General features: G+C 48.7%; 10 protein-coding genes across 31 annotated transcripts; 7 read left to right on the top strand and 3 right to left on the bottom strand.

Annotated features, from left to right (window-relative positions):
• Positions 1-15,649: 15,649 nt before the first annotated feature.
• MICOS10 (mitochondrial contact site and cristae organizing system subunit 10) lies at positions 15,650-36,230 on the top strand. The gene is made up of 4 exons (XM_077260305.1): positions 15,650-15,800; positions 34,688-34,735; positions 35,475-35,584; positions 36,090-36,230. The coding sequence occupies exons 1-4, from the start codon at positions 15,737-15,739 to the stop codon at positions 36,096-36,098; spliced, it is 231 nt and encodes a 76-aa protein (XP_077116420.1). The 5' UTR covers positions 15,650-15,736; the 3' UTR covers positions 36,099-36,230.
• A 5,633-nt stretch (positions 36,231-41,863) lies between these two features.
• NBL1 (NBL1, DAN family BMP antagonist) lies at positions 41,864-98,755 on the top strand. Of its 2 annotated transcripts, XM_077260301.1 has the most exons (5): positions 41,864-42,026; positions 78,820-78,939; positions 91,824-92,005; positions 93,430-93,541; positions 97,698-98,755. In XM_077260301.1, the coding sequence occupies exons 3-5, from the start codon at positions 91,836-91,838 to the stop codon at positions 97,938-97,940; spliced, it is 525 nt and encodes a 174-aa protein (XP_077116416.1). In that variant the 5' UTR covers positions 41,864-42,026; positions 78,820-78,939; positions 91,824-91,835; the 3' UTR covers positions 97,941-98,755. The 2 variants fall into 2 exon arrangements, with proteins under 2 accessions (XP_077116416.1, XP_077116417.1); XM_077260302.1 differs by lacking the exon at positions 78,820-78,939.
• Positions 98,756-104,010: 5,255 nt separating this feature from the next.
• Positions 104,011-114,072, top strand: DNAJC16 (DnaJ heat shock protein family (Hsp40) member C16). 3 transcript variants are annotated; one of them, XM_077260273.1, is made up of 15 exons: positions 104,011-104,213; positions 105,818-105,996; positions 106,200-106,266; positions 106,975-107,308; positions 107,985-108,169; positions 108,244-108,348; positions 108,589-108,747; positions 109,194-109,324; positions 109,535-109,715; positions 109,923-110,105; positions 110,851-110,927; positions 111,226-111,306; positions 111,384-111,482; positions 111,564-111,731; positions 112,064-114,072. In XM_077260273.1, exons 2-15 carry the CDS (start codon positions 105,830-105,832, stop codon positions 112,452-112,454), a joined length of 2,328 nt encoding a protein of 775 aa, XP_077116388.1. In that variant the 5' UTR covers positions 104,011-104,213; positions 105,818-105,829; the 3' UTR covers positions 112,455-114,072. The 3 variants fall into 3 exon arrangements, with proteins under 3 accessions (XP_077116388.1, XP_077116389.1, XP_077116390.1); XM_077260274.1 differs by lacking the exon at positions 104,011-104,213 and adding an exon at positions 104,254-104,396; XM_077260275.1 differs by lacking the exon at positions 104,011-104,213 and adding an exon at positions 104,786-104,990.
• Positions 114,073-114,714: 642 nt separating this feature from the next.
• AGMAT (agmatinase (putative)) lies at positions 114,715-119,379 on the bottom strand. Of its 2 annotated transcripts, none has more exons than XM_077260276.1 (7): positions 118,970-119,379; positions 116,728-116,930; positions 116,599-116,647; positions 116,176-116,392; positions 115,312-115,491; positions 114,956-115,040; positions 114,715-114,880 (listed from the first exon to the last, which is right to left on the bottom strand). In XM_077260276.1, the coding sequence occupies exons 1-7, from the start codon at positions 119,278-119,280 to the stop codon at positions 114,807-114,809; spliced, it is 1,119 nt and encodes a 372-aa protein (XP_077116391.1). In that variant the 5' UTR covers positions 119,281-119,379; the 3' UTR covers positions 114,715-114,806. The 2 variants fall into 2 exon arrangements, with proteins under 2 accessions (XP_077116391.1, XP_077116392.1); XM_077260277.1 differs by having other exon boundaries at positions 116,176-116,371; positions 118,970-119,375.
• Positions 119,380-120,050: 671 nt separating this feature from the next.
• On the bottom strand, positions 120,051-186,185 carry CDA (cytidine deaminase). 15 transcript variants are annotated; one of them, XM_077260283.1, is made up of 7 exons: positions 152,146-152,271; positions 150,146-150,303; positions 148,473-148,664; positions 123,903-124,131; positions 123,583-123,694; positions 122,233-122,290; positions 120,051-120,567 (listed from the first exon to the last, which is right to left on the bottom strand). In XM_077260283.1, the coding sequence occupies exons 3-7, from the start codon at positions 148,614-148,616 to the stop codon at positions 120,454-120,456; spliced, it is 657 nt and encodes a 218-aa protein (XP_077116398.1). In that variant the 5' UTR covers positions 148,617-148,664; positions 150,146-150,303; positions 152,146-152,271; the 3' UTR covers positions 120,051-120,453. The 15 variants fall into 15 exon arrangements, with proteins under 15 accessions (XP_077116398.1, XP_077116399.1, XP_077116400.1 ...); XM_077260284.1 differs by lacking the exon at positions 152,146-152,271 and adding an exon at positions 150,702-151,092; XM_077260285.1 differs by lacking the exon at positions 152,146-152,271 and adding an exon at positions 150,957-151,087.
• On the top strand, positions 147,237-154,957 carry LOC143770565 (trypsin-3-like). The gene is made up of 5 exons (XM_077260282.1): positions 147,237-148,420; positions 150,889-151,051; positions 151,372-151,513; positions 152,219-152,485; positions 154,150-154,957. The coding sequence occupies exons 1-5, from the start codon at positions 148,366-148,368 to the stop codon at positions 154,291-154,293; spliced, it is 771 nt and encodes a 256-aa protein (XP_077116397.1). The 5' UTR covers positions 147,237-148,365; the 3' UTR covers positions 154,294-154,957.
• Positions 158,114-160,209, bottom strand: FAM43B (family with sequence similarity 43 member B). The gene has a single exon (XM_077257411.1). It carries the CDS (start codon positions 160,170-160,172, stop codon positions 159,231-159,233), a length of 942 nt encoding a protein of 313 aa, XP_077113526.1. The 5' UTR covers positions 160,173-160,209; the 3' UTR covers positions 158,114-159,230.
• Positions 165,082-168,727, top strand: MUL1 (mitochondrial E3 ubiquitin protein ligase 1). Of its 3 annotated transcripts, none has more exons than XM_077260279.1 (5): positions 165,082-165,198; positions 165,503-165,624; positions 165,831-165,918; positions 166,043-166,163; positions 167,166-168,727. In XM_077260279.1, exons 2-5 carry the CDS (start codon positions 165,505-165,507, stop codon positions 167,890-167,892), a joined length of 1,056 nt encoding a protein of 351 aa, XP_077116394.1. In that variant the 5' UTR covers positions 165,082-165,198; positions 165,503-165,504; the 3' UTR covers positions 167,893-168,727. The 3 variants fall into 3 exon arrangements, with proteins under 3 accessions (XP_077116394.1, XP_077116395.1, XP_077116393.1); XM_077260280.1 differs by having other exon boundaries at positions 165,192-165,417; XM_077260278.1 differs by lacking the exon at positions 165,082-165,198 and having other exon boundaries at positions 165,205-165,624.
• CAMK2N1 (calcium/calmodulin dependent protein kinase II inhibitor 1) lies at positions 185,134-194,218 on the top strand. 2 transcript variants are annotated; one of them, XM_077260299.1, is made up of 3 exons: positions 185,134-185,339; positions 186,839-187,142; positions 189,605-194,218. In XM_077260299.1, exons 2-3 carry the CDS (start codon positions 186,956-186,958, stop codon positions 189,670-189,672), a joined length of 255 nt encoding a protein of 84 aa, XP_077116414.1. In that variant the 5' UTR covers positions 185,134-185,339; positions 186,839-186,955; the 3' UTR covers positions 189,673-194,218. The 2 variants fall into 2 exon arrangements, with proteins under 2 accessions (XP_077116414.1, XP_077116415.1); XM_077260300.1 differs by lacking the exon at positions 185,134-185,339 and adding an exon at positions 185,455-185,479.
• Positions 194,219-224,338: 30,120 nt separating this feature from the next.
• On the top strand, positions 224,339-256,361 carry LOC143767816 (uncharacterized). Its single transcript, XM_077256337.1, has 5 exons — positions 224,339-224,380; positions 224,667-224,889; positions 254,870-255,026; positions 255,152-255,333; positions 256,345-256,361. The coding sequence occupies exons 1-5, from the start codon at positions 224,339-224,341 to the stop codon at positions 256,359-256,361; spliced, it is 621 nt and encodes a 206-aa protein (XP_077112452.1).
• Positions 256,362-274,958: the final 18,597 nt, after the last annotated feature.

Genomic DNA, 274,958 nt, shown 5'->3' with positions numbered 1-274,958 from the left:
ATGTAATGAGTCCCCTCATGTAAAGCGCTCCTTCATGTAATGAGTCCCCTCAGGTAAAGCGCTCCTTCATGTAATGAGTCCCCTCATGTAAAGCGCTCCCTCATGTAATGAGTCCCCACATGTAAAGGGCTCCCTCATGTAATATGTGCCTCCAGGTAAAGCGCTCCCTCATGGAATGAGTCCCCTCATGTAAAGCGCTCCCTCATGTAATGAGTTCCCTCATGTAAAGCGCTCCGTCAGGTAATGAGACCCCTCAGGTAAAGCGCCCTCTCATGTAATCAGTCCCCACACGTAAAGCGCTCCCTCATGTAATGAGTCCCCTCATGTAAAGCGCTCCCTCATGTAATGAGTCCCCTCATGTAAAGCGCTCCCTCATGTAATGAGTCCCCTCATGTAAAGCGCTCCCTCATGTAATGAGTCCCCACAGGTAAAGCGCTCCCTCATGTAATGAGTCCCCTTATGTAAAGCGCTCCCTCATGTAATGAGTCCCCTCATGTAAAGCGCTCCCTCATGTAATGAGTCCCCTCATGTAAAGCGCTCCCTCATGTAATGAGTCCCCTCATGTAAAGCGCTCCCTCATGTAATGAGTCCCCACAGGTAAAGCGCTCCCTCATGTAATGAGTCCCCTTATGTAAAGCGCTCCCTCATGTAATGAGTCCCCACAGGTAAAGCGCTCCCTCATGTAATGAGTCCCCTCATGTAAAGCACTCCGTCATGTAATGAGTCCCCTCATGTAAAGCACTCCCTCATGTAAAGCGCTCCCTCATAAAATGAGTCCCCTCATGTAAAGCGCCCTCTCATGTAATGAGTCCCCTCATGTAACGCACTCCCTCATGTAATGAGTCCCCTCAGGTAAAGCGATCCCTCATGTAATGAATCCCCTCATGTAAAGCGCTCCCTCATATAATGAGTCCCCTCATGTAAAGCGCCCTCTCAAGTATTGAGTCCCCTCATGTAATGCACTCCCTCATTTAATCAGTTCCCTTCAAGTAAAGTGCTCCCTCATGTAATGAGTCCCGACAGGTAAAGCGCTCCCTGACGTAATGAGTCCCCTCATGTAAAGCGCTTCCTCATATAATGAGTTCCCTCATGTAAAGCGCTCCCTCATGTAATTAGTCCCCTCAGGTAAAGCGCTCCCTCATGTACACTGTGTTCCAAATTATTATGCAAATTGGATTTAAGTGTCATAGAGATTTAATTGTTTTGATTTTAAAATAAACTCGTGGATGGTATTGTGTCTAAGGGCTCAATAGGTCACTGAAAGCAATCTTAAACACATGTGATAATTAGTTTACCAGGTGATTCTAATTAAAGGAAAACTACGTAAAAATGATGTTCCACATTATTAAGCAGGTCACAGGTTTCAAGCAATATGGGAAATAAAAAGGATCTCTCTGCTGCTGAAAAGCATTAAATAGTGTAATGCCTTGGACAAGGTATGAAAAAATTAGATATTTCACGAAAACTTACGAATGATCATCATACTGTGAAGAGATTTGTGAATGAAACAGAGCACAGAGAGAGTTCATGCAGATAAAAGGCATAACGAGGAAGGTTTCTGCCAGACAAATTCATTGGATTAAGAGAGCAGCTGCCAAAATACCATTACAAAGCAGCAAACAGTTATTTGAAGCTGCTGGTGCCTCTGGAGTCCCTCGAACCTCAAGGTCTAGGATCCTTCAGAGGCTTGCTGTGGTGCATAAACCTACTATTCGGCCACCCCTAAACAGTGTTCACAAGCAGAAACGGTTGCAGTGGGCCCAGACATACATGAAGACAAATTTTCAAACAGTTTTGTTTACTGATGAGTGTCGAGCAACCCTGGATGGTTCAGATGGATGGAGTAGTGGATGGTTGGTGGATGGCCACCATGTCCCAACAAGGCTGCGACGTCAGCAAGGAGGTGGAGGAGTTATGTTTTGGGCCGGAATCATGAAGAAACAGCTGGTAGGGCCCTTTAAGTTTCCTGAAGGTGTGAAAATGACCTCTGCAAGGTAAATAGAGTTTCTCACTGACAACCTTCTTCCATGGTATAAAAAGTAGAAACGTGCCTTCAGGAGCAAAATCATCTTCATGCATGAAAATGTACCAGCTCATGCTGCAAAGAATACCTCTGAGTCATTGGCTGCTATGGGCATAAAAGGAGATAAACTCATGGTGTGGCCACCATCTTTCCCTGACCTCAACCCTATAGAGAACCTTTGGAGGATCATCAAGCAAAAGATCTATGAGGGTGGGAGGCAGTTCACATCAAAACAGCAGCTCTGGGAGGCTATTCTGACTTCATGCAAAGAAATACAAGCAGAAACTCTCCAAAAACTCATAAGTTCAATGGATGCAAGAATTGTGAAGGTGATATCAAAGAAGGGTTCCTATGTTAACATGTCACTTGGCCTGTTAGGATGTTTTGGAGTTAAATATCTTTTTTGTTCAGTGAATGTGACCTCCTAATACTGCAAATTCCACAAATGAGCATTTTCAGTTCTTTAAAACTGTCATGAATCCACACCGCTGCCACCAATATGTCACGATTCACACCGTGACCGTCACCCCTACGTCACGGATCGGGGTGACTTTGGGCCAACAGACGGCTATCACATGTGCAGGGGGGCTTATCTTAGTTATCCCTCCACTGCTACAATGTGATGAAAAAACACACACAAGGCTATTGACCTCTTAGTTTACAGCAGGGGCTTATTTTAGGTATCCCACTGCTCTTCAATATACCACGAACTGCAGGGATTTATGTATATCCCGCTTACAGTTCCACTTGAAACTTGCAGCTCTCTGGCGCCCCCCTTACCCTCAGGTCAGATTAGGTACTGCACCTAGAGTAACTAGTCGCCAGAAAGGCTGCCTGCTATGTACCGGCTATTGGGCGCGCTGCAGCGAGGCGATATAAATACTCCCACTCAGGCAGGAACAATAATTATCAACACCGCAGTCGCTACAACGACACCCAAAGGCCCGCACACGGGATGCTGCCACCAGCTTCGATTAAACGGGTCCGAAGCTAACCCAAAACAGTAGCGTAATACCCTTCAGAAGGCTTAAGGTACGTTTTAGAACAGGAGAACGGAAACTAGTAATTTATATATTTTACTCCGAAAAAGGCAGTGTTTACAAAAGACATCTACACTGTGTTCCAAATTATTATGCACAAAGAGTTTAGGAGTGATAAGGTTAGGATTTTTTTGTTTGTCATTTAAACTCATTGATGGTGATGTGTGTCAGGGCTCTTTATATCACTGAAATCAATTGCAGATACCTGTGCAAATTAGTTTGGCAGGTGTGTCCAAATAAAGGCAAGACTACTTAAGAAGGCTGTTCCACATTATTAAGCAGCCTACATTTTTGGCCAAAATGGGAAAGAAAAAAGATGTGTCGGCTGCTGAGAAGCAACAAATTGTGGAGTATTTAGGTCAAGGCATGACTACAATCAACATTGCCAAGACACTTCATCGTGATCATCGCACAATCAAGAAGTATGTAGCTGATTCCCAGCACACATGTGTGCGTGCTGATAAGGAAACATTGAGGACCCTTTCCAACAGGCAATTGCGTAAGGTTAAAAGAGCAGCTGCAAAAATGCCTTGTCATAGCAGCAGACAGGTTTTTGAAGCTGCTGGTGCCTCCAACGTCCCCAGAACAACAAGATGCAGGGTCCTTCAGAGGTGCGTAAGCCATCCTATCGACCACCTCTATCCACTGCACACAAGCAGAAACAGCTCCAGTTGGCCAAACGATACATGAAGACTGACTTCCAAACCGTTTTGTTCACCGATGAGTGCCGTGCAACGCTCGATGGTCCAGATGGATGGAGTGGAGGATGGCTGGTTGATGGACATCCCATGAAAACACGGCTAAGGCGCCAACAAGGAGGAGGTAGAGTAATGTTTTGGGCTGGAATCATGGGGAGAGAGATTGTCGGCCCCTTTATGATCCCTGAAGGGGTAAAGATGAACTCCATAATCTATGTGGAGTTTCTAAAAACACTTCCTGCCATGGTTCAAGAGGAAGAACCGTGCTTTCTGCAGCAAGATCATTTTCATGCATGATAATGCACCGTCTCATGCTGCAAAAAAACACATCTGAATCTCTGGCTGCTATGCGCATAAAAGAGGACAAACTTATGGTGTGGCCACCATCTTCCCCTGACCTCAACCCCATTGAGAACCTCTGGAGCATCATCAAAAGGAGTGTCTATGATGGCGGGAGGCAGTTCACATCTAAGCAACAGCTCTGGGAGGGTATTCTGTCCACATGCAAAACAATTGAAGCAGAAACCATCCAAAAACTGACAAATTCAATGGACGAGAGTGTTCAGAAGCTTCTTTCGAACAAGGGGTCCTATGTGCAAATGTAACATCACCTAGAATAAAGTTTTCACTTGAAAACTGTTTGATTTCATTTTTAATAAGCTGATAATGCTTATAACATCACAATTGACCATTTTTTTGTTCAAAATAAAATAAAAAAGGTTGAAAACACTGCTGTGCATAATAATTTGGAACATGCATTTTGAGTGTTTATTTTTTTTAAAAAGATACTGTTTTCATAGGCAGTTTGTTCCAAAACATTGCAATTATACTAGAATAGTAGATGACTGGAAAATAACAATGACTGCAATTCAGATAGGTAATTTAGAGAAAATATGAGGAAATATTATTTGCATAATAATTTGGAACACTGTAAAGATGTTACCATATGAGACAATTGAAAATGTACAAATGAGAAAGGTAAAACTCACATGTTCTCAGTCCATTTCAGGCAAAACCATGCTGGTGGGCGGGACCCCAAATGTCCCAGTGCATCAGGAGGTCTGGATAGGAACAGCTCCTCCAGTAAGACTCTCTAAGGCTCCAGGCTGGGTTAAGAGTAAAGACTTTTAACCTCCAGCCTCGTGACATCACTAAAGGGGTTGAGTTAGGATCACCCTCCTCCTTCCTCAGCTGTGCAGTTTTCTCCAACCATTCTTATGACTGTCATATCTTCGCTGGAGAATCTGGCAGAGTCATAACACACCCCTCATTCATCTTGTATTAAGATTTGCTCTCTATAGATACTAAATTCGGGCTAGTAGAGACACTCGGTTCCAGAGAAATCCGTATTTTGTCCCTGTTTGAACTAGAAGCTCATGCTTAGAGTGGCTGATAAATCCGCCGATGGAGATTCGCAAAATGGATTCCTTATTTTCCTAGCCAAAATTGTTGGTCCAATATCTTACAATATTGGAACAAAGGACTTCATGGATTTTGGGAAACTTCTTTACCAGTTCTAGCTGCTTCTAGATGGGAGGAGAGATGAGGAAGTTGCCCAAAGCCTGGAATTTACGACTAGAGCAATAAAACCTTTTCTACACATCCACATCTCAGCAAACACAAACACACAGAGAAGGGTTTTTTTTAGCCCACAGCAAAGCTACGAAATCATATTACATTTCATACAATATCGTGACACCTCCCCTTTTTGGTCTGCGCTACGGAGGCAAAACCACTTGGTATGCCTCCTTGCGCACCTCAGTAGGTTCACCGCGGCGGGACAGTCCATCTGCATTTCCATGCTCCCTGCCCGTTTTGTGTTCAATGGTGAAGTCAAACTGCTGAAGGGCAAGGCTCCAGCGTAGCAACCTGCCATTGGTTTCACACATGGCGTTTAGCCAGAGCAGAGGGTTGTGGTCAGTCACCACCGCGAAGGCACGGCCGTAAAAGTAGGGCTGCAAGCGCTGCAGGGCCCAGACTATGGCCAGGCACTCCTTCTCAATGGTGGAGTAGGCCACTTCCCTCGGCAAATTTTCCGGCTCAGGTACAACACGGGGTGCTCTTGATCCTCCGAGTCAACCTGGCTGAGCACAGCACCAAGGCTAAACTCACTGGCGTCAGTCTGTACCAAGAACGGTCGACTGCTGTCGACTGCTTTCAACACAGGGGCGTTGCATAGTGCTGTTTTCAACGCCTGGAAGGCCCCCTCACAGCCGTCGGTGCAGTTGACGATGTGGGGTAGCTTCTTCCTGGTGAGGTCCGTCAAGGGTTTTGGCAGGCTACTATAGTGCTGTACGAAGCGCCTATAGTACCCTGCAGTGCCCAGGAAGGATATCACCTGTTTCTTGGTCCTGAGAGTGGGCCAGTCCACGATCGCTCCCACTTTCTCAGGCTCTGGCTTTAGGGTGCCTTCGCCTACCCGGTGCCCCAGGTAGTGGACCTCCCTCATGCCCATCTGGCACTTTCCCGGCTTGATAGTCAGTCCTGCTCGGTGAATTCGCCTGAGCACCTCCTCGAGATGCTGCAGGTGTTCCTTCCAGGAGGGACTGAAGATGGCAATGTCATCCACGTACGCCACGGCGTATTCCTCCAGTCCCTGAAGCAGGAGGTTGACCATCCGCTGGAAACTGGCAGGGGCATTCTTAATGCCGAAGGGCATGACCGTGGACTCGTACAGTCCAAAGGGTGTGATAAAGGCGGACTTCTCCTGCGCCTCGGGGCTCAGGGAAACCTGCCAGTATCCTCGACTCAGATCCATTATTGTCAAGTATTTTGCGCCAGCTAACTTCTCAAGCAGCTCCTCGATGCGCGGCATTGGGTGCGCGCCAGTGGCTGTAATGGCGTTGAGCCCCCTGTAGTACATGCAGAACCGGGTGGTCCGGTCCTTCTTTGGCACGAGAACTACGGGTGAGGCCCACGCGCTCTTTCACCGTCGAATCACCCCCAGCTGTAACATCTCATCGATCTCCTGGCGCATAACCTGCTGCACCTGGTCGGAGATTCGATAGGGTGTTCGCCGTAGTGGGGCATGATTCCCGGTGTCCAGGGCCGGACTGGGACTAAAATTCAGCCCTGGCATTTAAAGTCACACAGGCCCACTTGTCACATGGTGACTGTATAATATCTTTGTACACTTGTAGGCTACAAGAAGTGAGGGGAGTGTAACACGACTATATAACATATAATTACAGCTGTATCCAGCATTACAGCTCAGCCCCCATAGAATGTAATACAGCACAGCCCCCATAGAATGTAATACAGCCAGCCCCCATAGACTATAATACAGCACAGCCCCATAGAATGTAATGCTGCACAGCCCCCATAGAATGTAATGCAGCACAGCCCCCATAGAATGTAATGCAGCACAGCCCCCATAGAATGTAATGCAGCACAGCCCCCATAGAATGTAATGCAGCACAGCCCCATAGAATGTAATACAGCCAGCCCCCATAGAATGTAATACAGCCAGCCCCCATAGAATGTAATGCAGCACAGCCCCCATAGAATGTAATGCAGCACAGCCCCCATAGAATGTAATGCAGCCAGCCCCCATAGAATGTAATACAGCCAGCCCCCATAGACTATAATACAGTACAGCCCCATAGAATGTAATGCTGCACAGCACCCATAGAATGTAATACAGCACAGCCCCCATATAATGTAATACAGCAAGCCCCCATAGACTATAATACAGCACAGCCCCATAGAATGTAATGCTGCACAGCCCCCATAGAATGTAATGCAGCACAGCCCCCATAGAATGTAATGCAGCACAGCCCCATAGAATGTAATACAGCCAGCCCCCATAGAATGTAATACAGCCAGCCCCCATAGAATGTAATGCAGCACAGCCCCCATAGAATATAATGCAGCAGAGGCCCATAGAATATAATGCAGCACAGGCCCATAGAATATAATGCAGCACAGGCCCATAGAATATAATGCAGCACAGGCCCATAGAATGGAATGCAGCACAGCCCCATAGAATATAATGCAGCAGAGGCCCATAGAATGGAATGCAGCCAGCCCCATAGAATATAATGCAGCAGAGGCCCATAGAATGGAATGCAGCCAGCCCCATAGAATATAATGCAGCAGAGGCCCATAGAATGGAATGCAGCCAGCCCCATAGAATATAATGCAGCAGAGGCACATAGAATGGAATGCAGCCAGCCCCATAGAATATAATGCAGCAGAGGCCCATAGAATGAAATGCAGCACAGCCCCATAGAATATAATGCAGCACAGGCCCATAGAATGGAATGCAGCACAGCCCCATAGAATATAATGCAGCAGAGGCCCATAGAATGGAATGCAGCCAGCCCCATAGAATATAATGCAGCAGCGGCCCATAGAATGGAATGCAGCCAGCCCCATAGAATATAATGCAGCAGAGGCCCATAGAATGGAATGCAGCCAGCCCCATAGAATATAATGCAGCAGAGGCCCATAGAATGGAATGCAGCCAGCCCCATAGAATATAATGCAGCAGAGGCCCATAGAATGGAATGCAGCCAGCCCCATAGAATATAATGCAGCAGAGGCCCATAGAATGGAATGCAGCCAGCCCCATAGAATATAATGCAGCAGCGGCCCATAGAATGGAATGCAGCCAGCCCCATAGAATATAATGCAGCAGAGGCCCATAGAATGGAATGCAGCCAGCCCCATAGAATATAATGCAGCAGAGGCCCATAGAATGGAATGCAGCCAGCCCCATAGAATATAATGCAGCAGAGGCCCATAGAATGGAATGCAGCCAGCCCCATAGAATGGAATGCAGCACAGCCCCCCCCCCCCCCAATAGCTCCACAATCCAGTCATCACTCATTGATAAAAAAAAAACAAAAAAAACACTCTACTCACCTTTCCTCCTGCCCCGCGCTGCTCTGGCTCTGGTCTCAGCAGTCGCAGTCTGACCGCCCGGTCACACAGCAGGTGCGCGATGATATGACGTCATCGCGCACCCGCAGTGTCAGCGGCAGGCAGAGCGGGGAATGATGGGAGAGGAAGCGTCAGCAGACGCTCTCTCCTCCATCATTGCATTCAACTGTACCGGCGTCTATGACGCCGGTATAGTTGAATGCGGGGCCGGGAGTGCGCCGACAGCGGGGAGAGTGTGCCGACAGCGGCACACTCGAGCGGCCCACTACTGCCACCGGCCCTTCTGGCATTTGCCAGAACTGCCCGATGGCCAGTCCGGCCCTGCCGGTGTCCACCTCGTGGACTGCTAACTCAGTTCTTCCAGGTCGGTTGGAGAAAACGACCCGGAAGGGTTCCAGTGTGGTTTGCAACTGCAACCGCTGTGGTTCAGTTAGCGAGGCGCTTACCTCCACGTCCTCAATGGACCCACCGGCCTTGGCTTGGGCCAGCATGTCCAGGAGGGTGTCTTCCCCGTCTTCGGGTAAGCTGCTGACCGGTAGGACGAAAGGTTCACGTTCGTGATGAGCCTTCATCATGTTGACGTGAAAGGCCTTTTGCCTACCCCGAGCGTGGTCAAGCGTGACCACGTAGGTGACCGGGTTGAGCTGCTGGTGGACGACGTACGGGCCCTCCCAGGCTGCCTGAAGCTTATCCGTTGGCACGGGGACCAGCACCCACACTTTTTGACCCACGTGGTAGGTCCGCTCCCGGGCGTTCTGGTCGTACCAGTGCTTCTGGTCAGCCTGAGCCTGCGTCATGTTGTCATGCACCAACTGCGTCAAGGTCTGCATGTTGTCACGGAAGAGCATGACATACTCCACTATGGACACTTCAGAACGGTTCGGCTCCTCTTCCCAGGATTCTCTTACCAACCCAAGGGGTCCCCGGACTCGCCTGCCGTACAGGAGCTCGAAGGGGGAGAATCCCGTCGAGGCCTGCGGAACCTCTCGGTAAGCGAACATCAGGTGTGCGAGGTACCGCTCCCAGTCGCGCCCTTTTGTCTCAACCAGCATGCGTAGCATCTGTTTGAGGGTACCATTGAAGCGTTTACACAAGCCATTGGTCTGTGGGTGATATGCACTCGATACCAGGTGTTTCACCTGCATTCTCTTACAGAGAGCCTCCATTAGGCGAGACATGAATTGGGTCCCTTGATCAGTGAGCATCTCCCTGGGAAATCCTACACGTGCAAAGATAGCCAACAGGGCATCCGCCACCTTATCTGCCCTAGTTGATGACAGAGCTACTGCCTCTGGGTACCGGGTAGCGTAGTCTACCACAGTAAGGATGTATTGCTTTCCAGAGCTGCTGGGGACAGCCAGCGGGCCCACAATGTCCACCGCGATCCTCTGGAAAGGTTCCTCTATCACTGGCAAAGGGATCAGGGGAGCCTTAAGAGCAGGCCCCGCCTTCCCCACTCTTTGACAGGTGACACAGGAGCGGCAGTAGTTTGACACATCTGTCCCCATCTTAGGCCAATAGAAGTGTTGAGACAGCCTGGCCTTTGTTTTGCTGATCCCCAAGTGTCCAGCTAGCGGGATCTCATGGGCAATCCGTAACAACTCACCCCGGAATTGCTGCGGGACGACCAGCTGTCTTTCCCTCAACCACTCCTTTTGAGATTTTCCGGATACTGTCTCCCGGTACAACCTTCCTCTTTCCCAGAACAGATGGGCATCTCGGCGAGTTGTCTCAAACTCTCTAGGCTCGCATCTGCGTGCAGAGCGGCCTGAAACTCCTGGCTTGGGGAAGCCAGAAGCGACGTCAGGGTCTCTTCCCCACGGGAACCCTCTGGAACCTGCTCTGGGTCCACCTCTGGTTCAGTCACAGTGATGACTGAGGAGGGTCCGGAAGGCAGACAGTTATCTGCGTTCCGGGCACTCTGACTGCGGGTGCCAGCAGCTACGTAGGCTGTCTCCCTGGGGATTTCTACCGACCCATCAGCCGACGCTGCTATGTGCTCTACCTCCCCATCCACCCCCATTACCTCAGGAGCAGTGCTACTTATGGGCCAGTTACCTTCCTTGGTGGCACTGGTCAATTGCATGGCATCACCTTCCTCACGGTTCCCATGTATCTCCCCATTTCCTGTAGCACCGACACTGGCCCCAGCTTGGGGTTCCTCAGCCGTCTCACTACGCAGAGTGACGGGGCTGAGCACTCCTGTACCTATGGACACATCAACTTTCACAGAAAAATCATTATCAGGTTCAGTTGGCACAGGCACAACATTTTCACCATCACTCCTAGGGAAAAAATGGTTATCAGATGCATCATTACAAGATAAAGCATGGTCAGGTAACACATGCGATTTCCCATCATCATCATCATCATCAGGGTTAACGTTACCCTTATTAGCAGATTGGGGAGGGGTGTCAGGGACGTAGTATGCAACCATCCTCCCGAAATCAGTCCCCAACAAAACATCAGTGGGCAAATTATCAGACAGCCCCACTTCCTTCACCCAGCTCCCAGCACCCCAATCAATATAAACCCGGGCCATTGGCAAGGGACAGCTGATGCCCCCAATCCCAGTGACAGTTAGGGTTTTCCCTGGAATGATTTCTTCAGGGGCCGCCAGTTCGGGTCGGATGAGGGTTCGTTCGGCCCCGGTGTCCTTGAGGCCTGTAGCAACATGGCCTCCCACGGTGACGTGCTGTACGTTGTCACACACCCTCCCAGCCACACCACCCACCAAAAGAACTGCTGCATTAGGCCCTGGGGCCTTGGATGGGGGGTTCTTCTGCTTGTCTGGACAGTGGGGACTGATATGACCAGTCCGCTTGCAGACGTAACACTGGCGAGGTTCGGTGGTAGGTCTGATGCTGTTGGCTACGGGGACAGGACCTCTTGGGTGTTGGCTGGCAAGGGTACTGGCGTTGGTTGCAGGCTTACCCTCTCCAGCTGGTGGTGACTGGCTTCCACACTTCCCGATCTACGGTTGGCCTCATAGGCATCGGCAATCTGCGCTGCTTTCGTCACGTCTTTGGGTTCTCTGTCCATCACCATCTGTCGCACCTCAGCTGGACAAAGATGTAAGAACTGGTCTTTGATCATCAGGTCTCCCAGCTGCTCAAAGTTGGTCACTGACAGTCCTTGGATCCACTGGTTAAAGTGGGTCTTGAGTCCATGCACCACATCGCCGTAGCTGTTGTGTGGGCCTCGTTGGAGGTTCCGGAACTTTCTACGGTAAACCTCAGGTGTAAGCTGGTACTTTGTTACCAGGGCCTGCTTGATGGCCTCATAGTCACCATCTTGTTCTTGAGGGAGGGCAGAGCCTCCAGAGCTTTGCCTCTCAGCCCTGGGGTCAGGTATTGTGCCCATTCTTGTGTAGGCAGCTGGTACTGTCTGCAGGCTTTCTCAAAGGCCCACAGAAAAGTGTCCAAGTCCCCTTCCTTTTCCATAACAGGAAAGTGATCGGGCCAGGGCTTCGGTATCTGAGCACTGTTGGGCTCACGGCTGGACTGGGACGACCCCTGCATTTGCAGTCGGGCTAACTGCAGCTGGTACTCTCGCTCCGCTTGCCGCTCGGCTCGGGCCTGGGCCTCCTGCCGGTATTGCTGAATCAGCTGCCGACGTCCCTCATGGTCGTCAGTGGGGAATTCTTCCAAGGCTGCCAGCAGGTGGGGGTCCAATCCGCCCTGGTTGCTAATCGGGCCGGCATTCAGTGGTTGGACCTCTGCTGCAGCACCATGTTCGCTTGTGCTGGCTTCTGCGGCCATTGGGCTCTGAGAGTGGTCTAGAGCGGCTTCCCATTGCATCAGAACTGCGACCAGTTGGGCTTTGTTTTTGCCTGCAAAGTCAATGTGCTGTGACTTGCATAAGGCAATAAGGGTGTCTCTGGTCTGCTGCTCATAAAAGGTTTCTCCCAGCACAACCATGGTTGCCAAATAAAAGATAGGACAGAAAAACGAAGAGAAAGGGAAGGGATAATTACCAGTACACACAATTGTCTCAGGACTAATAAACACTGAGTTCGTTCTCCAAACTTATTTGCGCAGAGTCCTCGCAAGAACTTTGCAAATTTTAAGTGAGAGGAATGATTGCTCAAACCAAATCACTAATGCTCTAAGATCTCACCGCACTGCCACCAATTTGTCATGAATCCACACCGCTGCCACCAATATGTCACGATTCACACCGTCACCGTCACCTGTACGTCACGGATCGGGGTGACTTTAGGCCAACAGACGGCTATCACATGTGCAGGGGGGCTTATCTTAGTTAGCCCTCCACTGCTACAATGTGATGAAAAAACACACACAAGGCTATTGACCTCTTAGTTTACAGCAGGGGCTTATTTTAGGTATCCCACTGCTTTTCAATATACCACGAACTGCAGGGATTTATGTATATCCCGCTTACAGTTCCACTTGAAACTTGCAGCTCTCTGGCGCCCCCCTTACCCTCAGGTCAGATTAGGTACTGCACCTAGAGTAACTAGTCGCCAGAAAGGCTGCCTCCTATGTACTGGCTATTGGGCGCACTGCAGCGAGGCGATATAAATACTCCCACTCAGGCAGGAACAATAATTATCAACGCCGCAGTCGCTACAACGACACCCAAAGGCCCGCACACGGGATGCTGCCACCAGCTTCGATTAAACGGGTCCGAAGCTAACCCAAAACAGTAGCGTAATTCCCTTCAGAAGGCTTAAGGTACTGTACGTTTTAGAACAGAAGAACGGAAACTAGTAATTTATATCTTTTACTCCGAAAAAAGCAGTGTTTACAAAAGACATATAAAGATGTTATCATATGAGACAATTGAAAATGTACAAGGTAATTATAAAATAAAGGGATTAAATGAGAAAGCTAAAACTCACATGTTCTCAGTCCATTTCAGGCAAAACCATGCTGGTGGGCGGGACCCCAAATGTCCCAGTGCATCAGGAGGTCTGGATAGGAACAGCTCCTCCAGTAAGACTCTCTAAGACTCCAGGCTGGGTTAAGAGTAAAGACTTTTAACCTCCAGCCTCGTGACATCACTAAAGGGGTTGAGTTAGGATCGACCTCCTTCCTCAGCTGTGCAGTTTTCTCCAACCATTCTCATGACTGTCATATCTTCGCTGGAGAATCTGGCAGAGTCATAACACACCCCTCATTCATCTTGTATTAAGATTTGCTCTCTATAGATACTAAATTCGGGCTAGTAGAGACACTCGGTTCCAGAGAAATCCGTATTTTGTCCCTGTTTGAACTAGAAGCTCATGCTTAGAGTGGCTGATAAATCCGCCGATGGAGATTCGCAAAATGGATTCCTTATTTTCCTAGCCAAAATCGTTGGTCCAATATCTTACAATATTGGAACAAAGGACTTCATGGATTTTGGGAAACTTCTTTACCAGTTCTAGTTGCTTCTAGATGAGAGGAGAGATAAGGAAGTTGCCCAAAGCCTGGAATTTACGACTAGAGCAATAAAACCTTTTCTACACATCCACATCTCAGCAAACACAAACACACAGAGAAGGGGGGTTTTTAGCTCACAGCAAAGCTACAAAATCATATTACATCTCATACAATATCGTGACAAAAACATATCAAATGTTTAGAAATTCTACTGTGCCTAATAATTTGGAACAGTGCATTTTGAGTTTTTATTCATTTTGGAGATTATACTGTTATCATTGGGAGGTTTATTCAATCAAATTCGATGTATACTCTAACGGGTGATGACTTTTATTAGAATGACTGTCATTTGCACCAACCATTTAGGAAAATCTGAGAAAAATGTAATTTGCATAATAATTTGGAACATGGTATAATGAGTCCCCTCATGTAAAGCGCTCCCTCATGTAATGAGTCCCCTCAGGTAAAGCGCTCACTCATGTAATGAGTACCCTCATATAAAGCGCTCTTTCATGTAATGAGTCCCCTCATGTAAAGCGCTCCCTCATGTAATGAGTCCCCTCATGTAAACCTTTCCCACATGTAATGAGTCCCCTCAGGTAAAGCGCTCCATCATGTAATGAGTCCCCTCATGTAAAGCACTCCCTCATGTAATGAGTCCCCTCATGTAAAGCGCTTCCTCATGTAATGAGTCCCCTCAGGTAAAGCGCTCCGTCATGTAATGAGTCCCCTCAGGTAAAGCGCTCCCTCATGTAATGAGTCCCCTCAGGTAAAGCGCTCCATCATGTAATGAGTCCCCTCAGGTAAAGCGCTCCCTCATGTAATTAGTCCCCTCATGTAAAGCGCTCCCTCATTTAATGAGTCCCGTCATGTAAAGCGCTCCCTCATGTATTGAGTCCCCTCATGTAAAGCACTCCCTCATGCAATGAGTATCCTCATGTAAAGCGCTCCCTCATGTATTGAGTCCCCTCATGTAAAGCACTCCCTCATGCAATGAGTATCCTCATGTAAAGCGCTCCCTCATGTAACGAGTCCCCTCATGTGAAGCGCTCCCTCATTTAATGAGTCCCGTCATGTAAAGCGCTCCCTCATGTATTGAGTCCCCTCATGTGAAGCGCTCCCTCATGTAATGAGTCCCCTCATGTAAAGCGCTCCCTCATGTAATGAGACCCCACAGGTAAAGCGCTCCCTCATGTAACGAGTCCCCTCATGTAAAGCGCTCCCTCATGTAAAGCTCTCCCTCATGTAATGAGTCCCCAAACGCCACAGGTCACTGCCTTATTTTCAACATTTCACCCCAGTTTGACTTTTATCCCTTTTTTAAACACATTGTGTGGGAGAATGACTGATGTTCTAAAATATAACTCGTCCAGCAAAAAAGAAGGAAGCGCCCGGGAGCAGGTAATGGAAACCGTCCGTGTTCTGAGGGGTAAACAGGCCCCGTCCCACAATGCCAAGAGCAGCACGTGACCACAGGTCCCGGTGTCACACTCACACTGAGTGACTAGCAATAAAGTTATTCATTTCAAACGTCCAAGGTCAGGAGCACGTGGTAACTCTGACAGGGGGTAACCCTGACTACGGGAAGAAGCGACCGGACGAGGGCTGATCTCGCGATATCCCCCGTCTTTTACTAGGGCGGCACACGCAAGTTCTCGCGAGACTTGTTGCCGTCCTGCTGCCTGCACTGTACGCTAGGTCAAGATGTCGGAGTCAGAGCTCGGGAGGAAGTGGGACCGGTGTCTGGCGGACGCGGCTGTCAAATTTGGTAACGTACAGCTTGAAGGCGTGCAGCAGGGCGGACATGGCGGCCAGAGGCCCACACCGACTGTCACCTGTGTGCGAGCACTGCCCGGCCTGTCATGTCTGCTCCGATATATATATATATATATATATTTATTACACTCCACAGGGCGGAATGTACACAGTGACTGCACCAGCAGAATAGTGAGTGCAGCTCTGGGGTATAACACAGGATGTAACTCAGGATCAGTAATGTAATGTATGTACACAGTGACTGCACCAGCAGAATAGTGAGTGCAACTGTGGAGTATAATACAGGATGTAACTCAGGATCAGTAATGTATGTACATAGTGACTGCACCAGCAGAATAGTGAGTGCAGCTCTGGAGTATAATACAGGAGGTAACTCAGGATCAGTAATGTAATGTATGTACACAGTGACTGCACCAGCAGAATAGTGAGTGCAGCTCTGGGGTATAATACAGGATGTCACTCCAGACCAGTAATGTAATGTATGTACACAGTGACTGCACCAGTAGAATAGTGAGTGCAGCTCTGGGGTATAATACAGGTGGTAACTCAGGATCAGTAATGTAATGTATGTACACAGTGACTGCACCAGCAGAATAGTGAGCGCAGCTCTGGGGTACAATACAGGATGTAACTCAGGATCAGTAATGTACACTCACCGGCCACTTTATTAGGTACACCTGTCCAACTTCTTGTTAACACTTAATTTCTAATCAGCCAATCACATGGCGGCAACTCAGTGCATTTAGGCATGTAGACATGGTCAAGACAATCTCCTGCAGTTCAAACCGAGCATCAGTATGGGGAAGAAAGGTGATTTGAGTGCCTTTGAACCTGGCATGGTTGTTGGTGCCAGAAGGGCTGGTCTGAGTATTTCAGAAACTGCTGATCTACTGGGATTTTCACGCACAACCATCTCTAGGGTTTACAGAGAATGGTCCGAAAAAGAAAAAAAATCCAGTGAGCGGCAGTTCTGTGGGCGGAAATGCCTTGTTGATGCCAGAGGTCAGAGGAGAATGGGCAGACTGGTTCGAGCTGATAGAAAGGCAACAGTGACTCAAATCGCCACCCGTTACAACCAAGGTAGGCCTAAGAGCATCTCTGAACGCACAGTGCGTCGAACTTTGAGGCAGATGGGCTACAGCAGCAGAAGACCACACCGGGTACCACTCCTTTCAGCTAAGAACAGGAAACTGAGGCTACAATTTGTACAAGCTCATCGAAATTGGACAGTAGAAGATTGGAAAAACGTTGCTTGGTCTGATGAGTCTCGATTTCTGCTGCGACATTCGGATGGTAGGGTCAGAATTTGGCGTAAACAACATGAAAGCATGGATCCATCCTGCCTTGTATGGAGCATCTTTGGGATGTGCAGCCGACAAATCTGCGGCAACTGTGTGATGCCATCATGTCAATATGGACCAAAATCTCTGAGGAATGCTTCCAGCACCTTGTTGAATCTATGCCACGAAGAATTGAGGCAGTTCTGAAGGCAAAAGGGGGTCCAACCCGTTACTAGCATGGTGTACCTAATAAAGTGGCCGGTGAGTGTATGTACACAGTGACTGCACCAGCAGAATAGTGAGTGCAACTCTGGAGTAAAATACAGGATGTAACTCAGGATCAGTACTGTAATGTATGTACACAGTGACTGCACCAGCAGAATAGTGAGTGCAGCTCTGGGGTATAATACAGGATGTAACTCAGGATCAGTCATGTATGTACACTTTGACTGCACCAGCAGAACAGTGAGTGCAGCTCTGGAGTATAATACAGGAGGTAACTGAGGATCAGTAATATATGTACACAGTGACTCCACCAGCAGAATAGTAAGTGCAGTTCTGGGGTATAATACAGGATGTAAATCAGGATCAGTAATGTATGTACATAGTGACTGCACTAGCAGAATAGTGAGTGCAGCTCTGGGGTATAATACAGGAGGTAACTCAGGATCAGTAATGTATGTACACAGTGACTGCACCAGCAGAATAGTGAGTGCAGCTCTGGAGTATAATACAGGAGGTAACTCAGGATCAGTAATGTAATGTATGTACACAGTGACTGCACCAGCAGAATAGGGAGTGCAGCTCTGGGGTATAATACAGGAGGTAACTCAGGATCAGTCATGTAATGTATGTACACAGTGACTGCACCAGCAGAATAGTGAGTGCAGCTCTGGAGTATAATACAGGAGATAACTCAGGATCAGTAATGTAATGTATGCACACAGTGACTACACCAGCAGAATAGTGAGTGCAGCTCTGGGGTATAATACAGGATGTAACTCAGGATCTGTAATGTAATGTATGTACACAGTGACTGCACCAGCAGAATAGTGAGTGCAGCTCTGGGTTATAATACAGGAGGTAGAGTAACTCCGGATCATTAGTGTAATACTGTAGGTTGTCGCCCCATTTTCCCAGTCATCCTCATATCTATGTGTTGATCCGCTTAATATAAATCAAATGTATGTCTTATTAGCTGATCAGGTCTTATAATAATGCTCTTTCCCTTCAAGTACTGCATCCTCTTATGGGAAGCATCGGGCGCGTGTGTTGTAGGTGAGGTAACAGAAGTTGCGAAACCCCCAGACTGTAAACCCTGTACGTGATTGCGTGCCGGCTGTAATTGCTGGAGCACATTGCTCTGCTCTGATGTCTCCTGATCCCATCACATTCTTACTGATAGAAGTCGTCAGCTTTTCCATACGTCCAGTTTCCTGGTCTCCAATTTACGTGACTGGAGAGGATCTGCACAGGATTCTGACAAGCGAGAGCTAACCAGAGAGGGCGGCTGACCTGTATACAGGAGCGTTGTAGAAGCCTTGTTATCAGGGCACATTTCAGAGATTCCTATTTTTGCCGTCAGTTTTGCACAATGCGAGTTTTGCTTCAGATTTGTGATTGTTAGAAAGTTTTAGTCAAATGTTCTTAATAGAGTAGAGCAGAGGACACCACTTTTGGGGGGAGATCCAAAGAAAACTTCGCCGGGGGGCCTCAGACTGCGGGGTGCTTGCGGACTGCCAGTTGCCTCAGACTGCGGGGTGCTTGCGGACTGCCGGGGGGCCTCAGACTGCGGGGTGCTTGCGGACTGCCGGGGGGCCTCAGACTGCGGGGTGCTTGCGGACTGCCGGGGGGCCTCAGACTGCGGGGTGCTTGCGGACTGCCGGGGGGCCTCAGACTGCGGGGCGCTTGCGGACTGCGGGGCGCTTGCTGGCTGCCGGGCGCTGCGGATGTCAGTCCTCCGTGAGCACAAATCTGTCCTGTGCGAACGTGACACAATGGTAGCAAACACTCAGCTGTGATAAGTATTCGGTCTGTACATTTGTTTCTCACAGTGACAGAAACGTGTAGCAATCCTCATCACCACCTGGAGGAAGCAGGGATGCAACTTTATCTGATTTACTCAAATTTTTCCAACTTTTTAAAAACTTTGTAAACTTTTGTAAAAGTTTTAGTAGAAGCGCAGAGGACAGTCACCGTGCACTCCCAACTACTGTCCTGACGGATCAGTGGCCTCTTTCTCCGCAGGGGGACTTTTTTTCTCTTGTTGCCCCTCTATGCGGCAGCCATACTTCTTGCGCCTTCACTTGTTTGTGCTTCTCCAGATGTTTTTGCTTTTTTTTTTTTTTCCACAACTTGTGTTTCTTAACCCTTTGGACTTGGTCTGCTCTGTGCAGCTGGTAAATGGTTTTCTCCATCCAGGTCATGAAAGGGTAAATGAGCGCTCTCATTCCTCAGCTATTTTTGTGTAGAATAATCCAAATATAACCGCTCCTCCGTACACTGCCAAACAGCTGCACCTCACTGACAAGTGAATAACTATTACTGCTTCATTATAACCCTGATTACTAACAAACGTCTGCAGAGACTGGGAACAGCGGATCCTGTGTGATTGTACCGGCCGTCACCGGGGTGTCCGCTGTCCTCATACTAAGGAGAGCCGGCCTCCTGGCCAATGACTTCAAGGTCAAAGCTAAGGGTACCGTCTCACAGTGGCACTTTTGTCGCTACGACGGTACGATCCGTGACGTTCCAGCGATATCCATACGATATCGCTGTGTCTGACATGCAGCAGCGATCAGGGACCCTGCTGAGAATCGGACGTCGTAGCAGATCGTTTGGAACTTTATTTCGTCGCTGGATCGTTGTGTGTGACAGCGATCCAGCGATGCGTTCGCTTGTAACCAGGGTAAACATCGGGTTACTAAGCGCAGGGCCGCGCTTAGTAACCCGATGTTTACCGTGGTTACCAGCGTAAAAGTAAAAAAAAAACAAACAGTACATACTTACATTCCGGTGTCTGTCCCCCGGCGTTCTGCTTCTCTGCACTGTGAGCGCCGGCCAGCCGGAAAGCGAGCACAGCGGTGACGTCACCGCTGTGCTTTCCGGCTGGCGCAGACACAGTGCAGAGAAGCAGAACGCCGGGGGACAGACACCGGAATGTAAGTATGTACTGTTTGGTTTTTTTTACTTTTACGCTGGTAACCACGGTAAACATCGGGTTACTAAGCGCGGCCCTGCGCTTAGTAACCCGATGTTTACCCTGGTTACCCGGAGACTTCGGCATCGTTGGTCGCTGGAGAGCTGACTGTGTGACAGCTCCCCAGCGACCACACAACCACTTACCAACGATCACGGCCAGGTCGTATCGCTGGTCGTGATCGTTGGTAAATCGTTATGTGAGACGGTACCCTAAGGAGGCAGTATTATAGTAGTTATATTCTTGATCTTGAACATAGGGGCAGTATTATAGTAGTTATATTCTTGATCTTGAACATAGGGGCAGTATTATAGTAGTTATATTCTTGATCTTGAACATAGGGGCAGTATTATAGTAGTTATATTGTTGATCTTGAACATAGGGGCAGTATTATAGTAGTTATATTCTTGATCTTGAACATAGGGGCAGTATTATAGTAGTTATATTCTTGTACATAGGAGGCAGTATTATAGTAGTTATATTCTTGTACATAGGGGCAGTATTATAGTAGTTATATTCTTGTACATAGGAGCAGTATTATAGTAGTTATATTCTTGTACATAGGGGTAGTATTATAGTAGTTATATTCTTTTACATAGGGGCAGTATTATAGTAGTTATATTCTTGTACATAGGAGCAGTGTTATAGTAGTTATATGCTTGTACATAGGGGCAGTATTATAGTAGTTATATTCTTGTACATAGGGGCAGTGTTATAGTACTTATATTCTTGTACATAGGGGGCAGTATTATAGTACTTATATTCTTGTACATAGGGGGCAGTATTATAGTACTTATATTCTTAGAATATATTTTCAGCATTTTCTCAGCCATGTTCTGTGTTTTCTGTCTGGGGGTCCTGGATTTCAGCTTTCTTCCTTCTCGGAGTGATGTGGATTATACAAGATTTTTTTTCTTTTTTTTAATTTGTTTGGATGAATCACTGAGGGAAACTAGAAAAGTTTGGTTTTAATCTAACCCTCCTCCGCCTCTCGTCCTTGCTTTGTTCCCGCTGAGGAGTATCTGCTGCAGAAAGAACATTTACCATGTGAGGAATTAAAGGGCAAATTGAATTAATGTCGGAGAAGTGGCCAAGTCGTCCCCTTCCCTGCGCTGATTGCATTGAGATGTGAGCCGTTTCTGTGGGATGAGTCACTGCAGGGTTATTAGAGATCAGGGTTTTCTGTGAACACAGGATGGGAAGCGATTCTACGTTGCGCCTGGTCGCGGGCCGACCCCCTGCTCTGTGTAAAGCCCCTTCCCCGTGGACATTAGATATTTAGGGATTGGCGGTGGTTGCTAAATGTGATTATGGCGACCAACCAAGGTACGATGCCAGACATACTGTTTGGTAAGGGGAGTGATTGTCAGCGGCAGCCAGCAGAATTGTGAATGCTTCTCTGGATACTGTTGGAGTGAATGACAGCTCTGCAGGTGAATTCAGTGTTTTATGTGAAGGCGATGTTTTTTTATTGTAGCCAGGATTTAAAATAAATGTCAGCGGGGTTGGTGGATGTCCGCAGGTACTGGACGGAGTACAAAGTCGCGTTCTGGAGCCAGCCCTGTAATAAATGGAGTGAGTCATGTCCGGATGATTTGGGCATATACCTAAAATTTTCACTGCCCCTCTAAATGCGGAGAAGGGAGTGAGGTCACCCGACTGTCCACTCACTGCTGTGCTAATGGAGGCCATAGCGAGCGCCGGCCTCACAATTTCCACATGAATTAATGGCTGCATCTAAGACACAGCGGCCCAATGACAAAGGAGTTGTGGTGCATCCGGATTAGGGTCACCGCTTGTTGGAGCGAGCGCCCCACTGGAGAGCCATTTACACAAGTCGCAGTCCGTTCTTGGCATTGTAGAATTATATTCCAGAGCTGCTTTCATGATTCTCCTTGGTTTATTAGTTCATATCTCCCAGTTTATCCCAGATTCCTCAGCATCCATCCATTCCATGCTTCCACTGTGGTGTGTCTTAGAGATCCTTTCTAGGGCAAAAGCAGCACTTTGAGTGCAGCTCTGGAAGTGACTGGAGCACTAGGCAAGGCACAACCTGCTCTGTGTACACAGCATTGAGTTGTCCTTATATATGTGGCGTCTGGTACGGTGTGGTGACCTCATACATGTGGCGTCAGGTACAGTGTGGTGACCTCATACATGTGGCATCTGGTACGGTGTGGTGACCTCATACATGTGGCGTCTGGTACGGTGTGGTGACCTTATACATGTGGCAAAACACAAGACGGATAGATCAGATTTTATGTCTTTAATGCTCGTCAGAAAGCGCTTCCACGGGATTCTGCCGGGATTTAGCGAAATTACATGAATAGATTTACTAGGTAGACTTTTATGTATTTCCCTCCAGGCTGACAATGATACAACCCCGAGCGCCCAGATCCTCTTACCCCAGATGCTCAGGACACATCCTGCTCTCTGGGAGGAATCCAGCCAAGTCCGACGTGTCGTCTTTATTGGTCCGGAAAGAATGAAACACCTTCCATAAGATGATTTAGTTTTGGGAAGGATTGAGGCCACCATGTGCAACCCTGTTACCTCTGGCAAAGATGTGAGCAGAGGGCGATAATGGCTCTGTCCATCCTACATGTAGTGTGAGAAGTCAGAAATCATGCGGTATTATAGTAGTTACTAGATGGTGGCCCGATTCTAACGCATCGGGTATTCTAGAATATGCATGTCCACTTAGTATATTGCCCGGCCACGTAGTATATTGCCCGGCCACGTAGTATATTGCCCGGCCACGTAGTATATTGCCCGGCCACGTAGTATATTGCCCGGTCACGTAGTATATTGCCTGGTCACGTAGTATAATGCTCCATGCAGTTATGGCCCCATAGATGCCCCATAGATGCCTCATATAATGCTCCATGCAGTTATGGCCCCATAGATGCCTCATATAATGCTCCATGAAGTTATGGCCCCATAGATGCCCCATATAATGCTCCATGCAGATATGGCCCCATAGATGCTCCATATAATGCTCCATGCAGTTATGGCCCCATAGATGCCCCATATAATGCCCCATATAATGCTCCATGCAGTTATGGCCCCATAGATGCCCCATATAATGCTCCATGCAGTTATGGCCCCATAGACGCTCCATACAGCATTGTGCCACATGTAATGCTGCTGCAATTAAAAAAAAAAAAATCACATACTCACCTCTCGTCGCTGCTCCACAGCGTCCCGTCTCTCCGGACTGACTGTTCAGGCAGAGGGCGGCACGCACACTAATCGCGCCCCCGACCTGCACAGTCACTGCAAGAGGACGGGAAGACGGAGCTGCGCCCGGCGGATGGAACGCGGACAGGTGAATATGAAATACCTGCTCCTGGCGCTCCTGACGCTGTCCCTGCCTGTCCCTTGGTACCGCACCTTCTTCCTGTAATGAGCGGTCACTGGTACCGCTCATTACAGTAATGAATATGCGGCTCCACCCCTATGGGAGTGGAGTCCATATTCATTAATTTAATGAGCGGTACCACGTGACCGCTGAATAGAGGAAGAGCTGCAGCGCGGGAGACCATGGGACAGCGTTAGGAGCGCCAGGAGCAGGTGAGTATGCGACAGGGTTAATAGCAGCGGTAAAGGAGAGCGTTACACCGCGGCCTGTTACTGCTGCCATTAACCCTGTGTGAGCGGTAAATGGAGTGGATTATGGAGCTGGCGCCGGGCACTGACTGTAGGGGAGGTACATTTCTGTACATTGGAGCAGTATTATAGTAGTTATATTCTTGTACATAGGGGGCAGTATTATTCTTGTACATAGGGGCAGTATTATAGTAGTTTTATTTCTGTACATAGGAGCAGTATTATAGTCGTTATATTCTTGTACGTAGGAGCAGTATTATAGTAGTTATATTCTTGTATATAGGAGCAGTATTATAGTAGTTATATTCTTGTACATAGGGGGCAGTATTATAGTAGGTATATTCTTGTACATAGGAGCAGTATTATAGTAGTTATATTCTTGTACATAGGAGCAGTATTATAGTAGTTATATTCTTGTACATAGGGGGCAGTATTATTCTTGTACATAGGGGCAGTATTATAGTAGTTTTATTTCTGTACATAGGAGCAGTATTAGTCGTTATATTCTTGTACGTAGGAGCAGTATTATAGTAGTTATATTCTTGTATATAGGAGCAGTATTATAGTAGTTATATTCTTGTACATAGGAGCAGTATTATAGTAGTTATATTCTTGTACGTAGGAGCAGTATTATAGTAGTTATATTCTTGTACGTAGGAGCAGTATTATAGTAGTTATATTCTTGTTCATAGGGGCAGTATTCTGAGATCTTCGCTTTTCCTCGTGCTGATGAATTTGTGCCATTATCTTATTATGTGTGATTTCTGGAAGTGATCTGCTTTATTTTTCCTTTTTCTTTCTGTGTTCTGTAACTTGTGACAGGGAAGAGCTCAGATCCGGATGACTCCAGTAGACTTTGTAGTGTTTCCAGGTCTAATTTATTTTCCTAAGTTTCATTAAATCTGTTTCCCTATTTTTGGAAATAAATGGTCATGAAGAGCGGACAGTTTTGCCAGAACTAAGACCTTTCTTTGTGCGTTGATTCCGGAAAAACAGCTGCATGGAATTTGACAGAATTGGCAGCTTAATAACTCCGAAAACTTTTCGACCTGTGGACCCGCGGCTTATAGCGGCTTTCAAAGGTCTCTACTTCTGACACCTTATAAAAGGCAAGAAATGAACTTCCTGGCGCTTGGACCTTTCTTGTGCTCCTCTGTCGGTTGGTCACTTTCCCGCTCCTCCCCATTTACTGGAATGATATAATAAAATCCCTGTAAGTATACCTTCTTACAGGGTTATTCCCATTAATGTCCAATTGATGCAGGTTCCTTCTCCAGGAATCAATACTATCTAGGTCGTCTTGTGTGCACAGGACTTTCCAGATATTGCAGCGCTGCTACTCTGCAGGTAACGGAGCAGCCACATTACTGAATGCAGAGTTTCGCACACTCGGCCATGGCTGTCGCTTTCTGTTGTAATGCACAGGGTTAAATCTCCAGCATCATTGCTTCGTGTGATAAGCTCAATCCTCTCCCTCTGTGTGGTTCCCAGGGCTCCTCGCTATGTCCCGGCCGCCCCCCACCCACCGTATGAACAACATAATTGTGACTGTGTTTGCAGATCGCGGATTCCCACAAACCACAAGGAGACGTCCTGTTTACTGTGATCTATCGCTGTCTATTCATGACATCCTCCCTTTTATTACTTCTCGTGAGTCACCATTATTTCCCCCTCCATTTTCCAGCAGTGCAGCTGCCGCTCGTTCGCCACCTTCGAGCCCTCGCAGTCCTTGGTTGTGAGCGTCCGCTCCGGGGGTCCCGATCCTTTCAGCTTCCTAATATTGGAGTCACATTTACTCCTTACTGTCTTCTTTCTATATAATTTGCTGACTTTTTTGCTCATCTTTTATCTGTAATGCATCTTTTGCACCAGCACTAGGGGGCGCACGTGAGCTGTGGAGGATCTACACTATACAGTATGCTAGGATTTGTGTGCCCCGCACATGGCGCCCACACACAGACCCAAAGCCCCAAGGGCCTCCCTCCCCATTTGGAGCAAATCCGCTCCCGAGCAGCCGTGCCCGTGCGTTACAGAACAGTGAACAGACCCCCGCCAGCCGGCCCGGCACAGGAAGCCCTCGGAGGTGAGATGAAACTTATTAAATGGAAAAATAGAGCTTGGCACAGACTGGGTAGTTTTGTGCCGGCGTGCCAATGTGCTGGAGTATTGTAGTATTTTTTCCATTTCCCAGAACATTAAAAGCCTTTCTATTCTTTTTTTTTTTTTTTAATATTCCAATCCTCTGAATTATCTTGGAGTAAGCTGACACGAGAGCAGCTGGCTGCAGGCCTCTTACTCCAGTCACCTTCAAAGCAGCAGTCAAAACTGCCACAGCTTCCCTCTATATGTATGGAGTCTTGGTTTTGCACAAACAGATGGCACATCGGGAGTTAAGTGTATTCTGGACCGATGACACCCGTGCAGCAAGCAGCAGAATTGTGTATGCAGCTCTTGATAGGACTAAAGACATTACTATGGATCAGTCCAAATAAAGCAAGGTGGTTTACAGGGATATCCAAGAGAAGAGAACATGCTCTTTAGTTCCCACCAACCACCTCCAACTCTGTTCTGCTGGTCCTTTCCAGATTCTGCCTGTCTGCTGTCACCACTAGGGGGAGCTCACTGTATACAGAGATACATAAGATCCTGTCTGTAGCCACCACTAGGGGGAGCTCCCTGTATACAGAGATACATGATAAGATCCTGTCTGCAGTCACCACTAGGGGGAGCTCCCTGTATACAGAGATACATGATAAGATCCTGTTTGCAGCCACCACTAGGGGGAGCTCCCTGTATACAGAGATACATGATAAGATGCTCTGTGCAGCCACCACTAGGGGGAGCTCCCTGTATACAGAGATACATGATGAGACCCTGTCTGTAGCCACCACTAGGGGGAGCTCCCTGTATACAGAGATACATAAGATCCTGTCTGCAGCCACCACTAGGGGGAGCTCCCTGTATACAGAGATACATAAGATCCTGTCTGCAGCCACCACTAGGGGGAGCTCCCTGTATACAGAGATACATGATAAGATTCTGTCTGCAGTCACCAGTAGGGGGAGCTCCCTGTATACAGAGATACATGATAAGATCCTGTCTGCAGCCACCACTAGTGGGAGCTCCCTGTATACCGAGGTATATAAGAGTATAAGGTATTTTTCCCCTGTGTTCGGGCTGCTCCTCGGTGGGGATTGTCAGGACCCCTCAGTATAATGGGTCTCCCCCTCCCAATATTCCTCATAGAATACTTCTCATACCTATCATGTCTGGGCAGAGCGATCCGTGGACGGCTTCCAAGACCATCTTTCCCTGATAATGGGGAATACTGTGGGATAAATCCCTCGTCGCCTCGCCCCGGCCTTTTCCTGGCAGGCTGCGCTCGCTGATAGTGAGGTGTTAATCTGAGCCTGATACGTGCACATTCACTGCCGCGCTCCACGCCCCGGCTGTGGATGACTCCTCCGACCACGAAACAACAATCTCCGGTGCTCTGGACGGGCCAGAAATCCCGTTAGGGCGGCTTCACACGCTCTGTGCTTTTTGGAAAAACTCCACTGTAGCTTTTGGTGCCGGTTTTTGAACCAAAGTCAGGAATGGGAAAGAAAAAGGATGAACTTGAAGGGATATTCCCAACCAGATGTATCCACGGGCCCCCGCTGTCGGACCCCCAGTGATCTTAAGAATGGATTATGCCCACACTCCGGTCACTCGTGTCTGGTCCCAGCACTGTCCTGAGGGGCCATTTCCTGGACTTGTGGGGGTCCCCATTGGTTGTGCCCCCTCTAATCTGTGCAGTCCCCATCAGCTATCCTGGCTCAGAATCTGGACAGTTTTCTTACTTTTTTATTCTTTGATATCGTCGTTACTTTGTGTTCTGCCAAGTTGTCTGCTCTGCTCTGCTCTGAAGAGCCCAGGCAGTTATGTTCTCTTAAAGGGGCGGTGCACTCAGTGGCTTCCCTGGCAGTGAAGGGGTGTAGCGGGGAGCGCTGTCACCTGGCGGTCGTAGCCGCTGCTGTCACTCTCCCGGGGCAATGAACAAAGTGTTCGCAGCCGTCGTGCTGTGTAATAGTTTCTTGACTTAGATTAAACCCTTTTCCCGACAAGCGCTGGGCGTCTCCAGTGTGGGGCTGTGCGGGATTGGCACCGCCGCTGTTTTCCTTCACTCGCCTTGCACCCACAAAAAAAATCCTTTTTTAAAAAATATATCTTTTTAATTTTTACTATTTGTGCAGATGACCTCTACCTGCGTAATGCCTACGGCTCTTCTGCCTGCGTACGGCCGGCGGCTCCTCTCCTTGCGTACGGTCGGCGGCTCCTCTGCTTCTGTACAGCTGGCGGCTCCTCTACCTGCGTACGGCCAGCGGCTCATCTACCGGTGTACGGCCAGCAGCATCTCTCCTTGCATACGGCCAGCGGCTACTCTCCTTGCGTACGGCCGGCGGCTCCTCTACCCGCGTTCGGCCGGCGGCTCCTCTACCCGCGTTCGGCCGGCGGCTCACCTACCCGCGTTCGGCCGGCGGCTCGCCTACCCGCGTTCGGCCGGCGGCTCGCCTACCCGCGTACGGCCGGCGGCTCGCCTACCCGCGTACGGCCGGCGGCTCGCCTACCCACGCTATGCTGCCTGTGCCGGGACCTCTCGTATGTGATGGCTAATTATTCTGATGGTACTGTGGGATTCCTGTAATCTGGAACATCTGATAATCTGGCATATACAACTAAACCAAGCAAATCTTTTCATGGCCAAGATGCTGATAGTGATTTGGTGCCTTCCGTTCCCATTGATGCCAGATAAGAGGAATTTTCCACATTCTCTGGATGAATGAGAAGTGGCGACGTTTGTAGCTGACAGTTTCCATCGGAATAAGACGGTCGCGTTGAGTTTGGTCGTGTCGTTTGTATGGGGACGATGGCCTCCAGTTACCTTTACGGTCTTCATTGCTGCATTCATGCACGTTATTCCAAAGAGGTGCTGCAGCAGAGGAGAGATGGGACTTTAGCCCCTTTAGGGCTGGTCAGCTGTCCCCAGGGGCCGCAGGGTACACGGCGATGTCTGCTGTTTCCTCGTGTACCAGGTTTACACAGCACATGTGGCCGCCATGCTTTGAATTCTCCTCTCATCCCATAAAACCCAGATGCTGCAGCCGGAGGCCGACCACGTATGACCCGTCAGTGGGGTCTGCACTTTATCAGCAGGTTCAGCCCGGTGACCTCCATGTGTTTGGCCCAGAACACGGCGCCATTGTCCCGGAGTGCGGCAGCTGCAGCCGGCCAGGCCTCTGTTTACCATTGTTTTCCCGGACTGGCTCCAGATCTGTGTACACGAGAGCGAAAATGGGATTAGCGGATCCTGCTAATCATTATTAAATCTCTGCGCCAAGACTTAATCTCTTGCTGGATCGCCAGCGGCATGGATTCATGGTCAGGAATTGCGGACAGAAGAGTCCTGTATTGGGTCATCGAGTGTAGAAAGGCTCCATGTAGTTAACTATTCACACCCCTTGTCTGTAGAGAGGTTTATGTCGGATTTGCAAAACTGTTCAACCCCCCTGACAAGTGGTGATAAGTGAAGCCCTGCAACGGGTTTGGCTCCCTGCGGTCGGCTGCAGGTCCGGACCTGGACGTTCCTCGGTGACGTGTCTGTGCTCTTGTGGACTGCAGCAGGTTTTCTTTGCTGCATTTCCTTTGCCCTCTGCCTCCTCTGGTACTTCACCTCCACCACCATGCTTTATGGACGGCGTGGCACTTTGTGAGCTGTCACAGCCACACACATTTCTTGGATGTGCTTTTTTTAACGATTTCCCCTCATAATTGATTATTACGGTGGCTGTTAATTTCTTCCAGGAGGCCTCAGAGATTACATGTATAGCTGGGAGGAGAGACCAGACTGAGTTGATCATCCAGATCCACCTGGTTCATGACATGGAGACCTGTGTTTGGCAGCATATGCCCAAGGGTTATTATTAGCATTGAAGGATGGTGCCCCCCCCACAGAACAGGGAATACGTTTCTGAATGATGGGGGGTCCAACTACTGAGATCCCCTCTGTTCCCAAGTAGGGAGCCCTGTGATATCCTGGAGGAAGGAGCGGTGGTCATGCGAGCCGGAGATGGCGAAGGACAGCTCTTGGCTATCTCCACATGGACAATGAACTGTTGGAATCAGTGGGGGGCTCTGCAGTCGGACCCTCACTAATAAGAAAAGTGGATGGGGACTATCAAATTTTGGGAGTGACCCAATAGCGCCCATCGGGTTGTCACTTTTTCCCCCTCCCACCTCAGGTAAATGAGGTTTTGCTCCATCTTCCTGCGACGTGGCCGTGCCGGGAGCGCAGCTCTGGATCAGTACTGCAGCCTTCAGATCGCGGAGATCCCAAAAGTTGTCCCCCAACCGTTGCGGTGACGTCCTGTCCTGGTGAGCGCTGATCTAGTCTCTGACCGGTCTCCGCAGCGCCGTCGCACGTGGCCGCTTCCAGACCACGCAGATTCTTAGCTGCCGTGTTCTCATTTTTGTGGGTTTCACAATATTCCCCCTGCGTTGTTTAAAGGTGCGGCAGCGCGGACAGGATGGAGCAAGCTGTTCACATAGTTTATCTAATTCCCTGCAGGACCGGGGCTGGCGGCGTTTGAAGTTTGGCAAAAGACTGATGGGGACAAGGCCCCGTGTTTAATCCTCTGCAGACAGGGGGTGACGAGACCCTCAGCGGAGACCCTGCCCACGGACATCACGGCTCCACACATGGCGGCATTTCTTTCTATTAACCTCTGCAAGCCCCCGAAATCCTGGTCAGAGAGGAATGGAAGGGGCTCCGTCACCTATAGGAGGCCCTCTATATCCTTCTATGTGAGGGAAATGCCTAAATGTGCAATTCCACAATGTTCAGGCGATTGCAATATAAACCGCAAATTTTAAGACGTTTAACCGTGATTGCCAGTCTGGACTCTGGTAAAAGCTGGATGTTGGCCATGTTTGGTTACTGGCCCAGTTATTTGGGATATTGACCCTTTCACGGTCTAATATGACTCGTTTCTCCCGGAGTGGCCTGACACTTCTCCAGCTTCGCACCGGCTCTGGTGTTTCGCCGCAGCCCCTGCTGAAGCCGTCCTGTGGTTGTGAGCCCCGGCGAGCTGGCTGACTGTCTCGCTCTTGGAACCGCACGATGATTTCTGAAGTGTTCGCTGCAAAGGCAAATAAACATCCCTTGTGATCCTGGCAGGTCCGGCGGAGCAGAACGTTCTGCGTGGTACGTCGGCTGGCTCGCTCTGTTCTTGCTGCGTGTTGTGGACACTCGGCTAATGTGACCCTGCTACCTCGCTTGCTTTTTCGTAAATCAGGTGGTGGATTATAACACGTGGACAGCGAGACGTCTTACCCGCAACGTACCAGCGCAACTCAGAAGAGGCACCAGGCGGCGCCGCAACGTGTCAGAAAAAGCGCCATTACTGTTTGCAAGTGTGCCGCGGACACGCACGGACATTGCAGTGAGCTGCAGCCGTAATCCACAGCACGGCATGCAGCTGAGCTCCATGTGCAGGCTGAGACTTGTGGTTCCACCACGCCTGTCGCTTATGCCCTGTGGTCTATCCGGACCTTGCTCTCCATCCTACATACAGGGGTCTTGGATTTCTGCATCCCTAGACCCCCATAGACCTGCCTGCAGCCCTTCTCCCCGGCGTGGAATGCACCGCCGGCTGTTAGGACATCCCAGGGGGCTGCGCTTCTCATTTCTCGGATGGGACTGTGCTTGTTGCTAGAAGCCGAGCGGCGATATTTGTGGAGCTCGTGTCGAGTTGCACATAAGCAAGGACATGATAGGACGGGCAGATAGCAGCAACACCCTAGAAACCGGAAAATATGAAACACTATTACTCTTTAGTTAACAAATGGGGCCGTGGCGGAGGCCAGATCATTCGCTGCACGGAGCAGAACTCCTATAGAAATAGGTTTTATCACTGGGGTCCACGTGATCGGTGCAGTATGTGGCCCCCCCGAGACATGGGGTCGCCCTGCTCTTATGGAGTGAGGGGAGGTGGCCCAAAGCGTCTTCACCCCATGGGTGTTCTCTCGTAGGTTGTCACGTCTTGTCCTCTTGCTCCCTGCTGCCTTCTATACTGCGGGTAGATGATGTAATGCCCGACCAGGCGCCATCTTCCATTGCCCCGTGGTCCAGTTCTGATGCTCTCATGCCCATTGTAGGCACTTCCAGGGTGGACGGGGGTCATCGTGGCCACTGACTGTCTGTGAATGTGTGACAAGTTTTAACAACGTTCCCCTGATTCGCCAATAACGTTATAAGTAATTTGGGAAACCATTCACTCCTCTGCGGCATCGGACCAGACAGGTACGGTTTCTCCCCACATGTCTGTTTTTCGCCGCCCGTGTCCCTGTCCCCACACAGATCTGATTTTTCGCCGTCCTTGTCCCTGTCCCCACACTTGACTATGATTTTTTTTCCCCGTTCCCACACACATCTAAATTTTTGCCGCCTGTGTCCTTGTCCCCACTCTCATCTATGACTTTTCGCCGCCCGTGTCCCCACTCTCATCTATGACTTTTCGCCGCCCGTGTCCTTGTCCCCACGCTCGTCTCATTTTTCACCACCCTTGTCCCCACACTTGTTTATGATTTTTCGCCGCCGTGTCTTTGTCCCCACACTCGTCTGATTTTTCGCCACCCCTGTCCCCATACTCATTTATGACTTTTCGACACCCATATCCTTGTCCCCTCAATTGTTTGTTTTCGCCACCCTTGTCCCCACACTCAACAATGATTTTTTTGCCGTCCCGTCCCCACACTCGTTTATGATTTTTCGCCATCCGTTACCCCACTCTCGTTTATGATTTTTCGCCGCCCGTGTCCCTGTCCCCACACTCGTCTGATTTTTCGCCACGCTTGTCCCCACACTTGTTTACGATTTTCCAACACCCTTGTCCCCACACTTGTTTGAGTTTTTGCCACCCGTGTCCCTGTCCCCACTTCACCGTTCAGAGTGACATCTGGCTGACAACCCCTGCGGGCGCTGCTTTGGCAGATGTCAGCGGCTGCCACGTCGGTTACCAGTGGCCGCCGCTTCTTGCGCCCATCAGTCATGGAGATTGATGGGCTGCGGGATTGATCTGGCGGACTTCTCGTGCGAGGGGTTTAGACTTTAACAGCCTGAAATGAGGCGTCGCCCCCTCTCCCACCCGCCCGCGTCCACCACATGCGAGCGCTGAAATTCCATCCAGCCCCATCAGGTCCAGCATTAATCTCATTGGCAAGGGGGCGCCTGGCATGTGGCTGGTTAATGGCGAGAAGTAAATGAGGCAGCGCCGGCCTGGTTTTTCAATTAAGCGTTTGAAGCGGTCACAGAGAAGGTGTAAATGGCGCAGTTGTGGTGCCCCCCGCCCCTGCGCCCGCGGGCCTCTCTGGAAAGTCTCTCCTGTTAGGCCTCTCGCTCCACTTTTATTAGAAGATAAGCCTTTCATGTTTTATTGTTATGAGTGCGGCGGTCCTGGAGGTGCCACTTCTAGTGGAAACAGCTGCGGTGGGATCAGGTGCCAGCGGCCCCGCACCATGGCTGCTGCTTAACCCTTGTGCCACCAGAGGCGCCCCTCTCCCCGAATATCTGCTGCTTGGTTCACTGTCCTATAGCTAGCATTGTACTCCTCTCCCCTCCAGAGCTGCGTGCACTATTCTGCTGTCCAGTATCTATATACTTACCTTGTGCTTATTTCTACTATATCTAGTCACCTCCAGAGCTGAATTCACAATTCTGCTGCCCAGTAGAACTATAAATCGCTCACCTTGTGCTCGTTTCTAGTATATCTAGTCGCCTACTCCAGAGCTGTAGCCACAATTCTGCCGTCCATTATCTAAGTACTTACCTTGTGCTCATTTCTACTATATCTAGTCGCCTCTAGAGCTGCGTGCACAATTCTGCTGTCCAGTATCTAAATGCTTACCTTGTGCTCAATTCTCCTATATCTAGTTGCCTCCAGAGCTGCATTCACCATTCTTCTGTACACAATAACTATAAATCGCTCACCTTGTGCTCGTTTCTAGTATATCTAGTAGTCTACTCCAGAGCTGTACTCGCAATTCTGCTGTCCAGTATCTAAATGCTTAACATGTGCTCATTTCTAGTAGATCTAGTTGCCTCCAGAGCTGAATTCACAATTGTACTGTACAGCATCTAAATCCTCACTTTGTGCTCGTAGTAAATCTAACTAGTTGCCTACTCCAAAGCTGTAGTCACAATTCTTCCGTCCAGTATCTAAATACTTTTTTCTTTTTTTTTCCACTTAGCTAGTGCTCATTTCTAATACATCCCATCTTGTACTTCAGTCACCTTCAGAGCTGCACTCACAATTCATCTATTTCCATCTTGCGCGGAATCTAATTATAAGTGCAGGGATCGGCGACCTGCAACACTTCCCCTATTGTGAAACTACAACTCCCAACATGTCCTCTTAGCCTGTGTCTATCAGGGAATGCTGGAAGATGTAGTTTCCCCACAGCTGGCGTGCACGGCTGTTAACCTGGAATCAGCAGGTGTGCAGCTCTGGATGTGACTGGAGCATATTAGGATCGTCCTATACCTGTGTTCTAAGACGCATCGTCCGCTGTCTGGTCCTCGGCCGGAGCCTGGGATCCCCCTGATTGTGGGTGGACGGTGCCGCCTCTTGCCCGCAGCCGCCTCCTGCCCGCTGTGTAGACCTGGATGGATCATCTGTCTGTACATGGATGTTACTTCTGATTTTTATTTTTTTTTAATTATTATTCTAAAATCTCCCATCTTGTCTTCCTCAGGTGCCGGCCTGGGACTGGGGATTGTATTTTCCGTCGTCTTCTTTAAGAGTAAGTCCCAGCTCTGGTCCTGGTCCTGCATGATGGGGGGTATTCGGCTCTGCACTCTCTGCGTCCTGTCTACAGTCACCACCGGGGGGAGCTGAGGAGCAGCTGCATACTGTGCAGTGTCCAGTATACAGGCTGCTCCGGAGCTGCCCCTTGTGGTGGCACAATATTATCATTTCTCTGGGACTTGCAGCACAGACCAATCAGGATGATGGGCTCAGCACGGGACCCCCACATTGCATATCCAGAGCTTTTCCCTTAAATAGCGTCCTGCTGCGGCCCCTTCATTCCCAGGATAGTTAGGGGCCCCAACGGTTAGATCCTCACTACTCACAATATAATAGCGTGTACACATGGCCGTCATCGCCCCGCCATTATGGCGGCAGTGAGGGAGCGCAGAGGAATTCCACAGGGCAGCGTATAGAAAAGTTTTTAGGTTTGGGGTTTTTTTTTACATTTTTATACCCAGAAATTCTCATTTTATTTGTCCGATCATGACTCGGATCAGATTTATCGGGGGCGGGTTGTGGGGGGACGTGCTTTGATTTTCTGCAATGAGGCGCCTTCTGGCCGCAGACCACCGAATCGCCATCGTATAATGAGCTTTAAAGCGCGTTTCGCCTCTGTCGTTGTGTTTTATGATCGTAGCTTTCCATAAAAGTTCTCATTAAAGCTCTGTACCTCGAGGGTTAATTGTCTGCACGTGACCACCCAAGTAACCCGCAGACCCCTCTGCTTCCAGGAAAGACGTGGCCCATCGTGTTCTCCTCCGGGATCGGCTTGGGAATGGCTTACTCCAACTGCCAGAACGACTTCCAGTCTCCATACCTTCTCCACGGCAAGTTCGTCAAAGTGAGTGTGGGGGGCTCCCTGTCTGACCTCTGACCCCGGGGGGCTTCACTCACACATAATACAGGGCATTAGAAACTAGAAGTGCCAAAAACGGCAAAAGAAAGATGTTTTTTGTTCTACAACCTGACTGTTCGCAGCGAGCGCAGGGTTTGGGGGGCTTATTGCAGATTTCTGAGCACTGGAACACTTGGGAGCGGGACCCCCATCCGAACACGCGGGGTCCCGGAACAGTTAACTCCCTAATTACCTCCAAATGTGTGGTGGTGGTAAATGGCGCGAGCTCCGCTAACGGCCTAATTATCTAATAGCTGCCGGGAAACAGTGTGGAAACTATTAGAGCAGAGGAGCCTGGGAATCGGGACCCTGACCCACCCGGGACTCTTAAAGGGGCCCTCTGAGACCCCCGCAGAATCCTCGCTGTCGGGATTGTCCTGTGTCCTAGGCGGCCCTCCCATGGCGCTGGCCCCTCCGACTGCTGCTGACCCCACTTGTGCTCTCGTTGCAGGATCAGTGACCCCACGCTGTCAGTCGGACTTCCGGACCCCGCACTCGAGCCTCCGGACCTCACACCGGACTTCGCTGTTCTCGTTTGTTTTATATTTTCTGTCTCCACAATTTGGAGAAATAAAGATTAATCTGAAATGTCGCAGAGTCTGAGATCACTGATTCCTTAAAGGAAAAGTCCATCCAAAGGGGGAGGGGCAACCGGGACGTGGAGGGGCGCGACACTCTGCCTCCCAATGCCGGCACTTACAGGGGTGTAGATAGCGACCCACTGGCTGCCAGATCCTCCTCCCACTGCAGATTATTACACCACTGACCTTTCTACAGCGCATCGCTCTTCCACCTCCTGACATACAGTGATATATCCTGCAGATTATTACACCACTGACCTCTGCAGAGCATCGCTCCTCCACCTCCTGACTGATACATAGTGATATATCCTGCAGATAATTACACCACTGACCTCTCTGCAGAGCATCACTCCTCCACCTCCTGACACATACATAGTGATCTATCCTGCAGATTACACCACTGACCTCTATGCAGAGCTTCACTCCTCCACCTCCTGACAGATATATAGTGATATATCCTGCAGATTATTACACCACTGACCTCTCTGCAGGGCATCGCTCCTCCACCTCCTGACAGATGCATAGTGATCTATCCTGCAGATTACACCACTGACCTCTCTGCAGAGCATCGCTCCTCCACCTCCTGACAGATACAGTGATATATCCTGCAGATTATTACACCACTGACCTCTGCAGAGCATCGCTCCTCCACCTCCTGACTGATACATAGTAATATATCCTGCAGATTATTACACCACTGATCTCTCTGCAGAGCATCGCTCCTCCATCTCCTGACAGATACACAGTGATATATCCTGCAGATTATTACACCACTGACCAATCTGCAGAGCATCGCTCCTCCACCTCCTGACAGATACAGTGATATACCCTGCAGATTATTACACCACTGACCTCTGCAGAGCATCGCTCTTCCACCTTCTGACAGATACATAGTGATATTTCCTGCAGATTATTACACCACTGACCCCTGCAGAGCATCGCTCCTCCACCTCCTGACAGATAGTGATATATCCTGCAGATTATTACACCACCGACCTCTCTGCAGAGCATCGCTCCTCCACCTTCTGACTGATACATAGTGATATATCCTGCAGATTTACACCACTGACCTCTGCAGAGCATCACTCCTCCACCTCCTGACAGATATATAGTGATATATCCTGCAGATTACACCACTGATCTCTGCAGAGCATCGCTCCTCCATCTCTTGACAGATACATAGTGATATATCCTGCAGATTATTACACCACTGACCTCTCTGCAGAGCATCGCTCCTCCACCTCCTGACAGATAGTGATATATCCTGCAGATTATTACACCACTGACCTCTGCAGAGCATCGCTCCTCCACCTCCTGACAGATATATAGTGATCCTGCAGATTATTACACCACTGACCTCTCTGCAGAGCACCGCTCCTCCACCTCCTGACAGATATATAGTGATATATCCTGCAGATTATTACATCACTGACCTCTGCAGAGCATCGCTCCTCCACCTCCTGACAGATACACTGTGATATATCCTGAAGATTATTACACCACTGACCTCTGCAGAGCTTCGCTCCTCCACCTCCTGACAGGTACATAGTGATATATCCTGAAGATTATTACACCACTGACCTCCCTGCAGAGCATCGCTCCTCCACCTCCTGACATACACAGTGATATATCCTGCAGATTATTACACCACTGACCTCTGCAGAGCATCGCTCCTCCACCTCCTGACAGATACATAGTGATATATCCTGCAGATTATTACACCACTGACCTCCCTGCAGAGCATCGCTCCTCCACCTCCTGACATACACAGTGATATATCCTGCAGATTATTACACCACTGATCTCTCTGCAGAACATCGCTCCTCCACCTCCTGACCGATAGTGATATATCCTGCAGATTATTACACCACTGACCTCTCTGCAGAGCATCTCTCCTCCACCTCCTGACATACACAGTGATATATCCTGCAGATTATTACACCACTGATCTCTCTGCAGAACATCGCTCCTCCACCTCCTGACCGATAGTGATATATCCTGCAGATTATTACACCACTGACCTCTCTGCAGAGCATCGCTCCTCCACCTCCTGACAGATACATAGTGATATATCCTGCAGATTATTACACCACTGACATCTCTGCAGAGCATCGCTCCTCCACCTCCTGACAGATACATTGTGATATATCCTGCAGATTATTACACCACTGACCTCTCTGCAGAGCATCGCTCCTCCACCTCCGGACAGATACATTGTGATATATCCTGCAGATTATTACACCACTGACCTCTGTGCAGAGCATCGCTCCTCCACCTCCTGACAGATATATAGTGATATATCCTGCAGATTATTACACCACTGACCTCTGCAGAACATCGCTCCTCCACCTCCTGACAGATACATTGTGATATATCCTGCAGATTACATCACTGACCTCTGCAGAGCATCGCTCTTCCACCTCCTGACATACATAGTGATATACCCTGCAGATTATTACACCACTGACCTCTGCAGAGCTTCACTCCACCTTCTGACATGCATAGTGATATATCCTGCAGATTATTACACCACTGACCTCCCTGCAGAGCATCGCTCCTCCACCTCCTGACAGATACATAGTGATATATCCTGCATATTACACCACTGACATCTCTGCAGAGCATCGCTCCTCCACCTCCTGACAGATACAGTGATATATCTTGCAGATTATTACACCACTGACCAATCTGCAGAGCATCTCTCCTCCACCTCCTGGCATACACAGTGATATATCCTGCAGATTATTACACCACTGACCTCTGCAGAGCATCGCTCCTCCACCTCCTGACAGATACATAGTGATATATCCTGCAGATTATTACACCACTGATCTCTGCAGAGCATCGCTCCTCCACCTCCTGACAGATACATTGTGATATATCCTGCAGATTATTACACCACTGACCTCTGTGCAGAGCATTGCTCCTCCACCTCCTGACAGATATATAGTGATATATCCTGCAGATTATTACACCACTGACCTCTGTGCAGAGCATTGCTCCTCCACCTCCTGACAGATACATAGTGATATATCCTGCATATTACACCACTGACATCTCTGCAGAGCATCGCTCCTCCACCTCCTGACAGATACAGTGATATATCCTGCAGATTATTACACTACTGACCAATCTGCAGAGCATCTCTCCTCCACCTCCTGACATACACAGTGATATATCCTGCAGATTATTACACCACTGACCTCTGTGCAGAGCATTGCTCCTCCACCTCCTGACAGATATATAGTGATATATCCTGCAGATTATTACACCACTGACCTCTCTGCAGAGCATCGCTCCTCCACCTCCTGACAGATATATAGTGATATATCCTGCAGATTATTACACCACTGACCTCTCTGCAGAGCATCGCTCCTCCACCTCCTGACAGATAGTGATCTATCCTGCAGATTATTACACCACTGACCACTCTGCAGAGCATCGTTCCTCCACCTCCTGACATACAGTGATATATCCTGCAGATTATTACACCACTGACCTCTCTGCAGAGCATCGCTCCTTCACCTCATGACAGGTACATAGTGATATATCCTGCAGATTATCACACACTGACCTCTGCAGAGCATCGTTCCCCCATCTCCTGACATGCATAGTGATATATCCTGCAGATTATTACACCACTGACCTCTGCAGAGCATCGCTCCTCCACCTCCTGACAGATACATAGTGATATATCCTGCAGATTATTACACCACTGACCTCTCTGCAGAGCATCGCTCCTCCACCTCATGACAGGTACATAGTGATATATCCTGCAGGTTATTACATCACATCGTGGTCCGAGTCCTGGACATTTATTTAAAGATAATCAGAGACTACAACTCCCATCATGTTTCCCCCTTGTAGCCAATATCTGGTGATATTTCCCTAATGGGAGCTCTGGCGCCATCTATTGGTGAGGGGACAACAAGCACATGATCCACAATCCTGCTGTACTTCCTGTGATATAGCTGGTGGAGGCTGAGACTTGTAGTTCTACACCGGAGAACACAATCCTATATGCCAGATAAGTTCTGAACAGACTTTAATACAGTTCTCCATTTTTATAACCTCTACTTGCTATCAGACCACAGGCTCTGTGTTTGTACCTGAAGAGCTGACCTCCAGACCTGTGACTTCTCAGAGCTGAGTGTCTGATTCAGTGTACACAATGGTCTGACACACTGTAACAACAGGACAGCAGGGAGATTGTGCTGCTCTGTGCAACTGCAGAGGATTGTCTCATCTAGACCGATACATTGTGACAAACCCTCAGCTGTGCGAAGTCGTAGGTGCGCAGGTTTCCAGAAGCGAGAATGTTCCCGTTCACTGACAGTAATCGGAGATCATTAAACAATCTGATCCAACATTTTCATTTTTTTGGTCTTTTCTTTATTTTCTTGTTTTCCTTAACAGTTGTTATTTTTTTTTCTCCCTTTTTAGAACACTAAGTTCGGTTAAAATATTTTCGCCAAAAAAAGTGTTGAACAAAAAAAATTAAAAAAACTGGAGGACATTATCCCACAATAAGTTTACAACTTTTTAAGATATTGCAATTGACAAATCGGCCTCAAACATCCGGATAATAAGAAAATTTTTTAAAAAACTTGCCTAATTGCAAACGTAAAAAAGGCGCAAATAAAAAAGAATTTGGTGCAAATCCTAAAACGTCAAAAATCAGTCTTGGATTCGATAACGAATCAGATCCAAAGCTTCTTAGAAAGTTGTCAAACTTATCCAAAGTTGATTGATAAGTAAGTCACCCCATCTTCTGCGGACGCCCCCCATACGGGCGCTGGTGCCGGGGTGTCCGTCCCGTCAGTCCTCGCTTATTACTGGGATGACATTCCTGGAGACAGGAGACCACTAGTAGATGTCAGCCAGTACCTGCACCCCCCCCAGTGTCAGCCAGTACCTGCACCCCCCCCCCCCCCCCAGTGTCAGCCAGTACCTGCACCCCCCCAGTGTCAGCCAGTACCTGCACCCTCATCCCCCCAGGGTCAGCCAGTACCTGCACCCCCACAGTGTCAGCCAGTACCTGCACCCTCATCCCCCCAGTGTCAGCCAGTACCTGTACCCCCATCCCCCCAGTGTCAGCCAGTACCTGTACCCCCATCCCCCCAGTGTCAGCCAGTACCTGCACCCTCATCCCCCCAGTGTCAGCCAGTACCTGTACCCCCATCCCCCCAGTGTCAGCCGGTACCTGCACCCTCATCCCCCCCAGTGTCAGGCGATACCTACACCCCCATCCCCAGTGTCAGCCAGTACCTGCACCCCCATCCCCAGTGTCAGCCAGTACCTGCACCCCCCCCCCCCAGTGTCAGCCAGTACCTGCACCCCCCCCCCCCCCAATGTCAGCCAGTACCTGCACCCTCATCCCCCCAGTGTCAGCCAGTACCTTCTCCCCCATTCCCCAGTGTCAGCCAGTACCTGCACCCCATCCCCCCAGTGTCAGCCGGTACCTGCACCCCATCCCCCCAGTGTCAGCCAGTACCTGCACCGCCATCTCCCCAGTGTCAGCCAGTACCTGCACCCTGGCATAGATGCTGGGACTGTGGTGGTCCCAAGGACTGGGCGCACAGCTGCTGTCCCCCCTCTCCCCAGCAGAGGAGGATTTGGGATGTCTTTTCCCTATGAGGAGAGGCGGGTTCAGTGCTGACTTGTGTTGTGCAGAGGACACAGCTCTCTCCTCTCTGCTCGCTCTCTAATTACTGGGGTCCTCGATTTCTGCAGCCTGATACACCAGCCCTGGATGGATTGCAAGCCTTAGGGGGCACTGTATGGAATTCCCTCTGACTCTCCTCCTGGTAAGTCTCTGTAGTTGTGGGCAGCGCTGGGTTAATGGGGTCTTCTGCAGCCTCTTTGTACACATTAGAGGTTAAGCTCTTGGTGCAAGCAGCTATTGTTCTCCAGATCCTGGGGTGCGTAAAGTAGCGTTAACCCTCCAATGACTAGTATGGGGGTCTGACACAATTGTTTGGAGCAACTTTTTGGAATACACTACGGACTTATCTTCAGTCATTAGATCTGTCCCGATAAATTCGGCCTGGCCCTTTAAAAAGAACGTTTGGGACAAGATTTCTTAGGAATTTACTGTCGCCGTTATCGTCCAAACCGAAAATGTTCCCAAAAATTCAGGTACTGTGGTGACCGCACCGAGCGCCCCCGATAGAAATCCATATCTGATCTAAAGCCGCGTCCTCCCTTCACCTGCCGCCCCCGTGTGACCTGAAATCCTGTATATAGCGAGATCTGCCCCCACAATATATACAGCGATCAATGATCCCACCCAGTAATAACATCAGAATTATCTGCGAAACATCAAATTGTTACTATTCCCCCCAAATATCGCTCTGATGCTCCATTCTATCTGACCCCTATCTACCGAAAGTGCTGGCCAGCCCCCCCACTGAAGTATAAAAATCCCCCCCAATCCTCCAAATACTAGAAGGGTCTCCTTTCTTCCTAAGAAGCTTTGTACGACCCCCGGACGTAAAAATATAAGCCCCCCGAAATACACGATCTGTTTCCCGAGTATTCCCGGCCATAAACGAGCCCCCATACAGTGCGGCCCCCGTGGACAGGCGCTCGTTCTTCCGCGTCCAGATATTTGTCCATTCTCATTTTTTTTTTTACATTTTGATGGATTTTGCAGAAACATTTTTTTTTTTTAAATCTTTTTTTATTTTGGGGGGGATTTAAAATACTGATAATAAAAAACAGATGAGGCCGCTGATCACCGCAGTCGTATACAGAGAGGTCGCCGTCCACGTGCAGCAGATGCCGGGACCGATGTAGCAGAGCTGACTGTGTCACAAGCTGTTGAGCAGGGGTCCCTTTATGTCTTATCCCTATCAGGGTCCTGAATTATCCCACCCCTCTCATGGATGACGCCGGTCACTTGGATGTATCGTCGGACAGTGGATTCCCCTCCAGGACGGATCCCTAACGCTCCGCGTCCCTGCCATTTCTTTATTTACAGATTACTTTCCGTCAATGTTACTTTTTGGATAAATTTATCTCTCCATTATCTCAGTATTTCCTCTTTGTATCCTTCAGACTTGTGCAAAAAAACCTATTTTCTAATTGTATCTAAGTGGGTGACCAAGGCATACTCCCCGGGTCCAGGGCTCCGGGGCATCACCGACCAGCCTCGCTGTTGGACCAGGGCAGGAAACTTCTTTTACCCCTGAAAATAACTGTAAAATTTGGGCAACCGCCCAAATAAGGTGACTGCCTGCACCCTAGTACAACTGCTCATGTAGCAATTCCCATAGACCACATCCACAAAGGATCTTTCCAGACGGTCAAAAAACAAACTTTTTGGAAATTTCATTTTTAAGGAAGTTTTTTTTTAATCCTGAAACAGAAAGGATCCACTTCAAAATACAAGAAAAAAAAAAAGTGTGAACAAGACCTTGCAGAGTTTTGGATTATTATTATTAGAATATGACCCAATCATAAGTGACAAGAACATTGTTCTTTTTCTTTCTTTTTTTTTACACCGGGAATTTTTCAAAAATCTCATGGAAAATTAAAGTGTTGGGAAAAAAACGGAGGAACAGAAAATATTTCTCATAAAATAGTAGAAATTAAAAAACTTCTAGGCCTTTTACAGAAGTGTTTTGGAGCCGATCTGGTCTATAGCAGAGGTGTCAAACTGCATTCCTCGAGGGCCGCCAACAGGTCATGTTTTCAGGATTTCCTTGTATTGCACAGGTGATAATTTAATCACCTGCACAGAATGATTCCAGCACCTTGTGGAATGCTAAGGAAATCCTGAAAACATGACCTGTTGGCGGACCTCGAGGAATGCAGTTTGATACCTCTGGTCTATAGGATCGATCTCTGAGTCAGGATCTGGGCAAAGTCTTTACGTTTGGCCAAAGTTCTTATAATCAGCGCAACTAAAAGTCTGGTGTGCGCAGTGTCCGCAGAGTCCCTGCTCTGGACGCAGGACCATATACTCCGTGGTGGCCGGGTCTTCTGTATAGGGCAGATACGGTCTCAGAGCGATAAATGATACCTGCATCTGCTGCAATTATCCCACCACGTTACGTGGCCCCTTGTATCCTGGTCCTGACACGTCCGTCATCCAAACTGTGTGCTGACGGCAACAACTACTCGCCTTACTGACAGTTACGCCATGAAAAAACTCAGACTTACTGAAAATATTGTGAAACCATCTCTCCAGCCGACGCTCACAATGAAGATGGCTAAGACCCCGTCGAAGACTTCTCACTATACTTTATATGACTCATCTATAGAATATCCAACAATGGACAACTTCTACCTCCAGCTTCATCTCATCATAATACCGATAACATACGCCACGTCGTTACAACAATGTATCGTAGTTACAGCAAAGTCTCCCCATGATTAATATTGTATCACCCATAATATAACTACTATAATACTGCCCCTATGTACAAGAATATAACTACTATAATACTGCCCCTATATACAAGAATATAACTACTATAATACTGCTCCTATGAACAAGAATATAACTACTATAATACTGCCCCTTATGTACAAAAATATAACTACTATAATACTGCCCCTATGTAGAAGAATATAACTACTATAATACTGCTCCTATGTACAAGAATATAACTACTATAATACTGCCCCTATATACAAGAATATAACTACTATAATACTGCTCCTGTGAACAAGAATATATCTACTATAATACTGCTCCTATGTACAAGAATATAACTACTATAATACTGCCCCTTATGTACAAGAATATAACTACTATAATACTGCCCCTATGTACAAGAATATAACTACTATAATACTGCCCCTATGTAGAAGAATATAACTACTATAATACTGCTCCTATTTACAAGAATATAACTACTATAATACTGCCCCTATGTACAAGAATATAGCTACTATCATACTGCCCCATGTACAAGAATATAACTACTATAATACTGCCCCTATATACAAGAATATAACTACTATAATACTGCCCCTTATGTACAAGAATACAACTACTATAATACTGCCCCTATGTACAATAATATAACTACTATAATACTGCTATGAACAAGAATATATCTACTATAATACTGCTCCTACATACAAGAATATAACTACTATAATACTGCTCCTATGTACAAGAATATAAATACTATAATACTACCCCTATGTACAAGAATATAACTACTATCATACTGCCCAATGTACAAGAATATAACTACTATAATACTGCTCCCTATATGTAAGAATACACTACCATAATACTGCCCCTATGTACAAGAATATAACTCCTATAATACTGCTCCTACGTACAAGAATATAACTACTATAATACTGCTCCCTATATACAAGAATATAACTACAATAATACTGCGCCTATTTACAAGAATATAACTACTATAATACTGCCCCTATGTACAAGAATATAACTATTATACAGTAATGCTGTCCCCTATGTACAAGAATATAACTACTATAATACTGCCCCTATGTACAAGAATATAACTACTATAATAATGCTATGTAAAAGAATATAAATGCTGTAATACTGCCCCTATGTACAAGAATATCACTACTATAATACTGCTCCTATGTACAAGAATAAAACTACTATAATACTGCTCCCATGTACAAGAATATAACTACTATAATACTGCTCTTAAGTACAAGAGTATAACTACTATAATACTGCCCCCTATGTACAAGAACAAAAGCTACTATATTCCGGCTCCTATGTACAAGAATATAACTACTATAATACTGCCCCCTATGTACAAGAATGTAACTACTACAATACTGCCCCTATGTTCAAGACTATAACTACTATAATACTGCTCCTATGTACAAGAATATAACTGCTATAATACTGCCCCTATGTACAAGAATATAACTACTATAATGCTGCTCCTATGTACAAGAATATAACTGCTATAATACTGCCCCTATGTACAAGAATATAACTACTATAATACTGCTCCTATGTACAAGAATATAAATACTATAATACTACCCCTATGTACAAGAATATACTGTAACTACTATCATACTGCCCAATGTACAAGAATATAACTACTATAATACTGCTCCCTATATGTAAGAATACACTACTATAATACTGCCCCTATGTACAAGAATATAACTCCTATAATACTGCTCCTACGTACAAGAATATAACTACTACCATACTGCTCCTATGTACAAGAATATAACTACTATAATACTGCTCCCTATATACAAGAATATAACTACAATAATACTGCTCCTATTTACAAGAATATAACTACTATAATACTGCCCCTATGTACAAGAATATAACTACTATAATAATGCTATGTAAAAGAATATAAATGCTGTAATACTGCCCCTATGTACAAGAATATAACTACTATAATACTGCTCCTATGTACAAGAATAAAACTACTATAATACTGCTCCCATGTACAAGAATATAACTACTATAATACTGCTCTTAAGTACAAGAGTATAACTACTATAATAATGCCCCCTATGTACAAGAACAAAAACTACTATATTCCGGCTCCTATGTACAAGAATATAACTACTATAATACTGCTCCTATGTACAAGAATATAACTACTATAATACTGCTCCTATGTACAAGAATATAACTGCTATAATACTGCCCCTATGTACAAGAATATAACTACTACAATACTGCCCCTATGTTCAAGACTATAACTACTATAATACTGCTCCTATGTACAAGAATATAACTACTATAATACTGCTCCTATGTACAAGAATATAACTGCTATAATACTGCCCCTATGTACAAGAATATAACTACTATAATGCTGCTCCTATGTACAAGAATTTAACTGCTATAATACTGCCCCTATGTACAAGAATATAACTACTATAATACTGCTCCTATGTACAAGAATATAAATACTATAATACTACCCCTATGTACAAGAATATAACTACTATCATACTGCCCAATTTACAAGAATATAACTACTATAATACTGCTCCCTATATGTAAGAATACACTACTATAATACTGCCCCTATGTACAAGAATATAACTCCTATAATACTGCTCCTATGTATAAAGAATATAACTTCTATAATACTGCTCCTACATACAAGAATATAACTACTATAATACTGCTCCTATGTACAAGAATATAAATACTATAATACTACCCCTATGTACAAGAATATAACTACTATCATACTGCCCAATGTACAAGAATATAAATACTATAATACTGCTCCCTATATGTAAGAATACACTACTATAATACTGCCCCTATGTACAAGAATATAACTCCTATAATACTGCTCCTACGTACAAGAATATAACTACTATAATACTGCTCCCTATATACAAGAATATAACTACAATAATACTGCTCCTATTTACAAGAATATAACTACTATACTACTGCCCCTATGTACAAGAATATAACTATTATACAGTAATGCTGCCCCCTATGTACAAGAATATAACTACTGTAATACTGCCCCTATGTACAAGAATATAACTACTATAATAATGCTATGTAAAAGAATATAAATGCTGTAATACTGCCCCTATGTACAAGAATATCACTACTATAATACTGCTCCTATGTACAAGAATAAAACTACTATAAAACTGCTCCCATGTACAAGAATATAACTACTATAATACTGCTCTTAAGTACAAGAGTATAACTACTATAATACTGCCCCCTATGTACAAGAACAAAAGCTACTATATTCCGGCTCCTATGTACAAGAATATAACTACTATAATACTGCCCCCTATGTACAAGAATATAACTACTACAATACTGCCCCTATGTTCAAGACTATAACTACTATAATACTGCTCCTATGTACAAGAATATAACTACTATAATACTGCTCCTATGTACAAGAATATAACTGCTATAATACTGCCCCCTATGTACAAGAATACAACTACTATAATGCTGCTCCTATGTACAAGAATATAACTGCTATAATACTGCCCCTATGTACAAGAATATAACTACTATAATACTGCTCCTATGTACAAGAATATAAATACTATAATACTACCCCTATGTACAAGAATATACTGTAACTACTATCATACTGCCCAATGTACAAGAATATAACTACTATAATACTCCCTATATGTAAGAATACACTACTATAATACTGCCCCTATGTACAAGAATATAACTCCTATAATACTGCTCCTACGTACAAGAATATAACTACTACCATACTGCTCCTATGTACAAGAATATAACTACTATAATACTGCTCCCTATATACAAGAATATAACTACAATAATACTGCTCCTATTTACAAGAATATAACTACTATAATACTGCCCCTATGTACAAGAATATAACTACTATAATAATGCTATGTAAAAGAATATAAATGCTGTAATAATGCCCCTATGTACAAGAATATAACTACTATAATACTGCTCCTATGTACAAGAATAAAACTACTATAATACTGCTCCCATGTACAAGAATATAACTACTATAATACTGCTCTTAAGTACAAGAGTATAACTACTATAATACTGCCCCCTATGTAAAAGAACAAAAACTACTATATTCCGGCTCCTATGTACAAGAATATAACTACTATAATACTGCTCCTATGTACAAGAATATAACTACTATAATACTGCTCCTATGTACAAGAATATAACTGCTATAATACTGCCCCTATGTACAAGAATATAACTACTACAATACTGCCCCTATGTTCAAGACTATAACTACTATAATACTGCTCCTATGTACAAGAATATAACTGCTATAATACTGCCCCTATGTACAAGAATATAACTACTATAATGCTGCTCCTATGTACAAGAATTTAACTGCTATAATACTGCCCCTATGTACAAGAATATAACTATAATACTGCTCCTATGTACAAGAATATAAATACTATAATACTACCCCTATGTACAAGAATATAACTACTATCATACTGCCCAATTTACAAGAATATAACTACTATAATACTGCTCCCTATATGTAAGAATACACTACTATAATACTGCCCCTATGTACAAGAATATAACTCCTATAATACTGCTCCTACGTACAAGAATATAACTACTATCATACTGCTCCTATGTACAAGAATATAACTACTATAATACTGCTCCCTATATACAAGAATATAACTACAATAATACTGCTCCTATTTACAAGAATATAACTATTATAATACTGCCCCTATGTCCAAGAATCTAACTACTATAATACTGCCCCTATGTACAAGAATGTGACTACTATAATACTGCCTCTATGTACAAGAATATGACTACTATAATACTGCCCCTATGTACAAGAATATAACTACTATAATACTGCTCCTATGTACAGGTATATAACTACTATAATACTGCCTCTATGTACAAGAATATAACTACTACAATACTGCTCCTATGTACAAGAATATAACTACTATAATACTGCTCCTATGTACAAGAATATAACTACTATAATACTGCCCCTATGTACAAGAATATAACTACTATATTAGTGCTCCTATGTACAAGAATATAACTACTATAATACTGCCCCTATGTACAAGAATATAACTACTATAATACTGCCCCCTATGTACAAGAATATAACTACTATAATACTGCTCCTACGTACAAGAATATAACTACTATAATACTTCTCCTATGTACAAGAATATATCTACTATAATACTGCCCATATTTACAAGAATATAACTACTATATTAGTGCTCCTATGTACAAGAATATAACTACTATAATACTGCCCCAATGTAAAGGAATATAACTACAATAATACTGCCCCCTATGTACAAGAATACAACTACTATAATACTGCTCCTACGTTCAAGAATATAACTACTATAATACTGCTCCTATGTACAAGAATATAACTACTACAATACTGCCCCTTATGTACAAGAATATAACTACTATAATACTGCTCCTATGTACAAGAATATAACTACTATAATACTGATTATACTGCCCCTATATACAAGAATATAACTACTGTAATACAGCTCCTATGTACAAGAATATAACTACAATAATACTGCTCCTATGTACAAGATATATCTACTATAATACTGCAATTATGTACAAGAATATAACTACTATATTAGTGCTCCTATTTACAAGAATATAACTACTATAATACTGCCCCTATGTACAAGAATATAACTACTATAATACTGCCCCCTATGTACAAGAATATAACTACTATAATACTTCTCCTATGTACAAGAATATATCTACTATAATACTGCCCATATGCACAAGAATATAACTACTATATTAGTGCTCCTATGAGCAAGAATATAACTACTATAATACTGCCCCTATGTAAAGGAATATAACTACAATAATACTGCCCCATATGTACAAGAATACAACTACTGTAATACTGCTCCTACGTACAAGAATATAACTACTATAATACTGCTCCTATGTACAAGAATATAACTACTATAATACTACCCCTAAGGTGTACAAGAATATAACTACTATAATACTGCTCCTAAGTACAGGAATATAACTACTATAATACGGCCTCTATGTACAAGAATATAACTACTACAATACTACTCCTATGTACAAAAATATAACTACTATAATACTGCTCCTATGTACAAGAATATAACTACTATAATACTGATAATACTGCCCCTATATACAAGAATATAACTACTGTAATACAGCTCCTATGTACAAGAATATAACTACTATAATACTGCTCCTATGTACAAGATATATCTACTATAATACTGCAATTATGTACAAGAATATAACTACTATATTAGTGCTCCTATGTACAAGAATATAACTACTATAATACTGCCCCTATGTACAAGAATATAACTACTATAATACTTCTCCTATGTACAAGAATATATCTACTATAATACTGCCCATATGTATAAGAATATAACTACTATATTAGTGCTCCTATGAACAAGAATATAACTACTATAATACTGCCCCTATGTAAAGGAATATAACTACAATAATACTGCCCCCTATGTGCAAGAATACAACTACTGTAATGCTGCTCCTACGTACAAGAAAATAACTACTATAATACTGCCCCTATGTACAAGAATATAACTACTATAATACTGCTCCTATGTACAAGAATATAACTACTATAATACTGCCCCCTATGTAAAAGAATATAACTACTATAATACTGGCCTCTATGTACAAGAATATAACTACTATAATACTGCCCCTATGTACAAGAATATAACTACTTTAATACTGCCCGTATGTACAAGAAAATAACTTCTATAATACTGCCCCTATGTACAAGAATATAACTACTATAATACTGCCCCTATATACAAGAATATAACTACTATAATACTGCCCCCTAACTACAAGAATATAACTACTATAATACGGTCCCTTATGTACAAGAATACAACTACTATAATACTGCCCCTATGTACAAGAATATAACTACTATAATACAGCTCCCTATGTACAAGAATATAACTGCTATAATACTGCGCCTATGTATAAGAATATAGCTAGTATAATACTGCCCCTATATACAAGAATATAACTACTGTAATACTGCACCTATGTACAAGAATATAACTACTATAATACTGCCCCCTATGTAAAAGAATATAACTACTATAATACTGCCCCCTATGTAAAAGAATATAACTAATATAATACTGCTCCCTATGTACAAGAATATAACTGCTATAATACTGCTCCCTATGTACAAGAATATAACTATTATAATACCGCTCCTATATACAAGAATATAACTACTATAATACGGCTCCTATGTACAAGAATATAACTACTATAATACTGCCCCTTATGTGCAAGAATATAACTACTATAATACTGCTCCTATTTACAAAAATATAACTACTATAATACTGCTCCTATGAACAAGAATATATCTACTATAATACTGCTCCTATGTACAAGAATATAACTACTATAATACTGCCCCCTATGTACAAGAATATAACTACTATAATACTGCCCCTTATGTACAAGAATATAACTACTATAATACTGCCCCTATGTACAAGAGTATAGCTACTATAATACTGCTCTTATGTACAAGAATATAACTACTATAATACTGCCCCTATGTAGAAGAATATAACTACTATAATACTGCCCCTATACACAAGAATATAACTACTATAATACTGCCCCTATGTACAAGAATATAACTACTATAATACTGCTCCTATGTACAAGAATATAACTACTATAATACTGCCCCTATATACAAGAATATAACTACTATAATACTGCCCCCTATCTATAAGAATATAACTACTATAATACTGCCCTCTATGTACAAGAATATAACTACTATAATACTGCCCCTATATACAATAATATAACTACTATAATACTGCTATGAACAAGAATATATCTACTACAATACTGCCCCTATATACAAGAATATAACTACTATAATACTGCCCCCTATCTATAAGAATATAACTACTATAATACTGCCCCTTATGTACAAGAATAAAACTACTATAATACTGCCCCTACGTACAATAATATAACTACTATAATACTGCTATGAACAAGAATATATCTACTACAATACTGCTCCTATGTACAAGAACATAACTACTATAATACTGCCCCTATGTACAAGAATATAACTACTATAATACTGCCCCTATGTACAAGAATATAACTACTATCATACTGCCCCATGTACAAGAATATAACTACAATACTGCTCCTATGTATAAAGAATATAACTTCTATAATACTGCTCCTACATACAAGAATATAACTACTATAATACTGCTCCTATGTATAAAGAATATAACTTCTATAATACTGCTCCTACATACAAGAATATAACTACTATAATACTGCTCCTATGTACAAGAATATAAATACTATAATACTACCCCTATGTACAAGAATATAACTACTATCATACTGCCCAATGTACAAGAATATAACTACTATAATACTCCCTATATGTAAGAATACACTACTATAATACTGCCCCTATGTACAAGAATATAACTCCTATAATACTGCTCCTACGTACAAGAATATAACTACTATCATACTGCTCCTATGTACAAGAATATAACTACTATAATACTGCTCCCTATAAACAAGAATATAACTACAATAATACTGCTCCTATTTACAAGAATATAACTACTATAATACTGCCCCTATGTACAAGAATATAACTATTATACAGTAATACTGCCCCCATGTACAAGAATATAACTACTATAATACTGCCCCTATGTACAAGAATATAATTACTATAATACTGCTCCTATGTACAAGAATAAAACTACTATAATACTGCTCCCATGTACAAGAATATAACTACTATAATACTGCTCTTAAGTACAAGAGTATAACTACTTTACCCCTTCCCGACATCGGACGTACTATACCGTCCGATGTCGGGTCCCCTGCATTGATGTGCTCCGGCGGTGAGCGCACATCAAAGTCGCGACATGTCAGCTGTTTTTTACAGGTGACATGTGCGCGCAATAGCGGCGGGCGAAATCGCGATCACCCGCCGCTATTAACTAGTTAAATGCCGCTGTCAAACGCAGACAGCGGCATTTAACTACCGCATCCGGCCGGGCGGCCGGAAATGAGCGCATCGCCGACCCCCGTCACATGATCGGGGGTCGGCGATGCTTGTATATTGTAGCCATAGAGGTCCTTGAGACCTCTATGGTTACTGATCGCCGGTGGCTGTGAGCGCCCCCCTGTGGTCGGCGCTCACAGCACACCTGCAATTCTGCTATATAGCAGCGATCTGATGATCGCTGTTATGTAGCAGAGCCGATCGGGCTGTGCCTGCTTCTAGCCTCCCATGGAGGCTATAGAAGCATGGCAAAAGTTTAAAAAAAAAGTAAAAAAAAATGTGAAAAAAATAAAAAAAATATAAAAGTTTAAATCACCCCCCTTTCGCCCCAATCAAAATAAATCAATAAAAAAAATATCAAATCTACACATATTTGGTATAGCCGCGTTCAGAATCGCCCGATCTATCAATAAAAAAAAGCATTAACCTGATCGCAAAATGGCATAACGAGAAAAAAAATCGAAACGCCAGAATTACGTTTTTTTGGTCGCAGCGACATTGCATTAAAATGCAATAACGGGCGATCAAAAGAACGTATCTGCACCGAAATGCCATTATTAAAAACGCCAGCTCGGCACGCAAAAAATAAGCCCTCACCCGACCCCAGATCACGAAAAATGGAGACGCTACGGGTATCGGAATATGGCGCAATTTTATTTATTTATTTTTTTTTGCAAAGTTTGGAATTTTTTTCCCCACTTAGGTGAAAAATAACCTAGACATGTTTGGTGTCTATGAACTCGTACTGACCTGGAGAATCATAATGGCTGGTCAGTTTTATCATTTAGTGAACCTAGCAAAAAAAACAAACAAAAAACAAGTGTGGGATTGCACTTTTTTTGCAATTTCACCGCACTTGGAATTTTTTTCCCGTTTTCTAGTACACGCCATGGTAAAACCAATGGTGTCATTCAAAAGTACAACTCGTCCCGCAAAAAATAAGCCCTCACATGGCCAAATTGACGGAAAAATAAAAAAGTTATGGCTCTGGGAAGGAGGGGAGTGAAAAACGAAAACGGAAAAACGAAAAATCCCACGGTCATGAAGGGGTTAATACTGTCCCCTATGTACAAGAACAAAAACTACTATATTCCGGCTCCTATGTACAAGAATATAACTACTATAATACTGCCCCCTATGTACAAGAATATAACTACTACAATACTGCCCCTATGTTCAAGACTATAACTACTATAATACTGCTCCTATGTACAAGAATATAACTACTATAATACTGCTCCTATGTACAAGAATATAACTGCTATAATACTGCCCCTATGTACAAGAATATAACTACTATAATGCTGCTCCTATGTACAAGAATATAACTGCTATAATACTGCCCCTATGTACAAGAATATAACTACTATAATACTGCTCCTATATACAAGAATATAACTACTATAAAACTGCCCCAATGTACAAGAATATAACTACTATAATACTGCTCCTATGTACAAGAATAAAACTACTATAATACTTCCCCTATGTACAAAAATATAACTACTTTAATACTGCCCCTATATACAAGAATATAACTACTTAACTACTATAATGCTGCTCCTATGTACAAGAATATAACTACTACAATACTGCCCCTATGTTCAAGACTATAACTACTATAATACTGCTCCTCTGTACAAGAATATAACTACTATAATACTGCTCCTATGTACAAGAATATAACTACTATAATACTGCCCCAATGTCCAAGAATATAACTACTATAATACTGCCCCTATGTACAAGAATATAACTGCTATAATACTGTCCCTTATGTACAAGAATATAACTACAATACCGCTCCTATGTACAAGAATATAACTACTATAATACTGCCCCTATGTACAAGAATATAGCTACTATAATACTGCCCGCCTGTGTACAAGAATATAGCTACTATAATACTGCCCCTATGTACAAGAATATGACTACTATAATACTGCCTCTATGTACAAGAATATAACTACTACAATACTGCTCCTATGTACAAGAATATAACTACTATAATACTGCTCCTATGTACAAGAATATAACTACTATAATACTGATAATACTGCCCCTATGTACAAGAATATAACTACTATATTAGTGCTCTTATGTACAAGAATATAACTACTATAATACTGCCCCAATGTCCAAGAATATAACTACTATAATACTGCCCCTATGTACAAGAATATAACTGCTATAATACTGTCCCTTATGTACAAGAATATAACTACAATACCGCTCCTATGTACAAGAATATAACTACTATAATACTGCTCCTACTACAAGAATATAACTACTATAATACTTCTCCTATGTACAAGAATATATCTACTATTATACTGCCCATAATTACAAGAATATAACTACTATATTAGTGCTCCTATGTACAAGAATATAACTACTATAATACTGCCCCCTATGTACAAGAATATAACTACTATAATACTGCTCCTACGTACAAGAATATAACTACTATAATACTGCTCCTATGTACAAGAATATAACTACTACACTACTGCCCCTATGTACAAGAATATAACTACTATAATACTGCCGTTATTTATAAGAATATAACTACTATAATACTGCTCCTATGTACAAGAATATAACTACTATAATACTGCCCCTAAGGTGTACAAGAATATAACTACTATAATACTGCTCCTATGTACAGGAATATAACTACTATAATACTGCCTCTATGTACAAGAATTTAACTACTACAATACTACTCCTATGTACAAAAATATAACTACTATAATACTGCTCCTATGTACAAGAATATAACTACTATAATACTGCTCCTATGTGCAAGACTATAACTACTATAATACTGCCACCTATGTACAAGAATATAACTACTATAATACTGCTCATATGTACAAGAATATAACTACTATAATACTGCCCCTATGTACAAGAATATAACTACTATAATACTGCCCCCTATGTACAAGAATATAACTACTGTAATACAGCTCCTATGTACAAGAATATAACTACTATAATACTGCTCCTATGTACAAGATATATCTACTATAATACTGCCCATATGTACAAGAATATAACTACTATATTAGTGCTCCTATGAACAAGAATATAACTACTATAATATTGCCCCTATGTAAAGGAGTATAACTAAGAAATAATATCTCTATTTTAATGGAGTTCCTCTTTCCTGCACTTAGTGAGGCTCGGTGGTTAGGATGAAATAGGGCCTGTAGGGACAGCCTCCGTGGAGTGGGGGCGCCAATTTCTCGTTTCTAGTAGGGTGCCAACCCCCACAGGATAGGTAGGATCTTCATTTAGGGCTTGTTTAGGGAAAACCTAATTCATATTTTGGCCCATATCCCACTGATCTCTGATGTCACCACCATCATTGTTGCTCCGCATGTCATCAACTGTATGAAGAAGTCGATATCTATGGCCTCAGTTTGTTTTTGGTTTTCCTTTGTTGTTTTTTCTGATTTTTTCCATTTTGTTCCTTTTTTATGGAGGAAGTGTCATCTAAGCATGCTCTGTATGAGCTGAGTATTCACATTTTTGAATGCAAGATGGATTTATAATTAGTGCATATGCACCGCATCATTTATAGCCTATATAGGTATTTTGATGCCCTTGTTGGAAAGCTGCCAATGTCCCATTTTTTCATTTATATCCTCCTTCCATTAATGGAGGTAGTAGGATTTTTTGGTAAATGTCCCCCCCAAAAAAGAGGTTTGAAACATTTCACCATGTTACTCTGGGGGTTTAAGTATTATATTGGTTTTCAGAGCCTGGTTAGGCTCATTATGATATCAGGCATTAATCATTTACGTGTACACGCCTCCGGGGCATAGTCTTTTACCCCGGATACCTCCGATAATATGGCCGTGCGTGTCAGAATGCGTTTCACGCAATCCTTTGGAGGTGTGACCAGGATTGGTCATGTGACGCCCTGCATACCCGGAAACCGCGCTTGAAAGCGGAAGAGAAGCATAGGAGGCGTACATCTACAAGACGGCGCCTTATATAAAATGAAGTACCCGCGCGCGGTGAGTCAGGTCCTCCTGTGTGACGTGCTATGACTGGCACACACACATACATTTTTTATACTGGGCATCTCCCCTGATGATAGAGCCCAAGGAAACGCGTCGGGAGATTGAATACCAAGGAGGCTTCCCATAGGGTCCGTTTACTTTGGAGAGAAAAGGGGTAGTAAGTAGGATTTGTGGAAAATCCTCCCCCGGTCTGTATGTATCGGACGCATGGGATGACGCTGTTAAGGAAGGTCCCTGGAGCCTGGTGAGACCGTTCCTTTTTATACCCCTGAATGCTATAAACATGCTGGTTTTTGCGCACATATGGTAGGCTGGGCACTAACAAATTGTGTAGCATTGTGATAGGGTATTGCTATTTATGGTGTAGTAAAGATAAACCTGACACCATGCTATAAGGATTACAGCGCTAGACAGGAGCGTCTGGCTTTATATGTGGTATTGTGTGTGGTTTTTGTTTGTGTCTATGTTCCTGGTGTTGTTTGGGACTATAGTCCTTTTTAAAATATTTATTAAAAGTTAAATTTTATTTAACACTACTACCTTGCTGCTAATTATTAAAGGAGTATAACTACTATAATACTGCTCCTATGTACAAGAATATAACTACTGTAATACTGCTCCTACGTACAAGAATATAACTACTATAATACTGCTCCTATGTACAAGAATATAACTACTATAATACTGCCCCTATGTACAAGAATATAACTACTATAATACTGCCCCTATGTATAAGAATATAACTACTATAATACTGCTCCTATGTACAAGAATATAACTACTATAATACTGCCCCTATATACAAGAATATAACTACTATAATACTGCCCCTATGTACAAGAATATAACTACTATAATACTGCTCCTATGTACAAGAATATAACTACTATAATACTGCCCCCTATGTAAAAGAATATAACTACTATAATACTGCCCTCTATGTACAAGAATATAACTACTATAATACTGCCCCTATGTACATTTCCGTAGCTGCATATTACACGTAGATAATGAACAGTTTGCTATTTTTTTTTTCATGATTTCCAACTTTAGAGCCAAGATTTTTGAAAACAACAAGTTGATAATTTCCACATTTTATTTTGGGGAAATGACTGCAGGGAGTTTCGGTCATGGGAATCAGGTTGAGGCTGGAGTGTGAGATGTGACGGGAAGGCCGGGGGATGTAGTTGTGCTGCACATCTGTGCTGAGCGCGGCGGTTCGGTGCCTTCTGGGAGTGTGGGGTGTAATGGGGTACATCCTGTTCCATCCCAGCACAGCAGACGGGATTAATGTGGTTTATAAATGGGGAAGATAGAACAGATGCGCTCTGGACAGCTTGGATACTTTTTATTTTCTTTGTGCATTCTCCAGTTTTTTGGACTATTCCCTCCGCTGTGCACGGACGAGGCTGGTAGGTGTCAAGGAACTTTTTCAAAGTGAAGATAAAGGTTTTTCTAGAAAAGAGAATGAAGAGCAAAAAATTATTTATTATGACTTCATTAAAATAAAAAATAACATTATAACAATAGCATAGGCATAAAAAATAGCTGACACGTTTTGAGTGGTGTGTACGGCTCCCAGTCTCCCGTTCCCAGTGGTGTGTACGGCTCCCAGTCTCCCATTTCCAGTGGTGAGTACAGCTCCCAGTCTCCCATTCCCAGTGGTGTCTACGGCTCCCAGTCTCCAGTTCCCAGTGGTGTGTACGGCTTCCAGTCTCTCGTTCTCAGTGGTGTGTATGGCTCCCAGTCTCTCGTTCCCAGTGGTGTGTCCGGCTCCCAGTCTCCCATTCCCAGTGGTGTGTACTGCTCCCAGTCTCCCATTCCCAGTGGTCTGTACTGCTCCCAGACTCCCATTCCTAATGGTGTGTACGGCTCCCAGTGTTCTGTTCCCAGTGGTTTGTCCAGCTCCCAGTCTCCCATTCCCAGTAGTGTGTACGGCTCCCAGTGTCCCGTTCCCAGTGATGTCTACGGCTCCCAGTCACCCAATCCCAGTGGTGTGTCCGGCTCCCAGTCTCCTGCTCCCAGTCTCCCGTTCCCAGTCTCCCGTTCTCAGCCTCCCGTTCTCAGTGGTGTGTACATCTCCCAGTCTCCCGTTCTCTGTGGTGTGTGCGGCTACCAGTCTCCCATTCCCAGTGGTGTGTACGGCTCCCAGTCTTCCGTTCTCAGTGGTGTGTACGGCTCCCAGTCTCCCGTTCCCAGTACTGTGTACGGCTCCCAGTCTCTCATTCCCAGTGGTGTATCCGGCTCCCAGTCTCCCGTTACCCATAGTGTGTACGGCTCCCAGTCTCCCGTTCCCAGTAGTGTGTATGGCTCCCAGTCTCCCATTCCCAGTGGTGTGTACGGCTCCCAGTCTCCTGTTCCCAGTAGTGTGTACTTCTCCCAGTCTCCCCTTCCCAGTGGCGTGTACGGTTCCCAGTCTCCCGTTCCCAGTGGTGTGTACTGCTCCCAGTCTCCCGTTCCTAGTGGTGTGTACGGCCCCCAGTCTCCTGTTCCCAGTAGTGTGTACGGCTCCCAGTCTCCCATTCCCAGTGGTGTATACGGCTCCAAGTCTCCGGTTCCCAGTGGTGTGTACTGCTCCCAGACTCCCATTCCCAGTGGTGTGAACTGCTCCCAGACTCCCAATCCTAATGGTGTGTACGGCTCCCTGTCTCCCGTTACCAGTAATGTGTACGGCTCCCAGTGTTCTGTTCCAAGTGGTTTGTCCAGCTCCCAGTCTCCCATTCCCAGTGGTGTGTACGGCTCCCAGTCACCCGATCCCAGTGGTGTGTCCGGCTCCCAGTCTCCCGTTCCCAATCTCCCGTTCCCAGTGGTGTGTACGGCTCCCAGTCTCCCGATCCCAGTGGTGTGTCCGGCTCCCAGTCTCCTGCTCCCAGTCTCCGGCTCCCAGCCTCCCGTTCCCAGCCTCCCGTTCTCAGTGGTGTGTACGGCTCCCAGTCTCCCGTTCTCAGTGGTGTGTGTGGCTCGCAGTCTCCCGTTCCCAGTGGTGTGTACGGCTCCCAGTCTTCCGTTCTCAGTGGTGTGTACGGCTCCCAGTCTCTCGTTCCCAGTGGTGTATCCAGCTCCCAGTCTCCCGTTACCAGTAGTGTGTACGGCTCCCAGTCTCCCGTTCCCAGTATTGTGTTTGGCTCCCAGTCTCCCATTCCCAGTGGTATGTACGGCTCCCAGTCTCCTGTTCCCAGTAGTGTGTACTGCTCCCAGTCTCCCCTTCCCAGTTGCGTGTACGGTTCCCAGTCTCCCCTTCCCAGTGGTGTGTATTGCTCCCAGTCTCTCGTTCCCAGTGGTGTATCCAGCTCCCAGTCTCCCGTTACCAGTAGTGTGTACGGCTCCCAGTCTCCCGTTCCCAGTATTGTGTTTGGCTCCCAGTCTCCCATTCCCAGTGGTATGTACGGTTCCCAGTCTCCTGTTCCCAGTAGTGTGTACTGCTCCCAGTCTCCCCTTCCCAGTGGTGTGTACAGCTCCCAGTCTCCCGTTGTCAGTGGTGTGTCCGACTCCCAGTTTCCTGTTCCCAGTAGTGTGTACTGCGTCCAGTCTCCCGTTTCCAGTGGTGTGTATGGCTCCCAGTCTCCCGTTCCCAGTGATGTGTACGGCTCCCAATCTCCTGTACCCAGTGGTGTGTCCGGCTCCCAGTCTCCCGTTCCCAGTGGTGTGTACGGCTCCCAGTCTTCCGTTCCCAGTAGTGTGTACGGCTCCCAGTCTTCTGTTCCCAGTAGTGTGTACGGCTCACAGTCTCCAGTTCCCAGTGGTGTGTACGGCTCTGTCATGAATCCACACCGCTGCCACCAATTTGTCACGATTCACACCGTGACCGTCACCCCTACGTCACGGATCGGGGTGACTTTAGGCCAACAGATGGCTATCACATGTGCAGGGGGGCTTATCTTAGTTTTCCCTCCACTGCTACACTGTGATGAAAAAACACACAAGACTATTGACCTCTTAAGGTACCTTCACACTAAACGATATCGCTAGCGATCCGTGACGTTGCAGCGTCCTGGCTAGCGATATCGTTTAGTTTGACACGCAGCAGCGATCAGGATCCTGCTGTGATATCGCTGGTCGTTGAACAAAGTTCAGAACTTTATTTGGTCGTCAGACCGGCATGTGTTGTGAATTTGGATTCTGGGCTCCCCCGGTGGCTACTGGTGGAATTGAACTTGTGTCATCATCTTTCCTGTTCACCTGTTCTCATCAGATCTGGGTGTCGCTATATAACCTGGCTTCTCTGTTAGTTGCTTGCCGGTCAACAATGTTATCAGAAGCCTCTCTGTGCTTGTTCCTGCTCCCAGACATCTACTAGATAAGTTGGACTTTCGTCCTTGTTTGTTTTTGTTTTTTGGTTCCAGTTCACAGCTGCAGTTTCGTTACTGTGTCTGGAAAGCTCTTGTTGATCAGGAATTGCCACTCTGGTATTATGAGTTAATGCCAGAGTCCTAAAGTAATTTCTGGATGGTGTTTTGTTAGGGTTTTCTACTGACCATGAAAGTGTGCTTTCTGTCTTCTGCTATCTAGAAAGCGGACCTCAAATTTGCTAAAACTATTTTCCTGCTGCGTTTGTTATTTCATCTAAAATCACCGCCAATATATGTGGGGGGCCTCTGTCTCCTTTTTGGGCATTTCTCTAGAGGTGAGTCAGGTCTTATATTTCCCTCTGCTAGCATTATTTAGTTCTCCGGCCGGCGCTGGGCATATAGGGATAAAAAGTAGGACATGCTACCTGGCTACTTCTAGTTGTGCGGTAAGGTTTAGTTCATGGTCAGTACAGTTACCATCTTCCAAGAGCTTGTTCCTATATAGGCTTATGCTAGTTCTCTGGCCATGGAGATCATGACAGTTTGACCGGCCCACTAAAGGGTTAAAATCCTTGGCTGAGAAAGGAGAGAAATAAGAAGTCTGCTGAGAGTTTTTTTTTTTTTTTTGTGCTCTTAATTGGATCACTTGCCAGTCTGTCTATGCTGCAGTCTTTCTTTTTTTTCTCTCTCCTTCTAATCTTTGAATGGCTCTGTGTGCACCTGTCTATAATGGATCTTCAGAGTGTAACTGCAGGTTTGAATAATCTCGCCACGAAAGTACAAAGTTTGCAAGATTTTGTTGTTCATGCTCCGGTATCAGAGCCGAGAATTCCTTTGCCGGAATTCTTCTCAGGGAATAGATCTGGCTTTCAGAATTTTAGAAATAATTGCAAGTTATTTTTGTCCCTGAAATCTCGTTCTGCTGGAGACCCTGCACAGCAGGTTGGGATTGTGATTTCCTTGCTCCGCGGCGACCCTCAAGACTGGGCTTTTTCATTGGCACCAGGGGATCCTGCGTTGCGCAATGTGGATGCGTTTTTTCTGGCCTTGGGGTTGCTCTATGAGGAACCTCATTTGGAACTTCAGGCAGAAAAAACTTTGATGTCCCTATCGCAGGGGCAAGATGAAGCTGAAATTTACTGCCAAAGATTCCGTAAATGGTCTGTGCTTACTCAGTGGAATGAGTGTGCCTTGGCGGCTACTTTCAGAGAGGGTCTCTCTGATGCCATTAAGGATGTTATGGTGGGGTTCCCTGTGCCTGCGGGTCTGAATGAGTCCATGACAATGGCCATTCAGATCGATAGGCGTCTGCGGGAGCGCAAACCAGTGCACCATCTGGCGGTGTCCACTGAGAAGACGCCAGAAAGCATGCAGTGTGATAGAATTCTGTCCAGAAGCGAGCGGCAGAATTTTAGACGGAAAAATGGGTTGTGTTTCTATTGTGGGGATTCTACTCATGTTATATCAGCGTGCTCTAAGCGTACTAAAAAGCTTGATAAATCTGTTTCCATTGGCACTTTACAGTCTAAATTTATTTTGTCTGTGACCCTGATTTGCTCTTTGTCATCTATTACCACGGACGCCTATATCGACTCTGGCGCCGCTTTGAGTCTTATGGATTGGTCCTTTGCCAATCGTTGTGGGTATGATTTAGAGCCTTTGGAGACTCTTATTCCTCTGAAGGGGATTGACTCCACCCCATTGGCTAATAATAAACCACAATACTGGACACAAGTAACTATGCGTATTAATCCGGATCACCAGGAGACTATTCGTTTTCTGGTGCTGTATAATCTACATGATGATTTGGTGCTAGGATTGCCATGGCTGCAGTCTCACAACCCAGTCCTTGACTGGAGAGCTATGTCTGTGTTGAGCTGGGGATGTAGGGGGACTCATGGGGACGTACCTTTGGTTTCCATTTCATCATCTATTCCCTCTGAAATCCCTGAGTTCCTGTCTGATTATCGTGACGTCTTTGAAGAACCCAAGCTGGGTTCACTACCTCCGCACCGTGAGTGCGATTGTGCTATAGATTTAATTCCGGGTAGTAAATACCCAAAGGGTCGTTTATTTAATCTGTCTGTGCCTGAACATGCTGCTATGCGAGAATATATAAAGGAGTCCTTGGAAAAGGGACATATTCGTCCATCGTCATCTCCCTTAGGAGCCGGTTTTTTCTTTGTGTCAAAAAAAGACGGCTCTTTGAGACCATGTATTGATTATCGGCTTTTGAATAAAATCACGGTTAAATATCAATACCCATTGCCGTTGCTGACTGATTTGTTTGCTCGCATAAAGGGGGCCAAGTGGTTCTCTAAGATTGATCTCCGTGGGGCGTATAATTTGGTGCGGATCAGGCAGGGGGATGAGTGGAAAACCGCATTTAATACGCCCGAGGGCCACTTTGAGTATTTGGTGATGCCTTTTGGTCTTTCTAATGCCCCTTCAGTCTTCCAGTCCTTTATGCATGATATTTTCCGCGATTTTTTGGATAAATTTATGATAGTGTATCTGGATGATATTCTGATTTTTTCGGATGACTGGGACTCTCATGTCCAGCAAGTTAAGAGGGTTTTTCAGGTTTTGCGGTCTAATTCTCTGTGTGTCAAGGGTTCTAAGTGCGTATTTGGGGTTCAGAGAATTTCCTTTTTGGGATATATTTTTTCTCCCTCTTCCATTGAGATGGATCCTGTCAAGGTTCAAGCTATTTGTGATTGGACGCAGCCCTCTTCTCTTAAAAGTCTTCAGAAATTTTTGGGCTTTGCCAACTTTTATCGTCGATTTATTTCTGGTTTTTCGGATGTCGTTAAGCCATTGACCGATTTGACTAGACAGGGTGCTGATGTTGCTAATTGGTCCCCTGATGCTGTGGAGGCCTTTCAGGAGCTTAAGCGCCGTTTTTCTTCTGCCCCTGTGTTGCGTCAGCCTGATGTGGCTCTTCCTTTTCAGGTTGAGGTCGACGCTTCTGAGATCGGAGCTGGGGCAGTGTTGTCGCAGAAAAGTTCTGACTGCTCCGTGATGAGGCCTTGTGCCTTCTTTTCCCGTAAATTTTCGCCCGCTGAGCGGAATTATGATGTTGGGAATCGGGAGCTTTTGGCCATGAAGTGGGCGTTTGAGGAGTGGCGCCATTGGCTTGAGGGGGCCAGACATCAGGTGGTGGTATTGACTGACCACAAAAATTTGATTTATCTTGAGACCGCCAGGCGCCTGAATCCTAGACAGGCGCGCTGGTCATTATTTTTTTCTCGGTTTAATTTTGTGGTGTCATACCTACCGGGTTCTAAGAATGTTAAGGCGGATGCCCTTTCTAGGAGTTTTGAGCCTGATTCACCCGGCAACTCTGAGCCCACAGGTATCCTTAAGGATGGAGTTATTTTGTCAGCCGTTTCTCCAGACCTGCGGCGGGCCTTGCAGGAGTTTCAGGCGGATAGACCGGATCGTTGTCCGCCTGATAGGCTGTTTGTTCCTGATGATTGGACCAGTAGAGTCATCTCTGAGGTGCATTCTTCTGCATTGGCAGGTCATCCTGGAATTTTTGGTACCAGGGATTTGGTGGCAAGATCCTTCTGGTGGCCTTCCCTGTCACGAGATGTGCGAGGCTTTGTGCAGTCTTGTGACGTTTGTGCTCGGGCCAAGCCTTGTTGTTCTCGGGCTAGTGGATTATTGTTGCCCTTGCCTATTCCTAAGAGGCCTTGGACGCACATCTCGATGGATTTTATTTCAGATCTGCCTGTTTCCCAGAAGATGTCTGTCATCTGGGTGGTGTGTGACCGTTTTTCTAAGATGGTCCATTTGGTTCCCCTGCCCAAATTGCCTTCTTCTTCCGAGTTGGTTCCCCTGTTTTTTCAAAATGTTGTTCGTTTGCATGGTATTCCTGAGAATATCGTTTCTGACAGAGGAACCCAATTTGTGTCTAGATTTTGGCGGGCATTCTGTGCTAGGATGGGCATAGATTTGTCTTTTTCGTCTGCTTTTCACCCTCAGACTAATGGCCAGACCGAGCGGACTAATCAGACCCTGGAGACATATCTGAGGTGTTTTGTGTCTGCTGACCAGGATGATTGGGTTGCTTTTTTGCCATTGGCGGAGTTCGCCCTCAATAATCGGGCCAGCTCTGCCACCTTGGTGTCCCCGTTTTTCTGTAATTTGGGGTTCCATCCTCGATTTTCCTCCGGTCAGGTGGAATCCTCGGATTGTCCTGGAGTGGATGCGGTGATGGAGAGATTGCATCATATCTGGGGGCAGGTGATGGACAATTTGAAGTTGTCCCAGGAGAAGACTCAGCTTTTTGCCAACCGTCACCGTCGTGTTGGTCCTCGGCTTTGTGTTGGAGATTTGGTGTGGTTGTCTTCTCGTTTTGTCCCTATGAGGGTCTCATCTCCTAAGTTTAAGCCTCGGTTCATCGGTCCGTATAAAATATTGGAGATTCTTAATCCTGTTTCCTTCCGTTTAGACCTCCCTGCATCCTTTTCTATTCATAACGTTTTTCATCGGTCGTTATTGCGCAGGTATGAGGCACCGGTTGTGCCTTCCGTTGAGCCTCCTGCTCCGGTGTTGGTTGAGGGTGAGTTGGAGTACGTTGTGGAGAAAATCCTAGACTCCCGTGTTTCCAGACGGAGACTCCAGTATCTGGTCAAGTGGAAGGGATACGGCCAGGAGGATAATTCTTGGGTCACTGCATCTGATGTTCATGCCTCCGATCTGGTTCGTGCCTTTCATAGGGCCCATCCTGATCGCCCTGGTGGTTCTGGTGAGGGTTCGGTGCCCCCTCCTTGAGGGGGGGGTACTGTTGTGAATTTGGATTCTGGGCTCCCCCGGTGGCTACTGGTGGAATTGAACTTGTGTCATCATCTTTCCTGTTCACCTGTTCTCATCAGATCTGGGTGTCGCTATATAACCTGGCTTCTCTGTTAGTTGCTTGCCGGTCAACAATGTTATCAGAAGCCTCTCTGTGCTTGTTCCTGCTCCCAGACATCTACTAGATAAGTTGGACTTTCGTCCTTGTTTGTTTTTGTTTTTTGGTTCCAGTTCACAGCTGCAGTTTCGTTACTGTGTCTGGAAAGCTCTTGTTGATCAGGAATTGCCACTCTGGTATTATGAGTTAATGCCAGAGTCCTAAAGTAATTTCTGGATGGTGTTTTGTTAGGGTTTTCTACTGACCATGAAAGTGTGCTTTCTGTCTTCTGCTATCTAGAAAGCGGACCTCAAATTTGCTAAAACTATTTTCCTGCTGCGTTTGTTATTTCATCTAAAATCACCGCCAATATATGTGGGGGGCCTCTGTCTCCTTTTTGGGCATTTCTCTAGAGGTGAGTCAGGTCTTATATTTCCCTCTGCTAGCATTATTTAGTTCTCCGGCCGGCGCTGGGCATATAGGGATAAAAAGTAGGACATGCTACCTGGCTACTTCTAGTTGTGCGGTAAGGTTTAGTTCATGGTCAGTACAGTTACCATCTTCCAAGAGCTTGTTCCTATATAGGCTTATGCTAGTTCTCTGGCCATGGAGATCATGACAGGCATGTATCGTCGTGTTTGACACCAAAAGCAACGATACCAGCGATGTTTTACACTGGTAACCAGGGTAAACATCGGGTTACTAAGCGCAGGTCCGCGCTTAGTAACCCGATGTTTACCCTGGTTACCAGTGTAAAATGTAAAAAAAACAAACAGTACATACTCACCTTCGCATCCCCCGGCGTCCGCTTCCCACACTGACTGAGCGCCGTAAAGTGAAAGTGAAAGTACAGCACAGCGGTGACGTCACCGCTCTGCTGTTAGGGCCGGCGCTCAGTCAGTGCAGGAAGCGGACGCCGGGGGATGCGAATGTAAGTATGTACTGTTTGGTTTTTTTACATTTTACGCTGGTAACCAGGGTAAACATCGGGTTACTAAGCGCGGCTCTGCGCTTAGTAACCCGATGTTTACCCTGGTTACCCGGGGGCCTCGGCATCGTTGGTCGCTGGAGAGCGGTCTGTGTGACAGCTCTCCAGCGATCAAACAGCGACGCTGCAGCGATCGGCATCGTTGTCGCTATCGCAGCGTCGCTTAATGTGAAGGTACCTTTAGTTTACAGCAGGGGATTATTTTAGTTATCCCACATACCACGAACTGCAGGGATTTATGTATATCCCGCTTACAGTTCCATTTGAAACTTGCAGCTCTCTGGCGCCCCTCTTACTCTCAGGTCATATTAGGTACTGCACCTAGGGTAATTAGTCACCAGAAAGGCTGCCTGCTATGTACTGGCTATTGGGCTGCAGCGATGCGATAGAACTACTCCCACTCAGGCAGGAACAATAATTATCAACGCCGCAGTCGCTACGACTCCCAACTACCCAGTACAAAGGTATGCCGCCACCAGCTTCGATTAAACGGGTCCGAAGCTAACCCAAAACAGTAGCGTAATTCCCTTCAGAAGACTTAGGATACGTTTTAGAGCATGAAGATCGAAAACTAGTAATTTATATATTTTACTCCAAAAGAAGGCTGTGTTTATAAAAAGGCAAATAAGGTGTTACAATATAAGACAATTGAAAATATGTACGAGGTAATTATAAAATAAAGGGATTAAATGAGAAAGGTAAAACTCACATGTTCTCAGTCCATTTCAGGCAAAACCATGCTGGTGGGCGGGACCCCAAATGTCCCAGTGCATCAGGAGGTCTGGATAGGAACAGCTCCTCAAGAAAGACTCTCTAAGACTCCGGCTGGGTTAATGGTAAAGACTTTTAAGCTCCAGCCTCGTGACATCACTAAAGGGGTTGAGTTAAGATCACCCTTCTCTTTCCTCAGCTGTACAGTTTTATCCAACCATTCTTATGATTGTCATATCTTCGCTGGAAAATCTGGCATAGTCATAACACACCCCTCATTCATCTTGTATTCAGATTTGCTCTCTATAGATACTAAATTCGGGCTAGTAGAGACACTCCGTTCCAGAGAAATCTGTACTCTGTCCCTGTTTGAACTAGAGGCTCATGCTTAGTGTGGCTGATAAATCCGCCGATGGAGATTCGCAAAATGGATTCCTTATTTTCTTAGCCAAAATCGTTGGTCCAATATCTTACAATATTGGAACAAAGGACTTCATGGATTTTGGGAAACTTCTTTACCAGTTCTAGCTGCTTATAGATGGGAGGAGAGATGAGGAAGTTGCTCAAAGCCTGGAATTTACGACTAGAGCAATAAAACCTTTTCTACACATCCACATCTCAGCAAACACAAACACAGAGAGAAGGGTTTTTTTTAGCCAGCAGCATGGGTCTGACAGGCAAAGATACAAAATTATATTATATTTCATACAGTCTCGTGACAGGCTCCCATTCTCCTGTTCCCAGTAGTGTGTACGGCTCCCAGTCTCTCATTCCCAGTGTTGTTTACTGCTCCTAGTCTCCCGTTCCCAGTGGTGTGTACGGCTCCCAGTCTCCCGTTCCCAGGGATGTGTACGGCTCCCAGTCACCCGATCCCAGTGGTGTGTCCGGCTCCCAGTCTCCCGTTGCCAATCTCCCGTTCCCAGTAGTGTGTACGGCTCCCAGTCTCCCGATCCCAGTGATGTGTCTGGCTCCCAGTCTCCTGCTCCTAGTCTCCCGTTCCCAGTCTCCCGTTCCCAGCCTCTCTTTCCCAGCCTCCCGTTCTCAGTGGTGTGTACGGCTCCCAGTCTCCCGTTCCCAGTAGTGTGTACGGCTCCCAGTCTCCTGTTCCCAGTAGTGTGTACGGCTCCCAGTCTCCCATTCCCAGTGTTGTTTATGGCTCCCAGTCTCCCGTTCCCAGTGGTGTGTCCGGCTCCCAGTCTCCCTTTCCCAGTGGTGCGTACGGCTCTCAGTCTCCTGTTCCCAGTGGTGTGTACGGCTCCCAGTCTTCCGTTCCCAGTAGTGTGTCCGACTCCCTGTCTCCCTTTCCCAGTGGTGCGTACGGCTCCTAGTCTCCTGTTCCCAGTGGATGTGTACAGCTCCCAGTCTCCCGTTCCCAGTGGTGTGTACGGCTCCCAGTCTCCCCTTCCCAGTGGTGTGTACGGCTCCCAGTCTCCTGTTCCCAGTAGTGTGTACGGCTCCCAGTTTCCCATTTCCAGTGTTGTTTACGGCTCCCAGTCTCCCGTTCCCAGTGGTGTGTTCGGCTCCCAGTCTCCCGTTCCCAGTAGTGTGTCCGGCTCCCAGTCTCCCTTTCCTAGTGGTGCGTACGGCTCCCAGACTCCCGTTCCCAGTAGTGTGTACGGCTCCCAGTCTCCCGTTCCAAGTAGTGTGTACAGCTCCCAGTCTCCCGTTCCCAGTAGTGTGTACGGCTCCCAGTCTCCCATTCCCAGTAGTGTGTACGGCTCCCAGTCTCCCGTTCTCAGTAGTGTGTACGGCTCCCAGTCTCCCATTCCCAGTGTTGTTTATGGCTCCCAGTCTCCCGTTCCCAGTGGTGTGTCCGGCTCCCAGTCTCCCTTTCCCAGTGGTGCGTACGGCTCTCAGTCTCCTGTTCCCAGTGGTGTGTACGGCTCCCAGTCTTCCGTTCCCAGTAGTGTGTCCGACTCCCTGTCTCCCTTTCCCAGTGGTGCGTACGGCTCCTAGTCTCCTGTTCCCAGTGGATGTGTACAGCTCCCAGTCTCCCGTTCCCAGTGGTGTGTACGGCTCCCAGTCTCCCCTTCCCAGTGGTGTGTACGGCTCCCAGTCTCCTGTTCCCAGTAGTGTGTACGGCTCCCAGTTTCCCATTTCCAGTGTTGTTTACGGCTCCCAGTCTCCCGTTCCCAGTGGTGTGTTCGGCTCCCAGTCTCCCGTTCCCAGTAGTGTGTCCGGCTCCCAGTCTCCCTTTCCTAGTGGTGCGTACGGCTCCCAGACTCCCGTTCCCAGTAGTGTGTACGGCTCCCAGTCTCCCGTTCCCAGTAGTGTGTAAGGCTCCCAGTCTCCCGTTCCAAGTAGTGTGTACAGCTCCCAGTCTCCCGTTCCCAGTAGTGTGTACGGCTCCCAGTCTCCCATTCCCAGTAGTGTGTACGGCTCCCAGTCTCCCGTTCTCAGTAGTGTGTACGGCTCCCAATCTCCTGTTCCCAGTGGTGTGTCCAGCTCCCAGTCTCCTGTTCCCAGTAGTATGTACGGCTCCCAGTCTCCCGTTCTCAGTTGTGTGTATGGCTCCCAATCTCGTGTTCCCAGTGGTGTGTACGGCTCCCAGTCTCCCGATTCCAGTGGTGTGTCCGGCTCCCAGTCTCCTACTCCCAGTCTCCCGTTCTCAGTCTCCCTTTCCCAGCCTCCCGTTCTCATTGGTGTGTACGGCTCCCAGTCTCCCGTTCTCAGTGGTGGTTGCGGCTCCCAGTCTCCCGTTCCCAGTGGTGTGTACGGCTCCCAGTCTTCCGTTCTCAGTGGTGTGTACGGCTCCCAGTCTCCCGTTACCAGTAGTGTGTACGGCTCCCAGTCTCCCGTTCCCAGTAGTGTGTATGGCTCCCAGTCTCCTGTCATGGTTCCCAATGGCAAGGGAACGTAAGAAACATATAAGTAACGAACGAGCTCTCGGGTGATGGAAACTCGAGTTGACCGTGAGCTAAATCTACCACACAACTAACAGTAGCCAGGGAGCATACCTACGGCTTCCTATATGCCACGCGCCAGCCGGAGGACTAACTACGCCTGGTAGAGGAAGAAACAGACCTGGCTTACCTCTAGGGAAATACCCCAAAAAGATGATAGCAGCCCCCCACATGTAATAACGGTGAATTAAGAGGAAAAGACATACACAGTATGAAAGTAGATTTAGCAAAGAGAGGTCCACTTACTAGATAGCAGAAGGATACAAAAGAGGACTTCACGGTCAACTGAAAACCCTTTCAAAAACCATCCTGAAATTACTTTAAGACTCCTGTGTCAACTCATGACACAGGAGTGGCAATTTCAGCCCGCAAGAGCTTCCAGCTACAAAGAATTACAAAAACTGCAAACTGGACAAAAGGTACAAAACAAAAGGACAAAGTCCACTTAGCTGATCAGCAGACTAGTAGCAGGAACATGCAACCGAAGGCTCTGGTTACAATGATGACCGGCAAGGAAATGACTGGAGAGCAAGGCTAAATAGGAAACTCCCAAACACTGATGGAAGCAGGTGAACAGAAGCAGCAAAGTGCAAACAAGTCACCAGTACCACCAGCAACCACCAGGGGAGCCCAAAAAGCGGATACACAACAGTACCCTCCCCTTAAGGAGGGGGCACCGAACCCTCACAAGAACCGCCAGGGCGATCTGGATGAGCCCTATGAAAGGCACGAACCAAATCCGAGGCATGAACATCAGAGGCAGTTACCCAAGAATTATCTTCCTGACCATAGCCTTTCCATTTAACCAGATATTGAAGTCTCCGTCTGGAAATACGGGAGTCCAAGATCTTCTCTACGACGTACTCCAATTCACCCTCCACCAGCACAGGAGCAGGAGGTTCAGTAGAAGGAACCACCGGTACCTCATATCTCCGCAACAACGACCGATGGAACACATTATGGATAGCGAAAGATGCCGGGAGGTCCAAACGAAAGGAAACAGGGTTAAGAATCTCCAAAATCCTATAAGGACCGATGAACCGAGGCTTAAATTTGGGAGAAGAAACCCTCATAGGGACAAAACGGGAAGACAACCACACCAAGTCCCCAACGCGAAGGTGGGGACCAACACGACGACGACGGTTAGCAAACTGCTGAGTCCTCTCCTGGAACAATTCCAAATTATCCACCACTTGTCCCCAAATCCGATGCAACCGATCCACCACCGCATCCACTCCAGGACAATCCGAAGATTCAACCTGACCAGATGAAAAACGCGGATGAAACCCTGAATTGCAAAAGAAAGGAGAAACCAAAGTGGCAGAACTAGCCCGATTATTAAGAGCAAACTCCGCCAACGGCAGAAAGGCAACCCAATCATCCTGATCCGCAGACACAAAACACCTCAAATAAGTCTCCAAAGTTTGATTAGTTCGCTCCGTCTGGCCATTGGTCTGAGGATGGAATGCAGACGAAAAGGACAAATCAATGCCCAACCTGGCACAGACTGCCCGCCAAAATCTAGACACGAACTGGGTACCCCTGTCAGAAACGATGTTTTCCGGAATACCATGCAAGCGAACCACATTTTGAAAAAACAGAGGGACCAACTCAGATGAGGAAGGCAACTTAGGCAATGGCACCAAATGAACCATTTTAGAAAAACGGTCACACACCACCCAGATGACAGACATCTTCTGAGAAACAGGGAGATCCGAGATAAAGTCCATAGAGATGTGCGTCCAAGGCCTCTTCGGAATAGGCAAGGGCAACAACAACCCACTAGCCCTAGAACAACAAGGCTTGGCCCGAGCACACACATCGCAAGACTGCACAAAAACACGCACATCTCGAGACAGGGAAGGCCACCAGAAGGATCTAGCCACCAAATCTCTGGTGCCAAAAATTCCCGGATGACCTGCCAGAGTAGAAGAATGAACTTCCGAGATGACTCTAGTGGTCCACTCGTCAGGAACAAACAGTCTACCAGACGGACAACGATCAGGTCTATCCGCCTGAAATTCTTGCAAAGCACGTCGCAAATCTGGAGAGACAGCAGACAAAACCACTCCATCCTTAAGGACACCAGCAGGTTCAGAATTCCCAGGAGAGTCAGGCTCAAAACTCCTAGAAAGAGCATCTGCTTTCACATTCCTAGAACCCGGTAAGTACGAGACCACAAAATTAAACCGGGAAAAGAACAACGACCAACGTGCCTGTCTAGGATTCAGGCGCCTGGCAGACTCCAAATAAATTAAATTCTTGTGATCAGTCAAAACTACCACCTGATGTCTGGCACCCTCAAGCCAATGACGCCACTCCTCAAATGCCCACTTCATGGCCAAAAGCTCCCGATTACCAACATCATAGTTTCGCTCGGCGGCCGAAAATTTTCGCGAAAAGAACGCACAAGGTCTCATCACTGAGCAGTCGGAACTTTTCTGCGACAAAACCGCCCCCGCTCCGATCTCGGAAGCATCGACCTCAACCTGAAAGGGAAGAGAAACATCAGGCTGGCGCAACACAGGGGCAGACAAAAAGCGGCGCTTAAGCTCCCGAAAGGCCTCCACGGCAGCAGGGGACCAATTGGCAACATCAGCACCCTTTTTAGTCAAATCCGTCAGAGGTTTAGCAACGCCAGAAAAACCAGCTATAAATCGACGATAAAAATTAGCAAAGCCCAAGAATTTCTGGAGACTCTTCAGAGAAGTAGGCTGCGTCCAGTCGTAAATAGCCCGAACCTTGACAGGGTCCATCTCAATAGAAGAAGGGGAAAAAATATACCCCAAAAATGAAATTTTTTGAACCCCAAAAACACACTTTGAACCCTTTACACACAAAGAATTCTCCCGCAAAACCTGAAAAACCCTCCTGACCTGCTGAACATGAGACTCCCAGTCATCAGAAAAAAATCAAAATATCATCCAAGTACACAATCATAAATTTATCCAAATATTCCCGGAAAATATCATGCATTAAGGACTGAAAGACAGAAGGTGCATTAGAAAGGCCGAAAGGCATTACCAAATACTCAAAATGGCCCTCAGGCGTATTAAATGCGGTCTTCCACTCATCCCCCTGCTTAATTCGCACCAAATTATACACCCCACGAAGATCAATCTTAGAGAACCACTTAGCCCCCCTTATGCGAGCAAACAAATCAGTCAGCAAAGGCAACGGATACTGATATTTGACTGTAATTTTATTCAGGAGACGATAATCAATACAAGGCCTCAGAGAGCCATCCTTTTTAGAGACAAAGAAAAAAACGGCTCCTAAAGGTGATGAAGAAGGACGAATATGTCCCTTTTCCAGGGACTCCTTAATATACTCGCGCATAGCAGCATGTTCAGGTACAGATAGGTTAAACAAACGACCCTTTGGAAATTTACTGCCAGGAATCAGATCTATGGCGCAATCACAATCCCTGTGAGGAGGGAGTGAACCAATCTTAGGCTCTTCAAAAATATCACGATAATCAGACAAAAATGCCGGAATCTCAGATGGAATAGATGACGAAATGGACACCATAGGAGTGTCCCCATGAGCCCCCCGACATCCCCAGCTTAACACAGACATAGCCTTCCAGTCAAGGACTGGGTTATGAGACTGTAACCATGGTAATCCAAGCACCAAAACATCATGTAAATTGTACAACACAAGGAAGCGAATCACCTCCTGATGGTCTGGAGTCATACGCATAGTCACTTGCGTCCAGAACTGTGGTTTATTACAAGCCAAAGGTGTAGAATCAATACCCTTCAGAGGTATAGGGACTTCTAGAGGCTCTAAATCAAACCCACAGTGCCTGGCAAAGGACCAGTCCATAAGACTCAGAGCGGTGCCAGAGTCCACATAGGCATCCACGGTAATAACTGATAATGAACAAATCAAGGTTACAGACAAAATAAATTTGGACTGTAAAGTGCCAATTGAAATGGACTTGTCAACCTTCCTAGTACGCTTAGAGCATGCCGATATAACATGAGCAGAATCACCACAATAGAAGCATAACCCATTTTTACGCCTATAATTCTGCCGCTCGCTTCTGGACATAACTCTGTCACATTGCATTTTCTCTGGCGTCTCTTCAGAAGATACCGCCAAATGGTGCACGGGTTTGCGCTCCCGCAAACGCCGATCAATCTGAATTGCCATTGTCATGGACTCATTCAGACCTGTAGGCACAGGGAACCCGACCATAACATCTTTAATGGCATCAGAAAGGCCCTCTCTGAAATTTGCCGCTAAGGCGCACTCATTCCACTGAGTAAGCACAGACCACCTACGAAATTTTTGGCAGTATATCTCCGCTTCATCTTGCCCTTGAGATAGGACTATCAAAGCTTTTTCAGCTTGAATCTCCAAATTAGGTTCCTCATAAAGCAACCCTAAAGCCAGGAAAAACGCATCCACATTGAGCAACGCAGGATCCCCTGGTGCCAATGAAAATGCCCAATTTTGAGGGTCACCTCGCAGCAAAGAGATTACAATCTTAACCTGCTGGACAGGATCTCCTGAGGAGTGAGGTCTGAGAGAAAGGAATAATTTACAATTATATTTGAAATTCAAAAACCGAGATCTATCTCCGGAAAACACCTCTGGTGTAGGGATTTTAGGTTCAGAAATAGGAGCATGTATAACAAAATCTTGTAAATTTTGAACCTTCGTAGCAAGATTATTTAAACCTGCAGCCAAACTCTGAGGATCCATCTTTAAACAGGTGAGCTCAGAGCCATTCAAGGATTATAAGGAGAGAAAGGCAAAGGCTGTAATAAAAGCTGAAATACTACTGATCCAACTATGGAGCAAGCATAGAGGAAAAAGGGAAAAAAAAAAAAAAATTACAGACTTCTTTTTTCTCTCCTTTCTTCTGCCAATAAGTTTAACACGGGCCGGTCATACTGTCATGGTTCCCAATGGCAAGGGAACGTAAGAAACATATAAGTAACGAACGAGCTCTCGGGTGATGGAAACTCGAGTTGACCGTGAGCTAAATCTACCACACAACTAACAGTAGCCAGGGAGCATACCTACGGCTTCCTATATGCCACGCGCCAGCCGGAGGACTAACTACGCCTGGTAGAGGAAGAAACAGACCTGGCTTACCTCTAGGGAAATACCCCAAAAAGATGATAGCAGCCCCCCACATGTAATAACGGTGAATTAAGAGGAAAAGACACACACAGTATGAAAGTAGATTTAGCAAAGAGAGGTCCACTTACTAGATAGCAGAAGGATACAAAAGAGGACTTCACGGTCAACTGAAAACCCTTTCAAAAACCATCCTGAAATTACTTTAAGACTCCTGTGTCAACTCATGACACAGGAGTGGCAATTTCAGCCCGCAAGAGCTTCCAGCTACAGACAATTACAAAAACTGCAAACTGGACAAAAGGTACAAAACAAAAGGACAAAGTCCACTTAGCTGATCAGCAGACTAGTAGCAGGAACATGCAACCAAAGCCTCTGGTTACAATGATGACCGTCAAGGAAATGACTGGAGAGCAAGGCTAAATAGGAAACTCCCAAACACTGATGGAAGCAGGTGAACAGAAGCAGCAAAGTGCAAACAAGTCACCAGTACCACCAGCAACCACCAGGGGAGCCCAAAAAGCGGATACACAACAGTCTCCCATTCCCAGTGGTGTGTACGGCTCCCAGTCTCCTGTTCCCAGTAGTGTGTACTGCTGCCAGTCTCCCCTTCCCAGTGGCGTGTACGGTTCCCAGTCTCCCGTTCGCAGTGGTGTGTACTGCTCCCAGTCTCCCGTTCCTAGTGGTGTGTATGGCTCCCAGTCTCCCATTCCCAGTAGTGTGTACGGCTCCCAGTCTCCCATTCTCAGTGGTGTGTACGGCTCCCAGTCTCCCGTTCCCAGTGGTGTGTATGACTCCCAGTCTCCTGTTCCGAGTAGTGTGTATAACTCCCAGTCTCCCGTTCCCAGTGTTGTGTATGGATCCCAGTCTCCCGTTCCCAGTGTTGTGTATGGATCCCAGTCTCCCGTTCCCAGTGGTGTGTACGGCTCCCAGTCTCCCATTCCTAGTAGTGTGTCTGGCTCCCAGTCTCCCTTTCCCAGTGGTGTGTACGGCTCCCAGTCTCCTGTTCCCAGTAGTGTGTACGGCTCTGTGAGTAAAATGTATGTCACAATAATGTAAAAACCATAGCTGACGGATTTTTGCTCTTCTGACCATGGTCCCAAAAACACATGGCAGACACTGGGTAATTTGAAGCTATTGTGTGAGCAGGGTGTGGCTTTAAACTGCAGGTGACCAATCCTGCAAAGTCACCTGTGGTCCCTCCCGTCTTAGTCACGAATGTCTTTAGGCCCCGTCTCACATAGCGAGATCGCTAGCGAGATCGCTGCTGAGTCACAAGTTTTGTGACGCAACAGCGACCTCAGTAGCGATCTCGCTATGTGTGACACGTACCAGCGATCAGGCCCCTGCTGTGAGATCGCTGGTCGTGTCGGAATGGCCTGGACCTTTTTTTGGTCGTTGAGGTCCCGCTGACAGCGCTGAATCGGTGTGTGTGACACCGATCCAGCGATGTCTTCACTGGTAACCAGGGTAAACATCGGTTTACTAAGCGCAGGGCCGCGCTTAGTAACCCGATGTTTACCCTGGTTACCAGCGTAAATGTAAAAAATAACAAACAGTACATACTTGCCTTCTGATGTCCGTCAGGTCCCTTGCCGTCTGCTTCCTGCTCTGACTGAGCTCCGCAAAGTGAAAGTGAAAGTACAGCACAGCGGTGACGTCACCGCTGCGCTCTGCTCTCACTGTACGGCACTCAGAGCAGGAAGCAGACGGCAAGGGACCTGACGGACATCAGAAGGCGAGTATGTACTGTTTGTTATTTTTTACATTTACGCTGGTAACCAGGGTAAACATCGGGTTACTAAGCGCGGCCCTGCGCTTAGTAACCCGATGTTTACCCTGGTTACCCGGGTGCTGCAGGGGGACTTCGGCATCGTTGAAGACAGTTTCAACGATGCCGAAGTCGTTCCCCTGATCGTTGGTCGCTGGAGAGAGCTGTCTGTGTGACAGCTCCCCAGCGACCACACAGCGACTTACCAACGATCACGGCCAGGTCGTATCGCTGGTCGTGATCGTTGGTAAATCGCTATGTGAGACGGGGCCTTTAGTCTCTACTCTTTTCCCAGCGGGCAGCAGTCAGCAGAGTTTTACTGGAGGAGCTGTTTCTATCCAGACCTCCTGATGCACTGGGACATATGGGAACTTTCCCCCCACTAACCTGGTTGCCTGCAATGTCCTGAGAACATGTGAGTGTTACCTTTTCTCATTTAATCCCTTTATTTTATAGTTACATAGTTATTATTAGTTACATAGTTATTAAGGTTGAAGGAAGACTGTAAGTCCATCTAGTTCAACCCATAGCCTAACCTAACATGCCCTAACATGTTGATCCAGGGGAAGGCAAAAAAAACCCATGTGGCAAAGAGTAACTCCACCATGGGGAAAAAAATTCCTTCCCGACTCCACATACGGCAATCAGACTAGTTCCCTGGATCAACGCCTTATCAAGGAATCTAGTGTATATACCCTGTAACATTATACTTTTCCAGAAAGGTATCCAGTCCCCTCTTAAATTTAATTAATGAATCACTCATTACAACATCATACGGCAGAGAGTTCCATAGTCTCACTGCTCTTACAGTAAAGAATCCGCGTCTGTTATTATGCTTAAACCTTCTTTCCTCCAGACGTAGAGGATGCCCCCTTGTCCCTGTCTCAGGTCTATGATTAAAAAGATCATCAGAAAGGTCTTTGTACTGTCCCCTCATATATTTATACATTAACATAAGATCACCCCTTAGTCTTCGTTTTTCCAAACTAAATAGCCCCAAGTGTAATAACCTATCTTGGTATTGCAGACCCCCCAGTCCTCTAATAACCTTGGTCGCTCTTCTCTGCACCCGCTCCAGTTCAGCTATGTCTTTCTTATACACCGGAGACCAGAACTGTGCACAGTATTCTAAGTGTGGTCGAACTAGTGACTTGTATAGAGGTAAAATTATGTTCTCCTCATGAGCATCTATGCCTCTTTTAATACATCCCATTATTTTATTTGCCTTTGTAGCAGCTGCCTGACACTGGCCACTGAATATGAGTTTGTCATCCACCCATACACCCAGGTCTTTTTCATTGACGGTTTTGCCCAGAGTTTTAGAATTAAGCACATAGTTATACATCTTATTACTTCTACCCAAGTGCATGACCTTACATTTATCCCCATTAAAGCTCATTTGCCATTTATCAGCCCAAGCTTCTAGTTTACATAAATCATCCTGTAATATAAAATTGTCTTCCCCTGTATTGATTACCCTGCAGAGTTTAGTGTCATCTGCAAATATTGAAATTCTACTCTGAATGCCCCCTACAAGGTCATTAATAAATATGTTAAAAAGAAGAGGGCCCAATACTGACCCCTGTGGTACCCCACTGCTAACCGTGACCCAGTCCGAGTGTGCTCCATTAATAACCACCCTTTGTTTCCTATCCCTGAGCCAGCTCTCAACCCACTTACATATTTTCCCCTATCCCCATTACTCTCATTTTATGTAACAACCTTTTGTGTGGCACCGTATCAAAAGCTTTGGAAATGTCCATATATACTACGTCCACTGGGTTCCCTTGGTCCAGTCCTGAACTTACCTCTTCATAGAAGCTGATCAAATTAGTCTGACATGAACGGTCCCTAGTAAACCCGTGCTGATACTGGGTCATGAGGTTATTCCTCTTCAGATACTCCAGCATAGCATCCCTTAGAATGCCCTCCAGGATTTTACCCACAGTAGAGGTTAAACTTACTGGCCTATAATTACCGAGTTCAGTTTTTGCCCCTTTTTTGAATATTGGCACCACATTTGCAATACGCCTGTCCTGTGGTACAGACCCTGTTATTATGGAGTCTTTAAAGATTAAAAATAATGGTCTATCAATGACTGTACTTAGTTCCTGCAGTACTCGGGGGTGTATCCCATCCGGGCCCGGAGATTTGTCAATTTTAGTTATTTTTAGACGCCGCTGTACTTCCTGCTGGGTTAAGCAGGTGACATTTAATGGGGAATTTTTATCACTAGTCATTTTGTCTGCCATGGGATTTTCTTTTGTAAATACTGATGAAAAAAAGTCATTTAGCATATTGGCTTTTTCCTCATCCTCATCCACCATTTCACCCAGACTATTTTTAAGGGGGCCAACACTGTCATTTTTTAGTTTCTTACTATTTATATAGTTAAAGAATATTTTGGGATTATTTTTACTCTCTCTGGCAATGAGTCTCTCTGTCTCAATCTTTGCTGCCTTGATTTGCTTTTTACAGAATGTATTTAATTTTCTGTATTTATTTAATGCCTCCTCACTACCTACTTCCTTTAATTCTCTAAATGCTTTCTTTTTGTCCCTTATTGCGCCCCTTACAGCTCTATTTAGCCATATTGGTTTCCTCCTATTTCTAGTATGTTTATTCCCATACGGTATATACTGTGCACAGGTCCTATCCAGGATGCTAATAAACGTCTCCCATTTTCTTTGTGTATTTTTGTGTCTCAGGATATCGTCCCAGTTAATTGCACCAAGATCCTCTCTCATCCGTTGGAAATTTGCCCTCCTGAAGTTTAGTGTCCTTGTCACCCCCCTACTACCCATCTTATTAAAGGTTACATGAAAACTTATTATTTTGTGATCACTATTCCCCAAGTGACCCCCAACCCTTATATTTGATATGCGGTCTGGCCTGTTGGTCTGTTAGGTCTAGCAGTGCCCCCCTCCTTGTTGGGTCCTGAACCAGTTGTGAAAGGTAATTGTCTCTCATAGTTGTCAAAAACCGATTACCTTTGCTGGAACTGCAGGTTTCTGTTCCCCAATCTATTTCAGGGTAGTTGAAGTCCCCCATAATAATGACTTCTCCTTGAGTCGCAGCTTCATCTATTTGCTTTACGAGGATATTCTCCATTGCTTCCATTAGTTTTGGAGATTTATAACAAACCCCTATCAGTAATTTATTTTTTCCCCCTCCCCTTATCTCCACCCACAGAGACTCTACATTTTCATTAGATTCACCTATATTATCACGCAGGATGGGTTTTAAGGTCGATTTTACAAACAGACACACCCCACCCCCTCGCTTATCTGTACGGTCATTTCTGAAAAGGCTATAGCCCTGCAAGTTAACAGCCCAGTCATGGCTCGCATCCAGCCACGTCTCAGATATCCCCACCATGTCATAATTATGCTCCAACAACATTAGTTCTAATTCATCCATTTTGTTGGCGAGGCTTCTGGCATTAGTATACATGCACTTGATGTTACTCTCTGTACCTCTATTCTTTCTTAAATTACTAACTGTTCTAACCCCACCCCCCATGCCACCGCCACCCCCAACTTCCTTATTTGTGCCCAGGTCTCTATCTGCACTATCTTCCCCTCCTATAAAATGAATACCCTCCCCCCCAATCCCTAGTTTAAACACTCCTCCAACCTTCTAACCATTTTCTCCCCCAGCACAGCTGCACCTTCCCCATTGAGGTGCAGCCCGTCCCTAGCGTAGAGCCTGTAGCCAACTGAGAAGTCGGCCCAGTTCTGCAGGAACCCAAACCCCTCCTTCCTACACCAATTCTTGAGCCACTTATTAACCTCCCTAATCTCCCGTTGTCTCTCTGGCGTGGCACGTGGTACAGGCAGTATTTCGGAAAATACCACGTTGGAGGTCCTTGCTTTCAGCTTGCAGCCTAATTCCCTGAAATCATCTTTAAGGACCTTCCACCTACCTCTAACTTTGTCATTTGTGCCAATGTGCACCATGACCGCTGGGTCCTCACCAGCCCCTCCCAGTAATCTGTCCACCCGATCAGCGATGTGTCGGACTCGAGCGCCAGGTAGGCAGCACACCGTCCGACGATCCCTGTCTTTGTGACAGATTGCCCTATCTGTTCCCCTAATAATTGAGTCCCCCACTACCAGCACCTGTCTGGCCTGCCCTGCTCTCCTTTTTCCCTCCTTACTGGAGCAGTCACTCCTCCGGCTTTCAGAGGACATGCCTGGCTGCAGCAGTGCTACCCCTGTACTGGCACCCCCCTCATCTGCCAACTTAGCAAACTTATTGCGGTGTGCCAGATCAGGACTAGCCTCCCTGGCACTCTTCCCTCTACCCCGCCTTCTATCTGTCACCCAGCTAACTGCCACACTGTCCTGCAGCTCCATTAATTACCTTGTATATTTCAATTGTCTCTTTTGTAACATCCTTGTAATATTTTTCTATAAACACTGCCTTATCTTCGGAGTAAAATATCTAAAGTACTAGTTTCGTTCTTCATGCTCTAAAACGTACCCTAAGTCTTCTGAAGGGAATTACGCTACTGTTTTGGGTTAGCTTCGGACCCGTTTAATCGAAGCTGGTGGCAGCATATCGTGTTCGGGGCCTTTGGGTGTTGTTGTAGCGACTGCGGCATTGATAATTATTGTTCCTGCCTGTGTGGGAGTATTTATTTCGCCTCGCTGCAGCGTGCCCAATAGCCAGTACATAGCAGGCAGCCTTTCTGGCGACTAATTACCCTAGGTGCAGTACCTACTCTGACCTGAGAGTAAGGAAGGGGGGCCAGAGAGCTGCAAGTTTCAAGTGGAACTGTAAGCGGGATATACATAAATCCCTGCAGTTCATGGTATATTGAAGAGCAGTGGGATACCTAAAATAAGCCCCTGCTGTAAACTAGGAGGTCAATAGCCTTGTGTGGGTTTTTCATCACATTGTAGCAGTGGAGGGTTACCCAAGATAAGCCTCCTGCACATGTAATAGCCGTCTGTGGGTCTAAACTCCCCCGATCCGTGACGTAGTGGTGACTGTCACGGTGGGAAACGTGACAAATTGGTGGCAGCGGTGAGGATTCATGACAAATTGGTGGCAGCGGTGTGGATTCATGACAGGCTCCCAGTCTTCCGTTCAAAGTAGTGTGTCCGGCTCCCTGTCTCCCGTTCCCAGTGGTGTGTACGTCTCCCAGTGTCCCCTTCCCAGTGGTGTGTAAGGCTCCCAGTCTACTGTTCCCAGTAGTGTGTACGGCTCCCAGTCTCCCGTTCCCAGTAGTGTGTAAGGCTCCCAGTCTCCCGTTCCCAGTAGTGTGTACGGCTCCCAGTCTTCCGTTCCCAGTAGTGTGTACGGCTCCCAGTCTCCCATTCCCAGTAGTGTGTATGGCTCCCAGTCTCCAATTCCCAGTGGTGTGTACAGCTCCCAGTCTCCCGTTCTCAGTGGTGTGTCCGGCTCCCAGTCTCCTGTTCCCAGTAGTGTGTACTGCTCCCAGTCTCCCATTCCCAGTGGTGTGTACGGCTCCCAGTCTCCCGTTCCCAGTGATGTGTACGTCTCCTAGTCTCCCATTCCCAGTGATGTGTACGGCTCCCAGTCACCCGATCCCAATGGTGTGTCCGGCTCCCAGTCTCCCGTTCCAAATATCCCGTTCCCAATGGTGTGTACGGATTCCAGTCTCCCGATCCCAGTGGTGTGTCCGGCTCCCAGTCTCCTGCCCCTAGTCTCCCATTCGCAGTCTCCCGTTCCCAGCCTCCCGTTCTCAGTGGTGTGTACGGCTCCCAGTCTCCCGCTCCCAGTAGTGTGTACGCCTCCCAGTCTCCCATTCCCAGTGTTGTTTACGGCTCCCAGTCTCCTGTTCCCAGTGGTGTGTACGGCTCCCAGTCTTCCATTCCCAGTAGTGTGTCCGGCTCCCAGTCTCTCATTCCCAGTGGTGCCTACGGCTCCCATTCCCAGTGGTGTCTACAGCTCCCAGTCTCCCGTTCCCAGTAGTATGTACGGCTCCCAGTCTCCCATTCCCAGTAGTGTGTACGGCTCCAAGTCTCCCGTTCCCAGTAGTGTGTACGGCTCCCAGTCTCCAATTCCCAGTGGTGTGTACGGCTCCCAGTCTCCAATTCCCAGTGGTGTGTACGGCTCCCAGTCTCCCATTCCCAGTGGTGTGTACTGCTCCCAGACTCCCATTCCTAATGGTGTGTACAGCTCCCAGTGTTCTGTTCTCAGTTGTGTGTACAGCTCCCAGTCTCCCATTCCCAGTGGTGTGTACTGCTCCCAGACTCCCATTCCTAATGGTGTGTACGGCTCCCAGTGTTTTGTTACCAGTGGTTTGTCCAGCTCCCAGTCTCCCATTCCCAGTGGTGTGTACGGCTCCCAGTCTCTCTTTCCCAGTGATGTGTATGGCTCCCAGTCACCCGATCCCAGTGGTGTGTCCGGCTCCCAGTCTCCCATTCCCAATCTCCCGTTCCCAGTGGTGTGTCCGGCTCCCAGTCTCCCGATCCCAGTGGTGGGTCCGGCTCCCAGTCTCCCGTTCTCAGTGGTGTATGCGGCTCCCAGTCTCCCGTTCCCAGTGGTGTGTACGGCTCCCAGTCTCCCGTTCCCAGTGGTGTGTCCGGCTCCCAGTCTCCTGTTCCTAGTAGTGTGTATGGCTCCCAGTCTCCCGTTTCCACTGGTTTGTCCAGCTCCCAGTCTCCCGTTCCCAGTGGTGTGTACGGCTCCAAGTCTCCCGTTCCCAGTGGTGTGTACGGCTCCCAGTCTCCCGTTCCCAGTGGTGTGTGCGGCTCCCAGTCTCCCGTTCCCAGTGGTGTGTGCGGCTCCCAGTCTCCCGTTCCCAGTGGTGCGTACGGCTCCCAGTCTCCCGTTCCCAATGGTGTGTACAGCTCCCAGTCTCCCGTTCCCAGTAGTGTGTACGGCTCCCAGTCTCCCCTTCCCAGTGGTGTGTACGGCTCCCAGTCTCCCCTTCCCAGTGGTGTGTACGGCTCCCAGTGTTCTGTTCTCAGTGATGTGTACGGCTCCCAGTCACCCGATCCCAGTGGTGTGTCCGGCTCCCAGTCTCCCGTTCCCAATCTCCCGTTCCCTGTGGTGTGTATGGCTCCCAGTTTCTTGCTCCTAGTCTCCCGTTCCCAGTCTCCCGTTCCCAGCCTCCCGTTCTCAGTGGTGTGTGCGGCTCCCAGTCTCCCGTTCCCATTGGTGTGTACGGCTCCCAGTCTCCCGTTCCCAGTACTGTGTACGGCTCCCAGTCTCCCCTTCCCAGTGGTGTGTACGGCTCCCAGTCTCCCCTTCCCAGTGGTGTGTACGGCTCCCAGTGTTCTGTTCTCAGTGATGTGTACGGCTCCCAGTCACCCGATCCCAGTGGTGTGTCCGGCTCCCAGTCTCCCGTTCCCAATCTCCCGTTCCCAGTGGTGTGTACGGCTCCCAGTTTCTTGCTCCTAGTCTCCCGTTCCCAGTCTCCCGTTCCCAGCCTCCCGTTCTCAGTGGTGTGTGCGGCTCCCAGTCTCCCGTTCCCATTGGTGTGTACGGCTCCCAGTCTCCCCTTCCCAGTGGTGTGTACGGCTCCCAGTCTCCTGTTCCCAGTGGTGTATCCGGCTCCCAATCTCCTGTTCCCAGTAGTGTGTACGGCTCCCAGTCTCCTGTTCCCAGTAGTGTGTACGGCTCCCAGTCTCCTGTTCCCAGTGGTGTGTTCGGCTCCCAATCTCCTGTTCCCAGTAGTGTGTACGGCTCCCAGTCTCCTGTTCCCAGTGGTGTGTACGGCTCCCAGTCTCCCGTTCCGAGAATTTTAGTGTAGGTGATGTAACTCAGATGAGGCCTGTGCTGTGCAGTGGACAGGAACTATTGTCCGATGTTGTCAGCCATTCGTTCTGGAATGTTCTGCCACTTCTGATTAAGTACATTTATGTCGGCTCATAGACGCCTGGCTAGTAAAGTTCCCTTCAAATCCAGACAGTGCCGTGTAGAACTCTGGACCACCTTATTCCTAATGACCCACATTATGCTGGGCCTTGTAGTTCCGGGGCAGCTGGCGATCTACACCTGGTTCCGCCGCGGACACTGAGGGGTTAAGCGCGTTCTGCTCCTGGGGAGACATCAGTAGATGGAGAGATAGGAGCCGCTTCATGAGAAGCCAAAGAGAAGAATTCTTCCCTGAGGCTGCGACATTCCTGTCAATGAGAGGAGGCGCCAAGGTGAAGGTGAAGGGAGTGTGCGCCAATTACTGCGCCACCTGGACACAGCAGGGGCCCGGGGCCACAACACAGCCATCACCCGTGCTGTATCTAATCCTCTCCTGTGTGATTCCATCTGCTCAGCTGTGTATTTAATCCTATCCTGTGTGATACTGACTGCTGAGCCGTGTATCTAATCCTCTCCTGTGTGATTCCACCAGCTGAGCCGTGTATCTAATCCTCTCATGTGTGATACTGTTTGCTGAGTCGTGTATCTAATCCTCTCCTGTGTGATACTGACTGCTGAGCCGTGTATCTAATCCTCTCCTGTGTGATACTGTCTGCTGAGCCGTGTATCTAATCCTTTCCTGTGTGATTCTGCCCGCTGAGCCGCGTCTTGTCCTTCTTGTGATGCGCACTACTCACCCCATCATTGCCCGCGGCTCCTGTGATTATGGTTGCTGGGTTTTCTCTCTCGGTGGCCGCGGTGTCGTTATTTTCTGCGCTGTTATCTGTGGCACGTTGTTCGCGGTGGAGACACAGATGCGGAGTTTGCACAGATTTGTTTCCCTCGTTAGCGGGATGTCACGGCTGATCATTGCTCACACTGCAGAGAGCGACAGAGTGCGAGCTCCTGTGCTGAGCGATGCGCCGCCCCCCCGCGCTGAGCCATGTGCCGCCCCCTAGCTGAGCTATGTGCCGCCCCCGATCTGAGTGATGCGCCGCCCCCACGCTGAGCCATGTGCCGCCCCCGAGCTGAGCCATGAGCCGACCCCGAGCTGAGCCATGTGCCGCCCCCGAGCTGAGCCATGAGCCGCCCCCGAGCTGAGCCATGTGCCGCCCCCGAGCTGAGCGATGCGCCGCCCCCGCGCTGAGCCATGAGCCGCCCCCGCGCTGAGCCATGAGCCGCCCCTGCGCTGAGCCATGTGCCGTATCTGTGCTGAGCCATGAGCCGCCCCCGCGCTGAGCCATGAGCTGCCCCCGCGCTGAGCCATGTGCCGTATCTGTGCTGAGCCATGTGCCGCTCCTGCACCCATCGGTTCTCCCTCTCTGACCCCATTGTGCCCGAAATATAAACACCAAAAATATGTGATAAGGCGACAATGTTCATGACTAGAACAATAATTCCAGTGTACAGATATAAAAGTGTTCACGTCACAAACAAAGCCGCCAACTAGATGGTTGATTGTCAGTGGAGCAATTCTGATCACTGCTTAACGATTCATATAACCAGATCATTTGGAAAAATGAGTATTCTTATCAGAGTAGAAAAAAGAAACAATATAAACTACAACAGCTACAGTGACCGAATACCAGCAGCAAATATCAGAAAAATACAATGCGGGTCCTCAATGGGGACTGATGACAGTAGAGTCGTCAGGTCCACATATTCCCAGAGTGATATAGCCACGTGTCTAACATGGAGCGCATTAGAAACCTGGGAGCAAAGATGCCACAAATATTGAATTATTAGGCATCCACAGGGACTGGACCATTTTTTGGGGTGTGAAACCTTTCCCCTGATGAACCCCTAGAATAAGGGGAGAAATGGAATTTCATGTATCAGGACTTCACCGTTACACACGATAAGAATCATTACATTTACTCTGGGAATATATGGACCTGACGACTGTGCTGTTATCTGTACTGTGTGTTCTACTCTAATAAGAAGGTAGGTAAAGTGGGTGAGACTGATATAGGGCGAGTCCCGCTGCCCCCTCCCCGCTCTGTAACGCTATTAGACCTTTTAGCCCCTCCATTTTATGGTATTAAAATAAAAATTATCAATAGTATGGGGTCTCTAAGTTTTTTTGTTTTTCATCTCCTTGTATATACATTATCAGGAGTGTAACGGCAATAAGTGCAGGGGTTGCAATCGCTCCCGGGCCCTGGAGCCTAGGGGGCCCAAAAGGGCTATTGGCCAATGTGAAAATACCAATGTTACTAAAGGTTTGTAATAATTGGGGGCCCTGTTAGAACTTTTGTATTGGGGCCCACGAGCTTCACGTTACAGCACTGTATATTATATATGGCACAATGGCGTTCATTCACAGATTAGTGCTGATCTTCTGCACTCAGTGTCTGCCTGTCCAGTCCTGTTACCTACAGGAGCGCAGTGAAGTGCAGAGGAACACAATCAGGTCACCCGGGGTCAGCGGATTGGGGAGAAGAAACACCATACAGCACAGGAAACAGGAACCAATGTACAAGGACCTCTGCTGGATATGGCTGGGATTACCATCCATGCTGAAAGTGTAACAGTAGCATTATACCGCCACTCACCATAAAACTACTATAATACTGCCCCTATGTACAAGAATATAACTACTATAATACTGCCCTCTATATACAAGAATATAACTACTATAATACTGCCTCCTATGTACAAGAATATAACTACTATAATACTGCCCCTATGTACAGGAATATAACTACTATAATACTGCTCCTATGTACAAGAATATAACAACTATAATACTGCCCCTATATACAAGAATATAACTACTACAATACTGCCCCTATATACAAGAATATAACTGCTATAATACTGCTCCTATGTACAAGAATATAACTACTATAATACTGCCCCTATGTACAAGAATCTAACTACTATAATACTGCTCCTATATACAAGAATATAACTACTATAATACTGCTCCTATGTACAAGAATCTAACTACTATAATACTGCTCCTATATACAAGAATATAACTACTATAATACTGCACCTATGTACAAGAATCTAACTACTATAATACTGCTCCTATATACAAGAATATAACTACTATAATACTGCTCCTATATACAAGAATATAACTATTATAATACTGCCCCCTATATACAAGAATATAACTACTATAATACTGCCCCTATGTACAAGAATATAACTACTATAATACTGCCCCTATGGTAAGATTGCTCTCACTGAGTGTATTGGGGGACACTCGCTTGGCACGGGATAACGTAGTCAGGCACGATTTTTCGCTTGAACACAGTCTATATGGTATATTAAAGTGTCATAAACCGGGTTGTGCACAGTTCAGTATTTACATTTCACGAAACACAACAGTCACCAACTGGTGATATTAACTTGCAGCTTTATCTTACACTTCATTTAAGGCTTTGACTCACGGACACTAAACATGCTGGACCTCTCACTTCGCCCAGTTACCATGGGTGTCCGTACGCCGTACAGTTCACCAACGTCCCAAGTCACATACAGCACATATGACACTGGGTCGCGGACTCTAAATACGCCGAACCTCACTCCGTTCAGTTGCCGTGGGAGACCACACAGTTCATAGATCATCACAAGCACCAACAGTCTGTATAGTACCTGACGGGAGCTCCTGCTCCACCTGCTGACTCCTTGTCAGTCCACTCCTCCGGGTAAGCTGCCTCACAGGGATCACCAACTTTCCTGGCCGGCACACATTAGTCAGTCCAGTAATCCTAAAAGAAGCCCTAAGAGCTACCAAAGGGCAGTTCCCGTCAGCCAGTACATATAAACCGAAAAAAAGCCGAACAACCACTAAGTGCGGCACTGGATACTATATATGACTGAACAAATGAAACATCAATTGTAACCATATACATAAGATCCAGACCAGGCCCACCGAAGGACTATAGCTTCCCCACACAGTAGCTGTCACTGGCTCTGCAGATCCCGGTCCTCACCTCGTGCTATTCAGGGATCCGGTCCTACTCCCAGGACCTCCCAACACCCAGGTTACACAGGATCACACAGGTGGCCAGTCCGGGTACTATTCAGGACGTCCATCCCCAGCTGGGACCGTCCAATACCCAGGTCACCAGTAGCAAAGTCCCACCATGTGCTCTTCAGGATTCCTACTCCCAGGAAATCCAACACATACTTCCAGGACCTTCACCACTCAGGTCCAAACACTGGAACCACACAGGACCATAGAGGAACATGTGACCCACACCCTGGTCACATTATATACCCTTAACCACTCCCACAGGTGGGAGTGTGGATGTGTGGCTAGTTTGTCCTGCCCATCTCACACAACTAGCCTAGTAAGTCTCCCTTGACTATTATACAACACTACACCAACTCTTGAGGGACTACAGGTCCCAGAACAACCACATTACATTAGACTTACCACGCAGACTCCCTCTGCGACACATCGGCCATTCACAACAATGCCAGTCACTGTTCCACCACCATTATCACAACAGATATGCCTCCATGCATATCCCAAGGAGCACACACAGCGCCCCCTAGCTGCCACAGGGGTCACTGCACCACACTATGTACAAGAATATAACTACTATAATACTGCTCCTATATACAAGTCTATAACTACTATAATACTGCACCTATGTACAAGAATATAACTACTATAATCCAGCTCCTATCTACAAGAATATAACTACTATAATCCGGCTCCTATGTACAAGAATATAACTACTATAATACTGCTCCTATATACAAGTATATAACTACTATAATACTGCACCTATGTACAAGAATATAACTACTATAATACCGCCCTTATATACAGGAATATAACTACTATAATACTGTCCCTATATACAAGAATATAACTACTATAATACCGCCCTTATATACAGGAATATAACTACTATAATACTGCCTCTATGTACAAGAATATAACTACTAAAATACTGCTCCTATGTACAAGAATATAACTACTATAATACCGCCCTTATATACAGGAATATAACTACTATAATAATGTCCCTATGTACAAGAATATAGCTACTATAATACTGCCCCTATGTACAAGAATATAACTACTATAATACTGTCCCTATGTACAAGAATATAACTACTATACTACCGCCCTTGTATACAGGAATATAACTACTATAATACTGCCTCTATGTACAAGAATATAACTACTAAAATACTGCTCCTATGTACAAGAATATAACTACTATAATACCGCCCTTATATACAGGAATATAACTACTATAATAATGTCCCTATGTACAAGAATATAGCTACTATAATACTGCCCCTATGTACAAGAATATAACTACTATAATACTGTCCCTATGTACAAGAATATAACTACTATAATACTGCCCCTATGTACATGAATATAACTACTATAATACCGCCCTTATATACAGGAATATCACTGCTATAATTCTGCTTCCAGACTGATTTGCACAATGATGTTCTCTTCTGTGGTTTTCTCTCCAGTTCTAGGTGTCGATGATGATCCGGTTCCTGATTGGCTTCCTTCTTCCAGCTGGGGTCTTCGCCGCTCCTTCCCCCATTAATAGGTTGGCGCTTTTCCCTGATAAGAGTGCCTGGTGTGAGGCTAAGAACATCACACAAATTGTGGGGCACAGCGGCTGCGAGTCCAAGTCTATCCAGAATAGGTAAGTGACCCCGAGGTGTGAGCTGCTGGTCGTGCTCCTGTACTCCGGTCACATCCAGAGCTGTAGACACCTGTGCAGTGTTGTTAGGGCCACTCAGCATGTAGGGGGCGCTCTGTGTGTGTGAGGAGCGCTCTGTGTGTGCGGGGGGCGCTCTGTGTGCGGGGGGCGCTCTTTGTGTGTAGGGGGTGCTCTGTGTGCGGGGGGCGCTCTGTGTGCGGGGGGCGCTCTGTGTGTGTAGGGGGCGCTCTGTGTGCGGGGGGCGCACTGTGTGCGGGGGGGGGCGCTCTGTGTTTGCAGGGGGTGCTCTGTGTTCGGGGGGCGCTCTGTGTGCAGGGGGCGCTCTGTGTGTAGGGGGCGCTCTGTGTGCGGGGGGCGCTCTGTGTGCGGGGGGCTCTCTCTGTGTGTAGGGGGCGCTCTGTGTGCGGGAGGGCGCTGTGTGCAGGGGGCGCTCTGTGTGCGGGGGGCGCTCTGTGTGCGGGGGGCGCTCTGTGTGTGCAGGGGGTGCTCTGTCCGGGGGGCGCTCTGTGTGCGGGGGGACGCCCTGTGTGCAGAAGGTACCATGTGTGCGGGGGGCTCTCTGTGTGCGGGGGGCCCTCTGTGTGCGGGGGGCGCTCTGTGTGCGGGGGGCGCTCTGTGTGCGGGGGGCGCTCTGTGTGTGTAGGGGGCGCTCTCTGTGTGTAGGGGGTGCTCTGTGTGTAGGGGGCCCTCTGTGTGCGGGGGGCGCTCTGTGTGCAGGGGGTGCTCTGTGTGTAGGGGGCCCTCTGTGTGTGGGGGGCCCTCTGTGTGCGGGGGGCGCTCTGTGTGTAGGGGGTGCTCTGTATCCAGGGGGCGCTCTGTGTAGGGGGCGCTCTGTGTGTGGGGGGCGCTCTGTGTGTAGGGGGCACTCTGTGTGCGGGGGACACTCTGTGTGTGCAGGGGGCGCTCTGTGTGCGGGGGCGCTCTGTGTGCAGGGGGCGCTCTGTGTGCAGGGGGCGCTCTGTGTGCGGGGGGCGCTCTGTGTGTAGGGGGTGCTCTGTATCCAGGGGGCGCTCTGTGTGTAGGGGGCGCTCTGTGTGCGGGGGGCGCTCTGTGTGTAGGGGGCGCTCTGTGTGCGGGGGGCGCTCTGTGTGTAGGGGGTGCTCTGTGTGTGGGGGGCGCTCTGTGTGCGGGGGGCGCTCTGTGTGCAGGGGGCGCTCTGTGTGCGGGTGGCGCTCTGTGTGTAGGGGGCGCTCTGTGTGCGGGGGGCGCTCTGTGTGTAGGGGGCGCTCTGTGTCCGGGGGGGGCGCTCTGTGTGTGCAGGGGGTGCTCTGTGTGCAGGGGGCGCTCTGTGTGTGGGGGGCGCTCTGTGCGGGGGCGCTCTGTGTGTAGGGGGCGCTCTCTGTGCATGCTCAGGAGGCTTCTCTTGTCGCAGATGCTGACCTCATATTTGCTCTTTTCGCTTTCAGGGCCTGCCTGGGTCAGTGCTTCAGTTACAGCGTCCCCAACACGTTTCCGCAGTCAACAGAGTCCCTGGTGCACTGCGACTCCTGCATGCCAGCCAAGTCCATGTGGGACGTGGTGAGTGTCACCTATTGTGGGGATGTCAACCACTACCAAAGCCCCCCACTATCAGAAGAAAAATATATACATATGGCCATGCCCTGTAAGGGGAACCTGTCCCCAGGTGTAAACCATTCCCACCCGCCAGAGCCAGAGCCTTCTGAACTGATAGTCATTACTCCGCAGTAGTGCTGCGTACCTAACATGGCGCCTACTAGGAGCCTCCTGCGAGTTACGAGTCCCTCCAGGTGTCCTATGAGCTAGAGCTCCTCTCCACTCCTTACATCATCTGTGATCTCGTGCTGCCGAGTGCAGAGCGTCGTCCATTACATAGGTCGAGGTCCCGCTTATCTTCTCTGCGTCGTTCCTTTCTAACCCGGACGTTAGAGCGACACCCAGAACTGAAACAGGTTCTCTGCCAACAGGAGGAAAGATGGAGAGCGCGGGCGCCGGTCCTGTTCTGCTGCGCACAATACAAAACTATTACAGTTCCCTGTGTGACCCACAACACGCTGACACAGCAGGAGGCAGGGAGGGTCGGGTAATGCCCAGCGGACACTTGGAGGGTCGGGTAATGCCCAGCGGACACTTGGAGGGTCGGGTAATGCCCAGCGGACACTTGGAGGGTCGGGTAATGCCCAGCGGACACTTGGAGGGTCGGGTAATGCCCAGCGGACACTTGGAGGGTCGGGTAATGCCCAGGCGACACTTGGAAGGTCAGGTAATGCCCAGGCGACACTTGGAGGGTCGGGTAATGCCCAGCGGACACTTGGAGGGTCGGGTAATGCCCAGCGGACACTTGGAGGGTCGTATAATGCCCAGCGGACACTTGGAGGGTCGGGTAATGTCCAGCGGACACTTGGAGGGTCGTATAATGCCCAGCGGACACTTGGAGGGTCGGGTAATGCCCAGCGGACACTAGGACAGTTGGGTAATGTCCAGCGGACACTTGGAGGGTCGGGTAATGCCCAGCGGACACTTGGAGGGTCGGGTAAGGCCCAGCGCACACTTGGAGGGTCGGGTAATGCCCAGCGGACACTTGGGGGGTCGGGTAATGCCCAGCGGACACTTGGAGGGTCGGGTAATGCCCAGCGGACACTTGGAGGGTCGGGTAATGCCCAGCGGACACTTGGAGGGTCGGGTAATGCCCAGCGGACACTTGGAGGGTCGGGTAATGCCCAGCGGACACTTGGAGGATCAGGTAATGCCCAGCGGACACTTGGGGGGTCGGGTAATGCCCAGCGGACTCTTGGAGGGTCGGGTAATGCCCAGCGGACACTTGGAGGGTCGGGTAATGCCCAGCAGACACTTGGAGGGTCGGGTGATGCCCAGCGGACACTTGAAGGGTCGGGTAATGTCCAGCGGACACTTGGAGGGTCGGGTAATGCCCAGCGGACACTAGGACGGTTGGGTAATGTCCAGCGGACACTTGGAGGGTCGGGTAATGCCCAGCGGACACTTGGAGGGTCGGGTAAGGCCCAGCGCACACTTGGAGGGTCGGGTAATGCCCAGCGGACACTTGGGGGGTCGGGTAATGCCCAGCGGACACTTGGAGGGTCGGGTAATGCCCAGCGGACACTTGGAGGGTCGGGTAATGCCCAGCGGACACTTGGAGGGTCGGGTAATGCCAAGCGGACACTTGGAGGGTCGGGTAATGCCCAGCGGACACTTGGAGGATCAGGTAATGCCCAGCGGACACTTGGGGGGTCGGGTAATGCCCAGCGGACTCTTGGAGGGTCGGGTAATGCCCAGCGGACACTTGGAGGGTCGGGTAATGCCCAGCGGACACTTGGAGGGTCGGGTAATGCCCAGCGGACACTTGGAGGGTCGGGTAATGCCCAGCGGACACTTGGAGGGTCGGGTAATGCCCAGCGGACACTTGGAGGGTCGGGTAATGCCCAGCGGACACTTGGAGGATCAGGTAATGCCCAGCGGACACTTGGGGGGTCGGGTAATGCCCAGCGGACTCTTGGAGGGTCGGGTAATGCCCAGCGGACACTTGGAGGGTCGGGTAATGCCCAGCAGACACTTGGAGGGTCGGGTGATGCCCAGCGGACACTTGAAGGGTCGGGTAATGTCCAGCGGACACTTGGAGGGTCGGGTAATGCCCAGCGGACACTAGGACGGTTGGGTAATGTCCAGCGGACACTTGGAGGGTCGGGTAATGCCCAGCGGACACTTGGAGGGTCGGGTAAGGCCCAGCGCACACTTGGAGGGTCGGGTAATGCCCAGCGGACACTTGGGGGGTCGGGTAATGCCCAGCGGACACTTGGAGGGTCGGGTAATGCCCAGCGGACACTTGGAGGGTCGGGTAATGCCCAGCGGACACTTGGAGGGTCGGGTAATGCCCAGCGGACACTTGGAGGGTCGGGTAATGCCCAGGCGACACTTGGAAGGTCAGGTAATGCCCAGGCGACACTTGGAGGGTCGGGTAATGCCCAGCGGACACTTGGAGGGTCGGGTAATGCCCAGCGGACACTTGGAGGGTCGTATAATGCCCAGCGGACACTTGGAGGGTCGGGTAATGTCCAGCGGACACTTGGAGGGTCGTATAATGCCCAGCGGACACTTGGAGGGTCGGGTAATGCCCAGCGGACACTAGGACAGTTGGGTAATGTCCAGCGGACACTTGGAGGGTCGGGTAATGCCCAGCGGACACTTGGAGGGTCGGGTAATGCCCAGCGGACACTTGGAGGGTCGGGTAATGCCCAGCGGACACTTGGAGGGTCGGGTAATGCCCAGCGGACACTTGGAGGGTCGGGTAATGCCCAGCGGACACTTGGAGGATCAGGTAATGCCCAGCGGACACTTGGGGGGTCGGGTAATGCCCAGCGGACTCTTGGAGGGTCGGGTAATGCCCAGCGGACACTTGGAGGGTCGGGTGATGCCCAGCAGACACTTGGAGGGTCGGGTGATGCCCAGCGGACACTTGAAGGGTCGGGTAATGTCCAGCGGACACTTGGAGGGTCGGGTAATGCCCAGCGGACACTAGGACGGTTGGGTAATGTCCAGCGGACACTTGGAGGGTCGGGTAATGCCCAGCGGACACTTGGAGGGTCGGGTAAGGCCCAGCGCACACTTGGAGGGTCGGGTAATGCCCAGCGGACACTTGGGGGGTCGGGTAATGCCCAGCGGACACTTGGAGGGTCGGGTAATGCCCAGCGGACACTTGGAGGGTCGGGTAATGCCCAGCGGACACTTGGAGGGTCGGGTAATGCCAAGCGGACACTTGGAGGGTCGGGTAATGCCCAGCGGACACTTGGAGGATCAGGTAATGCCCAGCGGACACTTGGGGGGTCGGGTAATGCCCAGCGGACTCTTGGAGGGTCGGGTAATGCCCAGCGGACACTTGGAGGGTCGGGTAATGCCCAGCAGACACTTGGAGGGTCGGGTGATGCCCAGCGGACACTTGAAGGGTCGGGTAATGTCCAGCGGACACTTGGAGGGTCGGGTAATGTCCAGCGGACACTTGGAGGGTCAGGTAATGCCCAGCGGACACTTGGAGGGTCGGGTAATGCCCAGCGGACACTTGGAGGGTCGGGTAATGCCCAGCGGACACTTGGAGGGTCGGGTAATGCCCAGCGGACACTTGGAGGGTCGGGTAATGCCCAGCGGACACTTGGAGGGTCGTATAATGCCCAGCGGACACTTGGAGGGTCGGGTAATGCCCAGCGGACACTTGGAGGGTTGTATAATGTCCAGCGGACACTTGGAGGGTCGGGTAATGCCCAGCGGACACTTGGAGGATTGGGTAAGGCCCAGCGCACACTTGGAGGGTCGGGTAATGCCCAGCGAACACTTGGAGGGGTCGGGTAATGCCCAGCGGACACTTGGAGGGTCGGGTAAGGCTCAGCGGACTCTTGGAGGGTCGGGTAACGCCCAGCGGACACTTGGAGGGTCGGGTAATGCCCAGCGGACACTTGTGGGGTCGGGTAATGCCCAGCGGACACTTGTGGGGTTGGGTAATGCCCAATAGACAATGTTCTGGAAATTTCTGATCTTTGAGGGGTGGTGGAGAGCCCCTCCAATACCAGGAGGCCGGTGCAGGCTGCGTTCCTCCTCGGACATCCATGTGTCACACTGTTCCCTCAGGTCTAGGGTGGTATTAGACGGGGGTCACACCTGCTCTTTGGGGTCCTCCGCCATTATCAGCTATTTTCTGTGTGCCGGACAGGTCACGCTGGAGTGTCCTGGGAACGAGGAGGTCCCCCGGGTGGACAAGTTGGTGGAGAAGATCTTGCGCTGCAGCTGTCAGGCCTGTGGCAAGGAGCTGAGCCAGGAAGGAGCCATGTTTAACGTCTACCTGAACACGGCAGAGGAGGCGCTATCTCCGGCCGAGAACATCGGCCGACACCAGCGCCGACAGGAAGAGGAGTCTCCACCAGCCGCTCAGCGGGATGGCGAGAGTGAGGAGTGACTGGCGCACCAACACAGAGACTTGTCTCCCGCTGCAGCCGACATGACCGGGACTCGGCTCCGGGGCCCTCGCACGGACTACAGATCTCCTCCGACCTGTGACAGGGTCACCCCTGCACCCCGACACCTCCAGATATAACCTGCACACCCGCCACATACACACCCTGTCCTCCAGTCACATCCAGAGCTGCACTCACAATACAGCTGCCACGATGCACCGCAGCAGAGTGCGACCACACTGGCTCCTGGCTGCAGCTCTGGGTGTGACTGGAGTATACGACATTATAAACCGCTGTTAATTATAAGCCGCGGAGCTGCACCCCAGGATTTATAATCACTGATCACCGACGGTGCCTTCACTGCGCAGACATTAACCCGTGACTCTCCGGGGACCACCATGCCACTGACATGGTATAATGATGGGGGTCGTCATCCAGCTGTGTCCTTACCTCTCTCACCTACTGCTCTCTGCCTGTGACGTGTCAGTCTTCACTGCCATTTATTTGCATTGTCTTCATGAAATGGGGAGTACTGGATGAACAAGTGCTATCGATCCTGCCCTCTAGTGGACTGCGATGGATTTGCAGACAGAATAAAACTGTAAGTGGCGGTAAGTAGTGGTGACCGTGCAGGAAACCATGGCCATCTTTTCTATGGCGCCTCCTACTGGCCAGGAATGGGAACTGCATGATGTCCTCCATGACAGGTGTCACTCAGGATCCATATCGACCAATTAACGACTGGTGGAGACGCCTGTAAATGCTGAACACTTTGTATATAGGAGCCAAGAGTTTATATTAAAGATTTACAAGAGGATTGTCGTCCGCAGGGGAAGAGTCTGTTATCGCGTCTGATTCATAGGGGGCGCCATAACATCCTGCACCCCTTACTCCAGTCACATCCAGAGCTGCATGTAAACTTCTGCTGGCCTCTTGCTGTATACTAGGACGGGGTTATATAGGGGAACCAGGATGGTCGAAATGGGGACCCTCAGCAGACCCTGCAGGGTATAGGGGACAATGATGCCGCACAGGAGTTGGGAAGGTGATGGACACCCCAGTAGGATCACACGCTGTCATTAATGGTCGATCCGCAGCGATCAGCGCTTGCTCCAGTCACTGCTGCTGGAGGCATCCATCACCCCTCACAGCCCCAGCGCAGGACCGGTTGTAGACAAAACGAGGCCCCAATCCTGAAATATTCCACCAACAAGACTGCAAGAGCATAATAAAAAGTCCAAGTCCCACAAACTCCCCTGCTACATCCCCTCTGGCTCCACTGCCGATGCTCAGGGGTCCCTGCCGGTCAGAGGGTACAGCCATAAGATCAATGCAGCCAAGACCGCCATCGACCCCGAAGCGTCAGTGCCGAAACCGCGGGGATTTAGCATTTCTGTGCTCATTTGTTTTACATTCAGAAAAAAACCCGTAGGGTCTGTTCCCATGCACCGTTTTTGTTTTGCGGCAGAGTGTTGGCAGGAATAATGCTGAGCACAGTGCGTGCGTTTTTACGGGTTTTATGACCATTTTTGCAGCGATTTCACTTGCATTTTTCTTTCCCATTCATTTGCATAGAGAAAAAATGCTGCAAAAATGCTGAAAGTATCAACGTAACGGATTTAAAGAAAAAAGTGTCAGTGGCTGGCCGGTGTACTGGGATAGTAGACGGCGCGCACCTGAAACTGCGTAGTTAGATGGGCCCCAATGGTGACACTAACATGACAGTATTATATACATGCAGGGGCTTCTCACAAAATTAGAACATCATCAAAAAGTGAATTTATTTCAGTTCTTCAATACAAAAAGTGAATTTCATTTTTTATATTCTATAGAGTCATTACAGAGAGAGATCTATTTCACGTGTATATTCCTCGTAATGTTGATGTTGCTTGTCAGGTGTGGATGCTTCACTTGTGCTGATCCCAAGACAGTGGTGGAGGGTCTGCCATGATGATGAGGGGGACACAGAACACACAAGACTGCAGGAAGATAGAGCTGGGTTGATACAGGACTGCAGAGAGATAGAGCTGGTTTGACGCAGGACTGCAGGGAGAAAGAGCTGGGTTGATGAAGGACTGCAGGGAGATAGAGCTGGGTTGATACAGGACAGCAGGGAGATAGAGCTGGTTTCACACAGGACTGCAGGGAGATAGAGCTGTTCTAACGCAGGACTGCAGGGAGATAGAGCTGGCCTGACACAGGACTACAGGGAGATAGAGATGGGCTGACACAGGCCTGCAGGGATATAGAGCTGGTCTGGCGTAGTACTGCAGGGATATAGAGCCGGGTTAACGCAGGACTGCAGGAATATAGAGCCGGCCTGACTCAGGACTGCAGGGATATAGAGCCGGCCTGTCACAGGACTGCTGGGTGATAGAGCTGGGCTGACGCAGGACTGCAGGGAGATAGAGATGGTCTGACGCAGGAATACAGGGATCAAAAGGCGGTCTGACGCAGGACTTCAGGGATATAGAACCAGGCTGATGCAGGACTGCAGGGAGATAGAGATGGTCTGACGCAGGACTGTAGGGATATAGAGTCGGGCTATCGCAGAATTGCTGGGAGCTAGAGCTGGGCTGATGCAGGACTGCAGGGAGATAGAGATGGGCTGGCACAGCACTGCGTAGCATGTACAGCATTGTCCAGATACAAAAAAATTATAAAGTAGAAAAAAAAAAATAAATGTGACAGATAAATGATATTTCACCTCTGGGTGGTGCCAGGACCCCAACACGTTGTGGCTGCAAATCTTCATCTGAGAAATAATGGGTGGAGTTGTCCTTTGAACACAGGGTTTATCTGCATTGTCTCCGCACTGCACGTCCAGCAGACTCTGCTACATTTCAGGCCGGGGGCTGCGGTCGCCTTATTTGCACCAAACAGGAAACATCGGCTCCATCCACAGATCGTCTCTGTTCAATTTTCAATGACGTTTGGTGAAAGTCGATGACTTTGGTGCAATCATCTCCCCTCGTCTTCACCGCAGCCGGCAGAGATAAATCCTCTATGGATAGACACTTGGACATCAACTCAGCAGCACAGAGTATGTCAGGAAAGGCGGAAGCTGATCTTGTGGAGCAGGGATCACAGAAGATTTCAGCAGAGGAGTGTGCCGATCTTGTGGAGCAGGGATCACAGAGGATTTCAGCAGAGGAGTGTGACGATCTTTAGGAGCAGGGATCACAGAGGATTTCAGCAGAGGAGTGTGCCGATATTGTGGAGCAGGGATCATAAAATCCTAGTATGTCAGAGCTGGAAGGGACCTCCGGGGTCATTGTGTCCAACCCCCTGCTCCATACAGGAGTCACTCAACGATCTCAGACAGATGTCTGTCCAGCCTCTGAAGACTTCCATTGAAGGAGAACTCACCACCTCTTGTGGCCGCCTGTTTCACTCATTGATCACTCTCACTGTCACCCATCTAATATCTAATCTGTATCTTCTCCCTTTCAGTTTCCTTCCATTGCTTCTCGATTTTCCATGTGTACATGGGAGTAATGATGATCCCTCTACACTGTGACAACCCTTCAGATATGTGTAGACAGCTATTAAGTCTCCTCTTAGTCTTCTTTTTTGCAAGATAAATATTTCCAGATCCTTTACCTGTTCCTCCTAGGACATACTCTGCCGTCCGCTCACCATCCTGGTCGCTCTTCTCTGAACTTGCTCCAGTGTTTCAATGTATTTCTTACAATGTGGAGCCCAGAACTGGAACCAGTATCCAGATGGGGCCTGACCAAGGAGGAGTAGAGGAGATAATTACTTCACGTGATCTGGACTCTGTGCTTCTCTTATCACATCTTAGAACTGTGTTTGCCTTTTTTGCTGCTGCATCACACTGTTGACTCATGCATCCAATAAAAAATGAACAGCGCTCCACCCAGGTGTAGAAACCTTCAAGTAACTCTTTATTCAGCCACAGAATACATAGCGACGTTTCGACCAGCTACTGGTCTTTATCAAGCAGTAGCTGGTCGAAACGTCGCTATGTATTCTGTGGCTGAATAAAGAGTTACTTGAAGGTTTCTACACCTGGGTGGAGCGCTGTTCATTTTTTATTGGATGACTTTGGAATATCCAGGAAGGTTCCCTGGACAAGGAACGGGCGCCCTAGATGAGTGAGTGCTGTCAGCCCTTTTGCTTTTTATATGTGGACTGTTGACTCGTGCAGTCTGTGATCTATTAGTATACCCAAGTCTTTTTCACACGTCCTGTTGCTTAGTTCTATTCCTTACTTTCTATAGATACAAATTCCATTTTTCTTGCCCAGATGTAGAATCTTGCATTTCTCCCTGTTAAATACCATTCTATTCTGCCAATTGTCCAAGATTGTCTAGATCCTTCTAACTCATTTCTCTGTCTTCTCTAGTCTTCGCTATCCCTCCTAGCTTTACATCATCTGCAAATGTGATCAGTTCCCTTATCTAGATCATTTATAAAAATGTTGAACAATACTGGGGCCAGGACAGAGCCTTGTGGTCCCCACCTGTAACACTGGGGCCAGGACAGAGCCTTGTGGTCCCCACTTGTAACACTGGGGCCAGGACAGAGCCTTGTGGTCCCCACTTGTAACACTGGGGCCAGGACTGAGCCTTGTGGTCCCCACTTGTAACACTGGGGCCAGGACTGAGCCTTGTAGTCCCCACTTGTAACACTGGGGCCAGGACAGAGCCTTGTGGTCCCCACTTGTAACACTGGGACCAGGACGAGCCTTGTGGTCCCCACTTGTAACACTGTGGACAGGACCGAGCCTTGTGGTCCCCACTTGTAACACTGGAGCCAGAGCAGAGCCTTGTGGTCCCCACTTGTAACACTGGAGCCAGAGCAGAGCCTTGTGGTCCCCACTTGTAACACTGGAGCCAGGACTGAGCCTTGTAGTCCCCACTTGTAACACTGGAGCCAGGACAGAGCCTTGTGGTCCCCACTTGTAACACTGGGGCCAGGACAGAGCCTTCTTGTCCCCACTTGTAGCACTGGGGCCAGGACGAGCCTTGTGGTCCCCACTTGTAACACTGGGGACAGGACCGAGCCTTCTTGTCCCCACTTGTAACACTGGAGCCAGGACGAGCCTTGTGGTCCCCACTTGTAACACTGGGGACAGGACCGAGCCTTGTGGTCCCCACTTGTAACACTGGAGCCAGGACAGAGCCTTGTGGTCCCCACTTGTAACACTGGGGACAGGACCGAGCCTTGTGGTCCCCACTTGTAACACTGGAGCCAGGGCAGAGCCTTGTGGTCCCCACTTGTAACACTGTGGTCAGGACAGAGCCTTGTGGTCCCCACTTTAAACACTCTTCCAATTGGATGTGCAGCAATTTATTATTTATGACTCTTTGAGTACGATCACTGAGCCAGTTATGAATCCACCTAACAGTAGCCTTGTCAGTCCCATACTTGGTCATTTTTTCAATTAGGATAGTATGAGATACTTTATCACAAGCTTTGCTGAAGTCGAGATATACTATATCTACCACATTTCCCTGATCCACCCAGTCAGTGATTCCATCATGGAAGGAGATTAGTCTGGATGACTTGTTTGCTACAAACCTCTGCTGGCTCATTGCTGTATTCTTATCCAAGTGCTTACATACATGCTGTGTAACAATGTGTTCACGGATCTTTCTGATATAGAAGTAAGGCTTACTGGCCTGTGACTTCCTGGCTCCATCTTCTTCCCTTTTTGAAGAAAAGGATCACAGCAGCACAGAGGATGTCAGGACAGGAGGGAGCTGATCTTGTGGAGCCGGGCTTGCAGAAGCACAGAGGATTTCAGGACAGGAGGGAGCTGATCTTGTGGAGCAGGGCTCGCAGCAGCACAGAGGATTTCAGCACGCAGGCATACATGCGCAGTGACACTTGAGGAGGATGAATGTCCCGGCTGTGAGCTGAGGAGGACGCAGGATGACAGGCAAAGGGGAGGAAGGGGTTAAGCGCAGCGCAGAAACACGGAGTGTCGGCTCCATTGCTATAGCAACCGCAGGGCGTTAGGGGACAGATCACGTGGGGCGATCCGGGCGGGCTGTAGAAGGTATCCATAGCAATGTTGACAGGGAGACCGGACTGCCAATCAAGGGCGGCGGCCGCTGATTGGAGGAGACCGCTGTCAGTCAGCCGGATTTGGAGAAGGCTGATGGGCGGGGCTTGCGGTTCGTCTTCCGGTTCCGTCTGTGAGGTGAGATTCAGGCCGTGATGGGGCGGTGAGCGGAGCCGGGAGCGGAGAGCGGAACCGGGAGCAGCCCCCGCACGGGAGGACGCAGCGAGCGGCCGGGGAGCAGGTGAGGAGCGGCCTGAGCGCGGAGGAGCAGCCGCGGCGGCGCCGGTTACATCATGTCCGGTTATGTCACTTGCAGCCGTCGCTCCCGGTCACAGTGACAGCTGTGTGCCCCCGTATGTGCAGGGCCGCGGTCACACCACGGACAGCGAGACGCAGGAAAACCGCCAGAGGCGCCGAGAGTGAGGTCGTGTCCTGCTCTGCCCTCATTCACACTGCTGCCTGCTGACAGAGCCGGGGCTGCACCGCGTAACCGCGCCCCCCACAGCCCCGCGCCCCCTCACAGCCCCGCGCCCCCCCACAGCCCCGCGCCCCCCCACAGCCCCGCGCCCCCCCACAGCCCCGCGCCCCCCCACAGCCCCGCGCCCCCCCACAGCCCCGCGCCCCCCCACAGCCCCGCGCCCCCCCACAGCCCCGCGGCCCCTCACAGCCCCGCGGCCCCCCGCGGCCCCTCACAGCCCCGCGGCCCCTCACAGCCCCGCGGCCCCTCACAGCCCCGCGCCCCCTCACAGCCCCGCGCCCCCTCACAGCCCCGCGCCCCCGCTCTTATCAGAACACCTTAACCCCGGAGCCCCCGGTGATCTCCTGCGCTGTTATTATTTACTGCAGGGGATTTGTGCATTTTGTGATTTTGGGGTCTGACTATTGGGAGCAACGAGGTCCATAGTAACACACAGACCTGCATCATGTCCTGCATCAGAATGTGCCGGTGTGTGCGGCCGCCACGGTGCAGCGTCTGCAGTACTGATCTGCGTCTTGTGCAGGAAACTCCTGATATGCGGTGAGGGGGATGTCCCCGGTGTGCGGCTGCTCTGGCGGTGAGGGGGATGTCCCCGGTGTGCGGCTGCTCTGGCGGTGAGGGGGATGTCCCCGGTGTGCGGCTGCTCTGGCGGTGAGGGGGATGTCCCCGGTGTGCGGCTGCTCTGGCGGTGAGGGGGATGTCCCCGGTGTGCGGCTGCTCTGGCGGTGAGGGGGATGTCCCCGGTGTGCGGCTGCTCTGGCGGTGAGGGGGATGTCCCCGGTGTGCGGCTGCTCTGGCGGTGAGGGGGATGTCCCCGGTGTGCGGCTGCTCTGGCGGTGAGGGGGATGTCCCCGGTGTGCGTCTGCTCTGGCGGTGAGGGGGATGTCCCCATTGCACTGCGGTACTGGGGGTGCGCTACGGTACTGGGGAGGAGGTGTCCGCGGCGGCTCTGGCAGGTGGGAAGTCCCGCGTGCGTGGCTGCTTTGGGAGGGGGGAACATTTCCTTTCTGCAGCTCTGGATGTGAATGGAGCATGAGCCATGATGTAACCGCTCACTTTCTTTCTGCAGCTCTGGATGTGACTGGAGCATGAGCCATGATGTAACCGCTCACTGCCTTTCTGCAGCTCTGGATGTGACTGGAGCATGATTCATGATGTAACCGCTCACTTCCTTTCTGCAGCTCTGGGTGTGACTGGAGCATGAGCCATGATGTAACCGCTCACTTCCTTTCTGCAGCTCTGGATGTGACTGGAGCATGAGCCATGATGTAACCGCTCACTTCCTTTTTGCAGCTCTGGATGTGACTGGAGCAGGGTCATTTCTGCTGTGACCTGAAGCTTTATTACAAATGATTTCTCTTTTTCAGTGACTTTGAGACATGGGCCACCGAAAACTGCGCCTCCTCTGGCAGTTTCTGGTCTTTCTAATCCTCGCTCTCAAGATCCTGTCAGCAGCCGACTTTGACCCGTATCGCGTTCTCGGTGTGAGCCGGACAGCAAGCCAGGCGGACATCAAGAAAGCCTACAAGAAGCTGGCCAGAGAGTGGTGGGTGCCGTCAGGCATGGTCTTTATAGCGCCCCCTGTAGTGACCTCTGCCATATTGTCTGTCCGGGACCCTCCATAATTATTACAGAAGAGCCTAAAAATCTCAGATCTCTGACCATTACTATTACTGCGGCAGCACTGGGTTGTTTCCGTCTTTCTACCTGCTGTTACTTTATTTGTAATAAATGTCTCACTCATTTCAGGCATCCGGATAAGAACAAGAACCCGGGAGCGGAAGACAAATTCATCCAAGTCAGCAAAGCGTATGAGGTACGAGACTGAGCACAGCCATGTAACTGAACACTGGGCGCAGCCATGTAATGGGGTGAGGACATGTAACGGGGTGCGAGGTGCAGCCATGTAATGGGGCGAGGACATGTAACGGGGTGCAGCCATGTAGCGGGGAGCGGCCATGTAACGAGGTACAGCCGTGTAATGGGGCGTGGCCATGTAACAGGGAGCGGGGTGCAGTCATGTAATGGGGCGAGGCCATGTAACAGGGTGCGGGGTGCAGCTATATAGTGGGTGCAGCCATGTAACAGGGTGCGGGGTGCAGCCATGTAATGGGGCGAGGCCATGTAACAGGGTGCGGGGTGCAGCCATGTAATGGGGCGAGGCCATGTAACTGAACGCGGGGCACAGCCATGTAATGGGGCGATGCCATGTAACAGGGTGTGGGGTGCAGCCATGTAGCAGGGAGCGGCCATGTAAGAATAAGAACCCAAGAGCGAAAGACAGATTCATCCAAGTCAGTAAAGTGCATGAGACGCAGTGTAACGCGGGTGTCAACAGTGTAACTTCCCACGATGATCAGACACTGGAGCTGAGCTGCAGTGTGAGACTCGCAGGACAGTAGTCGCTGTGTCCTGGAGAAGCCGCCATGGTTTTCTCATCCATACAGGGGTCTGCAGTTTCCGCTGCTCGATGGTAGAGTTACACGTCTGCGGCATTAATGTTCTGTGACCTCCGACTCCTTAGATTCTTTCAAACGAAGAAAAGAGGATGAACTATGACCGCTATGGAGACGTAGGAGAGAACCAGGGTTACTCCCAGCAGCAGCAGCACCATCACTTCCGCCATTTCCACGACAGCTTCTACTTCGATGAGTCGTTCTTCCACTTTCCCTTTAATTCCGAGCGCAGGGATTCCACCGATGAAAAGTATCTCCTGCAATTCTCCCACTACATCAACGAGGTGGTCCCCGATAGCTTCCGCAAACCCTACCTCATCAAGATCACCTCCGACTGGTGCTTCAGCTGCATCCACATCGAGCCCGTGTGGAAGGAGGTGGTGCAGGAATTGGAAGGGATAGGTATGTATATACCCCAGAGCTGCAGTCACTGTGTACATACATTACATTACTGATCCTGAGTTACATCCTGTATTATACTCCAGAGCTGCACTCACTATTATGCTGGTGCAGTCACTGTGTACATACATTACATTACTGATCCTTAGTTACATCCTGTATTATACCCCAGAGCTGCACTCACTATTCTGCTGGTGCAGTCACTGTGTACATACATTACATTACTGATCCTGAGTAACATCCTGTATTATACTGCAGAGCTGCACTCACTATTATGCTGGTGCAGTCACTGTGTACATACATTACATTACTGGTCCTGAGTTACATCCTGTATTATACCCCAGAGCTGCACTCACTATTCTGCTGGTGCAGTCACTGTGCACATACATTACTGATCCTGAGTTACATCCTGTATTATACTCCAGAGCTGCACTCAATATTCTGCTGGTGCAGCCACTGTGTACATACATTACATTACTGGTCCTGAGTTACATCCTGTATTATACCCCAGAGCTGCACTCACTATTCTGCTGGTGCAGTCACTGTGTACATACATTACATTACGGATCCTGAGTTACATCCTGTATTATTCTCCAGAGCTGCACTCACTATTCTGCTGGAGCCGTCGTACTACATGTGTGCAGTGATTTCTTATGCGGCTGACATTTTATCTTTCTAGGTGTTGGCATAGGAGTGGTGCATGCTGGGTACGAGAGGCGGCTGGCTCACCATCTTGGCGCACACAGTACCCCATCCATTTTGGGGGTGATTAACGGGAAGATTTCCTTCTTTCACAATGCCGTCTTACGAGAGAACCTGCGACACTTTGTGGAGAGTTTACTACCAGGGAATCTGGTGGGCAAGGTGAGCGCTGCTCCGGGGGTGGGATATATCCGGTCGTACTGGGAACATTCGCACATTTTCTCTGTCTCTTCCAGATCACAGATAAGAACTACATCCACTTCTTGTCCGGCTGGCAGCAGGAGAATAAGCCGCACGTCCTGCTGTTCGATCAGATGTCTCCTGTCCCACTGATCTACAAGGTGAGGGACACAGTCTGGGGCCACAGTAGACCTGTCTGTATGAAGATGTGACGGGTGTTCATACACGGTCCGGCCTCTGGGTCACCTCTATCTGGAGAATATGGGGCTTCAGGCTTTGTGGCATTCTGCTCCTCCATGTGTTGCATGTCCCTGGTCCAGAGCAATGATGTGCCGGAGCCTCCGCTGACCATGGCGGGCACACCACCCCTGCCCGTCTCACCGTTTCCTTTGTTTCTGCAGCTGACTGCCTTCGCCTACAAGGATTACCTGTCGTTCGGATACGTGGACCTGGGCCAGAGGGAGACGGAACAGATGAGCAGTCAGTACAACATTAACATGTACGCGCCCACCATGCTGGTCTTCAAGGAGCACATTCACAAGCCGGCTGACGTGGTGCAGGTAACGCTCTGGTGCCAGGCTGCTACAGGGCACCTGAGTTTTGGTGGGGACTGGAGACCCCCTGGTGGTTTTGGTTGTTCGGTCGTCCTTTTACTGAATAGTGGGGGGGTTAAGAGTAAAAATATAAGAATAATTGATGGACATGTCGCCGCTCTTGGCACCGCAGCGCACCGGTCTGCTCATCCTCTTTGGGCAAACAGGCCTCTGACGTCACGATTGTCTGCCGAGGACTAGGGTAAATCGTAAGGTCAGATGCCTGAAGAGGGTGTCGCACGCCGAAGGACTGGTTTATAATGGAGGGGGGACAGCGATGAGCAGTCAACCTTCTCTGCGCTGTTCAGTGGGTGAGCTGGGAATCCACACTGGAAACCGTATGGGGGGGCCATGTCTGCACCCCCGACCGGACCCTCGACTCATTGGATCTCTTGGATACTTTTTGTCTTTAGGCGCGTGGGATGAAGAAACAAGTCATCGACGACTTCATCTCTACCAACAAGTTCCTGCTGGCGGCCCGGCTGACTAATCAGAAGCTATTCCAGGAGCTGTGCCCTGTGCGGAAATCTCACCGTCAGCGCAAGTAAGTCCCAGCACGCTCTGTATATCTGGGCTCGATATTCTGTCGGATTACCGCCTCCTGCCGGCTTATCAGAGGAATTGTGGCAGGTAAAGGCGGCACTCCCACTCCCTGGTATTCTGCCTAAATGCAGCGTCGGGCTCGTTGTGCTACTTGGCCGCTCTTCCCACATCACGTTCTTCTTTTGGTGAAGCCGCCGTTTGCTTTTTGTAGATATTGTGTCGTCCTGCTGACTGGAGAGGGAGAATCCTCCCAGAAGACCTACGGATCCTTCCTGGCTTTTGCCTCTGCCAACACCAAGGACACGGTGCGATTTGTCCACGTCTTCAAGGAGCGTCAACGAGAGCTCGCCAGCTCGCTGCTAGGAGAAGATGTAAACCCTGCAGACTCCTCTGTACGTACTGCAGCAGTCGTAGGTTTCTTCTGGGCAGGAAACAGTCGTCCGCTTACACCCCGAACACGACCTTGATGTCAATGGCTCGGGAGTGCACTCTGCCGCATGTGATACTGCTCTAGACATCAGCGGAGGACGAGTAGGATCAGTGCGGTCACAAAGTATCAGGGTCAGTAGCTAAATCTTTTCTGCTTTCATCCCTGGCAGGTGGCGATTCTGGAAAGACGGAACTCGGCTGGCAGAATCGTGTACAAGTCCCTGGCCGGCGTCTGGAGCGGCAGCGAGGATAACAAGTTTGCACTCTTGGATTTCCTGGATCGCTTGAGGAAAGACCCCAGTCTGCTGTCCGCCGAGACCATCCTGTCCGATCTGAATGACGAGCTGGCGCCGGTACGTTCCTGGACTGGTGGTGTACAAATCTCCGTCCAGTTTAGTTACCTTTACAGTGATACTGGCCGCCCCTCACCACTAGTGAATGGGGGGGGGCAGAGAGAACAATGCGCAAACTGGGGTCCACACAATCTGAAATATTCATAGCGAGTGGTCTGAGAATCTGAGAAGGGTTAGCCCCATGGCGTGCGACTCCTCGAGGTCCTGCTATGTCCACACAATGTGCAACATACAATGTGACAATGTGCAATATTCATAATGAGGGGTCTGAGAAGGGTTAGCCCCATGTCGTGTGACCCCTCGAGGTCCCACTATGTCGACACAATGTGCAATATTCGTAATGAGGGGTCTGTGAAGGGTAACCTCATGTCGTGTGACCCCTCGAGGTCCCACTATGTCCACATTATGTGCAATACTCATTGATGGGTCTGAGAAGGGTTATCCCCATGTCTGGCGACCCCTCGAGGTCCTGTTAGGTCCACACAATGTGCAATATTCATAACGAGGGGTCTGAGAAGGGTTAGCCCCATGTCGTGCGACCCCTCGAGGTCCCGCCATGTCCACACATTGTGCAATATTTATAACGAGGGGTCTGTGAAGGGTTAGTCCTGTACCAGGCAACCCCTCGAGGTCCCACAATGTGCAATATTGATAATGAGGGGTCTGTGAAGTCGTGCGACCCCTTGAGGTCCCGCCATGTCCGCACACTCGCTGTAACTGCATTCCATCTTTTCATTGTTGTCAGGTGTTTTTCCTGCGCTGGTTTTACACCGCGGTCGATTACTGGTCGGATTTATGGGAGAGCGTTCTCCATAATAACTGGTAAGTTGCGCTTCCCGGGGCAGGGGGCGACCAGAATTGCCCACCTGGGATGTTTTTTCCTTTTGATGAATAATTCCCCTTGAGGACTGGAAGCTGCGACTTGTTCTCCTAGGAAGCCTGTGTCCGGGCTCCATAGGAACACAAAGGTGGCACGTATATGTGGCGTGCCGTCAGTGACTGATGGTCCACAATATTCACCCACACATATACGGTTGGATGCCGGGAAGTGTTCACCGTCCGATAGTTTTCTGCTGCTCCCATAACGGACGTTATTACTGATCCTGATGTTTCCGTGCAGGCGGGAGATGATGCCGCTGCTGTCCCTGATTTTCTCGGCCCTCTTCATCCTCTTCGGGACGGTCATCGTGCAGGCGTTCAGGTGGGTACTCGGGGGGGGGGGGGGGGGTCCGAGACTGTTCATATGGGGTTAGGGTTAACCCTTTATTCATCTTTCAGTGACTCCAGCGATGAGCGAGACTCTGTGCCATCTGATAAAGAAGAGCCGAGCGACAAGGAGAGGAGCAGCGAGGCCAGCTTCACCAGGGAGACCACCAGGTAAGCGTGCGGCGCCGAGGTGAGGGGTATCCGCTGCCCCCTCCGTCATCAGTGCCAGTAACCATTCTCTCGCCATCGCAGGGTCCCTAAGAAAGGCTTTGTGGAGGTGACGGAGTTAACGGATGTGAATTACATGAGTAACTTGGTCCGGCTGCGCCCAGGTCACATGAACGTCGTCCTCATCCTCTCCAGCTCCACCAAGGCCAGCCTGCTGCAGAAGTTCGCCCAGGAGGTGTACACGTTCACCGGGTAATTCCATCCGTGGCTATAGCTCTGACACACGCCATCACAGGCTATGTATAGCAGCGGCCCCTGCTCCGTATATGACCCTGCTCCTGCTGACACAGCCTATGGGACAGATGCAGCAGAGACGACTTGGTCATTTGGTTTCACAGCCCATGACCAATCCAGCTCTGCTACATGTGGGGAAGATGCGAGTGTCCGTAGCCGGATATCACTGATCCTGGCCTGGTCACCGTTCACATGCTGCAGTCAGCAGCGCTCGCGGCCCCTCACCGGTTATTTGGGGGGCTCCCCCTGCTGGTAGACGTGTGTATAAGTGCTCGCGTCCTCTGTCACAGGAGCAGCTCCCTGCACTTCTCCTTCCTGAACCTGGACAAGCACCGCGAGTGGCTGGAGTACCTGCTGGAGTTCGCCCAGGACGTGGCACCCATCGCCTACCAGTACGACGAGCACTTCCTGGAGCGCGACCACACCGGGTACGTGCTGGCGCTGAACGGGCACAAAAAATACTTCTGCCTCTTTAAAGCGCAATCCACACTGGAGGACGAGAAGCTCTGCGACGAGGGGGAGCTCTGCGCTTCCGGTGGGGACTCCTTACGGAAGATTTCTCTGGGCTCCGGGGCGGGACACATCAAAAAGAAATTAAACAAGCTGTCACTGTGGATGGAGCGCCTCCTAGAGGGCTCATTACAGAGGTTCTACATCCCCTCCTGGCCATTACTGGACTGACACCGCCCCAAACTGTGAACACTACAGGTCTGCCCTGACCTCCGGACCCCAGCGCGCGTCCTGCCAGGGGAAAATGGGGGCCTTAAGCGCCCCCAGAGCGATGCCATTGACTAGATCACATACTGCCTGCTTATGTCTTAAGTTCTCTTCAGCTACATCAGAGCTTTCCGCTGCCTCCGAGGAGCCGAGTCTGACAACCCCTGCGACAACCTCCTCATTAATCCACAATTCTTAATGCCGACCACTAGAGGTCCCCAGTGAGTAACCGTGCATCCAATCCTGACAACTGTGGACTTAGCAATAAGGCACTCCGACAACCCCACGTTCTGCGGGTGAGGTGCTCACCAATACTTATTAATAATCCCAGAACAGCTGCACATTATCATGTGATCATTATCATCATCGAGCCATCCCGCTAGTAACAGCCGCACATTAATAGGGCGTGCAAACTTTTTTTTTTTTTTTAGAAAGTTTCTGTATTTTTTTTTTTCTTAGTTATTAACAGTGTGGCGCCATCTGGTGGGCACATGCGGAATGACGCCTCACTGCATTTTCTTTGTATCAAGGAACAATGGTCAGACCTGCGGATTTAATACCCCATGCACTATTATTATTATTATTAATAACCCCCGAGTCGCCCCCCGATAAGAGTAGAACCGGGTGATATCCTGACTAGTGGTCATTATGTTTCTGTACACAGCCAGTGAATGTAGCTGATTATTCCTGTCCTTCCTCCTGTTGGGGAGGGGGTACATACTTATCTGCTGTCGTCACTTATACCTTTTTTTTGATAATTAAGGTTTTTTGTGAATTTCATGTTCAATGCCAAAGTTTCTGTCATAGCGGAAGAACGCTACGAAATGCGCAGGTCCTTAAAGCTCTTGTTTGTGGCCCCACAATCCTTAAAGGGCCCAATTTTCCAGACTTCTGTGAAAAGCTGCGAATTATCGTCTTGTGTTCTCTGTTATCAGGCGTCAGGTTCTCATAAGCTCATGACATTTCAGATGTAGAATCTCACCCCCCCTTCCTTCCTAAATGTAACGTCTTGTCCTGTAGATGTTTCCTGGAAATGTTGCTGCTGATATATTATTTTTTTTTCTAGTTTTTAACTTACTTGAATTTATCATGTACTTCTCCTTTAACAAGCGCACGATCGTTTGTTTCTGCCAGAGCAGGCACTTGGATTAATTACTGCCACCAGGTGGACAGTTGAGGAATTGCAGTTGGGAATCAGGGCAGAGACTGGAGCTGCAGCGATCGAGGGGGGGATCCTGGCGGTGGGTCTAGTGGCGGCGCCCCTTTAAAGCCTCGGCCCTTTTGTTCTTCCCCTTCCCGGCTGAAGAGGTTGTCGCATTGCACGATATTTTCCTACCCCTGCAGCACTGAGATGGTTAAACCCCCCCTCGTGCTGAAATCTTTATTCGTTACAGAAAAAAAAAAAGCGAAGCCCTCGGGATTCTGTAACTTCCATCTGGATGATCGGTTTGCACTTTTTTTTTTTTTTTGTAGGAAGAAAATAATTTATTTTAATTGATTTTTTTTTAAAAAATATATTTATCGTCTTTTTTGTTTTAATTTTATTACTGCATTGGAAACGGAAATAAACTATTTTACTGTGTGAAGTAAACCCAGCGTCCTGTTATGGGAGGGGGGTCTTAAAGGGATTGTCTGGGATGGAAAAACAGTGCCAGGTCTGGTTACAGGTTGTATGTGGTATTGCAGCGCGGTCCTATTCCTGTCACTGCTGACAGCAACTCTGGGAGAACACGGCCCTGTTTTTCTAATGGTGGACATTCCCTTTAAGGGCCTATTTGTGACTGGTGCAAGGTTTGATGCTTTGTAGGTGCTATTTGCATATCATGCTCCACTTGCTCAGTGATGCCACCTGCTGGACACTGCATTGTGCAGGTGCAGGCTAATTAAAGGGCCAGTACTCCTTTGTTATGGAGTCTCCTGTTTGCACATTCTAAATAAAGCAGGGGTTATAGAGGATCACGTTTCCTGCCATGAGCAGGAGACTTCACAAAAGTGGACTTGCCCTTTAAGACCTGACTGCAGGCTACGGCGAAGACCCCTGGAAAACACAGAGTTGTAGCTAATGTTACATCCTTCTCCATAGTCATCTATGGAAGAGAGATTTTGGGTGGAGTTGCCCTTTAATGATTATATGACAGTTCTGGCTGAAGAATGTCCGGCTGCAGTGATGGCGGGATCTGACAACCTGTGTCCATGGATGGGAGTTAGTCAGTGTGTGCTCAGGATTGGCGCTTTGGGCGGCGTTCCTCGTTCTCTGGATTCTGGACCCGGACCTCATCTGTGCTCGTGTCCTTGCAGTGGCGCCCCCTGCTGGTGTCAGTAGGTCGGGACCCCGGGCAGAGCACACAGCATCTCAAACAGCAGATTGGCGGCCAGCAGCGCGGTGTTACCTGGGAAGGAGGGAAACGGATGGTTGGTATCGTGCGTACTGAGCATGCTCTGCTGACGGGAGTTGTAGTACTCACCTGACTGATCGTACACAGGCGCCACCTCCACCAGGTCACAGCCCACGAGGTTCAAGCCGCGACTTCCTCGAATAATCTGCAGCGCCTATCCACAGGACATCACACAGTCAGCCTGCACCGCTCTGCTTTACACCTCCGCACTGCTCTACTGGAGAACACAACGGCCCTGTTGCCCCAGGCTCAGGTGTGCCGCTCTGTCCTGTTGGAGCGGTGTCCTTTACTCTGCAGCTGTGCTGCATTCGGGTACACTTTGAGTCTCACATAGTCTGACATTTACTCCGATCATCCCCCATACTTTACACTGCAGTTAGGTGCACGGAAAGCTCACCAAAGACAAAATGACACCTGCTTCCTACCTGGGGGGTGGTCAGGCCGGCGATCTCCGGGGTCCCGGTACCGGGGGCAAACGAGGGGTCAATTCCATCAATGTCGAAGCTGAGGTAGACGGGTTTGTTTCCCATTTGTTGCCTCACTTCTGCCATGAGCGGAACCAGAGACCTGAACCAGCAATCCTCTACCAGGACCACCCGGAAACCCTGCAGGGAACGGGGGTCCGGTGAGAGTCGTCCTCCAGACCATGGGGATTCCATTCACTTATCAGTCACCACATTTTATCCTCCAGTCACCTCCAGAGCTGCACTCACTATTCTGCTGTTAAAGGGAACCTGTCACCCCCAACATCGAAGTTGAGCTAAGCCCACCGGCATCGGGCTTATCTACAGCATTCTGTAATGCTGAGATAAGCCCCTGATGCCGGTGGCCTGAGCTCAACTTCGATTTTGGGGGTGACAGGTTCCCTTTAAATCATCTCATATCCTCCAGTGACCTCCAGTCACTATTCTGCTGTCACATTGTGTCTTATCCCCAGTCACCTCCAAAGCTGCATTCACTTTTCTACTGTTGTTTATCCTCCAGTCACCTCACTATTCTGCTGTTACATTATGTTATCACCGGTCCCCTCCAGAGCTGCAGTCACTATTCTGCTATTACATCATGTCTTATCCTCCAGGCACCTCCAGAGCTGCTCTCACTATTCTGCTGTCACATTGTGTCTTATCCCCAGTCACCTCCTGAGCTGCACTCACTATTCTGTCTTATCCTCCAGAGCTGCAGTCACTAGTCTGCTGTTACATCATGTCTTATACTCCAGTCACCTCCAGAGCTGAACTCTGTGCTGCAGCTCTCGGTGTGACTGGAGTACAGCCCATGCAGTTCATCACCTGCTCCCGGCAGAATTCGTATCTCTCGGGGTCGTAGGCGGAACCGCGGATCCCGATCTGCACGACTCCCTGTCTGTCCAGAAGACCTTCATCCACACAGCGGCGGAACGGGGTCCCATGATAGATCTTCTCGCCCAGCGCCTGCTCCCCGGTGTCGGTGTGCGCATCCACGTGGATCAGACCGACCGGTCCGTGCCTAGGAGAAATGTTACCTGCGCTGACAAATTGTAACAAACCATCAAGACAAAGGATCGGTGCAGCTGATGGGCGATCTGGACCAATACACTGAGACGAACCCTCAGCTGGATTAGGTCAGGTTGGTTATTCAGAATTTGGCTTTATCACTGTCAGAAATCCGTGATACTGAAATGTGCGGCAGCCATTGTTCTAGGCAGTCGTCTTCAGCAGCAGGGGGTCACTTACTTTTCAGCTACAGCCTGGAGGATGGGGTAGGTGATGGTATGGTCTCCACCTAGGGGAAAGAAAGCAGAGGTACTGACACTGCGCAGGGAGCCACCCTGGCGAGGCCACCCCTGTCCTCCACAGCCTCACCCAGGGTCAGTGGGATGCAGCCTGCCGCCATGATCTTCTGGTAGGCGTCTCGGATCCGGCGGCAGCTGTCCGGCAGGTTGTACAGATTCACACTGACATCGCCGATGTCCGCCACCTGCAGCGAGGTGTATGGCGCCGCCCTGGTGGACACATTGTATCTTCGCACCATGCAGGATTCTGCTCGGATGTGACGAGGTCCAAACCTGCGCAACAGTCAGCAAGATGATGGGGAGAGTAGTGCTGCGGGGGAATCTCAGCCGAGAGTATCACACAAGAGAGGATTAGATACACGGCTCAGCAGACAATATCACACAGGAGAGGATTAGATACACAGCTCAGCAGTCAGTATCACACAGGATGGGATTAGATACACGGCCCAGTAGACAGTATCACACAGATTAGATACACGGCTCAGCAGACAGTATCACACAGGAGAGGATTAGATACACGGCTCAGCAGACAATATAACTGGAGAGGATTAGATACACGGCCCAGTAGACAGTATCACACAGATTAGATACACGGCTCAGCAGACAGTATCACACAGGAGAGGATTAGATACACGGCTCAGCAGACAATATAACTGGAGAGGATTAGATACACGGCTCAGCAGACAGTATCACACAAGATAGGATTAGATACACACCTCAGCAAACAGTATCACAGGAGAGGATTGGATACACGGCTCAGCAGACAGTATCACACAGGATAGGATTAGATACATGGTTCAGCAGACCGTATCACACAGGAGAGGATTAGATACACGGCTCAGCAGACAGTATCACACAGCATAGGATTAGATACACGGCTCAGCAGTCAGTATCACACAGGATAGGATTAGATACGTGGCTCAGCAGACAATATCACTGGAGAGGATTAGATACACGGCTCAGCAGTCAGTAACACTCAGGAAAGGATTAGATACACGGCTCAGCAAACAGTATCACACAGGATAGGATTAGATACACGGCTCAGCAGTCAGTATCACACAGGAGAGGATTAGATACATGACTCGGCAGTCAGTATCACACAGGAGAGGATTAGATACACTACACAGCTCAGCAGACAGTATCACACAGGAAAGGATTAGATACACGGCTCAGCAGTCAGTATCACACAGGAGAGGATTAGATACACGGCTCAGCAGACAGTATCATACAGGATAGGATTAGATACAGGGCTCAGCAGTCAGTATCACACAGGATAGGATTAGATACACGGCTCAGCAGACTATCACACATGAGAGGATTAGATACATGACTCGGCAGTCAGTATCACACAGGATAAGATTAGATACACGGCTCAGCAGACAGTATCACTCAGGAAAGGATTAGATACACGGCTCAGCAGACAGTATCACACATGAGAGGATTAGATACATGACTCGGCAGTCAGTATCACACTTTATAAGATTAGATACACGGCTCAGCAGACAGTATCACACAGGAGAGGATTAGATACACTACACAGCTCAGCAGACAGTATCACACAGGAAAGGATTAGATACACGGCTCAGCAGTCAGTATCACACAGGAGAGGATTAGATACACGGCTCAGCAGACAGTATCATACAGGATAGGATTAGATACACGGCTCAGCAGTCAGTATCACACAGGATAGGATTAGATACAGGGCTCAGCAGTCAGTATCACACAGGATAGGATTAGATACACGGCTCAGCAGACTATCACACATGAGAGGATTAGATACATGACTCGGCAGTCAGTATCACACAGGATAAGATTAGATACACGGCTCAGCAGACAGTATCACTCAGGAAAGGATTAGATACACGGCTCAGCAGACAGTATCACACATGAGAGGATTAGATACATGACTCGGCAGTCAGTATCACACTTTATAAGATTAGATACACGGCTCAGCAGACAGTATCACACAGGAGAGGATTAGATACACGGCTCAGCAGTCAGTATCACACAGGAGAGGATTAGATACACGGCTCAGCAGACGGGCAGTGGCTCCCCCTAGTGGAGGCTGCTGGAGTCTTGCATGTCAGCTGTTGGGATCCGCTTTATTTCGGGAGCCCCCCACACAATCCTGTAGAGGGGACATATGACCCCCCGGCTCAGCAGCTCAGTATCACACATGAGATAATATTACGCTCCATAATGGAGACTGACAGAAGACTAAGCCCCCGTACTGCCCCTCTGCCCGGGGTCTGCGGGGACCTTGCGGGGGTCTGCTGCGTTCTGCGGTGGAGACTTTACACTGCGCTCCTTGCCTTGCTCCGGGTCGGTTCGAGGTGCCTGTATCCAGGGGGACCCCGATAAACGCTGCGTCCAGCCCCTCCGCAGACTCCTGGTAGGGAAGACGACACATGGTGCAGATTCCGGCCATTCGCGCCACCTCTTCAGCGCTCAGCGGCTCGTTAAACCTCGCGCCCGACATTCCGCGCTCAGGGGGGCACTGGAGCTTCCTGCTCCCACAATCCGGCGGGGTCCCCAAAACTGAGCGGGAAGCCTTAGCCCAGAGCGGGTGCAGTTTTCGGAAGCTTGGAGCGGCGGCTCTGCAGATGGCGATCACCTTGGCCATGGTGAGACACTTGTCCCGGAGTCCAAGGTGCGGCCGTCTCTGCGCCCTCCGCCCTCCGGTCACAGCAATGCTTCTCCCTCCCCTACACTCAGACACCTCCAGCCCAGGGGGTATTTTTAACGCATTTGTCCTGAGTGATGTTTACAGCTGCAATATAATAGCGCCCCTTGCAGGTTTATGCAGGAATTGCGGGGTCACGGGTGACAATGTAACAGTTCCGGCCATTTTCCCGCAGCTCTGGCTAATATTGGGGTCTGCACTGATCTTTGTACACCTCTTGCTTATTTGCCCCTTTTTAACGGTGGTGACAACTTGGTACAATAAGGATCACTCCGCAATTCATAAATTGAGAGCCCCCCTGTGTGAGCGGACCACCCTGGTCATTACATTCAGTGCAATTATGGGTCATCTCAATGGGATTTCACGTAATTCCCACAATTGTATGAACGTCCCAAAATCTGAGCCCAGACTGTAGATCGGTGGTCTCCAACCTGCGACCCACCACAACTCCCATCATGTCCTGACTGCAGGCACTGGACGTGACCCTCGGTCTCTGATGACATCTGCTGGGATTGCACTTTTCCACCCCAAACACTGGAACATGGTGCAGAAAGTGACCCTGGCCCAGCGCGGCCATAAAGGACTATAGCCGACTCGCTACGTAAATGTTCCCGCTCCACAGCCAATAACGCCGCGACCTGTGGGGGCGGTGGACGACGATGTCAGTGTCAGATTTGGTTGTGACTAGAGTAATGTGCACAGGCCTCATCTATGATCGTCCGTAATTTATTGGTACATTAAAATCATCAGCACAAATCAGTCCTGGCCTCAACGTCGGTCATCATTGGGCTAGAACTTCTATTTCTTCGTGACAATGACCCCCGATACGTCCACCGTTACCTCTCCCTCTGCGGCAGGCACTCCGCTTTTCCTGATCCTGAATGGCATGATGTGGGAGACGGGTCGTACCGCTGTGTATGGGACAGACGGCCATTCTGGACACGTGACGTGTCAGCCCTGGGGTGGGGTAGGGTTGGGGGGGATGGTTGTACCCCAGACTCTATGACCTTCCCCCGTGCCTGCGCTCTGGGGGTCCACGCAGGGTCCGGCTACCAGGAATATCTAATCTTCATTTAATAAATAACCATTTACATCTGGTGAACGTTCATCCTCTTATTTCACGGTCAAGTTCTCGGGTCCAAAGGACATCGGCAGCAGCTGCTGGAGGGTCGTGATGACGTAGGAGCCGCTCGGCTTGGTGAGGATGATCTTCCATTCCGAGCCAAACTGGAAAAAAAAGGCACGAGATGAGATCGTACACTGGAAATGATCCGTCTGTATGGGGCCGGGGCATAACGGCAACAAAACGTCACGTGGACAAGGTTAACTAAATTAATAAGGTCTCATTGAGGGGCTGCAACCGCCACAATCCATAGCTTCTTACTAATCACTTGTCGTTGTGTAGCCCTAAACTAAGGAGCAAACAGGCAACAAGGCAGTGAACACGCACTGAACGGGGGTCCGGTATTCACAGACTGTAATCGTGCTGGGAGTTGTGGCTGCGAGAGCGGCTGCACCGAGCGGAGAGAGCGGCTCCACCGAGCGGAGAGAGCGGCTCCACCGAGCGGAGAGTGCGGCTGCAGCGAGCGGAGAGTGCGGCTCCAGCGAGTGGACACAGCAGACACACCGACCGGGCAACATCACCAAAAAGACAGTGGGATGGGTCTATATGAGGCTGAAAGTAGGATCCTAAAGAGACGTGTATGAACCAGTCAGGGTGTGCAGCCTCCAGCCTCTACATGGACCCCCTATAAATCCCTACATGTGTGCACCCCCGACAGTCCCTAGGTGCATTCATGTACGCTCTGCAATCCCTACAACTTCTACAAGCATGTCCCCCCATAAATTCCTACATACGTGCCCGCCTACATTTCTGACATGCACGCACCCCCTGCATCCTCACACGCGCGAATCCCCTGCATCCTCACACGCGCGAATCCCCTGCATCCTCACACGCGCGAATCCCCTGCATCCTCACACGCGCGAATCCCCTGCATCCTCACACGCGCGAATCCCCTGCATCCTCACACACGCATACACCCCCTACATCCCGACGCGCATACACCCCCTGCATCCTCACACGCGCGAATCCCCTACATCCCGACGCGCATACACCCCCTACATCCTCACACGCGCGCACCCCCTACATCCTCACACACACATACACCCCCTACATCCTCACACACACACATACACCCCCTACATCCTCACACACACACATACACCCCCTACATCCTCACACGCGCGCACCCCCTACATCCTCACACACACATACACCCCCTACATCCTCACACGCATACACCCCCTACATCCTCACACACACACATACACCCCCTACATCCTCACACACACACACATACACCCCCTACATCCTCACACACACATACACCCCCTACATCCTCACACACGCATACACCCCCTACATCCTCACACACACACATACACCCCCTACATCCTCACACACACACATACACCCCCTACATCCTCACACACGCGAATCCCCTACATCCTCACACACGCATACACCCCCTACATCCTCACACACACGCATACACCCCCTACATCCTCACACACACACATACACCCCCTACATCCTCACACACACACATACACCCCCTACATCCTCACACACACACATACACCCCCTACATCCTCACACACACACACATACACCCCCTACATCCTCACACACGCATACACCCCCTACATCCTCACACACGCATACACCCCCTACATCCTCACACACGCATACACCCCCTACATCCTCACACATGCGCATCCCCTATATCCTGACACGCGCGCACCCCCTGCAATCCCTACTCTCTCGCCATCTTTTCTCTCCGCAGAATCGGATCAGCTACTTGTCAAACTGAAATGAAGTCGACCTCGTACCTCCCTCATGACCTGTCTGCAGGCCCCGCACGGAGTTATAAATTCGTCTTCCACGTCACTGTAAGAAAAAAAAGCAGAAAAACAATCAAATCTATAAAGAACTCTAAAATGGTTGCACTTTTCACACCGGCCAGCAGAGGGCAGCAATGCGGAGACGTGAATGCTGCAGGATGAGTGTGGCAGCAGTGTGCCCACGGCTCTATAACGGGGCAGTTATTTCACCTTCTATCCAGACAGTTATTTTGCTGCCATAACAGATCGGTTATAATATAATCGCACGATCCGACTCCTCCTGTTAATGAGTAACCGCCATCTCGTGCGGCAGGAGCTCGGCTGTCAATCATTAATCCGTGGGGTCAGGTCTGAGGCTGCAGTCATTTACCCCATGTGAGTCCCTGGTACATTATTAACCGAGCTAAGAAGGTTTCCTCTACTATTCTCTGTTATCTGCCATTTTTAGGCTGAGAGGAATACAATCTATTGTTCTCCGTTATCAGCCATTCCAGACTGGGTTATTGCGGTGGAAGAGCCGGTCACACACGTCTGACACCTCAGCGACTGCCTCCCGCTGACACAGCTGTGGTCGTTACAGTGTATCAGCGCATCACCTGTTAAGCTTCAGGGATCCATTTTTCGCACCCAGATACATAGATCTGTTTATCCCGAGCTGCCTGGTTCAGGAATTAGACGATTTACACACAGAGAATGGGACTTGGACGTGAGGCTATTCTGGGCCCATGGAAAGCTGGGTGACGAGTTCACGAGATCAGCGGCGCCTCCAACATTCTCAGCCGCTGAGGTTTGGAAAGTATCTGCCCCCCCCTCGTGGATACGACAGGAAATCGTCAGAAGGGTTGCGTGAAACCGTCAAATAAAACCTTTGAAGAATCTTCAGATTTTATCTTCTATCCGATAAGATTGTTAGAATTTACGATGTGACGCGTAAACTTTATTGAGACCTTGGATCTGTTGGGGGTGCCCGGATCCTATTTATGGGAGTCACGTGGTTAGAAGTCACTGTTGTGCTGACATTTGGGTGATTTCATGTAACTAAGCTCATCCTGGGCCTCCTGGTTCATGAACAGTCTGTACTGACAGCGAGGAGGACGGCGGCCAGACTGAGCCGGAATGATGGAATATTCCCGGCACATCGGGCACTGGGACAACCTTTGTCTAGGATCTGAAAAACATGGCTGCTTCCTTCTAGAAACAGCGCCTCTCCATGATCATGGCGGCATTTGGTAATGCAGCTCCACTGAAATGAATGTGGCCAACCTGCAATACCAGAAGCAACCTGCGCACAGGAGTGGCGCTGTTTCAGTGTTCCTGGACGCCATACTTTTTACCTACCTGGCTATAGCGATGGCGGTGAACTTCTTGGACCCCTCGGACACGGCGGTCTGGATGGCGGTCCGCTCGGCGCAGATCCCCAGCGTGTAACAGGCGTTTTCTATATTGCAACCTACAGAAAAAAAAAAAACAAGTCAATCCATAAGAATGGAGCAATCAGCAGCAGTAAGTACACCCGCCTCATGGGGCCGAGGACGGGCATGTAGCGGAAATGTCTCAGCCGGGGTTATGTTCTGCTCATGTTACACAACGCCCGAGCTAAGGACTGGGGGGGCACTGCGACCCCCTATGATGGGGGATGTTTGGGGTCTCCTATTTACCCAGGAAGATCTTCCCGTCCGGACTGAGCAGCGCCGCGCCGACCCGGAACCTGCTGTAGGGGCAATGGGCGAAGGCTTTGGCTTCTTGGCTCTTCTGGATGAGACGCTGGATCAGTTCGGGCTCCAGGCCGCAGCCACCGTCACCGCGGAGTGAAGGGCCGTTATGGACGCCATCTTCACAGAAGCGCAAGCCATCATTCATCTTCTTAGTGATGGGAAATCCTGCAATCTGGGGACGGGAAAAGAGGGAGATTTACCAAAAATAATGGCAGGGATTCGCCTCCGGCCTCCTCCCTATATGCGCCAAAACCCTTCACTGTCGCCCCTCGTCTCTCCACACTCTCCAAAGCATCAAAACCAGTGAATATGAAGCGAGGAGCCCCTCAAAGTCTAATGTGTCACACGAGACCGAGAAATCCGGAGAAACTTGTCACCCCCCCAGTCTAGGACGGATTTTACCACTTGTCACAGGTTGTTATATAATGCCGGCTAAAATCTCATTTACGTGGAAATCCAGGATAGTGTGTGCGGATATATATAGATATAGATATACAGTGGTGTTCAAAAGTCCTGCATAGGTATAGGATTAATTGATTTTTCAAGTTTTAAACGTTTTCTGTCGAATATCTTCGATGCTAATATGACATATTATATATGGTTTTGTTCAGAATACAATTTTGCATTCTCTCCCTGTAATATTTTTAGCTTTTGAAGCAGTTTTGCCTGAAATTATTGCAACAATATAGGAACTGAAAGCACAACTAAATATTGTACAGCTTCAGATCCAAAATTAGCCAATCACAGATGAGGTTCTTGTGACCAATCATAACCTGGATATGGCAGCCAATCACATTGCATTACATTGCATCATATCTGCTGCTTTGTTTGTTTGTTTTATCTGTTGGTCTATCTAGTGAATCATACTGTAGAGTTTTATGATGGGAGCCTTCAGATTTTTGTCAGCGGAGGATCGGGTGCGAGTTGTGGTGCTACATGAAGAGGGTGAACTGGCCCCCAGATCGCAAGGAAGGTCGGCTGTAATCAGAGTACAGTCGTAAGAATTTTGCAGAAACATAAGCAGCTTGGAATTACCCAGGACAGGCCCAGATCTGGTCGGCCCAGAAAGTCAACTAAAAGGGAGGATGGGGCTGTATGGCAGCCAATGGTGTTGGAAGGCTTCATATTGTGGAGGGTATGGTTAATGCAAAAAAATACATAGACATCCTTAATAAGAAAATGCTGCCTTCTGCTCAACACCTGTTTTCAGGGGATTATATCTTCCAGGATGATAATGCTCCTTGTCACAGAGCTAAGACAGTAACGGAATGGAAAAAAAAAAGAACAAGGTGGCTACTATTGACTGGCCAGCTCAGTCCCCGGACCTCAATCCAATTGAAAATTTGTGGCACAAGGTATCATTAGAGATATCTAGAAAACAGCCAAGGACCAAGAGTGAGTAGTGCGGACCACGTGCAGCTGGACCCCCGTCACTGATACATGTACAGGTTTTCTTGAAAAAGGCTAATAAGCCGAAACGTTGAAATAATTACCTGTGAAGTGATGAATATTATTGAAGTGATAAATATTGTAGTCTCCTTTTTTCTTCCACGTATGCGGTGTTTATTTGTCTTCTTGGACGAAAAACGTCATTGAAACGTCATTGGAATTCTTAATAAATTCATGATTGAACTATATTGACTTATATTGAGTGCTGGAGTCAATTTTTTGATGATTATGTATGTGTCTGCGCATGTGTATGTATGTGTAAGTGTCTGTATGTATGAGTGTATGTGCGTGTGTATGTATATATGTGCGTGTGTGTATATGTATGTGTGCATGTATGTGTGTGTATGTATGTATATATGTGTGTATGTGTATATGTTCATGTGTATGTACGTGTGTATATGTATGTGTCCGTGTATATGTGTGTGTGTATGTATGTGCGTGTATGTAGTGTGTATATATGTGTGTATATGTGTGTGTATGTGCATTTATGTATATGTGTGTGCGCGTATGTATCTGTGTAATTGTGTGTGTTTATGTGTATGTATGTACCATATGTGTGTCTGTGTGTATATGTATATGTGTGTGTGCGTGAATGTATGTGTATATGTGCGTGTATGTGTGTGCATGTGTATATGTATGTGTGCATGTGTATGTATGTGCATGTGTGTATGTATGTGCATGTGTCTGTATATGTAGGTGTGTATGAATGTATGCGTGTGCATGTATGTGTGTATATGTGTGCATGTGTGTTTATGCATGTATGTGTGTATATGCATGTATGTATATATGTATATGTGTGTAGATGTATGTGTGTATGTATGTGCGTGTGTATATATATATATATATATATATATATATATATATATATATATATATATATATATATATATATATATATATATACACACACTCACCGGCCACTTTATTAGGTACACCATGCTAGTAACGGGTTGGACCCCCTTTTGCCTTCAGAACTGCCTCAATTCTTCGTGGCATAGATTCAACAAGGTGCTGGAAGCATTCCTCAGAGATTTTGGTCCATATTGACATGATGGCATCACACAGTTGCCGCAGATTTGTCGGCTGCACATCCCAAAGATGCTCCATACAAGGCAGGATGGATCCATGCTTTCATGTTGTTTACGCCAAATTCTGACCCTACCATCTGAATGTCGCAGCAGAAATCGAGACTCATCAGACCAAGCAACGTTTTTCCAATCTTCTACTGTCCAATTTCGATGAGCTTGCACAAATTGTAGCCTCAGTTTCCTGTTCTTAGCTGAAAGGAGTGGTACCCGGTGTGGTCTTCTGCTGCTGTAGCCCATCTGCCTCAAAGTTCGACGCACTGTGCGTTCAGAGATGCTCTTAGGCCTACCTTGGTTGTAACGGGTGGCGATTTGAGTCACTGTTGCCTTTCTATCAGCTCGAACCAGTCTGCCCATTCTCCTCTGACCTCTGGCATCAGCAAGGCATTTCCGCCCACAGAACTGCCGCTCACTGGATTTTTTTTCTTTTTCGGACCATTCTCTGTAAACCCTAGAGATGGTTGTGCGTGAAAATCCCAGTAGATCAGCAGTTTCTGAAATACTCAGACCAGCCCTTCTGGCACCAACAACCATGCCACGTTCAAAGGCACTCAAATCACCTTTCTTCCCCATACTGATGCTCGGTTTGAACTGCAGGAGATTGTCTTGACCATGTCTACATGCCTAAATGCACTGAGTTGCCGCCATGTGATTGGCTGATTAGAAATTAAGTGTTAACAAGAAGTTGGACAGGTGTACCTAATAAAGTGGCCGGTGAGTGTATGTGTATATATATATATATATATATATATATATATATATATATATATATATATATATACACACACACACACACACACACACACACACACACACACACACACACACACACACACAGCCAAAAGTATTCACACCCCTGCAATTCTGTCAGATAATACTTAGTTTCCTCCTGAAAATGATTGCAAACACAAATTCTTTGGTATTATTATCTTCATTTAATTTGTCTTAAATGAAAAACCACAAAAGAGAATGAAGTAAAAAGCAAAACATTGATCATTTCACACAAATCTCCAAAAATGGGCCAGACAAAAGTATTAGCACCCTCAGCCTAATACTTGGTTGCACAACCTTTAGCCAAAATAACTGCGACCAACCGCTTCCGGTAACCATCAATGAGTTTCTTACAATGCTCTGCTGGAATTTTAGATCATTCTTCTTTGGCAAACTGCTCCAGGTCCCTGATATTTGAAGGGTGCCTTCTCCAAACTGCCATTTTTAGATCTCTCCACAGGTGTTCTATGGGATTCAGGTCTGGACTCATTGCTGGCCACCTTAGAAGCCTCTAGTGCTTTCTCTCAAACCATTTTCTAGTGCTTTTTGAAGTGTGTTTTGGGTCATTGTCCTGCTGGAAGACCCATGACATCTGAGGGAGACCCAGCTTTCTCACACTGTGCCCTACATTATGCTGCAAAATTTGTTGGTAGTCTTCAGACTTCATAATGCCATGCACACGGTCAAGCAGTCCAGTGCCAGAGGCAGCAAAGCAACCCCAAAACATCAGGGAACCTCCGCCATGTTTGACTGTAGGGACCGTGTTCTTTTCTTTGAATGCCTCTTTTTTTCTCCTGTAAACTCTATGTTGATGCCTTTGCCCAAAAAGCTCTACTTTTGTCTCATCTGACCAGAGAACATTCTTCCAAAACGTTTTAGGCTTTTTCAGGTAAGTTTTGGCAAACTCCAGCCTGGCTTTTTTATGTCTCCGGGTAAGAAGTGGGGTCTTCCTGGGCCTCCTACCATACAGTCCCTTTTCATTCAGATGCCGATGGATAGTAAGGGTTGACACTGTTGTACCCTCGGACTGCAGGGCAGCTTGAACTTGTTTGGATGTTAGTCGAGGTTCTTTATCCAACATCCGCACAATCTTGCGTTGAAATCTCTTGTCAATTTTTATTTTCCGTCCACATCTAGGGAGGTTAGCCACAGTGCCATGGGCTTTAAACTTCTTGATGACACTGTGCACGGTAGACACAGGAACATTCAGGTCTTTGGAGATGGACTTGTAGCCTTGAGATTACTCATGCTTCCTCACAATTTGGTTTCTCAAGTCCTCAGACAGTTCTTTGGTCTGCTTTCTTTTCTCCATGCTCAATGTGGTACACACAAGGACACAGGACAGAGGTTGAGTCAACTTTAATCCATGTTAACTGGCTGCAAGTGTGATTTAGTTATTGCCAACACCTGTTAGGTGCCACAGGTAAGTTACAGGTGCTGTTAATTACACAAATTTGAGAAGCATCACATGATTTTTCGAACAGTGCCAATACTTTTGTCCACCCCCTTTTTTATGTTTGGTGTGGAATTATATCCAATTTGGCTTTAGAACAATTCTTTTTGTGTTTTTTTCATTTAAGACAAATTAAATGAAGATAATAATACCAAAGAATTTGTGTTTGCAATCATTTTCAGGAAGAAACTGAGTATTATCTGACAGAATTGCAGGGGTGTGAATACTTTTGGCCATGACTATATATATACACATATATATATATATATATATATATATATATATATATATATATATATATATATATATATATATATATATATATATATATATATATATATATATATACACACACACACACACATACACACATACATACATTCACTGCTCAAAAAAATAAAGGGAACACTAAAATCCCACATCCTAGATATCACTGAATGAAATATTCCAGCTGTAAATCTTTATTCATTACATAGTGGAATGTGTTGAGAACAATGAAAGCTAAAAATGACCAACGTAAATCACAACTAATATCCCACGGAGGTCTGGAGTTGGAATGATGCTCAAAATCAAAGTGGAAAATGAAGTTACAGGCTGATCCAACTTCAGTGGAAATGCCTCAAGACAAGGAAATGATGCTCAGTAGTGTGTGTGGCCTCCACGTGCCTGTATGACCTCCCTACAATGCCTCGGCATGCTCCTGATGAGGCGGCGGATGGTCTCCTGAGGGATCTCCTCCCAGACCTGGACTAAAGCATCTGCCAACTCCTGGACGGTGCAATGTGACGTTGGTGGATGGAGCAAGACATGATGTCCCAGATGTGCTCAATCGGATTCAGGTCTGGGAAACGGGCGGGCCAGTCCATAGCTTCAATGCCTTCATCTTGCAGGAACTGCTCACACACTCCAGCCTCATGAGGTCTGGCATTGTCCTGCATTAGGAGGAACCCAGGGCCAACCGCACCAGCATATGGTCTCACAAGGGGTCTGAGGATCTCATCTCGGTACCTAATGGCAGTCAAGCTACCTCTGGCGAGCACATGGAGGGCTGTGCGGCCCTCCAAAGAAATGCCACCCCACACCATTACTGACCCACTGCCAAACCGGTCATGCTGAAGGATGTTGCAGGCAGCAGATCGCTCTCCACGGCGTCTCCAGACTCTGTCACGTCTATCACATGTGCTCAGTGTGAACCTGCTTTCATCTGTGAAGAGCACAGGGCGCCAGTGGTGAATTTTCCAATCCTGGTGTTCTGTGGCAAATGCCAAGCATCCTGCACGGTGTTGGGCTGTGAGCAAAACCCCCATCTGTGGATGTCGGGCATTCAGACCATCCTCATGGAGTCGGTTTCTAACCATTTGCACAGACATGCACATTTGTGGCCTGCTGGAGGTCATTTTGCAGGGCTCTGGCAGTTCTCCTCCTGTTCCTCCTTGCACAAAGGCGGAGGTAGCGGTCCTGCTGCTGGGTTGTTGCCCTCCTACGGTCCCATCCATGTCTCCTGGTGTACTGGCCTGTCTCCTGGTAGCGCCTCCAGTCTCTGGACACTACGCTGACAGACACAGCAAACCTTCTTGCCACAGCTCGCATTGATGTGCCATCCTGGATGAGCTGCCCTACCTGAGCTACTTGTGTGGGTTGTAGAGTCAGTCTCATGCTACCACGAGTGTGAAAGCACAACCAACATTCAAAAGTGACCAAAACATCAGCCAGAAAGCATTGGCACTGAGATGTGGTCTGTGGTCCCCACCTGCAGAACCACTCCTTTATTGAGGGGGTCTTGATAATTGCCAATAATTTCCATGTGTTGTCTATTCCATTTGCACAACAGCATGTAAAATTGATTGTCAAACAGTGTTGCTTCCTAAGTGGACAGTTTGATTTCCCAGAAGTTTGATTTACCTGGAGTTATATTCTGTTGTTTAAGTGTTCCCTTTATTTTTTGAGCAGGGTATATAATATTATATATATATATATATATATACACTAGATGGCAGCCCGATTCTAAAGAATCGGGAGTCTAGAATCCATATATACTTTATTTATTCAAATGTAAAAATAATTTGGTGGGCGGGGTCCCTCTGCCTCCGCTTTGGTGGGCGGGGCCGCTCGGCCTTCGATTTGGTGGGCGGGGCCCCTCGGCCTCCGATTTGGTGGGCGGGGCCCCTCGGCCTCCGATTTGGTGGGCGGGGCCCCTCGGCCCCCGATTTGGTGGGCGGGGCCCCTCGGCCTCCGATTTGGTGGGCGGGGCCCCTCGGCCTCCGATTTGGTGGGCGGGGCCCCTCGGCCTCCGATTTGGTGGGCGGGGCCCCTCGGCCTCCGATTTGGTGGGCGGGGACCCTCGGCCTCCGATTTGGTGGGCGGGGACCCTCGGCCTCCGATTTGGTGGGCGGGGACCCTCGGCCTCCGATTTGGTGGGCGGGGACCCTCGGCCTCCGATTTGGTGGGCGGGGACCCTCGGCCTCCGATTTGGTGGGCGGGGACCCTCGGCCTCCGATGTGGTGGGCGGGGACCCTCGGCCTCCGATGTGGTGGGCAGGGACCCTCGGCCTCCGATGTGGTGGGCGGGGACCCTCGGCCTCCGATGTGGTGGGCGGGGACCCTCGGCCTCCGATGTGGTGGGCGGGGCCCCTCGGCCTCCGCTTTGGTGGGCGGGGCCGCTCGGCCTCCGCTTTGGTTGGCGAAGCCCCTCGGCCTCCGATTTGGTGGGCGGGGCCCCTCGGCCTCCGATTTGGTGGGCGGGGACTCTCGGCCTCCGATTTGGTGGGCGGGGACCCTCGGCCTCCGATTTGGTGGGCGGGGACCCTCGGCCTCCGATTTGGTGGGCGGGGACCCTCGGCCTCCGATTTGGTGGGCGGGGACCCTCGGCCTCCGATTTGGTGGGCGGGGCCCCTCGGCCTCCGATTTGGTGGGCGGGGCCCCTCGGCCTCCGATTTGGTGGGCGGGGCCCCTCGGCCTCCGCTTTGGTGGGCGGGGCCGGGCCCCTCGGCCTCCGCTTTGGTGGGCGGGGCCGGGCCCCTCGGCCTCTGCTTTGGTGGGCGGGGCCGCTCGGCCTTCGATTTGGTGGGCGGGGCTCCTCGGCCTCCGATTTGGTTGGCGGGGCCCCTCGGCCTCCGATTTGGTTGGCGGGGCCCCTCGGCCTCCGATTTGGTGTGTGCTCTGCCTGGGGCCACTGTGCTCTGCCTGGGGCCCCATATGCTGCCTGGGGCCCCTGTGCTCTGCCTGTGGCCCCATATGCTGCCTGGGGCCACTGTGCTCTGCCTGGGGCCCCATGTTCTGCCTGGGGCCACTGTGCTCTGCCTGGGGCCCCATAAGCTGCCTGGGGCCCCTGTGCTCTGCCTGGGACCACTGTGCTCTGCCTGGGGCCCCATATGCTGCCTGGGGCCCCTGTGCTCTGCCTGGGGCCGCTGTGCTCTGCCTGGGGCCCCATATGCTGCCTGGGGCCACTGTGCTCTGCCTGGGGCCCCATATGCTGCCTGGGGCCCCTGTGCTCTGCCTGGGGCCCCATGTTCTGCCTGGGGCCCCTGTGCTCTGCCTGGGGCCACTGTGCTCTGCCTGGGGCCCCATATGCTGCCTGGGGCCCCTGTGCTCTGCCTGGAGCCCCATATGCTGCCTGGGGCCCCTGTGCTCTGCCTGGGGCCCCTGTGCTCTGCCTGGGGCCCCTGTGCTCTGCCTGGGGCCCCATATGCTGCCTGGGGCCACTGTGCTCTGCCTGGGGCCCCATAGGCTGCCTGGGGCCCCTGTGCTCTGCCTGGGACCACTGTGCTCTGCCTGGGGCCCCATATGCTGCCTGGGGCCCCTGTGCTCTGCCTGGGGCCACTGTGCTCTGCCTGGGGCCCCATATGCTGCCTGGGGCCCCGTGCTCTGCCTGGGTGTAGGACACTGGTGACGTCACTTATCTCCGGACATTAGCTCCGGACATTAGCTCCGGACAAAGCCACGGAAGTTGGCACAAATTGCAGGAAGTAGTATTCTAGGTAAATATATATATATATATATATATATATATATATATATATATGCTCACTCAGCTGCGCACAGAGGCATACACACGGATACACTGCGGCTTTAGGAACTTCCTTTGGTTTATTTTAGGCAACATAAACCAAGGTGTAGTAAAGAAAATACAGCCCTCTGGGCAAAATAGGAAGACAAAACAAAATGGTGGCAGAACATAATTCTTGTGTGAGCGGGGTTCTTCCCGCTCACGGCTGGCAGAACACACTTCCCTGGAGTGCTCCCTCTCCAGGCACACACTGAACACTGAAAGCTCTGGCCGACAGCCATTTAAGCCCAGACCTTGTGACTCCTCCATCATGTGACTGATCATATGATCTCGGCATCACACAGGTCCCGTCAGGACTCTACAGTTGAAGATACGGTGGACCGCCTCCCTCCCGCTCTATGGAGGTCCACTAAAACCAGCCCATAACAACTCTCATTTCATCCTCTCAACACATAGTGTGCTGGAGGAAACTACTCTGGTTTTACATCACTGGCGCCATCATGCGCAGTGACACGTATCTCCATTCCATTACTTCAACAGTGAGTTTCATATAATCCCCCACTCTGCCCAAAGCTGGGGGTTTTGGCACCGTCACTGGCTAAGCAGGGGACTCTGGACAGGGGCATCTGCTTTCTCATGCAACCTCCCTGGCCTGTGCTCCATATGGAAAGTAAAGTCCTGGAGCGCCAGAAAAGACAGTCACCCAGGCATTCTTCCCCTTCTTTTCCCTTACACATCTCAGGGGCGCATGATCTGATACTAGTTACGTCCTAGCAGGTAGTAGCTCAGGGTGTCAATTGCTCACTTGATAGCCAAGCACTCTTTCTCCACGATGGCATAGTTCTTCTCACAGGATAAGATTTTCCTATTCAGGTATAGGACTGGGTGTTCGTCACCATCTATTACATGGGACAGCACAGCTCCTAAACCGACCTCGGAGGCGTCCGTCTGGAGCACAAACTCCTTCATGAAGTCTGGTGTGACCAAGACTGGCTGTCTGCACAGGACAAACTTTAACCCTTGGAATGCCATCTCCGCTTTGGCGGACCATTTGACCACTGTCGACTTTGTGCCCTTGAGAAGATCAGATCATGGCAAAATTCGGGATAAATCGCCAATAATATCCCACAATTCCCAGAAACGCCCAAACCTGCTTCTTGGAGAACGGCTGTGTCCACTTCTGGATTGCCTCCACTTTGTCTACTTGCGGCTTTATCTTGCCTCTTCCAACGATATAGCCCAAGTACTTTGCCTCTTCTTTCCGGAGGGCGCACTTTTCTAGGTTTATGGTAAACCCTGTTTTCCTTAGTGCATAGAGTACCACCTGGACCTTCTGCAGGTGACTTCTCCACTCCGGGCTGAAGATTACGATGTCGTCCAAATAAGCGGCGGCATACTTCTTGTGAGGAACTAGTATCCGGTCCATAGCCCTCTGGAAGGTAGCTGGGGATCCTTGTAGACCGAACGGTGTTGGGGTATACAGGAAGCACCAAGTCAGGTGTAGAGAAGGCTGTCTTCTCCTTGGTGCTTGGAGACAGGAGAATCTGCCAGTACCCTTTCGTTCAGGTACTGGCAGTCCAGCGTGGTGATGTACCTGGCTGACCCTAGCCTCTCAATGAGCTCATCAACCCGGGCCATTAGATAGCCCCGGGTTGATGAGGCGTCAAACTTGGACACCTCATTGAGCTTCCTGTAATCGTTAGAGAAGCGCCACACTCCATCGGGCTTCAGCACAAGGACAATAGGGCTGGACCAAGCGCTCTTTGATTCCTCGACGATTCCTCGGGCTCAACTTTCTCCTCACCTCCTTGGAGATCACCTCGCGGCGTGCTTCGGGAATCCAATACGGCCTCTGATTCATCCTTACATGGTTTAGTCAGGAGCTTGTGTTCTACAACCTGCGACCAACCTGGTAGCCCCGTTAACAGGTCTGGGTTCCGCTGAAGCAGCTCTCAGCAGTGCTGTTTCTGGGCCAGCGACAGTCTCTGCCACTGTGGCATCCTGAACCCTCTCCCGGCCTCGCCACGGTTTGAGCAGGATGATGTGGTAACACTTGGTACGGCTTTTGTCCCCCTGGTTGGTGAACCTTGTAGTTGACGTCACTCAACTTTTAGACCACCTCGTATGGCCCTTGCCACTTGGTCAGGAATTTACTTTCCATGGTGGGAATCAATATCAACACCCGGTCTTCAGGGCTAAACGGTCTCAGCCTCGTGGCTCGATTGTAGACCCTCGCCTGGGCTTCTTGTGCTTCACAATCGGCATCACCCTTGCGATCCGGTCCTACATTTGGATCACATGCTCAATAAAGCTCCGGTAGGGTGTACCTTCTGCCTCCCATGTCTCCTTTGCAACATCTAGAAGTCCACGGGGTGACGTCCATACAACAGCTCAAATGGTGAGAATCCCGTAAAGGACTGAGTAACTTCCCTGATAGAGAACAACAGGTACGGCAGTAGGCAATCCCAGTCTTGGCCATCTTTCTCCATGACCTTCTTAAGCATAGACTTCAACGTCTTGTTGAATCTCTCCACCAGGCCGTCCGTCTGCGGATGGTACACCGATATGCGGAGTTGTGCAACCTCGAGAGCCTTACGCAACTCCCTTATCACTTTGGACATAAATGGTGTGCCTTGGTCCACCAAGATCTCTTTTGGCAGATCCGTCCGTGAAAAACTATGGACTAACTCTCGGGCTATGCTCCTGGCAGAGTTTTTAAGGGGTACTGTCTCCAGGTACCGTGTTGCATAGTCCACTGTCTCCAGGTACCGTGTTGCATCACCACTGGAATGCACTAGTGCCCTCTGGCGGACTTAACCAGGGGCCCCACAGGGTCCATGGCAATCCTGTCAAATGGGACCTCTATAATGGGCAATGGCACTAGGGGACTTCAGAAATGGGACACGGGAGCTGTAAGCTGACAAGTAGGGCAAGACCAGCAGTAGTTAACAATCTCCCGGTGACACCCAGGCCAGTAGAACCTCCTAAGGACCCATTCTTGTGTTTTGTCTACTTCCAGATGTCCACCCAAGATATGGGAATGGGCCTTGTCTAAAACCCTACCCCTATAGGGACCCGGTACTAACAACTGCTCTACCACTTCCTCTCTCAGCTTAGTGACCCGATACAGCAGCTCTCCATTTAATGCAAAATTTGGAAACCTGGTGTCAGCCCCCGGGCTCTTGGGCAACTACATTTATCATGTCACATTTTTCAATGCCTCTTTTAGGGTAAGATCCCGCATTTGAGCAGTCCCAAAATTTCCACCATAAACCCCCAGTTCAGGAATCTTGGCCTCACTGTTCACCGTCTCGTCCTCGTCACCAGTCAGGACACACAAGGGGAACTCATCCACCTCCAACTGCTATGGGGCTTTCTCAGGGTTGAGCTGGCTTCTGTCTGGGACCCCTGGTATCCCGACTTCCACCACAAGTCCCACAACAGGCTAAAGTTCCGCCCTAGTATCACCGGGTGTAGCAAGTCCTTAACTACCCCGACCTCATGCGACTGAATGCCACAATTAGTTTTTATAGTCACTCTGTCCACGGGATAGTCCTTGGCGTCCCCGTGGATACAGCAGACACCCACATTTTTCCCTGGGACCAACTGGTGGGGGAGTGTGGCATTATCAGTATCACAAAGCAAGTCTCTCCCCATGGCCTTTAACAACCCCTCAGAGACCCATTGGGATCTAGGACTCCCTTCAGTGGTGGCTCTACGAACCCTCTTTTGGGGCTCAGGTTCCCGCTGGGTACCCCAATACGGTGATCCACCCCCCGGTTTACTTAGGGACCTCCCGTCCATCTGGAACCATTGCACTAGGCCCACCAGTTTGTCTGCATTTTGGGGATCTCCCTGGGCAACCCAGGTCTGCACCGTACTAGGAAGGGAGTGGACGAATCTGTCCATGACCACATGCTCGACCATCTGGGCTGGGGTGGGGGATTCCGGCTGCAGCCATTTTTGGACCAGATGAGGTAAGTCAAACATTTGGGACCGAGGCAGTTTATCCCCACAGTATGCCCAGTGGTGAACCCGTTGTACTCTGACCGACAGTCACTCCTGTACGTGCCAAAATTTCAGTCTTTAACTTGGCATAATTCTGCGCATCCTGCAATGCAAAATCATAAAAGGCCTTCTGGGGCTCACCAGTCAAATAGGGGGTCAGCACCTCCACCCACTGCTCTTGTGGTAGCTTCTCAAGCTCCGCCACCCGCTCGAATAGTCAAAAATGCCTCGGGATCATTCTTTGCATGGCTCGTCTTACCACCTTCCGGACGTATGTGTCGTCACCTGGACTTGGGGGAGAGGCTGTCGGCCTTCCACGAACCACCTCTGTAAGCAGGTCAATCTGCTGGTGTTGCTGCTGCATGAGCAGCTTGCTTGTCTCTTGCTGTGCCATCTGTTGGTGCTGTAATTGCTGCTGTGCTTGTAGCACGTTTCAGCAGGTCCTCCATCTTTCCTGACGTCGTACGCTGGCTTGTGGTCGTCCCACGTGTTCACTGGAAATGCTGCCCACACTTCTAACACCACCTGTGGTAGATAGGCTCACTCAGCTGCACACGGAGGTAGACACGGGTACGCTGTGGCTTTAAGAACTTCCTTTGGTTTATTGTAGCAACGTAAACCAAGGTGTAGTAAAGAAAATACAGCCCTCTGGGCAAAACAGGAAAAACAAAACAAAAAAATGGTGGCAGAACAAAGTCCTTCTGCGAGCGGGGTTCCTCCAGCTCACGGTTGACATAACACACATTGATCAGGTTTACGAGTTCAAGCAACACTTTCCTAGAGTGCTCCCTCTCCAGGCCCACACTGAACACTGAAAGCTCTGGCCGTCAGCCATTTAAGCCCAGACCTTGTGACTCCTCCATCATGTGACTGATCACATGATCTCGGCATCACACAGGGTCTGTCAGGACTCTGCAGGTGGAGATATGGTGGACCCCCTCCCACCCGCTTTATAAAGGTCCACTAAAACCAGCCCATTACATAACTCATTTCATCGTAGTGTGCTGGAGGAAACTACTCTGGTTTTACATCAGACGCCATCATACGCAGTAACATGGATCTCACTTCCATCACTTCCCCAGTGACTGTCACAATATATACCTACATATGTTGTCACCTGTCCGTGCCGCCTCCTCTCACCCAGTGTATACATATATACCTACGTGCTCACCTGTCCGTGCCGCCTGCTCTCACCCCGTGTATACATATATACCTACGTGCTCACCTGTCCGTGCCGCCTGCTCTCACCCCGTGTATACATATATACCTACGTGCTCACCTGTCCGTGCCACCTGCTCTCACCCCGTGTATATACAGTTAGGTCCATATATATTTGGACAGAGACAACATTTTTCTAGTTTTGGTTATAGACAATACCACAATTAATTTTAAACAAAACAATTCAGATGCAGTTGAAGTTCAGACTTTCAGCTTTCATTTGAGGGTATCCACATTAAAATTGGATGAAGGGTTTAAGAGTTTCAGCTCCTTAACATGTGCCACCCTGTTTTTAAAAGGACCAAAAGTAATTGGACAGATTCAATAATTTTAAATAAAATGTTCATTTTTAGTACTTGGTTGAAAACCCTTGGCTGGCAATGACTGCCTGAAGTCTTGAACTCATGGACATCACCAGACGCTGTGTTTCCTCCTTTTTGATGCTCTGTCAGGCCTTCACTGCGGTGGTTTTCAGTTGCTGTTTGTTTGTGGGCCTTTCTGTCTGAAGTTTAGTCTTTAACAAGTGAAATGCATGCTCAATTTGGTTGAGATCAGGTGACTGACTTGGCCATTCAAGAATATTCCACTTCTTTGATTTAATTAACTCCTGGGTTGCTTTGGCTTCATGTTTTGGGTCATTGTCTATCTGTAGGATGAAACGACGACCAATCAGTTTGGCTGTATTTGGCTGGATCTGAGCACACAGTATGGTGGCTCTGAATACCTCAGAATTCATTCGGCTGCTTCTGTCCTGTGTCACATCATCCATAAACACTAGTGACCCAGTGCCACTGGCAGCCATGCATGCCCAAGCCATCACACTGCCTCCGCCGTGTTTTACAGATGATGTGGTATGCTTTGGATCATGAGCTGTATCACGCCTTTGCCATACATTTCTCTTTCCATCATTCTGGTAGAGGTTGATCATGGTTTCATCTGTCCAAAGAATGTTCTTCCAGAACTGTGCTGGCTTTTTTAGATGTTTTTTAGCAAAGTCCAGTCTAGCCTTTTTATTCTTGACACTTATGAGTGGCTTGCACCGTGCAGTGAACCCTCTGTATATACTTTCATGCAGTCTTCTCTTTCTGGTAGATTTGGATATTGATACGCCTACCTCCTGGAGAGTGTTGTTCACTTGGTTGGCTGTTGTGAAGGGGTTTCTCTTCACCATGGAGATTATTCTGCGATCATCCACCACTGTTGTCTTCCGTGGACGCCCAGGTCTTTTTGCATTGATGAGTTCACCAGTGCTTTCTTTCTTTCTCAGGATGCACCAAACTGTTGATTTTGCCACTCCTAATATTGTAGCAATTTCTCGGCTTGTTTTTTTCTGTTTTCGCAGCTTAAGGATGGCTTGTTTCACTTGCATGGAGAGCTCCTTTGACCGCATGTTTACTTCACAGCAAAACCTTCCAAATGCAAGCACCACATCGCAAATCAACTCCAGGCCTTTTATCTGCTTAATTGAGAATGACATAACGAAGGGATTGCCCACACCTGTTCATGAAATAGCCTTGGAGTCAATTGTCCAATTACTTTTGGTCCCTTTAAAAACAGGGTGGCACATGTTAAGGAGCTGAAACTCTTAAACCCTTCATCCGATTTTAATGTGGATACCCTCAAATGAAAGCTGAAAGTCTGAACTTCAACTGCATCTGAATTGTTTTGTTTAAAATTCATTGTGGTAATGTCTATAACCAAAATTAGAAAAATGTTGTCTCTGTCCAAATATATATGGACCTAACTGTATATCCCTGTACTCACCTGTCCATGCCGCCTGCTCTCGCCCCGTATATATACCCCTGTACTCACCTGTCCATGCTGTCTGCTCTCGCCCCGTGTATTATATATACCCCTGTACTCACCTGTCCGTGCCGCCTGCTCTCGCCCCGTGTATATATTATATATACCCCTGTACTCACCTGTCCGTGCCGCCTGCTCTCGCCCCGTGTATATATTATATATACCCCTGTACTCACCTGTTTGCGCCGCCTGCTCTCGCTCCGAGTTGCTCTCGCCCAGTGTTGCTCTCGCACTGAGACGTCCCGGAGCCGCAGCAGATATCAGCAGGTCGCGGCGTCCGCCCGTCCACTGTCCACGGTTCTCATTGGATGACGAGTGACAAACAGCTGAGCCGTCCCCGGACATCACAATGGTCTGTGGCTGCCAGTGACAGCATTGTGCAGCCTCCAGTCACAGCTGATGGGAGTGGAAACAATGGGGGTTGTAGTGGATATCTACCTCCCCCCCCCCAGTAAACCGGACCTGTCACCAACCAGATGAAAACTTCTACAACTCCCTCGTCACTTTGTGTTTCAGTGTATCAGACGTTTCAAGATCTCTACTTTCCACAGCTGTTATTTGTCACAGTTGCATCCAGTCTAGGCGATCCTCTGTGAGAACTCCATTGTGCCACAGTGAATGGCTACCTGTAAAGATCTCCGACTGCTGCCAATGAATAGAAAATATTCTCACTTTTCTCTACAGTCTATTCTACAGCCTGGACTCCAAACTGGTACACTGTAACAAAGCATCTGCTCAGGATGAGGTTTGTGTGGCTCACGGAGTATTACTCAGGCTGGATACAATAGTAAGGAAAACAGGAATTCTACCATTCACTGACAGCAAGCGGAGATCTAGAAAATAGGGATGAAGATTAGGGAGGCTGTTGTGCAGAGGGGCGTAGGGTGGAATATAAGCCAGTGCATGGGTGAGGGCATGCTGGGAGTTGTAGTGTCACAACAGCTGGAGAGCCGCAGGTCGCAGACCACATACTGGAGGCATCAGCACAGGCCGGGGGCGGCCATCAGGGCTAAACCGGCCATCTGGTAATTCTGGCAAATACCAGAGGGGCCGCTCCGGCCGTGGGCCGCATTGGCTGCTACGCTGTGACAGTACCGTCCTCCTCAGAACTCCAATAATAATAACAATTGTGACGGCAAATAGATCCCCAGCAACTCGCGGATTTCTGTTCTGTGGCCTGCCGGAGGCCAGAGGGGACGTCAGCGGGGTGAGGACATCACTGTATCGCACGGTCCACCGAGGGATCAGATAGGAGGAGACGGCGGCTGTGGAGGATGAGGTGTCTGGATCAGGCGAGTATAAGGCTATGGGGGATCATCATATTATATAGGGAGCATCATACTACTGTATATAGGGGGCATCATATTATATAGGGGCATCATACTATATAGGGTGCTATTAGGGGATCATCATAATATATAGGGTGCATCATACTATATAGGGGCATCATACTATATAGGGTGCTGTTAGGGGATCATCATAATATATAGGGGGCATCATACTATATAGGGGCATCATACTATATAGGGTGCTGTTATGGGATCATCATAATATATAGGGTGCATCATACTATATAGGGGCATCATACTATATAGAGGCATCATACTATATAGGGTGCTGTTATGGGATCATCATAATATATAGGGTGCATCATACTATATAGGGGGCATCATACTATATAGGGTGCTGTTAGGGGATCATCATTATAGGGGGCATCATACTATATAGAGGCATCATACTATATAGGGTGCTGTTATGGGATCATCATAATATATAGGGTGCATCATACTATATAGGGGCATCATACTATATTGGGTGCGGTTAGAGGATCATCATAATATATAGGGGGCATCATACTATATAGGGTGCTGTTATGGGATCATCATAATATATAGGGGGCATCATACTATATAGGGTGCTGTTAGGGGATCATCATAATATATAGGGGCATCATACTATATAGGGGCATCATACTATATAGGGTGCTGTTATGGGATCTTCATAATATATAGGGTGCATCATACTATATAGGGGCATCATACTATATAGAGGCATCATACTATATAGGGTGCTATTATGGGATCATCATAATATATAGGGTGCATCATACTATATAGGGGGCATCATACTATATAGGGTGCTGTTAGGGGATCATCATTATAGGGGGCATCATACTATATAGGGTGCTGTTAGGGGATCATCATATTATATAGGGGGCATCATACTATATAGCGTGCTATTCAGGGAGATCATATTATATAGGGGCATCATACTATATAGGGTGCTGTTAGGGGATCATCATAGTATATAGGGGCATCATACTATATAGGGTGCTGTTAGGGGATCATAATATATAGGGGGCATCATACTATATAGGGGCATCATACTATATTGGGTGCTGTTAGGGGATCATCATAATATATAGGGGGCATCATACTATATAGGGTGCTGTTAGGGGATCATCATAATATATAGGGGGCATCATACTATATAGGGTGCTGTTAGGGGATCATAATATATAGGGTGCATCATACTATATAGGGGGCATCATACTATATAGGGTGCTGTTATGGGATCATAATATATAGGGTGCATCATACTATATAGGGGCATCATACTATATAGGGTGCTGTTAGGGGATCATACTATATAGGGGGCATCATACTATATAGGGTGCTGTTAGGGGATCATATTATATAGGGGGCATCATACTATATAGGGTGCTGTTAGGGGATCATCATATTATATAGGGGGCATCATACTATATAGCATGCTGTTCAGGGAGATCATATTATATAGGGGCATCATACTATATAGGGTGCTGTTAGGGGATCATCATAATATATAGAGGGCATCATACTATATAGGGGCATCATACTATATAGGGTGCTGTTATGGGATCATCATAATATATAGGGTGCATCATACTATATAGGGGCATCATACTATATAGAGGCATCATACTATATAGGGTGCTGTTATGGGATCATCATAATATATAGGGTGCATCATACTATATAGGGGGCATCATACTATATAGGGTGCTGTTAGGGGATCATCATTATAGGGGGCATCATACTATATAGAGGCATCATACTATATAGGGTGCTGTTATGGGATCATCATAATATATAGGGTGCATCATACTATATAGGGGCATCATACTATATTGGGTGCTGTTAGGGTATCATCATAGTATATAGGGGTATCATACTATATAGGGTGCTGTTAGGGGATCATCATAATATATAGGGGCATCATACTATATAGGGGCATCATACTATATTGGGTGCTGTTAGGGCATCATCATAATATATAGGGGGCATCATACTATATAGGGTGCTGTTAGGGGATCATCATAATATATAGGGGGCATCATACTATATAGGGTGCTGTTAGGGGATCATAATATATAGGGTGCATCATACTATATAGGGGGCATCATACTATATAGGGTGCTGTTATGGGATCATAATATATAGGGTGCATCATACTATATAGGGGGCATCATACTATATAGGGTGCTGTTAGGGGATCATCATATTATATAGGGGGCATCATACTATATAGGGTGCTGTTAGGGGATCATCATAATATATAGGGGGCATCATACTATATAAGGGCATCATACTATATAGGGTGCTGTTAGGGGATCATCATATTATATAGGGGGCATCATACTATATAGCATGCTGTTCAGGGAGATCATATTATATAGGGGCATCATACTATATAGGGTGCTGTTAGGGGATCATCATAATATATAGGGGGCATCATACTATATAGGGGCATAATACTATATAGGGTGCTGTTAGGGGATCATCATATTATATAGGGGGCATTATACTATATAGGGGGCATCATACTATATAGGGTGCTGTTAGGGGTTCATCATAATATATAAGGGGCATCATACTATATAGGGTGCTGTTATGGGATCATCATAATATATAAGGGGCATCATACTATATAGGGTGCTGTTATGGGATCATCATAATATATAGGGTCCATCATACTATATAGGGTGCTGTTATGGGATCATCATAATATATAGGGTGCATCATACTATATAGGGCGCTGTTAGGGGATCATATTATATAGGGGACATCATACTATATAGCGTGCTGTTAGGGGATCATCATAACATATAGGGGCATCATACTATATATGGGGCATCATACTATATAGGGTGCTGTTAGGGGATCATCATACCATATAGGGGGCATCATACTATATAGGGTGCTGTTAGGGGATCATCATAATATATATGGGGCATTATACTATATAGCGTGCTGTTGGGGGATCATCATATATAGGGGACTTCATACTATATAGCGTGCTGTTGGGGGCATCATCATACTATATAGGGGGGCTTCATACTATATAGGGTGCTGTTAGGGGATCATCATATTATTTAGGGGCATCATACTATACAGGGGGCATCATACTATATAGCATGCTGTTGGGGGATCATCATATATAGGGGACTTCATACTATATAGCATGCTGTTGGGGGCATCATCATACTATATAGGGTGCTGTTAGGGGATCATCATATTATTTAGGGGCATCATACTATACAGGGGGCATCATACTATATAGCGTGCTGTTGGGGGATCATCATATATAGGGGACTTCATACTATATAGCGTGCTGTTGGGGGCATCATCATACTATATAGGGGCATCATACTATATAGGGTGCTGTTAGGGGATCATCATATTATTTAGGGGGCATCATACTATACAGGGGGCATCATACTATATAGGGTGCTGTTAGGGGATCATCATACCATATAGGGGGCATCATACTATATAGGGTGCTGTTAGGGGATCATCATAATATATAGGGGACATCATACTATATAGGGGGCATCATACTATATAGGGTGCTGTTAGGGGATCATCATAATATATAGGGGGCATCATACTATATAGCGTGCTGTTGGGGGATCATCATATATAGGGGACTTCATACTATATAGCGTGCTGTTGGGGGCATCATCATACTATATAGGGGGGCTTCATACTATATAGGGCACTGTTCGGGGGGGATCATCATACTATAAAGGGGCTTCATACTATATAGCGTGCCGCTCAGGGAGATCATCATACTATATAGGGGGCTTCATACTATATAGCGTGCTGTTCACAGAGATCATCATACTATATAGGGGGCTTCATACTATATAGCGTGCTGTTGGAGGATCATCATACTATATAGGGTGCTGTTGTGGGGGATCATCATACTATATAGGGTGCTGTTGGGGTGAACATACTATATGGGGTCAATCATATTGTACAGGGGGCTTTGGTGGACATCACTTTATATAGGGGTCTGTGCTGCAGCTCATACTGTATATTGGGGGTTACAGTTCTTGCAATACTGTATAGGGAGCCGTGGGCCATCGTGCTTTGTGTAGAGTTCCTGGGGTCATCATATTGTGTGTTGTCATCATACTTTATAGGGGTCTTGAAAGGGGGGTATCATAGTGGATGAGACCACTTAGGGGCCTACGTAGTGGAAAATTAACTGCAAATGCTGCAATCCGATTCACTCGCATGAGAGTCACATCATAGCTGCGGAGAAGATGGAGAACATCATTTCTCCATAGTCTGTACGCGTACATCGGACTGTGGCGACATCCGAGTACAGTCTGGTATTTTGCTCGCACCCATAGACTTGTATAGGTGAGTGGGTTCCGATTTTCGGAGGCCTCGCAGCACGCTGCCGAATCGGCATGAGAACATAACGACAGGCCTGCGCTGCCCCATTGTATAACATGGCCGAGGGCTGTCCGATAAAGCAGCACTAGCCCAGGTTACACGCCAGTGTGAACGAGGCCTCATAAGGGGCACAACGGGGGGCCGCTATCATTATAGGCGAAACAAAGAGGCATCATCGTTATATGAAAGCACAAGGGAATATATTATTATAAGGGGTCAAGGAGCAGTGTTATTAGAGGGGGAACAGGGGGATTATTGTATGGCAGCAAAAGTTGTGGAGGTGGTAGAATGTGAGGAGGGTCCTGGAAAAGCAGAAAAGACGTCTGTGTGTTACATTGTACAGAGATTAATTATAGACGAAGAAGAGAAGAGGTCATGGCGGTCTGGGCCGACTGCAAAGGTAAAAAGAAAATGAACGACTACAATCAGCGAGACGTCACCGGTGAGATCCCGCCCAGTACACACATATATGGTCTGTACAGCACCGGTGAGATCCCGCTCAGTACACACATATATGGTCTGTACAGCACCGGTGAGATCCCGCCCAGTACACACATATATGGTCTGTACAGCACCGGTGAGATCCCGCTCAGTACACACATATATGGTCTGTACAGCACCGGTGAGATCCCGCCCAGTACACACATATATGGTCTGTACAGCACCGGTGAGATCCCGCCCAGTACACACATATATGGTCTGTACAGCACCGGTGAGATCCCGCACAGTACACACGTATATGGTCTGTACAGCACCGGTGAGATCCCGCACAGTACACACATATATGGTCTGTACAGCACCGGTGAGATCCTGCACAGTACACACATATATGGTCTGCAGAGCATTGATGTAGATCTGATACTACCATTATACGGTGACTGTATGGCAGTGATATCAGTCCTAGTATAGAGGTTTCGGTTAACGATCAGTATGGCAGTATTATTATTCAGTCTTAATGGCGATATTATTAGAAATATTGGTCTTGTAGTAAATGTTGATGTCTCCAGGCCAGGTAATGTTAGTAATACATATATGTGGGGCTCGGGGGCAGGGACAGTATGGGCCTGTGTGCTTTCTAATGCCAGGGCCGATGTCCCTGATGGCCATACATTTAGGTGCACAGAGGTCGGGTCATTAGCAAACACCAAAAAGTGCAGAAACGTGAGAACTATCACCTTCAGGGTCACCGACACCGCGGGCAGCACGCCAGTACCTGAGCATTTACAGGTGTCTCACCTGGAAAATCTTCCCAGTGCAGTGCTGCCGCCCCCACGTACACATGTGACGTGCAGGACCCCAAGAAAGCCGGGTCAGAACCATAAAAAGAATAATTAACAGACAGGAAGCAAACTAACATCAGTATGTTACAAAGTAACAGACACGCATTTAAAGGGACACAGGAAGCAAACAGCCACTAGATGGCGCAAGGCTTTTTTTTGTTCTTACAGTTATTAGCAGATTAATCTGCAGCGCTCCCACTGCTGCCGCCGGACTACTACTCCCAGAATTCTCCAACCCAAGATGTAGCGTAGCCGATGTGCTGAAGGCTCAGTGTCTATAGTCTTCTGGGACTTGTTCCTCACCCATCAGGGAGTATTACCTGGTCGGTGCCCATGTAAGGTCACCTGCCGTAAATTCACTCGCGAGGGTGATGAAGGAAATGAAACAGGAAGCGGCAGAGCAAGAAAGTGTCATCATCGCCCAGAGAGCAGGAAATACATAGCAGGGGGCACCGCTGCCAACACTCACGAGAGAGGTCAGCCAGCTTATAAGGGACTGGCACACTCCGAGAGGTACCAGATTAGCTGCTGACAGGAGGAATGGCTCTGAAAGATACCGGTGTCTGAATGTGAGGGACCAATACATGTAAACTGTGAGACCGAAGGACACTGCTGCTACAACAGGTCGTCAGTGTGAGCTGGAAACCATGACAATGTGCAGGAGGTGCTGCTGAAGACATTGCCAGCAGACAGAAGTTTGTCACATCAGCTCACCGCTGCTATTTGCCTACCTGTTTTAGTAAAGCTGTTGCCTCCTGTAGAAACCATCAATTCCATCGCCTCATTGAGCCTGGCGACCATGCCAAAGTGCAGGAGGTGCTACTGAAGACATTGTCAGCAGACAGAAGTGTGTCACATCAGCTCACCCCTGCTAATTGCCTACCTGTCTTTTAGTAAAGCTGTTGCCTCCTGTTGAAACCATCAAGTCCATCGCCTTATTGAGCTGGAGACCATGCAAAAGTGCAGGAGGTGCTGCTGAAGACATTGTCAGCAGACAGAAGTTTGTCACATCAGCTCATCCCTGCTAATTGCCTACCTGTTTTAGTAAAGATGTTGCCTCCTGTTGAAACCATCAAGTCCACTGCCTCATGTAACCCTTATCCTTTTCTCGCTCACCTAAGTAAAATTGCTGAACTGTCCCTTATGCGTACTTCTGCCAGTCTTAAGTAAGGAAGCACTCTACTAACAAGCACCAGAATGTTCTACCCCCTCCCAATGTTAGAGGTTACCTTTAAGTAAAAAAGTTGCACCAAGTTTCATGCTCCAGTCACTTAACAGAGATTTTACAGATCCAGGCTGTCAGGATTTGGATGTCCGGGTGACGACCTGGATGCACATGACATGGTGAGGGCTCATCTCATGTTATCCCGGCAGGTGCCAGCGAAACCAGAGATGCCCTGATGCCACCTACGTCTCCATGGCATGATCTGCCGGGGTGGGGGGGTAAGATGAGCCTCATCCTCTGTCCTCAGATACCTCGTGGGACATAATAGCCCTTTCTACCCGGTTGTAGCGTTGCCGTGGTGACCGGGGAAGGAAGCGGGTACCGGCGGCAGAGTTCTGTGAGTCACACGGCTGAGTTCTGTCTGTGCCCATCAACACTATAGGATGGATGGTCACAAGCTGCGGCTCCTGCTCCTCCTGCAACTTTCTACACTGATCGGTGAGTTTCCTGGACGGACGTTGTGGAATTGCTAGGTTAGTAATTTCCTTACCATTATGGGACCTACTCCTGGGATGGAGGTGACTGCCTTCTCTATGGGATCACATCTGCTTGTCATCACACACTTGTCGAGTAATTGCCGTTCAAGCGATTGTCCGTTATCAGATGACTTCTGCTTATAACGAGGACTAGACATGACACCACCCGACTTATGAGACGGCGCACGCTGCGATTTATGGCACTGCTGTAATGTAAGAGACAAATATACCAGTGACGGGGGTGTACTTGTGGGGGGCATTTAAAGGGGTATTCCAGAATTGCATCGTAATCACTCAGGTCACACAGCGGGGGGCTATGGCGGAGACATGGCTGTGCACTCATGGGCTGCAACAGTCCATCACAGACATTACTGGGGGGCTTCACTCATGGACTCCCCCATTTGTGATTCTATCATAGGAAGATCATATGGAAAGTTGTATCATGATGACCCCGATCTTTTAGAGCATAATGGGGTCCCTCTGCTCAGCACATGGACGACCGTACATCAGGACGGCCGCCATAAGGGGTGACAAATCCAGCCGCAGGGACGGCGCCTTCCCCGGATACAGCAGCCGCATGTTAGGGGAGCAGGGAGGGGACCCCCAAGTACCTGAGCGAATAGTGACGATCGTCATTAACCCCTCACTTACCTGTAACATGAACACTTTCCTTATCTGCAATATAGTCCATCATTAACCCGTTCCCTACCTGCAATATAGCCCATCATTAACCCGTTCCTTACCTACAATATAGCCCATCATTAACCGTTTGTTTACCTGCAATAGTCCATCATTAACCCGTTCCCCACCTGCAATAGTCCATCATTAAACCATTCCCCACCTGCAATATAGTCCATCATTAACCCGTTCCCCACCTGCAATATAGTCCATCATTAACCCGTTCCCCACCTGCAATATAGTCCATCATTAAACCGTTCCCCACCTGCAATATAGTCCATCATTAACCCGTTCCCCACCTGCAATATAGTCCATCATTAACCCGTTCCCCACCTGCAATAGTCCATCATTAAACCATTCCCCACCTGCAATGTAGTCCATCATTAACCCGTTCCCCACCTGCAATATAGCCCATCATTAACCCGTTCCCCACCTGCAATATAGTCCATCATTAAACCGTTCCCCACCTGCAATATAGTCCATCATTAACCCGTTCCCCACCTGCAATATAGTCCATTATTAACCCGTTCCCCACCTGCAATATAGCCCATCATTAACCCGTTCCTTACCTACAATATAGCCCATCATTAACCGCTTGTTTACCTGCAATAGTCCATCATTAACCCGTTCCCCACCTGCAATATAGTCCATCATTAACCCGTTCCCCACCTGCAATATAGTCCATCATTAACCCGTTCCCCACCTGCAATATAGTCCATCATTAACCCATTCCCCACCTGCAATATAGTCCATCATTTACCCGTTCCCCACCTGCAATATAGTCCTTCATTAACCCGTTCATTACCTGCAATATAGTCCATGATTAACCCGTTCCCTACCTGCAATATAGTCCATGATTAACCCGTTCCCTACCTGCAATATAGTCCATGATTAACCCGTTCCCTACCTGCAATATAGTCCATGATTAACCCGTTCCCTACCTGCAATATAGTCCATGATTAACCCGTTCCTTACCTGCAATATAGTCTATCATTAACCCATTCCCTACCTGCAATACAGTCCATCATTAACCCGTTTCTTGCCAGCGCTGTCCCATCCCGGGGTGGACAGGTCATTTCTATGCAATGAGCGACTAATCAGCTTAATGGAGATTTCCAGGACTCAGCTCAGCGCCTGCACTTCCAGGAATCCTGAGCGGTGCAGAATCTGTGATACAAAAGGAAGGATTGTCACATGAAGCGTCCGAGGCGTCTACAATAAATGCAACGTGACATGGAGAGAAAGTTTTGTAGAGGGCTTCTCCAGGACCCCCATAGATCCCAGTGTCGTGACTTATGATCATTACAGATTTGCCTTCAACTTTCTCAGCCTTCTGCTCATCCTGAGCCTCCTGGTGCATTCATGCAATGCTAGAGCCGCACTGACACTGAGCTGCGGATGGGTCCCTGACTTTCACCCTGCAGTTTAGATACCATTTAGAGTATCTAATCTGCTCCTTTTCAGCTGTATCACTGGAGCAAAGACAAGGCTGAGGTTGTTACAATGTGTCACTGCAGTAAATGTATCACAGAGGATTGTGCAGACTGGACAGAATTGTGACAAACCTTCAGCTGTGACGCTTTTTGGGGGGTTTTCAGCCTTTTGAGCCATCAGCAAGCAGAGATCTTGAAAAAGGTGCGAGATAGGGACACAAAACATCAGAATCTGCGGCACTTTCCATTATATGTGATTGTCAGCTCACGAGTCCACAAGAGGGAACACTGCAGTAATGACTGATTTGTGATGTTCCAGGTGGGGGGAAGAAGGCCATGCCCCGCATTATCGGGGGGTATTCGGTGTCGCCGTACTCCACGCGGTACCTGGTGTCTCTGAGGAGGAATACTGGGCTCCACTTCTGCGGGGGGTCGCTGGTCAGCAGGTTCTGGGTCCTCACCGCCGCCCACTGCAAGATCGAGTAAGTAAAGCCGGGAGACAATATGGCTGCAGGTGGCGGGCGGGCAATGTGATCTGAACTCAGTCTATAAAGCAGTGAATGCTGCCATTATACTTCAGTCACCTCCAAAGCTGCAACTACAAATCCTGTCCCTCATCTCTCTGCTGCCCCCTGCTGCTGGCTGTAAAGCATAGTGACATTTCTGCTGAGCCCAAGCGCTGGTCTGTAAATGCAGCTCTGGCTGTGACTAGAGGCCAGAACCTGTACAGGGTTCCTGATGTGACGTTAGACAGGTCCTATGTGTCCATATAAACCGCGGTGATCATTCACTGTGTCCAAAGACAGAACCAGATGGTGCTCGTCGCTGGGGAATATTCCTTGTCCATCTTCGAAGGGACAGAGCAGATTTTCCGGCCCGTGAGGCTCGTGTGTCACCCTGACTACAGCTCGTCCTCCAAGAACGCCGACATCATGCTGATTAAGGTGAGCAAAGGGGGCGATACTGCGGATGACGGGGGTCACACTGCGACCCACAAACACAGGACCATAGCCACGCCCACGCAGAGCAGGGACACGCCCACGCAGAGCAGGGACATGCACAGTATAGCCGCACACAACGGATAGCCATACCCACGCAGAGCAGGGACACACCCATGCAGAGCAGACATGCACAGTATAGCCGCACACAGGATAGCCACACCCACGCAGAGCACAAACATGCACAGTATAGCCGTGCACAGACACGCCCATGCAGAGCAGATATGCACAATATAGCCGCAGAGGATAGCCACACCCATGCAGAGCACGGACACGCCCACCCAGACATGCACAGCATAGCTGCACACAGAGGATGGCAACACCCACGCAGAGCATGGACATGCACAGTATAGCCACACACAGAGGATGGCCACACCCAAGCAGAGCACGGACACACCCACACAGAGCACAGACATGCACAGTATAGCAGCACACAGACTGGATGCTCTGCAGCGCTATTTCTGCACAGAAGTTGTCAGTAAAGCTCAGATGAGACTTGTTGGCTTCTCATGGACTCTGGTTCTGTATTATTAACATGGGGGGGGGTTCTGCACCAAATACACAGCATGTGAACTTACCCCAAGTATAAATCCCCACACTGCAGATTTTGTTGCAGAACTTTCTGTAACGCTCCGCCATTTGTTTTCACAGCTGAATCGTGCGGCGGTGTATAACTCCTTTGTGTCCATAGTGCCTCTCCCAGCACAGGGGGTCTCGCCCAGTGAGGGTCGCCTGTGTCAGGTGTCGGGCTGGGGTTACACCAGTGCAGTCAGCGGCAAAGCTTCCGACACTCTGCGCAGCGTCAAGCTGCCCATCGTCCCCGTGCGACTGTGTAACAGCTCCGCCTCGTACTCCGGACACATCACCAGGAACATGATCTGTGCCGGCTACAACAACGGGGGCAAAGACTCCTGCCAGGTAACCGCCATCCCCGCGCTCTGCCTGCAGGGGGCAGGAGAGCCAATCAGCTCTATATGGGAGAAAATACAAACAAAAGTAATATCGTCATATAGTGCTAATGTCAGAACCAGCCATAATACCACCATGCCAAAGTAATATCGTCATATAGTGCTAAATATCAGCACCTGCCATAATACCACCATACAGTACCCAAGTAATATCGCCATACCATGCCAAAGTAATATCGCCATATAGTGCTAGATGTCAGAACAGCCGTAATACCGCCATACCGTGCCCAAGTAATATCGCAATAAAGTGCTAGATAGCAGCACCTGCCGTAATGCCACCATACCGTGCCAAAGTAATGTCGCCATATAGTGCTAGATATCAGCACCTGCCATACCACGGTACAGTACCTAAGTAATATCACCGTATAGTGCTAAATGTCAGCACCAGCCATAATACCGCCATACCATTCCAAAGTAATATAGTCATAGTGCTAAATGTCAGCACCAGCCGTAATACCGCCATGCCATGCCAAAGTAATATCGTCATATAGTGCTAGATGTCAGCACCAGCCGTAATACCACCATACCATGCCAAAGTAATATCGCCATATAGTGGTAGATGTCAGCTCCAGCCGTAATACCGCCATACCATGCCAAAGTAATATCGCCATATAGTGCTAGATCTCAGAACAGCCGTAATACTGCCATACCGTGCCCAAGTAATATCGCAATAAAGTGCTTGATATCAGCACCTGCCGTAATACTGCCATACCGTGCCCACGTAATATCACCGTATAGTGCTAGATGTCAGCACCAGCTGTAATACCGCCATACCATGCTCACATAATATCGACATATAGTGCTAGATATCAGCACCAGCTAGTTCACCAGCTAGTGCTAGATCTCAGAACAGCCGTAATACTGCCATACCGTGCCCAAGTAATATCGCAATAAAGTGCTTGATATCAGCACCTGCCGTAATACTGCCATACCGTGCCCACGTAATATCACTGTATAGTGCTAGATGTCAGCACCAGCTGTAATACCGCCATACCATGCTCACATAATATCGACATATAGTGCTAAATGTCAGCACCTGCCGTAATACCGCCATACCATGCCAAAGTAATATCGTCATATAGTGCTAGATGTCAGCACCAGCCATAATACCACCATACCATGCCAAAGTAATATCGCCATATAGTGGTAGATGTCAGCTCCAGCCGTAATACCGCCATACCATGCCAAAGTAATATCGCCATATAGTGCTAGATCTCAGAACAGCCGTAATACTGCCATACCGTGCCCAAGTAATATCGCAATAAAGTGCTTGATATCAGCACCTGCCGTAATACTGCCATACCGTGCCCACGTAATATCACCGTATAGTGCTAGATGTCAGCACCAGCTGTAATACCGCCATACCATGCTCACATAATATCGACATATAGTGCTAGATATCAGCACCAGCTAGTTCACATAAAATGCTACCATCTAGTGGTAAGCTGTCATACAGTGCATGAATAATACTGCCATCTAGTCCCCACATAATACTGAGGCACAGCTCCTATATAACAGTGCTGTCCAGTACTTCTGGTTACATTTGTTTCACCGCTCACTAGGTGTACACGTACTACGGACACTTTGGGTAACTTCTCCCCTTCTTCCTTACAGGGCGACTCCGGAGGGCCCCTGGTCTGTGACGGGCGAGTGTTCGGCATTGTATCCTGGGGTCACAGCTGTGCGAACCCCAAGTATCCTGGGGTGTACACGGCCGTGGCCAAGTTCCAGAAGTGGGTTTACAGGACAATATTTTGAAGGAATTCAATATGTTGTGACTAATGAGCTCGGGGTGCTACAGCCAAAAGAAGAGGGGGAAAGTGGGGTTCATGGACACGGTGACCTCTGACCCGCCCATCACCGTATAATGGTGCTCGCCAGCACACGGGTGACACATGGGAACATTTCAGCTTCGACAGTAATATCATAACCATTGGGGGCAATTTCTTCTTGGTGAAGGGAAACAAAGAAAAGAAGAATTCTGGGTTCACAGGTTCAAAGTGTATCTGCACCCCAAGTGTGAGGCAATGTGTAAGCCTGATGACCTCCCCGTGGCCCTGGTGTCAGCCGGTGCCCTCCCCCATCCCCTCGCCCTGTCTGTACCCCGATATTAATTACAGTCTGGGCATACGGCACCATCATTCTGCTGCTTTTGCACCTTTACTCTCGTCTCATAATTTTTGTGTTTCTTTGGGCGGGAAATCTGCAAATCTGTTCGGAATGAAGCGGCAGTCTGCTGTACAGCAGTTCTAAACACTTCTGTACCTGTGGCCATAACTTCTCAGCAATGTTACATAAACGACAGATTCACGGTGTACGTCAGGCCTCATGGAGTGTCCCCGATGTACGACTCGCCTCGTGGGATGTCCCCGGTGTACGACGGGCCTCGTGGGATGTCCCCGGTGTATGACTGGCCTCGTGGGATGTCCCCGGTGTACGACGGGCCTCGTGGGATGTCCCCGGTGTATGACTGGCCTCGTGGGATGTCCCCGGTGTATGACTGGCCTCGTGAGTTGTCCCCGGTGTACGACGGGCCTCGTGGGGTGTCCACGGTGTACGGCGGGCCTCGTGGGATGTCCCCGGTGTACGGCGGGCCTCGTGGGATGTCCCCGGTGTACGGCGGGCCTCGTGGGATGTCCCCGGTGTACGGCGGGCCTCGTGGGATGTCCCCGGTGTACGGCGGGCCTTGTGGGATGTCCCTGGTGTACGAATGGCCTCGTGGGATATCCTCGGTGTACGGCGGGCCTCGCGAGTTGTCCCCGGGTGTACAAATGGCCTCGTGGGATATCCTCGGCGTACGTTGGGCCTCGTGGGATGTTCCAGATGTATGACTGGCCTCGTGGGATGTCCCCGGTGTACGACAGGCCTCGTGGGATGTCCCTGGTGTACGAATGGCCTCGAGGGATGTCCCCGGTGTACGGCGGGCCCCCTGGAATGTCCCCGGTGTACGACGGACCTCTTGTTGTGTCCCCAGTATACATCGGGTCTTGGGGGGGGGGGGGGGGGTGTCTCGATATAGGACAGGTCTTGTGGGGTGTTCCCAGAATACAGCGTTTTGTTCCCTGTATACGGTGGGTCTTGTGAGATGTCCCTGGCATACGACAAGTCTCAGGAGGGTGTTCCTGGTACACGACGGATCTCGGAGAGTTCTCTGGTATATGGAGAGTCTTACGGGGGATCCTGGTATATGAGTCTTGGAGGAAGGGTTCCGATATATGGTGAGGTGTTTACGGTATACGAGGGGTCTCATGTGGTGCTCCCGGTGTAAGGCAGGTCTTGAGGGGTGTCCCCGGTATACGAGGGGTCTTGTGTGGTGTTCCCGGTATAAGGCAGGTCTTGAGGGGTGTCCCCGGTATACGAGGGGTCTCGTGTGGTGGTTCCGGTATAAGGCAGGTCTTGAGGGGTGTCCCCGGTATACGAGGGGTCTCGTGTGGTGCTCCCGGTATACGGCAGGTCTTGTGTGGTGTTCCCAGTATAAGGCAAGTCTTGAGGGGTGTCCCTGGTATACAAGGGGTCTCGTGTGGTGTTCCCGGTATAAGGCAGGAGTTGTGGGGTGTCCCCGGCATACGAGGGGTCTCGTGTGGTGCTCCCGGTATGTGGCTGGTCTTATGGTGGAGGGGGGGGCTTGTATACAGCAAGTGCATCAATGTTTAGACTCCTCTTGGGCTACTGGTGGTCACCCAGCTTTTCCAGGAACAGAAAAAAAAAAAAAAATATATGAATGACTATTTTTTTGTTAAAATAATGTGGGACAGGGCACCGGCTGTATGGAAGAACAGACATCTCCAGGTAACAGCGGCCATGACACAGTGAGCTGCCAGCACCGGCCCAGAGGATGGAGCCCTTATTACATATATTGATTTTTCTCCTAGGCAGGTGGTGGAGGGGATTATTAGGACGTGGGGGTCTCTGCCCTCCATATATATCGATCAGCGGCTTTCATAGCAACACTGGTGACTTCAGGAGGATTGGGAATTCACTGAGTTTCTTAAGCAACAATGTATCCAAAAGGGTCATCACTTCCTACAAGATTCTGGGGGCAAATGTGGCAATTATTCTCTTTCCTTAACAAGTTTCAAGGTTCCTTCATGAGTTAAGGCCCCGTCTCACATAGCGATTTACCAACGATCACGACCAGCGATATGACCTGGCCGTGATCGTTGGTAAGTCGTTGTGTGGTCGCTGGGGAGCTGTCACACAGACAGCTCTCTCCAGCGACCAACGATCAGGGGAACGACTTCGGCATCGTTGAAACTGTCTTCAACGATGCCGAAGTCCCCCTGCAGCACCCGGGTAACCAGGGTAAACATCGGGTTACTAAGCGCGGCCCTGCGCTTAGTAACCCGATGTTTACCCTGGTTACCAGTGAAGACATCGCTGGATCGGTGTCACACACACCGATTCAGCGCTGTCAGCGGGACCTCAACGACCAAAAAAAGGTCCAGGCCATTCCGACACGACCAGCGATCTCACAGCAGGGGCCTGATCGCTGGTACGTGTCACACATAGCGAGATCGCTACTGAGGTCGCTGTTGCGTCACAAAACTTGTGACTCAGCAGCGATCTCGCTAGCGATCTCGCTATGTGAGACGGGGCCTTAAGACATTGAGACAGGATAAATACAGACGGCAAAGATACATGATGATCCTGTCTGCAGCCACCACTAGGGGGAGCTCCCTGTATACAGAGATACATGATAAGATCCTGTCTGCAGCCACCACTAGGGGGAGCTCCCTGTATACAGAGATACATGATAAGATCCTGTCTGCAGTCACCACTAGGGGGAGCTCCCCGTATACAGAGATACATGATAAGATCCTGTCTGCAGCCACCACTAGGGGGAGCTCCCTGTATACAGAGATACATGATAAGATTATGCCTGCAGCCACCAGTAGGGGGAGCTCCCTGTATACAGAGATACATGATAAGATCCTGTCTGCGGTCACCACTAGGGGGAGCTCCCTGTATTCAGAGATACATGATAACATCCTGTCTGCGGTCACCACTAGGGGGAGCTCCCTGTATACAGAGATGCGTGATAAGATCCTGTCTGCAGCCACCACTAGAGGGTGTCACCAGATGTCATTTATCTGGGGCTCAGGTCTAGGATGTGGCCCTTAAAGCAAATGTTCAATACGGTGGCATCATTTTCAATATGTATTATTGCTTATATTGGTGGGCTCTTTTTTGCAATGTCAAAATACACAAGACAGAATTCATTTTATTCAGTGTCACTTTTTACAGACCATTCTGTCAATAAATGGAAAGCAGCGCAAGTCTGTGGATATGAGATTGCTGCATTCACTGACAGCAAGCAGAGATCATGAAAAAAAAGGAGGCTCCCTATATCTACATACTGTGTGAATGAGAATCTGGAGTCTGGTGTCGCACTGGAGCCCGGGGTCACGCAGACAATCCGCCTTTGTATACATTGTGTACATACACAACATCGTGATGTCAGCACAATCAGCGCAGGGTTAATAATCGCTTACAGTCACACGGAAAGAAAATTTCTACTGCAGCCGCAAAATCCACACCAGCAACTCAAAAGGACTAAGACGAAAAATTCCCAGAAAAATCTAAAAAAAAATAATAATAATTTATAGATAGAATAAAAATGGTAAAATAATAATAAAAACATAAAATAAATCTCAGGTGCAACCTTTGCTGGCTGACAAACACTATTGCTGCCATTATTGCTCTTGCTCAGGTTGTCACTGTGAAAATCAAGGCCACAACCAACATGGCTGCAACTACAACTCCTAGCAGTGGATGTCACCCAGCTTTCCCAAACTCTGATCAACCATAATGGAGTAGAGTGGATTCTGCGCATCCAATGCAAAACGAGCGACATTTACACAACACATTGGAAACTGTACAGAAAATTGAGGATTAATCTCTTCCCCATCCTTGGTAGTAAAAATGGGGCATATAATTGTGCAGATGAGCAGCAGCGATGTGAAAGTCAGGGCAGATTGTGAACAGTAAAGGCAGCCATATTGGTCGTCACCCAGCTTTCCAAGGTACAGATCAAACAGAAGTTCATCATTTCTATCTATAATTTGCAGAATAGAATGAAGCCGTCATCACATCACCAGCAGTGGGCACAGAACAGCCAGATCGTAATACCTTACAACCTGAAATGGCGGATAACAGGAAACAATAAACAAACTTATTCACAACTTTACCGTCCCTTTAATTTACAGACCGGGTCACCGGTGAATTTACTCATGAGACAATTGCTGGGACGTGCGGCTTATTGGCACAGGTTATAAGCCGGTATTCTCCATAGTTAACACTTCCTGGAAACCACTGATTGCACCAAGGCAATCGTTTTTGTGAACAGCCTCAGCTGCTCCTGAACCTCTTGAGATGACCAGACCTCTGGACATATGCATTAGAAATTACCAGTTGGTCACTGAATGTTATGTCTGTGTATGGGGAAGAGGTCAGAACAATGCAGCCTTCACAAGTCACTCGCAGTTATCAGCCCTCACCGACACAGCAAGAAGTCACCATCATCTACAGGCAACCAAGCCCAGTGTGTGGCCACCACCAGGGAGGGAGCGGGTTGCATCGAGCCACTAGGCCCCAGCCAGGGTAATTAGATACAAGGCAGCCAGCTGATGACCGAGCCTGGGTGTCCCTGTGCCACGCGGGGGTCTGGATGAGACCAGGACCTGGAGGGACGGGGCTCAGCAGATAGTCCTCATGGGGCGCTTCCAGTCGGACAGCTGTGTGCCAGGGGTGTAAATGAGGGTTTGGGCCAAAGCTCTTTGGACGCTGAGTCTCCGGAGGTCCTGGGCAAGTTCCAGGATGATGTCCCTGTGACAGTGTAGATGCTGATGGAGGGTCACCCTCTGGGGGTCCGTCCAGTCCTCCTCACTACCCTCCTCCTCCTCTAGTATTGCGCTCAGCCTGGGCACAGTCCTGCTCCTCTCCACAGGTGGGTTATAGGAGCAGGTCCTGTTCAGGATCTTCCTCAGGGGGATTTTGGGGACCGCCGACTCCCCCAGAAGCGCCTTCTGTTCTCTCCTAAAGTCACTTTGCCTCTTCAGCCTTTTGAACTCGTTGAAGGCGGCCATTGAGGTCTGGCACAGGGTCTGCTCCATGGCTTTAGCCTTCTCCGCCTTGGTGACCAGGGCGGCGTGGCATCTCAGGACCACCGCCTTGTTCTTAATTTGGTGTCTGTAGACCCAGGAGAAGACCTTGGGGTGGCAGGCGTCCGCTGCGCAGTAGGCGATACGGTGCAAGAGGTAGGCATGGACAGTTTTTCTGGAGCCCCTTTTGGAGGAGCTCATCCTGATGCCATAAGACCCCAAAGAGAGTTTCATCTTAGTGCTGCAGCCCCCTGATTCGCTCTTCTGCCAGATCTTGTTGACCGCTTCCACGGTGCAGCCCTCTCCCTTGGCCTGGAGGGTCACGGCATTGCCCAGGTACCACACTGTGTATGATGGGTCCTCTCGGTTTAGGACCACCTTCTGCCTCCGGCTGCTGAAGACATTGCCCAGGCGCCCCAAGGGCAGGAGGTCAGGGCAGGAGTGGAGGAAGGAGGACAGCAGGGAAGAGGAACTCACCCCCTTCCCCTTCTTGTCCTTCTTCACCAGCACAAACTTGCTTTTCTTCCAGGGCAGCATGGTGCGATCTCCGGAGCAGGAGCCTTGTGGAGCAGGGAGCCTGGATGCTGGAGGAGGAGAAGGCTGGGAATGCCTCCCTCTGCCACACCTCTGCCAGCCAACTTCATCACCGCTGGTAGAAAACCACAGCCCCGTTATTTGCACAGGCAGCGGGCAGTGTCAGACTGGGGTGCCAAGCGCCCACCCGTAACATTGACTTTGGGGGGGGGGGGGGGGGGCACGTTTCAGCTGCATACAAATATTACACTACCCTCATTCACAAATTTCCCTCTATCTCTATACAATAATACACTGGGTAGTTTGGTTAATGAATGATGAGATGCGTCTTTCTTCTGTACAGAGTGAATCAAGTGAATTATGCCAAGTACTGTAGGGTTGGGGCCCAGATCTGCAGAGGGGCCCCCCGGGGGATTCCCGTTACCCTATGGGCCAGACCGAGCCTGAGCTGGCACACACTCGCCCTCAGCCGGAGTGGGCACACACCGTCAACAGAAAAGAAAGCTACCCATACATGCACACAGCACGCAGATTGTGGAATTGCTATTTATGCTACTTCATGTCAAATCTTCCAAAGAACGAGTGCCCCAAATAAATAAGGAAAGCAACTTTTTTTTTTTTTCCCCCTACAAAATAATCCGTAGTGTGAGAAAGCTGACACCATTACAGCGTGTAGCGATCCCACCTGCCCCATCAGGGGGCATCAATTCCTGCACCACTAGGCGGTATTCGTTATGGGAGTCTTGAAACGCAGAAGGACATCGAGTACGAGTGGTGACGGCAGACGTTAATTATCAGCTTTTCTAGAAACTTTTATTACAGTTTGTTTGGTACACTCACTGATCAGGGGTCTGGGAAAGCTGAGTGACAGCCCTGCCGGGAGCAGCAGCGGGTCATCAGTGAAGGAGTCCATTGACGGAAGGGTCATAACTGATTTACTGAAGATAATTTATTGCGCCTGAGTTTCCAGGAAATCGTATCGCTGCATCTGTATAGGACGTGCTCTCCGAGGAGACATTGATTGATTGAAACCGATCGATCGGAAGGATCACAAGCACCTGACATTGTCTCACAACACAGACATCACACCATAACCTCGGCGCAAATGCCAGACCCTGGATATCCACCATAAGCCATTTCATTAATACCCCTCATAATGTGCATCTCCCCCGGCCTGAGGTCTGGACTCCACATTCCTCTGTAGGAGTCCTGTGTACCTGGCAGCAGAGGTTTAGTGCGGCCTCCATGCATGGGATGAGATCCAGGGATCTGGAAATAAGTCATCACCTTCACGATCTGACCATTATCTGCTGCCATTAGGGAATCCAGGACGGTGGCGCTGTACAATGTTAGGGAGGCGGTGTGTGTCTGATACAAGCAGAAGGTCACCCCCACACCTTGCACAACGTCACCCCATCACCCTGCCGCTCCTGGCCTGCCTCCTTCCCATACTGCACCCATCTATCACCAAGATCAATGACACTCGACGTCCACATGGCACAAAACAGGATTCAGCAGACCAGGCCGCCGCCCACCGGGGGACACCCTACAGGACCACCGCCCACCGGGGACACCCTACAGGACCACCGCCCACTGGGGACACCCTACAGGACCACCATATGGCGTAATAGGCACCACTGTCGCCAAACAATACATATTGTTCCCCTCCTCTGCTGGTTTTAATGTTATGGCTGACGGGTGTATGAGCAGACTCTTCCCGTACATGATAATGAGGTAATACTCGATGGTGACTGAATCCTACTAGCATTACCACAGCCTCAATGTTTCCCATGGGAGAATCGTCATCGCCATGAGGCTCCAGGCTGTTGTCAGAAATATAGGCCTCAGTTGCCCATAGCAACCAATCAGAGCTCAGCTTTCATTCCCCACGAGGCTCTGTCACAATGAAAGCTGCGCTGTGATTGGTTGCTATGGGCAGACATCTCCCCCAACGCTCGGCCTGAGGCTCCTGTGTAACATTTTAGGCATTTTTGACAGAAAATTAGAGTCCGTATCCCCCCCCAATGTATACAACGTATCACCAGAGACCCCCTGTAATGGGGCCACGTCCACGACCCATTTATTGAGGGAGTGCACCCGCCACCCTCATCACCGTCACATGACCGCGTCTCATTCATCCATTACATTGGCGCCAATGCCATAACATGAATGAAATCAGGGCAAAATATTCACTAATCCCTCCAGCAAGATGAATACTAATGCCGCCGCGCCAGAAAACTCTATATTTATCAGCTGCGTTCTGTTTCTACGGCAACCGAAGTTCTGAAAATGATGTCAAGTAATGAACTTCACAAAGTCGCCATGGAAACTGACAGGAGACAAAAATTAATATCGGAATAAATTCTGCGCATCGCATTGGTCGCCCCCCAGAAAGCAGCAGACGGCCTTCCCTCCGACAATGGGGGCAGTCTGTCCACGGAGAGCGGCACCCCAAAATTATCACATAATAGAAAATCCTCAACCCCTTGTCACCTAGTTTTTTTTTTTTTTGCACTATTCCCCCCTTTATTTCTTTTTTTCCAAGCGCCATAACTTTATTTTTCCACAGGATGCCTTTTATTCATGTGGGACAAGTTGTAGTTATTAATGCCGCCACTCATTTACCATAAAATGTACCGAAAAACAAGGGTTGATTAAAAAAAATATATTTTTTTAAAATTTATTTTAACCCCTTTTTTTTTTCTTTCATAGTTCCCTTAGGGGACTGGAACCTGCGCTCGTATTATATACCGCACATATACAGTATATAGCACTAATTGTCTCCTATGCCTGTGGTTATGTGCTGGGCTTCATAGAAGTACCAAGATCACTTGGCAGGAGGCCCCCAAAGGGACATGTCACCAGGATGAGGAGTTAAAATGCTGCTGTCAGAGGTGGGTGCAGATACATATACCCCCCCTTGGAGTGTGAATAAGGGGTATACAGGTTATGGAGAAAACGTCCGCTTTCCTTCTGAAAAGCACAGTATTAAAGGGCTGAACTGCAGTACCTGATGCAGCCATAGACACAGAGAGGCGCTAATTCTGCAAGAAATCTCTGTAAAGTGACTGTCCACAACCACTAGAGGGCGACAAGTGCTGGCTGCAATAATAAGTCAGTATACAATGAGCTCCCCCTAGTGGTGGCCGCAGTTGTTATGATGTATCAGAAGGGAAACCTGGGCTGAGAATCGGCGCAGCACTGAAGATGGCGATGTGACACTGATCCAGCTGTAGTGTGACGTACGGAGACTGCGGCACAGAACTCCGGAGCTGCGGGATTTGTGGTCACACAGTCCAATATTTACTGTAAGCAGAATCCTAATTAGAGAACACAATACAGACCTGATACGTGGCGGCCGCTGACGCTTTGTCGCGCTCCCCCTCCCCCGCTGGGTCCTGACACAGTAACCCCATTTCTTATCTAGGTGGCTGGTGACGCACGCCGCACCCGGATATTAACGCCAGAATCTGGATACAGAGATTAATGGAAAAGAGGAGACGCTGGGATCTGGAATAGAAACGTACGAGAAATGGTGACCCCGATACAGCACTCCAGGGGTCTTACATAAGTCAGGAGAGAATTACACCAGGGAAAGAAGTCACAAGAAAACTTAGAAGGAAATATTCTTATACATGAGCCGTCCATGATTCACTATAGGGTCTATGGCGGTCACTAGAACAGTGCAGGGACCTGGAGATGATCCGACCCATCAGTGCAGCGTCTATACTGAATGCCGAGCCTCCCAGGATAGTCAGTGACTAAGGCTGCCGCCCTCCATAGCCAGGCAGACAGGAAAGCTGGTGACGACTACCAAGATGGCCACCCAGCTTTCCCAGAACATTCAGGAACCCACAACCAGACTTTTACTTCCACCGTCACCAATACCACCGGCCTCATCCTGTGCATCTCCCCTCTCTGCGGCCTGGACATTGCTCTGCAGAAGTCCTGTGTACACAGCAGCAGATCTAGTGTGAGGCTCAGGCGAGATCTGGAAACAAGTCATCCTGACCAACCACAAACCCCGCAAGTCCCACCTTATACCGGGGACCCCCGCAAGACCTGCCGTATACCGGGAACACCCCGCAAGACCTGCCGTATACCGGGAACACCCCACAAGACCTGCCGTATACCGGGAACACCCCGCAAGACCTGCCGTATACCGGGAACACCCCGCAAGACCTGCCGTATACCGGGAACACCCCGCAAGACCTGCCGTATACCGGGAACACCCCGCAAGACCTGCCGTATACCGGGAACACCCCGCAAGACCTGCCGTATACCGGGAACACCCCGCAAGACCTGCCGTATACCGGGAACACCCAACAGGACCAGCCGTATACCGGAGACACCCCACAAGACCTGCCGTATACAGGGAACACCCCACAAGACCTGCCATGTACCGGGAACACCCCGCAAGACCTGCCGTATACCGAGAACACCCAACAGGACCAGCCGTATACCGGGGACACCCCACAAGACCTGCCGTATACCGGGAACACCCAACAGGACCAGCCGTATACCGGGGACACCCCACAAGACCTGCCGTATACCGAGAACACCCAACAGGACCAGCCGTATACCGGGGACACCCCACAAGACCTGCCGTATACCGGGAACACCCAACAGGACCAGCCGTATACCGGGGACACCCCACAAGACCTGCCGTATACAGGGAATACCTTATAAGACCTCCCATATACAGGGAATACCTTATAAGACCTCCCATATACAGGGAACACCCCCCAGACATTACAGGCCGTCACTCAGCTTTCCCCGGTGCGGGCTGTGCTGCAGGTAACATTACATTTATCCCGGGCTCCGCCTATCTATACACTGTGCGCTCACTTCTCCTCACACACCTCTGCTGTCTCCTCACCGAGGTCACGCGTCTGCCGTATATAACCAGTGACTAAAGTCACATGACTTCTATTGGGCGGAGCTTATTACTAGTCCCTCCCTATGTACTACAAGCTTCCCCGCCCGTGCATGACGTCATCAGTGACTGGTTGCTGCGCATGAGCAGGAAGTAAGTGTGTGACTGTGTGGACTGTGTGTGGATTGTGGAGGGGCCTTGCCCCCTGTACTCCGGGTCTGGGGGGGATAATCTATAACATAGGGACCCTGCATGTTACCCCAGTGTGTGCTGTGCCCTCTCTGTGGGGTCATTCCCGGCCATTGGGTTTCTTTCCCTATGACAACTCTGACGGTCACAGTATTGGAGCATTGCACCTAGGACCCCCATAGTGTGAGGCCTGAGCCCTGCAGCCTGTGAGGAGGGGGTCTGCCGCAGTCACATGACCGTCTGCCTAACCTGTCGCCTTTTTCCGCAGAGATGGAGGGCAGCGGGCGGCCGTCCCTCGGACACATCCTCCTCTTGGCCTCCAGCTCCGCCATCACCGCCATCTTCTACTCCGTCTACCGCCAGAAATCTCGCCGGGTGCAGACGCTGAAGGTAAGAGGTGGTCGGCGGCCTCCTCAGGCTCGGGCCGCCACCCGCTAAGTCCCGGGTGAGGTTTCCATTTCTTTCTCCCATTTTGGGGTCAATACAACATTTTTATTGTTCCTCTTAAAGTGACAGCTCTGGAGATGAAAGTTCTTGATCAGTTTTTAGCTAATGTGGCACCGTCCCTTTAAGAGATTTTTTTTGTGATTTTAAAGGGGGCGAAGAAAATCTCTCTGGACGACGATTTACAGAAAGTCCTCCTGGATCTGCCCGGAAAGTGCGTCCCCTACGCGGTAATCGAAGGTAAGAGGAGCTGCGGCTCTTTTGGGTAATTCCACGTGTTAAAGGAGCGGCATCGTCCAGAATGGTCAGCGGAGATTAGGGCTCCGGTTTTGCGTCCTCGCCGGTGACTCTCTCTCTGTTTCAGGGGTCGTCCGCTCGGTGAAGGATTCTCTGCACAGTCAGTTTGTGGAGAACTGCAGTGGCGTCATCCACAGACTCTCCTTAAAGGAGCACAAGATGGTGTGGAACGGGACCACCCACCTCTGGTAAGTCGCCCCCCAACATCACCGATCATCCCGGTGTAATCACCACAGGCCGAGCTTCCTGCACGGTCACCTGGTGCGGGCGCCGCGCTCAGTGGCAACAACTGAAAACTGCTGTCCTACCTCCCAGCTTTCCCAGGATCCAGATAGGTAAATGTGCCGAGTTATGCGGCATGTATTGACTGCACACACCAACATTATCACCCAGCTTTCCAGGAGTCCTGAAAGGAAAGCAGAGCACAAACCAATGCCTAGTTAGGCAGATAGGTCGTTAAAGGGGATGTCACCTGACCACTGAGGGCAAAGCCCCCTTTAAGAGTCCCAATTAATCTGGCTGATAACCATTATGGTTTTTTACCGCTCCCATGTCTGAAGCCACCCAGCTTTTCTAGACTCTCCAGTCTGCCTACTTCATGTAGAAGAACATGTGCCACTGCAAATGGGCCACTCAGGAGTTTGGAAAAGTAGGGTGACAACAAATAATATGAATAATTAATCATTGATACTCATCCAGCTCTCCTAGGCCCCTGAAAGGTAAAGCTGCATAGTCAAACAGCCGTAGGAGCAGTAGAAGGAGCATTACTGCAGATGATCCATTCAGTTGTTAAGGAAAGCTGGGTGACAGTAATATAGCTCCCTTATTACTGCCCCCATCGATTATTACCCAGCTTTCCCACATTCCGGATGGGTAAATACAGATTTGCGTAAGTCACCTGGAAACTAGAACTACCTGGGATATATTCCTAGGAATAAGAAGGGGAGTCGCTGGGCTGGTGTGATGAGGTTGCGTTATACCCATAGAGGAGGCATCACCCAGCTTTACCAGGGACCGGAAAGGCAGATGTGCAGCCAAAACACTGTGCATTTGTATCCCCTTATATTAGCTAGAGGTGTTGTCACCCAGCTTCCCCAGATTTGTTACAGGCACCTCTTCTCCAGTAGGATGTAGTTTAGCCTTTCTGTAGTCTGGGAAAGCTGTGTCAGTGATCTCTGTGTCTCCTACAGGAGCGACCAGGAGAAAGTCATCCACCAGAGAACCAACTCCGTGCCCTTCGACCTGACACGAGACGACAGCGACCCCCCCGGCCTGTCCGTCCGCGTCATCAGACCCCTGGACGCGGCTGAGCTGGACCTGGAGACGGTGTATGAGAAGTTCCACCCCGCAGCGCAGTCCTTCACCAACATCCTGGGGCACTTCATCACCGGCGAGAGGCCGAAGGGCATCCAGGAGACGGAGGAGATGCTGAAGCTTGGCGCCACCGTGACGGGCGTGGGCGAGCTGGTCCTGGACCACAACATGGTGAAGCTGCAGCCGCCCAAGGCTGGGACGCCCTTCTACCTCAGCCGCCTGGACTTTGAGTCCTTGGTGCAGCGCCAGGAGTCCCAGGTCCGGCTCTGGAGGGTCCTGGCCATGATTTGTGGGGTGGCCACGTGCGTCACCCTCTTCTTCATCCTGCGGCGCCAGTACCGGCAGCACAAGGAGCGTCAGCGGCTCCGACAGCTACAGAGGGAGTTCGAAGAGGCCAGCGCCCGGCTAGAGGAAGGGGACGAGGAGGAGGAGGCCGCGCGCCGCGCCTGCACCATCTGCCTCAGCAGCCAGAAGGCCTGCGTCTTCCTGGAGTGCGGCCACGTCTGCTCCTGCTACCAATGCTACCAGGCCCTGCCCCAGCCCAAAAAGTGCCCCATCTGCAGGAACAGCATCTCCAGAATGGTGCCCTTGTATAACAGCTAGAACCTGGGAAAGCTGGGTGACTGCCGGTACTGTGGCCATAAGTGCAGAAAGCTGGGTGACTGCCAGTATGGCCACCAATACCGCGGCCATAAGTGTGGAAAGCTGGGTGACTACCAATATGGCCACCAGTACTGTGTCCGTAATGTGGAAAGCTGGGTGACTACCAATATGGCCACCAGTACTGTGTCCGTAAGTGCAGAAAGCTGGGTGACTGCCAATATGGCCACCAGTACTGTGTCCGTAATGTGGAAAGCTGGGTGACTGCCAATATGGCCACCAGTACTGTGTCCGTAAGTGCAGAAAGCTGGGTGACTGTCAATATGGCCACCAGTACTGTGTCCGTAATGTGGAAAGCTGGGTGACTGCCAATATGGCCACCAGTACTGTGTAAGTGCGGAAAGCTGGGTGACTGCCAATATGACTGCCAGTACTGTGTCCGTAAGTGCAGAAAGCTGGGTGACTGCTAATATGGCCACCAGTACTGTGTCCGTAAGTGTGGAAAGCTGGGTGGCTGCCTGTACTGAGCTCGTAAGTGCCCCTGGTGCAGCAGGTGCTTTAATGGCGGCCATATTGGAAATCACCCAGCCTTCCCAACCACAGCGAATCCATAGTCCGCAACTTGTCTGATCGCTCACCATAGAAATAATTAAAGGGATCCGTCATCTTTAGTTCCAGGATTTGGGGTGAAATTCTCTATATGAAAAAAATATTCTATTTTTGATGTTGAATTTCTTTTTTTTTTTTTTTTTTTCTTTTCACCAAAGATTTTGCAGCACTTGCAGGATGTCACTTTATGGCAGCTTGGGCTTTAATAAAAGTTTACTATGTGAGTGCAGTGAAATGTGAAGCGTTGGCGTCTGTCTTAAATATATTGCTAATTTTACGGCTGGTTTTTTTGGCTTCCGTGGAAGTAAATGTGGACGTTCTTGCTGTAGTGTGGCTCCGCCCACTGTGGATTTCCCACCTGCACGTATATGTATGGACTTGTGCGCACGCGCCTGACACTGAGCGCTCATCCTCCTGCGGTGACACCTAGTGGTCACATGCGGAATATTCCCAGTGTGGATTTTCTCTTTGAAATTGATGATTCCGTTTTCAGTAGGAAGATGGAGAATATTGGTAGATCGGGAGCGGCTCATCGCCTCTGAGCTCCATCATTGTCCCCGTCTGCTGTTATAGATCCCATCACAGTTATGTGACCGATAGGAGGCATGGACCGGTCATTGCTGACTGTTTCCGCTCTGATGCAGGGTAAGATCCTTTTGCTCTGGCTCGCCGCCCTCTTGGTGACATTGTTCTTCTTCAGGTTCAGTTCTACATTGAGCCGCTTCTTAGCGATTTTCACCTCCTAAATTCTTTTCTGACAAGGACAATGTTTCGTTGTCTCTTGTTTCTATGATATCAGAGTTTTTTCCTTTTACTGCTACAGATAATGCATAAAAGTTTCAGCACTGGAAATATAAAGAGATAGCATATTTTTATGACAATTTTCGGATTGTTATTTAGAGGAAACTTAGTGACAAGTCTAATCAGTAAACCGTGTAATCACTATTGAATATGATCAGTTACAGAAATTGCTCTACAGCATTTGCTCCACATTCAGTGATGACTTTTTCTTGTCTCTTGTACTCCGGCATTGGATCATTTCTTACAGTCGTCCACAGTAATCTGCGATCATTGATGGATGCCATTCTCATTGATATCTTTTCTCCATAGCCGCAGTATCTTGGTGACATCTCTCGCCGTGCTCGTCGCTCGCTGCTCCGCAGTTTGGAGGAAGAAAGTCTAGATGTGAATGTAAGAAATGAATCTTTAAGGAAATGTTACAGCCAAGATCCTTCCATGTTTTCAGGAGATTTTCCACCAACTCTTCATAGTTATCTGCTCTTGAGTTCCCACTAATGTGAATACGACCCTTGCAGCATTTTACTTGTCCTGAAACAAACGGAGAAACTCCTCATCATGAAGCTTTCAAATCTGAGGTCCAATAAAGACGCCTTCCTTTACCTCACACAACCTTGGAAATGCATTGTCACGATATGGTATGGAATATCATATAAGTTAGTTTCTCTGCCAGCACACATAGGGTGGGCAGTGACCCCCCCCTTCACTCTGTGTTCAGCCTGTCTTGTCAATGAGTGTACAAGTTTTATTGCTTCTAGCTGCAAATGCCTGACTTCAGCTGCCAAGCAGAACTCAAAAATAAACTAATACCTTAAAACTAATTCTTTATTAGTACCAACTAGTAAAAACTTTTTGGACAATTGTCGCAAACCCACAAACATGAAATCACCCGAAAACTCCTAGATTACCCTATCACTCCCTAGTGTACCCTTCCTGACAGCGGAGGTTGGCACCCTAGCTTGTTCGCAATGTGGCGCCCCCACTCACCGGCGGCTCACCCTAGTCAAAACTAATGAGCCCTAATATAACATGACTGTATAACAGTCCATGAGAAAATAACCGGTTCCAACAACAGCATGCCGTACAGAGAGGAAATGGAAATAGGGGGTGATGCAATGGAGTGTACAAACACTATTGAAAGCAAGATGGATAACTTGCCTCATAACCAAGGAGCCCTCGGAAACATATATATATAAACTAAAAATAGGAGTGCAGATATGTGGCTATGACCAAGGGTGAGGACAATGTGGGAAAGCCTACGCTATCTGACCCTTCTAGCACCCTAATGTACTGTCCCTGCCTGACTGCGGAGGTTGGCACCCCTAATAAATACACGCCAGTGGCGCCCCCGCTCCCGTCGACTACCCCTTTCTCACCCTATATGTATACCCTCCAGCCTCTCTCTGATAGATATAGAAGCAATGGAAAATTGGCATAAATGGATATGTGCAAGGGGAGGGGATTTGACAGGAGTGCCAAGGACAGTATAACAGGTTGAAAAACAGTTACCGGGTAAACCGGGGAGAAGAAAAATAGCCCAACTATAAATGTAGAAAAAATGTTTGACACATAGGTAGGTACAAAATAGTTAAAGTGCCACCAAAACTGGTTGTTAAATTAATGTAGTCGGACCAAGAAGGGAACAGACCTTTAATTGATTGGTACGGATATTCTTACGTCACCTAAATAAATGCTGATAATGTGCCAACAGGGTTTAACTGCTCAAATAATATAATAGACAACACCACTGGGCAACCCTTCTATCAATTGTGTCAACCCTTCTATCAATTGTGTCAACTGACACCCAAATTAATCACCCCTATTGCACTATACCCGGCATGTAAACAAAGCCACATGTAAACAAATGCTCTTATCTGGACTCCATATGAACAGCAGACGCCTCAACGCGTTTCCCTTCCATGATGACAGTTCGTCAGGAGGCTAATGGATATACCGATGTCTCAAGATACAGCATTCGGCAATAATGACATCCTGGTTGCAGATAAGAGCATTTGTTTACATGTGGCTTTGTTTACATGCCGGGTATAGTGCAATAGGGGTGATTAATTTGGGTGTCAGTTGACACAATTGATAGAAGGGTTGGGATAAAGTAGGGATTTCTCTGCAAATATGTATCCCAGATAGGACATATTTGATCTCATTAGAATGCTCACGTTAATCCGAGATGAATGCTGGGTTTGATATGACTATGACATGTTCTAGAGCGAAGTTACGGGCATCAGATATATTTCATGCCCTGTTAGTAAAAAGGAAGAGGTAGGAGGGATTGGAAAAGCCAGCCCTTTCTGTGAGGTCACAGGCTGTAGGTTTTAAGTGCTGGCCGGCGTCCAAGAGGGTGAGATTTGAGTTTTTACCTGAAGAGCCCAGAGTGCACGCCCTGATGCACTGGGATAGATGGAAAGTCCCCCTAGCCTGTTGCCTGTAATGCTTTGAACAACTGTAAGTGTTATTTCTCATGTTATTTCCTGTTTTTTTTATAATTACCTTGTACATATTTGCAATTGTCTCATTTTTAACATCGTTGTAGAATATTTTGATAAAGCACTGTCTACATTTTTCTATCCTATCTTTTATTTGGCAACCATGGCTGCGAAAGGAGAAGCCTGGTACACCCAGCAGAAGGACACTCTTGCTGGGATATGCACGTACCATGGCCTGAACCCCCAGGGTAAGAACAAGGCTCAAATGGTCGCTGAACTGATGCAATTTGAAGCAGACCAAGCCAGGCCACAGAGGCCGCAGAAGCCGGCACAAGCGAACATGGTGCTGCAGCAGAGGTCCAACCACTGAATACGGGCCCTACTGGCAACCAAGGGGGCGCAGACCTCCTCCTGCAGCTGGCTCTGCGGCAATGCCCCGCAGATGACCTAGAGAGACGTCTGCAGCTGATCCAGCAATACCAAGACCGAGCCGAGCGAGAGGCCCAAGCGCAGCGGGAGTACCAGCTGCGGATGGCCCAACTGCAAATGCAGGGGTCGTCCCAGTCCAGCCGTGAGCCCAGCAGCGCTCAGATACCGAAGCCCCGGCCTGACCACTTTGCTGTTATGGAAAAGGATGGGGACTTGGACACTTTTCTGCGGGCCTTTGAGAAAACCTGCAGACAGTACCGACTGCCTACAGATGAATGGGCACGATACCTGACACCAGGGCTGAGAGGCAAAGCTCTGGAGGCGTTTGCTGCACTCCCTCAAGAACAAGATGGTGACTATGAGGCCATCAAGCAGGCCCTCATAGCCAAGTACCAGCTTACACCCGAGGTGTACCGTAAAAAGTTCCGGACCCTCCAACGTGGCCCACACGACAGTTACAGTGATGTGGTGCATGGACTGGGGACCCACTTTGACCAGTGGACCCAAGGACTGTCGGTGACCACCTTTGCACAGCTGCGCGACCTGATGATCAAAGACCAGTTCTTCCATCTTTGCCCAGCTGAGGTGCGACAGTTCGTGATGGACAGAGAACCCAAAGACGTGACGAAAGCAGCGCAGATTGCCGATGCTTATGAGGCCAACCGCAGATCGGAAGTGAGGAAGCCAGTCACCTCCAGCTGGAGAGGGGGTAAGCCTGCATCCAACGCCAGTACCCCTGCCAGCCAACACACCAGAGGTCCTGTCCCCGTGGCCAACAGCACCAGACCTACCACCGAACTTCGCCAGTGTTACCACTGCAGGCAGCCTGGTCATATCAGTACCTTCTGTCCAACCAAGCAGAAGAACCCCCCAGCCAAGGCCCCAGGGCCGAATGCAGCAGTTCTTTTGGTGGGTTGGGAGGGTGTGTGACAACGTACAGCACGTCACTGTGGGAGGCCATGTTGCTACAGGCCTCAAGGACACCGGGGCTGAACGAACCCTCATCCGACCCGAACTGGCGGCCCCTGAAGAAATCATTCCGGGGAAAACCCTAACTGTCACTGGGATTGGGGGCATCAGCTGTCCCTTACCGATGGCCCAGGTTTATATTGATTGGGGTGCTGGGAGCGGGGTGAAGGAAGTGGGGCTGTCTGATAATTTGCCCACTGATGTTTTGTTGGGGACTGATTTGGGGAGGTTGGTTGCATACTACGACGTTGACACCCCTCCCCAATCTACTAATGAGGGTAACGTTAACCCTGATGATGATGATGATGATGGGAAATCGCATGTGTTACCTGACCATGCTTTATCTTGTAATGATGCATCTGATAACCATTTTTTCCCTAGGATTGATGGTGAAAATGTTGTACCTGTGCCAACTGAACCTGATAATGATGTTTCTGTGAAAGTTGATGTGTCCATAGGTACAGGAGTGCTCAGCCACGTCGCTCTGCGGAGTGAGACGGCTGAGGAACCCCTAGCAGGGGCAAGTGTCGGTGCTACCGGAAATGGGGAGATACATGGGAACCGTGAGGAAGGTGATGCCATGCAATTGACCAGTGCCACCGAGGAAGGTAACTGGCCCATAAGTAGCAATGCTCCTGAGGTAATGGGGGTGGATGGGGAGGTAGAGCCCATAGCAGCATCGGCTGATGGGTCTGTAGAAACCCCCGGGGAGACAGCCTACGTAGCTGCTGTCACCCGCAGTCAGAGTGCCAGGAACCCAGATAACTGTCTGCCTTCCGGACCCTCCTCAGTCATCATTGTGACTGAACCAGAGGTGGACCTAGAGCAGGTCCCAGAGGGTTCCCGTGGGGAAGGGACCCTGACGTCACTTCTGGCTTCCCCTAGCCAGGAGTTTCAGGCCGCTCTGCACACAGATGCGAGCCTAGAGAGTTTGAGACAACTCGCCGGGACGTCATTCTCCGAGACTGATAAGGAGAAGGTGTTCTGGGAAGGAGGAAGGTTGTACCGGGAGACAGTACCCGGAGAATCACAAAAGGAGTGGTTGAGGGAAAGACAGCTGGTCGTCCCGCAGCATTTCCGGGGTGAGTTGTTGCGGATTGCCCATGAGATCCCGCTAGCTGGACACTTGGGGATCAGCAAAACTAAGGCCCGGCTGTCTCAACACTTCTATTGGCCTAAGATGGGGACAGATGTGTCAAACTACTGCCGCTCCTGTGTCACCTGTCAAAGAGTGGGGAAGGCGGGGCCTGCTCTTAAGGCTCCCCTGATCCCTTTGCCAGTGATAGAGGAGCCTTTCCAGAGGATCGCGGTGGACCTTCTGGGCCCGCTGGCCGTCCCCAGCAGCTCTGGAAAGCGATTTATTCTTACTGTGGTAGACTACGCTACCCGGTACCCAGAGGCAGTAGCTCTGTCTTCAACTAGGGCAGATCAGGTGGCGGATGCCCTGTTGGCCATCTTTTCACGTGTAGGATTTCCCAGGGAAATGCTTACTGATCAAGGGACCCAATTTATGTCTCGCCTGATGGAGGCTCTCTGTAAGAAAATGCAGGTGAAGCACCTGGTATCAAGTGCGTATCACCCACAGACCAATGGCTTGTGTGAACGCTTCAATGGTACCCTCAAACAGATGCTACGCATGCTGGTTGAGACTCAAGGGCGCGACTGGGAGCGGTACCTCCCACACCTGCTATTCGCTTACCGAGAGGTTCCACAGGCCTCGACGGGGTTCTCCCCCTTCGAGCTCCTGTACGGCAGGCGAGTCCGGGGACCCCTTGGGTTGGTAAGAGAATCCTGGGAAGATGAGCTGAACCCTTCTGAAGTGTCCATAGTGGAGTATGTCATGCGCTTCCGTGACAAGATGCAGACCTTGACGCAGTTGGTGCATGACAACATGACGCAGGCTCAGGCTGATCAGAAGCACTGGTACGACCAGAACGCCCGGGAGCAGACCTACCTCGTGGGTCAAAAGGTGTGGGTGCTGGTCCCCGTACCAACGGATAAGCTTCAGGCAGCCTGGGAGGGCCTGTACGTCGTCCACCAACAGCTCAACCCGGTCACCTACGTGGTCACGCTTGACCACGCTCGGGGTAGGCGAAAGGCCTTTCACGTCAACATGAAGGCTCATCACGAACGTGAACCTTTCGTCCTACCGAAGACGGGGAGGAAGACACCCTCCTGGACATGCTGGCCCAAGCCAAGGCCCGTGGGTCCATTGAGGACATGGAGGTAAGCGCCTCGCTAGATGAACCACAGCGGTTGCAGTTGCAAACCATACTGGAACCTTTCCGGGTCATGTTCTCCAACCGACCTGGGAGGACGGAGTTAGCCGTCCACGAGGTGGACACCGGGAATCACGCCCCACTACGGCGAACACCCTATCGAATCTGACCAGGTGCAGCAGATTATGCGCCAGGAGATCGATGAGATGTTACAGCTGGGGGTGATTCGACGGTCAAAGAGCGCGTGGGCCTCACCTGTAGTGCTCGTGCCAAAGAAGGACCGGACCACCCGGTTCTGCGTGGACTACAGGGGGCTCAATGCCATTACAGCCTCTGACACGCACCCAATGCCGCGCATCGAGGAGCTGCTTGAGAAGTTAGCTGGCGCAAAATACCTGACAATAATGGATCTGAGTCGCGGATACTGGCAGATTCCCCTGAGCCCCGAGGCACAGGAGAAGTCCGCCTTTATCACACCCTTTGGACTGTACGAGTCCACGGTCATGCCCTTCGGCATGAAGAATACCCCTGCCACTTTCCAGCGGATGGTCAACCTGCTTCAGGGACTGGAGAAGTACGCAGTGGCGTACTTGGATGACATTGCCATCTTCAGTCCCTCCTGGGGGAAACACCTGCAGCATCTCGAGGAGGTGCTCAGGCGAATTCACCGAGCAGGACTGACTATCAAGCCAGGAAAGTGCCAGATCGGCATGAGTGAGGTCCACTACCTGGGGCACCGGGTAGGCGGAGGCACCCTGAAGACAGAGCCTGAGAAAGTGGGCGCGATCGTGAACTGGCCCACTCCTGGGACCAAGAAACAGGTGATGTCCTTCCTGGGCACTGCAGGGTACTATAGGCGCTTTGTGCAGCACTATAGTAGCCTGGCAAAACCTTTGACGGACCTCACCAGGAAGAAGCTACCCCACATCGTCAACTGGACAGATGGCTGTGAGGGTGCCTTCCAGGCGTTGAAAACCGCACTGTGCAACGCCCCTGTGTTGAAAGCAGTCGACAGCAGTCGACCGTTCTTGGTACAGACTGATGCCAGCGAGTTTGGCCTCGGTGCTGTGCTCAGCCAGGTTGACTCGGAGGACCAAGAGCACCCCGTGTTGTACCTGAGCCGGAAACTTTTGCCGAGGGAAGTGGCCTACTCCACCATCGAGAAGGAGTGCCTGGCCATAGTCTGGGCCCTGCAGCGCTTGCAGCCCTACTTGTACGGTCGCACCTTCACTGTGGTGACCGACCACAACCCTCTGCGCTGGCTAAGCACCATGTGTGGAACCAACGGCAGGTTGCTGCGCTGGAGCCTTGCCCTTCAGCAATTTGATTTAACTATTAAACACAAAGCGGGCAAAGAGCATGAGAATGCAGATGGACTGTCCCGCCAGGGTGAACCCACGGAGGTGCGCATGGAGGCATACCGAGAGGTTCTGCCGCCGTAGCGCACGCCAAAAGGGGGAGGTGTCACGATATGGTATGAAATATCATATAAGTTAGTTTCTCTGCCAGCACACATAGGGTGGGCAGTGACCCCCCCCCTTCACTCTGTGTTCAGCCTGTCTTGTCAATGAGTGTACAAGTTTTATTGCTTCTAGCTGCAAATGCCTGACTTCAGCTGCCAAGCCTCAGCCCCCGCCAAGGTATTTACGACCGGCATTTCCTGCCGTGTAAGCTCTTGTCCAGCTATAACTGGATGAGAAACTTCCAGAATCATGAAAGTCTTTTGTTCTGTTTTTGTAAGATATTAGGCCAACCATGGGAGATAGGAACTCAAAAATATATCGTCATAATCACACTCTGAGGATCTACCCATCCCTCGAAATACGGGCTTCTAACTCCATCTAATAAAGAAGTAGGGATTTCTCTGCAAATATGTATCCCAGATAGGACATATTTGATCTCATTAGAATGCTCACGTTAATCCGAGATGAATGCTGGGTTTGATATGACTATGACATGTTCTGGAGCGAAGTTACGGGCATCAGATATATTTCATGCCCTGTTAGTAAAAAGGAAGAGGTAGGAGGGATTGGAAAAGCCAGCCCTCTCTGTGAGGTCACAGGCTGTAGGTTTTAAGTGCTGGCCGGCGTCCAAGAGGGTGAGATTTGAGTTTTTACCTGAAGAGCCCAGAGTGCACGCCCTGATGCACTGGGATAGATGGAAAGTCCCCCTAGCCTGTTGCCTGTAATGCTTTGAACAACTGTAAGTGTTATTTCTCATGTTATTTCCTGTTTTTTTTATAATTACCTTGTACATATTTGCAATTGTCTCATTTGTAACATCGTTGTAGAATATTTTGATAAAGCACTGTCTACATTTTGTGGGGTATATTATTTCATGCCAGTTCTTTCTCCCTGCTCTAAGAACGTACCCTAAGTCTCTTGAAGGGAAATTACGCTACTGTTTTGGGGTTAGCTTCGGACCCGTTTAATCGGAGCTGATGTCACGGCTTGTGATTGGTTAATGGCGGCCATGTTGCCGGGACGCGGACCAATCACAGCAAGCCGTGACGTAATTTCGTCACGGCTTGCTGTGATTGGTCCGCGTCCCGGCAACATGGCGCCTTGACCAATCATAAGCCGGGACGTCACTGGAGGCTGGACACGCGCGCTTTTTAAAAAGCGCGCGTGTCCAGCCTCCCGTGACGTCACGGCTTGTGATTGGTTAATGGCGGCCATGTTGCCGGGACGCGGACCAATCACAGCAAGCCGTGACGTAATTTCGTCACGGCTTGCTGTGATTGGTCCGCGTCCCGGCAACATGGCCGCCCTGACCAATCACAAGCCGGGACTTCACGTAACCAAGTAAAAGCGCGAATTTTAAACAAACAACGCTGCCGGTTCCCTCGCTGAGGTCCAGGCTGCGTCGGACAGGTGAGTATAGCGATATTTTTTATTTTAATTCTTTCTTTTACACATTTATATGGATCCCAGGGCCTGAAGGAGAGTTTCCTCTCCTTCAGACCCTGGGAACCATCAGAAATACCGTCCGATACTTGAGTCCCATTGACTTGTATTGGTATCGGGTATCGGTATCGGATTGGATCCGATACTTTGCCGGTATCGGCCGATACTTTCCGATACCGATACTTTCAAGTATCGGACGGTATCGCTCAACACTAATTATGACTAATCTTTAGAGCTTCCATTAAATTTTTGATGTTGTTGCATGACACAAGATCACCCTCCATGAAGAAGTATTGGACAAGACCCTTTATCATGGTTGCTGAACAAAGAAATGCAAACATCGTTGGCTAGGAGATTCCACTGCTGTAGCCGGGAACCCAAGAGCTCAGCCTACTGCTGTAGCCGGGAACCCAAGAGCTCAGCCTTACTGCTGTAGCCGGGAACCCAAGAACTCTGCCTTACTGCTGTAGCCGGGAACCCAAGAGCTCTGCCTTACTGCTGTAGCCGGGAACCCAAGAGCTCTGCCTTACTGCTGTAGCCGGGAACCCAAGAGCTCTGCCTTACTGCTGTAGCCGGGAACCCAAGAGCTCTGCCTTACTGCTGTAGCCGGGAACCCAAGAGCTCTGCCTTACTGCTGTAGCCGGGAACCCAAGAGCTCTGCCTTACTGCTGTAGCCGGGAACCCAAGAGCTCTGCCTTACTGCTGTAGCCGGGAACCCAAGAGCCCTGCCTTACTGCTGTAGCCGGGAACCCAAGAGCTCTGCCTTACTGCTGTAGCTGGGAACTCAAGAGCTCAGCCTTACTCTTGGGCAGATCCAAATCGCTTGACAAGATGGTTCGGTTCACTGTGTTATAAGTTCCGGTTCAGTTGTGGTCGCTGACAGAAAGTCTAGGTTGTGGGAGGAAGATGCTTCATGACCCAAGCGCCGTCTTCTATCTCACTTGACTCGGCTGACAATGTTTCTGCTGTTTTTGGAGCCTGCAGTTCTGTATGTGGTACTGGGCGTATTGCAGATGGAAGGTTTAGATACTGTAAAGTCCACCTCTTCTTTCTTGAAACTCCTTTCCTAATGGGGGACACCATGCAGAAATAGCAATTGGTAGTGAGATCGTTTGGCTCTCTCCAGGTCATTGGGACTGCAAAAGCCATAGATTGTCTCTTCTCATGCAACCACAAGGTAAGATGTGATGCACATGTATTGCACCATATGAGTGGAGCCAATCTCTTGTCCTGATCTCCTAGTCTGCAGCCAGAACATAAGTTGTAGAGTTTCCTTATCATGGAAGTGAAGCTTCACCTTTATGACGCAAAAGTGACTTCTCCGCATATGTAGCAAAAATGATCCGCTTTGTTAATGCAAGAACGAGGCATATATGCAAAAACATAGAAACATGTCAATATGCTAAGAAATCCTAAAAGTGTATACCTTACACAGAGAGCATTTATAAGTGTATACCTTACACAGAGAGCATTTATAAAAGGAGGTGATGTCACTGTAATTAGGATGATGTCATCGGAGCAGAGTCGGCGTTTTGTGATTGGTCGCCCTGAGATGATAGAAGACTGAAGGCTCAACAGACTAAATAGAAGTAACTAACGAGCTACTAACAATGCAATAATGAGGAGGAAGTAATAAAGACGCAATTGTCAAAAATAATCACAGCCTCCTCAGGATTATGGAAATTGGAGCCAATCAGTAAATGTAAGCATCAGATTAGTTTTCAGCACAAAAAAATTAGTTATGTTCAACTGTTTTCGTCTCGGAACCAATCTGGCTGTAGAACAGTAAGGGGATAAATGGATCAGAAGGATTGAGAATGTTTTGTGTGCAGTAATGAGGACTGGACACTAGAGGGAGACATAACACTGTCTTCTCTGTTGAGATCCCTTCTATTAAAGGGAACCTGTCACCCCGTTTTTTCAATATGAGGTAAAAATAGTGTTCAATAGGGCCTGAGCTGTGCTGTACAATGGTGCCTTTATTATCCCCTGATTCTCCACCTTTGCTGCCAAAATACCTTTGTAAAGTCGCCGTTTTCGGCTGTCAATCACGCAGGTCTGGTCAAATGGGTGTGGTGAAATCGCTGTTTCTCCTCCACCTCTTGCTTTTCGCAGCTCGGCTTCAGGAAAATGGCCGCCGCGATCTCCATCTGCGCACGCGCGGCATCCCGCTGCCATTTTCCTGAAGCCCCGGGAAGCAGAGCACTCCATCTGCGCACGCGCGGCCTCAGGAAGATGGCCGCCGCCACCGATAACCAGGGGAATAGCACAGATCGTGCTCTTTTTCGGCCGTTGCGCAGTGCATTCGGCTGCTGCGCATGCGCGAACCGCTACGCCAACGCCGGGAAGAAAAGCAAGAGGTGGGGGAGAAACGGCGATTTCACCACGCCCATTTGACCAGACCTGCGGGATTGACAGCCGAAAACGGCGACTTTACTAAGGTATTTTGGCAGCAAAGGTGGGGATTCGGGATAATAAAGGCACCATTGTACAGCACAGCTCAGGCCCTATTGAACACTATTTTTACCTCATATTGAAAAAACGGGGTGACAGGTTCCCTTTAAACAAACAACAATTCTATTTACAATTCTACTTCACTGTAAAGTTCACGTCTCTATGGCGACACCTGACATAAACAAAATAATAACCTGCATTTCCTGTTAACATTGTCGTTGTATCCAAGCTTGTGTGATACCGACTGCTGAGCCGTGTATCTAATCCTATCCTGTGTGATACTGTCTGCTGAGCCGTGTATCTAATCCTCTCCTGTGTGATACCAACTGCTAAGCCGTGTATCTAATCTCCTGTGTGATACTGACTGCTGAGTCGTGTATCTAATCCTATCCTGTGTGATACTGTCTGCTGAGCCGTGTATCTAATCCTATGTTTTGTAATACTGACTGCTGAGCCGTGCATCTAATCCTATCCTATGTGATACTGTCTGCTGAGCCGTGTATCTAATCTCCTGTGTGATACTGTCTGCTGAGCCGTGTATCTAATCCTCTCGTGTGATACTGACTGCTGAGCCGTGTATCTAATCCTATGTTTTGTAATACTGACTGCTGAGCCGTGTATCTAATCCTCTCGTGTGATACTGTCTGCTGAGCCGTGTATCTAATCCTCTCCTGTGTGATACTGACTGCTGAACCGTGTATCTAATCCTCTCCTGTGTGATACTGACTGCTGAGCCGTGTATCTAATCCTATCCTATGTGATACTGTCTGCTGATCTGTGTATCTAATCCTCTCCTGTGTGATACTGTCTGCTGAGCTGTGTATCTGATCCTCTCCTGTGTGATACTGTCTGCTGAGCTCTGTATCTAATCCTCTCCTGTGTGATACTGTCTGCTGAGCCGTGTATCTAATCCTCTCGTGTGATACTGTCTGCTGAGCCGTGTATCTAATCCTCTCCTGTGTGATACTGTCTGCCAGGGCCGGACTGGCCATAGGGCAATTCTGGCAAATGCCAGAAGGGCCTGTCTGGTCATGGGCCGCATTGTCTGCTATGTGGTTAACAGAATTAGTGTTCTCAAGACACCCATACTGTTAAGTGGTGTGACAAAGCACAAAGTTGCTGACTCGGTCACTTACCCCAGCAGACCATAGGGAACATTAGAAATATTGGTCTTGTAGTAAATCTTCCTTTCCTCCATTCAGGGTAATATTAGTAATATATCCCATCTGGTGCTTGGGGACGGGACCACATGGGCCTGTGTGATTTCAAATGCCAGGGCTGAATTTCAGCCCCAGTCCCCACCTGCTGTCTGCCGAGCTGTGTATCTAATTCCATCCCGTGTGATACTGTCTGCTGAGTCACTTCACTCTCTGCTGTCAGTCTACGGAAGCTTACAGCTGCTGCAGAATCTCTTGGGAGGCTGAGCTGTCCGTCATCTCCACACTGTGATGACTCTGGGCGTTTTGCTCCTTCTGATTTTGTGGTTTCCCTTCTCATCCGCACGTTGGGAGTAGCCATTAATGACGGCTGCGGGGGTCTGGTGAACAGTGAGGGTTCTACAGCCAATGCGGGGTCCGTTGTCGGCCTTCCTCCGCTTGCTTATATCTGAGCCACTTATCACAATGTCGCCTTTCTCTGGCAGGAGAACCTGACACACAAGAACCACAGCAGGTCAGCCATGAAGTGGAGACCCCGTAACATTAGAGCAGGGGGCCGAGGCGCAGAAGAAAGTCCCCACCGCTCTGCTGACCCCATAACTGCAGAGCCAAGACCTCCTGGTATCAGCACAAACACTGCGCCCCCGCCGGGAGCTTTATGGCCGAGCAGCTGCATGCAGCCGTACATCACCAAGCACAATGCTGAGCGTCTGATAGAGTGGTGTAAAGCCGCCACCGCTGGACTCTGGAGGAGACGTGTTCTGTGCAGTGACGGATCACACTTCTCTATCTGCGTCTGATGGAGGAGACTGGGTTTGGTGATTCCAGGAGGACGTTACTCGCCTGTTTCCTGTTCTATCTCTTGGTGCCGACCCAGAGGATGAGATCGGGGCAGATGTGGGACTGCGATCTACAGGGTTTTCCTATATGTTGAGGTCATGTCCAGAGTGTTTGCCTTGTATCCCGGGGCAGTGTCTCCCATCTATTTCCATCCCAGGTCAGAAGAGCCGGGGAATCCTTGAATCTCCCAGGAGCCCCCTAAATGTTTACACCGTACAGATATAGACGTATAGAACCGCCAACGTCTCTTCCATGACGGCACCGAGCAGAAATGTGAGCGGCAACCCCGACATGACAGCAGGAGACCTACACATGTCCTGCAAGGAGGGGAGAAGACTCCACAGCAAACAGCACTAGTATTAAAGCAGTTATATTCTTGTACATAGGAGCAGTATTATAGTAGTTATATTCTTGTACATAGGGGCAGTATAATAGTAGTTATATTCTTGTACATGGGGCAGTATTATATTAGTTATATTCTTGTACATAGGGGCAGTATTGTAGTTATATTCTTGTACATAGGGGCAGTATTATAGTAGTTATATTCTTGTACATAGGAGCAGTATTATAGTAGTTATATTCTTGTACATAGGGGCAGTATTATAGTAATATTCTTGTACATAGGGGGCAGTATTATAGCAGTTATATTATTGTACAAGGGGGCAGTATTATAGCAGTTATATTATTGCACATAGGGGCAGTATTATAGTAGTTATATTCTTGTACATAGGGGCAGTATTATAGTAGTTATATTCTTGTACATAGGGGCAGTATTATAGTAATATTCTTGTACATAGGGGGCAGTATTATAGCAGTTATATTATTGTACAAGGGGGCAGTATTATAGCAGTTATATTATTGCACATAGGGGCAGTATTATAGCAGTTATATTCTTGTACATAGAAGCAGTATTATAGTGGTTATATTCTTGCACATAGGGCAGTATTATAGTAGTTATATTCTTGTATATAGGAGCAGTATTATAGTAGTTATATTCTTGTACATAGGGGCAATATTATAGTAGTCATATTCTTGTATATAGGGGACAGTATTATAGTAGTTATATTCTAGTACATAGGGAGCAGTATTATAGTAGTTATATTCTTGTATATAGGGGCAGTATTATAGTAGTTATATTCTTGTACATAGGGGCAGTATTATAGTAGTTATATTCTTGTACATAGGGGCAGTATTATAGTAGTTATATTCTTGTACATAGGGGCAGTATTATAGTAGTTATATTCTTGTACATGGGGCAGTATTATAGTAGTTATATTCTTGTACATGGGGCAGTATTATAGTAGTTATATTCTTGTACATAGGGGCAGTATTATAGTAGTTATATTCTTGTACATAGGGGGCAGTATTATAGCAGTTATATTATTGTACATAGGGAGCAGTATTGTAGTTATATTCTTGAACATAGGGGCAGTATTATGGTTGGTAGAGGATCAAATACTTATTTTTCACTGCAACATGCAATTAAATTTATATAATTTATACAATGTGATTTTCTGGATTTTGTTTTTGATATTCTATCTCTCAATATTAAAATTAACCTACCCTTAAAATTACAGACTGTTCATGTCTTGGTCAGTGGGCAAACTTACAAAACCAGCAAGGGATCAAATGCTTAGTGTATGTGCACACGTTGCGGATCTGCAGCAGTTTTCCATGAGTTGTACAGTACCATGTAAACCAGGGCCGGACTGGCCATCTGGCAATTCTGGCAAATGCCAGAAGGGCCTGTCTGGTTGTGGGCTGCCTTGTCTGCTACATTGTTAACAGAATTGGTGTTCTCAAGATACCCATACTGTTAAGAGTTGTGATGGAGCACAAAGTAAGTGACTCTGTCAATTAATTCATCAGCAGGCCTCTGGCACCATTAGAAATATTGGTCATCTAGTAAATCTTCCTTTCCTCAGTCCAGGGTAATATTAGTAATATATCCCATCTGGTGCTTGAGGACAGTGACAGCATGGGTCTGTGTGATTTCAAATGCCAGGGCTGAATTTCAGTCCCAGTCCGTACCTGATGTAAACCTATGGAAAAACAAATCCGCAGTGCTCATGCTGTGGAAAATTCTGCGCAGAAACGATGCGGTTTATTTTCCGCAGCATGTCAATTCTTTGTGTGGATTCCGCAGCGTTTTACACCTGCACCATAATTGGAATCCGCAGGTGAAATCCACAACGTGTGCACATACCCTTATTTCCCCCACATTATATACACATACAGTGGCGGTATGTACTCGCACACACACAATGTAGCTGTCATCCGCAGCCCCTCGTTCCATGCTGCCCCCTGTCACACCTCCCTCTTGTCACTGCCCCCCTCCCCTCATTAGCAGCAGAGGACATGGTGTGGCCCCTCCAGGTGCAGTGCAGCCACCATTGTTGTTGTGCAGAGGTGATGGAGCCCGTCTCCTCCTCTACATACAGATGATGATGGTGTGAGAATATTTAGAGCAGAGCCTGGTCCCCCCTGTGCAGCAGGCGCTTCCTCCCCGCTCTCCCCCAGTTACAGGCTGCTTCCCTGCCCTCTCATTTCTATGTCACTCCACCTCCCCTGCCTGTCTCCGCTCCCAGCAGCAGGATCTGCCTGTCTCCGCTCTGCTCTCTCCCTCCGGTAGGTTCTGTCTCATTCTCACCCCAATATTAACCGGCCAGATCCCACCATCTGCACCTATGACCGAGCTGTCAATCATCCCCTGCATGCAACACCTGATCCTGCTCCACCTGCAGTCTCTGATTCCTCCACAGCACCAGGTCGTGTATTACCCCCATGTAACCGAGCATCCCCTGCATGCAACACCTGACCCTGCTCCACCTGCAGCGTATGATCCCTGCTGACAGTGCCAGGTCATGTATTACCCCCATGTAACACCTGATCCTGCTCCATCTGCAGCGTATGATCCCTGCAGATGGGCCAGGTCGTGTATTACCCCCATGTAACACCTGATCCTGCTCCACCTGCAGCGTATGATCCCTGCTGAAAGCGCCAGTTTGTGTATTACCCCCATGTAACACTTGATCCTGCTCCACCTGCAGCATATGATCCCTGCTGACGGCGGCAGGTCGTGTATTACCCCCATGTAACACCTGATCCTGCTCCACCTGCAGCGTATGATCCCTGCTGACGGCGCCAGGTCGTGTATTACCCCCATGTAACACCTGATCCTGCTCCACCTGCAGCGTATGATCCTTGCGGACGGCGCCAGGTCGTGCATTACCCCCTTGTAACACCTGATCCTGCTCCACCTGCAGCGTATGATCTCTGCTGACAGCACCAGGTTGTGTATTACCCCCATGTAACACCTGATCCTGCTCCACCTGCAGGCTGTGTATTACCCCATTACACCTGTAACCAACCTGTAAATGATCCTATGCGTGCAGCACAAGAACCTGCTCCACCTGCAGCCTCTGTTCTCCAGACAGCACAAGGTCATGTATTACCCCACCTGCTGCCTAAATCAGACCCTCTCCCTGCTCCATACCATGGCGGGCTGTCGATCATCTATGCTACACCTGAACCTGCTCCTCCTGCAGCCCGAGTCCCCCCACCTGATCGCTCAGCAGCCCGTTGCATTTTGCCTCCCCGCAGACCCCTGTAACCGAGCTGTCACTCATCCCCTGCATGCTGCACCTAAACCTGCTCCTCCTGCACCGGTCTGAACTGCCTCATTGTCTGCAGCTGTGGGGGGTTCAGCACCATGGACGTCAGCGCTCCAGAGCCCCCATAATAATGGTGATTGGGACACCCCCGAATACTGGGGTTTGCCTCTTTATGCTCTCACCCCATGTCGTCCAGGACCCCTCTAATCTCCAGTGATAAATGCTGGTCTTCAGCCCCCTTTAACCCTAACAATGCCCCATATACCCAGCAGTGCCCCCTCCTTACATTGCTTCAAGACCCATTCCGCTCTGCATCCCCCCAATAATGCCATCACTGGCCTCCAGTATTAACCCCTTGTGATCCGCAGCCACTGGACTCCATTATTAACGATGCACGGTGCAGCTCTGCAGACCCCCAACACTGCAGCAGGAGACCCCCCTCAGCCAGCAGAGCCTGGGGGCCCCTTCCCCTAGTATCCCCCCTTCTGACTGCTCTTCGTGCCGTCCCCACAGGTCCCCTCCGCACCCCCAGCCGGAGGATGTGATCGGGAGTCTCCGTGGTGAGTGATCAGCGTCCTCTGGAGTGGGCTGTGATCGGTGTCCGTGTCCCCGGGGATCCCCAGTGTCACCATGTCCGAGGTGCTGCCCTTCAGTGAGGCCGAGCAGCGGGGGCACTACGCGGATGGAGGTGGGGACATGGCCGGACAGATCCCACTCACCTGTCGCCTGCAGGACACCGGCAACTTCTATGGCAGCTCGGGACAGGGGGGCGGCAAGAGGCCCCCCAAACTCGGCCAGATTGGCCGCAGCAAGAGAGGTGGGTAACCTGACACTGGCACCCACCTGGTTCCCCGTGTACCCCTCAATTCTCTGCACCCTGAACCCTCTGCCCCATGTACCCCAAAGTCTTCCCTATATGCAGATGAGCCCATATACACATGCAGCCCCCCTGTATACCCCCCAACACGCGTGCACGCCATTACACCTGCAAATATTGCTTGCACTGCCCCCGTGTTACCCCCAAATAATGTGTGTATGTATACTGCCTGCGCCCCTTCTAGTATCAGGGGATATTACATATCATGAACCTCTAAATCCTAATAGGGGGGGTTAATCGTAACCCTGTAAGCAGTAAGAAAGTATATGTTCTCTTATATACAGTACATACCCCATAATATCACCGCCTACACCCCATAATATCACCACCTGTACCCCAAAATATCACCGCTTGCACCCCATAATATCACTATATGCACCCCATAATGCCATCTGCACCCCATAATCCCTGATGCCTGCACCCCAAAATATTACCACCTGCACCCCATAATATCACTGATATCTGTACTTCATATTACTGCCTGCACCCAATAATAACACTATCTGCACCCCATAATATCACCACCTACACCCCATAATATCACCACCTGCACCCCAAAATATCACTATATGCACCCCATAATATCACCATCGGCACCCCATAATATCACCATCGGCACCCCATAATATCACCACCTGCACCCCATAATATCACCACCTGCACCCCATAATATCACTATATGCACCCCATAATATCACCACCTGAACCCCATATCACCACCTGCACCCCATAATCGCTGATGTCTGCACCCCAAAATATCACAGCCTGCACCTCATAATATCACTATATGCACCCCATAGCACCACCTCCACCCCATAATATCACATATCTGCACCCCATATCACTGCTATCTGCACCCCATAATATCACTGCTATCTCCACCCCATAATATCACTGCTATCTCCACCCCATAATATCACTGCTATCTGCACCCCATAATATCACTGCTATCTGCACCCCATAATATCACTGCTACCTGCACCCCATAATATCACTGCTACCTGCACCCCATAATATCACTGCTATCTGCACCCCATAATATCACTGCTATCTGCACCCCATAATATCACTGCTATCTGCACCCCATAATATCACTGCTATCTGCACCCCATAATATCACTGCTATCTGCACCCCATAATATCACTGCTATCTGCACCCCATAATATCACTGCTACCTGCACCCCATAATATCACTGCTACCTGCACCCCATAATATCACTGCTACCTGCACCCCATAATATCACTGCTACCTGCACCCCATAATATCACTGCTATCTGCACCCCATAATATCACTGCTATCTGCACCCCATAATATCACTGCTATCTGCACCCCATAATATCACTGCTATCTGCACCCCATAATATCACTGCTATCTGCACCCCATAATATCACTGCTACCTGCACCCCATAATATCACTATCTGCACCCCATAATATCACTGATACCTGCACCCCATAATATCACTGATACCTGCACCCCATAATATCACTGCTATCTGCACCCCATAATATCACTGCTATCTGCACCCCATAATATCACTTCCTGCACCCCATATTCTCACCTGCACCCTATATATGCTGATATCCCACATTGCTATCTGCCCCCCCCATAATATTGCTGCCTGCTCTCTGTAAGAATTGTTATATTCATTTATCATGACCTAAATATTAAATATGATGTCATCAGACCCCTGTGATTATTTGTGTGTCACTGACCCCCCCATGGGTTAGAAGTGACGTCATCGGGCCCCCTGTGGGTTAGGTGTGACATCTTTGGGCTCCCTGTGGATTAGGTGTGACCTCATTGGGCCCCCCTGGGGCTAGGTGTGACGTCATTGGACCCCTGGGGTTAGGTGTGAAGTCATTGGCCCCCTGTGGGTAAGGTGTGACGTCATTGGGCCCCCTGGGGTTAGGTGTGACGTCATCGGCCCCCTGGGGTTAGGTGTGATGTCATCGGGCCCCCTGTGGTTTGGGTGTGACATCATCGGCCCCTGTGGGTTAGATGTGATGTCATTGGGCCCCCTGAGGGTTAGTGGTGACATCATTGGGCCCCTGGTGGTTAGGTGTGACATCATCGGTCCCCCTGTGGGTTAGGTGTGATGTCATTGGCCCCCTGTGGGTTAGGTGTGATGTTGTCGGCCCCCTGGGTTTAGGTGTGACATCATTGGTCCCCTGTGGGTTAGGTGTGACATTATCGGCCCCCTGTGGGTTAGGTGTGACGTCATTGGGCCCCCTGTGGTTTGGGTGGGACGTCCTCGGCAGCCATTGGTGGTCCCGTTACTTGTGCTGGCTGCGTACGTTGCGGTGTTAGTAGATGCAGCCGGGGGGCCGTATCCGTCACCCACGACCTTTTGGCTTGTGTCCTCCCTCATGGCCCTGACTCTGCGCTTCTCTTTGCAGTGGTGATAGAAGACGAGCGGATCGAGGCCGTTCTCACGATGTCTGAGAAAGCTCCGCCAGCCGTCTAATCCCTCAAGGACCCCACCAACCCACAGAAAGACCCCCATAACCCAGGTCCGCGGCTACCATCAACAACGTCACCACTCACCCTACCCGGATCACCGGAAGCCTCCATTGCAGGGGGAAGCGATAAGAGACATCACATTGGGCCGGGGGCACAGACTTCATGCAGCAGCTGAGCTTGTGTTGCCCCCCATGATCACTGGCATGTGGGGGGCGCAGCAAAAAAGCCCCTCCCCTTACTCATATAGTTGATGCCGGACTCCGTTTAGTATCCATTTACTTCATTATTTATTAATGGCGGTCCAGGATGTGTCCGTCACTGCTTCCGGATCATTTCCTAGGGACACTGCGGGGATAGCGCCCCCCATTTCCTCATGGCAGCTGTGGGGGGCGCAGGTCATACAGTGAGTACGGCTTGACAACTTGTCAACGTAAAAATTACGGCCAAATTCAGACCACGACACATAATGGAAAAGCAAAGATTCGCATTTATTGGATTTTACAATTTTTGGTTCCTTTTAACCCATCAGGTTTTTTTTCTGACCCCTTCCCCGTCGACGCATCCAAAAGACGAGTAGAAGCATTACAATCTCAGAATGAGCTCACTGTCGGATTCTCGGTTAACTCATTCTGCAGCCAGCAATAGACCATGTGGCATAGAGGCTGCAGAAGAAGAATAGTGCAATATTGGATAAAAAAACGGGCTTTATTATTCACCGACCCCCTAACCAGTAACTAAAACATGGACCGGTATGTGTCAGTCGGTCGTCCCGTCTACCCATAGGGTTAATATCTGTGGGCGGCCATTTTTATTCTTTGTCAGCTGCTGCAGAGAACCGTATGTTTGTCTCCTCGGGCCATAACCCAGATTTCTGTGGGAGAAAAAAAAAAAAAAAAGCATAAAAAATATATATAAAAAAATAACAGAAAAAAAACGCTCTCAATAATATCGTATGTCTGAATTTGCGGGGCGGTCGCGGGGCTGTCGCGGTCGCGGGGCTGTCGCCGTCCTGCCCGCTCTGTTCTTAATACTGTTTACATGATTTAATCTTGCAAAAAAGAAAACAAAAAGGCATATATAGATACATATATATGTGACAAACTGTGCACCTTTGCATGCCGATATCGTTTTTTGACATGTGACATTCTTTGACGAATGGAATTCTTTTTAGCCGTGCAAAATATCGCGTGTTCCTCGACTATTGTTTTGTTAAAAAAGAGAGAAAAAAAAGGAACTTAAAGGAGAAAGAATTTTATCATTTGTATTTTTTTTTAAATGGAGAGACAACTGTATCATAGTTTTTTGTGTTTTTTTTTTAAATAGTATCTTCCTTTGTGCTGTAACGCCCCTCCCCCTTTAAATATTTTTTGGAGGAACTGTCTCTTTAAGACATTGTAGATTTTGATATGTTCTATTTGATGCTGGGGATATTAGGGGAAGGGGACGCTACAGCCTTTAGATTGATCTGAAGGGGTTAAATAAAAATGAATCACCCCGGCCCCAGTTGGCGTTTTATTTTTATATATATGTATTTTTTTTTTTTAAAGTGCCAAATTTCTGTGCGACTTATAAAGTTTAGCTCCAGTATATTCTGGATTATTAATTTAATTTTTTTTACTAGCAGGAGGCAACCAGAGACCCAAGTGTAGGGCAGACTGGGACTTGTAGTTCTGACATCAGCTTACTATCTTGATGATATTTTTTACTGTTTCTTGAGTATAAAAGGTCGCTGCTTCTTTAAATGGACTGGTACGGCGGAGCAGGATCGCCCGCCATGGGCCGTGGATTTTTTATTTTGTTTTTCAGAAAAAGATTGATTTATTGTTTGCCATTTTGAGTTGCGCTGTGTGTGTATATGTATGTATATGTATGTATATGTATGTATGTATATATATATATATATATATATATATATATATATATATATATATATATATATATATATAATCTATGCTTCAGAGCTGCGGAGATGGTCACAATGTCCTGCACTCGTACGTTCTTCCTTCCAATCCTAGACGCTGTATATAGATATATATTCTTTTTTTTTACTTTAAATAAATGAGGCAAACGGGACTGTATTACACGTTCACAACATTGTTGGAATCCCCCCTTAAATGGGACCCCTCCCTTGCCATAATCGGTCAGAATGCCGCCGTTCTCCCGAGTCCGGCGTGGTTTTTCTCATGTTCCTGTGCCTCTCTGTTCCTGAGATATGATCCATTTTATACAAATTTAGCCTTTATAGCCAAGTGGGCGTATTCTCTATTAAGTGAATAATTAAGTACCACGCCTACTTGTCAAATAAAACCATTTATATACAGAGAAGAAGGGCCCGTATTTCAGGAATGGAGAGGAGAAGGAACAAAATAAAAACATCGCTGGATTCAGGAGAACGGTGGCTTTTACATAAGGTTAAAAAAATACACATTTATGGCAAGTGATAAGTCCCCTTTAAGAAATGGCAGCAACCATTTTGTATGCACGGCCATTGATGGAGTCAAGGAGATAGCAGTGGTTTCTGTTCGGCCATTGGAAGAGTGGCGCAATTTTGTTAACGCATTTGCTTCTACTGTAGTACGATTGTGCTCCATTTTTACTGTAAGGCTCAAAATGGCGTAATGTGCTCACAAAATGGCGGCTCCCAGCGTGGGCGCACGTAATAGCACTGAATATGTTTTCTGCATGGCTCAGGATTTCCGAATAACCCGCGGGTACGGACTTATTGTATAAAATGGAGGGAGATGCGGGAAGATTTGGGTTTGGGGGGCAATCGCGTGTCTATATGAATATTATGGACCATCCAGCATGGTGCATTTTCAAGTAAGCAACATTCGGTTGATGAACTACAACCCCCAGCCGCTTTGCTTCGAGGTTTTAATCCAATAATCGTAGCGGTGCTGGTTTTTATACATGTTGCTTACATACGACGGATAAAACATGGACGGATGGTCCTCACTGAACAAGAAATGGACTTTATGTAACAATACAGTCAGGATTTCAAAATGGCTGCTATACAGTAGACTGTATTGATAATGGTCAGGGCTCAAAATGGCTGCTATATGGTAGACTGTATTGATAATGGTCAGGGCTCAAAATGGCTGCTAAATATGGTGGACTTCATAAAAAACAGCCAAGTCATTTATAATGGATGCTGTGCGAAGAGGCCGAATTTCAAAATGGCTGCCAATAAACTACATGAGGCTTAAAATGGCGGCCGGCACCTCATTTCACCGTGTAAAGATGGCAGAAATGTGTGTGTGGGATGAAGGCAGAGACATTACTAGGCCTTGGAAGATATGACCTTGTTGCTCTTGGCAACCAGTTACACCTTAAGTTTTATTGTTTTGGCCTAATTTGTCCATAGCAACTAAAGTTAAGGTTTCTTGTTTCAGCCATAGCAACCAATCAGAATGCATTTTACAGGTGTTGTTATCCACAGTGGCCAATCAGATTTAATCTTCTATTTCCCCCTTTATAGTCCGCAGCAACCAATCACAATTTGTTTCTCACAGGATCCAATCAGATCTTTGCTTCTATTTTTTTTTTCAAGCTCTGTTGTCCATAGCAACCAATCAGCGTTTAGTTTACATTTTGTAAACTGCTGTGTAAAAATAAAACGAGAATTCCGATTGGCTGTTTTGTGCCGCCATGTTTCTTCCTTCCTGAGGCTCTTTTTGCTTGTTTGGCAAAATAAATTCTGTTGCTTGTAGACTAATTTTTCAGATTTTATTATGTGTGTCCTGTAAAAAAAAAAAAAAAAAAGTACTAATGGCCACAGAGGTCGGGTTGGTGGAGGCCGACCTTGTACTTGTGGTGTCGTACGTACAGATGGGAGACAAGGAGATGCCCCTTTAAGGAGGTCTTCCACATTTATATAAAAATCTGATTACTACAGCAGACAGGCAGGTGTCTAAAGATGGCCGTCATGGACGGCGCATTGCCCCCTGACGTCAATGAAAACATTGCTTGCTATGGACACACCACCAGTGGTTATTCGGTAGCGTATCCATAGTAACTGCGCTGTCTCCCACAGTCGCCTCACGTCACTCCAGATCTGGTCCGCCATTAGTAATGAGATTTAAAGTGACAGTCCCCCATTCCCGTCCAGGTCCGGTGCGTTCCTTCCGGCATCCATTATTGCCCTGGCTGTTTTCTGTCCACCTTTGATAGCGTAATATACGTGAACAATGGTATTTGGGGGGCGGACATCCCTGCCGGTCGCCTTTTATTTCTGCAGGATGGAGAATGGCCGCTCCAGTATTGCACAAGGTGAAGTCACGGACCAGCACTATTATATAGAGACCCCGGTGCTCGGCTTCACTTCCTCCTTCCGTCAGGCTGGAGCGGCGGCGTGGTTGATGGCGGGGCCACAGTCGTTATATTACAGCTTTTTAAAATTATTTTCTTCCTCGTACCACTTAAATGTGTTTGCGGCAAAACCGTTGAAGGGGTTAAACCGTGTATCTGTAACGGGGGAGGGTGGGACTGAGGTACTTGAAATAAATATCATATATTACCACTGTTTTTATTGCAATAAAATGTTGATACGGTCGAGTCGTCCGCGTCTTTGTTCTCAGGAAACTTTTGCGCAATTTTTAGTGTATGTATAAAATAGTGATGCGGCGTTCCCCTTTAAGAAGGACATGTTTGCTTGTTTTTTCCAGCCATTGGGTTTCATAAATGGAAGTTCCATCACTACATTAATTTCTTACGGCCCCCAGTTCCATAGACGATGGTCGTCTCTCGGGTTCCTGACTTTCTCACGGCGGTCGCACGTTTAGATGAGATTGATGACATTTCCCCAGGTATAAACATCGGCTCCGTCCTGAGGCCGAGGTGACGGTGGAGCGGAGACATGGTGTCCGCGCAGACTTCCTGCTTCGAGGAAGCGAAGACACAGATGAGGGGGCTGGAATGTGTCTCCTGTGTCATGGAAAAGTGTGCGGGGGGCCGGGAAGGGGAAGGAAGACCCAACAAGACCCCCACATACGTGTGCGGAGAGACGACGCGTGTTCTCAGAGTCCGGAAATGCCAGCGCCACCATGGTCTGTGCCCAACCTGGACCGTCCTATGGTGATGGCGTGTGCATCTCACAATCATCACACATCATCCTTCCACCATTGTATACAGCATCACACACAATCCTCACACGTCGTCCTCTCGCCAGATCATACACCAATCACACATCCTGTCCCCTTTTATACACATCACTCATACCTTAGTTGACCATCATACAGTTGTTGCACGGTGATCATCATACAGGTGGTTGTGTCCTGAGGAAGAAGTCATCTGAACTTTGAAATGTGTTGAATAAAACCACTATCTTTTATTTGCAATGCATCTGAACCTACGTTTAAGGCTACTTTCACACATCAGGTTTTCGCTGTCAGGCTCAATCTGGCTAAATTTCAAAAAAACGGATCTGGCGAATGTTGCTGCTGGATCCGTTTTTTTTCCCATAGACTTGTATTAGTGCCGGATTGCACCGGATGACATTGCGTTTCGTCCGGTTTTCGCCGGATCCGGCAAAACTGCCGTTTCCGGTTTCTGGAAAAAACGTCCATAGCAATGTTTTTTTGTCTCTGGCGAAAAGCCGGAAGCGCCTTATCCGGCTGTTTGCTAGAATGGAAGCCTATGGGAGCGGAAGGTGCCGGATCCGGAAAATGCCGGATTCCGTTTTTTTTAAATGAGCATGCTCCAAATTTTTTTTTTATCCAATTATCTGGATATGCTAGTCGCATCCGTCAAAAAAATTGATCCGTCGCATCAGTTTTTCACAATCTGCGCCGGATCCGTTTTTTCGCCGGATTGTGCCTGATGCAAAAAAACTGATGTGTGAAAGTAGCCTTATTCAGCAGCGCGGATTTCATCCACAAATCTCCAATTTCATTAGTAATAAACACTACAAGACCCTCCATATACCAGGAATAGCCCTCAAGACATGCTATAAACTGGGAACAACGCCCAGAAGTGCCAAATACTGTATCCCCCCACAAGACCCGCCGTATACCGGGAACATTCCACAAGACCCTCCATATACCGGGAACACCCCACACGACCCGCCGTATACCGGGAGCACCCAACAAGACCCGCCGTATACCGGGAACACCCCACAAGACCCTCCATATACCGGGAATACTCCAAAAGACCTGCCGTATACCGGAAACACCCCACAAGACCTGCCGTATACCGAGAACACCCAACAAGACCCGCCGTATACCGGGAACACCCAACAAGACCCTCCATATACCGGGAACACCCCACAAGACCCGCCATATACCTTAAACACCCCCCAGACCCACCGTATACTGGGAACACCCAACAAGACCCGCCGTACACCAGGAACACTTCACAAGACCTTCCATATACCGGGAACAACCCACAAGACCTGCCGTATTCAGGGAACACCCCAGAAGACCTGCCGTATACCGAGAACACCCAACAGGACCCGCCGTATACCGAGAACACCCAACAAGACCTGTCGTATACCAGGAACACCCCACAAGACCCTCCATATACCTGGAACACCCCACAAGACCCACCGTATACCAAGAACACCCAATAAGACCCTCCATATACCGGGAACACCCCACAAGACCCACCGTATACCAAGAACACCCAATAAGACCCGCCATATTCAGGGAACACCCCAGAAGACCTGCCATTTACCAAAAACACCCAACAAGACCTGCTGTATACCAGGAACACCCAACAAGACCCGCCGTATGCCGAGAACACCCAACAAGACCCGCTGCATACCAGGAACACCCCACAAGACCTGCTGTATACCGAGAACACCCAACTAGACCCGCCGTATACCGAGAACACCCAACAAGACCCGCCGTATACCGGGAACACCCCACAAGACCCTCCATATACCTGGAACACCCCACAAGACTCACAGTATACCGAGAACACCCCACAAGACCCACCGTATACCAGGAACACCCACCAAGACCTGACGTATACCGGGAACACCCCACAAGACCCTCCATATACCGGGAACACCCAACAAGACTCGTCGTATAGCGGGAACACCCTCCAGACCCGCAGTATTCAGGGAACACCCCAGAAGACCTGCCGTATACAAAGAACACCCAACAAGACCTGCCGTATACCAGGAACACCCAACAAGACCCGCTGCATACTGAGAACACCCAACAAGACCTGCCGTATACCAGGAACACCCCACAAGACCCGCCGTATACCAGGAACACCCCACAAGACCCGCCGTATACCGAGAGCACCCAACAAGACCCGCTGTATACCGTGAACACCCCACAAGACCCTCCATATACCGAGAACACCCAACAAGACCCGCCCTATACTGAGAACACCCAACAAGACCCGCTGTATACCGAGAACACCCAACAAGACCTGCCGTATACCGGGAACACCCCACAAGACCCGCCGTAAACCAGGAACACCCAACAAGTCCCGCCGTATACCGAGAACACCCAACAAGACCTGCCGTATACCGAGAACACTCAACAAGACCCTCCATATACCTGGAACACCACATAAGACCCACCGTATACCGAGAACACCCCACAAGACCCTCCATATACCTGGAACACCCCACAAGACCCACCGTATACCGGGAACACCCCCCAAACCCGCCGTATTCAGGGAACACCCCAGAAGACCTGACGTATACCGAGAACACCCAACAAGACCTGCCATATACCAGGAACACCCAACAAGACCCGCTGTATACCGAGAACACCCAACAAGACCCGCCATATACCAGGAACACCCAACAAGACCTACCGTATACCGAGAACACCCAACAAGACCCTCCATATACCGGGAACACCCCACAAGACCCACCGTATACCGAGAACACCCCACAAGACCCTCCATATACTGGGAACACCCCACAAGACCCTCCATATACCTGGAACACCCCACAAGACCCATCGTATACCGGGAACACCCCCCCCCCAGACCCGCCGTGTTCAGGGAACACCCCAGAAGACCTGACGTATACCGAGAACACCCAACAAGACCTGCCATATACCAGGAACACCCAACAAGACCCGCCGTATACCGAGAACACCCAACAAGACCTGCCGTATACCGGGAACACCCCACAAGACCCGTCGTATACCAGGAACACCGCACAAGACCCTCCATATACCGGGAACACCCCCCAAACCCGCCGTATTCAGGGAACACCCCACAAGACCCTCCATATACCGAGAACACCCAACAAGACCTGCCGTATACCGGGAACACCCCACAAGACCCGCCGTATACCAGGAACACCCAACAAGACCCGCCGTATACCGAGAACCCCCAACAAGACCCGCCGTATACCGAGAACACCAAATAAGACCCGCCGTATACCAGGAACACCCCACAAGACCCTCCATATACCCATATACCTGGAACACCCCACAAGGCCCTCCATATACCTGGAACACCCCACAAGACCCTCCATATACCTGGAACACCCCACAAGACCCACCGTATACCGGGAACACCCCCCAGACCCGCCGTGTTCAGGGAACACCCCAGAAGACCTGATGTATACCAAGAACACCCAACAAGACCCGCCGTATACCGAGAGCACCCAACAAGACCCGCTGTATACCGTGAACACCCCACAAGACCCTCCATATACCGAGAACACCCAACAAGACCCGCCCTATACTGAGAACACCCAACAAGACCCGCTGTATACCGAGAACACCCAACAAGACCTGCCGTATACCGGGAACACCCCACAAGACCCGCCGTAAACCAGGAACACCCAACAAGTCCCGCCGTATACCGAGAACACCCAACAAGACCTGCCGTATACCGAGAACACTCAACAAGACCCTCCATATACCTGGAACACCACATAAGACCCACCGTATACCGAGAACACCCCACAAGACCCTCCATATACCTGGAACTCCCCACAAGACCCACCGTATACCGGGAACACCCCCCAAACCCGCCGTATTCAGGGAACACCCCAGAAGACCTGACGTATACCGAGAACACCCAACAAGACCTGCCATATACCAGGAACACCCAACAAGACCCGCTGTATACCGAGAACACCCAACAAGACCCGCCATATACCAGGAACACCCAACAAGACCTACCGTATACCGAGAACACCCAACAAGACCCTCCATATACCGGGAACACCCCACAAGACCCTCCATATACCTGGAACACCCCACAAGACCCACCGTATACCGAGAACACCCCACAAGACCCTCCATATACTGGGAACACCCCACAAGACCCTCCATATACCTGGAACACCCCACAAGACCCACCGTATACCGGGAACACCCCCCCCCCAGACCCGCCGTGTTCAGGGAACACCCCAGAAGACCTGACGTATACCGAGAACACCCAACAAGACCTGCCATATACCAGGAACACCCAACAAGACCCGCCGTATACCGAGAACACCCAACAAGACCTGCCGTATACCGGGAACACCCCACAAGACCCGTCGTATACCAGGAACACCGCACAAGACCCTCCATATACCGGGAACACCCCCCAAACCCGCCGTATTCAGGGAACACCCCACAAGACCCTCCATATACCGAGAACACCCAACAAGACCCGCCGTATACCGAGAACACCCAACAAGACCTGCCGTATACCGGGAACACCCCACAAGACCCGCCGTATACCAGGAACACCCAACAAGACCCGCCGTATACCGAGAACCCCCAACAAGACCCGCCGTATACCGAGAACACCAAATAAGACCCGCCGTATACCAGGAACACCCCACAAGACCCTCCATATACCTGGAACACCCCACAAGACCCTCCATATACCTGGAACACCCCACAAGACCCTCCATATACCTGGAACACCCCACAAGACCCACCGTATACCGGGAACACCCCCCAGACCCGCCGTGTTCAGGGAACACCCCAGAAGACCTGATGTATACCAAGAACACCCAACAAGACCTGCCATATACCAGGAACACCCAACAAGACCCGCCGTATACCGAGAACACCCAACAAGACCTGCCGTATACCGGGAACACCCCACAAGACCCGTTGTATACCAGGAACACCGCACAAGACCCTCCATATACCGGGAACACCCCCCAAACCCGCCGTATTCAGGGAACACCCCACAAGACCCTCCATATACCGAGAACACCCAACAAGACCCGCTGTATACCGAGAACACCCAACAAGACCTGCCGTATACCGAGAACACCCAACAAGACCTGCCGTATACCGGGAACACCCCACAAGACCCGCCGTATACCAGGAACACCCAACAAGACCTGCCGTATACCGAGAACACCCAACAAGACCCACCGTATACCGAGAACACCAAACAAGACCCGCCGTATACCAGGAACACCCCACAAGACCCTCCATATACCTGGAACACCCCACAAGACCCTCCATATACCTGGAACACCCCACAAGACCCTCCATATACCTGGAACACTCCACAAGACCTGCCGTATACCAGGAACACCACCCAGACCCGCCGTATTCAGAGAACACCCCAAAAGACCTGACGTATACCGAGAACACCCAACAAGACCTGCCATATACCAGGAACACCCCACAAGACCCTCCATATACCGGGAACACCCTATAAGACCTGCTGTATACCAGGAACACACCACAAGACCTGCCATATCCAGGGAACACCCCACAAGACCCGCTGTATACCGGGATCACCCGACAAGACCTGCAATACATCGGAGACACACCATAAGCTGATAATATCTCTCCCTTGCCAGGCGCCATTGTCACCCATCAGTGGTTCTGGCAGCGGGTGTGTGGCGTCTTTCACCCCGGGTGTATGTATAATTGATGGGTGACGTGCGGCGGGTGTGGAGGTCTCATTAGGTGCACGGCTTTTCCCTCGTCCGCTCTCCCAGCTCCTTTACATTATTTATTGCCTGCGGCGCTCAGGAGATCCTGTGATGCCAGAGAATGGCCGAGTTCCCTCCAGCCCAGCGGAGGCCACACACAGCACAACACGGGGACGGGAAACATGGAGTCACTGACACACTGTAACGACTGAGCACCACTGCCATGAAGGAAATCTGTATACTGGGGGGCTGTGGTAGTGCAGGGACCCTGGATACAGCACATTAGGTTAGGCCGGCCCCTTATTCTCAGGGGCCCCAGCTCCAGCGGCTGTGATCTGCTCTCACACTGATCTGCCTCATTAGCTTGCAGGCAGCAGAGGAGATCTCATCAGACACCTGGCTGCCATGGCAACCGCAGACTTCTTCATCTCCTCTAACAGGAGGGGGAGGGGGGCGGACGGTAAACGACACCGATCCCACCGCCACCGGCAGGGGGACGAGGTATAATGACATCGTTGGACCAACAGAGCGGCCTCCAGAGAAACGCGGCACAGGTGGCACTGCCATATTACTCCACACGTCAGCAACAAAGGATATCTAACTGCAAGGCGACCCTCAATCTAATGAAAGACCCCCGAAAAGTGTCTTATAAAGAGTTCCACTAATTTAGGATACATTACACCCTGAATAAGCCAAACTGTATACAGGGAGCTCCCCCTAGTCGTGACTGCAGACAGGATCTTATCATGTATCTCTGTATACAGGGAGCTCCCCCTAGTGGTGACTGCAGACAGGATCTTATCATGTATCTCTGTATACAGGGAGCTCCCCCTAGTGGTGACTGCAGACAGGATCTTATCATGTATCTCTGTATACAGGGAGATCCCCCTAGTGGTGACTGCAGACAGGATCTTATCATGTATCTCTGTACACAGGGAGCTCCCCTTAGTGGTGGCTGCAGACAGGATCTTATCATGTATCTCTGTATACAGGGAGCTCCCCCTAGTGGTGGCTGCAGATAGGATCTTATCATGTGTCTCTGTATACAGGGAGCTCCCACTAGTGGTGACTGCAGACAGGATCTTATCATGTATCTCTGTATACAGTGAGCTCCCCCTAGTGGTGACTGCAGACAGGATCTTATCATGTATCTGTAATGATTATAGGGGATAACTCAGGAGGCTCTTTGTGTGGAACAAGACAACTACAGGACACAGTTTTATAAGTGATAATGTCTATATTGTCACACGGTGATTCAAACAGGTGCAGAGCGAAGCTCAAGTCCACAACACTTGGTGTAAATATAAAATGCAGCTCAACAGTCTATAGGAACCTTAGAGGAAAAACGCAATCAAGAAGAAAGTCTATGAAGCACAGTTGTACTTGAGGATACTTGACACGAATAAGTCCTTGATAGTCCAAACACAGATAGATATGCTTATAAGGCAGTTCAAGCAATGTCTTAGCTCAACCAGGAAGGCCTGGGTGATAATCTCATATTTAAGCAGAACAGCAACAGCTTACATGTCCAACAAATGCAGATGGAAACAAACACAAGCAGCCAGATGAAGGAGGATTACTGGAAACCGATGTATGCAGAAGAAACTCAGAGCTGAGTATCAGGATCTCCACACAGGTTCACAGGAGCAGGTGCAGGTGCAAAGCCAAGGAGTCACCAGGGTAGAAGCTGGATGCAAGGCAGAATACTCTAACACAGACTAAAGGCTGGGGTGGAGTTATATAGCAGGAAGACACAGTGCACATGAGACCAAAGACGCCATCTTGGAAAAGGGCAGTAATGCACAAAAGGTAATCAAAATGTTCAGAGTCCTGACAGTATCTCTGTATACAGGGAGCTCCCCCTAGTGGTGACTGCAGACAGAATCTTATCATGTATCTCTGTGTACAGGGAGCTCCCCCTAGTGGTGGCTGCAGGCAGAATCTTATCATGTATCTCTGTATACAGGGAGCTCCCCCTAGTGGTGGCTGCAGACAGGATCTTATCATGTATCTCTGTATACAGGGAGCTCCCCTTAGTGGTGGCTGCAGACAGGATCTTATCATGTATCTCTGTATACAGGGAGCTCCCCCTAGTGGTGACTGCAGACAGGATCTTATCATGTATCTCTGTATACAGGGAGCTCCCCCTAGTGGTGGCTGCAGATAGGATCTTATCATGTGTCTCTGTATACAGGGAGCTCCCCCTAGTGGTGACTGCAGACAGGATCTTATCATGTATCTCTGTATACAGGGAGCTCCCCCTAGTGGTGACTGCACACAGGATCTTATGTATCTCTGTATACAGGGAGCTCCCCCTAGTGGTGACTGCAGACAGGATCTTAAGAATGTTGGAGATATTTATACGAACAGAATATTGATTTCTTGTCTTCTTTAATCCATCATAAATACAGAAATTTACTCGAAATAATTAAACTGCCAGGAATGTTATCATCCAAGAATATTCCAATTAACCCCTTCATTTCCCTAGACTTCCGGGGTTATTAATGTTCATCCTAAACTACTGTAAACCTTTGTGGATATTTCTATTAAGCTGGTTACCATCATAGACCATCGTAGATATTAGGTATCACCCCCAGATCCACAGTAACACTTCAGACATATTAACTCCTGAACAACCACGAACCATCGGTGCTGCTACATATGTGGCAATCTTTAGAGCAGTGGTCCGACATTGTTTGCTCCCCCAGCCACAGTCGCACCCCGATCCTGCCCCCACCCCCCCCAGACACATGGCGGTGATGATGATCTGCAGCGACGACTCCCTGCAGCGCGCTTCTGCTCTCGGCTTCTCCTATTTATATTCTGCTCAGTGCGGATTAAAATAACTGCAGCTGTGAGAGTTTCGGAGGCCGGAGCTGCGCTCATTTATCAGCACAGACTTCCCCGTCACACTGGTAACTGATGCTGAGGAGTCCCCTGTGCCGAGGGTGTAAACATGGCTCAGGCCCGATGACGTATGTGCCCCGCAGAACATCGCAGCCGCCTCATCTCTGTAATTACGAGATGGAAGCTGCGGCCTCACATCTGCTCTGCGCTCCCCCAGGCCACCGCTCTCCCATTACACACAGAAAGGCGGATTATCCAGAGCAGTCAAAGCTCAGCCGTGACCGCACTAATGAATAGCGGACTAATTAAAGGAGAACTAACCTGACATGCAAGAGCCGCCATCATACAGCTGCAGTTTATAAACGTGTCTACAATCGCGCAGTGCAATCCCGGCCATCGATTCAGAGGTATTCTGGATTATCGGATGGCTGCATTAACCTGTGATGTTGCTAGACTATATCTAGTCTGCGGGATCACATCAGAAGCTACAATGTATCCAGTCTGTTGGATCACATCAGCAGCTACAATGTATCCAGTCTGCAGGATGACATCAGCAGCTACAATGTATCCAGTCTAAGAATGGATATAACATATCAAGTACATACAATGTGAACCACCCAGGTGGATGAATTTTGACCAAAGGTCCAAGGAAAACCAGATTAAGCAGGCTCTTGCAACATACATGTGAGAACAGCAACGACTCAGTGTGATTTAAAGAAGACTAACACTTCATACTCAGTACTCATTCAATGAGCCGCCCGTTACAGAATATGAGTAACCTTGAATACAATAGCCTGTTTACATATCAAAATAAAGGTGATAATTACCCATTACTAGTTTCCAGTTCTCCCACTAGTACTAGTACTAGTACTAGTATCCAGTCTGCGGGATGACATCAGCAGCTACAATGTATCCAGTCAGCGGGATCACATCGGCAACTACAATGTATCCAGTCTGAGGGATGACATTGGCAGCTACAATGTATCCAGTCTGAGGGATGACATCGGCAGCTACAATGTATCCAGTCTGAGAGATGACATCGGCAGCTACAATGTATCCAGTCTGAGAGATGACATCGGCAGCTACAATGTATCCAGTCCAAGGGATGACATCAGCAGCTACAATGTATCCAGTCTGCGGGATGACATCGGGAGCTACAATGTATCCAGTCTGTTGGATCACATCAGCAGCTACAATGTATCCAGTCTGCAGGATGACATCAGCAGCTACAATGTATCCAGTCTGAGGGATGACATTAGCAGCTACAATGTATCCAGTCTGAGGGATGACATCAGAAGCTACAATGTATCCAGTCCGAGGGATGACATCAACAGCTACAATGTATCCAGTCTGAGAGATGACATCGGCAGCTACAATGTATCCAGTCCAAGGGATGACATCAGCAGCTACAATGTATCCAGTCTGCGGGATGACATCGGGAGCTACAATGTATCCAGTCTGTTGGATCACATCAGCAGCTACAATGTATCCAGTCTGCAGGATGACATCAGCAGCTACAATGTATCCAGTCTGAGGGATGACATTAGCAGCTACAATGTATCCAGTCTGAGGGATGACATCAGAAGCTACAATGTATCCAGTCTGAGGGATGACATCAGCAGCTACAATGTATCCAGTCTGAGGGATGACATCAGCAGCTACAATGTATCCAGTCTGCGGGATGACATCAGCAGCTACAATGTATCCAGTCAGCGGGATCACATCGGCAACTACAATGTATCCAGTCTGAGGGATGACATCGGCAGCTACAATGTATCCAGTCTGAGGGATGACATCAGAAGCTACAGTGTATCCAGTCTGAGGGATGACATCGGCAGCTACAATGTATCCAGTCTGAGGGATGACATCAGCAGCTACAATGTATCCAGTCTGAGGGATGACATTGGCAGCTACAATGTATCCAGTCTGAGGGATGACATCGGCAGCTACAATGTATCCAGTCTGAGAGATGACATCGGCAGCTACAATGTATCCAGTCTGAGGGATGACATCAGAAGCTACAATGTATCCAGTCTGTGGGATCACATCAGCAGCTACAATGTATCCAGTCAGCGGGATCACATCGGCAACTACAATGTATCCAGTCTGAGGGATGACATCGGCAGCTACAATGTATCCAGTCTGAGGGATGACATCGGCAGCTACAATGTATCCAGTCTGAGATATGACATCGGCAGCTACAATGTATCCAGTCTGAGGGATGACATCAGCAGCTACAATGTATCCAGTCTGAGGGATGACATCGGTAGCTACAATGTATCCAGTCTGAGGGGGGTCACATCAGCAGCTACAATCTATCCAGTCCGAGGGATGACATCAGCAGCTACAATGTATCCAGTCTTCGGGATGACATCAGCAGCTACAATGTATCCAGTCTTCGGGATGACATCAGCAGCTACAATGTATCCAGTCTGAGGGGGGGTGGTCACATCAGCAGCTACAATCTATCCAGTCCGAGGGATGACATCGGCAGCTACAATGTATCTAGTCCAAGGGATCACATTGGCAGCTACAATGTATCCAGTCTGCGGGATGACATCGGGAGCTACAATGTATCCAGTCTGAGAGATGACATCGGCAGCTACAATGTATCCAGTCTGAGGGATGACATCGGCAGCTACAATGTATCCAGTCTGAGGGATGACATCGGCAGCTACAATGTATTCAGTCTAAGGGATGACATCGGCAGCTACAATGTATCCAGTCTGAGGGATGACATCAGCAGCTACAATGTATCCAGTCTGAGGGATGACATCAGCAGCTACAATGTATCTAGTCCAAGGGATGACATCAGCAGCTACAATGTATCCAGTCTGCGGGATGACATCAGCAGCTACAATGTATCCAGTCCGAGGAATGACACCAGCAGCTACACTGTATCCAGTCTGCGGGATCACATCAGCAGCTACAATGTATCCAGTCTGAGGGATAACATCAGCAGCTACAATGTATCCAGTCTGCGGGATCACATCAGCAGCTACAATGTATCCAGTCTTAGAAATGACATCAGAAGCTACAATGTATCCAGTCTGAGGGATGACATCAGCAGCTACAATGTATCCAGTCTTAGAGATGACATCAGAAGCTACAATGTATCCAGTCCGAGGGATAACATCAGCAGCTACAATGTATCCAGTCTGAGGGATGACATCAGCAGCTACAATGTATCCAGTCTGAGGGATGACATCAGCAGCTACAATGTATCCAGTCTGAGGGATCACATCAGCAGCTACAATGTATTCAGTCTGAGGGATGACATCAGCAGCTACAATGTATCCAGTCTGAGGGATCACATCAGCAGCTACAATGTATCCAGTCTGAGGGATCACATCAGCAGCTACAATGTATTCAGTCTGAGGGATGACATCAGCAGCTACAATGTATCCAGTCTGAGAGATGTCATCAGCAGCTACAATGTATCCAGTCTGCAGGATGACATTAGCAGCTACAATGTATCCAGTCTGAGGGATGACATCAGCAGCTACAATGTATCCAGTCTGAGAGATGTCATCAGCAGCTACAATGTATCCAGTCTGAGGGATGACATCAGCAGTTACAATGTATCCAGTCTGAGGGATGACATCGGCAGCTACAATGTATTCAGTCTGAGGGATGACATCGGCAGCTACAATGTATCCAGTCTGAGGGATGACATCGGCAGCTACAATGTATTCAATCTGAGGGATGACATCGGCAGCTACAATGTATCCAGTCCAAGGGATGACATCAGCAGCTACAGTGTATCCAGTCTTCGGCATGACATCAGCAGCTACAATGTATCCAGTCCGAGGGATGACATCAGCAGCTACAATGTATCCAGTCTGTGGGATGACATCAGCAGCTACAATGTATCCAGTCTGCGGGATCACATCAGCAGCTAAAATGTATCTAGTCTGAGGGATGACATCAGCAGCTACAATGTATCCAGTCTGCGGGATCACATCAGCAGCTACAATGTATCCAGTCTGAGGGATGACATTAGCTGCTACAATGTATCCAGTCTTAGAGATGACATCAGAAGCTACAATGTATCCAGTCTGAGGGATGACATCGGCAGCTACAATGTATTCAGTCTGAGGGATGACATCGGCAGCTACAATGTATCCAGTCTGAGGGATGACATCAGCAGCTACAATGTATCCAGTCTGGGGGGGTGTCACATCAGCAGCTACAATGTATCCAGTCTGAGGGATGACATTGGCAGCTACAATGTATCCAGTCCAAGGGATGACATCAGCAGCTACAATGTATCCAGTCTTCGGGATGACATCAGCAGCTACAATGTATCCAGTCCGAGGGATGACATCAGCAGCTACAATGTATCCGGTCTGCGGGATGACATCAGCAGCTACAATGTATCCAGTCTGCGGGATCACATCAGCAGCTAAAATGTATCCAGTCTGAGGGATGACATCAGTAGCTACAATGTATCCAGTCTGCGGGATCACATCAGCAGCTACAATGTATCCAGTCTGAGGGATGACATTAGCTGCTACAATGTATCCAGTCCGAGGGATGACATCAGCAGTTACAATGTATCCAGTCTGAGGGATGACATCGGCAGCTACAATGTATCCAGTCTGAGGGATGACATCAGCAGTTACAATGTATCACTCTGGATTCCAGGCTGCAGACTGGATACATTGGAGTAACTGGTGGCAGAGCTCTGATTCCAGCTATCCACCATTGCCGCTCCCTTTGAGAATCCCCCGTGCTGCACATAGTCTCCGACAGGGAGAGTTGTCGTAGTCTCATCTTTTTTTTATTAAAGGCCTCAGCTAGTTAAGGAACTTGGATACTGCAGGTAGTTTCCATAGCAACAGGCCGGTCAGATGACCACGATTCCGCTGCGTCCTTTCCGTGCTGTTGATTTCTCACAGCCAGGACAGGCGTACAGACCTCCTGAATAAGAAAATGGGGGCTCCTCTGTGGTGGAGGGGCTGCACTTTATCCCCCTCGATATCAAAGCTGCTGATGTCTCTAGAATTAATGGCGCCATATGAACGAGTACAATAAAGAACAATAAAGCCTTTCTGATGATACAATAATATGATATAAAAAAACGGCTACGTTCACATTTGCGTTGTTGGGCATTGCGTCGGCGATGCATCGGCGACGCAACGCACAACGCATGCAAAACGCATGCAAAACGCATTGTTTTGTGACGCATGCGTCCATTTTTGGCATGATTTTTGACGCACAAAAAATGCAACATGCTGCGTCCTCTGCGCCTTGACGCGTGCGCCAAAAAAGATGCATGCATCACAAAACGCAAGACAACGCATGTCCATGCGTCCCCATGTTAAATATAGGGGCGCATGACGCATGCGTCGCTATGCGTCGCCGAACCTGCGCCCGACGCAACGCAAATGTGAACGTAGCCAAAAAGATTAAATATGCAAATCACACTCAGGACGTAACAGGCTGCCATCCTGCCCTAAAATAGTCTCCAAATGTCGAATGCTATAGATCAGTGTTCCCCAACTCCGGTCCTCAAGAGCCACCAACAGGTCATGTTTTGAGGATTTCCTTAGTATTGCACAGGTCATTGAATGCTTGCCTGTCCAGGTGATGCAATTATCACCTGTGCAATACTAAGGAAATCCCGAAAACGACCTGTTGGTGGCTCTTGAGGACCGGACTTGGGGAGCACTGCTATAGATATTGGTGGCGCCACCTTCTGGTGATTAGTAGAAGTGCAGCCATATGGCTATAAGCTTCTATTATAGCAGCAATCTGCAACTTCTCATCTGTGGTCAAACTACAACTCCCAGCATTCCCTGTAGTCTGGGCAATATGAGCACAGCATTATATCCAACGTGACTTTTTTATGTAAGTAATCTTTGCAGGGAGGAACCAAGAGGAGACTCAGATGGGCCGAGGCCCTGACTGTGTAATGGACCCCAGTCCTCTGGAGTTTACTATGCAATGAAATGGGGCATGCACCTGTTTTTTCCTAGTTCATTGGTGGGCTTTAGGCTAATCATCTTTGGGGTAGAGGCTTGTCCCAATCGAATCCCAACATGGCAGCTTGTACTGCAGATGATGGGTTGTATAGCCCATTCCTGCCCTTTGTAGTATACAGATCACAACAGCAGGGGGTATGTGTTCTTCCCTCTGATATCCAATGGTGGTATGGCAGGGCAAGGCATATGCAATATCTGCCCTATGTAATGCAAATTACTAGCTTGTATGTTATATATATACTGCCACCTGGTGGTGATAGGTGGCATTACAGCACCATACTTTATACTTTGTCCTCTGAATCTAAATTTATATAATAATAATAATAATAATAATAATAATAATAATAAAAAAATAACCCATCTATCAGGTCATCATATAAATATTACATTGTATCATGCTTGTTAATGTCACATTATATATATTTATGGCCAGCGTCCTTCGTGCCTCTCCTGGTATCTCATCATCTCCTCTGTGTCTGGCGATGGCCGCCTGCGCTCATCTCATATTTCCCCCCTCATGCAGTCCGGGAGGTAGACACGATGAACACTTTACGCGTCACGTCGGTGGCATTTAGACTTGTGCGCACACAATGTGACATCTACGGCGAGGTTCCCGGCTGTGATATTGAGCCATCGATCCGTATCCTGCAGGTTATTTACATGATGCGGGTCCAAGAAACGACTCTGGAAGCCGCCCAGGAGCAGAGGAGGAAGAAGATCTCGTGTTTCCGTCTCTTCCGCTCTGTACCAAGGTCTTCACTGCAGAAATCTGGTGTCGGTACCCGACCTTTACTTCTCATGGCGCCGCACCAATTGTGCTACATGTATAAGATCCAGACCCCTCTGTCCAGGAGCGGCCCCTGTGCAGCATATGGGCCCTCCGATGTCCAATATCTCATCGTAATGCACAATCCCACCTGACAGAGATGGATATGGCCCCCTGACCACCTGGGAGGCTGCACAGGTTGCACCAATGCCATGTCCACCCCGGCCCCTGGGAGCAGCACCGCAGCTTTACGTTCAAAGGGCGAGCTTCATGCTGATTGAGATGTATACTGAAGGCAAATCTGTCAAAAACCTTTCGAATACTCGCTGCTCTCATGGAGATGTAGACGTGAAATCTATTCTGCTGAGAAAAAGAATATCTGACACTGACCTTCCTTCTTAGTGATAAGGGAGGACTACGGGGCGCCGTCTGTGTAAGGGAGGACTACGGGGTGCCGTCTGTGTAAGGTGGGACTACGGGGAGCCGTCTGTGTATGGGGGGACTACGGGGCACAGTCTGTGTATGGGGGGACTACGGGGAGCCGTCTGTGCAAGGGGGACTACGGGGAGCTGTCTGTGCAAGGGGGGACTACAGGGAGCCGTCTGTGTAAGGGAGGACTACGGGGAGCCGTCTGTGTAAGGGAGGACTACGGGGAGCCATCTGTGTATGGGGGGACTACGGGGAGCCATCTGTGTAAGGGAGGACTACGGGGTGCTGTCTGTGTAAGGTGGGACTACGGGGAGCCATCTGTGTATGGGGGGACTACGGGGCGCAGTCTGTGTATGGGGGGACTACGGGGAGCCGTCTGTGCAAGGGGGACTACGGGGAGCTGTCTGTGCAAGGGGGGACTACAGGGAGCCGTCTGTGTAAAGGAGGACTACGGGGAGCCGTCTGTGTAAGGGAGGACTACGAGGAGCCGTCTGTGTATGGGGGGACTACGAGGAGCCGTCTGTGTAAGGGAGGACTACGGGGCGTCGTCTGTGTAAGGTGGGACTACAGGGAGCCGTCTGTGCAAGGGGGACTATGGGGAGCAGTCTCTGTAAGAGGGGACTACGGGGGGCCGTCTGTGTAAGGGGGGACTACGGGGAGCAGTCTGTGTAAGGGAGGACCACGGGGAGCAGTCTGTCTGAGGGAGGACTACGGGGTGCCGTCTGTGTAAGGGAGGACTACGGGGCGCCGTCTGCGTAAGGGAGGACTGCGGGGTGCCATCTGTGCATGGGAGGACGACGGGGAGCCAACTGTGTATGGGGGGACTACGGGGAGCCGTCTGTGCAAAGGGGACTATGAGGAGCCGTCTCTGTAAGAGGGGACTACGGGGTGCCGTCTGCATTAGGGAGGACTACGGGGAGCCGTCTGCGTAAGGGAGGACTATGGGGTGCCATCTGTGCATGGGAGGATGACGGGGAGCTGACTGTGTATGGGGGGACTACGGGGGCCGACTGTGTAAGGGAGGACTATGGGGGCCGTCTGTGTAAAGGAAGACTACGGGGGCCGTCTGTGTAAGGGAGGACAACGGGGCGCCGTCTGTGTGTGAGGAGTATGCAAGGGAGGACTATGCAAGGGAGGACTATGGGGAGCCGTCTGTGTGAGGAGTGAGCAGTCTATGTGAGGAGGGGTCCATGGGGAGCAGTCTGTGTTGGGGAGCCCACTCTGTGTGTTGGGGGGCCCAGTCTATGTGTTGGGGGGGAGCAGTCAGTGTGTTGGCAGAGGCAGTCTGTGTTGGCTGAGCAGTCTATGTGTTGGGGGAAGCAGTCTTTGTTGGGGGAGCAGTCTGTGTTGGGTGGAGCAGTCGGTGTTGGGGGAGCAGTCTGTGTGTTTGGGGGGTGCAGTCTGTGTGTTGGGGGGAGCAGTCTGTGTTGAGGGAGCAGTCTGTGTGTTGGGATGGATCAGTCTGTGTGTTGGAGGGTGCAGTCTGTGTTGAGGGGCGCACTCTCCGTGTTGGGGGATCAGTCTGTGTGTTGGGGGATCAGTCTGTGTGTTGGGGGGAGCAGTCGGTGTTGGGGGGTGCAGTCTGAGTGTTGGGAAGGATCAGTTTGTGTGTTGGGGGTGCAGTCTGAGTGTTGGGGGGCACACTCTCTGTGTTGGGGGGGAGCAGTCTGTGTGTGTTGGGGGGAGCAGTCTGTGTTGAGGGGCGCACTCTCTGTGTTGGGGGTGCAGTCTGTGTGTTGGGGGAGCAGTCTGTGTGTTGGGGGAGCAGTCTGTGTGTTGGCAAGGATCAGTCTGTGTTGGGGGGCGCACTCTCTGTGTTGGGGGAGCAGTCTGTGTGTGTTGGGGAGGATCAGTCTGTGTGTTGGGGGTGCAGTCTGTGTGTTGGGGGAGCAGTCTGTGTTGAGGGGCACACTCTGTGTTGGGGAGAGCAGTGTGTGTTGGGGGGATCAGTGTGTGTGTTGGGGGGATCAGTCTGTGTGTTGGGGGATCAGTCTGTGTGTTGGGGGGAGCAGTCTATGTGTTGGGGGGATCAGTCTGCGTGTTGGCAAGGAGCAGTCTGCGTGTTGGTGGTGCAGTCTGAGTGTTGGGGGGTGCACTCTCTGTGTTGGGGGGAGCAGTCTGTGTGTTGGGGGGTGCAGTCTGTGTGTTGGTGGAGCAGTCTGTGTTGGGGGGATCAGTCTGTGTGTTGGGGGGATCAGTCTGTGTGTTAGGGGGATCAGTCTGTGTGTTGGGGGAGCAGTCTGTGTGTTGGTGGAGCAGTCTGTGTGTTGGGGGGATCAGTCTGTGTGTTGGGGGGATCAGTCTGTGTGTTGGGGGGATCAGTCTGTGTGTTGGGGGTGCAGTCTGAGTGTTGGGGGAGCAGTTTGTGTGTGTTGGGGAGGATCAGTCTGTGTGTTGGGGGGTGCACTCTCTGTGTTGGGGGTGCAGTCTGTGTGTTGGGGGGAGCAGTCTGTGGGGAGCAGTCTGTGTGTTGGGGATCAGTCTGTGTTGGGGGAGCAGTCTGTGTGTTGGGGAGGCAGTCTGTGTTGGGGGAGCAGTCTGTGTTGAGGGGCGCACTCTCTGTGTTGGGGGAGCAGTCTGTGTTGGGGGGAGCAGTCTGTGTGTTGGGGGGAGCAGTCTGTGTTGGGGGAGCAGTCTGTGTGTTGGGGGGATCAGTCTGTGTGTTGGGGGAGCAGTCTGTGTGTTGGGGGGAGCAGTCTGTGTGTTGGGGGAGGATCAGTCTGTGTGTTGGGGGGAGCAGTCTGTGTTGGGGGAGCAGTCTGTGTGTTGGGGGGGATCAGTCTGTGTGTTGGGGGAGCAGTCTGTGTTGGGGGAGCAGTCTGTGTGTTGGGGGAGGATCAGTCTGTGTGTTGGGGGGATCAGTCTCTGTGTTGGGGGAGCAGTCTGTGTGTTGGGGGGAGCAGTCTGTGTGTTGGGGAGGATCAGTCTGTGTGTTGGGGGAGCAGTCTGTGTGTTGGGGGGAGCAGTCTGTGTGTTGAGGGGATCAGTCTCTGTGTTGGGGGGAGCAGTCTGTGTGTTGGGGGGAGCAGTCTGTGTGTTGGGGAGGATCAGTCTGTGTGTTGGGGGAGCAATCTGTGTGTTGGGGGGAGCAGTCTATGTGTTGGGGGGGCAGTCTGTGTGTTGGGGAGCAGTCTGAGTGTTGGAGGAGCAGTCTGTGTGTTGGGGGGAGCAGTCTGTGTGTTGGGGGGATCAGTCTCTGTGTTGGGGGGTGCAGTCTGTGTGTTGGGGGAGCAGTCTGTGTGTTGGGGGAGCAGTCTGTGTGTTGGGGGATCAGTCTCTGTGTTGGGGGGTGCCGACTGTGTGTTGGGGGGAGCAGTCTGTGTGTTGGGGGATCAGTCTCTGTGTTGGGGGGTGCAGTCTGTGTGTGTTGGGGGGAGCAGTCTGTGTGTTGGGGGGATCAGTCTCTGTGTTGGGGGGTGCAGTCTGTGTGTTGGGGGAGCAGTCTGTGTGTTGGTGGGAGCAGTCTGTGTGTTGGGGGAGCAGTCTGTGTGTTGGGGGAATCAGTCTCTGTGTTGGGGGGTGCAGTCTGTGTGTTGGGGGGAGCAGTCTGTGTGTTGGTGGGAGCAGTCTGTGTGTTGGGGGGAGCAGTCTGTGTGTTGAGGGGATCAGTCTCTGTGTTGGGGGGAGCAGTCTGTGTGTTGGGGGGAGCAGTCTGTGTGTTGGGGAGGATCAGTCTGTGTGTTGGGGGAGCAATCTGTGTGTTGGGGGGAGCAGTCTGTGTGTTGGGGGGGCAGTCTGTGTGTTGGGGAGCAGTCTGAGTGTTGGAGGAGCAGTCTGTGTGTTGGGGGGAGCAGTCTGTGTGTTGGGGGGATCAGTCTCTGTGTTGGGGGGTGCAGTCTGTGTGTTGGGGGAGCAGTCTGTGTGTTGGGGGAGCAGTCTGTGTGTTGGGGGATCAGTCTCTGTGTTGGGGGGTGCCGACTGTGTGTTGGGGGGAGCAGTCTGTGTGTTGGGGGGAGCAGTCTGTGTGTTGGGGGATCAGTCTCTGTGTTGGGGGGTGCAGTCTGTGTGTGTTGGGGGGAGCAGTCTGTGTGTTGGGGGGATCAGTCTCTGTGTTGGGGGGTGCAGTCTGTGTGTTGGGGGGAGCAGTCTGTGTGTTGGTGGGAGCAGTCTGTGTGTTGGGGGAGCAGTCTGTGTGTTGGGGGAATCAGTCTCTGTGTTGGGGGGTGCAGTCTGTGTGTTGGGGGGAGCAGTCTGTGTGTTGGGGGGAGCAGTCTGTGTGTTGGGGGAGCAGTCTGTGTGTTGGGGGATCAGTCTCTGTGTTGGGGGGTGCAGTCTGTGTGTTGGGGGGAGCAGTCTCTGTGTTGGGGGAGCAGTCTGTGTGTTGGGGGGCTCAGACTCATTCTTCCGGTGACTGTGCCGCACGTGGGGGTGACTGACCCTCTGAGCACCATTGACCATTATCCCTTGCTCTGTCCGAGACCACCAGTAACAGCCCCGTTCCTTCTCCAGCCCCGGGGTCATTACCACACTCAGGCTGATTATGGTGACCCCGGTAAGGGATATATAGGAAGTATCAGGCTCGTACCCTCATGATGGCAGCCATCAGCTCGCCGACCGTGCAGGTTCTGTCACTTAGGCTGCCGTCACACTAGCAGTATTTGGTCAGTATTTTACATCAGTATTTGTAAGCCAAAACATATGCACCACTTCTGCATTTATCACCCACTCCTGGTTTTGGCTTACAAATACTGATGTAAAATACTGACCAAATACTGATAGTGTGATGGCAGCCTAAGGCCTCTTTCACACTTCAGTCTTTTGGCGTCAGTCTGAAACCGCCATTTTCCTCAAATAGCGGATCCGCCATTTTTTTTTGGGGCGGATCCGCTATTTTTCCATAGACTTGCATTAGCGACGGATTGTGGCGGATGGTCGTCCGTTCCATCCGCCATGCGACGGATCCGTCGAAATTTGGCGGACGTTGTCTAGACATTGACGGACATTGTAACTTTTTTTGTCTGCGCCTAATTGAAGGTTCGCGATGGATCCGTCGCGACCGCCATTTCATAGAATGGGTGTCTATGGGCGGCGGATCCGTCGCGAACCGTCATTTGGCGGATCCGTCCCCCAATCCGTTTTTTTCAATTGAGCATGCTCCAAAAAGTAGATACTTTGCCCAGACAACCCCAAAACTATATAAACAGGACAGGTAGGGCTCATTCCTCAATGTGCCATCAAGAGAGAACACAGACCCTGCCAGCAAGAGAGAAAGACCCTGCCAGCAAGAGAGACAGAGCAAGACAGACCCTGCCAGCAAGACAGACCCTGCCAGCAAGACAGACCCTGCTAGCAGCCAGCAAGACCCTGCCAGAGACTGCCATGTGAGTACTGCCATCCAGCATGAGTTCTGCGTGTGTGTGTGTGTGTGTGTGTGTGTGTGTGTGTGTGTGTGTGTGTGTGTGTGTGTGTGTGTGTGTGAGAGTGTGTGTGTGTGTGTGTGTGTGTGTGTGTGTGTGTGTGCCCGCCTTGCATGTTTTTATTTTTCATACTGTGCTAGTATTTTGAATTGCTGTGCTGTGACATGTGTGTGGTGTGTGTATAAATGCCGTGTGATGTGTGTTCTGTATTTTTGTTATTTTTCACACATTAACATACTGTACTGGTATTCAAAATAAAGAGCAGTGTAGCTCCTACTTTCCAACAAAAAAAAAAAAAGGAAAAACAAAAAAAAATTGTAATAAAAATTCCACAAAACTGTTCGTAGTATGATTTCAAGATAAATTTAAAACTGGGTCTACATTCAATAAAGGTGTTTGAGGTTCTATATACAAATGCGGAATGCAAACCTTTGGTCTAGAAAATGTTATCTGGTTTTAGAAAATAGCAACTGTAGGGCAACCATAATTATAATTTTTGGGTATTGGTATTTTAACTTTGAATGAGGGAAATTTTTTATAAGGTTGAAACTGTGTCTGGAGGAGGGGGTGGGGTAGGTTTAGCAAAATGCGCATGGCGCATATCAAGTTTGAAGTAGTTTTGAGGTTGCTTTCAAGGAATTTGGGGGGGAAACAGGAGATGGACGGTTTTGCAGCTTGTGCATCAAGCATATCAAGTTTGAAGGGAACAGTTAACACAATTTTTTTTTTTTTTTTGTGTAATAATTTTTTGTGGGGAATCAAAATGTATGTTGGCATACCAATACATAATCATTCTAATTAAAACTGTGTTTAAATTGGAAGATTCTTGGGACCAAGCAAGGAACCCAAGAGAAACGCAGCAAGGACCCAAGACAGACACAGCAAGGACCCAAGAGTTTGGAAAACAGATGTACCGTATTTTTCGGACTATAAGACGCACCGGACGATAAGACGCACCCCAAATTTTCATAATAAAAATAAGGAAAAAAAAAAAATGTTTCAAATGGGGGTACGTCTTACAGTCCGAATTCAGCTTACCAGTGAAGGGCTCGCCACAGGTGGAGAAGTCACAGGGGCCTTTCGGTGGTCCAGGCTGGTGCGTTGGCCTCCAGGAAATCCCATCCCAGGCTGGTGCTCTGTGCTTGGGCAGGGGTGGAGGCTCTGTGTCCGGGGCAGGGGCTGGGCTCCGGGGCACAGGCTGGGCTCTGGGGGCACAGGCTGGGCTCTGGGGGCACAGGCTGGGCTCTGGGGGCACAGGCTGGGCTGCCGGCAGTGGCTGTGCTCTGGGGCACAGGCTGTGCTGCGGGGCACAGGCTGGGCTCTGGGGCACAAGCTGTGCTGTGGGCAGTGGCTGGGCTCTGGGGGCACAGGCTGGGCTCTGGGGGCACAGGCTGGGCTCTGGGGGCACAGGCTGGGCTCTGGGGCACAAGCTGTGCTGCGGGCAGTGGCTGGGCTCTGGGGGCACAGGCTGGGCTCTGGGGGCACAGGCTGGGCTCTGGGGGCACAGGCTGGGCTCTGGGGGCACAGGCAGTGCTGCCGGCAGTGGCTGGGCTCTGGGGCACAGGCTGTGCTGCGGGGCTGTGGCAGCGGCTCTCTGGGCTCAGTGGGGGCTCCGACGGCATATACGGTACTTACAAATTATGCGGCAGCAGCAGCGGGGGCAGTCCCGATGCAGCCATGCTGGTGCAGCTGTGGCTGTGCTGCGGGCAGGGACTGTGCTGCAGGCAGGGGCTGTGCTGTGGGGCTGTGGCAGCGGCTCTCTAGGCTCAGTGGGGGCTCCGACGGCATTTCTTCAAAGCCCGGAGGCCCCCCGCTCATCCGGCATGTTGCGGTGGCCTCCGAGAACATGGGCGCCAGGAAAATGGCCGCCGGGCCAGCACACGCTCAGATTCAGATCTTGTTGCCGAGATCTCGCCCCGAGATCTCGGGAGACGAGATCTCGTTGACGAGATTTGAATCTGAGAGTGCGCCGGCCCGGCGGCCATTTTCCTGGCGCCTATGTTCTCGGAGGCCACCGCAACATGCCGGATGAGCGGGGGGCCTCCGGGCTTTGAAGAAATGCCGTCGGAGCCCCCACTGAGCCTAGAGAGCCGCTGCAACAGCCCCACAGCACAGCCCCTGCCTGCAGCACAGTCCCTGCCCGCAGCACAGCCACAGCTGCACCAGCATGGCTGCATCGGGACCGCCGCCGCTGCTGCTGCCGCATAATTTGTAAGTATATTCCGACTACAAGACGCACCCCCATTTTCCCCTTACATTTTGGGGGAAAAAAAGTGCGTCTTGTAGTCCGAAAAATACGGTAAGTATAAAGTCCCGAAAGCTTTATTTATCCTTTTGTATAGTAGCTTAGAACTCTCTTTATACTTGCAGATTCTTAGGGACCCAAGACAAACGGGACCCAAGAGAAACGCAGCAAGGACCCAAGACAGACGCAGCATGGACCCCAGACAGACGCAGCAAGGACCCAAGAGTTTGGAAAACAGATGTAAGTATAAAGTCCCAAAAGCTTTATCTATCCTTTTGTATAGTAGCTTAGAACTCTTTTTATACTTGCAGATTCTTAGGGACCCAAGGCAGACGCTGGAAAACAGGACCATAATGTCTTCTTCTGAGAGCCCCCCTGTTGTGAATTCTGTTGTGGGTTCTGCTCTTAGGCTCCCTCCGGTGGTTATAAGTGGTAGTGCTGCTGTTTGTCCTTCACAACAGTCATCAGCTGCTTCCACTTTGGACGGGGCTATTTAGTCTGGCTCCTTCCTTTAGTGAGTGCCAGTTGTCCATTGTTTTCTAGGGATCCACATCTCTGCTTGGTTTCTCCTTCTGGATTGTCCAAATCATCAAAGATAAGTCCTGGCTCTGTTTTTGCAGTCCACATGCGGTGGACTTAATAGTTCTGTGAATTGCTATGTTTTTTCTTGTCCAGCTTTGTCTGTGTTAAGATTTACTCAGCCAAGTTGGAAGCTCTGGAGTCACAGAGTTACCCTCCATGCCTTTAGTTAGGTGTGGAGATTTTTGTATTCTCTGTGGTGGATTTTGTAGTATTTTTTATACTGACCGCACAGTACTCTTTCCTGTCTTTTCTTTCTAGGTAGCGTGGCCTCCTTTGCTAAATTCTGTTTTCAGTCTGCGTTTGTAATTTCCCTCTCCTCTCACAGTCAATATTTGTGGGGGGCTGCCTTTCCTTTGGGAATTTTCTCTGAGGCAAGATAGTATTCCTGTTTCTTTCTTTAGGTGTAATTAGTCCTCCGGCCGTGACGAGGTGTCTAGGGAGTGACAGGAACATCCCACGGCTACTTATAGTTGATGTGTTAAGTTCAGGGTCTGCGGTCAGTATAGAGGCCACCTACTCCAGAGCTCGTCCATGCTGCTCCTAGGCCACCAGTTCATAACAGTACAACTGGCCAACAATGAGTTAACCGCATCTCAAAAGAAGGGAAAGAAAGTGCTGAGCCATTTTTTTTCTGTACTCTGTTGTGTTTTTTTTTTCCCTCTTCACTTCTGGGTGGCTCAGGAGTTAGGCGTTGACATGGATGTTCAGGGACTTGCTTCTCGGGTGGATCAACTTGCTGCTAGAGTACAGGGTATTTCTTATTATATCGTGCAGACTCCTGTTTTAGAGCCTAGAATTCCTACCCCCGATCTGTTCTTCGGGGACAGGTCCAAATTTTTGAGCTTTAAAAATAACTGTAAACTGTTTTTTGCTCTTAAGCCCCGTTCCTCTGGTGATCCCATCCAGCAGGTAAAAATTGTCATTTCTCTGTTGCACGGTGACCCGCAGGATTGGGCATTTTCCCTGGAATCTGAGAATCCGGCCATGCTTAATGTAGACACCTTTTTTCAGGCACTTGGGTTATTGTATGATGAACCTAACTCTGTAGAGCATGCTGAGAAAACACTTTTGGCCCTGTGTCAGGGTCAAGAAGCGGCAGAGTCATATTGCCAGAAATTCAGAAAATGGTCTGTGCTTACTAAGTGGAATGAGGATGCTTTGGCGGCAAATTTCAGAAAGGGTCTTTCTGAATCTGTTAAAGATGTTATGGTGGGGTTCCCCACGCCTGCAGGTCTGAGTGATTCTATGTCTCTGGCCATTCAAATTGATCGGCGCTTGCGTGAGCACAGAGTTGTGCACACTATGGCGTTGTCTTCCGAGCGGAGTCCTGAGCCTATGCAGTGTGATAGGATTGTGTCTAGAGCGGGACGCCAAGGATTCAGACGTCAGAATAGGTTGTGCTTTTACTGTGGCGATTCTGCTCATGTTATTTCTGATTGCCCTAAGCGTGCCAAGAGAATCGCTAATTCCGTTACTATCAGTACTGTACAACCTAAATTTCTGTTATCTGTGACCCTGATCTGCTCATTATCGTCATTCTCTGTCATGGCATTTGTGGATTCAGGTGCCGCTTTAAATTTAATGGACTTAGAATTTGCCAGACGTTGTGGTTTTTCCTTACAGCCTTTGCGGAGTCCTATCCCTTTGAGGGGGATTGATGCTACACCATTGGCTAAAAATAAACCTCAGTTTTGGACACAGTTAACCATGTGCATGGCGCCAGCCCATCAGGAAGATTGTCGCTTCCTGGTGTTGCATAATTTGCATGATGCTGTCGTGCTGGGGTTTCCATGGTTACAGGTACATAATCCGGTGTTGGATTGGAAATCTATGTCTGTGACTAGTTGGGGTTGTCAGGGGGTTCACGATGACGTTCCTCTGATGTCAATTTCCTCCTCCCCCTCTTCTGAAATTCCTGAGTTTCTGTCAGATTTCCAGGATGTTTTTGATGAGCCCAAGTCCAGTTCCCTTCCACCGCATAGGGACTGTGATTGTGCTATTGATTTGATTCCAGGCTGTAAGTTTCCTAAGGGCCGACTTTTCAACCTGTCTGTGCCTGAACATGCCGCCATGCGGAGCTATGTAAGGGAGTCTTTGGAGAAGGGGCATATTCGGCCATCTTCTCCATTAGGAACAGGTTTTTTTTTTTGTTGCCAAGAAGGATGGCTCCTTGAGACCCTGTATTGATTATCGCCTCTTGAATAAGATCACGGTCAAATTCCAATACCCTTTGCCTTTGCTTTCTGATTTGTTTGCCAGAATTAAGGGGGCTAGTTGGTTTACTAAGATTGACCTTCGAGGGGCATATAATCTGGTTCGTATTAAGCAGGGTGACGAATGGAAAACTGCGTTTAATACGCCCGAGGGCCATTTTGAGTATCTTGTGATGCCATTCGGACTCTCTAATGCCCCATCTGTGTTTCAGTCCTTCATGCATGATATTTTTCGGAATTATCTTGATAAATTCATGATTGTATATTTGGATGATATTTTGATTTTTTCAGATGATTGGGAGTCTCATGTGAAACAAGTTAGGATGGTATTTCAGGTCCTTCGTGACAATGCCTTGTTTGTGAAGGGGTCTAAGTGCCTCTTTGGAGCACAGAAGGTTTCTTTTTTGGGCTTCATTTTTTCTCCATCATCTATAGAAATGGATCCGGCTAAGGTTCAGGCCATTCATGATTGGATCCAGCCCACATCCGTGAAGAGCCTTCAGAAATTTTTGGGCTTTGCTAATTTTTATTGATGTTTCATTGCCAACTTCTCCAGTGTGGATAAACCCCTGACCGATTTGACGAGGCACGGCGCTGATGTAGCTAATTGGTCCTCTGAGGCCGTTTCTGCCTTTCAGGAGCTTAAACGCCGATTTACTTCTGCCCCTGTGTTGCGTCAGCTGGATGTTTCTCTTCCTTTTCAGGTTGAGGTTGACGCTTCTGAGATTGGGGCAGGGGCCGTTTTGTCTCAGAGGAATTCTGATGGTTCCTTGATGAAACCGTGTGCCTTCTTTTCTCGAAAGTTTTCGCCTGCGGAACGCAATTATGATGTCGGCAATCGTGAGTTGTTGGCTATGAAGTGGGCATTTGAGGAGTGGCGACATTGGCTTGAGGGGGCCAAGCACCGTATTGTGGTCTTGACCGATCATAAGAATCTGATTTACCTCGAGTCTGCCAAACGGCTGAATCCTAGACAGGCCCGATGGTCCCTGTTTTTCTCGTATCTTCCAGGTTCTAAGAATGTTAAGGCTGATGCCCTCTCTAGGAGTTTCTTGCCTGATTCCCCTGGGATTCTTGAACCGGTTGGTATTCTTAAGGAGGGGGTGATTCTTTCTGCCATCTCCCCTGATTTGCGACGGGCTCTTCAGGAGTTTCAGGCTGATAAACCTGATCGCTGTCCAGCGGGGAAACTGTTTGTTCCTGACAGATGGACTAGTAAAGTGATTTCTGAGGTTCACTGTTCTGTGTTGGCTGGCCATCCTGGGATTTTTGGTACCAGAGATTTGGTTAGTAGGTCCTTTTGGTGGCCTTCTTTGTCACGGGATGTGCGTTCTTTTGTGCAGTCCTGTGGGACTTGTGCGCGGGCCAAACCTTGCTGCTCCCGCGCCAGTGGGTTGCTTTTGCCTTTGCCGGTCCCTGAGAGGCCTTGGATGCATATTTCTATGGATTTTATTTCGGATCTTCCTGTTTCCCAGAGGATGTCTGTTATCTGGGTGGTCTGTGACCGGTTTTCTAAGATGGTTCATTTGGTACCTTTGCCTAAGTTGCCTTCCTCTTCTGAGTTGGTTCCGTTGTTTTTTCAGTATGTGGTTCGTTTGCATGGCATTCCGGAGAATATTGTGTCCGATAGAGGTTCCCAGTTTGTTTCTAGGTTTTGGCGGTCTTTTTGTGCTAAGCTGGGCATTGATTTGTCTTTTTCTTCCGCATTTCATCCTCAGACAAATGGGCAAATCGAGCGAACTAACCAGACTTTGGAAACTTATTTGAGATGCTTTGTGTCTGCCGATCAGGATGATTGGGTGGCTTTCTTGCCATTAGCCGAGTTTGCCCTTAATAATCGGGCTAGTTCTGCTAGCTTGGTGTCACCATTCTTTTGTAATTCTGGGTTTCATCCTCGTTTTTCTTCAGGGCAGGTTGAGTCTTCTGATTGTCCTGGGGTGGACTCTGTGGTTGACAGGTTGCAGCAGATTTGGGCTCATGTTGTGGACAATTTGGTGTTGTCTCAGGAGGAGGCTCAGCGTTTTGCCAACCGTCGTCGGCGTGTGGGTTCCCGGCTTCAGGTTGGGGATTTGGTCTGGTTGTCTTCTCGTCATGTTCCTATGAAGGTTTCTTCTCCGAAGTTCAAGCCTCGGTTTATTGGTCCTTATAGGATTTCTGAGATTATCAATCCAGTGTCTTTTCGTTTGGCCCTTCCAGCCTCTTTTTCCATCCATAATGTTTTTCATAGATCTTTGTTGCAGAAATATGTGGTGCCCGTGGTTCCCTCTGTTGATCCTCCTGCCCCGGTGTTGATTGATGGGGAGTTGGAGTATGTTGTGGAGAAGATCTTGGATTCTCGTTTTTCTAGACGGAGGCTTCAGTATCTTGTCAAGTGGAAGGGTTATGGCCAGGAGGATAATTCTTGGGTTGTTGCCTCCGATGTTCATGCTGACGATTTGGTTCGTGCCTTCCATTTGGCTCGTCCGGATCGGCCTGGGGGCTCTGGTGAGGGTTCGGTGACCCCTCCTCAAGGGGGGGGTACTGTTGTGAATTCTGTTGTGGGTTCTGCTCTTAGGCTCCCTCCGGTGGTTATAAGTGGTAGTGCTGCTGTTTGTCCTTCACAACAGTCATCAGCTGCTTCCACTTTGGACGGGGCTATTTAGTCTGGCTCCTTCCTTTAGTGAGTGCCAGTTGTCCATTGTTTTCTAGGGATCCACATCTCTGCTTGGTTTCTCCTTCTGGATTGTCCAAATCATCAAAGATAAGTCCTGGCTCTGTTTTTGCAGTCCACATGCGGTGGACTTAATAGTTCTGTGAATTGCTATGTTTTTTCTTGTCCAGCTTTGTCTGTGTTAAGATTTACTCAGCCAAGTTGGAAGCTCTGGAGTCACAGAGTTACCCTCCATGCCTTTAGTTAGGTGTGGAGATTTTTGTATTCTCTGTGGTGGATTTTGTAGTATTTTTTATACTGACCGCACAGTACTCTTTCCTGTCTTTTCTTTCTAGGTAGCGTGGCCTCCTTTGCTAAATTCTGTTTTCAGTCTGCGTTTGTAATTTCCCTCTCCTCTCACAGTCAATATTTGTGGGGGGCTGCCTTTCCTTTGGGAATTTTCTCTGAGGCAAGATAGTATTCCTGTTTCTTTCTTTAGGTGTAATTAGTCCTCCGGCCGTGACTAGGTGTCTAGGGAGTGACAGGAACATCCCACGGTTACTTATAGTTGATGTGTTAAGTTCAGGGTCTGCGGTCAGTATAGAGGCCACCTACTCCAGAGCTCGTCCATGCTGCTCCTAGGCCACCAGTTCATAACACCCCCCCTCACATCGTCAGCCACCTGAGGTGATTTTTTTTCTCTTCATAATTTTTTTTGGGTACATCTCTGGTAACATATGTTTTTGAACCCTATATGTATTTATTCTGTTTTCACAGGAAGAAGCAGAGGGGCTTCCAGAAGGAGATGGGCAGGGTGGAGAAAGGAGAGGAGCGGAAGCGCATAGTGGTAGTTTTGCAGAGACAGATCCTCACATAAAACACACTACACCCAACACAAACATTCAGCACAGCACACACACAGTACATATGCCTCCATCCAAGCACATAATTTATTTATTTATTTATTTTATTAGTCTTCACAATCCGGGGCTCAACGTAGAGTTCCTCAAAGCACCTCCCATAGTCGTCGGAATGCTAATCGCGGCGGTCACCGAAGAGTAAGTTCCTTTTTGGTTTGGTGTTTAGTAAACTGTAAAATTCATGTGGTATAATCTTTCCCTTTTTATTCTCAGTTATTTGTTAAGGCTTCACAGCGTGCTCCCGAACAGTCTGAGGAAGAGGAGGGCATTGATGTGGACACCCTCATTCAAGCGGTCCAAAGTCGGGAGCCGCTGTGGAACATGTCGGACCGCCGCCATGCTGACCAGTTCGTCACCCGACGGCTATGGGAGGAAGTGTGCAGTGCTGTTCTGGATAACTGGGAGGAACTCGACGCTGGGGCCCAGGATCTAGCGCGTAAGTATTCACACTTCATTAACTTGTGTTAGCATGATTTTGTCATGTCGGACGCTGTTCATACTAGGGCGTTCGACAGACAGCGGTAATTCCGCTTTTGTCCACTATGCGCTCAGTGGCGTCGGCTAGATTTTGTCTAGCTGGTCCGGGGTTAATTTAGCTGGTGCTAGGATTGGAAGCTGGGTCACGCCCACTGCCTTTAAATTGTTCTTCTGAACATTGGGCGTCGCCGATTATAGCTTCTGTCTTGTGCTTGGTTATCTCGGTCTGGAGTGGTGGTCTAGGAAAAGGAGTATCGTATCAGGTGGTGTATATTTCCCTTTGTCATATTTTCCTCCTTCCTATATTTGTATTTGTTTTGCCCTGTGCATTTATTGTGTATTCCTAAGTGACTGTGGCGTGGTTTATATTTTCCGTTATCCTTGTCTGTGCTAACTGTGGGTATTGGTTAGTGGTCTCTTCACTGGGTGGTGGGTGGAGATTTCAGCCTAGGGTTGAAACAGGAGACAGGGTGAGTCTTGTTGTCCGCATTGATCGCCGTTTGCGTCAGGGGGAGCCTGAGACGCCGCCTACGGGAGAAGGTGTAGGTTCACGTGAGGTTGCTGCAGGTGAGCCCACGGAGCCTGTGCAAATCTCAGGGGTGTCACATGTTAAGCATCGAGCCCCTGTGCTCAAGAAGCAGGGAGCCTGTTTTTACTGTGGTAAAACTGGTCATTTTGTTAACATTTGTCCTCTGCTGTCTATGGAAAAACGCAACGGCGGAAAACTTTTAAGCTCAGAGGGTGTGGAGGAGACCAATCTGAGCTTATGCATATCCTCCATGGTGGTTTCTCAATGCATGCTCCCTGCCAAAGTTATTATCGCTGGCAGAGAGCTGCCAATCACTGTTTTTGTGGATAGTGGTTCTGCCACAAATCTCATTGATGAGGAGTTTGCGCGCACAGCAGGTTTTAGGATTGAAAAACTGCCTCATCCTATCTGCGTGGTCACCATCAATGCAGCTCCTCTCTCACAGGGGGAGATTACTGAGTTTGTGGCTGAGGTGAAACTCCACATTGGGGTTCTACATTTCGAGCAGGTTACATGTAAGGTGCTCAGGAATCTTCCTGCACAGGTGGTTTTGGGTTTCCCATGGTTGTCTATGCACAACCCGGTTATCGATTGGAAAACTCAGGACATAATTCAGTGGAGCGAATTCTGCCAGGAGAATTGCCTGGCCACATGTGTGTCTGCTGTGACTTCAAGCGTTCCTGAGTCACTTCTGGATTTTGCGGATGTGTTCTCTGAGAAGGGTTGTTCAGAGTTGCCACCACATCGCTCCTATGACTGTACTATCAGGTTTAAACCAGGGGCCAAATTGCCTAAAGCAAGGATGTTTAACATCTCTGGTCCGGAGAGACAAGCGTTAAAGGATTACATTGCTGACAGTTTGAGCAAAGGGCACATCAGGCCTTCGTCCTCGCCTGTGGCAGCGGGGTTCTTCTTCGTTAAGAAGAAAAATGGCGGACTACGCCCGTGTCTGGATTTCAGGGAGTTGAACCAGATTACGGTTCGTGATCCATACCCTATGCCTCTGATACCAGATTTGTTCAACCAGGTGGCAGGTGCTAAGTGGTTTACCAAGCTTGACCTCAGGGGGGCGTATAACCTCATAAGAGTCCGTCAAGGTGATGAGTGGAAGACGGCTTTTAATACCCCTGAGGGTCATTTTGAAAATTTGGTGATGCCATTTGGGTTGACAAACGCACCAGCAGTGTTCCAACATTTCATAAATAATGTGTTCTCGCATGTTTTGGGGAAATTCGTTATTGTATACCTGGATGACATTCTCATATATTTTTGCGACCGTGATACTCATTTAGATCATGTCAGGCAGGTGTTACAGCTTCTCCGTGAGAATAAGCTCTATGCAAAACTTGAGAAATGTGTATTTTCGGTTTAGGAGTTGCCTTTTTTGGGTTATATTGTGTCAGCTTCTGGGTTTAAAATGGACGCCGCTAAGGTGCAAGCGGTGTTGCGTTGGGAACGGCCTGATAACCTAAAAGCACTTCAGCGGTTCCTTGGGTTTTCTAACTACTATAGGAAGTTTATCAAGGATTTTTCTATCATTGCTAAACCGCTAACAGACATGACTAAAAAGGGTACCAATTTCTGTTTGGCCTGAGGTCGCTGAACGCGCATTTGAATTTCTTAAGAACAGTTTTGTTTCGGCCCCCATTCTTGTGCAGCCAGATGTATCGAAACCTTTTGTTGTGGAAGTCAGGGGCGGACTGGCCCGGGTTGCAGGAATGCATATGCCCCCCGGGCCGGTGCCTGAGCAGCTGCACAGGGCCGCTGGAGGACCGGCAGCGATTTTAATATATAGCGCATCTCGCCAGCCGGCCCTTTAAATCTTGTCAGTCAGGTCCTGTGTGCGCACATTGCCCGCGCTGAGAAGTGCCGCGGCGGCCCGGGTTAGTGCACGAGCACGGCCGCATTGCTAGTTCCTGCGCGTGCTCGTCTGCTGCCTGTGCCAGCGCGGGCAAGCAGGAGACCACGCGCGCACATGGAGAGATTTGAAAAGTCCGGCGCGCATAGAGGGCGCCTCCACCTGACTGTGTGTGTGACGCTGGCCGGCCTGTACCAGCGTCAGAGAAGACTGTTCTCCTCACCAATGCCTGGGATCCTCTTCACCGCCTATGCTGGACAGGACCCGACCCACTTTCAGCTCTTCATCCTCCCGACCTCCCCCCCCCCCATCTCAGGGACCTGGGTGAGTCCCAAGATGATTTTTTTTAATGTATATACAGCAGTTGCACCTATATAATGTGTATAGACTGCTATATATACATTATATAGGTGATGCTGCTGTGTATAATCACTATACCACCTATATGATGTATGTATAGCAGTCTATATCTTATATAGGTGACACTGCTACTGATGAGTATATACCTTATATAGGAGACACTGCGGGGTGTGTGTGTATGTGTATATATATATATGTACATGTATACACAGCAGTATCACCTATATAACGTATATACATCAGTAGCAGTATTGCCTATATAAGATATAGACTGCTATACGTACATTATATAGGTTGTATAGTGATTATATACAGCAGTATCACCTATATAATGTGTATAGGCTGCTATATATACATTATATAGGTGATACTGCTGTATATAATCACTATACCACCTATATAATGTATGTATAGCAGTCTATATCTTAAATAGGTGAGACAGCTACTGATGTGTATATACCTTATATAGGTGACACTGCGGGGGGGGGGGTGTACAGGTCCTTCTCAAAAAATTAGCATATAGTGTTAAATTTCATTATTTACCATAATGTAATGATTACAATTAAACTTTCATATACTATAGATTCATTATCCACCAACTGAAATTTGTCAGGTCTTTTATTGTTTTAATACTGATGATTTTGGCATACAACTCCTGATAACCCAAAAAACCTGTCTCAATAAATTAGCATATCAAGAAAAGGTTCTCTAAATGACCTATTACCCTAATCTTCTGAATCAACTAATTAACTCTAAACACATGCAAAAGATACCTGAGGCTTTTAAAAACTCCCTGCCTGGTTCATTACTCAAAACCCCCATCATGGGTAAGACTAGCGACCTGACAGATGTCAAGAAGGCCATCATTGACACCCTCAAGCAAGAGGGTAAGACCCAAAAAGAAATTTCTCAACAAATAGGCTGTTCCCAGAGTGCTGTATCAAGGCACCTCAATGGTAAGTCTGTTGGAAGGAAACAATGTGGCAGAAAACGCTGTACAACGAGAAGAGGTGACCGGAACCTGAGGAAGCAGTGGACTGAGTCTGGTGTGGAAACATCCAGAGCCACCGTGCACAGGCGTGTGCAGGAAATGGGCTACAGGTGCCGCATTCCCCAGGTAAAGCCACTTTTGAACCATAAACAGCGGCAGAAGCGCCTGACCTGGGCTACAGAGAAGCAGCACTGGACTGTTGCTAAGTGGTCCCAAGTACTTTTTTCTGATGAAAGCAAATTTTGCATGTCATTCGGAAATCAAGGTGCCAGAGTCTGGAGGAAGACTGGGGAGAAGGAAATGCCAAAATGCCTGAAGTCCAGTGTCAAGTACCCACAGTCAGTGATGGTGTGGGGTGCCATGTCAGCTGCTGGTGCTGGTCCACTGTGTTTCATCAAGGGCAGGGTCAATGCAGCTAGCTATCAGGAGATTTTGGAGCACTTCATGCTTCCATTGGCTGAAATGCTTTATGGAGATGAAGATTTCATTTTTCAGCACGACCTGGCACCTGCTCACAGTGCCAAAACCACTGGTAAATGGTTTACTGACCATGGTATTACTGTGCTCAATTGGCCAGCCAACTCTCCTGACCTGAACCCCATAGAGAATCTGTGGGATATTGTGAAGAGAAAGTTGAGAGACGCAAGACCCAACACTCTGGATGAGCTTAAGGCCGCTATTGAAGCATCCTGGGCCTCCATAACATCTCAGCAGTGTCACAGGCTGATTGCCTCCATGCCACGCCGCATTGAAGCAGTCATTTCTGCCAAAGGATTCCCGACCAAGTATTGAGTGCATAACTGAACATTATTATTTGATGGTTTTTTTGTTTGGTATTAAAAAACACTTTTATTTGATTGGTCGGGTGAAATATGCTAATTTATTGAGACAGGTTTTTGGGGTTATCAGGAGTTGTATGCCAAAATCATCAGTATTAAAACAATAAAAGACCTGACAAATTTCAGTTGGTGGATAATGAATCTATAGTATATGAAAGTTTAATTGTAATCATTACATTATGGTAAATAATGAAATTTAACACTATATGCTAATTTTTTGAGAAGGACCTGTATATATCACACCACTGTATACACAGCAGTATCACCTATATAACGTATACACACATCAGTAGCAGTATTGCCCATATAAGATACAGACTGCTATACATACATTATATAGGTGATACTGGCTGCTACTCCTGTATATAATCACAGTATCACCTATATAATGTATATACGGTAGGCTATATACATTATATAGGCAATACTGCTACTGATGTGTATATACGTTATATAGGTGATACTGCTGAGTATATACTGTATCGTTATATAGGCGATACTGGTGTGTGTATATATATACACACACACACGTACATATACACTCACCGGCCACTTTATTAGGTACACCATGCTAGTAACGGGTTGGACCCCCTTTTGCCTTCAGAACTGCCTCAATTCTTCGTGGCATAGATTCAACAAGGTGCTGGAAGCATTCCTCAGAGATTTTGGTCCATATTGACATGATGGCATCACACAGTTGCCGCAGTTTGTCCCACCACCAGCCTGAACCATTGATACAAGGCAGGATGGATCCATGCTTTCATGTTGTTTATGCCAAATTCTGACCCTACCATCCGAATGTCGCAGCAGAAATCGAGACTCATCAGACCAAGCAACGTTTTTCCAATCTTCTACTGTCCAATTTCGATGAGCTTGTGCAAATTGTAGCCTCAGTTTCCTGTTCTTAGCTGAAAGGAGTGGTACCCGGTGTGGTCTTCTGCTGCTGTAGCCCATCTGCCTCAAAGTTCGACGCACTGTGCGTTCAGAGATGCTCTTAGGCCTACCTTGGTTGTAACGGGTGGCGATTTGAGTCACTGTTGCCTTTCTATCAGCTCGAACCAGTCTGCCCATTCTCCTCTGACCTCTGGCATCAACAAGGCATTTCCGCCCACAGAACTGCCGCTCACTGGATTTTTTTTCTTTTTCGGACCATTCTCTGTAAACCCTAGAGATGGTTGTGCATGAAAATCCCAGTAGATCAGCAGTTTCTGAAATACTCAGACCAGCCCTTCTGGCACCAACAACCATGCCACGTTCAAAGGCACTCAAATCACCTTTCTTCCCCATACTGATGCTCGGTTTGAACTGCAGGAGATTGTCTTGACCATGTCTACATGCCTAAATGCACTGAGTTGCCGCCATGTGATTGGCGGATTAGAAATTAAGTGTTAACAAGAAGTTGGACAGGTGTACCTAATAAAGTGGCCAGTGAGTGTATACACAGCAGTATCACCTATATATAATGTATATACACACCAGTAGCAGCATTGCCTATATAATCTATATAGACTGCTGTATATACACTATATAGGTGATACTATCATACACAGCAGTAGCAGTATTGCCTATATAATATGTATCCAACATTTGCAGTATCACCTGTATAATGTTGACTACTGCATATACGTTATATAGGTGATACTGCTGTGTACAGTCGCACTATATATCTGTGTGTGTGTGTGTGTGTATGTGTGTATATATATATATATATATATATATATATATATATATATACAGTGGGGCAAAAAAGTATTTAGTCAGTCAGCAATAGTGCAAGTTCCACCACTTAAAAAGATGAGAGGCATCTGTAATTTACATCATAGGTAGACCTCAACTATGGGAGACAAACTGAGAAAAAAAAATCCAGAAAATCACATTGTCTGTTTTTTTATCATTTTATTTGCATTTTATGGTGGAAAATAAGTATTTGGTCAGAAACAAAATTTCATCTCAATACTTTGTAATCTATCCTTTGTTGGCAATGACAGAGGTCAAACGTTTTCTGTAAGTCTTCACAAGGTTGCCACACACTGTTGTTGGTATTTTGGCCCATTCCTCCATGCAGATCTCTAGAGCAGTGATGTTTTTGGCTTTTCGCTTGGCAACACGGACTTTCAACTCCCTCCAAAGGTTTTCTATAGGGTTGAGATCTGGAGACTGGCTAGGCCACTCCAGGACCTTGAAATGCTTCTTACGAAGCCACTCCTTCGTTGCCCTGGCGGTGTGCTTTGGATCATTGTCATGTTGAAAGACCCAGCCACGTTTCAACTTCAATGCCCTTGCTGATGGAAGGAGGTTTGCACTCAAAATCTCACGATACATGGCCCCATTCATTCTTTCATATACCCGGATCAGTCGTCCTGGCCCCTTTGCAGAGAAACAGCCCCAAAGCATGATGTTTCCACCACCATGCTTTACAGTAGGTATGGTGTTTGATGGATGCAACTCAGTATTCTTTTTCCTCCAAACACGACAAGTTGTGTTTCTACCAAACAGTTCCGGTTTGGTTTCATCAGACCATAGGACATTCTCCCAAAACTCCTCTGGATCATCCAAATGCTCTCTAGCAAACTTCAGACGGGCCTGGACATGTACTGGCTTAAGCAGTGGGACACGTCTGGCACTGCAGGATCTGAGTCCACGGTGGCGTAGTGTGTTACTTATGGTAGGCCTTGTTACATTGGTCCCAGCTCTCTGCAGTTCATTCACTAGGTCCCCCCGCGTGGTTCTGGGATTTTTGCTTACCGTTCTTGTGATCATTCTGACCCCACGGGGTGGGATTTTGCGTGGAGCCCCAGATCGAGGGAGATTATCAGTGGTCTTGTATGTCTTCCATTTTCTAATTATTGCTCCCACTGTTGATTTCTTCACTCCAAGCTGGTTGGCTATTGCAGATTCAGTCTTCCCAGCCTGGTGCAGGGCTACAATTTTGTTTCTGGTGTCCTTTGACAGCTCTTTGGTCTTCACCATAGGGGAGTTTGGAGTCAGACTATTTGAGGGTGTGCACAGGTGTCTTTTTATACTGATAATAAGTTTAAACAGGTGCCATTACTACAGGTAATGAGTGGAGGAAAGAGGAGACTCTTAAAGAAGAAGTTACAGGTCTGTGAGAGCAAGAAATCTTGATTGTTTGTTTCTGACCAAATACTTATTTTCCACCATAAAATGCAAATAAAATGATAAAAAAACAGACAATGTGATTTTCTGGATTTTTTTTTCTCAGTTTGTCTCCCATAGTTGAGGTCTACCTATGATGTAAATTACAGACGCCTCTCATCTTTTTAAGTGGTGGAACTTGCACTATTGCTGACTGACTAAATACTTTTTTGCCCCACTGTATATATAGCAGTTTCACCTAAATAATGTGTGTACAGCAGTCACAGTATCACATACAATATATAGGTGATACTACAACTATGCACATCAGTCGCAGTATCAACTATATATTGTATATACAGTAGTTTCAATGTGATATATATTCAGCAGTCGCGGTGTCTCTTATGTGATGTATGCATCATAATGTATGCATCATAATATAGTATAATGGTGTCTTAATTATAATATATTGAGAGAGAGGGAGAGATGTTTATATGGTGTAGAGATGTTTATATAGTGTGGTGCTATGTATATAGTGTGGAATTCACACTATATATACACTGCCACATCTCTACACTATATAATATTTACACCGCTCTATATTCCTTAACACGATATATAATATGCAGCTGTGTATATAATAGATTGTAGTATACTGTATATACTCGTGTATAAGCCGAGGTTTTCAGCATATTTTTTTTAGTGCTGAAAACGCCCCCCTCGGCTTATACACGAGTCATTGTCACAGAAAGACGGAGGGGGAGCAGCGGGTCATAGAGGTAGGAGCCGGCGGCTGAGGCTAAAGTCTGTGTCGCTGCTAAAGAGAAATGAATATTCACTGCGCTGGCAGTGAATATTCATTTCTCTGAGGGCAGTCTCACACGTCCAGATAATTCCAGTACCGGAGTAATCCGTGTCCGTGTGTCCGTGAGCTCACGTCGGCCATAAAGTTTAGCGCTGTCCCCTGCATCATGCTGAAGCTGCGATTCATATCCTCTCTGCAGCAGCGTTTGCTGCAGAGAAGATATGAATAATAGTGTTTAAAATAAAGATCTATGTGTCCGCCGCCCCCCCACCCCCTGTGCGCCCCCCCCGCTGGTCAGAAAATACTCACCCGCGTCCCACGTTGGCTGTCGGTGCTTCCTGGCCGGCGCCGCGGCTTCCACTGTATGCGGTCACGTGGGGCGGCCGATTACAGTCATGAATAGGCGGCTCCACCTCCCATAGGGGTGGAGCCGACTATTCATGATTTTAAATGAGCGGCCCCACGTGACCGCATACAGTAGAAGCCGCAGGGCAGAGAGGAAGGAGCGACAGCCAACGAGGGAAGCGCGTGAGTATTTTCTGACCAGCAGGGGGCGCACAGGGGGTGGGGGGGCGGCGGACACATAGATCTTTTTTTTTTTTTTTAAATTCATTTATTAATTTCAGAATAAACAAATAATGCACACATTAGCATGTATCATCATCAATTATACCATCAGATACAAAAGGTCATAGAATATCATCATATCCAGAACTTACAGAGGTGATAAACTGTGCATGTTAAATCACTAGCATCTAAAATCTACCTACTATACAACTTTAACCGTTAACATTAAACAGTAAGTCGCCAAAAGAAAAAAAAAAAAACAGAGTTGAATCCTACTCCACAAGCGATGTCCCAGAACCACAAGCCCATCCTCCCGTGCATGTATCTAATCAGCGCAGACTACAGAGTATGATGAGAGGAGTTCCATCTACCCCAGATTTTTTCGAATTTACCTGGGCATCCTCTATTTTGGTACAGTGTTTTCTCATATGGGACGACCGAGTTCACCAAATCGATCCAAGCTCTGAGAGACGGGGAGGAACCACCCATCCACCTCAGCGCCAGTATCTTCCGTGCCAAGAAGAGCGTCTCTCTAAGAAAGATCCCAGTACAGTGATCCCAGGCCTCTGCATCCCACACCCCGAATAAGCAGGTCAATGGCTCAAGTGGAACAGGGATTGACAATAAAGATGTTAATAATGTCGTGACCTCTTTCCAATAGTGCGAGATTACCGGGCACCTCCAAATCATATGGATAAAATCTGCATCTTGTGCATGACATCGCAAGCAATCTGACGAATGGAGGCGACCCATTTTAAAGAGCCGCGTTGGGGTCAAATAGGTCTGATATATAATATATAGCTGGGTCATCCTGTTATTAACTGAAGGAGAAACTTTAGGTGGAGACTCTAGAATATCTTCCCATTCCTCTCCCATTGTATCGGGAAGAAGTCTCTCCCCTTTCTTTTTAAGAGAGCTAATAGTGGATCCATCTCCCACGGACAACAAATATGTATATAAAGAGGAAATGAGTCCCTGAGGGCCTTGTGACTTGAGAATGCCTATTAGAGGTAGAGATGAGATCGCTCGACCCGCACCCACATTTCGCATATGTGATTGGAAAGCTGACCTTAGCTGTAAATAACGGAAGAATTGGGATCTTGGAATATTGTAAGTATCCCGTAATTGTTCGAAGGATACAAAAACCCCTTGGTCATGTACATTGCCCACTGAAAGAACACTGTATGAGATCCAGAACTCAGTAGATGGGTGATTTAGTAGTTCTGGGAAATAACTATTATGCCATAGTGGCATTTCAGCTATTACATCTACAAATGTGATAACTTTTTTGATCTGTCTCCATATCAATCTCGCCAGTCGAAGCAAAGGCAGCAAACGAGGAGCATTGACTCTCTCTGTTTCCAGAAATCCCAATGGGCAGTCAATCCGGGCAGAGTGAAGTAAATGGCTCTCTGAATTAGGTATAGAGTTATTAGGCATCCATTTGCTTAATGCCTTGGCCTGTCCGGCAAGATAGTACAGATAAAAGTCTGGCAAAGCCGCCCCACCCCCCCTTTTTGGTCTCTGTAAAGTAGATAGTTTAAGTTTGGGTCTAGTCTTTCCCCATATAAAGGATGTGGTTAGGGAATTTAAATTTGCGAAGAAAGACTTGGGTATTGGCACTGCACTGTGTTGGAGGCAATAATTAAGTTTGGGGAGTAATATCATTTTAATTAGATTAATGCGGCCTGCAACAGAGAGGGGGAGTTTGCTCCAGGCTATAAATTTAGATTTGACCAGGTCCAATAGTGGATAAATGTTAAGTTGTAGGTCTAGCCGACTATATTGGGACATATGAATACCCAGATACTTGAAACTGGAGACTACAGGTAACGATGAGAGGTTTTCGAGACAGGGCATCGGAGCATGAGACAGAGGCATTAGGGTAGATTTGTCCCAATTTATATAGAGACCAGAGACTTTACTAAATTTGTCGATGGTCGTTATTACTTGCGGTAACGTTTCTTCTATTTTATCCATAAATATAATCATGTCATCGGCATAAAGACCAATGGTATCCACACGATCCGCAATATTAATTCCTTTTATATCTATAGAGGACCTTATACGTATTGCTAACGCTTCTATCGCGAGGGCAAAGAGAGCCGGGGACAGAGGACATCCTTGACGGGTTCCTCTGTGCAAAGTAAAAGAATCAGAGATAGAGTTATTCACAATTACCCGTGCCCTAGGATTCCTATATAGCGTATCTATCCCTCTAATAAATTTATCCCCAAAACCGTATCTCCGTAGGCATGCGGAAAGGAAAGACCATTCAAGAGAGTCGAATGCTTTGGCTGTATCTAGTGACGCCAGTGCCCAGTTATTGTCCAATTCTAAAGAGCTATACTGAATCACTGATTGGACCCGTCTAATATTGATGGAGGTACTCTTCCCGGGCATTAAGCCAGTTTGATCTGGGTGTATAAGGTCTAGTATGATCATATTTAGTCTGGTGGCCAAGATTTTAGTGAAGATCTTATAATCTACATTCACCAATGATATGGGGCGATATGACCCACATTCCAGGGGGTCCTTTCCCTCCTTCTTAAGTACAATAATATTTGCATCGTAAAAGGTTTCAGGCATAAACTCTCCCTCCCATATACCCTGGAGCACCTTCAATAAATGTGGTGCCAGATGGCTCCGATATTTTTTATAGAACTCAGCGGGAAACCCGTCAGGTCCAGGGGCCTTCCCGGAAGCCATGTCCATTATAGCATGTTCCACTTCCTCTAGAGTAAACTCGGCCTTCATAAAGGCCTGTTGGGTTGGACTCAGTGAGGGGAATGCTATGTCTGATAAATAGTCCACACATTCAGGGATACCAAAACCACCATCAGATTTGTACAATGACTTATAGTAATTACAAAAACATTGAAGAATCTCTTCAGTTGAGGATACCAACGAACCATCAGGTGCCCGAATCTGTAATACTGTATTAGAGGTATTATGTTGGCGTACTAAAAAGGCTAGGAGTGTACTGGCCTGATTCCCCAATTCGAAATAGGATTGACGGGTAAAAAATAGTTTGCGTTTCGATTTAGTGTCTATATGTTGGGTATATAATCTTTGGGAAGTAAGCCATTCCACCCTGTTACCACTGGTCTGATTGGCCACATAGGCGGCCTCCGTATCCCTCAGTCGCCGCTCCATCTCATCATCCTCCCCCGCCATCACCCTTTTAATGTAGGAAATTGTGGAAGACAGACATCCCCGTAAGTATGCCTTTAGAGTGTCCCAGAACAGATTAAGATTCGAGGGGTCTGGGTGAGTAGAGACAAAACAGCTCAACTGATCAACCGTTCTATCACTAGAATCTATCAGCTTCAACCAGAAGGGATTCAATTTCCAAGGTATATAGTTGTTTGGCTGACCGTATTTAAATTTGAGAATGATTGGACTGTGATCTGATATCCCCCTATTACCATGTTCGATATTATCTACCCATAATGCCAGATCACTAGATCCAAATATGTAATCTATGCGAGATAGAGACTGTCTAGTTGACGAATGACAGGTATATTCTTTTATTTCAGGGTGGCGTTCCCTCCAGAAATCCAACCATCCGCTATTACTCATAAATAGCGCCAATTGAGAGGGGGATTGAGGAGAAGGTCCTCCAAACGTCCCCCCGTCTAGTCTCAATCTGTCTTTAAAATTATCCATAACCAAGTTAAAATCTCCCATACAAATAACACTAGCATTAGGATAATTTAGGGAGAAACCCATTGCCATGCGGAGAATCGATATACTAGCCGGGGGTGGGTTATAAACACATAGTATCACATATTCTCGCGTATTAATAAAGGCATGTACAAAAACAAAGCGACCTTCGGGATCACGTCGTGCTTCCCTAGCCTCCCACCTAACATTTCTATGTATCAACAGAGAGACCCCTCTGGAGTAACTGGTATGGAATGCATGAAGGGACCACTGCACCCACGGCTTTTGTATACATTTAACTGTGTCCCTGGTCAGATGTGTCTCTACAAGGGCTACAATATGGGGATGATACCTTTTAATCTGAGAGAATACCTTAATTTTCTTACGGGGGGTTTTAATACCCCGTATATTCCATGTCATAAATATAATCTCAGACCCCATATCCACGCCTAAAAAAAAGAATAACATACATCGCAATTCGGGCAGGGATCAGGAACATCACGTAGAGCACAAAATTATCATTGGCGACTAGCAACCATATCAAACAGTCAAAACTGGTGTAAAAACCCAAACAAAACAAAACTCGAACAGTGGAGGAGTACAATCTTACACTCCTACAGTCAGATAGAAAAGGGGATACCCTCACTGGAACCAGCGTCCGGTATTGTAGATTAGCTCAGCACCAATACGGAGAGCTCCAGTTTATGTTGCCATGGAGTAAGGAGAGCAGCTTAGGAGTTCGGCACACTGGACCCCTTATATGACCGCAACCATTCGGTTGCCTCCGCCAGATCAGTAAAGAACAGGGAGGAGCCTTCATGGACAATGCGGAGCCGAGCCGGATAAAGCATGCAGTAGATGATGTTCTTATCCCTGAGCTGCTTTTTAACTTCCACAAATCGGACTCGCTGCTTTTGAAGTTCCATAGAAAAGTCCGGGAAGATTGAGATAGTAGCATTATTAAATTTAATGGGGCTCCTCTGCCTCGCCAAGCGAAGGATCGCATCTCTGTCTCTGCAGTTGAGGAGACGCGCCAAGAAGGGCCGAGGTGGGGTTCCGGGGGGTAGAGGTCTCGTTGGGACCCGATGGGCCCTCTCCACGGAAAATGTTGAGGAGAATCCATCTCCCAGAGAGGTTCTAAGCCAGTCCTCTATAAATTGCTCAGGTTGCTGACCCTCCGAGCGTTCTGGTAGGCCAATAATGCGAATGTTATTGCGGCGCAGCCTGTTTTCCAGGTCATCTGCCTTTTGCTTCCAAGCATTCACAGAGCCGACGGCTTTCGAGAGCTTAGCCTGTTATGGTTCTCAATGGCAAGAGAACATAGCCCAGCATACATAGGAACTAGCTCTTGGAAGGATGGAAACTTAAACTGACCATGAACTAAACCTGCCGCACAACTAACAGTAGCCGGGTAGCGTAGCCTGCGTTTTATCCCTAGACGCCCAGCGCCGGCCGGAGGACTAACTAATCCTGGCAGAGGAAAATATAGTCCTGGCTCACCTCTAGAGAAATTTCCCCGAAAGGCAGACAGAGGCCCCCACATATATTGGCGGTGATTTAAGATGAAAATGACAAACGTAGTATGAAAATAGGTTTAGCAAAATCGAGGTCCGCTTACTAGATAGCAGGAAGACAGAAAGGGTACTTTCATGGTCAGCTGAAAACCCTATCAATACACCATCCTGAAATTACTTTAAGACTCTAGTATTAACTCATAACATCAGAGTGGCAATTTCAGATCACAAGAGCTTTCCAGACACAGAAACGAAACTGCAGCTGTGAACTGGAACAAAATGCAAAAAACAAACAAGGACAAAAGTCCGACTTAGCTGGAAGTTGTCTGGTAGCAGGAACATGCACAGAAAGGCTTCTGATTACAATGTTGACCGGCATGGAAGTGACAGAGGAGCAAGGTTAAATAGCGACTCCCACATCCTGATGGGAACAGGTGAACAGAGGGGATAATGCACACAAGTTAAATTCCACCAGTGGCCACCGGGGGAGCCCAAAATCCAATTTCACAACAGTACCCCCCCCTCAAGGAGGGGGCACCGAACCCTCACCAGAACCACCAGGGCGATCAGGATGAGCCCTATGAAAGGCACGGACCAGATCGGAGGCATGAACATCAGAGGCAGTCACCCAAGAATTATCCTCCTGACCGTATCCCTTCCATTTGACCAGATACTGGAGTTTCCGTCTGGAAACACGGGAGTCCAAGATTTTTTCCACAACGTACTCCAACTCGCCCTCAACCAACACCGGAGCAGGAGGCTCAACGGAAGGCACAACCGGTACCTCATACCTGCGCAACAATGACCGATGAAAAACATTATGAATAGAAAAAGATGCAGGGAGGTCCAAACGGAAGGACACAGGGTTAAGAATCTCCAATATCTTGTACGGGCCGATGAACCGAGGCTTAAACTTAGGAGAAGAAACCCTCATAGGGACAAAACGAGAAGACAACCACACCAAGTCCCCGACACAAAGCCGAGGACCAACCCGACGCCGGCGGTTGGCAAAAAGCTGAGTCTTCTCCTGGGACAACTTCAAATTGTCCACCACCTGCCCCCAAATCTGATGCAACCTCTCCACCACAGCATCCACTCCAGGACAATCCGAAGATTCCACCTGACCGGAGGAAAATCGAGGATGAAACCCCGAATTACAGAAAAAAGGAGACACCAAGGTGGCAGAGCTGGCCCGATTATTGAGGGCAAACTCCGCTAAAGGCAAAAAAGCAACCCAATCATCCTGATCTGCAGACACAAAACACCTCAAATATGTCTCCAAAGTCTGATTCGTCCGCTCGGTCTGGCCATTAGTCTGAGGATGGAAAGCAGACGAGAAAGACAAATCTATGCCCATCCTAGCACAGAATGCCCGCCAAAATCTAGACACGAATTGGGTTCCTCTGTCAGAAACGATATTCTCCGGAATACCATGCAAACGAACCACATTTTGAAAAAACAGAGGAACCAACTCGGAAGAAGAAGGCAACTTAGGCAGGGGAACCAAATGGACCATCTTAGAGAAACGGTCACACACCACCCAGATGACAGACATCTTCTGAGAAACAGGAAGATCCGAAATAAAATCCATCGAGATGTGCGTCCAAGGCCTCTTCGGGATAGGCAAGGGCAACAACAATCCACTAGCCCGAGAACAACAAGGCTTGGCCCGAGCACAAACGTCACAAGACTGCACAAAGCCTCGTACATCTAGTGACAGGGAAGGCCACCAGAAGGACCTTGCCACCAAATCCCTGGTACCAAAGATTCCAGGATGACCTGCCAACGCAGAAGAATGAACCTCAGAAATGACTTTACTGGTCCAATCATCAGGAACAAACAGTCTACCAGGTGGGCAACGATCAGGTCTATCCGCCTGAAAATCCTGCAAGGCCCGCCGCAGGTCTGGAGAAACGGCAGACAATATCACTCCATCCTTAAGGATACCTGTAGGTTCAGAATTACCAGGGGAGTCAGGCTCAAAACTCCTAGAAAGGGCATCCGCCTTAACATTCTTAGAACCCGGTAGGTATGACACCACAAAATTAAACCGAGAGAAAAACAACGACCAGCGCGCCTGTCTAGGATTCAGGCGTCTGGCGGACTCAAGATAAATTAAATTTTTGTGGTCGGTCAATACCACCACCTGATGTCTAGCCCCCTCAAGCCAATGACGCCACTCCTCAAAAGCCCACTTCATGGCCAAAAGCTCCCGATTCCCAATATCATAATTCCGCTCGGCGGGCGAAAATTTACGAGAAAAAAAAGCACAAGGTTTCATCACGGAGCAGTCGGAACTTCTTTGCGACAAAACCGCCCCAGCTCCGATTTCAGAAGCGTCGACCTCAACCTGAAAAGGAAGAGCAACATCAGGCTGACGCAACACAGGGGCGGAAGAAAAGCGGCGCTTAAGCTCCCGAAAGGCCTCCACAGCAGCAGGGGACCAATCAGCAACATCAGCACCCTTCTTAGTCAAATCAGTCAATGGTTTAACAACATCAGAAAAACCAGCAATAAATCGACGATAAAAGTTAGCAAAGCCCAAAAATTTCTGAAGACTCTTAAGAGAAGAGGGTTGCGTCCAATCACAAATAGCCCGAACCTTGACAGGATCCATCTCGATGGAAGAGGGGGAAAAAATGTATCCCAAGAAGGAAATCTTTTGAACCCCAAAAACGCACTTAGAACCCTTCACACACAAGGAATTAGACCGCAAAACCTGAAAAACCCTCCTGACCTGCTGGACATGAGAGTCCCAGTCATCCGAAAAAATCAGAATATCATCCAGATACACGATCATAAATTTATCCAAATAATCACGGAAAATGTCATGCATAAAGGACTGAAAGACTGAAGGGGCATTTGAAAGGCCAAAAGGCATCACCAAATACTCAAAGTGGCCCTCGGGCGTATTAAATGCGGTTTTCCACTCATCCCCCTGCTTAATTCGCACCAAATTATACGCCCCACGGAGATCTATCTTAGAGAACCACTTGGCCCCCTTTATGCGAGCAAACAAATCAGTCAGCAGTGGCAACGGATATTGATATTTAACCGTGATTTTATTCAAAAGCCGATAATCAATACACGGCCTCAAAGAGCCATCTTTCTTAGACACAAAGAAAAAACCGGCTCCTAAGGGAGATGACGAAGGACGAATATGTCCCTTTTCCAAGGACTCCTTTATATATTCTCGCATAGCAGCATGTTCAGGCACAGACAGATTAAATAAACGACCCTTAGGGTACTGTCACACAGTACCATTTTGATCGCTACGACGGTACGATTCGTGACGTTCTAGCGATATCGTTACGATATCGCAGTGTCTGACACGCAGCAGCGATCAGGGATCCTGCTGAGAATCGTACGTCGTAGCAGATCGTGTGGAACTTTCTTTCGTCGCTTGATCACCCGCTGACATCGCTGGATCGTTGTGTGTGACAGCGATCCAGCGATGTGTTCGCTTGTAACCAGGGTAAACATCGGGTAACTAAGCGCAGGGCCGCGCTTAGTAACCCGATGTTTACCGTGGTTACCAGCGTAAACGTAAAAAAACAAACAGTACATACTTACATTCCGGTGTCTGTCCTCCAGCGTCTCAGCTTCTCTCCACTGTGTGAGCGTCTGCCAGCCGGAAAGCGAGCACAGCGGTGACGTCTGACGTCACCGCTGTGCTTGCCGGCTATGGCGCTTACACAGTGGAGAGAAGCAGAACGCCGGGGACAGACACCGGTATGTAAGTATGTACTGTTTGTTTTTTTTACGTTTACGCTGGTAACCAGGGTAAACATCGGGTTACTAAGCGCGGCCCTGCGCTTAGTTACCCGATGTTTACCCTGGTTACCGGGGACTTCGGCATCGCTCCAGCGCCGTGATTGCAACGTGTGACCGCAGTCTACGACGCTGGAGCGATAATCATACGATCGCTGCGACGTCACGGATCGTGCCGTCGTAGCGATCAAAATGGTACTGTGTGACAGTACCCTTAGGGTATTTACTACCCAGAATCAAATCTATGGCACAATCGCACTCCCGGTGCGGAGGTAATGAACCAAGCTTAGGTTCTTCAAAAACGTCACGATAGTCAGACAAGAATTCAGGAATCTCAGAGGGAATAGATGACGAAATGGAAACCAAAGGTACGTCCCCATGCATCCCCTTACATCCCCAGCTTAACACAGACATAGCGTTCCAGTCGAGGACTGGGTTATGAGATTGCAGCCATGGCAATCCAAGCACCAACACATCATGTAGATTATACAGCACAAGAAAGCGAATAATCTCCTGATGATCCGGATTAATTCGCATAGTTACTTGTGTCCAGTATTGTGGTTTATTACTAGCCAATGGGGTGGAGTCAATCCCCTTCAGAGGTATAGGAGTTTCAAGAGGCTCTAAATCATACCCACAGCGTTTGGCAAAGGACCAATCCATAAGACTCAAAGCGGCGCCAGAGTCGACATAGGCATCCGCGGTAATAGATGATAAAGAACAAATCAGGGTCACAGATAGAATAAACTTAGACTGAAAAGTGCCAATTGAAACTGACTTATCAAGCTTCTTAGTACGCTTAGAGCATGCTGATATAACATGAGTTGAATCACCACAATAAAAGCACAACCCATTTTTTCGTCTAAAATTCTGCCGTTCGCTTCTGGACAGAATTCTATCACATTGCATATTCTCTGGCGTCTTCTCAGTAGACACCGCCAAATGGTGCACAGGTTTGCGCTCCCGCAGACGTCTATCGATCTGGATAGCCATTGTCATGGACTCATTCAGACCCGCAGGCACAGGGAACCCCACCATAACATCCTTAACGGCATCAGAGAGACCCTCTCTGAAATTCGCCGCCAGGGCGCACTCATTCCACTGAGTAAGCACAGACCATTTACGGAATTTTTGGCAGTATATTTCAACTTCATCTTGCCCCTGAGATAGGGACATCAAGGCTTTTTCCGCCTGAAGCTCTAAATGAGGTTCCTCATAAAGCAACCCCAAGGCCAGAAAAAACGCATCCACATTGAGCAACGCAGGATCCCCTGGAGCCAATGCAAAAGCCCAATCTTGAGGGTCGCCCCGGAGCAAGGAAATCACAATCCTGACCTGCTGAGCAGGATCTCCAGCAGAGCGAGATTTCAGGGACAAAAACAACTTGCAATTATTTTTGAAATTTTGAAAGCAAGATCTATTCCCCGAGAAAAATTCAGGCAAAGGAATTCTAGGTTCAGATATAGGAACATGAACAACAAAATCTTGTAAATTTTGAACTTTCGTGGTGAGATTATTCAAACCTGCAGCTAAACTCTGAATATCCATTTTAAACAGGTGAACACTGAGCCATTCCAGGATTAGAAGGAGAGAGAGAGAGGAAGGCTGCAATATAGGCAGACTTGCAAGTGATTCAATTGAAAGCACACTCAGAACTGAAGGAAAAAAAAAAAAAAAAAATTTTTCAGCAGACTTCTTTTTTCTCTCCTTTCTCTGCCAATTAATTTAACCCTTTGTGGGCCGGTCAAACTGTTATGGTTCTCAATGGCAAGAGAACATAGCCCAGCATACATAGGAACTAGCTCTTGGAAGGATGGAAACTTAAACTGACCATGAACTAAACCTGCCGCACAACTAACAGTAGCCGGGTAGCGTAGCCTGCGTTTTATCCCTAGACGCCCAGCGCCGGCCGGAGGACTAACTAATCCTGGCAGAGGAAAATATAGTCCTGGCTCACCTCTAGAGAAATTTCCCCGAAAGGCAGACAGAGGCCCCCACATATATTGGCGGTGATTTAAGATGAAAATGACAAACGTAGTATGAAAATAGGTTTAGCAAAATCGAGGTCCGCTTACTAGATAGCAGGAAGACAGAAAGGGTACTTTCATGGTCAGCTGAAAACCCTATCAATACACCATCCTGAAATTACTTTAAGACTCTAGTATTAACTCATAACATCAGAGTGGCAATTTCAGATCACAAGAGCTTTCCAGACACAGAAACGAAACTGCAGCTGTGAACTGGAACAAAATGCAAAAAACAAACAAGGACAAAAGTCCGACTTAGCTGGAAGTTGTCTGGTAGCAGGAACATGCACAGAAAGGCTTCTGATTACAATGTTGACCGGCATGGAAGTGACAGAGGAGCAAGGTTAAATAGCGACTCCCACATCCTGATGGGAACAGGTGAACAGAGGGGATAATGCACACAAGTTAAATTCCACCAGTGGCCACCGGGGGAGCCCAAAATCCAATTTCACAACATTAGCCTCCATTGGGGTAATGGTGTCCTCTATCTGAGACACTCTTGTTTCAACCTCAGAGATACGCCCTCTCATAGCCTGCATATCATGTCGCAGGCGGCCCACTTCAGTATGTACGTCTTCTATTTTCTCAGTGAGAGAGGACCTAGTGAGGGATATAGCTTGCATCAATTGCTCAGATGCTTGCTTAAGAGTTAGTTCGCCTTGTTCCCTTTCCTCATTACTGTCAGAAGGGCGATTTTTGCGTTGATTCTGTGAGGAGTTATTTCTGAGGGTACGTACACTGTCAGGAGTATCGTCTCTGGCATATTTCTTTAACTTTTCAGCAGCCCCCCCTCCTTTAGAAGAATGCATGGCGATTAACAGAAGGTCCCCACAAAAGGATCAAGCTTATGGTTATGGCAGTCTATTCTCCAATAGCAGGGCAGAGTCAAACTAGGATATACCTCAAAGAGGCAGCCAGGCAGGGAATCACCAAGTATGAACAGGAGCAGCAGCTAAGAATTTATCAGGCACAGAGTCCCAGAGCAGCCCACAGCCCCCCACAGGCAAAACAGCAGGGAGGGGGGATAATCCCTCCAAAGTTATGGCGCAGACAGGAGCTCGTCTAACAAGGGGGGTGCAGGGCCCAATTTTCCAGGGCACATGCCGCACCACCCCTCTATTAATGCAGGGTGTTGGCTCACCTCCTGAGCTGCACCGCAGCTGTATAGTATAGCGCCGCTCTCCTTGCTGTTGGAGTGCGCGCTGTAATAATGGCTGCAGCCTTTCTAGGGACCGCCCTCCGCCCGGACCCGGCACCTGTTCCTCTCCTCGGTGACTCACTGCGTCCCCGCTGTATGCTGATGTTCGGGGAATGCACCCGGCCACGGCTGCCGCCGGCGCTGTGTCTTTCCCGCCGGCGCTGTGTCCTCCCCGCCGAAGCCGCACTCAAAGATGGCCGCCGCAGCTCAGAGACTCCGTCGCTCGTTCAGGGCGCCGCTGCCACCGGCGTCCTGGGGCTCCAAAGTCGCCGTTCAAGGGGGTTACCGGGCTCCCGGGGTCCAGAGGTATCGCTCCAGCCGGTGCAGACCGCAAATCAGGGGGATTAAAGGCAGGATTAGAACCAGGATAGCAGGAGCCTCCAGAAGGTGCGTCTTCCCTCACAGCTTACATAGCCACGCCCCCCCGGACACATAGATCTTTAATTTAAACACTATTATTCATACAGTATCTTCTCTGCAGCAAAGGCTGATGCAGAGAAGATATGAATCGCGGCTTCAGCACCATGTGGGGGGGACAGTGCTTACTGTAGCGCTGTCTCCTGCACGCCACAGGGACTGCACACGGAGAACGTCCGTGTGAGGTCCGTGTTTTACACGGACCCATTGACTTTAATGGGTCCGTGTATTATGTGCGCTCCCACGAACACTGACATGTCTCCGTGTTTGGCACACGGAGACACGGTCCGCAAAAAATCAATGACACCTGCACAGATGCATTGATTTTAATGGGTCTACGTGTGTCAGTGTCTCCGGTATGTGAGGAAACTGTCACCTCACGTACTGGAGACACTGACATGTGAAACCGACCTCACAGTGTGCACAGCCACAGCCGCTGGCTTCCAGCACACATCCTACTTACCTTCCCTGCGCGCCCTCACTGAATCTCGTTCCGGGGCCAGCAGCTCTTCAGGCCGAGAGATCACGTGTCCTCCGCTCATTAAAGTAATGAGTATTCACCCCTCTCCACTCCCATAGGTGTGGGTAAATATTCATTACCTTAATGAGTGGGGGACATGTGATCGCCCAGCCATAGGAGCTGCTGGCACCAGAACGAGATGCTGCGAGGGCATGCAGGGAAGGTAAGTAGGAAGTGTTTTTTTGTTTTTTGTTTTTTATAGGAGCCATGCATACAAGGACGGGGGTAAGGAGCCATGCATACAAGGACGGGGATAAGGAGCCATGCATACAAGGACAGGGATAAGGAGCTATGCATACAAGGACAGGGATAAGGAGCCATGCACACAAGGACAGCGGAGCCATGCAGACAAGGATGGGGATGAGGAGCTATGCATACAAGGACAGGGATAAGGAGCTATGCATACAAAGACAGGGATAAGGAGCCATGCACACAAGGACAGCGGAGCTATGCATACAAGGACAGGGATAAGGAGCTATGCATACAAGGACGGGAATAAGGAGCCATGCACACAAGGACAGGGGAGCCATGCAGACAAGGCTGGGGATGAGCAGCTATGCATATAAGGACAGGGATAAGGAGCTATGCATACAAGGACAGGGATAAGGAGCTATGCATACAAGGACAGGGATAAGGAGCTATGCATACAAGGACAGGGATAAGGAGCCATGCACACAAGGACAGGGGAGCCATGCAGACAAGGATGGGGATGAGCAGCTATGCATACAAGGACAGGGATAAGGAGCTATGCATACAAGGACAGGGATAAGGAGCTATGCATACAAGGACAGGGATAAGGAGCCATGCATACAAGGACGGGGATAAGGAGCCATGCAAACAAGGACAGGGATAAGGAGCCATGCAAACAAGGACAGGGATAAGGAGCCATGCATACAAGGACGGGGATGAGGAGCTATGAATACAAGGATGGGGATGAGGAGCCATGCACACAAGGACGGGGATAAGGAGCCATGCATACAAGGACGGGGATGTGGGGACAATGTATACCCGGCTTATACTCGAGTCAATAAGTTTTTGCAGTTTTTTGTGGCAAAATTAGGTGCCTCGGCTTATACTCGGGTTGACTTATACTCGAGTACATACGGTATATTGGGAGCTGTGTATACTTCTACTGTCCTGCATAAATGGTGTAATTCTCAGTATCTATTCTTACTATGTATGTGTGTGTATCTATATATCTATCTATCATTCCAATTAATTGTGAGAAAACTAGCGGACTCTTTATTAGTCCATGTGGCAACGTTTCAGATCCATAACTGAACATTTCTCTGATATGGAAGTGAAATGTTGCCACATGGACTAATAAAGAGTATAAAAAAAAATTCGGTTCCATTTTCTTCCACAAAAGTGGTACGATTTTCTTCTCACATCCGATGCCATATTCTACTGTGATTCCACCCTAATGAGTACCTGTATTAAGCCCACGTTCACACTATCAGTATTTGGTCAGTATTTTACATCAGTATTTGTAGCCAAAACCAGGAGTGGAACAATCAGAGGGAAAGTATAATAGAAACATATGCACCACATATCACCCACTCCTGGTTTTGGCTACAAATACGGATAAAAAGTACTGACCAAATACTGAACATGTGGCCTTATTCTGTATATATACACTGCACAGTACCACTCCTCCTGTATATATACACTGCACAGTACCACTTCTCCTGTATATATATACACTGCACAGTACCACTTCTCCTGTCCTGTATATATACACTGCACAGCACCACTCCTCCTGTCCTGTATATATACACTGCACAGTACCACTCCTCCTGTATATATACACTGCACAGTACCACTCCTCCTGTATATATACACTGCACAGTACCACTCCTCCTGTCCTGTATATATACACTGCACACAGTGGCGTAACTACAAAGTTATGGGCCCCGGTGCGAACTTCCAAATGGGGCCCCCCCCCCCTACCTCCGTGACGCCCCCCCACCCCCTTCCCCTAGATACGCCTCGGACTGTTGCAGGAATCTCCTGCACTGCAACATGGTGTTGGGTGCCAGCACAGCCCGCACAGTGGTATATACAGCACAGCCCGCACAGTGGTATATACAGCACAGCCCGCACAGGGGTATATACAGCACAGCCCGCACAGGGGTATATACAGCACAGCCCGCACAGGGGTATATACAGCAGAGCCCGCACAGGGGTATATACAGCACAGCCCGCACAGGGGTATATACAGCAGAGCCCGCACAGGGGTATATACAGCAGAGCCCGCACAGGGGTATATACAGCACAGCCCGCACAGGGGTATATACAGCAGAGCCCGCACAGGGATATATACAGCACAGCCCGCACAGGGGTATATAGAGCACAGCCCGCACAGGGGTATATAGAGCACAGCCCGCACAGGGGTATATACAGCACAGCCCGCACAGGGATATATACAGCACAGCCCGCACAGGGGTATATAGAGCACAGCCCGCACAGGGGTATATAGAGCACAGCCCGCACAGGGGTATATACAGCAGAGCCCACACAGGGGTATATACAGCAGAGCCCGCACAGGGGTATATACAGCACAGCCCGCACAGGGGTATATGCAGCACAGCCAGCACAGGGGTATATAGAGCACAGCCAGCACAGGGGTATATAGAGCACAGCCAGCACAGGGGTATATAGAGCACAGCCAGCACAGGGGTATATAGAGCACAGCCAGCACAGGGGTATATAGAGCACAGCCCGCATCTCATCCCCCCCCCCCCCGATAATGGCCCCACAGTCCGGTGAAAAAGAAAAAAAAAAACTCTCCTCACCTTTCCTTTTGCCCGCGCTGCTCCTGGTGGCTGCAGTCTGCCCAGGACACTGCAGGTGCGCGATGATATGACATCATCGCGCACCCGCAGTGTACTGTCAGAGGCAGAGCGGGGAATGATGGGAGAGGGAGCGTCAGGTGACGCTCTCCTCCATCATTGCATTGAACTATACCGGTGTCATAGACGCCGGTATAGTTAAATGCGGCGGCGGAGGAACAGTGCAGCGGCCCACTACTGGCATCGGCTCTTCTGGCATTTGCCAGAAGTGCCCGATGTCCAGCCCGGCCCTGCCCTGACCTGCCGGCCCGGGGCCCCTGACCTGCGGGGCCCGGTCGCAATGGCGACCGCTGCGACCGCGGTCGTTACGCCCCTGACTGCACAGTACCACTCCTCCTGTATATATACACTGCACAGTACCACTCCTCCTGTATATATACACTGCACAGTACCACTCCTCCTGTCCTGTATATATACACTGCACAGTACCACTCCTCCTGTATATATATATATACACTGCACAGTACCACTCCTCCTGTATATATACACTGCACAGTACCACTCCTCCTGTATATATACACTGCACAGTATCGCTCCTCCTGTCCTGTATATATACACTGCACAGCACCACTCCTCCTGTATATATACACTGCACAGTACCACTCCTCCTGTCCTGTATATATACACTGCACAGTACCACTCCTTCTGTACTGTATATATCCACTGCACAGTACCACTCCTTCTGTCCTGTATATATACACTGCACAGTACCACTCCTTCTGTCCTGTATATATATACACTGCACAGTACCACTCCTCCTGTATATATACTGCACAGTACCACTCCTCCTGTATATATACACTGCACAGTACCACTCCTCCTGTATATATACACTGCACAGTACCGCTCCTCCTGTATATATACACTGCACAGTACCACTCCTCCTGTATATACTGCACAGTACCACTCCTCCTGTCCTCTATATATGCACTGCACAGTACCACTCCTCCTGTATATATATACACTGCACAGTACCACTCCTTCTGTCCTGTATATATACACTGCACAGTACCACCTCTCCTGTCCTGTATATATACACTGCACAGTACCACTCCTCCTGTCCTGTATATATACACTGCACAGTACCACTCCTCCTGTATATATACACTGTACAGTACCCTCCTCCTGTATATATACACTGCACAGTACCACTCCTCCTGTCCTGTATATATACACTGCAAAGTACCACTGCTCCTGTCCTGTATATATACACTGCACAGTACCACTCCTTCTGTCCTGTATATATACACTGCACAGTACCACCTCTCCTGTCCTGTATATATACACTGCACAGTACCACTCCTCCTGTCCTGTATATATACACTGCACAGTACCGCTCCTCCTGTCCTGTATATATACACTGCACAGTACCACTCCTCCTGTCCTGTATATATACACTGCACAGTACCACCTCTCCTGTCCTGTATATATATACACTGCACAGTACCACTCCTTCTGTCCTGTATATATACACTGCACAGTACCACCTCTCCTGCCCTGTATATATACACTGCACAGTACCACTCCTCCTGTCCTGTATATATACACTGCACAGTACCACCTCTTCTGTCCTGTATATATACACTGCATGGTGCCATTTCTCCTGTTCGGTTGTCAGAGAGGCGACATTGGTCTTTGGGAAGGTCAATACTGATTTATTATTTTCATTTTTTTTTATAGGAAAATTTTAAAAAATATTGGAAAATCCATTTAAATGGATTATCCCAAGTAATCTCCTATGCCGAGATCTTGGAATCGCCGGGGTCCAACCGCTGAGACCCCCATGATCCCGAGAGCTGGAGCTCTAAAGAGCACCATGTAAATGGACCTGTGGTCGATCATGCGCACTTCGGCGCCATTCACATGTGGCTCTTCAAATAACTCCTTTAAGAGGATTGTTGAAGGGCAGAACAAATTATAGCAAAATTCACTGATTGGGGGTGGGGAGTGTTTGAGTATGTGGACTGGTGGTTTTTTTTGTGGCAGGGCTGCTTTTTTGTCCCTGTCCGGCCCTGTGTGTGTGTGATTATACAGTGGGGCTGTGTGTGTGACTATACAGTGGGGCTGTGCGTGAGTGTGATTATACAGTGGGGCTGTGCGTGTGTGATTATACAGTGGGGCTGTGCGTGTATATGTCACTATACAGTGGGGCTGTGCGTGTGTGTCACTATACAGTGGGGCTGTGCGTGTATGTCACTATACAGTGGGGCTGTGCGTGTCAATTTTACAGTGGGACTGTGCGTGTGTCATATTATATATTGCAGTCACAAGACCACTTGTTCCCGGCGCGGGCACCGGAGAATCCTCACAGCGCACAGTGCGCACGATATGAGGATTCACACATAGTGACTAGGCATGTAGCTTAAGATCCGACAACCCCTTTAAGGATGGGCCGCTACTCATGGGCCACTGCCGTGTGCTTGCCCCCCAGGCTAAAATTTGCCAGCCAGCCCCTGGTGGAAGTTGATGCGTCTGAGGTTGGTGTGGGGGCGGTGTTGTCACAAGGCTCATCCTTGAGCGATTTGCGTCCTTGCCCCTATTTCTCCAAGAAACTGTCGTCTGCCGAACGTAACTACGATATCGGCAACAGGGAGTTGTTGGCAATCAAGTTGGCCTTTGAGGAATGGCGACACTTCTTGGAGGGGTCGGTTCATCAGGTTACTGTAATTACCGACCATAAGAATTTGCTTTATTTGGAGTCTGCCAAGCGTCTATCTCCCAGGCAGGCTCGCTGGGCATTGTTTTTCACGCGGTTCAACTTTGTTGTCACTTACAGACCTGGGTCTAAAAACACTAAGGCAGATGCTCTGTCCAGGTGTTTTCCGGGGGGAGAACCTCGGGAAGATCCGGTGCCCATCCTCCAAAAGGGTGTTGTGGTTTCGGCTCTCACAACCGAGGTTAAGGCTGAGATTGCCGAGGCTCAGGAGGAGGTACCATCTGAGCTTCCCATCAACAAATCGTTTGTACTGCTTCATCTCCGCTTAAAGGTTTTGGCGGAGCATCATGATGCTGTCCTGGCTGGCCACTCAGGGGTCAGGGGTACTTTGGAGTTGGTGTCACGTCGGTTTTGGTGGCCCAAAATCCGACAGGACGTGGTCTCATACGTGTCAGCTTGCACCACGTGCGTTAGGGCTAAGACGCCCCGGTCCCGTCCTGTTGGCACACTACTTCCTCTCGAGGTACCTAGTAAGCCTTGGACGGAGATCTCCATGGATTTTATCACTGACTTGCCTTCCTCAGCTGGGAACACAGTCATTTTGGTGATTGTTGATCGGTTCTCAAAAATGTCGCACTTTGTGTCTTTGCCTTCGTTGCCTAACGCTAAGACTTTGGCTCAGGTATTTGTGCAGGAGGTGGTCAGACTTCATGGGGTTCCGTCTGACATCGTTTCTGATAGAGGTACTCAGTTTGTGGCAAAATTTTGGAAAGCGTTTTGCTCACGGCTGGGGATCAAGTTGCCTCATTCTTCGGCGTTTCATCCTCAGTCGAATGGTCAGACCAAACGTATGAACCAAAATTTGGAGCAGTACTTACGCTGCTTTGTTTCTGATAACCAGGAGGAGTGGTCGACGTTCCTTCCTTTGGCTGAGTTTGCCATCAATAATCACCGCCAGGAGTCTTCTGGGGAGTCTCCGTTTTTTTGTGTTTACGGGCTACATCCTCAATTTTGTACTTTGAGTCAGGGGGGCTCTTCCGGCATCCCGAAGGAAGACCAGTTAGGAGCACAACTGTCATCAGTCTGGAGGAGAGTTAAGCAGTGCTTGTTGAGCGTGGATGCTAGGTACAAACATGTGGCTGACAGTAGGCGTGTGCCAGGTCCGGACCTGAGTGTGGATGACTGGGTGTGGTTATCCACAAAAAACATAAGACTCAAAATACCATCCCTTAAATTGGATCCTAGGTTTATTGGTCCATTTAAGGTCACCGGTGTCATTAACCCAGTAGCTTACCGATTGGAGCTTCCTATGGTGTATAAGATACACAACGTGTTCCACAGATCGTTGCTAAAAAAGATGGTGGGTCTTGTGGACGCGACACCGATGCCTTCTCCAGTCTTGGTGGATGGTAATTTGGAATTTGAAGTCTCCAAGGTGGTTGACTCTCGTGTAGTGTGCCGCACCTTACAGTACTTGGTACACTGGCGTGGTTATGGGCCTGAGGAGAGGTCTTGGGTACCAGCCTCGGACATTCATGCGGATCGGCTGGTCAGTATGTTTCATCGCCGCCATCCGGACAAGCCGAGTCCTATAAGTCGTGAGGGCCCTGAGGTCCCTCGTAGAAGGCGGGGTACTGTCATGTTCATACTAGGGCGTTCGACAGACAGCGGTAATTCCGCTTTTGTCCACTATGCGCTCATTGGCGTCGGCTAGATTTTGTCTAGCTGGTCCGGGGTTAATTTAGCTGGTGCTAGGATTGGAAGCTGGGTCACGCCCACTGCCTTTAAATTGTTCTTCTGAACATTGGGCGTCGCCGATTATAGCTTCTGTCTTGTACTTGGTTATCTCGGTCTGGAGTGGTGGTCTAGGAAAAGGAGTATCGTATCTGGTGGTGTATTTCCCTTTGTCATATTTTCCTCCTTCCTATATTTGTATTTGTTTTGCCCTGTGCATTTATTGTGTATTCCTGAGTGACTGCGGCGTGGTGTATATTTTCCGTTATCCTTGTCTGTGCTAACTGTGGGTATTGGTTAGTGGTCTCTTCACTGGGTGGTGGGTGGAGGTTTCAGCCTAGGGTTGAAACAGGAGACAGGGTGAGGGTGGAGGCCCAGACATGCACACCATCAGTGTAAACTCTGGGAGAGGGTCAGTCAGGGTTTCCCAGAGTTGAGGGAAATCGCAGGGGCCTGGGTTATTAGCTCTTGCCTACCTAGGCTTCCCGTGACAGATTTAATGTGTTGTATAGTAACCAATTTTTGCTTTATCTTTCCAGGTAACAGGGTTATCGTGCGGTGGCGGTCACTCAGGGATCGCTTCAAGAGGGAGTTTAACAAGGAGATGCAGGCCCCGAGTGGATCTAGAGGACGCAGGAGCAGGTATAAATATGCCAGAGCCCTGTCGTTCCTCCAGTCGACGCTGCTGAGCAGAAGGTAAATATTCAACACCACATGTTTTCAGTCAAACTGTTAAAATGTGTAACCTTCATATTTTTTTGGCAGCAAGGGCAATTGTAATATCAAGATACTAATTTTTATTTTTTTTTCTTCTTTAACAGCACTGTCTGCAGCACTCGGGAGCCTGCATCAGAATTGCACCCCTCTGGAGCGATCTCTCAGGAGTCCGCCACCGGGGACCACGTCGACCCCTCTGTATCTGTACCTTCCCTTTTGTGTGATCCCTCGGCCCCATCCACCAGCGCTGGAGCAGCAGGGCGGACTTCGTCACTAGAAGCTGCAGGTGATGAGTTAGGCCACGTTCACACGCTGCGGGTTCCTCTGCGGGTTAATCCCGCAGCGGAATTTAAAATCTGCAGGGCAAAACCGCTGCGGTTATCCCTGCAGATTATCGCGGTTTGTTCCACGGTTTCCGCTGCGGGATTACTGCTGTACTATTGATGCTGCATATGCAGCAATATGCAGCATCAATAGTAATGTAAAAAATAATAAAAATTGGCTATACTCACCCTCCGATGTCTGGATCTCCCCGGCGCTGCAAGCGGCTGTGCCGACAAGGACCTTCGTGACGTCACGGTCATGTGACCGTGGCGTCATCACGGTCATGTGACCGCGACGTCACCACAGGTCCTGTTCGGCACAGCAACTGAGACCGGACGCTGCGGGCAGCGCTGAGAGGTGAGTATAGCATTATTTTTTATTTTAATTCTTTTTTTTACACCCAAATATGGTTCCCAGGGCCTGGAGGAGAGTCTCCTCTCCTCCACCCCGGGTACCACCCGCACATTATCCGCTTAACTTCCCGCAACGTGGGCACAGCCCCATGCGGGAAGTTAGCGGTTCAATGCATTTCTATGGGTGCAGAATCGCTGCGATTCTGCACCAAGAAGTGACATGCTCCTTCTTTTTTTCTGCAGAAAATCCGCGCGGATTTTCCACAGAAAAAAAGGATCGTCGGCACAGCGGGTTTTGTTTTCCATTAGGTTACATTGTACTGTAACCTACATGGAAAAAGGATGCGGACCCGCAGCTGCAAAACAGCTGCGGGTCCGCAGCAAAACCCGCAGCGTGTGAACATAGCCTTAGAGTTCCCTTTACCCCACCCCTCTGACACTGCCACAACATCTAGACCACCTTTGGGGTCAGGACGGCAGCGCCAGAGAGGTCAGGAAAGGAGCTATGCGCCTGAGTTTTTGCATCTGAATGCTACCTTCCAGAATGCCATCAAGCTTTTGGGTGAGCAAACATCTGCTGGGTACAATATGCTTAACAAAAGCATACTTGAACTCAGCAGCCATCTGGATAGGATGAATTCAGATGCAAACCAGTCACCAAGACACTGTTTTTTTCAGTCGGTCCTCAGGCACATGGAAAATCTAAGGGTACCGTTACACTATACGATTTACCAACGATCACGACCAGCGATACGACCTGGCCGTGATCGTTGGTAAGTCGTTGTGTGGTCGCTGGAGAGCTGTCACACAGACAGCTCTCCAGCGACCAACGATGCCGAAGTCCCCGGGTAACCAGGGTAAACATCGGGTTACTAAGCGCAGGGCCGCGCTTAGTAACCCGATGTTTACCCTGGTTACCATTGTAAATGTAAAAAAAAACAAACAGTGCATACTTACATTCCGATGTCCGTCAGGTCCCTCGCCGTCTGCTTCCTGCACTGACTGTGTCAGTGCCGGCCGTAAAGCACAGCACAGCGGTGACGTCACCGCTGTGCTCTGCTTTTACTTTACGGCCGGCGCTCACAGTCAGTGCGGGAAGCCGCTGGCGAGGGACGTGACAGGCACCGGAATGTAAGTATGTACTGGTTTTTTTTTTTACATTTACAATGGTAACCAGGGTAAACATCGGGTTACTAAGCGCGGCCCTGCGCTTAGTAACCCGATGTTTACCCTGGTTACAAGCGAACACATCGCTGGATCGGTGTCACACACGCCGATCCAGCGATGACAGCGGGTGATCCAGCGACGAAAGAAAGTTTAAAACGATCTGCTACGACGTACGATTCTCAGCGGGGTCCCTGATCGCAGTAGCGTTTCAGACACAGCGAGATCGTATGTATATCGCTGGAACGTCACAGATCGTGCCTTCGTAGCGACCAAAGTGCCACTGTGAGACGGTACCCTAACTCCTGACCTGCAGATGCATGTGATGCAAGGCTGCCACACTGCTCTAGCGCAGGCGATGTCCCAAGCCCCTCCACCTACCCTTCATGTTTCAACACCTTTCCCCTCTCAAGCCGCCGTCTATCCTCCCGTCCATCCTCCTCCCGTCCATCCTCCTCCCGTCCATTCTCTTCCCGTCCATCCTACTTCTACTCCTTCGCCATTCCTTCCTTACCCCCTCAGTATTTCCCAGTACCTACCTTCCCCTTTCCATTCTTCCCCTTTAACTTCACCGTTCCCAATCCCACCAACACCTTCACCATACCTCCCACAGACCACATCTGTACCTCAACTCCCTGCCCAACCTCATGTTTTCACCACCCATTCCACTTCTGTTCCTCCCCGTGATGTCCTGTCCCCCACTATCGACGTGGTCCGCCCTGTCAGCCCCTCCGCTACTATCTCCACCCCAAATTATGAGAACCTGTAATAAACGTGTAATAATCACAATCACAATCACAAGATCTCCTTCTCTACTCCCCTCTTATCTCCTCTTCCCACAATCGTATACAAGATTTCTCTTGCGTATCACCCCTACTCTGGAACCCTCTACCACAACACATCAGACTCTCGCCTACCATCGAAATCTTCAAAAAGAACCTGAAGACCCACCTCTTCCGACAAGCCTACAACCTGCAGTAACCACTGATCGACCAAACCGCTGCACGACCAGCTCTACCCTCACCTACGGTATTCTCACCCATCCCTTGTAGATTGTGAGCCTTCGCGGGCAGGGTCCTCACTCCTCCTGTACCAGTTATGACTTGTATTGTTTAAGATTATTGTACTTGTTTTTATTATGTATACCCCTCCTCACATGTAAAGCGCCATGGAATGAATGGCGCTATAACAATAAATAATAATAATAATAATAATAATAAAACTTTTTTTGGTTTAAAAACAATTTTATTGTCTTTCCTTTTTTTTTTTTTTAAACTGTATAAAAACCACCAAGGTTATGGTAAAAGTGCAGCGCCCCAGAGTCCTGGTCGTTGCAGTAATGTCGATCTGCCACTAAGGGGAGTGATGGTACGTCTGATGGCACTAAAGGAGTTCACCTGACCATTTATCACAGTGACACATTACACTTCACACTCCGGCCACCAGGGGGAGCAAAGGGTTCTATGTATTAGGCCACTCCTCACACTCTGGTAAAACTGGGAGTCAGATAGGAAGTTAGAGAGAAGCTGACTGGGTTTTGCCCAGGTAACATCTAGTGAGAGAAGAGCGTTGCTTGGGAAGATCCAGGGGGGGTCCCTGTCAGGGGTGGGATCCTGACAGAGGCCTAGCGAAAGGACAGATCGTTAAGGAGCCGCACCTGCACTTCATTGCGGCGGCATTTTAAGAAAGGACATGAAGCAAAGTATATTGTGGAGAAGTGAGAAACGAGATCACAGCACAAAGGCGATAGAACCAGTAGGAGTCGTGCCCCGAGATCGGCAACATCCTACTGAGGCGCGTAGCCGGTGGCCGGAACGCTGAGGAAGTATTGGGCTCCAAGCATTACTTCAAACCAACGGCAGGGCAGTTAATTTTAGGTTGGCTGCCTCACCTAAATCACCTAATGAAGACAATGGCGGCAATTGTGGGAGAGGGGCATCTCTAGGGTCCCTATAAAATAACTTCAGGCCTACCCCATCATACGGGTGCGTCCTATCCATATCATCTGGGGGACGGAGAGAAAGAACAGAAACATACACAACAGTTGTGAGGACTATCCCGTGGTGCTCAGCAGGGAAGTACTACAACACCCAGGCGCTAGTAGGTAGGCACTGATTTCCACCTGCAAAGGGAACTCTGGATGTGCCTTCGGACCGGCCGGTCTCGGCCAGCCCTGTGAACAGTGCTCTGGATTGCGGATGCCGAAGCCTTCAGTAAAGAGGTAAAGAGACTGTAACCCTGTGTCCTCGTTATTTACTGCGACCTCCACCACCACCTACACCTTTTATTGGGCGCCCCTTAGCAGGACCACGGACCGGGTCGGGCCACCGTGACATCCTCAGAACCGATAGACCCGGTATCGAGTACCCCGCCATCCTGCGTCTGGGGGCCGCTCCAAAAGTAACAGTAGAAAATGTGTAAAGGGGTACCATTTCAAAACATACTATACTGCGAGGTTAAAGTACAAAAGGTTTTGGAACAAAACAAAAAACATGGTATATTTACAAGTGTGAAAACATTTTTTTTTTTTACACCATTTCGTACTGCCAGTCAACTGATCCTTGAGGAGACAAGAAGTAGTCTGCAAAATTGTCCCGCATTCTGGAGACTGCTACTGGACTGCGAAAACTTGTGTTGTGGTAATCCTGCAAGGTGGTTTCTGACACATTATCCTCCAGGGAAACATGTTCTTTGGATAAAACAAAATTGTGAAGTACCACGCAAGCCTTCACCACATCATCAACAGTGGCAGTCTGCAGTTTAATTGCAGTTAGTAGGATTCTCCATTTAGCAGTTAAGATGCCAAAGGCACATTCCACAACTCTTCATGCTCTGGTTAAGCGATAATTAAAAATTTTCTTCCTCTGGGTCAGTCCACTACTTCCATAGGGTTTAAGCAAGTGTGGGGAAAGCTGGAAGGCATCATCTCCAACGCATACAAATGGTAATGGTGGACCGGTGGTTCCAGGGAGAGGTCTAGGCGGTGGAAAGTCAAATGTCTCTCCATACAAACGACGCCCCATTGGTGAAGTTTTAAAAATCTGGGAGTCATTTGCGCATCCATACGCACCAATATCCACAGCGATAAACTTGCAGTGTGCGTCGGCTATGGCCATCAATACAATTGAGAAGTACTTTTTGTAGTTGTAAAATTCTGATCCAGAGACAGAAGGTTTGACGATCCTTATATGCTTCCCATCGACTGCTCCGACACAATTTGGGAACTGGCATATTTGTTCAAAATTGCGGGCAATCTCCAGCCACCTCTCCTGTGATGGCTCTGGAATGTATTCCGCTTGTAAGCACTCCCACGATGCCCGGCAGGTATCTCTGATGATCCCTGAGATGGTGGATATCCCAAGCCTAAACTGAAAATGGGATGAAAACGACTCTCCAGTTGCAAGGAATCTGTTAACAAAAGGAAAATACAATAATTCATAAAAACTTCAAAAAACATCATTACAGTTATAAGTCTGATGAATGAGAATAATTAAAAAAAAAAACAACTTACCGAATAGTCACCATGAGACGCTCCGCTGGTGATATGGAGAAGCGCATCTGGGTGTCTCGTCTCCGTATAGATTCTTCCACATGGCCCAACAAAATTTCGAAATTTTCTGCTTTCATTCTCACATAGCTGAAGAATTTTTGAGGATTTTCCCTCAATTAAATGTAAAGTGTGGAATAAACGCCACGGGTCATGTGTTGGGCTGTGATAGGATGGATCCACAGCCTTCTCTTCCGCCGCTGCCGCAGGATGCGCAGTCTTTCTTCCTCTTTGTCTCGAACGATGACTGCCAACCGATTTGCCTCAAAAGTGAAATCCGCACATATCTTCACAATATTCACCAGCACCCCTTCCATCTTTGCCACTTTCTCTACAACCTTTCAAAGATGTGGTGTAAATACACAGTAGATATAGTTTTCCAGTAGCCAATCACATTGAGATCCTCCCTTTTTAAAAAACGGATCCGTCAAAAAACGGTTACAACGGATGGAAAAACGGTAGCAACGGTTCTAACGGATCCGTTTTTTTGACGGAACAGTGCAACTGATCCGTCACAAAAACGGATCTGTTAGAACCGTTTTCTCAACAATTTTGACGGATCCGTCCATCCGTCACGATGTCGGAGCTGACTGACGCCAAACAACTGAAGTGTGAAAGAAGCCTTCACGTAGCCGCCATGATCCCGGCTCAGGTAATCAGGAGGCAGCTGGCACCGGTCGGCTCGTTACTATGGAGACCTGCCGGGATTATGACCTCACCGTGGTGGCTGTAATCTGACGCCGGATCCACCTGTGCGACCGTCAAGGACACTGCAGTCACCGGGCGGCTCTGTGACTCGGGCTTCATCCTCTGCCCGCGCTATTAACCCTGTGTGGCCCGGTCCCCGACACGCTATTAACCCTGTGTGGTCCGGTCCCCGCCACGCTATTAACCCTGTGTGGCCCGGTCCCTGCCACGCTATTAACCCTGTGTGACCCGGGCCCCGCCGCGCTATTAACCCTGTGTGGCCCAGACCCCATTGCGCTATTATCCCTGTGTGTCCCGGGCCCCGCCACGCTATTAACCCTGTGTGGCATGGTCCCGCCACGCTATTAACCCTGTGTGTCCCGGTCCCCGGCACGCTATTAACCCTGTGTGGCCCGGTCCCCACCGCGCTATTAACCCTGTGTGGCCCGGGCCCCGCCGCGCTATTAACCCTGTGTGGCCCGGTCCCCGCCGTGCTATTATCCCTGTGTGGCTCAGGCCCCGCCGCGCTATTAACCCTGTGTGGCCCGGTCCCCGCCGCACTATTAACCTTGTGTGGCCCGGGCCCCGCCACACTATTAACCCTGTGTGGCCCGGTCCCCGCCGCGCTATTAACCCTGTGTGGCCCGGTCCCCGCCGCGCTATTAACCCTGTGTGGCCCGGGCCCGCCGCGCTATTAACCCTGTGTGGCCCGGGCCCCGCCGCGCTATTAACCCTGTGTGGCCCGGTCCCGCCACGCTATTAACCATGTGTGGCCCGGTCCCCGCCACGCTATTAACCCTGTGTGGCCCGGGCCCCGCCACGCTATTAACCCTGTGTGGCCCGGTCCCCGGCGCGCTATTATCCCTGTGTGGCTCAGGCCCCGCCGCGCTATTAACCCTGTGTGGCCCGGTCCCCGCCGCACTATTAACCTTGTGTGGCACGGGCCCCTTTGCGCTATTAACCCTGTTTGGCCTGGGCCCCGCCACGCTATTAACCCTATGTGGCCCGGGCCCCGCCGCGCTATTAACCCTGTGTGGCCCGGGCCCCGCCGCGCTATTAGCTATTACCCCCAGAACAGACTCAGAGGCCCGGTACCGGGTACCCCTCGGCCCTGCGGCAGTGGGGGCGCTACAACTTGGCGTCACGAACAGGATCTACTTAAGCCTGAAGAATCAGGTCATGTGTGCCTTGGAACTGTGATTTATTATACTTGGACTGTGACTTATTGCTTAGACTGTGTATTGCCACTTGCCGCCAAAAGTTCCCACCAAGACCCGCCGCCATTGCAGTGCCACAGGGAGCGCAGAGGAAGAAGAAGGGTGTGCCATGGGAGGAGACCACCAAAGCGGCGCCAAAAGTAGCGACCGCCCCCTCCGACTCCTGCTGCGAGATGATGACCTGCCCAGCAGCAGAGGAGAACCACCCCGATTTGAAACGGCGGGAGCGAGGTGAAGAGGGAGCTCGACCTTGGAGAAATGGCGGAGCCAGGTGCATGCGTTGCCGCCGAATGCCGGACAGCGATGATGATCAGCAGGTCCCCGAGCAATGGCGATGTGATCACGGCTTGTCCTCCTCCACCGGAGGCAAACCTGTGTCCACCGCAGCTGAAGGATCTGAACTCCTTGGAGCCGCCGGCGGAGGAGCCGAGCCTACCTATCCCGACCACGGGGCCAGTAGATGCGGAGCCATGGAGAGCGGAGCCACATTGGGAGGCCACCTTGGAAGAGCCGCGGTCCGGGCTGCAGCTGATTCCAGTGTCCTTGTCAGCGGAACGGATCGACATCGGTGGAATCACATCAGGCGCAGGTATGGAAGGCGCCCCTACTCCCCCGACCGATCCTGCTTTCCCGACCGCTCCCGCGACCGCTCCTCACCCCAACGACAATAACCGTTTCCTCTCGGTGGAGCGGGTGATCCTCACCCCCGACACGATGGGGAAGCTGGTACCTCCATTACCGACCAAGATGGGAGAACCCATAGACGTGAGCTCAGACGTGGTGATCCTCCAGTGGGACACCCCCTGGATCGGGCCGGATGGAGCTCGGGAGGAAGGCCTCACCCTTGCTGTGCTCACTTGGAAACAATATAAACAATGCCTGATTCTACATTGGAAAAAACAAAAAGAGACAGAACAGACTGATACGCCAAAAGTACGACACCCAAAGCCTGCGCACGGCAGGAAAGACGTGGTAAAGCGGGGAACTGTGCTGGCCTTTCACCCAAAGCGGGGTGGGCTCCATACAGGAACCGGGACTACCGACTGACGTCTTCGTTACTAGTCACGATGTGAAGACTCCTTTTCGCAACCGATATGGTGACCCACTATTGCAAAGGGGGGATCAGGTGACCTACACCCGCCACCGGAGTGCACAAGGATGGTGTGCTCGGAACGTCCAACGATGTGGGCCTGAAGGGGTGTCACCTGTTACCTCGACCACGATTGAACCAAGCATACCAGATCTTGCTACTATCGCCACCGTACGCCTTGTTGCGGCTACTGAGCTCGCAGCTAGGGTTAGCCTTCGAATCCAGACACCGGGTGACCTGATTGCACCTGAGAGACCAACCACCGATACTGATACCGCATCAGCCGGAGACCAGGGACCGAAGCCGTTACTGTCAGGAGATGTCCATTACCGGCTGATGTCTTGCAACATACTATGAAGCCCTAACGTTCGACAAAGCTGTGTATAGTTAACTGTTCGTCCTTTTATGTGTTTCCTTGCTGCTACAACCCGATTAGGGTTAACTCTTAAAGGGATCCCTTTGTTTACCCGGGATCCCTTCTTCTGCTTTTGTTTTTGTTTTTCGTCTTATCATTGTTGAAAAGAACTGCTGGATCATGAACTCTGCATGATTACAAACTCATTGTAAATAGTTTGCACCTTCTTAAAGGTGCCCTCTACTGGTTTTACAAAGAAAAGGACTCTTTGCGAAGAAACTGTTCCTGGAAGCAGTACCGGAGTCCTTGCTGCATGCGGACTTGCAGCTTGAGAAGTTGCACTACCTCATAGAGACTTGGTCCCTTCTTAAAGGGAACGTTCATCCATAGCACTTACAGAATGATGATGCTTTGAAAGGAAGTACTAATAATGCTTATATATGAGAGTTATATGTAGTGAGCTAGTTAATTGTGAGAAATGTTTAATGATGTTGCTAGAAGAATGAGGACAGGAAGTGAACCCGGATGGGGTTAGTCGGTGAGTCCTCCTAGGAGCCATACAGAGATGGCTCGGTGATCCTGAACTGAGAGAAGGAAGAAAAGTTCTATACTGTGTATAGTAGCAGAAAGGCAGTAGGCCCGGGCAGAAAGGGGCGGTCCTGCAATAGAACGAGAGGCAGTAGGCCTGGGGCACATAGACAGGCGGTCCTGCAGATGTAAAGATGGAAAATGAAGAAAAGTTGATTAGCCTTATAGTGTTTTATAAGAAGGTCTTTAGTGGATTCAGCGTGTACGTCCTTAAAGGCAATGTTAAATTATTGTTCAAAAATTTGCACTTAGTAGAATACCCGGTTGGGTCAGAAAAGTTATTTATAGTATGTTATTTAAAGTATTTAACCATGTTTGTAACGTTCAAGTGTCCTCACCTCCCATAAAGGGAAGCTCTGTTCAAATCGGCTTATTGTTATTGCATTTCAAAATTGTATGTCTTTTGCTGACATGTATTGTTGTTTTCTTCCCAGTCCAGGAGTACTGGATTTAACCGGGGGGGAGTGCAGCGCCCCAGAGTCCTGGTCGTTGCAGTACTGATGCTCCGCCGCTAAGGGGGGCTATGGTACGTCTGATGGCACTGAAGGAGTTCACCTGACCAGGTATCACAGACACCAATACACTTCACAGTCTGGCCTCCAGGGGGAGCTAAGGGTGCTATGTATTAGGCCACTCCTCACAATCTGGTAAAACTGGGGGTTAGGTAGGAAGTTAGTTAGAAGCTGACTGGGTTGGAACCAGGCAACATCCTGTGGCAGAGGGTGTTGCAGGGGAAGATTCAGGGGGTCCCTGTCAGGGGTGGGATCCTGACAGAAGCCTAGCGAACAGAGAGAACTGTTGTGAATTCCGTTCTGGAGCTCCCTCCTGTGGTTGTTAATGGTATTTTTGTGAGTTCTGCCCTTGGGCTCCCTCTGGTGGTTTTGAGTGGAACTGCTGCTCCTTTAGGTAGCTGTAGCAGCTGCCATCACTGATCGCCTTGCCTGGGTTTGTTATTTAAACCTGCTCTGGGCTTTAGTTCATGCCAGCTGTCAATGTCTTAGGTTGGATTTGTTCTCTCGGATTTCTCATATGGCCTGTCCTTGTCAGCAAAAGATAAGTTCTGATAGTTCTTGTTTGTCCATTTGCTTTGGACATTATTGCTTTGCAAATATGTCTCTTTTTGTCCAGCTTGTCACTATGTCATATTCAGGCTAGCTGGAAGCTCTGGGAAGCAGATTTGCCCCTCCACACCGTGAGTCGGTGTGGAGTTCATTTTTGTAAACTCTGCGTGGATTTTTGTAGTTTTTAATCCTGACCGCACAGTATCCTTTTCTCTCTGTCTATCAAGTTTAGTATTGGCCTCCTTTGCTGAAAACTGATTTCATTTCTGTGTATGTCATTTCCCTCTCCACTCACAGTCAATATTCGTGGGAGGCTATCTTTCCTTTTGGGGTTTTCTCTGAGGCAAGATAGCTTTCTATTTCCTTCTTTAGGGGTAGTTAATTCTTAGGCTGTGAAGAGGTCTAGGGAGAGTCAGGTACATCCCACGGCTATTACTAGTGTTGTTGTTAGGATTAGGGACTGCGGTCAGTAGAGATACCACCTCCTCAGAGCTCGTCCCATGTTGCGTTTTAGCCACCAGGTCATATCGGTGTGGCCTCTTAACCACCAGGTCATAACAGAGAACGTTACGGGACCGCGTCTGCACTTCATCGCGGCGGTACCCCAAGAAAGGACAAGAAGCGAGGTTTATTGTGCTGAGTGAGAAACGAGATCAACGCAACAAGGAGAAACACCAGTAGGAGTCGTGCTGTAAGTCGAGGCAACATCCTACTGAGGCGCGTAGCCGGTGGCCGGAACGCCGAGGAAGTAATGAGCTCCAGGCCTTACTTCAAACCTACGGCAGGACAGTCAGTTATAGGCGGGCTGTCTCACTCAAATCACCTAAGAAGACATAGGGGGCAACATTTGGAGAGGGGCGACTCTAGGGTCCCAGAAGACCTCCGAGCCTACCCGTCATACGGGTGCGTCCTAGTCATATCATCTGGGGGACGAAGCAGAACATCATAATCGAGTTGTGAGGGAACTTCAGAAACAGACACAACAACTGTGGGGACTATCCCGTAAGCACAGGGGAGGACCACAACACACAAGCGCTAGAAGTAGGCACAGATTTCCACCTGCAAAGGGAACTCTGGAGGGGCCATCGGACCGGCCGGACTTGCGCAGCCTGGTTACCCGTATTCCGGACTGAGGATCCTGAAGCCTTCAGTAAAGAGGTAAAGAGACTGCAACCTGGTGTCCTCGTTATTTACTGCGACCTGCACCACATCATAACATCATCACCATACCTCCACCTTCATTGTACGCCCCTCAGCAGGGTCACGGACCGGGTCTAGCCACCGTGACAACCCCAGAACAGAGACTCAGAGGCCCGGTACCGGGTACCCCTCGGCCCTGCGGCAGTGGGGGCGCTACATTAACCCTGTGTGGCCCGGTCCCCGGCACGCTGTTAACCCTGTGTGGCCCGCGCCCTGCTATTATCTCTGTGTGGCCCGGGCCCTGCCGCGCTATTATCCCTGTGTGGCCCGGCCCCCGCCGCGCTATTAACCCTGTGTGGCCCGGCCCCCGCCGCGCTATTAACCCTGTGTGGCCCGGGCCCCGCCACCCTATTAACTGTTATGATCCTTAGTGGCTGAGGATCACGAATAGACCAGCAAGTGAATAAACTAAGGACAAGCTCTAGGGAGATGGTAACTGGACTGATCGCAAATCTGAACCTATCCAAAACAACTAGAGGTAGCCGGTGAACGTGCCTAAAAAATTCCTAGACGTTTCGAGCCAGCCTGAGGAACTAGCTACCCCTAAAGAGAAAGAAAGACCTCGCTTGCCTCCAGAGAAATAATCCCCAAAGATATAGAAGCCCCAAACAAATATTAACGGTGAAGTAAGAAGAAGGCACATACGTAGGGATGAAATCAGATTCAGCAAAAGAGGCCCACTAGTACTAGAAAGCAGAAAATAGAGCAGGGGTCTATGCGATCAATAAAAAACCCTTACAAAATATCCATCCTGAGATTCCAAGAACCCACGCACCAACTAATGGTGTGTGGGGAGAAACTCAGTCCACTAGAGCATCCAGCAAGCGAGGAAATCACATTTTAGCAAGCTGGACAAGAAAACATGATAAACACTGCTGATAAAAAATGAGCAAACAAAACTTAGCTTTGTCCTGGATGGACTGGGAGCAAGGTAGTCAGAAGGAATCTGAGTAGCACTGATTACATCGACAGCCGGCAACAAGTGGAAGTAAAACAGAGCTATATAGGAACCTACCAGAGGATAACGAACCAGCTGGTAGCCAGAGACCAGCAGGATAACAAACAAAGCCACCAGGGGGAGCCCAAAGCAAAAGTCACACCATACCACCAGTGACCACAAGAGGGAGCCCGAAAACAGAGTTCACAACAGTACCCCCCCCCTTAAGGAGGGGTCACCGAACCCTCATGAAAACCCCCAGGGCGATCAGGATGAGCCACATGGAAGGCACGAACCAAATCGGCCGCATGAACATCAGAGGCGACAACCCAAGAATTATCCTCCTGACCATAGCCCTTCCACTTGACCAAATACTGGAGCCTCCGTCTAGAAACACGAGAATCCAAGATCTTCTCCACCACATATTCCAATTCTCCCTCAACCAGCAGCGGGGCAGGAGGCTCAACCGGAGGAACCACAGGTACCACATACCTCCGCAACAACGAGCGATGGAACACATTATGAATAGCAAATGATGCCGGGAGGTCCAGACGGAATGACACAGGGCCAAGGACTTCCAGAATATTATAAGGACCGATAAACCGAGGCTTGAACTTAGGAGAGGAGACCTTCATAGGAACGAAGCGAGAAGACAACCACACCAAGTCCCCAACGCGAAGTCGGGGACCCACACAGCGACGGCGGTTGGCAAAGAGCTGAGCCTTCTCTTGTGACAACTTCAAATTGTCCACCACATGATTCCAAATCTGATGCAACCTATCCACCACAACATCCACTCCAGGACAGTCAGAAGGCTCCACCTGACCCGAGGAAAAACGAGGATGAAACCCCGAATTACAAAAAAAAGGAGAAACCAAAGTAGCAGAACTAGCCCGATTATTAAGGGCAAACTCGGCCAACGGTAAAAAAGTAACCCAGTCGTCCTGGTCAGCAGAAACAAAACATCTTAAATAAGTCTCCAAGGTCTGATTAGTTCGCTCGGTTTGGCCATTCGTCTGAGGATGGAAGGCCGACGAAAAAGACAATTCAATGCCCAACTTAGCACAAAAGGTCCGCCAAAATCTAGACACAAACTGGGATCCTCTGTCAGAAACAATGTTCTCAGGAATCCCGTGCAAACGAACCACATTTTGAAAAAACAGTGGAACCAACTCGGAGGAGGAAGGCAACTTAGGCAAGGGCACCAAATGGACCATCTTAGAAAAACGATCACACACCACCCAGATGACAGACATTCTCTGAGAGACAGGGAGATCTGAAATAAAATCCATGGAAATGTGCGTCCAAGGCCTCTTCGGGACAGGCAAAGGTAACAGCAAACCACTGGCACGAGAACAGCAAGGCTTCGCCCGAGCACAAATTCCACAAGACTGCACAAAGGAACGCACATCCCGCGACAAGGAAGGCCACCAAAAAGACCTGGCCACCAAGTCTCTGGTACCAAATATTCCAGGATGGCCCGCCAACACCGAAGAATGAACCTCGGAGATGACTCTGTTGGTCCATCTATCCGGGACAAACAGTCTCTCCGGTGGACAGCGGTCAGGTCTATCCGCCTGAAACTCTTGCAGCACACGTCGCAAATCTGGGGAGATGGCAGACAAAATCACCCCTTCTCTAAGGATACCAGCCGGCTCTGAATCTCCAGGAGAGTCAGGCACAAAACTCCTAGAAAGAGCATCAGCCTTCACATTCTTCGAACCCGGCAGGTACGAGACCATGAAATCAAAACGAGAGAAAAACAACGACCAACGAGCCTGTCTGGGATTCAGCCGCTTGGCCGACTCGAGATAAATCAAATTCTTGTGGTCAGTCAAGACCACCACACGATGTTTAGCTCCCTCGAGCCAATGTCGCCACTCCTCAAATGCCCACTTCATAGCCAACAGCTCCCGATTACCGACATCATAATTCCGCTCGGCAGGCGAAAACTTTCTTGAAAAGAAAGCACATGGCTTCATCACAGAGCCATCGGGGCTTCTCTGCGACAAAACAGCCCCCGCTCCAATCTCGGAAGCATCAACCTCCACCTGGAAGGGAAGTGAGACATCTGGCTGACATAAGACCGGAGCCGAAGAAAACCGACGCTTCAGCTCCCGAAAGGCGTCCACAGCCGCAGAAGACCAATTAGTCACATCAGAACCCTTCTTGGTCAAATCCGTCAAAGGCTTAACAACGCCAGAAAAATTAGCTATGAAGCGACGGTAAAAATTAGCAAAACCCAAGAACTTCTGAAGACTCTTAACAGATGTAGGCTGCGTCCAGTCATGAATAGCCTGAACCTTGACTGGGTCCATCTCAATAGTAGAAGGAGAAAAAATGAAACCCAAAAAAGAAATCTTCTGGACTCCAAAAAGACATTTTGAGCCCTTCACAAATAAAGCATTGTCACGTAGGACCTGAAAGACCATCCTGACCTGCTTAACATGAGACTCCCAATCATCCGAAAAAAACAGAATATCATCCAGATACACAATCATAAACTTATCCAGATATTCACGGAAGATGTCATGCATAAAGGACTGAAAGACTGAAGGAGCATTAGAAAGTCCAAAAGGCATCACCAAGTACTCAAAATGGCCTTCAGGCGTATTAAATGCAGTTTTCCATTCATCACCCTGTTTTATACGCACAAGGTTATACGCACCACGAAGATCTATCTTGGTGAACCAACTAGACCCCCTAATGCGAGCAAACAAATCAGTTAACAATGGCAAAGGATACTGAAATTTGACCGTGATTTTATTCAAAAGGCGATAATCAATACAGGGTCTCAGGGAACCATCCTTTTTAGCCACAAAAAAGAATCCTGCACCAAGAGGGGATGAGGACGGGCGAATATGTCCCTTCTCTAAAGACTCCTTTATATAACTCCGCATGGCAGCATGCTCCGGCACAGATAAATTGAAAAGTCGTCCCTTAGGAAACTTACTACCAGGAATCAAATTTATAGCACAATCACAGTCCCTATGAGGAGGTAGAGAATTGAGTTTGGGCTCCTCAAATACATCCTGGTAGTCTGACGAAAACGTAGGGACTTCAGAAGGAGTGGACGAAGCAATAGACACCACAGGAGCGTCACCATGAATTCCCTGACAACCCCAACTTGACACCGACATAGCTTTCCAATCCAGGACTGGATTATGAGTCTGCAACCATGGTAGACCCAACACGACGACATCATGCAAATTATGCAGTACAAGAAAGCGAATCACCTCCTGATGAACAGGAGTCATGCACATGGTCACTTGTGTCCAGTACTGAGGTCTACTCATAGCCAATGGTGTAGAATCAATTCCCCTTAGTGGAATAGGGAATTTTAAAGGCTCCAAATCAAAACCACAGCGCCTGGCAAATGACCAATCCATCAGACTCAGGGCGGCACCTGAATCTACAAAAGCATTAACTGGGTAAGATGACAGGGAACAAATCAGGGTAACAGACAAAATGAACTTAGACTGTAAAGTACCAATGGTGACAGATTTATCAACCTTTTTTTTGCGCTTAGAGCATGCTGAGATAACATGAGCTGAGTCACCACAGTAAAAGCACAACCCATTTTGCCGTCTATAATTTTGCCGTTCACTTCTGGTCAGAATTCTGTCACATTGCATAGATTCAGGTGTCTGTTCAGAAGACACCGCCAAATGGTGCACAGGTTTGCGCTCCCGCAAACGCCGATCAATCTGAATGGCCAGAGTCATTGACTCATTCAGACCTGCAGGCGTAGGGAACCCCACCATGACATTCTTAATGGCTTCAGAAAGACCTTCTCTGAAATTTGCAGCCAGGGCACCCTCATTCCACTGAGTAAGCACCGACCATTTCCGAAATTTCTGGCAGTACACCTCTGCTTCATCTTGCCCCTGCGAGAGGGCCAATAACGTTTTTTCAGCCTGGTTCTCAAGATTAGGTTCCTCATAGAGCAATCCAAGGGCTAGAAAAAACGCATCTACACTAAGCAATATTACCAACAAGTCCAACCATAAACATAGTATGGTACTTCCAAGGTACATATAGACAAACCACTAGATGGCAGCAGAATCACTGTCATCCAAATAGAAGCTTACCAAAGAGAAAATAAATTTAAAATGAATTTATTGAGAATAACATAGTAAAAATACATATATAAAAACACAAAACTACAGCATATCCTCCAGGTAGTACCTCATGGGACGAACGTGGGAGGCACAATATAAATAATGTCCATCTGGACACATTAGATATATGTACATGTGAAGCACCTACCCCCCTATGCTCTAAAATGGGCCTATATATGTCTATGTGCAAATCGCATCCTCTTATAAATAGTAACAGCAGGTCCCAACTACACAGGTAAACTGAAGTACTAGTACCAATCCGCTCCCCATATGCCTATAATGACCACCAATGATACATGGCATGAGAAGAAGGATATGTTACAGTGCTCACCAGATCAGGTAAATAGCGTGCGTACTCCCACGTCTCCTTCCCAGCGCCCCGACGCGCGTTTCGCCCTGGTTTCTTCCGGGGGCGTGTCAATACCCAGGCAGAGTGATATTATATAGGATCCTTAGACCAATCCCGCGCCCTGAATTCCCCGCCAAATGACATAGGTGTATAACTGGCAGTCTCCTGACATGACCTCACGGCGCATGAGCAGATGCAATCTACTCCGGAATCAAAGCCCTTCATGACGTCCGCCTGGTGGACCGCTCTGTGGAACGCAAGCGGTTACCACCTGTGGCGCCGTCAGAAGTGCACGGAGATGGCTATCCGCGCATGCGCACATTCATACTGGAGACCGGAAGTATAGAACGCTGAATAGCTGAATATAAAATAAACTGAAAGAAAGAAAAGAACAGTGGTGCCGAGAATACAGGGATTGAACGGATTTATAGCCAAAACAGACTAAAGGGAAAAACCCCTTAAGAAACTAATATATATATATATATATATATATACACGTAGATAAAGTGCAGAAATAACCAAAGTGCATATTATGATTACATTATTTATTTAGTAAGTGATTACAAAGTGCAAAGTGACCATAGATTTATACTAATGCTGGCAATAAGTTAATGTATAGCCTCCAAAAGGTCAATGCAAAAAATACATATGATATATCTTAAAGTGCATAGTGAATAAATAAATATAAATAAAGTGCATACACAAATACATATTGCAGCTAGAGGGCCTAAAATAGTGATCATATCGTCAAACGACGTAAAGTGAGACGTGCACGAAAAACAGGGGGGGGGGGGGGGGGGCGGGGGAACCGACCTAGCCCAACTAATAAATCCTATGTACAGGAAAATATAATGTGTATAACAAACATATAGACCCACGATGACTAGACCATCCATGCTTGGCCAAATCACCCCCCCGGACACCCAATGTGACCTGATCTATGGCCTTCACCACTAGACCCCTTGCATTAGATCCATGATGGTATTTGAAGTGCCTAGCAATGGGTTTAAGGGGCTCATCACTATCCGCATTTTTAGCTCTTAGGATATCACCTACGTGTTCTCTGGTTCTTACCTTTAGTTCCCTGGTAGTAAGCCCGATATATACTTTGCCACACCTCTGCTTCATCTTGCCCCTGCGAGAGGGCCAATAACGTTTTTTCAGCCTGGTTCTCAAGATTAGGTTCCTCATAGAGCAATCCAAGGGCTAGAAAAAACGCATCTACACTAAGCAATGCAGGATCCCCTGGCGCCAATGCGAAGGCCCAATCTTGGGGGTCACCACGCAAAAAGGAAATGATAATCTTAACTTGCTGAACGGCATCACCAGAGGAACGAGGTTTCAAAGAAAGAAACAACTTACAATTGTTCCTAAAATTCAGGAACCTAGATCTATCTCCAGAAAACAACTCCGGAATAGGTATTCTAGGCTCTGACATAGGACTGTGAACAACAAAATCCTGAATACTTTGAACCATAGCAGCAAGATGATCCAGACTGGAAGCCAAGCTCTGGACATCCATGTCAGCAGCTGAACTCAGAGCCACACCAAGATTAAGAGGAGGAGAGAAGCTAGCCACAGCAGCTAGACACACGGCAACAAAAAAAAAAAAAAAAAAAAAAAAGAAATTCTCAAGGCTTCTTTTCTCCTGCTTCTGCCATGCAATTAACACTTTACTGGCCGGCTGTACTGTTATGATCCTTAGTGGCTGAGGATCACGAATAGACCAGCAAGTGAATAAACTAAGGACAAGCTCTAGAAAGATGGTAACTGGACTGATCGCAAATCTGAACCTATCCAAAACAACTAGAGGTAGCCGGTGAACGTGCCTAAAAAATTCCTAGACATCTCGAGCCAGCCTGAGGAACTAGCTACCCCTAAAGAGAAAGAAAGACCTCGCTTGCCTCCAGAGAAATAATCCCCACAGATATAGAAGCCCCCAACAAATATTAACGGTGAAGTAAGAAGAAGGCACATACGTAGGGATGAAATCAGATTCAGCAAAAGAGGCCCACTAGTACTAGAAAGCAGAAAATAGAGCAGGGGGTCTATGCGATCAATAAAAAACCCTTACAAAATATCCATCCTGAGATTACAAGAACCCACGCACCAACTAATGGTGTGTGGGGAGAAACTCAGTCCACTAGAGAATCCAGGAAGCGAGGAAATCACATTTTAGCAAGCTGGACAAGAAAACATGATAAACACTGCTGATAAAAAATGAGCAAACAAAACTTAGCTTTGTCCTGGATGGACTGGGAGCAAGGTAGTCAGAAGGAATCTGAGTAGCACTGATTACATCGACAGCCGGCAACAAGTGGAAGTAAAACAGAGCTATATAGGAACCTCCCAGAGGATAACGAACCAGCTTATAGCCAGAGACCAGCAGGATAACAAACAAAGCCACCAGGGGGAGCCCAAAGCAAAAGTCACACCATACCACCAGTGACCACAAGAGGGAGCCCGAAAACAGAGTTCACAACAATTAACCCTGTGTGGCCCGGTCCCCGCCGCGCTATTATCCCTGTGTGGCCCGGGCCCCGGCGCGCTATTAACCCTGTGTGGCCCGGTCCCTGCCACGCTATTATCCCTGTGTGGTCCGGTCCCTGCCGCACTATTATCCCTGTGTGGCCCAGGCCCCGCCGCCCTATTAACCCTGTGTGGCCCGGGCCCCGCCGCGCTATTAACCCTGTGTGGCCCGGTCCCCGCCACGCTATTATCCCTGTGTGGCCTGGTCCCCACCGCTTGTCCTTTGTTCTCTGACTGAAAACTTTTAACTCCTCCATTTCCAGAGGCGGCTGTAAAATACAAATGACTGGACTCATATTACTGCTGTGCAAAAGATATGGAGCCGTCTGTGTATGGGGGAAACACAGGGAGCAGTCTGTGTATGGGGGAACACGGGGAGCAGTCTGTGT

Source organism: Ranitomeya variabilis, chromosome 4 (genome assembly GCF_051348905.1).
Source record: "Ranitomeya variabilis isolate aRanVar5 chromosome 4, aRanVar5.hap1, whole genome shotgun sequence".
NCBI classification, from domain to species: Eukaryota; Metazoa; Chordata; class Amphibia; order Anura; family Dendrobatidae; genus Ranitomeya; species Ranitomeya variabilis.
Note: the sequence above shows the minus strand (reverse complement) of the source record. Positions and strands in the feature narration are given on the sequence as shown.

What these genes read in the sequence shown, in the direction of transcription:
- MICOS10 (XM_077260305.1), top strand. Translation starts at nt 15,737, where the DNA reads ATGTCGGAGTCAGAGCTCGGGAGGAAGTGGGACCGGTGTCTGGCGGAC. An exon ending in GGACGCGGCTGTCAAATTTG is followed by an intron (nt 15,801 to 34,687) that starts GTAACGTACAGC and finishes TGTCTTCCTCAG; the next exon opens with GTGCCGGCCTGGGACTGGGG. An exon ending in TTCCGTCGTCTTCTTTAAGA is followed by an intron (nt 34,736 to 35,474) that starts GTAAGTCCCAGC and finishes CTCTGCTTCCAG; the next exon opens with GAAAGACGTGGCCCATCGTG.
- NBL1 (XM_077260302.1), top strand. Translation starts at nt 91,836, where the DNA reads ATGATGATCCGGTTCCTGATTGGCTTCCTTCTTCCAGCTGGGGTCTTC. An exon ending in TCCAAGTCTATCCAGAATAG is followed by an intron (nt 92,006 to 93,429) that starts GTAAGTGACCCC and finishes TTTCGCTTTCAG; the next exon opens with GGCCTGCCTGGGTCAGTGCT. An exon ending in CCAAGTCCATGTGGGACGTG is followed by an intron (nt 93,542 to 97,697) that starts GTGAGTGTCACC and finishes TGTGCCGGACAG; the next exon opens with GTCACGCTGGAGTGTCCTGG.
- DNAJC16 (XM_077260273.1), top strand. Translation starts at nt 105,830, where the DNA reads ATGGGCCACCGAAAACTGCGCCTCCTCTGGCAGTTTCTGGTCTTTCTA. An exon ending in AAGTCAGCAAAGCGTATGAG is followed by an intron (nt 106,267 to 106,974) that starts GTACGAGACTGA and finishes CCGACTCCTTAG; the next exon opens with ATTCTTTCAAACGAAGAAAA. An exon ending in GCAGGAATTGGAAGGGATAG is followed by an intron (nt 107,309 to 107,984) that starts GTATGTATATAC and finishes TTATCTTTCTAG; the next exon opens with GTGTTGGCATAGGAGTGGTG.
- AGMAT (XM_077260276.1), bottom strand. Translation starts at nt 119,280, where the DNA reads ATGGCCAAGGTGATCGCCATCTGCAGAGCCGCCGCTCCAAGCTTCCGA. An exon ending in CCGGCCTGACCACCCCCCAG is followed by an intron (nt 115,041 to 115,311) that starts GTAGGAAGCAGG and finishes TCCTGTGGATAG; the next exon opens with GCGCTGCAGATTATTCGAGG. An exon ending in GCCTGTGTACGATCAGTCAG is followed by an intron (nt 114,881 to 114,955) that starts GTGAGTACTACA and finishes CCTCCTTCCCAG; the next exon opens with GTAACACCGCGCTGCTGGCC.
- LOC143770565 (XM_077260282.1), top strand. Translation starts at nt 148,366, where the DNA reads ATGGATGGTCACAAGCTGCGGCTCCTGCTCCTCCTGCAACTTTCTACA. An exon ending in CCGACATCATGCTGATTAAG is followed by an intron (nt 151,514 to 152,218) that starts GTGAGCAAAGGG and finishes TTGTTTTCACAG; the next exon opens with CTGAATCGTGCGGCGGTGTA. An exon ending in GGGGCAAAGACTCCTGCCAG is followed by an intron (nt 152,486 to 154,149) that starts GTAACCGCCATC and finishes TCTTCCTTACAG; the next exon opens with GGCGACTCCGGAGGGCCCCT.
- CDA (XM_077260283.1), bottom strand. Translation starts at nt 148,616, where the DNA reads ATGTCTAGTCCTCGTTATAAGCAGAAGTCATCTGATAACGGACAATCG. An exon ending in CAGGAGTAGGTCCCATAATG is followed by an intron (nt 124,132 to 148,472) that starts GTAAGGAAATTA and finishes TCCCGTCCCCAG; the next exon opens with ATTGCAGGATTTCCCATCAC. An exon ending in ACCGCCATCGCTATAGCCAG is followed by an intron (nt 122,291 to 123,582) that starts GTAGGTAAAAAG and finishes TTTTTCTTACAG; the next exon opens with TGACGTGGAAGACGAATTTA.
- FAM43B (XM_077257411.1), bottom strand. Translation starts at nt 160,172, where the DNA reads ATGCTGCCCTGGAAGAAAAGCAAGTTTGTGCTGGTGAAGAAGGACAAG.
- MUL1 (XM_077260279.1), top strand. Translation starts at nt 165,505, where the DNA reads ATGGAGGGCAGCGGGCGGCCGTCCCTCGGACACATCCTCCTCTTGGCC. An exon ending in CCCCTACGCGGTAATCGAAG is followed by an intron (nt 165,919 to 166,042) that starts GTAAGAGGAGCT and finishes TCTCTGTTTCAG; the next exon opens with GGGTCGTCCGCTCGGTGAAG. An exon ending in AACGGGACCACCCACCTCTG is followed by an intron (nt 166,164 to 167,165) that starts GTAAGTCGCCCC and finishes TGTCTCCTACAG; the next exon opens with GAGCGACCAGGAGAAAGTCA.
- CAMK2N1 (XM_077260299.1), top strand. Translation starts at nt 186,956, where the DNA reads ATGTCCGAGGTGCTGCCCTTCAGTGAGGCCGAGCAGCGGGGGCACTAC. An exon ending in GATTGGCCGCAGCAAGAGAG is followed by an intron (nt 187,143 to 189,604) that starts GTGGGTAACCTG and finishes TTCTCTTTGCAG; the next exon opens with TGGTGATAGAAGACGAGCGG.
- LOC143767816 (XM_077256337.1), top strand. Translation starts at nt 224,339, where the DNA reads ATGGGCAGGGTGGAGAAAGGAGAGGAGCGGAAGCGCATAGTG. An exon ending in AGGAGCGGAAGCGCATAGTG is followed by an intron (nt 224,381 to 224,666) that starts GTAGTTTTGCAG and finishes TTTTATTCTCAG; the next exon opens with TTATTTGTTAAGGCTTCACA. An exon ending in TCGACGCTGCTGAGCAGAAG is followed by an intron (nt 255,027 to 255,151) that starts GTAAATATTCAA and finishes CTTCTTTAACAG; the next exon opens with CACTGTCTGCAGCACTCGGG.